The 288,358-nt window shown below is 34.4% G+C and overlaps 2 protein-coding genes, 1 long non-coding RNA gene and 2 pseudogenes across 5 annotated transcripts; 2 read left to right on the top strand and 3 right to left on the bottom strand.

Moving 5' to 3' along the window:
- Window positions 1-12,838: 12,838 nt before the first annotated feature.
- On the top strand, window positions 12,839-23,554 carry LOC145265588 (uncharacterized). Of its 2 annotated transcripts, none has more exons than XR_013864679.1 (3): window positions 12,839-12,916; window positions 15,078-15,148; window positions 23,248-23,554. It is a non-coding gene; the product is annotated as an uncharacterized LOC145265588 (long non-coding RNA). The 2 variants fall into 2 exon arrangements; XR_013864680.1 differs by lacking the exon at window positions 12,839-12,916 and adding an exon at window positions 13,241-13,262 and having other exon boundaries at window positions 23,248-23,384.
- A 4,163-nt stretch (window positions 23,555-27,717) lies between these two features.
- On the bottom strand, window positions 27,718-168,003 carry LOC145265587 (uncharacterized). 2 transcript variants are annotated; one of them, XM_080121595.1, is made up of 9 exons: window positions 167,856-168,003; window positions 121,830-121,974; window positions 69,177-70,036; window positions 57,710-57,833; window positions 44,245-44,360; window positions 43,274-43,407; window positions 41,737-41,795; window positions 35,390-35,755; window positions 27,718-29,060 (listed from the first exon to the last, which is right to left on the bottom strand). In XM_080121595.1, the coding sequence occupies exons 1-9, from the start codon at window positions 167,884-167,886 to the stop codon at window positions 28,331-28,333; spliced, it is 2,565 nt and encodes an 854-aa protein (XP_079977721.1). In that variant the 5' UTR covers window positions 167,887-168,003; the 3' UTR covers window positions 27,718-28,330. The 2 variants fall into 2 exon arrangements, with proteins under 2 accessions (XP_079977721.1, XP_079977722.1); XM_080121596.1 differs by lacking the exon at window positions 167,856-168,003 and adding an exon at window positions 140,755-140,900.
- LOC145265815 (U2 spliceosomal RNA) lies at window positions 142,950-143,075 on the bottom strand (annotated as a pseudogene).
- A 120-nt stretch (window positions 168,004-168,123) lies between the features above and the next one.
- Window positions 168,124-230,571, top strand: LOC145265586 (uncharacterized). Its single transcript, XM_080121594.1, has 8 exons — window positions 168,124-168,343; window positions 190,814-190,913; window positions 196,923-197,062; window positions 201,040-201,151; window positions 202,839-202,960; window positions 216,925-217,079; window positions 224,426-224,649; window positions 226,880-230,571. Exons 1-8 carry the CDS (start codon window positions 168,325-168,327, stop codon window positions 229,998-230,000), a joined length of 3,993 nt encoding a protein of 1,330 aa, XP_079977720.1. The 5' UTR covers window positions 168,124-168,324; the 3' UTR covers window positions 230,001-230,571.
- Window positions 199,965-200,098, bottom strand: LOC145265859 (U2 spliceosomal RNA; annotated as a pseudogene).
- Window positions 230,572-288,358: the final 57,787 nt, after the last annotated feature.

Genomic DNA, 288,358 nt, shown 5'->3' on the forward strand with positions numbered 1-288,358 from the left:
GATCAAATTAGGGATGTTTGTTATTCGAACTTAAGTCCATAACGGACACGTAGAGATTTTTCTTTAACTTCATTTTTTAATATATTTCCTAAACTGCACAAGTACCGTTGCGGCGTTGCTTCAACACTACATAAACTATTTAGAACACAAAAAACTAAGAAACATAACTCCTTAGTTTTTTTAGTTTAAATTATCTCCCTTGAAACATAATAAGAGTTATTTCCCTTACATATGAGGCTACGTAGCGTGTCAGAAATTTCGTGAAAATAGTGAATAATTTCACCCGCCATCTTTCCAAGCTTATAACTCCTCGAAAAATGTAATTCAAGCCCTAATTTTTTTTTTTCAATTAAAGGAGCAAGGACCAAGCTTTTATGAAAAAAAAAATAAACAAACAACGTGTTTTTTTTTTTTTTTAAGGTTTAAAACTTCGGACTTTACAGGTAAATTTCTTAAAAAACACTACTTTTTTTGTTTTTAAATTTGAATATATTATTTATTGATCTTTTATCTTCAATTTGTGATATATAAAACTTTGGTACATGAATTAATTATTTACTTTTTAATAGACATTTGAAAATGGGGGGGGGGGCGTGAATTTAAATAAAAACGTTTGTCTAAAATATTATATTCGGTTTATTGAAAAGAGCATAAAATTTCACATTGAACCTGAAAATATCGTAAAAATAGAATCAATAGAAAAATTTGGATAGATTTTTAAAGTTTAAAAATTGAAAAATATTGAGTTCATAAAATTCATTACTGTTTTTTTTTAAATAAAAAAAATATTTCTATTACTTTTAAAACAACTTTAATAGTTTATTTTGGAAGTATAATCCATAAAGAAAATAACCAACCCACCTTTAAAAGAGAAATTACGAGTTTTTTCATATCTTATTTGCAGTTTCGTGTTAGAGGTGTCAAAAATTCCTACAAAAATTCTGACACCTAACGTAGCATATTATGAATTCTTAATATTTGTTATCGGTTCAGTGGTATTGATCTCATTAACAACTAGCAAAATGGGTCGGTATTTTTAACAAGCGCCATAAAATAGAGGATGAAAAATAAACAATCAATAAATGTTATCAAACATTTTGTCTGAGACGAGTGTACTTGCTAATGATACAATGCTCTATAATTGGCATAAAAGGAAAAACAAATAATTTATCAACTAAGCTCCAGCCCCTGTCCCATCGCCGCAATGTAGCATAACTGTGCCTGTTTTACAAATATGTTAATAGAATGTGTTCTGATGAACTCGTTTCACTTGTACCCCCTCGATGTATATATCCCGACAAACCCGCTTAACAATAAGATTTCCCCCCTTCACTGTTGATGTCCCTAAATGCCAGAAAGCTTTCCATTCTAATAGTTTCTTCCCTTGAACAGCTAGACTTTGGAATTCCCTTTCTGCTGCCTGCTTCTCTGGCCGTACTGATATACAGAAGTTTAAATGTAACATAAACAAATATCTTGTTGATCTTTCCTAGACGTGGCCCCAGATAGTAGCCACTTAAGTGCAAGTGTTGATACGCTTCGTAAAGGGTGAACATGAGTGTAAAAAAAAAAAAAAACGTAATCACGATCAAAAAGTGTAAAAAAAAAACAAGTGTTTTTTTAACGAATTAAAATCAATTAAAATCAATTTAAATCTATTAAAATCAATAAAAACCAATTTAAATCTATTAAAATCAATTAAAATCAATAAAAATCTATTAAAATCTATTATTTTTTTAACAATTCTTTTCTTTTTTTAATTTCCAGAAAGATAAAAGCCCTCATTTTATCATATGAAAAGCAGAATAAAACTTTTTCTACAATTTTTAATAGAATTTTAAATTTAAAATTTTCCAAAACCGCACAAATAACCGTCATTTTTGTTTCGATCGCTAAAGCATTAAAATATTGTTTTAAAAGTTTTTTGAAACAAATAATAATTTTTTTCTCCATCTAAATAAGATTTAAGATAATTTGTATAAACATTATAAGTGTACCTGAATTAATAAATAAAATAAAATAAAAATTACAATTAAATTTACCAAAATGATCCAAGATAGTAAAATTAAAGTATATTATAAATATTAAAGAATTAATATTTATAAAATTATCTCAGCCAGATGTAAAAGCTGGATAGAACCAAATAGGAGATAGAGCTTATAATATGAGCAAACAGTTAATAAAATATGTTTTTCTTAACTCATTTCAAATGTTTTTTTAACATTTGAAATGAGTTAAGAAAAACATATTTAATCTGAAAAGGAAACACTAGATAAGTGGATAGTCCTTAATCCGCAGAGTTTCGAAGAAATACTTTCCTTCTCATCAGAAGGTAGGAATTAGCAAAATGCGGGATCGGATTTTGCATGCAAAAGTATTTGATGAAACAACGAGTAAGTCAAAGATCTTACTTGAAAACAAAAAAGTGAAGCAGAGGGAATATGGTGAAGAAAAAGGTGATTACACCTGAATGGATAGTCTGGTGAAAGATACATAATCCAGTGATGGTAAAATCCAAGTATATAACTTCAAGAAAGTTAAAAGAATTTCCATTTGCACAAGTAAAATCCAAAAATCCCAGAATTGGAAGAAGATGGTCCATAATAATCCAAAGGCAGATATCCATGGAAAAATTTCCAAAAAGGTGTACAAGGAAAAAAGGAAAGAATTCCAATAATATTAATAAAATATATATATATATATATATATATATACTTCGGAGTAGTTTTTATTTAACAATCAGTGGTTATGTAAACGTGAGATTGTAGGTTTACAAAATATTACTGGCAGTAATATTCTATAAATTATCCCATCTAAACGAGAATTGCTCGATATTCAAGATAGAGCAAATAAATTAAACTGTAATTCAATGAATTTCAAAAAACTCTTATTGAAATGAAATGAAGTGGTTGAGTTTCATATCAAAGAATTTTTATTATTCTAAGCAAGACAAAGAATGTTTCAGAAAGTTTATCTCCTTAACCTATAGGGTTTCGATGTCTACCATCTCATCAGAGGAGTGAAAATATTAGCAAATAGTTATCAAGGTATGCACCCTATTTGCTAAAGTCAGTGAGACATGGAAAGTCAAATTTATCAGAAGTTCTGTCCTACAGAACTTCTGATAAATTTATTTTCACTTTGACTTTCCATGTCTCACTGACTTTAGCAAATAGGGTGCATACCTTGATAACTATTTGCTAATATTTTCACTCCTCTGATGAGATGGTAGACATCGAAACCCTATAGGTTAAGGAGATAAACTTTCTAAAACATTCTTTGTCTTGCTTAGAATAATAAAAATTCTTTGATATGAAACTCAACCACTTCATTTCATTTCAATAAGAGTTTTTTGAAATTCATTGAATTACAGTTTAATATATATATATATATATATATATATATATAATGTTACCTACAAAACCTCCGAAGTTAAGCAACGATGGGGCTGGCCAGTACCACATGGGTGACCATTTTGGGAATGCTAGGTGTCGTATGTGTTGCAAAAACCTCCTGGATCATCTATCACAGTTGGGCTACCATAGGTAAATAAACAAGAAATTACCAAAAGAAATTATCGTATTTTTTAGCAAAATGCACAGTTATTTATCGATGTTTTCTTTTCTTGCATAGATTTTTCAAAGCATTTCCTATTTAATGGTATATTAGCAATATTGGACTCACTAAAAGAAAATTATTAATTTATTTTTCAAAGATTTAAAAGTAGTGTTTCTCGCAAAAATAATGAAAATATATGATTTTTCTTTGCTAATCTAAAAAATAATAATTATTATTAACATATTCCACGAATTCCACATTTCAAAACGCAAAAGATGAAAAATAAAACACATTCAAAATTCGGATTTTCAACCTTAAAATCTGATACGTGCGCAGTTTTTTTTGTTTGTTTGTTTTATCTACAATCCTCACCCTCCCCACAGTGCAATATATTTTGCTCAGTTTCGGCTGATTATTTTAAGCATATTTGTACTCACAAATAAAGAATAATGTAGGCAAAAATATATATATTAATATCGATTATAAAAAAAAAAAAACGTAGACCATTATAAAGTTAAAATTGCGTATTGATTGGATTATTTGATTTTTTTTAAAGAGAGATTCCGTCAAAAAATACTTACTTGTTCCTTTCGTTTTGGCCATAAAACGCATAAGACAATGACAAAATATTAGGTACGTTCACTAATATGGCTGCAACTGATAGGGAGGCATGGTTTTGAAAGCAGTCTTGTCATAATTTTTTCCGATTTCTTTTTTTTTATCGTGTTTGAAAGATTAAAGCCTAAATTTAATAAAAAAAGAAAAAAAATATTTTTACATGTGAAAAAAAAGTTATAACGAAAAATATTTTCACAGCGGTGGCAGAAAATGTTAAGTCAAGCTAAATTTGGAAGTTTTAAAAATTCATTGTAAAAATCCTTTGAAAGATAAATATTAGGGTTTTTTTCAAATTATTTCAAAGATAATTATTAAAATAAAGTCTTAAGATATTAAATTAAATTTGAAAAAAAAAATGAAAAAAAGAAGCTTAATTAGCTCTGTTGCGGACCAGGATATAAATACCCTAACTCGCTACAAGAAAAAATAATGAAACAAATTGAATGAAGGAAACAAAGAACTCAAATGCTGGAATAAAATAAACATGTCGTTTATTTTCTGTTGAGAAATGAAAGTCTTGGGTGTACACGTGCTCATTTGGCCGTTGACGACTATGTGTGTGGAAGGAAAGGGGAATGCAATAGAGAAACGCAAAGTGGCAAGCCGGCCTGTAGAAAGAGAGGGTTAAGCTCAGTAGAGAGTTGCGCACATGTCTGTGTCGATGGACCAAAGCCGAAGGGGAGATAGAGTGAGAAAGTCAATCCAGTTCATGGAGAGAGAAAGCATATAAAGTGTACATACTGTTTGTTAGCCTTTTGTCCCACATAGTAGCAAGCGGCGTGAGGTGTGCGCGAGCATGCCGAAAAGGCACGCTGTCAAAAGCTGGTCCGAAAAGGGAGAAGCTGCTTATTGCTCTTGCTTTTATAGGTGTTTCCAGTGGTCTTTTGCGCATGTGTGGATTTCCTTTGAAAGGGGAAGTGACGTTGTCCTTGCATGCGTACGTGTGCATGTGTGTGAGTACATGTGTGTACGTTAGCGTGTTGTATATACACGTGAATGTGAGTGTATGTACGCGAACGTGAATATATGTACGTGTGTGGACGTGGGCGCGTATGTTTGTGTGCGCGTATGTATATGACAAGTAATATAGCTTGAAATGTGAACGCGTGTTTTTTGTGCGAGACTAGAAAAGGATCGCGCAGCTCCCAAAAGCGAGAGCTTAGTAACAGTGTCTGCTTTGCACAATCGAAGCAAACAAAAAGCCATCGCGCATAATTCTACGGAAGCCCAAAATATCAGAAAGTCAATTTTATTATAAAATTTATAGAGGAATTGAGACATTATTATACCTTGATTTCTGTATTTTTAAAGATTATAACAATATCGTAGACTCGTCGTCGTCCTCGCAAACAACGGCGATGTCTACTCAACTGAAACAATGGCAGCGTGCAATTGATTGTGGACGCTTTGACTCAACCCAGTTGTGCACGTGTGGCTGTGTAAAGAACGTTCCAGCCACGTGCACATTTGCTTTCTTACACCCACGCAAATAACTCTGTACTATTATTGGACGCGCAGGAACACAATGTCGTAGTTTGCCGATCTGCACACCGGCTAAAAGGATTATTGAATTTTATGTTTTACTTATTTTCAACCTAGAATCTTAACTTCTTCTACTTCAGTTCAGAAAGGACATTTATTACCTCAGTCGCAGGAAGAGACTCTCAATTAAGGGGAAACTTTCCGGGTTTTTCTTTTTCCATTTATTTTTTGGTGCTAGTGCACTTACTGATCCGCGCTATTTTTTTAATCGTATTTTCAAGTTTAATTAAAGTTTTATGATATGTTTTTTTATTCAATTGTAAGGTTAAAGTATAGAATAGGTACAAAACACCCTCCCCTCACCATGTTAAGAATGGCTTTTTAACTAATAACGTTATGATTTCAGCACGGACCAATAAGTGCACTAGTACCTATTTTTCAATTATGAGGAAATAAATTTTGTATAAAATTTATTTCCTCCACCATCTTTGCTTTGGTTGTTCAATTCCATTTTATATATATATTTTTTATTTTTATTTAATTATTTTATTTATTTATTTATGTATTTTTTTTTTTTTGCGGAGCTAACATCGATACCCGCAGTCCCGCAACAACAAATATTCATTCATCTTATTTTGTTTTTAATAAGAAGGAAATATTTGTGTAATTCGAATATTTATTTACTTTTTTACATGAAAAGTTTATTTATTCTCAATGTGTTGTAACAATAAATTAAATTAAACTTTTTTTTCAAATTAAAGTAAATTTTCACAAAAAAAAAAAAGCCAAATCGAAAAATATATAAAGAAATAAAGAAATGTGTGCATAAGTATATAAACATTTATGTATTTTACACGTGATTATTGTTTTTGTTTTTTTGTTGTTTTTGTGTGTGTTTTAAACGGACGTATTTCATATATATTAGAGAGTTTAGCTCCCAAATAATTGCGTCTTTTTTATTACGATCTGTTCTGAAAAAAAAAAAGAAAAAAGGAAAATTATGGAATTTTATTAACAGAAATATGTTGTGGATATAAAATTGTTGGAAAAAATATGTTTTATTTCATTCAATAACATTCCGTATGTTTTTCGTCATAATAAAAAAAATGCAAATATTTGTCTTCAATTTAGCCCAGAGTAAACATTTTCAATCTAACCATATTCTCTATATAGCATTAATAAAAGTAATGTTCAAGATTCAAAATAAGTTAAATTGGTTGTTCTAGAGTTGTAAGTCATGTTTAGTTTCAGAACAGTTTCCAATGGTTCGTTGTTTTACACAAGTCCTGGAGTTCACTGGTTCTTACTAGACCGTTCTTGAGTTCGAAGCCACAGAGCAAAAGATTCTTCCCATTTTGACATGAAGAAAACATATGTGAAGTTGCCACAGAAAAGGTTTAATTTTTATGGAGCAATTCTGGTTTCTGATTGGTTGGTAGCAGAACGTGAATTAATTTGATTCGTCAGTTGCTAGCAGCATCATTTATAAATAGAATCTCCTGACTGTGCGGGGCCTTTTGGCTGAGATCACAGTGTAGTATCTGTTCCGGCAGATGCTGCAAGCAAAGACCAGATGTGGGGGCAACCCCACATACCTGACCTTTAACCAGCTCCCATTTCCCACCTCTCGGGAGCTGGTCCCCTTTTTCCCTTCCCCCTCCCTTCACTCCTCACATTAAAAATTGGCCTTGTGCCTAATTTGCTCGGTGGGGGAGCAAATAAATACCATCTGTTCCGGCAGATGCTGCACTTTGAGACCATTGCCCTTGTTGGTCCATGTAGAGGCAACCCTATATACCATTCTCCCTTCCTTTCACCCTCCTCCGTCACTCCACATAAAAACCGACCTTGTGTCATATTTTGCTTAGGTGGTAAAGTAAATAAATACCTACCGCCATTATACTTTAAAAATATTGCAACACTCATCGCATTCAGATAATTCCCCCCACTCTTTATCTGTGCCTAAACCTAAACGTAGATTCCATGAACAAAGCTTCTTTCTTAGAACTGCACGCCTGTGGAATTGTCTTCCATTTTCCTGCTTTCCAGCTGACTACAATATGGTTGTCTTCAAGTCTAACGTAAATAAGTTCTTGATGAGCCGTTCCATATAAGTTAACAAATTTACCGAATTTTCATTACTAATGATTACTATATTTTCCAATTTCTACTGTACACTCTTTAACCCTTATCCTTGAGTGGCCTCTTGGCCTTGATAATGTGGTGATGCCTGTGTAAAAAAAAAAAAAAAAAAAAAAGATTAATTTGATTATTAATTTTTCCGGTAATCTGTAAACGAATAGTACATACCAAATTGTTGCTGACAAATAGCCTTGCCATAAGTCAAACAATGCGCGCACGTGTGTTATTTGGCCGTTGGAACGCATAATGTTATTACATAAAAACTATTTGTCAGCAACAATTTTGCATGCGATATTCATTATCGTAATACTGGAAAATCTATAAATGGCGTCTAATCGCATGGAAAAGATAAAATAATTTACAGATCACGTTAGTGCCGAGGGAAAAAATGTTGTATAATCATTAGGTACTAGTGTTGGGACGATTATCAGAATTGGAATCGGGAATCGGTAAAATTGGAACATTTTGGAGCATTGGAATCGGTATCGAAGTCAGTATTGGAATCGGAAAAATGTGTGCCTATTTCTCAATGCAAATAATGATTCCTTTAATTATCTTTTTTCATCTGATTTTGTCCAAAACAAAATCTTCCACTAATAAGTCAGAGAGAGTTGCAACCTTGATTGAAGTGAGTGTCCCTAATGATGGCGGTATGAACAGAGCTGAAAGAGAGAAGCAGACCAAATACCAAGGTCTCATGTATATGAAAAGAAACTGGAACCTAAAGGGGATATCAATCATACCAGTTATCATAGGTGCCACAGAGCTTATGAAGAAGAACCTGAAGTCTTACCTAACTAATATTCCTGGTGAACCAAGTGCAAAAGAGATTTAGACAATTGCACTTAAGGGAATAGCGAGGATACTGAAAAGAGCTCTCGGTTGGTTTCAATAAAAAAGCGGGGCAATGTTAGCAGCTGGTTTGGCTGCCCCATACCCAGCATTACAATCTTCAAAGGAAGAAAAATAAAAAAAATTTTTTAAAAGTAGTAATAATAAAATAATAAATATTTATTGACTTTAAACTACCAGTAAAACTAAAACCTAAATACATCATACGTGTTTTTGTTAGAGAGAATAATTGCACATTTAACCCTAACCCCACAAGTGTGTTTCTACCTTTGAGAAAATATCTGTACATTTAACAGACGTTTTTACAGTAATCAGGAAAAATAAAAATAATATAGTTAAATATTTAGAGATTTATAAAGAATCAGGATCGGAATCAGTAATTGTATCGGAATCGGTAATTGTATCGGAATGAGGAAAAATATTGGAATCGTCCCTTTACTACATGCAAAATAAATGACCGACCCCCCAAACCATTTGGGCCCCCCTTCCTTTATTTAAAAAAAAAAAAAATCAAAATTCAGGAAATTAAAAGGAATCTAAAGTCTGCTAATGAAAGCAGTATAATTCGAAAAAAAATAAAATAAAATAATTTCTCTAACTCATGTTATTGTTATCATTGAATTAAGCATTGTTTATTCAATATTTTTTACACAAAAAGAGTAGAATATATAAATCTCAATCCCGTTACAAAAGAATAATGAAACAAATGGAATTGAAGGAAACAAAGACTCAATTGATGGATAAGATAAACGTCGTTTATTTATTGTTGAAAGAATGTTTTAGATATAACATGTGTTCATGTCCGCGCGTGTGTAACCAATGTTCGTTGCGGAACTGGTGTTGTAGAAAGAAAAGGAAATGTGTGTTCATCTCAAGTTCGGGTCACTATCGTTTGTTCGCGCGTGGGAAGAGAAAGGAGTAACATAGTGAAAATGAGAATGATAGTCCAGCGTGTAGACAAAGAAGAGGATAGAGGTTAAGCTGTGCGCCATGTTAGCAGTCAGCTACGCGAAGGTGTTCTCAGGAACCAGCAGTAGATAGAGAGAGAAAGAGTGAGAATGTGTACGTATGGTCTGTTAGCTTTTTGTCCCACATAATAGCAAGTGGTGTGAGGTACGCATGTGCGCGTGCATACCGAAAAGGCACGCGGTCGGTCGGTAGACCGACCAGCTCGAAAGCTGGCAGCTTGTCTCTTTGTTTTATACTCGTTTCCGGTGGTCTTTTGCGCATGTGTGTATTCCCTTTGAAAGCGGAAGTGACGTTGTCCATGCGTGCGTGTATGTGAGTACATGTGTGTACGTTAGCGTGTGTGTATATACACGTGAATGTGAGTGTATGTACGCGAACGTGAATATATGTACGTGTGTGGACGTGGGCGCGTATGTTTGTAACAGATAATATATCTTGAAATGTGAATGTGTGTTTTTTTTGTTTTTTTTTCTTTTTTTACACAGTGATCACCACTTATCAAGGCCCGGAAGCCACTCAGGGATAAAGGTTTTTGCAAGTACATTACGTTAGTGTGGAGATTTGCTGAAGTGTTTACTTAAGGGGGGCGGTTCATTAGGAATTTGTTAACATTGGACTTGAAGACATCCAAGTTGTAGTCCGGGGGGAAACAGGCAGACGGAACAGAGTTCCACAGGCGTGCAGTTCTAAGATTCGAAAAACATATAGGTACAATAATCCAAGACTAGAAAAGGCTCGCACAAGTAATACAATTGCAAAAACTATTTCATGTGATTTTAATGAAAACAATTTCTGAGAAAATTTAAAATCTAATTTAATATTTGCCATTTTATGCATGAACGTGTAAACTTCAGCATGACAAGTTATTTTTCATATAAAAGTTTTCAATGTGTTTACTAAATTTAAAACATTTTAAGTTTTTTTTATGTGCTTTTACTTACTTTAAAATTGATTTGAAAAACATACAGTGTCTGGTGATAAGCACAAAAAAGAAAAATGGTGGAAAGCTGACACTTGAATATGTGAAGTTTGAAAAATGATTTAAAAATAAAAAACTATGCAAAATACTGTTAGAAACCCACTATATGTCACGGTAACATAAATTGGGTTTCCAACAGTATTTTGTATGATTTTTTATTTTTAAGTCATTATCACACTTTTACATATTTAAGTGTTAGCCCGCCACCATTTTTCTTGTCATATCTATTGTACCTATATGTTTTTCGAACCAATTAAACGTTTTAAAGTGAGTAAAACCGCTAAAAGTTTATTCATATAGATAGATAAGTAATTTATCTAGCCCTTGCTAATGTCGAAAATTCTCTGACACCAAAGATAGTGGATAAATCACAGTTGGGTCTGGTATAACGGTTGCAAAATTTTCCAAGATCATGATCCTCCAGCTCTGTTAGGAGTTAAGAAACACAAGACTAAAATCGAAACCTGAACTCTAGTATTAGTAACAAAATAATCTTTGCTTGAAGTATCCATCATTTGAACTGCTGCCCCAATGGGGAAGCAATCCCTTAAATAACCAGTAACTGTCATACATATGCAATCATTGTGAGAAATTCCAGTTACAATGCCATTTTTATGTTTTAAGCTGTCTACGCACATTTCTTGTAGGCAGCCTGTGATTGGTTAATTTGTATGGGCCAAGATAATTACTTGGCGCCTTTTCTTGTAAACATTCATTTGTTTTTTAGTCTACGAAAAAACACTAGGCAAGAGAGACTCACAAAAGTCGGCTCCGAGAAGAATGCCTTATCGAGAATGGAGCCGCAACAATTTCTTCGAGTTTATATCACCTAAATGTTTGGTGAAAAAGGACTTGAAATTTCTACAAGCAGAGACACCTTTATATTGTGCCGAAGATATCCTAATTAGAAGATGGCATCATTTGAACATTTTAATCATGTTTATATCACCTAAATGTTTGAACTTTTCTCAATCCAGTTAGAGTCCCAAGGGACTCGATTTATGCCTAATTAAAGGCATCAGAAATCTTGCTGAGAACATCATGAAAAAAAGAGTTAACTACTGACTCCCAATTTGGGAGGCAAAACCGACCCACCGTTTTGCAAGGACTGTACCCGGACCAATAACTTTTCTTTGATGTTATAACTGAATAAATTTTGAGTTTAAAGGTATGGCTTTGTAATTGTGGAATTATTTTGCCTCAATGGTGGGATCCTTCTATCGATCCAGTAGATATCTCACTGCTGATGCAATTCTCTATCTATATAAGAGCCAGGTACGTCCAAGGATGGAATACTGTTGCCACATCTGGGCAGGTGTTGCTAGAAAGGAGTTGTCCTGCCTTGATAGAGTTCAAAATAGACTTCCTAGCCTCGTAGGAGATGTCCTTTTCTCTTCCCTGCAACCTCTATCTCACAGAAGAGATTTTGCGAGTTTGTCTCTGCTGTATCGTTATTTTCATGGAAAGTGTTCGACTGAGCTTCAATCTATGGCCCCCCCCCACTCGCCAAACTTTCACAAGAAACACTCGTCTAGCTGAAAACACTATCAATAATTCCCCCTCCCCACTCTTTATCTGTGCCTAAACCTAAACGTAGATTCCATGAACAAAGCTTCTTTCTTAGAACTGCACGCTTGTGAAATTGTCTTCCGTTTTCCTGCTTTCCAGCTCCGATCTCCAACTTCCTCAAGTTAAGTAAGTTATTTAACTTATTTTTCTCACTCTAGCATTTATTTGTGATATAGTTTGAATCTTTTGTATCTCTGTGGATTGTAAAACAAACCCCCAATTTTTTATTCAACATTTTGCTGTACTTTTTTAACACGTAAATATACATGTTTTTTTTTCGGTATTATTATACAAACACCGTGACAGCGTTAGGGTTAGGGTTAGGATTAGGGTTAGGGTTAGGGTTAGGGTTTAGGGTTAGGGTTAGGGTTGGGGTTAGGGTTAGGTTTAGGGTTAGGGTTAGGGTTAGGGGTTAGGGTTAGGGTTAGGGGTAGGGGTAATTCGCTGTCACGGTGTTTGTATAGTTTTACCTTTTTTTCTTCTTTTAGAGATAATTTTCGTCTATTATCTTTCAAACACAATAAAAATTTAAACTAACACCAAATAATACTTATAGGCCTCTTTTAAGAAGCATTGGCGTCTGTTTTCTTCTGCCATTTTTATTCGTACCTAATAATTACAAGGAATAACAAAGGGAAGTAACTTGTTACTATTTTTTTTTTAAAGAATTATCGCCCTTTAATACAAATCTAAGGGAGGCAACTGTGAACGATGAAGAGCGGTTCTTTATTAGTCGTTCCACGTAAGGTAAGTAATTGTTATAATCACTTTCGATTCTTTGTCTTCATTAATTTTCATGGTCTTCGATAACAAACGAAAAATAAATCCTTTCTATTAAACGAGTCGCACATTTCTTTTAAATATTGAACATGTAGAGATTTTTGGGAGCAGGAAAAATAAACAATCATTCCAGAACCCTGTTTACATATGTCGTATTGCGAATCTTTTTAGTGAAATACGAGACAACCTCCACGTGTTTCTTCTCGTCTCTGCGTAACTTTGTAAAATACACGTTTGAATTATTGGCCATTTTTTAGTCTCGACAACAAATCATAAAACAAATATAAAACAAATATATCTGATTAAAGGCAGGGTAAGTTACGGGGCATTTATTGCGTGGGTTTCTGACGGTATTTTGTTTTATTTTTAAATCATTATCGAGACTTCAAAGATGTAAGATGTAGGGTACAGAAGGAAATGCGTATTCATCTCACGGTCGGGTGTCACCAATTTTTGTAGGGGGGGGGGGTCGGTCAGAAATTTAAGTGAGATTAAATTTCCTCGCCCAAAATAAATAATGATAATAAAAAGGAATGAAAATGAAACGAACGACAACTCCTTCTGATTTAAATACAGCGCATTTATTTTTTTAAGCAACAACAATAAGGTAATTACACAAAGGTAAATAAATGAACAGAAAGGGTTGTTTTCTTTGTGAATGGTGACTGAGGCAGTTAAATGTTTTTTTTAATGTAAAGAAAACTGTTCTTTTTCTCGACTGTACAAAGAGTATAATCATTTTGGGGTTTGTTTTACTGTACACATAGATTCGAAAAAGTTGTCAAAAAAACAAATATATAACAAATAAATGTTATCAAAGGCAAGATAAGTTACTTTTCTACCTGACTGGATAATTTTCTAGTGTTTTTATTTAATGTAACATGTTTATTCAGCTTGAAAAACCTACAGTGTTTACCGATGTATTGGAAAATTAAAAATGCCGCTCGACTCTCTCTTTGACACGGTAAGTTTGGGAAAAGGAGTTTTAAATAAAAAAATATATATACAAAATATACTGCTAAAAAAAACACCGATTATATGTCAGCCTATGTCACGGTAACATATATTGGGCCAATTTCTTACAGTATTTTGTCTAGTTTTTTATTTTTAACTCCTTTTCTCAAACTTACCGCTTTTAATTAAATTTTTAAAGATTGATTACCTGCTCTAGTTGAGGACCCATTGTGGTGCACCGGGAAGAAGCTTCACATGCCTCCCCACAGTGACTTAATCTACAATACATTGTAGTCTACATTGCACTGTAGCGAATTTGCTATTTTATTTTATAAAATTATTTTTTTTATATATAATAGCTTGAATTAAACTTTAAAATGCAAAAGTTAAGTATCATGGTTTAATTGTGCTCTAAACAGAAACGTTCATTTTGAACACGCCCCTGTCATATCAAAGAATTTACTTTTATATGTTGGGCCTTTTGGCTGTGTGTTAATAAAACTTCTTAAATGCACTTGTGATGTTAGGCTGTGTAAAGGTGTTAACTTTGGTCAAAATTGCCAGTTTCTTTTTTCATCAGATTATTCTGATTGTTGATTATCGATATTTATCAAAGATAGTCCAATATAAAATCTATCTAAGAACATTGCCAGACACATAAAGTACCTTTGTGTGAAATTTCATAAAAATCGGGTCAGCTGTTTTCGAGTCCATAGGGAACGGACACACACAAGCAAAGTTCCATTTGTATAATAGTTGATATTTTCAAGTTAAATTCACTTTTTTATTTGTTAGATGAAAGTACATTATAGTTACAAAACGCCCTCCCCTTCACATGTTAAGAATGGGTTTCTTACGTCCAAGTGGTAGTTTGCCTTGTTAGAGATGAATGTGAGAAAAAAAAAAAGAGCAACTTCATAGTTAAATATCGAGATTTATAAAGAATCAGAATCGGTAATAGTATCGGAATCAGTAATTGTATCGGATGTTGTCAGATGCATTTTCTACCTATGACCTGCACTACGTACAGAGGAGAGTTTGGGGAATGCACTGCTATACATAATTTCTTTTCCCTATCTATGGTGCTTGACATATACAGTGAACGCACACAAACTTGCGTCTACAAACCAACTTATCTTGTTCTTTAACTTTAATATTTTTTTTTTTCTTCCAGCTTTGACGAAGTTGATTCCTTATTTGATTTCAAACTTCTCTCACTCCAAACCATTCCTTGCATGAATTGAGGTAAGATAGTTGTTCTTCTTTTTTCTTTTTGTTTTTTTTTTTTTTGAAAAAAAAATTAATGATCATGCTTTTTCTAGAATAAAAAGAAGGCGGGGGGGGGGGGTCCAATCTAATAGGCTGTGCACTGTTAATCACGTTCCAAACATTTGTGGGGAAAACATTTCTTATGAAAACATTTCTTAAGAATTTAAATTTTAAAAAAATGTTTAAGGTGCAAATATTTAAAATTTGAATTCTTAGAAAAAAATGTTTAAGATGCAAATATTTCAAATTTGAATTCTTAGAAAAAAATGTTTAAGATGCAAATATTTCAAATTTAAATTCTTAGAAAAAAATGTTTAAGGTGCAAATATTTCAAATTTGAATTCTTAGAAAAAAATGTTTAAGATGCAAATATTTCAAATTTGAATTCTTAGAAAAAAATGTTTAAGATGCAAATATTTCAAATTTAAATTCTTAGAAAAAAATCTTTCCAATGCTTTATTTTATTTTTAATATATTACATGTTTTTAAAGTCCCGTATACAAATGTACCATGCCATAGTCCGTCAGTTTACATAAGCTGCCGGAATCTGCCTGTTTTACAAGTATTTTAATGGTGAATGCTCTGACGAACTGCAGACACTTGGGCCCCCACGACGTAGACACCCTCAACAAACCTGACAGGCAGCTAAATCCCATCCCCACACAGTAGAGATCCCTAGATGTAAAAGATCTTTCTACTTCAGTAGTTTCTTCCCCAGAACCACTAGACTCTGGAATTCCATTCCAGGTCCTTGCTTTCCTAACTGTACTGACATGCAGAAGTTTAAGTGTAACGTGAACCGACATCTTGCTGCCCAAATCCCAACATATTGCCCCAGTAGTTGCTGCCCCTGATAGTAGCCCCCTACACCAAAGTGGCAATGTGCCTTGTTTGGGGTGAAAATGTAATAAAAACCTTTTAAAAAATATGCCAATGGCAACGTTCATGGAAAAATGGGTCTTTCACTGCATAAGTACTGATATGTTATGTAAAAAGTGTCAGAAAAAGAAGAAAATCCCCAAAAAACGGTGCCCAGTCATAAAATACGCTTAAATATGATATTTTAATTTGTTCAGATTTCGTATATATCATTATAGAGTCGTGATTTTAAAAGTAAAAAAAAAAAAAAAAAAACTATTTGAGTGCCATCAGCTAGAATCGAAACCAAAAGCAAAACTGTAGCATTCAAAGCTGGTGACGTTACCACTGTACCAATATGACACGCATATAAACTGATTAAAAATAAACTAAGATGAATGTACAAAATGTATAACAATTTTTTCAATTTTGACCCATTAAAAACTATTTTAACTGGCTAAAGACCCATAAATGAACGGTCCATAAAAAATCCAATCATTTGAGGCCCCTAGCGCAGCTCTGCGACTTTTAGTTTCAGAAGAGATAGAGTTTGAAAATATGGAGACAGACAGACAGACATAGTGAGTTTTATGCATTAGATGGTTTAATTTTTTGTACGATTAAAACTAAAATTTGCTTCCAATTTATTAACTGTGTCTGCTGCATTGGCTGGGCATTTTGCGATATTCTGTCAGTTTACGCCATGGCAACGATCACAGAAAAACGGGTCTTTAACTGCATAAGTACCGATATATCATCTGAAAAATGTCAGATAAATCTAAAAAAAAAAAAGAAAAAGAAAAACCCAAAAAACGGTGCTTCTTCATTATTAGATCGAAATTCGAAAATCAAAAAATTGAATTTCCAGTAAAACCTATTGTCATGCCACAGTAATGAACAAATCAAAAAATTATAGAAAAAACGATTAGGTGATAAATTAATTATTAATGAAAATAGTTTTCAGAGACAATTAGCGATAACTGAGTTTTGCTAAAAGAAAAAAAAAAAAAGAAAAATACACCGGTGAGTTCGACTTGTAATAGGAGAAGTAATTATTTTCTGAAAAATGTGAAAATCTTAGGACAGTTTAGCAAAACTAAGTTTTCACTAATTGTCTTCAAAAACAGTTTTTATTTAATTTTATATAGGACTTTAAAAGCATCGAAATGCAGAAATTAGGAACTTGTGATTTCTGGAAAAATCTACAACAATGTAGGAATTAATGGCCAATCAACAATTCCCCCATTATCCAACTATTATGAAGTTGTTTGCACGACAACCAAGAAAACTAATATGCATGCCCGTCAGTTTGCCTCAAACTCTACTTTGGACCCAGCAAATAACTCTCTCCCTGATTTTCCTTTGTGGACAGAAACCACTCTAGATGATCTGAAAATCACCCCTTCTCACAAGTACATGATATAAAAAAAAACCCAGACACCTCAAAAGCATGTGGACCTGATCTCCTCCCTGTAATATTAAAAAAATGCTCTGTTGAGGTTGCTCCAGTTCTCTCCAAATTCTTCAACAAATGCCTTAACAAATCATGCTTTCCTGACTGCTGGAAAACTGCCTCTGTGGTACCAGTTTATAAGAATTCTGTCGAAAGAACTGACCCATTAAATTATCGCCCCATTAACCTCCTCCCTCTTTTTGCCGAAATATTTGAGTCCCTAATTAATCAAGCTCTAGTGCACCACCTTACAGCAGCTAAACTTCTGTCTGATCATCAATATGGTTTTAGGCAGGTCTGTTCTACTGCAGATATCCTAACTGTAATCTCTGAACATATATACCATACATAAGGCAGGGGAGGGGAGGGCTTTTGACATGGTATAGCACGATGGTCTCCGCAGGAAAATCAGATCACATGGTCTTACTGGCCGAATACTTAACATGATTAAATCCTTCTTCAGTAAGAAGAATCCAGGTTGTGCTCAATGCTCGTACGTCAAAACAATATGATATAAATCCTGGCATACCTTAGGGCTCAATCCTTGGACCTTTCTAATTCCTGATATTCATAAATGACCTCCCTGATAAAATAGTGTCTGAGATGGGTATATTTGCTGATGATACCATGCTCTATAACAGGCATGAGGGGAAAACTAATGGACACATATCTAGGGCAATAGCAGAAACCGTAGAGGATGACCTTTAGTCTGTAGTGGAATGGGGACAAAAATGGATGATGTTCAACGCTGCCAAAACTAAGCTCGTTTCCTTTAATAATTACAAGAAACTTCTAACCAATAACTTTGGCTAAAGATACATTACCTGAAAGTACTTCGTTCAAACTTCTCGGCTTAACATTCACAGGGGACATGAGTTGGAAATGATACATCAAGAGCACAGCCAAGGCTGCTGCAAAGAAGGTGTGCTCTCTCTACCGTGCTAGAAAGTTACTTACGCTTGAAAGTATCCTGTATCTCTACAAGGCCACGATTCGCCCATGCATGGAGTATTGTTGTCACATTTGTACTGGTGCATCTTCTACAAGTCTCTCACTCCTGAACAGAGTTCAAAAGAGTCGCCAACCTGATAGGTCCTGAACTGTCATCTAAGCTTCAGCCTTTGTCCCATTGACGAAATGTTGCATCTCTCGGCCTGTTTTATAAGTATTTTGATGGTGGATGCTCCAACAAACTACAAGCCCTTTTACCCCCTTGACGTGAATACCTCCAACACACCCGACAAGCAACAAAATCCCACCCCTACACAGTAGAGATCCCTAGATGTAAGAAAGCCTTCTACTCTAATAGTTTCTTTCCCAAAGCTGCTAGACTTTGGAATTCCCTTCCAGGTTCCTGCTTCCCCAACTGTACTGATATGCAGAAGTTCAAGTGTAATGTGAACGGACATCTTGCTGACGAACTCCTTACATAGTATCCCTTTAACTTATGTCCCTGATAGTAGCACCCTACATCAAAGAGGCACTGTACCTTGTTTGGGGTGAAAATGTAAAAAAAAAAAAAATAATAATAATAATAATTAATTTATACTTTGTAGCAGTCAAAACTTGCTACAATCACAGGCAGGAGCTAATTCTCGCGACTCGAAATTTGAAATCCATTTTCTCCCTGGCTTGTCCAATCACAAGCCAGCTCTAAATCACATGATAGAGTACATAAAATGAAAAATCATAAACCTTCTTTCTCTTTCCTCCTAGCTCTGCCGGGCCGCAGCCTTCACCTGGGACTAAAGTCCGAACGGGAGTAAAACAAGCTAACAAAGCAACCTTTTAACTCGCACTTATTTCCACGTGAGGTGGCTGCACAAACTTTCTTTATCATTTTTTTTTTTTTTTTTTTTTTTTTTTTACAAGGTGGTCACCACTGATCAAGGCCCAGAAGCTACTCAAGGATAAGGGTTATTGTAAGTACAGTACGTTAGTGTGGAGATTTAATAAAGTGTCTACTTAAGGGGGCAGTTCATCAGGAATTTGTTTACGTTGGACTTGAAGACATCCAGGTTGTAGTCAGGTGGGAAGCAGGCAGACAAAACAGAGTTCCACAGGCGTGCAGTTCTAAGAAAGAAGCTTTGTTCATGGAATCTACGTTTTGATTTAGGCATAGATAAAGAGTGGGGAAAGTTTTTGACAGTGAATTCAGCTAGACGAGTGTTTTTTGTAAATGATTGGCGAGTGGGGACCAGAGATTGGAGTTCAGATGAGCACCTGCCATGGAAATAACGATAAAACAAAGATAGGCTCGCAACATCTCTTCTGTGGGAGAGAGGTTGCAGGGTAGAGAAAAGAGCATCCCCCACTAAGCCACAAATTCTATTTTGTACTCTGTATATATGGCAGCAGTATTCCATCCTTGGACGTACTTGGCTTTTATATAGATAGAGAATTGCATCAGTAGTGAGATATCTTCTGGAGCGGTAGAAGGATCCCACCATCTTTCCAGCGACAACAGACTTTATGTACGTGTTCCATTTCAGATCAGGAGTGAAGGTCAAGCCCAGAAGCTTGTCAAAACATGGCGCTTCTCCTAGACGAGAGCCATCCATTTCAATTGATGTCAGATGGGGATCAGAGCGTTGATGATGTAAAGATAGGAGTTTGGTTTTAGATAATGCTACAGAACTGCTCTTGTCGATACACCGACACACACACACACACTACAACACGCAAATACACTGAAAACTTTGCTCTTTCATTCTCCTTCGTGTCGAATGAGCTGGTCTCTCTTCAACAAGCCGGCAATATATTAAATCTATCATTTACACAAGACTACTTCCACCTACTAACCCTTTTCTCTCTTGTACCCTTAAAAAAGAAAATATTAAAACGGAACGAAATTTGAATTATCGTTCCATTATTAAAAAAAAAAAAAAAAAAAAAAGCAACCGTAAAACAGAGCGTTCTCCGCAAGTTTTACCTTTTTTTTTTTTTTCGACTGCCGGTTGATACCGAACCATAATTGATGAAAAATTCCAATAACCCGGGTCAAATACTGCTAGAGTACAAAATTTTCTTTTAACTAATACGAATATAAATATTGCTTGGTAATATGATTTTATTTGTAATTACTTATTTTTATTGAGCAATTCGATAGAACAAGGGGGACAAAAATTCATGAAACAACATGTTGACAGTAACACGCTGAATAATTTCTTTCCCCTATTAAAGCTACTAACAAAGACGAGAAATAAAATGTGACGTCCTTTCATTGTCTTCATTATTAACTAAAACCTAATCGTTTTTTGTCATTTTTGGATATGTTCATTACTGTGGCATGACAATTATGTAGATTTAGTCATTACTAGGACAACAGCATATTCTTTTCGTTATTTTGAATCTCGAGTAACAGTTAATATCGTATATATTTTTAGAGTGATGTGGTTCTCGGTTGATTAACTGTCTAACTGTGTCAAATATATACCCGAGAGTCAGAACAATGATAAGAATATTCTCTTGTCATAACCCTAGCCATCACTAGGGCTATGCCAAGAGAATATTCTTATAATTGTTTTGACTCTCGAGTATATATGCGACACAGACACAGTCAATCAACCGAGAACCACATCACTCTTTATAAAAGCATATGATATCAATGGATACACACTCGAGAGTCAAAACAATGAAAAGAATATGCTGTTGTCCTAGCCCTGGCTGGTCCTGGATATGACCTAAAACTATAACCGATGGTGAGGCCCCACCTTGCGGGCCTTGGGGAGTGTGGAGCCACCCTTTAATTGTCATTGCTCCCAGGTCAACTCTGACTCGGAGTGGTAATACCTGTTAGGGTCCCAACTATGGGTTAAATAGAATCTGACTTAAAAAAAAAATATACTCCATTAAAAATCGTTCCTCAAAATAACTAGATTCGGCATTAAATAACCTGAAAAAGGTTGATATGCCGTAAAGCAAAACCAACCAACCAACCTAGCCCTAGTCATTACACACAAAGTTTAAACTTAAGAGTAAAACATTTAGATAGCCTGAGACTTAATAGGTTAAAAATGAAAAACATTCAGCACGACTCCACTTTACAGATGACAATTTTTTACGCATCGTCGTTTAAGGATCACTTCAAAAGACCAAAGTACAGAGTCTAATCTATCATATAAGAAATTTATTTAACAAAACTGGCATTAATTTTAACGTAAATCTCGCCTGTCTGTTTAAATGAATGTATACTTGTAGGTCTGTCTAAAACTTGACAGAGGCGATGGATTTTCACGAGATCGGTATCGTTTTGAAGCTCAACCCTTCGGATGACAAATATTGAAAAATTGGCTAAAAATATTCTTCGCCTTCAACTGGGCACTTTTTTTTACAAGGAGAGGTTCCATTTTTTTGCCAATATTTTCAAAATTCATCCCCTCTTTTTAATTGACTAGCCTTAACTTAAACCTTTGCCACTTCCAGTTTGGCGATGGACGCAATGGCAAAGACATCACGTTTTTTTTTTTTGTTTTTTTTCATGTTCTTTTCTTCGCGCTACGGGTTAGAGCCTGCCTACCACCACACACCTCCAAACACCTGAGCACACAGGCTAGTTTTAATATAAAAGGGGCTGGATACGTAAGTCTGTGATGGAGATGCATTTTTGTTTTTTCTCCTGTGTCATGGTGGATCTCAACTCAAGGGTGATAACTCTGCTTGTGTCGGATATATACTCGAGAGTCAAAACAATGAAAAGAATATGCTGTTGTCATAGCCCTAGTCATTACACAAATTTCCAACTTAATTCTACCAGACCTACTGAACCTAATTTGTCCCCGTGCCTGGCCTCGTGGACAAGATTGTGAAAAAGATTTAAACACGTTAGTAATTTTTTTCCTTTCATCTATCGCCAGTATTCAGCCTTCGTGTGCCAGTCTGCACAGGTCCACTGGCATCATCATTTTCTCCTTCATCGATATATATATATATATATATATATATATATATATATATATGTGTGTGTGTGTGTGTTACTCGATTCAGAAACTCCTGATCAAATTCGCTCTTCATCTGAATCAGAATTTGTCACTTTATCCAACACTTGTTGCACCGCGACACTCCTTCGTCTCGCTCTTTTACCTGTCGAAGTGCTTGGTTTGTCACTAGCTCGATTCATGGCTACTTTAGTCTACAAATCAACTCACAACTCTTCCAAAGCAAAGGAACCCATTTGCACTTAATCAAGGTTAAGCAGCGATTAGGTAGCTATTTTTAACTCCCTAACAACAAAAATATGTGGTCGGAAAAATACCGGCTTAGCGGTAACTCGGTATATAGCATTTTCAGAAATTACTAATATTGGTAACTCGGTCTGTTAGGGTTAATAAGAAAAGATACCCTAGGACACAACGATGGTGTTTCTTTCTTACATTTTTGTTTATATCTTCAAATATTTATGTTGTTTGCTTTTACAGCATATCAACTCTTTTGAGGATTATTTAACGTCAAATCCAGTAATTTTGGAAAAAAAGTTTTATTGCTTCGTTTTTTATATCTTCAAATATTTAATCGTCGTGTTTTAGTTTGGTTGTTTTATAGAAGAAAAATGTTGATTTTCTTTTTAACTGAATTAATAACCTTTTCCTTTCAATTTGTGTATTCACACCAATGTTTTAATCATTACACAAAATTTCAACTTGATAAGATGTAATGATGATGTTTATTTCTTATATGCCTGTGTAGAACATTTTACTGCAGTTTCAGTGTTTATCCATTCCACATGTTTATTAACATACGCAATACTTAATATATTTGTATTCAGGTGTTGAAGATGGGTGTGACTCACTATTCCAGCGCGATAAACCAAACAGGGCAGCTTGACGGCACTGAGAATGATCAACCTAAAGAAACGATAAATACCTACGAAGGATCAAAACACTGTACAGATTCAAAGGGACGCACATGTTCAGTTGTACAGACGGATTCTGTGAACATCCGGAGTTTTCTGCTAAATGTTTGCTTAGCTATAATTTTTGCTGCTGTCATATTGTCCTTCTTACCGACGGTTTTGTAAAAAAAAAAAAAAACATATTCAATGATAGAACTGAAATAAAATCAACTGTCATGAATTTGTGTTTTTATTTTTTATTACTTATTTTATTTATTTTTTTTTTACATGGAGGTCACCACTTATCCCCGAGTGGCTTCCGGGCCTTGATAAAGGCTATTGCATGTACAGTAATCAATGGGATAGTATAGTAGTAATCATTAGTATTGAAGATTTGATAAAGTGTCTAACTTAAGGGAACGATTCATCAGGAATTTGTTTATGTTGGACTTGAAGACATCCAAGTTGTAGTCAGGTGGGAAACAGGCAAATGGAAGAGAGTTCCACAGGTGTGCACTTCTAAGAAGGAAGCTTTGTTCATGGAATCTACGTTTTGATTTAGGCACAGATAAAGAGTGGGGAAAATTACTGACAGTGGTTTCAGTTAGACGGGTGTTTTTCGTAAAAGATTGGTGAGGGGGGACCAGAGATTGGAGCTCAGACGAGTACTTGCCATGGAAGTAACGATAAAATAAAGACAGGCTCGCAATGTCTATTCTGTGGAAGAGAGGTTGCAGGGGAAAAGAAAAGGGCACCCCCCACTAAGCCTATTTTGTACTCTGTCAAGGCAGGATAGGCTGTTTTTGGCAACTCCAGCCCAGATGTGGCAGCAGTACTCCATCCTTGGACGTACTTGGCTTTTATACAGATAGAGAATTACATCAGTAGTGAGATATCTTCTGGAGTGGTAGAAGGATCCCACCATTTTTCCAGCAACCTGGGCAACAATGTACGTGTTCCATTTAAGATTAGGAGTAAAGGTCAATCCCAGGGACTTGTCAAAACATGAAGCCTCCCCAAGATAAGAGCCATCCATTTCAATTGATGCCAGATGGGGATCAGAGCGTTGATGATGTAAAGGTAGGAGCTTGGTTTTAGATGCATTAAAGGTAACCAGCCACCTATTCCCCCACTGTACCACATGCTCAAGATCAGAGAAAGAATCAGAGAGAACTTTGTCATTTACGGCCTTTGATGTGTTGCCATAGATGGCTGTGTCATCAGCACAGAGGTCATCAACAAATAATTTAAGTATGTGTTTTGGGAGATCATTGATGTAGATCAGGAAGAGAGTTGTGCCCAGGATGGACCCCTGAAAGTGACACAATGTTTAATGAGCGAGATCAGATACGCAGCTGTACAACTCATGCTCTCTATCAATCCAAGTTATGACAGCAAGATCATTGCCAGCATCCTCAAAAGGCATCGCTGGATGACCACAAATAACGGGGACAAGCACAGAGTGATGAAAACAAAATTTCCAGCACCGGTTATGGTCTTTGGTGCGATTTAAAGCATCATTTCACTTTGAAAGTCAACACCAAAGTGTACCTGGATGTGCTGAAGAGTGTGGTGATCCCCTGGTGTAATAAGGTGGCCTCTGGCAGACCCTCGGTGTGGTAGCAGGACACGGTGCTGGCCCACAAGTCTAAAGAGACCCAGACCTGGCTTCAGAAGGAATGCTACGACTTTGTACCTTTTTCTCACTTGCTCCTGTCCTCCCCCAACTTGAGCTCACTGGACCACTTCGTTCAGTCATACGTTGAGAACATCACCAACATGACCTCCTTCCACATCAGAGCTAGCCTGATTGCTGCCATCCGGCAAGTATTTGCTGTGGAAAAGGCATGCTCTCAGTTCCAGACCCGTATCAAGGTGGTGATTGAATCTGGAGGCTAAAGGCGGCTACATTAAATAGATATCAGCTCTACTACATCATTAAGTTGGCTGAATTCATTTTTTCAATAAAAGTTTAAAAATACAGCTGTAGTGTTGTTTTCTTTAGAACAACAACTTTACCGTTCCATCGGGTAATATCAGTTCTTTTAGCATTTTTTTTTTTTGCACTCATTTTGAAAGAAAATGCTGACTTATCACTCCAAGAATCTATTGTTTTTTTGTTTACAAAGGAGTCACCACTTATCAAGGCCCAGAGGCCATTCGAGGATAAGGGTTAATGGGTATACATAAATAGTGGAAATTTTGAAAATTGGATTACTTAGGGGGACGGTTCATCAAGAACTTGTTTATGTTGGACTTGAAGACAATCAGATTGTAGTCAGCTGAAAAGCAGGCAATCGGAATTGCAGTTCAGTTCTTAGAAAGAAGCTTTGTTCATGGAATCTACGTTTCGATTTAGGCACAAGATAAACTGTTTCTAGCAGCTCCTGCCCAGATGTGGCAACAGTACTCCATCATTGAACATATCTGGCTTTTATATAGGTAGAGAATTGCACCAAGAGTGAGATATCTACCGGATTGGGAGAAGGATCCTACCATTTTTCCAGCGGCCTTGGCAACGGATTTGATGTCTGTGTTCCATTTCAGATCAAGAGTAAAGGTCAAGCTCAGAAGCTTGTCAAAAAATGCAGCCTCCCTAAGACGAGAACCATCCATTTCAATTGATGCCAGATGAGGATCAGAGTGTTGATGATGTAAAGATAGAAGCTTGGTTTTAGATGCATTAAAAGTAACCAGCCACTGCTTTCCCCCATTATACCACATGCTCAAGGTCAGAGGAGAGAGAGTCAGAGAGAATTTTGTCATTTACAGCCTTTGATGTGTTGCCATAGATTGTAGTCTCGTCAGCATAAATGTCAACAAATGATCTTAGGATATTATTTGGAAGATCATTAATGTAGATCAGGAAGAGAGTTGGACCCAGGATGGACCCATTAGGGACTCCAGCATTAATACTCTGAGCTACTTATTTCGGCCCATCAACTACTACTCTTATGAATCTATCCGACAAAAACGATTTAATAATTGAAAAATCGGTAGGCGAAAGGTTTGGAGAATATGGAGGATGTGGTAAAGTATCGCATTTGTGAGTTTCAATCTTGCAACATGTGGCCGCGCGTTATCGTGGAGCAGAATTGGACCACGTCAATTCACCAAGGCAGGCCTCTTTTTTTTTGCAAGGAAGTATGCATTTCGTCGGGACAAGATCAAAGTGTAGTATCTGTTCTTCAGATGCTGCACTTCTGTTTCTTGTTCTCTTTCGGTGGAGGAGAGGTCCTTCACGACTGAGACAATTTTTATTTTTGTACCTTTTCTCCACGTTAAAAAACGACCTTGGTGTCTAACTCTGTCCCGTGGGGAGGCATAGTAAATAGGTACAGTAACTCTCTACTGTAATATGCTGAATTATTCCCAAAAAGCTGTAGTGGACAACACCAATTGCAGAGCACCAAACTATGACCATAATAAAATAAAAATAAAAAATCAATATGAAGTGTCTATGAGACAGCCATTTTAGTTTTTAAGCAATGGTTACATCGTTAAATCATTTATTTCTTGAGTTTAGATGTTTCAAATAAAATCAATGTTAACTCGAAATGATTCATCCTCTCTATCTCTACTACTAATTATTTGAAAATGTCATCGAAAGAGGTGGAGAGTACCGGAAATCTGAGGAGACTTATTGTCACTCAGCTTCCAGGGAACACCACAGGTTGTTTTCAAGGAAAGACCTTTGATGATCTGTGTGAATGCTCCTTGTGAGCCGATATAATAATAATCTATCTACGATTATATAAAATACAATTTGTGTGTGTGTGTGTGTGTGTGTGTGTGTGTGAGTTCCTTCCCCATAGGTTCCGAAATGGCTGAGCAAATTTCACACCAAGGTAATTCATATGTCTGGCAATGTTCTTTATATGTTTTGTACAGAAATTCATCTGTTAAATATTGAAAATCAAAAAAAAAATCTCATCTTAAAAATAGCTTTTCTCTCTTATAGATAAAAAGAATAATTTTTACAGAGGAATATTTTACGCTACACCGGCAAGGGAGATAATAAAATCTCAACAAATCATTTCTTCATCTGGAGATGTAGCTCAGTGGTAGAGCATTCGACTACAGATTGAATGATCCCTTGTTTAAGTCTGAGTGTACCTCACCCTTTTATTTTATTTTTTTCTTCTTAAAATGCAAACATTAATCAGAAGTTATTTTTAAGGGCATTCATCGTCAAGCCCAAATATCAGCTGATGTGAAAATGTAAACAAACACAGACGGAATTTGATGGCCAACATTATCATTATTTCTTTTTGTTTTTTTGCAAATTAGTCCACTTGGCAAATTATTCCTCATCAAATATAATATTCAATAAGGGATTGATTAAAAAAAAATCATTTCACTTGAAGTAAATTCATAATTATAATATTTCAATAAAACCATGGGTCTTCTTAAAACTTCTTTTATTTATTGAAACACTAATCATTCCTTCTTGCTAAAAGCTTTGCAGTTCCATACACTTTGTAGTTTTTGTCTGTTTATTGTTTCGGTTGTCTGGATCAAATAGATTTAAGGCATCCCAGAATAAGCAATGACCACATTATAAAGATTTTCCTGTATTTTTTTTTTTTTTTTTTTTTTTTTAAGGTTGAATACTGGACTTACACCACTTTTAAATCCAGTTTAATCATAAACAAAACAATACCTACATTCGCGACTATTTTAGACTATTGGTAAAATTTTTTGTAAAAGATACCCCCCCCCATTTTGTTTTATATTAAAACCTTTTTTTTTTTAATAGAAATTTATTTCCTAAATATTCATATTTTTTTTCTATGATTCAGTCAAAAGTAATGTTAAAAAAAAAAAAAAAATCGATGCTACAGTAAAATATGCCTTAATTCACTGCTTATTTTGGGGTGCTTCATATCTATTTAGTCCTTTCAATCACTTGAAACTGAAAGCAAAACATTTTTTTATTAAACAATCGCCAATCCAGAAGAGGCCAAATGATTCTAACACAGGGGGTGGTACTCCCTTCAAAAGTTTTTAAAAAAAATCATTTCTTTTTACGGCCTTTCACCCCCATCGAATAATAACGCCAGCCAATTGGCTTATTCTCATCATCATCGTCGTCGTCGTCATCGTCATCATAATCATCATCATCATCATCATCAAACTGATGATCATAGTATGGCATCAGTTTGCTATCATCATCGTCGTCATAACGACCATCTCTACGACGCATTTCTCGCATACGATTTAACCTGCTATCATCGTCGTCATGCAGAAGTCTGTCACGCTCATACTTGTCCATCGGACTATATCCCCTCACATCATCACGAGACCGCCTGGATTCTTCTCTCCAGCCACTGTCCTCACACCAATCATTTGGCGACAATTCGTCAAATTGATGACGTGGATCATCACGCTGCCTTTCATCATGTCTTGCCCTGTGTGCTGACGGACGGTCCAATTCGTAGTCCTCCTCGCGAGGTCGTTTCTTGTAGTTTGGAGAGTCTCCATAACGATCACGGGAGCAATCGTCCATTCTGTACGGAGAACGAGAAGCTGACCTCTCTATTTCCTTGCCAGGTTTCTGGTGGTTATAATCAAAGGAGATGCATTTCTGGCCTGGTTGGAAACTAGACGTCTCAGCTGAATGGTAGTAATTGTCTGGTGGTTTCCTCGAATCGTCTTGTAGAGGATCAGAACTGCTCTGAGAGGTTAGCTTCTCTAAAGTCGATAGCGCCATGGCCGCAGCATCATCACTGTCATACCGATCTGTTCTGTAATGAGAAAAACAAAAAAAAAACAATGAACAAAGAAATATTCAGTCTGTGACGGAAAGGACACAAATATCCGTACAGATTTTTAATTCTTTTGTTTTCAACTAATTGATGAAAATAATAATTGTAAAAGACATTTCATTGAGGGTTGAGGACAGGAGTTGCATGGAAAAAAATGATAAAATGATGAGAATTATACTAAGTTGTGTTATGTATATTTTACAACCAAGCTTAGATCTGATGACTTCAAATTAAATCTGGACAGTATAGGGAAGTGCAAAACCAGAGACTTTGTTTAGTCACATAAAAAAAAAAAAAAAGAAAAATAGGTGAGCGTGTTTGGTTTAGTACATGTATAGGGTGGAGTGATAAAATTGTCACCCTAGAAAAGATGACAGGATTCCATTTCCGTTTGATGAAAACCAATTTTCTATTTTTGTTGCAGACCATCTACTAGTTGGCCAGTCGTGTACAAATCCCAAGAGCGATAAGAGCCTTCTATCATATCTGAACATGAGCCCATGTTCAACAAATGAGATCGGAGATGCACCGCTGTACAACTCAAGCTCTCTAATGATCCAAGTTATGACAACAGGACCATTGCCAGGATCCTCAAAATGCATCGCTGGATTGCCACAAATAACAGGGACGTGCCGAGGATGATGGAAACAAAGTTTCCAGCCACGGTTATTATCTTTGGTGAGCTTTCAAATGAGGGCCCTATCATACCACCTAACATCTTCAAAGTCAGCTTGAAAGTCAACATCAAAATGTACCTGGACGTGTTGAAGAGTGTGGTGATCCTCTGGTGCAATCAGGTGGCGCTGGCAGACCCTAAGTGTGGCAACAGGACTCTGCATCAGCTCACAAGTCCAAAGAGACTCAGACTTGGATTCAGGAGGAGTGCTATGACTTTTTACCCTCATCTCACTGACCCTTCCTTTCTTCCCCTGGACTACTTCGTTTGATCATACATCGAGAACATCACCAACATGACCTCTCAACATTACTAAAGCCAACCTGATAGCAGCATTCATTGGCGCTTATGGAAAAGGCATGCTCCCAGTTCTGGACTTGTATTGAGGCGGTGATTGAGGCTGAGGGCGGTTACATTAAGTAGATGCCAGCTCTACTACATAATCAAGTTACCTGAATCGATTTTTTTCAATAAAAGTTTTAAAATAAAGCAATACTTTTATCGCTCCACCGTTTGGAACAGTTGAGGTGGCAGTGTAAACAGAAAGGGAACAGTGGAGAAAATTGGGGAAAGAAGAAAGTGATAAATATTGGAGAGAAAGAACGGTATATACATGTTAAACTGATGATGATGACGACGAAGAAGAAAGGATGGATGAGAGTGCTTGAGTAAGTAGTAGTTGGAAGACATTTCATTGAGTGTTGATCATATGCATTGCATGAGCAGAAATGATGAGAATGATACAAGATCCTGCAGCCTGCTTCCCTGACTGTACTGATATGCAGAAGTTTAAATGTAATGTAAACCAACATCTTGTTAATCTTTCCTATGTGGCACATTGACGTAGCCCTTTTGAGGGAGCTTGGGGCTTCTACATTAATGAACCCTGTGCCTAACTTGGTCTGCAATTGTGTGGAGGAGAACACACATTTCAGTGAGGACACATTTTTTAAGGGTTAAAGCATGTCAGCTGGGTTTGAATGGCAAGTGTTATGAAACTTTAGCGGTGTCAGAATCATTCAAGAAAGGTCAGACTTGCACGTGGATATCTGAAGTTGAAAAAACAAAACATTGCGTAAAACGCATATTTCTCTCTCGTTCTCTCTCTCTCTCTATCTATATATCTATATATGTATCTATCTATCTTTCTCTCTCTCTCTCTCTCTTTCTCTCTCTTTCGATGAAGAAAGAGAGAACTGAAATATGATTGTATTGTTAAAACAGTTGACGCTTGCATTCTGTGGTCGCCGGACGCGACATAGCATGCGTCTGGTTTCAACTGGTCTTTATAAAAATATGCTCCTCGTTGTTAAATGTTAAATAAATTATATTTTTATAAAAATGCATTTGTTCGCTATTTTTGTATAAGCGTTAAATTCCATCATGCCATTAATGCCGACGATGGAAAGATGCCTGTAACGACGCAATGAAGACAAGAAGCAGCCCATGCCAGCCGGTTATAGCCGACAATATATCGACCCATTGTGTTGATGTTTCCATGTGCCTATCGTTGGATGTCGTGTCTAACACTTGGGGAGCTGGTTGCATTCCCAGGACATTCCTCATAGTGTCATACCTAGGCATGGGCTAAAATAGTAGCCCCTTACGTCCGATATGCCTTGTTATGAGTGAATGGGAGTAGAAAAAAAATGTGTAATGTGTATTTTAAAAACCGGCTTAGATATGATTAACTCAAAGATTGTGCCGTGACACGTATGCGGAACAGAAGATTTTGATCACATTCATCAGCATCATCATCATATCGTATGATTCCAATAATTCTATTGTTGGCATTGGTTTCACCGATATTTCACTTGATTGCTACCTCCCAGTCATCATCCAGTGATAATTTCTTACATGTAGATGCATATAGTATTATTATTCTTCATCACCATCACATCCCCCTCCTCCTATGAATGCAAAGATTCTATTGTTGGCATTGATTTCCCTGATGTTTGTTCTAGTCAGAATTCTTTCTAAAAAAACATCAAGCACTTACACGAGGGATCGCAGGAAGGTTGATAACATTGTAAGTGAAAGTTACTTTGTCGAACGAACTGGATTCAAACTTGAAACACCCAGGTTGTCAGTCCGTCAGCGCCCATCACATTAAAAGAAAGGATTAAAGTGCTTGGGTTAATAGATATAGAATAGTTGAGGTAGCAGGGTCAGTTAGTAAAGGTCTAGCGTAGCCGTAGCCGAGATTGAACTCACAACACAAGTTTTGTAGTGTAATTGAAATTTTGAAACTGAAATTTGTTAGTAAAGGAAAGGCCAAGAAAAATATGGAACTGATAAGGACGGCTTTAAGATAAAGAGTGATACATAAGAACCTGAGCAGAGATAAGAGATGTGTGATACGTATTTTAAAAACAGGCTTAGATACGATGACCTTTAAGATTGTGTAGGGAATAGATTTTGATTATCATCGTCATATCGTATGAATGCAAAGATTCTATTATAAGCATTTAGTTTCCCCGATATGTTTCTAGTCAAAAATCTTTCTAGAAAGGGTACACTATTAATGAAAAGTGTGTAAAAATAAATGTTTTTTAAAAATTGAGAAACCTGGCATAGATAAATACTTAAGCTAATATTTCCAAGTAGTATATGATCTCTGGCGATGTTTTTTTCTGATTCTAAAATAAAAATTGGAAAGTTACACTTCTGGCACCACTTTAATAATAAATTAAAGATGGCTGCCTAATACCTTCCTTTGTTTGATCCGATCTTTTGGATGGATATTTCCTTTTCATAAGTTTTCTAGATTTCCATCGTCCGTACTTTGAATTTACTTCATTTTTGTTTCAATTTGAAATAATATCTAATTCACCTCTGAGGAATTGCTTAATGGTATAATATACTATATCTTTTATCACTACAAGGAAACATGTTTAGGGCATTAAGGCATTAATTTAAATAATATATATATATATATATATATATATATATATATACACACACACACAGAGTGTCCACAAAGTCTGACTACATTATGTAGCCAGACTTTATGGGCACCCTGTATATATAAAATTATTACTATTATAATTTTTTTTAATACCTATGGACATTAATGTTTCATCCTTTCAGGAATCTATCAATGCAGGGAGTTATGATTACAGCTGGTTGGGAGATTCGGAACTGGCCACAAAACCATCTGACTATTAGTTAGGGAACAAATCACACGGCCAACGTGCTCATAAAGTCTGGCTACATAATTTAGTCAGACTTTGTGGACACCCTGTATATACACATACATGTTATTTTTTTTCAAGTTTTCTAGATTTCTATCCTCTGTATTCTGAATTTACTTCTCCATTTTTGTTCGATAGTATAATATACCATATCTTCTATACAACGAAACACGTGTAATACACTTACGAAAAAATATAGGCATTCATCTTTAAGAAAAATGATTTAAAATCAAAAAATAAAAATATAATAGAATTATAAACAAAAATCATGATTGTGGGCTCATTCTGTCTTTTGCTTATTGGAACGTAACTCACTAATATATATATATATATAGTCTTGCAAGTTTTTTAACCTTTCATATATATATATATATATATATATATATATATATATATATATATATATATTATATAGACACACACACTACTGGGGGAGGCTTTGCCCAGGCATAAAATACACTTAAATATGATATTTAATTCGTCCAGATTTCGTATATATATAGAGTTGAGATTTCAAAAGTAAAAAAGTATTTGGGTGCTACCAATCGAAACCGAAACTGCAGCATTCAAAACTAGTGACGTTACCACTGTACCAACATGACATGCTCATGAACTGATTAAAAATTAAAAATAAACTGAGATGAATGTACAAAATGTATAACAATTTTTTTTAAATTTGGACCCATTTTTGACTCTAAAAATTAATTTAACTGGCTAAAAACCCATGAAAGCAGAGTCGTAAAAAATTCAATCATTTGAAGCCCCTAGCGCTGCGTTGCAATTTTTAGTTTTAGAGGAAATAGAGTTTGAAAATATGGAGACAGACATATAGCTTTTTATTAGATATATATATAAATTTTCTCTCTCTCTCTCTGTATATATATATAATAAAAATTACAATTAAATTTACCAAAATGATCAAAGATGGTAAAACTAAAGTATATTATAAATATTAAAGAATTAATATTTACAAAGTAATCTCAACCAGATGTAAAAGCTCGATAAAACCAAATAGAAGATAGAGCTTATAATAAGAGCAAATTGTTAACAAAACATATATATTTTCATATATCAATTTATGTGATTAAATGAAGTAGCTATATATATATATATATATATATATATATATAGGGGCAAACAGTTAATAAAACATTAAAAAAACACTTTGAAAAAGAGTTAAAAACATATTTAATCTGAAAAGGAAATACTTAATGAGTTGATAGTCCTTAATCTGCGGAGTTTTGAAGAAATACTTTCCTTCTCATCAGAGGGTAGGAATTAGCAAAATGCGGGATCGGATTTTGCAAACAAACGCAAAATCCGATCCCGCATTTTGCTAATTTGATGAAACTGCAAGTAAGTCAAAGATCTTGATGAAACTGCAAGTAAGTCAAAGATCTTACCTGATAACAAAAAGTGAAGCAGAGGGAATATGGTGAAGAAAAAGGTGATTTATATATATATATATATATATATATATATATATATATATATATATACTAGGTTAAAGGTACTCAAGAGTGATAACTCATGAATTTAATGAGGTTATTAAGAGTGCTCAATAAAAGAAGAGCAAGATATATTTTTATTAATATAAACAAATTTACATGGTCGCAACACTGGACGTGCTAATTTTTCGGACAAATGGTCAGTAAAAGTCAAAAGTTATCATCAGGTGACTTAATAAATGGTTGCTTTCCACAGAAACCAGTCCTTAAATCTGGAGGACCGGTTTCTTCTGTGGAAAGCAACAAGCTATTGAGGACTTGTGGTTTTAACTAATTATATGTCCGAAAAATTAGCATGTCCAATGTCGTGATCTTGTAAATTTGTTCATATTAATAAAAATTATATATATATAAACTAGCAGGCTGCCTGGCATTGTCCGGTCGTAAAAATATGCATAAATATTATATTTTAATTCACTTCTTGTAATAAAAAAAAAATACTCAAGCTTGATCGAAAGCAAAACCTAAAGACAGGGAGTCCAGTATGATAACCATTAGGCCAGCGTGACACAATCTTTCAAAAGTGTTTTCAAACCTACTTGTCCTTTACATAAGTAATCTGTCATTTGAACAATTCATGCCTGCACACTTGTGAAACATTTGAAAAACAGATAAAAATTCCGATGCCCCCCACCCCCGCCCCCACGTACCAATTTTTCAATTTTGACCTCTTAGCAGCATTTTTTTTCCAGATGAAAACTGATTAAAAAGTTTTTCATGTGTCTGAATACCCTATGTACCAAATTTCAAGTGTGTAGATCAAAAATTTGTTGAGTATATAGGTTGAGGAGTGTCCTCACACACACATTCTCACTTTTATAGATAGATAAGCACCCAATAATAGTCAATTAATTAAAATATTATTCAACTAAATTATAAATTATTAAATCGAGAGAGCAAGAAAAAGATTAACATATTTTCAATTCTTACTTAAGATGTTTGGCTAGTTTTGAGAGTTGCGACAATATCCGAAGGTTCTGGCTTAAGTCTTCAACTTGGTCCAGCACTGCTAATTTTGGGAGGTCCGATATATTTTCACGTTCAAAGTTTCTGGCATAATTCAGGGACATGTCGTCCAGATCACCCTTGCCCCATGCCTCTGCAGATAGTTTGTTTTGGGGGTTAAAGGCCTTCTGCAAATCATCCAAGGGAGAAGGATCTGGGTTTGGCTTGCTCGTGTGACCCAGTGCTACAAACAACTCGTTCAATGCACGGGCCGAATCTGGATTCTCGGTAGCAAATTTCTTCGCATGATCCTTGAATTGGTTGAATATATCGTTCACTTGTGAAGTAGACCTATGGCAAAATAAAAAAATTAAATAAAATTTAAAAAAATTAATAATTAGTCAGAATTTCAGCAATTAAGATAATTTACACACAAAAAAAAGGATAATAACAATGATTCAAGCATTAACGTTCTCAATTTTTTAGATGAGGACTAATTGTTTATATTACTTGTATTGATTGGACTATTGTTCTCATCTTGATTGTTATTTGTGCAACGTTTCGGTTGGATTGGCCTTCGACCATCATCAGGCATGTTGGTTATTGTTTGGAAAAGAAAAAAGTTACTGGCTCCGTAGATATTTTCATATTCTTTGAATTAGTCCCTATTTTATGGTTATTCTTTCATTTTTGTAAAAAAAAAAAACTGGGTTGACAAAGGGGAGGCAACTCTAATAAAGATCAATAGGGGATTATCTCCCCTTCATTGCCGAAATTTTATGGGTGTACAATGTGTGATTTTTTTTTTTTTTTTCTACAATTACTGGCTCCCAAATGATACTTATCTCTAGGCTTGGTCCCCTTAGTAATTTTTTCTTTTTTTTTTTTTTTAGCATATGTGCTGCCTCCTTGAGTCAGCAGGTCAAGCGATTCAAGGAGGCAGCACATATGTAATTTCTTTAATTAAAATCATCTTTTTGCGATTTAAGAAAAATAAAGAATTTTTAATTAAAAATCACATTTTAATTAAAAAATTCCAAATTACCATTTTTTTTTTTTTAAATGCTAACAAAAATAACCAGTCGTTTTTCACTGTCTAATCATTTAAATTACAATCGTTTTAAAACAATTATGTCTTTTCAGAATGTTGAATACAAGATGGCAAAAAAGCAATTTGCACAATTTTCTTATTTAATTCAAGCTAGGCCAAAAAGCTGCTGAAATAACTCATGATATCAACAAAGCATTTGGCACAAGAACCATTACTGAACATACAGCGCAATGGTGGTTTAAGATATTTCATGGTGGTGACGAGTCGTGATTTGTGATGAAAAGCGGGTTCTTTACAACAACAGGCAACGCTCAGCTCAGTGGTTAAACACCGACGAAACTCCACAACACTTCCCAAAGCCAGAGTTGAACCAAAAGAAGGTCATGCTAACTGTTTGGTGGTCTGCGACCAGTCTCATCCCTTGCAGTTTTTTTAATATGGCAGAAAAATATTGTCAACAAAACTTGGACAACCAAACCCAACATTAGTCAACAGAAAAAGCCAAATTCTTTACCACGACAATGCCTGACTGCACGTTGCAGAAGTTGAACAAATTGAGGTATGAAACTCTGGCTCATCTGCTATACTCTCCAGACTTATTATCTACTGACTACCACTTTTTCAAACAACTCAACAACTTTCTGCATGAGAAATGTTTCAAAAACCTAAGCGATATCAAAAATGCCTTTAGTGACTTCATCACCACCAGAACGCAAGATTTTTACGTCACTGGCATAAATACAATTGTTTTGCGTTGGCAAAAGAAGTGTGTTGATTCTGATGGTGCTTATTTTGATCGATAAATTTTTGTTTAAGCCGAGATATGTTCATCTGAATTTAAAAGTTAAAAACTGTCAGAATTTTCTTTCAACCTGATACTTTTGATAGTTTTCATTTCCATTTTGTGAGGATAAGGAGGGTTATTTATTTGGTTGGTCCGTTGTTTTTGTTTAAAGCCACATCAACAATTTTTGGGTAATTTAATGCTGAATTCAGCAATTTTTGAAAAAGGCTTTTAGGCTTCAAGTTTTTTATATCTTCAAATATTTATTTGTGGTGTTTGGTTTGGTTGTTTTGTAAAGAATCTGTATGGTGTAATACCACATGTGCTTTCCCCATTCGTTCGACAATGTTGATCCTAATGTTGTCTCCATCTTCGCTTCAGCTTTTTCTTCTCGTTCTGGCCATGTTGTTATCTCTCACACATTCACAGACTGCCGGGGGGGGGGGTGTACTAGCTCACGAGGATCAAAATAAAATAAAACAATCGAAAAAAATAAATATTAGTTGCACTCTGTGTGTGTGATATAATCAACCATCTGTATGCTAACGTTCACATCTACGTCTACTGTGTTCGTCAGCTGGTTAATCAATTCATTTTTCTATCTTCTCCGAGGCACAACTGCTGTCCAACAAGACTGACCACTTTCCTCAACTGTGTTCAACTGACAACTGTTTCAAATCATCAGCACTCCAAAAACTAACTATAAAATATATTGACCTTTGTCCCAATCATTGCCAAACCTTGATCAACAATCCTATCTCAGCTTCCTTTTGTATGCCTTGGTGAACGAATTCTTATCCATTGTCTTTCCACCAACCCTATTTCCTATTCCTTTGTTCCTCTAATAAATTTATTTCCTCTTGTATTTTTGTCATAATGCCCCCACCAATTCCCAATACTTGAAGTGTGTGTGTGCGGGGAGGGGGACACTGGCAGTATCAAAATTGAATTTTGAATGGAACCCTTTATTTAATCCGCAGGGTACACTGCTCTCATTCCACTAACCACAACTGGATAATGATCTCATATTATTCTTAGCATCGCCTATACATGGATCATTGGCGCAATGGATAAAGTGACAAGTGATAATGAGGTTCTAGGTAAGACTCCTTTGGCAATTGAAAGTACAATCTTCAGTAACAGGTGTTACTAAGAATAAAAACATTAAATTGGGGATTTTTATATTGAATTCAAGAATCTCAACGGATCTTTTTTATTTGTGTATAAAGAATCGAGTGTTAACTATTCTATACTTCCTCAAATGGATCATTAACTATGCTGCACTGCCACTGCCAATTAAAAGTTTCCGGGGTTAAATTCGACACAGTGTTGTCAAAACTTGACACACTGCTGCCATAGCTTGCTACTCCAACGTCCAAATCCAAAATTGACACTAGTCTGAAAAAAAAAAAAATTTCAACCAGAAATGCCTTGTATGGAGTGAAAACGCAGTAAAATCTGATTTACATATCATGTAACAAAATCACAAGCATATAAAGAGAATCAGCAGCAATTTTTTTTTTTTTCTTTATTTGTTCTTTTTTTTTATCTGCCACTAGACACTACAGGCTGCACAAAATCAGGGTTTTTTTTTTTTTTTGCATAGGAATCACAACTTATCAAGGCCCAGAGGCCACTCGAGGATAAGGGTTAAAGAGTGTACAGTGGTCAAAAGGACAATATCATAGTAATCGTTACAAGTGTAAATTTGATAAATTGGATTACTTAAGGGGAACGGCTCATCAAGAACTTGTTTACGTTGGACTTGAAGACAGCCAACTTGTAGTCAGCTGGAAAGCAGGTAAATGGAAGAGAGTTCCAGAAGCGTGCAGTTCTAAGAAAGAAGCTTTGTTCATGGAATCTACATTTAGGTTCAGGCACAGATAAAGAGTGAGGGGAAATTATTGATAATGTTTGTACCAATTTTTAATTTAATCACACATTTGTTCATTCAAAACATTTGCCAGTGAAGCACAAAGGGCTACTATGATAGGAGACAGATTTACAGGCTGACAACCTGGGTGGAGAGTGGAACTGCAAGATGTTTATTCACATTACATTTAAATTCCTGCATGTTGGTACAGTCAGGGAAACAGGAAGCTGGTGGAGATTCCAAAAGTAAGTGATCCAAGGACAGTAGTTAATAGAGTATAAAATCTTCTAGAATCCAATGAAGAGGTGAGATTTTGCTATTAGCTATGTACAGCGAGGGTACTTTTGTTGAGCGTGGAAGTTATTTTTTTTGTGTTACAAAGGAATCACCACTTATCAACACCCGGTATTGCTCAGGAGTGAACAATCACCACTTAGTACCTTTACTCTCAGCACTGAACAGCATTATACTATTTTGATCCTTACATTTAGATTGTTATAATTCTCAAAATTCATAATCTTCAATATCATATTCTGAGATTTATCAAGTCCCTAAGGCCACTCGAGGATAATGGTTAATGAGTGCCAGGTGACTGGCAAGACAACACCGTTATGATCGGTTGCAGTTGAAGTTGGGCAGGATTTGCCTTTTTAAGAGGATCACTCAAGAAAAACATGTTTCAATTTTAACTTGAAAACAACCATACTATAGTCAGCTGGAAAGCAGTCTCACGGTATAGTCTCAGGTAAGTAGTTGTAGGAAAGAAACTTTGTTCATGGACTTTGCGTTTAGTTTGAAGCACAAATAGAGAGTAGGGGGGGAAAATGTTAGTTTTAATAGCCTACAATGACTGTTATTACAGAAAACATTACTGTTTTAAGTCAAGGTTGCCAACATTTTTGGACTTCCGACCTTTTGCTGTCCACATGGTTGGATAATTAGACATGGTCAAGAAAACTGTTCTTAACATGGGGAATGAGGGCTTTTAGGCTATCTAATAGAAATATAATCATTAGTCTCATTTGTCATCCGCAAAGCATAAAACTGGAAGTCTGAACAGACAATCTTGACTTTAATGACGTTAGTTAACTTAATCAAGTATTTTAATGACGTTAGTTAACTTAATCAAGTATTTTAATGACGTTAGTTAACTTAATCAAGTATTTTAATGACGTTAGTTAACTTAATCAAGTATTTTAATGACGTTAGTTAACTTAATCAAGTATTTTAATGACGTTAGTTAACTTAATCAAGTATTTTAATGACGTTAGTTAACTTAATCAAGTATTTTAATGACGTTAGTTAACTTAATCAAGTATTTTAATGACGTTAGTTAACTTAATCAAGTATTTTAATGACGTTAGTTAACTTAATCAAGTATTTTAATGACGTTAGTTAACTTAATCAAGTATTTTAATGACGTTAGTTAACTTAATCAAGTATTTTAATGACGTTAGTTAACTTAATCAAGTATTTTAATGACGTTAGTTAACTTAATCAAGTATTTTAATGACGTTAGTTAACTTAATCAAGTATTTTAATGACGTTAGTTAACTTAATCAAGTATTTTAATGACGTTAGTTAACTTAATCAAGTATTTTAATGACGTTAGTTAACTTAATCAAGTATTTTAATGACGTTAACTTAATCAAGTATTTTAATGACGTTAACTTAATCAAGTATTTTAATGACGTTAACTTAATCAAGTATTTTAATAACGTTAACTTAATCAAGTATTTTAATGACGTTAGTTAACTTAATCAAGTATTTTAATGACGTTAGTTAACTTAATCAAGTATTTTAATGACGTTAGTTAACTTAATCAAGTATTTTAATGACGTTAGTTAACTTAATCAAGTATTTTAATGACGTTAGTTAACTTAATAAAGTATTTTAATGACGTTAGTTAACTTAATAAAGTATTTTAATGACGTTAGTTAACTTAATAAAGTATTTCCCTATGGTTTTGAAGCACCATTTTTCGATTGTTGGTGGAAACTGAAACCCGCAAATCTAAAAAAAAAAAAAAAAAAAAAAAAAAAGAAAAGAAATTGCTTAAATATTCAGTCTTGTCTATAGTACACATATAGTCTGACGTTCAAATCCTAGAACAGTCAGCCTATGCTGATGAGCGGGAAAACTGTAAAACACATGTTTTTAGATTTGTTTTATCAGTAAAATAATTCTCAAAATTTGTAATCTTCAATATCATATTCTGAGACTTATATAGTCCCAGAAGCCACTCGAGGATAATGATTAATAAGTGCCTGGCGACCAATGAGACAACACTGGTAATTGATTGGTAATGATGAAAACTGAGCAGAGTTTGATTCAAGAGGATGGCCAACAAGAACTTGTGTACATTAGACTTGAAAATGACCATGTTATAGTCAGCTGGGAAGCAATCCTGTGGTACTGCGTTCCACAGGTAGTTCTAGGAAAAAAAAAAAAAAAAAACTTTGGTCACAATTTTTGTTTAGTTTTAAGAACAGATAGAAAGTAAGGGAACTTGTTGGCAATAGTTGTAGCTAGACGAGTGCTTGCTGTGAATGTTTTAAGGATGTAATATAAAATAATCCCTATAAATGAAACAGATGATGATGATGATTCAAAAATGTACTCACTGTTTATCGGAAAATTTTGCATGTTCATCCTGCAGAAAATTGTCCATATATCTATCGGACTGAAACCGAAAAATACAAGTGAATAAATCTATAAACATAGAAATAAAAACATGTAAAAGAAACAAGCATCTTAGGACTAGCAAGAGTAAAGAAGAGGAGAACGAAATAGGGGAAGGGGAAATAAGAAAGGAGGAGAGGGGAAAATGAGAATAAGGAGAGGAGGAAGAGAGGGTGATAGGGGAGAGGAGGAAGAGGGGGATATGGGATGGGGAGGGGGGTAAGGGAAAGGGAAGAGAATCCAAGCTTCAGTGAATGCAGGCCTTCCCATCAAGTCAATTCAAAGATTGTGATATATAAGGGGATGGGAGGGGGTAACGCAGGGACCGTTATTTAAAAATAGACCAGAATGACAAAATTAAAATAAAAAGATGCATGGAACGGAAACAACACGATCACGAAAAGTACAAGCAGAAGTGAATGAGAGTGAATCCTCAACGCAACACATACCGAAGATAAAAATTTCTCAAACATATTTTGCTTGTCTATACGATACACGATCTTGCTTTGCCAACTAGCTGTCACTTCACAAAGTTTGTGGCATACAATAAAAAACGTATAAATATTAATTTCACTTTGTCATGTCCGGAGAAATAAGTTGTCAGAATCATGGAATATTTGAATGATAAGAAAACAAGCTCATTTTAGGTGAAATACAACTTATTACGATCAAAACACAAATTATATTTACAGCACGATATGCGCGTGCTAATGCAGCTGCCATATTGTCCATTTTCACTGGATCTCTCTAGTCTTTTCTTTTCATCTATATAAGGGCAATAACTCTTACTTCCTTTATTAGAGTTATTTCTCCTTTAGCTTTTAATCATTATAACAGTTACATAATATGCTGAGTCTCTTAACTGCCTCCCCAGTAATTACTGCCTTCCATAGTTGTTGTTATCTCACCACGTTTTGGCCTACTAATCCTCTGGCTGCCTTTGGGTAGAATTGAACCCGCCTTCTTCAGACAGTTCTCACCTGGAACCATAAAGATTCAATGCCTCTATCCACTGCACTATGGGCCCCAAACGGAGATCAAGGTTGGATTTTTTTTTTAAATAAAAAACTTGGATTTATAAGACCGATTTCGACATAAGTAAACATGTAATAATGTTTTCACCTGAAACGTGTTCGTTTAAAAGATCCCCAGATAAAACTATCATATTACAGATTTAAATAACAGTAAACCATATAGTTGGTAATATAGGTGCGGTTAGATAATTAATAGAATGCGGTCATTGATTGGCTGGCAAAACAACTCATTTGCATAATGGTCGACTGTCCCAACCGTTTGTTTACAACTCAAGTTCGTGCTAGCTTTGCTCATTTCATTTACAGATAAGATGGTGGTGCTTTGCTTGACGAGGATAACACCCACCAAAAGATACAGTGGACAAGTTATTTTGTATATTAACAACATTAGATTCGGTTTCAGCTCAAATGAAACAGGCAAATTAAGCAAAAGAGTTTTACGTACTGGATTTTGAAATAATGGATTCTGACTTTGTTGTTGAAAGATATGGTGGAAAGGTGAATTTTTTCGGTCCTGGTAAGATGCGGGAGGACTTTGATCAGGATCTGGTAGAGATTCTTCGATTTGTGGACCAATTCCTAGAATGGAAAAGAGAAAAAGAAAAATTCACATAATTATAAAAAAATTATTGTAACAAAAAATGAGAAACATTGTGAGATCAAGTGCTTAACGGAATTAAATAATTTTTTGGTAAAACATTTACATGATAAATAGCAGTTTCGCCTTGCACATTTGTCGTTAAATAAATAGCAGTTTCGCCTCGTACATTTGTCGTTAAATAAATAGCAGTTTCGCCTCGTACATTTGTCGTTAAATAAATAGCAGTTTCGCCTCGTACATTTGTCGTTAAATAAATAGCAGTTTCGCCTCGTACATTTGTCGTTAAATAAATAGCAGTTTCGCCTCGTACATTTGTCGTTAAATAAATAGCAGTTTCGCCTCGTACATTTGTCGTTAAATAAATAGCAGTTTCGCCTCGTACATTTGTCGTTAAATAAATAGCAGTTTCGCCTCGTACATTTGTCGTTAAATAAATAGCAGTTTCGCCTCGTACATTTGTCGTTAAATAAATAGCAGTTTCGCCTCGTACATTTGTCGTTAAATAAATAGCAGTTTCGCCTCGTACATTTGTCGTTAAATAAATAGCAGTTTCACCTCGTACATTTGTCGTTAAATAAATAGCAGTTTCGCCTCGTACATTTGTCGTTAAATAAATAGCAGTTTCACCTTGTGCATTTATCATTAAATAACAGTTTCGCCTTGTACATGTCGTTAATTTGTGTTAAATAGTAAAACTACTTCATAACTCCTCGAAAAAATTAAAAAAAAAATGTTTTTAATAAATAAGACACTTGTCTGAAATCAAGTGAAAAAGAAACAGAAGAGAAAAACAAATAAGGGAGGGATTCACATACCAATTCCGTCGACATAAGGTTCTACGCTCAGCCTTCGTTTAAAAAAACGCATATACTTGTTGTCTTTAAGAAAGACAGCAGCTTCTTTGGCGGTATAAAATTCAACAATGCCAATTCTGAAAGAAACACATCAAATATTTAGACATAAAAAAAAACATTAATTTTCACAAACATATCAGCTTGCCGGCCGAGTTTTATAGGTCATGTTTTATAGGTCATGTTTCGATATGTTAGAACATGTCGATCACCGTAACCCCAAATCTTCTTTGGATTTATCCCGTCAAACTCTGAAATCTTTCTGTCAAATCCGGAAATCTGCACAGAATTTCTAACAGAATCCTTTATTTAATCTATGGGCATAGAATGCTCTCGTTGCTTTAGTTATGACTGGATAGAAGTCCTTTGCAATTTGTATTTTTCCTTTTATTTTTTATTTTTTTATATACTCATATTCACCCCTAACAAGGCATATCGTCACTAGGACATAAAGGGACTACTATTTGGGACTATGCATAGGAAAGATTAACAAGATGTTGGTTTACATTTAAACTTCTACATAACAGTACAGTCAGGGAAGCAGGTAGCAGGAAGGGAATTCCAAAATCTAGCTATTCAAGGGAAGAAACTATTAGAGTAGAAAGCTTTCTGGCATTTAGGGACAACAAAAGTGAACGGGTGAGATCTTATTGCTAAGCAGGTTTGTCGGGATATGTATGTCGAGGGGGGTTACAAGTGAAACAAATTCATCAGAACACATTCCATTAAAATATTTGTAAAACAGGCACAGAGATGCAACATTAAGGTGATGGGACAGGGGTTGGAGCTTAGTAGACAAAGTGGGATATATTAGATTGAATATTCTTTTTTGGATCCTATCCAAGAGGGGGAGGATAGTGGTAGATGAACCAGCCCAGATGTGGCAACAATACCCTATGCATGGGCGAAGGTACAGATACAGGATACTCTCAGGTGTGAGTAGTCATCTAACTTCTTTGCAGCAGCCTTTGCAATGTCCTCAATGTATTTGTCCCAGTTCATATTGCCCATGTGGAGTTTGAAAGATGAATTCTCAGGTAGAATGTTATTTGTCATAGATATTGGTGGTTGGCGAGGCATTTTGTAATTGTTAAAGTGTTACCGTAAAGGGTTTTGGCGTCCTATTTATTATTTACTTATTACTTTTACTTCTGCTTCGTTTCTTTATTACTGTTTCTTTTACTTCTGCTTCGTTTCTTTATTACTGTTTCTTTTACTTCGAAGGGTACTTTTAAAGTGTCTGTGTGTTCTTATATATATGGGTGTGTGTTCTATCCTCACACCGTTCTTTTGCCTTGGAAGGTCTCGACGTGTACATGCAATAACATAATCGTACATACCTGCTTGCCTTGTCCAGCGCATATCTTCTTGGACGCTGGTCTGCCATCTCATGGGGAGGGGTCACTGCTGCAGACAGACGCATTAATGAACACAAGATGGATGTGAAGCTTCAATTCTTTTATTAAAAGGCAAGCCTATATCTGGACCCTGGTTGTCGGAGAGACGAATCTCCGACGTGCATTCCTCTGCGGCTAAAACCACTCTCACATGTCAGCGTCAACTGGAAGCCTACGACCACAATTCAGTGTCACCCCTAATTTACGGTGCATTCTATGTAGGCTGACAAAAGGTGACTTGAGTTTGACGCCTGTCAAACTCAACCTTCTGTGACCCCACTAAACTCACTGCTGATGGGAATCGAAAATATAATTACATAACTTACTATTTCTACAAACTACCTAGATAGCATTTAAACTGGGATTCCCAATACTACAAAAGGAGAGCAGCTTAGTTTTGCCAGCATTAAATGTTACCATCCATTTACAGTCCCATTCCACTATAGTCTGGAGGTCATTTTCTAACGATTCTGCCATTGTCTTAGATTTACGTACATCCGTTCTCCCCTCATGCATGTTATAGCATCATCAGCAAATTTACGCATCTCGAACACGACATATTTTTAAATGTCACCGGCACTGAAAATTGAACGTTTAATTACTAATTGCTTATGACCTCTATGCAGTCATGGCTGATTGAACGAAGGTATGTTATCCCTGTAAATTAAATACAGTTCCATTTGAAAATCCGTGCAGAGTCCCGAGTTCAACAAGATGCATCTGAAGACGGTCGGAGGTTACATCGATCAAAGTTTTGTATAAATAACACTCAAGATGAGAACAGTAATATGAGGAATTCAAATAACACAATGTTAGAACATATCAAATAAATTAAATATATAATAATAGCAGGGAGATCCAACGTTGCCCGGGGATTAAATAATAATCAATGAAGGTTTTACACTCCAATATTTTTATTGCTATCGAAATCAGTGAAATCGCCCATTTTTTAATCGAATCAATTGATTGCCTGCTCTAGTTGGGGACACATTGTAGTGCATCAAGAGGAAGCTTCACATACCTCTCCACAGTGACTTAGTTCACAATACATTGTAGTCTACACTGCCCTATAGAGAACCTATTGTAGATTTTATAAAAACATTTTATATATCAAAGGCAGCATGCGTTCCACAGATTCAACCAACATAAGTCCAGTTCAAACAGACAGAAGTCTATAGAAGCTAGAAGTAATTGTAAGAGAGTAATAGCGACAGCTAAGACTGATTACACTGAAACCACCAGAAAATGCATTGAAGCACAGAAATTAGGAACCCGTGATTTTTGGAAAATCTACAACAGTGTAGTAAATAATGGGCAGTCAACAATTCCCCCACTATCAAACAATCATGAGGTTGCTTACACGGCAACTGACAAGGCTAACATGCTTGCCAGTCAGTTTGTCTTAAACTCCACATTGAACCCGGCACACCACTCCCTCCTGACTTCCTTTGCGGACAGACGCCACACTAGACGATTTGAAAATCACCCCTTCTCAGGTACATGGTATCATAAAAAACCTAGACACCTCAAAAGCATGTGGACCCGATCTCATCCCGGCTGTGCTATTAAGAAAATGCTCTGCTGAGGTTGCGCCAGTTCTCTCCAAACTTTACAATAAATGCCTTAACGAATCTTGCTTTCCCGACTGCTAGAAAACCGGTTCTGTGGTACCAAGAATTCTGGTAAAAGAACTGATCCACTAAATTATCTCCCTATTAACCTCCTCCCGCTTTTCGCCAAAATATTTGAAATGGCAAAAACACTAGAGGTTGTTAAACCGACCCTGCAGAAGTTGAACGAACTGGGCTACAAAGCCCTGCCTCACCCGCCATACTTTCCAGATCTCTCATCAACCGATTACCACTTTTTCAACCATCTTGACAACTTTCTGCATGAGAAACGCTTCAAAAACCTAAGCAATATCAAAAACGTCTTCAGCGACCTCTTCGCCACCAGAAGGCAAGATATTTATGCTAATGGCATAAATACACTTGTTTTGCGTTGGCGAAAGTGTGTTGATTCGGATAGTGCTTATTTCAATCAATAAATTTTTGTTTGAGTCAAAATATGTTCATTTGAAGTTAAAAACCGCAAGAACTTCCTTGTCAACCTGGAATGTGCATTTAGATTTAGGCACGGAGAGTGGGGAGAATTGTTGATAGTGGTTGTAACTAGTCGAGTGTTTTGTGAAAGTTTGGTAAGGAAGGACCATAGATTGGAGCTCAGATGAGCACTTGGCATGAAAATAACAATAGAGCAGAGACCAGCTCACAACGTCATCTCTGGGAAAGGGGTTGCAGGGAAGAGAAAAGGTTTGAAAGTCGGTTTTGAACTATCAAGGCAGGGCACATGAAGATGCGACAAAAGTACTTCATTTTAGGATGTATTTGGCTTTTATACAGATAGAGATGCATCTGATGAGGTTGGAGGTTAGATCGATCAAACCAGCATAACAACAAAGATGCGAACAGTAATCCAACTATTCCAAATTATTAATCTTCATCTCAAAAATTCCAAACATAAAAATGTTTTTCATATCATTTGGATTCTTCAGATTACTGTTCCCATCCTGAGTGCTATTTCCACGTTTTTGTAATTAAAAAGTAATACAAACCTGACTGTATAAATCGTACCGTCCGTTTCAGGAACGGGATAAAGAAACAAGAAATGTCTGCTCCTGATATTTATGGATTGGTGGTCATGTGCGGTAACAAGAGTTGGGGAAATATGCAAATGAGATGCAACCGGGTTCCGACAGATGTGTGTTGGGGTTTGATACCGAAAATTGTGAGGAGGAGAACACAATACTAACATATTTAACTGCAGTTTTGGGAATCTTTCAGTTGAACTTGGGAATCTGCATTGAATCATTTATTTAATCCATGGGGGTAAAATGTTCTTGTTCTGTCAGTCATGACTGGATGGAAGTCCTAAGTAATTTGCAATTGTATTTTGAGTGTTGCCCAAGCTAAGAATAGAGCTTTCAACCTCCAGAAGAGTGTAACTTTACAACTGAATTTTACCAAGTACTTTATCCACTACGCCACGTGTTCTTGTGTAATAAAAACGATAAAAGGTAAATGCAAGTCTTTGAGGAAATATCAGCAAAGGAAATAATTAATGGTCTCCGTTCAGTCTCGAGAGACAATGGATACCCTCTATAAGGGTGTCTGTGCATGTGATTGTGAAGCAAGGGTTGCACAATTCTAACCCGACTTCTCCCGAGTCAGCACTGGCTGAATTAAGTGGCAAGAAGTCTGGGACGATTGGAAACCATATTGAGATAAGTGGAGAGCACATACAACATTTGGTATTCAAAATGGTCAGCTATTTTAGTTCTGACCAGGCTCGACGTCACTTAAATTTGGTGATATAATGGGAACTTGTGTGTCAACGTGATGGTGCATATATTAGTAAAGTTACATTAATGTCTAGTGAATTCAGAATAAAAAGATGTGAAAATTTAAGAGTCGAAAAGATGTCGCAGTTAACACGTGAAGATGAAATAGACAATCATTTCCAAGGAGAAAATCTATAATAATCAGGAGCGATTAGAAATGTCAGACTGACAAAAAAAAACAAAAAAAAACCGATCACGTTTAAACAATAAATCTCGCTTGTCAGTCTATGAATCTTAATAATACAAAAAGAATAGAAAGCAAACAGACGACAGCTGCTTTAAGGACAGAGAAGTTTGGAAGACGTTTACGATGTAAATAATGCACCTTATATATGACGCAAGTTGTAAATATTCGGCATTGTCCAGGATGCAGTAAGGCCATTTGAGTCTTTAATTTTTTATTTGGTTTACACATTTTTAAACTTATGCAAAAAAAAGAAAAGAAAATGTCTTAAGCTAAACAAGCTGAGCATGCGGGGTTCGATCAATGGCAGAAATCAATAACTGTACAGATTTGCCATTTCTTATTGAAGTGATTGAATATTAATCATCAATGTGTGTATGCATGACTGCAGAGTGATTTTACTTCATACAATACATTGTGGAACGATAAAATTATCGCCCTAGAAAAGACAACAAGATTCCATTTCCGTTTGATGAAAACCAGTTTTCTTTTCTTTTGTTGTAGACTATCTACTAGTTGGCAAGTTGTATACAGATCCTAAGCCCGATAGGAGCCTTCTATCATGTCTGAAAGTGACACAATGTTCAACGAGTAAGATCGGGGATGCACCACTGTACAACTCATGCTCTCTACCGATCCAAGCTATGACAACAGGACCATTGCCAGCACCCTCAAAATGCATTGCTGGATTGCCACAAATAACAGGGACTTGCCCAGGCGGATGAAAAAAAGTTTCCAGCTATGGTTGTGGTCTTTGGTGTAGTTTCAAATGAGGGCCACATCATGCCATTTGGTGATATGTCGAGAACATCACAAACACGACCTCTCACAACAACACCAAAGCAAGCCTAATCATTTTCTGAAGGTAGCGGTTTCAATCCCACCCAAAGCTGGTCAGAGGATTAATTGGTCAAACCGTAGTAAGACGACAACAACTATGGAAGGCAGTAATTGCTGTGGATGCAGTTGGGAGACTCAACATTCGTATCCCGCCGTGGCTAACCACCTGACGAAGACCAGAGGAATAATTGTCCGAAACGTCATGAAACAACTTGAAGGTGAGAATAATAGTCCGCAAATAATTAAATAATGATGGACTTTTCTGGAAAATAATTTTGAATAGAAATAATAGTAAAAGCAATTCCCTAATGTAATATAAATCAATTGAATAATCCCTGGCTTTCTCACTCACATAAACACATAAGGCGGAAGAAAATTATCTGGTTCAACCACCCCTCCCCCATATAATAACAACATTAAATTGTATTATAATCTCATATTGTATGATGCCAAACTTAGCTCAAACCATAATTACACTGAATAGCAAGAACATTAAGACTGATCAATCAATCATGTCACTCAAACCTTTAACAATATTTACTCCAACCTTTAACAGTATTTACGATAAAATAAATTTTCTAAAAACTTCTATTTATTAATAAAATTTGTTTTAATGCATGTAGGTCTTAAATGAGTAGGTAATATAAAAATAGTTTGAGACTTAAAAATGGAGGTCAGCGCTTATAAAGGCTCAAACACCACTTAAGGATAAAGGTTAATGTGTCACGGGGCCAAAGAGACATGATTATTGGAAATGGTGGAACTTGGGTATGGTTTGTATATTTAAGAGAATGGCTCAACAAGAACTTGTTCACACACTTATGGACAGCCATGTTATAGTCAGCTAGGAAGAAACCCCATAGTATTGTGTTCCGCAGACATGCAGTTCTTGGAAAGAAACTTTGATCATGGAATTTAAGCTTTAAGTATAAATAGATAAGGGAAATTGTTAGCAGTTGTTGTAGCTAGATCAGTGTTTGCTGTGAATGTTCTACAGAGGGGGAACGTAGATAGAAGCTCAGGTGTGCACTTGCCATAAAAATAACGATAGAGCAGGGATAGCAAAACTTGCTATGTCTCTTCTGTGAAAAGTGCTCTGCCAAAGTAGCTCCAGTTCTCTCCAAACTTTACAACAAATGCCTTAATGAATCTTGCTTTCCAAACTGCTGGAAAACTGCTTCTGTGGTACCAATTTTTAAGAATTCTAGCGAAAGAACTGACCCATTAAATTATCGCCCCATTAGCCTCCTCCCACTTTTCGACAAAATATTTGAGTCCATAATTAATCAAGCTCTAGTCCATCACCTTACAGATGCTAAATTTCTGACTGACCAACAACATGGATTTAGGCAAGCCCATTCAACAGCAGATATCCTATCTGTAATTTCTGAACGTATATACCATTCACTGGATAAAGCAGGAATGGGTAGAGTAGTAGCTCTAGATATATATAAGGCTTTTGACAAGGTATGGCATGAAGGTCTTCTCAGGAAAATCAGATCATAAATGACCTCCCTGACAAAATGACCTCTGAGATGGGTATCTATGCTGATGACACCACGTTCTATAATAGACACGACAGGAAAACAACTGAATACATATCTAGGAAAATGGCAGAAACACTAGAGGATGACCTCCAATCTGTAGTGGAATGGGGACAAAAATGGATAGTCACATTCAATGCTGCCAAGACTAAACTTGTTTCCTTCAATAATTACAAGAAACCTTCTCTACCACCAATAGTAATGGCCAAAGATTCATTAACTGAAAGTACTTCTTTTAAACTCCTCTGCCTAATGTTCACAGGAAACATGAGCTGGAACAATTACATTGAGAGCATTGCCAGGACTGCTGCGAGGAAGGTAGGCTCTTTCTACTGTGCTAGAAAGCTACTAACACTCAAAAGTATCCTGTACCTCTATAAGGCCACCATTCACCCATGTATGGAGTATTGTTGTCATATTTGGGCTGGTGTATCTATTAGTATCTCGCTCCTAGACAAGGTCCAAAAGAGAGTCTCCAACTTAATAGGTCCTGAACTGTCATCTAAGCTTTAGCCTTTGTCCCACCGATGAAATGTAGCATCCCTCTGCCTGTTCTACAAGTATTTCAATGGTGAATGCTCTGATGAACTGCAAGCACTTGTGCACCCACAACGTAAACACCCTCGACAAACCCGACAAGCAGCTAAATCCCACCCCTACACAGTAGAGATCAAGAGAGCTTTCTACTCCAGTAGTTTCTTCCCCAGAACCGCTAGACTTTGGAATTCCCTTCCGGATCCCTGCTTCCCCAACTGTACTGACATGCAGAAGTTCAAGTGTAATGTGAACCGACATCTTACTGCCCAAATCCCTACATAGTATGCCAGTAGATCACGTGCCCGATTGTAGCCCCCTACACCAAAGTGGCGATGTGCCTTGTTTGGGGTGAAAATGTAATAAAATTTTTTTTTTTTAAATAACAGAAGTAGAGTGGAGAAGAAAGTTTTACCCACTAGATTTCAAAGCCAGTTTTGAACCCTGTGAAGGCAGGGAGGAGTACACCTAGCAGTTTCTCTGCAGCCGTGGCTACAGTAGAAAAATAATGTCAGCATTAATAATGATTACATAAGTCGAATACCAATTGATTAACGATAACTTTGAATTTTTGTAACAAGGTGTCTCAAAGTTTGCATTGCAGCCGGCCTCCGTCGTATTCATGAGGTCAATCTTGTTATATGGAGCAGATGGAATCATAAGCATTTTTATTTTAATTTTTTTCAATGGTAGTTTTCATATTTTCTTGCAAGGCAGACAAATATAATATCGTATAGCAAGAAGATCCGATTACAAATCCGAATAATAACATGCAAATTGCAGCTGTTTAAAAAAATTATAGGATTATTATCACAAAAAAATGTATAGTTTGCTGAAAGGTTTTTGTTTTAAATTTATTATTTACATATTATGGGTCAAGTGTTGTTTTAGTTGGTATATTCATAATGTTCCAGCTTTTGTATTCTGCAGACACGTTCAGAGGAAACAGTAAAATCAAGGATAAAGATTTGCGATGAGAACAAGCGAAGCATGAATGGTCCCCCGTGAGTACACCGTGAATGAAGCATAACAAAATGACCAAGTTCAGCACCCCCCCCCCCATTTAGCCCCAAAATCCCCAGGGGATGTCAAATCCTAGTGAAAATGAACAAACGGTGCAGTTTTAGGCCTTAACATATGTAAATTTGAGTTCTGCAACATGCAAAAAAAGAAATGACTAAGTCCATCATTTGCACACACCCCCATTTAGCCCCAGAAGTCGTAAAGGCCTTAACATATTTAAATTTGAGTTCAGCACCATGCAAAACTGCTAAATAGACATACACAGAAAATTTTGGACAAATATGGTAGAATAGCCCCAAAAATAGAGTATTTTTATTAGCCCTAAAAGAGCCGCTGGGGCACACGCAAGTGTTACCGCGAAGTATAGACAAACAGAATTATAAAGAAATCAATTACTTAAAACTCTTCAGAAAGTTTTATAAAAATCCAAGGCATCAATTGTTTTTAATAAGCACAAAAGTGTCAATTTTAGCCATTTTAACCCGAAAAGCACCAGGAAGGGGGGTGGGTCACAACCAGAGTTTCCCCGGAAAATTTGTTCTGTTACTTTTTTTTACTCATATCATGTTTAATGTTTGTGTAAAATTAAAAAAATTCCAAGCTATAGTTATTGAGAAACATACGGATGGACGAACAGACAACGGTGAATTTACAGGTCCATCCTCCTTTTGTTGGGAGACCAAAAATATTTTTGTTTTTTTTTTTTGGAATCCTTTGAGATGAGACATTAGAATTTGCGTATTCATTCCTTTTTGCAGACTGATATCCTCATCTTCATAGTTGTTATTGCTTGACCACGTTTTCGCCAACTCATCCTCTGGCCTTCTTCAGATAACACAACATTGGATTCATAAGGCCATAAAATCCAACCTTCATTGCCCTTCAGAGCTCATGGCATAGTGGATAGAAACACCGAGTCTCTATGGTTCCAGGTGAGCATTATCTGAAGATAGAGATTTCAATCCTACCCAAGCAGGCTAAAGGATTAGTTGGCCAAATCGTGGCGAGACAACAACTATGGAAGGCAGTAATTACTGAGGATACAGTTAAGAGAGTACAAAATAGACTTTGTGGTTTAGTGGGGGATGCCCTTTTCTCTTCCCTGCAACTTCTCTCCCACAGAAGAGACGTTGCGGGCCTGTCTTTGTTTTATTGTTATTTCCATGGCAGGTGCTCGTCTGAGCTCCAATCCCTCGTCCCCCCCTCGCCAATCTTTCATGAGAAACACCAGTCTGGCTGAAACTACTGTCAATAATTTTCCCACTCTCTATCTGTGCCTAAATCAAAACATAGATTCCATGAGCAAAGCTGCTTTCTTAGAACTGCACGCCAGTGGGACTCTCTGCCGCTTGCCTGTTTCCCACCTGACTACAACTTGGACGTCTTCAAGTCCAACATAAACAAACTCCTGACAAACCGCCCCCTTAAGTAAGACACTATCAAAACCCCCAATACTAATGATTACTACAATACTATCTCACTGATTACTGTACACGCAATAACTCTTATCCCTGAGTGGCCTTCGGGCCTTGATAAGTGGTGACCCCCATGTAAAAAAAAAAAAAAAAGATTCCTATCCTATCATAATTAATCACCTTGAAGAAGGCTACAGGATGAGTTGGCCAAAACATGGTGAAACAAAAAACGGCAATGAAGATGAGGATAACAGTCCGCAAAAAGAATGAATGCCCAGAAAAAATAATATTTTGAAACAAAACAAGCCGCGCGTGTGTTCCCCCTTTTGTGCTGCATGTGAGATGACGCCACAAAAAATAGTGACGAAGTAATGAATGTGAGAAGTGTGAAGGGCCAATGTTGCCGTCATATTTTTGACAAGTTTCAGAACAGTTTAATGGATGCCGCAAAATTATGGGGTAAAAAAATGTCATTTTTTGCAATTTGAGGGCATTTGTGACCCCCTTTTGAACTCCTGTGAACACAGAATTCCAGTGAAAATGGACAAACAGTGCAGTTTCGCGCCTTAAGACATGTATATTTGAATTCAGCATCATGAAAAAACCACTATATAGTCAAACATCTAGTTTTTGTTGGGAAATATGAAAAAAGAGCCACAAAAAGGGGTTTTTAGCACTATAAATCCACGGGGGGTGCAAACCAGAATTTTGTCAAGGTCACCCATACTGGATTTATATTAAGAACAATGGGCTCCACATTTTGGCCAAGTTTCAGAAAAATCTAATCGATGGATCAAAAGTTATGGGGGAAAACATGTAATTTTTGGCCATTTGGGGGCATTTTTGACCTCTTTTGAATCCCTGGGGACATAATGGGAAATTTTGCAAAAAAAAATTTTTTTACTGTGCATATCTTATTTAATGAAATACAATTTGTAGCAAAATTTTAGGAAAAACTAATGGACGGTTCTCTGGCAATCGTCTGGACTGACAGACGCCACTGAAAACATAGGTCCTTTCCGATAAATCGGGGACTATTTTTTAATAATGTATGTAAATACATTAAATTACAGACTTACTTCCCTTTTATTGGAACAAAAATAGAAAATTTATGAGAACACAAATGACAATTTCAAAAAATACATCATGAATTTCAAGTACCAGCAACAGCAGGTAGAAACATTCATATCTTTTGGATTACTATTCTTATATTGAGCATTATTTTCAAGTTTCGCTAAAATCAGGATGGCAGGAAAAAGACAGGATGTTGCCCGGGTGTTTGGAGGTGTGTTGAGAAAAAAAAAAAAAAAGAAAAAGCGGTAGTAGGCAGGCAGGCTTGAACCTGTACCGCAAAAGAAGGAAAACAATGTGGAAAAAAATAAAATAAATAAAAGTTACGTCTTTGCTGTTGCGTCCATCGCCAAATAAGTGACAAATGTTTAAATTAAGGCTAGTCAATCGAAAAGAGGGGATGACTTTCGAAAATATCAGCGAAAAAAATCAACTCATTCCTGTAGAAAAGTGCCCAGTTGAGAGTGAAGGAATTAATGTTTTTAGCCAATTTTTCGATATTTGTTGTCCGAGAGGTCGAGCTTCAAAACGATACCGATCTCGTAATAATCTGTCACCTCTGTCAAAAGTTTTATACATACATATATACATTTAAACAGACAGGTGAGATTTATATTATAGATGATAGACGTCCAAGGATAGAGTACTGCTGCCACATCTGGGCAGGAGCTGCGAGAAAGGATTTTTGAGGTTTTCAATTTAGCTGATGACCAGCAACATTACTTTCGCTGTACATTTCACTGTACATTTTGCTAAAACATTTTTCTTCTGAGGATAGTATGCATTCTTTGAAACACCACAGAGTAAGGAAATTTTCGTATCTCGTGTAGAATATTAAATGTTGTAATGTTGATTTTAGAAAATTCTAATTTTTCCATTTTATCCCAAAGCTCTATGCTGAATATTGAGCATTTTCATCTGATTAGGATTGTTCTATAAATAATTATTTTAACATTAACATTTATTTTGTAAACTTTAATTTCTCAACTAATCTATATATTTATAAAAATGAAAATGTGTGTGTGTGAGGACACTTCTCAACCTATATACTCAATGAATTTTTGATCTGAAGATATAAACTTTGGTATATAGGGTATTCAGACATGTGGAAAACTTGTGAATCGGTTTTTATCCAGAAAAAAAAAGCTGCTTGGGGGTAAAAATTGAAACATTTTGAAAGTGTAGGGGGTGGGGAATTGGATTTTTATCTGTTAGACAACTGTTTCATGAATGTGCATGTGCGAATCATACACATGACAGCTTCCTTATGTTAATAAGTAGGTTTGAAAACACTTTTTAAAAATTGTGTCAAACTGGCCTAATGGTTATCATACTTGACTCACTGTCTTAAGGTTTTGGTTTGGATTTTCGCTTGAGTATTTTCATTTATGTAGAAGAAATGAACTGTTTAGAAAATACTCGCATGCACATGTATCAATTTTTTTCCGTTTTTTTTTTTTTTTTGTTTTTTTTTAAGGCATTTAACGTTACGTTTAATACCTATGGTATTTCTGTTTATAATAAATAAAAATTCTGCATTAATTAAAACATAATATTTATGCATATTTTATGACTGGGCAACGCTGGGAAGCCTGCTAATATGTATCACACACACAAAGGGTCAGTCTAAAAATAATGCCTCCTCCTTTTAATTCAGCCCAAATTGATCAGAAAGGCATGCAAATCGCATGACTGAACTTATGCATTTATGACCTGAAAGTTTCATCTCTTTGTTGCAGATATTGATGGTGTGAGACTAAGATAGCAACTCCTGTCATAAATATCCGTCAGAATCAGAGATGCATCATTAAATTCCTGGAAAAATTGTATGAAGGATGGTGGTGACTATGTAAAAAATAAATTCCGAAACAAAAAAGATCACTCGTTTTAATGGTACCACTCCCGTCTTTGCAGCTCTTCAACATTTGGAGTAAAAAAAAAAAAAAAAAAAAAAAAAAAGAGGAGGCTTTACTTTTGGAACAATACTCATATCTGCAAAAGAATTTTCTTCTGATACTTACAAAGAGTTTTTGTTCAATTCATCCTGATGAATGCTAATATGCTTTGAATTGGTTATGAAGTTTGAAAGTGGCAATACTTTCGCAGACAGCGGGAGATTTTTTATCAGAATCCTCCTTTCATTATCTAGAAAAAAAAAAAAGATAGAAATAAACAAACATAAACAAAAAACAAAAAAAAAAAAATGAATACGTGTGTATATTGGTGATCTTTTAAACTAACGCATTTCAGGTGAAAACATTATTACACACTTATGAAACATGATGTGTTGGATATTTGGCAGGTGACCCCAGGAAGAGATACAAAGTTCTTGTGCACACTATTCTCCTATACAGATGCAAAACCTGGCCAGTACGAGTTTGTGACCTGCACAGACGGGAAGTTTTTGACTGCATCCATCAGGTTCGCTGGCACCAATTTGTCGAAAACGCCACCATCTGTTCACGCTGCCAGATCCCATCCCTCACAGACACTCCTTCCCTAACCCCTCAAACAAACCGTCCTTCCAAAACATCTCGATGGTTTGGTTACATCCACACTATTATTTATTATATTTTAAAAATTTAAGCTAAAATAACGTTAATGAATCCAGGGCATGCCAATTAGGTACAACTAGCAAGGAAACTTGATATTGCTTGAGATTGATGATCAACAAATGTATCACACTATCATATTTTCATTGTCATCAAAATCGGTGAAATCGCCCGTTTCTCAATCAAATCGACTGATTGTCTGTTCTAGTTGGAGATCCATTGCAGTGCACTGCGAGGAAGCTTAACATGCCTCCGCACAGTAATTTAGTCCACTATACATTGTAGTTTATATTGCACTGTAGAAAGCCTACTGTTAATTTTATAAAATTATTTTTTACTGGCGTGGGTGCCCGGCGTTGCCCGGGTGTTTGGAGGTACATGTTAAGCAAAAAAAAAAAAAAGTGGTAGTAAGGAAGCAGGCTCGAACCCGTACCACAAAGGAGGAAAAGAATTGGGGGGGAAAAAACGTAACATCTTTGCTGTTACGACTACCGCAAAACCGGAAGTGACGGAGGTTTAAATTAAGGCTAGACAATCGAAAAGAGGGGATGACTTTCGACAATATCGGTGAAAAAAGCGACCCCTCTCTGTACAAAAGTGCCCAGTTGAGGGTGAAGAAATTAATGTCTTTAGCCAATTTTTTCGATATTTGTCGTTTGAAGCGTCGAGCTTCAAAACGATACTGATCTTGTGAAAATTAGTCAACTCTGTCGAAGGTTTTAGGCAGACCTGCAAACATACATACATACATTTATATATTGGTAGCTCAAATTTTCAACCAAAACCGATTAAAAAGCTTGCCCTATCTCTGAATATTCTTCATGTAAAATTTAAAATGTTTACACCAGAAATTGTCTGAGTAATTTGGTAGAAACCGCAGAGGTCAATCTTTTTTTTTAAACTTTGACCCCTATTATGTATGACCCCTTAACATTTATTGTTTTGGGCTCAAATCAAGTTATTAAGTTGAATCCATGTCCAAGGAACCTATGTCTAAAATTTCAATTGTTTATCCCCAAAATTGGCGGAGGAGTTTGGTAGAGTTCTCAAAGGTTAAATTTCTGGCCAAAAACAGATTACAAAGATTTTCCTAAATCTCCATACCCTGTATATCAAATTTCGAGTCTGTAGACTGAAAATTGACAGAGTTATTGTGCAGGGACATGTACACAGAAAGACGCAGACAGACACTTTCACAGATATATAATGGTTTTAATTAAAGTTTTGGTACTTGTACAGTTTAATCAAAACATTAAAAAATGAAAATATTGAAAAAAAACGGTTATATTGCACATATCCTTTATGGAATGAAGTTCTCCGGAAAAAAAATTTCACTTAATTTCATCAAGTAGGTTTTTTTTTTACAGCGAAAAAAACATTTGTTATGATACCGAGCAAAAGGTTCGATTTTTAGGAAGAAAAGCTAGAATTAAAGATGGGGAGGGAGTGTCGGTACTTTGAATTGAGTTATCTCCCCGTGGCGTGTTTAACAAATTCCATAATGACTGATTTCAACACGCTCTCATAAGAACATGTTTTTCCACTGTAAAAAAAAAAAAAAAAAAAAAAAAAAAAAAAAAGGAAAAAAACTACTCAATCAAAGTAAATAAAAAATTTTTCCCGAGATCTTCAGTCCAAAACAGATATGTACAATATAACCTTTTTTTCAATATTTTCATTTTTTAATGTGTTGATTAAACTGTACAAGTACCAAAGTTTCAAATGCAAAAGTTTCAAATGTAAAAAGTACCATGGTGCAATTGTGCTTTAAACAGAAACATTCATTTCGAACCTCTCCCTTTGATATCAAAGAACCTAATGTTGATTTTATATGTCAGGTCTTTTGGCTTGTGTGGTAATAAAACTTCTTAAATGTACTTGTGATGTTAGGTTGTATGAGGTGTTAACTTTAGTCAAAATCAAATATTCCTTTTCTTTCATTGGATTATTTTGATTATCGATACTTATTGGAGACATTCCGATACAAAACTTATCTAAGAACACTGTTGAACACATAAAGTACCTTTGTGTGAAATTTAATAAAAATCGGACCAACCGTTTTAGAGTCTATAGAAAACTCATACACACAGTTCCTTTTATATAATAGTAAAAGTTTTAATAGAGATTATAATACAGTATAACTCCTATAATTTGAACATCCGCTTCATCCAAATTAGAAGATGCTGTTCAAGTTTCATGATAAAAAAATGTGCTGCAGTTAACTTTAATTTTCTAAGAATTCAGAAATAGTAAATGAAATTCATTGTTATATAATACTTCAAGTATATATTAAGTTGAGTTTACGATATATTGCAAGTAAGAATTGTTAAATATTATTACCAGGAACAAAAACATTGAAAATAAATTGAATCTACTCTTACTTGTTAGGTATTTATTACCTAAGTTATCATCTACAGAAATCATACATTTATGTAAAATACAGTTGTTTTAGTTATTTGTTGAATGATTCTCAATGCAGTATCTATTTTCATCGATTGAGCTCTCGGGTGCTGCCATTGTATTCCGTAAGCGATCATGAAAATCTACAATTTCTTGGTTCTGTAGCTTCTTTATGATTATATCTCTTCGGAGTGGCATTGCTTGCAAAACAGTTGTCACTAAAGTAAGGGCTTTTTTCTAGAAATTTTATAACCGTCTCCATAGACTTTTCTGCATCATCCCATGATATTGCTTCATCAGAGTATTCTTTGTTATTTACATTAGGGTCAAGAGAATGGGAGTTGTCACTATTTTCATCACCATTACTGCCTTCAGGATATTGATCAGTAGTTTCCTCATCTTGTTGCACCCACATTTCAACATCATTTGCATTAAGTGATTTAAGAACAGTGTGGTTGGTCAGTAACCGTTTGGTTTCAAGAATTTTTTCTAGACCAGATGTATTCTCTAATTTTGGAGTTGCAAGCCATTGTGATGGGTTGCTCTACACTATTTTAAATATAGCAATCTGAAAAAAAAATTACAGTTAGTGTAAATTAATTATCAATAGCTAATCTACATTAATTACATAGTACCAATATTAACATTTCTGCGCAATATCTGACTAAACCATGTAAACAGTTTTACTGCCACTCCGCATCAAATATGCTAATACAATTTCAATGACGAGACAGTTCAAGTTTAGAGAAAGTCCAGGTTTAGAAGAAGTCCAAATGAGAGGAAGTTCAAATTAAAAGAGTTTTACTGTACTATCCTGGCTCAGAGAGTCATCTCAGTGACGTGATCTAAGTAATTCAATGCTAAATTTAGTTCGATACCACAAGAATCCCCTGTATTCCAATTAGTAACTTTGTCAGTAGTTCTATGCTCCTATTGCGTTTAACAGCTACAAAAACTTTGGTGTGGATGCAACTATGGTAGCAACTTTGGATAAGTGTTTGATTTAATCGGAAAGCCATAAACAAGAACAACTTCGCACAAACAATAACAAACATTTATTTGAAGAAAATGATATTAATTTTGTTATGGAGAAAAGACATAATACAGGGTTCGTACAGATTTTCACTGTCAATTTTCAAGGACTTTTCAAGTCTTTTTGAAGTTTTTTTTAAGGCCTTCTCCAGACAAAATTCAAGTTTTCATAACAAAATTTGGGAATTGTTTTACAACGCACAGCAATTCGAAAAAAATCAACTATACAACAGATAAAAGTTACTTTGCAACTTAATTTCAACCTACCTGCATTATTTTTTGGTGTTTTTTAAGTAGTTTGAAATGCTTTTCATTTCATCTCAAATATTAACTTTCTTTACGGCTTTTAATTTCCAACAAATATGGCTGCCATACTTTTTTTTTTTTTCTGGGCCCGGCTGGCCTAATTTTTAATCATCACAATTTTTTTGTTTACAGAGGTTCGCCATTGGAGAGTCCTGTCTGCACAAGGAAAGTCTATTTTTTAAAGAGGAGGGTAATTTTATTTATGGTGGCCGTCATTAACCCCCCCCCCTTAAAAAATTAGAAAATTAAATTGTAAATGGGAACAAAAATAGAAGATTTCATGAAACCACTCGAGGTAGTTTTGTGATAGAGGGATGTAATTCTTGTATCCACAATACTATGCAATTTTAGAACAATGTATTTCAATTTTATTTTAAATATTTAAAAAATATTTTAACAATATATTCATTTATGTTTAAAAAATAATCTCATAATATTTCGAGTTTATTTTTAATATTTCAACACAAATTGTTACTGGATATAAAGAATACAATTTTCAAGAAATTTTCAAGACCTTTTCCATATTTTTAATGATTTTTAGCGAAAATAATAGAAAGAAGGCCTTTTCAAGGCAAAAGTCAAACTGTTACTGCATGCGCATTGGTCTTAGTCTCAACAACGCCCCAGAAGAAATAGTCAAGGGAGTTGTAATCAGTTGAGAAGGACAACCAACAATGAGGAACCTAACCAAGTTGTCACACCTGCGTTGCTTTCGCCTAGTGTGCTGGCATAAAGTCGTACCGGCAGATATGCGAGATCAATCTAAGGCCTCTCATACGTTACTCATCATCTTGTATTTTGTTTACGTTGGAAGCCACAGTTCAGTTTCAGAACAGTTTCCGATGGTCAGTTCTAACAAGTCTTGGCAGTGACTGGTTCTCAGTAGACAATTTTTGAGTTGGAATCCAAAGAGCAAAAGATTCTTCCCATGTTGACACGAAAAAAACATATGCACGGTTGCTAAAGAAAAGGTTTAATTTTTATGGAGTAATTCTGGTTTCTGATTGGTTGATAGCAGATCGTGAATTAATTTGATTCGTCAGTTCCTAGCAGCACCGTTTATAAATAGAATCTCCCAACTGTGAAGAACCATACCCATAATTAATCAAAAATATTGCAACAATTGTAATTTCCTGCAACACCCTGTATTCAACAGATTCTATTTCCGCGCCTTAATCAGTTATGATCACTTTCATTCCCGGACAACACTAGCCATTTCTGCAAGTACCTACAATATAGATCGCATGTATGTACAACTGCTTTAAGCTTTATGAATAATATCTTTACTTTCTTATTTTGCTTCATAAATTATTAAAATTTCATACCTTGAAAATATCGTGAATTTATATTTGCAAATGAAAGCTGTTAACTATATTTGCTGACCATGCATGGCACAGTACTAAAGATTTCTTCCTTCCACGCAAACGTTTATATACTTATATTGTAAAATAGTTAAAGCATAATTATTACCTAAGAAGACAGTGTTGATAATATTTATGAGAAATGGATTTTGCAGAAAGCTAAAGAGATACTTAAAATTCATAGTTAAATAATCGATATCAGTTCAACTGAACGATTTTTGCTACAGTTAAAATCAGCAACTTTTCAGTAACGAATGAAAAATACAAATGTAACAGTGTCCTGGTGATAATAAAAATGGCATTAATTCATATTTTATTCCTTTAGTAATCATTATAACATTAAACAAAACTATAACCCAGGTTTTTTACTATTATAATAGACATGACACTAAACAAGTTCATTACACTAATAACGTTTTTTTATTATAATAAACATGGCATTAAACAAGGTAATTACACTAATAATTTTTTTACTATTATAATAGACATGACACTAAACAAGGTAATTACACTAATAATGTTTTTTTATTATTATAATAGACATGACACTAAACAAGTTAAATACACTAATAATGTTTTTTTTATTATTATAATAAACATGGCATTAAACAAGTTAATTACACTAATAATGTTTTTTTATTATTATAATAAACATGGCATTAAACAAGTTAAATACACTAATAATGTTTTTTTTATTATTATAATAAACATGGCATTAAACAAGGTAATTACACTAATAATGTTTTTTACATAGACATGAAATTCAACAATAACATTACCGGATACCAGACATTCAGGTACTATCTCATACTCTAATCCAGAGATTTTTTTTATTTAGATATTCTAACCATCCTTTGAAGTGCAATTTTTGTATCTTTCTTGCACTTGCTTTACAGGGTATCTTTATTAGTTTTTAAAGTTTTTCATCAGTCCAGTTACTCCTATAACCAACTTTTATTTCTTTTCTCTTGTTCGATTGTAATTTATGAAGGGTTTGCAATCACTTCCAAATTCTCATTCACTAATTAAAATCAGTGAACCGAAACTAATCGATAAGAAAAAGAAGACACAACTAATCAGTGAGACTAAGACGATTGTAAGTCAATTATTTGATGCTCTCCAGCTACACACTGTTCCAACAGCGAACTCCACAAAATACGTCTCAGGTCAGCTTTAACCTTCATCGGTCAGATCTTCTACTGTCCACGATACCATTTTTTCCAACCATTTATGCAAACTAGGGCTTCAGCTTCATATAGATCTTCAATGCCCAATTTTCAAGGCCTTTTCCAGATAAAATTTAAGCTTTTTAAAACAAAATTCTATGTATAAAGAATGATTTTATAAACTAAAAAACTAATATTTTAATTAATATTAATTTTTTTTTTTTTTTTTACATAGGAGTCACCACTTATCAAGGCCCGTAGGCCACTCAAGAATAAGGGTTAATGGGTGTACATTAGTCAATGGGATTATAGCGCAGTGATCGTAAGTAGTGGAAATTTTGTAAATTGGATTACTTCGGGGAACGGTTCATCAAGAACTTGTTTACGATGGACTTGAATACAATCAAATTGTAATCAGCTGGAAAGCAGGAAAATGGAAGAGAGTTTCACGGGCGTGCAGTTCTTAGAAAGAAGCTTTGTTCATGGAATCTATGTTTAGGTTTAGGCACAGATAAAGAGTGAGGAAAATTATTGTTAGTGGTTTGGGCTAGACGAGTGTTTTTTGTGAAAGTTTGGCGAAGGGGATCATAGACTCAAGCTCAGACAAGCATTTGCCATGAAAATAGCAATAGAGCAGAGACAGGCTCGCAATGTTTCTCGTGTGCGAAAGAGATTGCAGGGAAGAGAAAAGGACATCCCCCACTAAGCTACAAAGTCTATTTTGAACTCTGTCAAGCTCCTGTCCAGATGTGGCAACAATTCTCCATCATTGGACGTACCTGGCTTTTATATAGGTAGAGAATTGCATTAGCAGTGAGATATCTACTAGAGCGGTAAAAGGATCCTACCATTTTTCCAGCGACCTTGGCAACAGATTTGATGTACGTGTTCCATTTCAGATCAGGAGTAAAGGTCAAGCCCAGAAGCTTGTCAAAACATGGAGCCTCCCCAAGACAAGAGCCATTCATTTCAATTGATGCCAGATGGGGGATCAGAGCAGTGATGATAGTTTTAGATGCATTAAAAGTAACAAGCCACCACTTTCTCCATTGTACTTTAATAGTATTTTAGATTTTGAATTTCACGTTGGCCACATGTGTAAAGTATATGGATAACATTGGGTAGTTATGTGATTAAGGAACGTAACTCTAGCATCAGCAATAGCAGAAATAATACATACCTTCAGAAGAAAGTCTTTATTTTGATTTTACTTTTAATAAATACAATATTTTTTATAGTATTTTAATTAATATTTAAAAAATATTTTAGTAGTATTTTTTTTTCAATCTTATTTTTGATATTTAAAATATATTTTAATGATATTTTAATTAATATTTCAAAAAATATTTTGAATAGTATTTTGATTTTATTCTTAATATTGCGACAAATTTTTACTGGACATAAAGAACATGATTTTGGAGCCCTTTTTAAGACATTTTCAATATTTCCCAGGTAAAAATAGAAATCAGATTTTTTCAAGACAAAGCTCAAAATTCAAGGGCTTTTCAAACCTGTGCAAACTCTGTTCATGGATAAACAGATGATGACAGAGGTAACAACAGAAACAGATGGAGTTGACGAGAATAACAGATGGAGTTGACGAGAATAACAGATGGAGTTGACGAGAATAACAGATGGAGTTGACGAGAATAACAGATGGAGTTGACGAGAATAACAGATGGAGTTGACGAGAATAACAGATGGAGTTGACGAGAATAACAGATGGAGTTGACGAGAATAACAGATGGAGTTGACGAGAATAACAGATGGAGTTGACGAGAATAACAGATGGAGTTGACGAGAATAACAGATGGAGTTGACGAGAATAACAGATGGAGTTGACGAGAATAACAGATGGAGTTGACGAGAATAACAGATGGAGTTGACGAGAATAACAGATGGAGTTGACGAGAATAACAGATGGAGTTGACGAGAATAACAGATGGAGTTGACGAGAATAACAGATGGAGTTGACGAGAATAACAGATGGAGTTGACGAGAATAACAGATGGAGTTGACGAGAATAACAGATGGAGTTGACGAGAATAACAGATGGAGTTGACGAGAATAACAGATGGAGTTGACGAGAATAACAGATGGAGTTGACGAGAATAACAGATGGAGTTGACGAGAATAACAGATGGAGTTGACGAGAATAACAGATGGAGTTGACGAGAATAACAGATGGAGTTGACGAGAATAACAGATGGAGTTGACGAGAATAACAGATGGAGTTGACGAGAATAACAGATGGAGTTGACGAGAATAACAGATGGAGTTGACGAGAATAACAGATGGAGTTGACGAGAATAACAGATGGAGTTGACGAGAATAACAGATGGAGTTGACGAGAATAACAGATGGAGTTGACGAGAATAACAGATGGAGTTGACGAGAATAACAGATGGAGTTGACGAGAATAACAGATGGAGTTGACGAGAATAACAGATGGAGTTGATGAGAATAACAGATGGAGTTGACGAGAATAACAGATGGAGTTGACGAGAATAACAGATGGAGTTGACGAGAATAACAGAGGAAAATTAATTCTGTGGTGACAACTTTAAATTTTTAGCTTTCAGTTTTAGTCCCTTTAAAATTGAATCAGATTTTTTTTCCAGAATTTTTTCTTACAACTGATATTGCATATAAACAAGCAGTACTTACTTGTAATGGTATTCACATGATGTTGACTGAGCTGACTCCAAGTAAATTTTCCGCGTCACAAGTAAGGCAGCCCATACTTCAGCCATTTGCGATTCCATCGTCGCACACTGAAGACGCGAGGGTCAGTCATAGCTTCCAAGTCAGCTTTGACCGTTGCTAGCCATAAACTCTGTTTTACACCATTCCCCTTGCACCATCCCAGTAGCGGTGTTAGTGAAGCTTTGTGAATCAGATTAGTTGATGGACAACAAAGTGTGTGGCCAAACCATCAGAGTCTCCTAATAAGAAATACTTCTTCAAGACTAGGAAGCTTACATCATGTGTGGATTGTGAGGTTTAGGACATTGTTGGAGATACAAATGCCAAGAATGTGCTAAAGATACCACCAATTGAAGACTTCCAACCCTTAAATATCAGCTAATTATAGGGGGCCAGATTTCTCATCCATAGAGAAATATTGTGTAAACAAGGGCTTGATAGATGCAGGATTTGGCCGTTACCTGGATTTTTATTTTATTTTTAACAGCCAAAGGCAATTATAAGCTATATATATATATATATATATATATATAATAAATAAAGATGAATCTTTTTTTATAAAGCTGAATTAGTTTGAAATAATATTTGTACGTTGATTTGAGACATGGGCCCAAATTTTGCATCTAATCACTTATTTCAGACACAAATCTTATTTTCGATTATTCACACATTTCAACCAATGTAATCTCCGACCTTCTGGAGGTTGAAGGTTCAATCTTCACTGAAGAATGATACGAAGTATACAATTGTGTATTACCTAAGACATCTACCTGGTTATGGTTGACAGACCGACACCATACTATCTCTATGGATTAAATAAAGGGCTCCGTTTGAAATTTCGTGCAGATTTCTAAGCCCATTACAAAGATTTTCCGAGCATGACAGAAAGATTTCCAAGTTCAAAAAAATATATATAATCGTTGTACGTTACATTGTTCAAAATATATATAATCGTTGTAAGTTACATTGTTCAAAATATATATAATTGTTGTACGTTACATTGTTCAAAATATATATAATCGTTGTACGTTACATTGTTCAAAATATATATAATCGTTGTACGTTACATTGTTGAAAATATATATAATCGTTGTACGTTACATTGTTGAAAATATATATAATCGTTGTACGTTACATTGTTGAAAATATATATAATCGTTGTACGTTACATTGTTGAAAATGTTGTGAATAAAGAATAATAGTCCAAATAATCCAAACTATCAACCCTCATCTCAAAAATTCAGAAATATAACTATGTTTTACAAAAAAAAAAAAATGAAAAAAAAAAAGTAGCTTCCTGTAAAACATTAACCACATAACTTGTCTTCCTACCACCATTAAAAAGAAGTTTTTTGTTTCTTCCTTTGTCTATCTAAAATAAATTGAATTTCCATGAAGAGAGTTTGTTTCCAAGACCTCATATGTAAGAAACATTTCAACAGGATTGACTGGTTCCAATACGAGGTATCGATTTACCAGAACATTGTATTAGAAACTGAGCAGAAATATTTAACTATCAAATTTTTTTTTTTTACACTAGGGAGGGGGGGGGAGATACTCTGGTACATTAATATCCAATCGATAATAATTTTTTGAAAAATTTGAACAGACACAAAAGAAAAAAAAAAAAAAGATACAAGAACGGAGTGCATTGCACACATCAGCTTAAAAGTCATCATCTTTTGTCTAACTAAAAGCAAATTGAATTTCCATGAACAGAGTTTGTTTCAAATGCCTTCCATCTATGGAACACATTACAACTAGATTGACATTTAAGTAACAGAAAGATTCCAAAGTTCAACAAGGTACGATTGAAGACAGTCGGACGGTACACTGGATGAAACGTTGTGGGAATAACACGCAAGATGTGAACAGTAAACTGAAGAATTCAAATTATCAAATCCTCATCTCAAAAATTCAGAAACCGAAATTTTACCTTCTTAGATAAAAAAAAAAAGTACTTACCTGATCTACCTATGCTGGGTTGGATCTGTAATTTTGCAGCTTGACGTGAAGACCGACTGTCGTGATCATCCCGATCACCCGAACGTAATGAAATTAGCTCATCACGGTGTGTTATCGATCTGATACTCCTATAATCCAAACGTGAAGACCTGCTGAGGTCATCCAAAAGTATTGCGGACCTACTAACGTCATCTCGGTGCGTAATCAACCTAATACTTTGATCATCACAATATGAAGAAGAGTGACCATCACGATCATCCAAAAGTATTGCGGACCTACTGACTTGATCTCTGTGTGACAGCGATCTTATACCGGAATCACGATGTGAAGATGGGCCATGGTCACGATCATCCAGGAGTATTGTCTGCCTACTGCGGCCATCTCGATGAGATGCTGATCGGCTTATTTGAACATCCCGGTGAGATGCAGACTGGCTGGTTCGAACATCACGGTGAGATGCAGACCGACTGGTTTGAACATCACGGTGAGATGCTGACCGACTGGTCTGAACATCACGGTGAGATGCTGACCGACTGGTCTGAACGTCGCCATATTTTCTTCGATGTGATGGACTTAAGGATTTGTGACCATCCTTAACATGACTTGGAGTAGATGCGTGATGACTACTACTGCGGCTGTTGTCACTTTGTTGACCGCGAGAATTGTCTTTGTCATGATGGCTTGATTCTCTCCCTCGGGTTGGAGTGTTTCTGGGGGGAGCCTGTGCATTGTTGTCAGTTGCGGGGTCAGAATTCACCAAACTTCTAATGGACAAGAGGTTGTGGTCAAGTTTGAGGGTTCGATCTTGATCGGCATAATACAGAGCATTACTAACTTTGGGAAATATCACAATGCTCGAACTGGAAAGAGACAAAGAAACAAACAAAAACAACATTAATCAAACGAAGAGATATATATGTCTGTTTATACATTACTTTTAAACTATTAGACAAAGGAACATGAAATTTGAAAATTGGCCTAAGGTGGCTATATATTACACAGTGGAATGATAAAGTTGTCACCCTAAAGAAAACAACACTACAGCTTATTTTAAAACTTTTATTGAAAAAAGTCAATTCAGATAACTTGATTAAGTAGTAAAGCTGATATCTATTCAATATAGCTGCCTTCAATCTCAATTACCACCTTGATACAGGTCCAGAACTGGGAGCATACCTTTTCCACAAGCAAAAGTGGAAGCGTGGCGAATACTTAGCGGATGACAGCGATCAGGTTGGCTTTGGCGTTGTGGGAGGTCATGTTGGTGATGTTCTCGACATATGACCAAATGAAGTAGTCCAGCGGATTAAAGTTGAGGAAGGAGGATGACCCAGTGAGAGAAGGGTACAAAGTCATAGCACTCCTCCTGAAACCAAGCCTGGGTCTCTTTGAACTTGTGCGTCGGCACAGAGTCCTACTGTCATACACAGGGTCTGCCAGCGGCTACCTAATTGCACTGGGGGATCAGCACATCCAGGTGCACTTTGGTGTTGACTTTCAAGCCGACTTTGAAGATGGGAGGTGGAATGATATGGGACTCACTTGAAACACACCAAAGACCATAACTGTGATTGGAAATTCATTGTCGGGTACAGACCCGACAATGGAAGAAAAAATATAAAAATGTGGATTTATAAAACCAAAAAATCCAACCTTGATTGCCCTTTGGGGCTCGTAGCACAGTGGATAGAGATGCTGAATATCTACGATTCTAGGTGAGCATTGTTTGAAGGTAGCGGTTTCAATCCCGCACAAAGCCAATCAGAGGATCAGTTGGTCAAACCGTGGTGAGATAACAATTATGGAAAGCAGTAATTGTTGTGGATGCAGTTGTGAGATTCGACATTCTTATCCCATCGCGATTAACCACCGAATTAGCCAAAACATTGAAAACAACTTGAATTTAATTGTAGTATAATTTGGTCATTATTAATTAAACCAAATTGTTATAAAACAAGCTGAGTATGCAAAGGGGAGGGCAACCAAAGTTATTCGTTCAGGCAAAAATTTACTCTCACCATGACTAATGTTTGTGCAAAATTTAAAAAAAAAAAAAATTCAAGCAGTGTTTCTTGAGAACAATGCAAACAGACGAATGAGAGTGAGTTACTAGGTCCAATCCCTCCTTTATCGGGGGACCAATTATAACCAATTCTTGTTAAGATAATGTTTTAATCTTTATATTATACTAGCAAAAGTACCCGTCGTTGTCTGGATTCAAAAACAGCCTACAGAAAATGGACTCTGATTTATGAAAGTATGATAGGTTATGAAAAGGAAGGGTTGTAAAGAGATAGCTTCGAATTTGGAGGTATCAAAATCAAAGCAAAATATGATGAAAGTAAAAATAAAATATATAAACCCCATAATTTATTATACCATACCTGTTCACACTGAAATACTTATGACAATATTCTGTGGATCTATATTAAAAAACCTTGTTAAACTTTGTGACATATTTCCATTCTATGGAGGTCAGGTGCGAACGAACACCCCATAATTTTATTATACCATATTTCTTCAAACTGAAATATAATTATCAAAGTATACATACGCAGATAGATATGAAAAGTCTTTATTAAAGTTTGTGCTTATTTCCATTCTATGAAGGCCAGGCGCGAACGCAGACCCCACAATTTTATCATACCATCCCTATTTAAGTTAAAACATACTTATCAAAGTATTATTATGTACATCTATATCAAAAACACTTGTAAACGTTTTTGTTTTTAATTTTTTAATTTTTTTATTTCGATACTTTGTGGACAAGGTGCGAACACAGACCCCACAAATTTAATTAACCACCGTTCTGCCAGATCAGACATACCCATTCCTGTGTCTCGATACATCATCTATCATTATATGTAATCAGTTTTTTAAAATAGTCAACCATATAGGAGCCTATACGTGACCAGACACACACACAGACGTTCAGCTTTATATTATAGATTATTGGTGCTTAACCAGAATTCCTTTTATATTAATAATTAATAACTAGTGGGGGTGTCCGGCATTGCCCGGGCGTTTGGAGGTGTAAAAGAAAAAAAAAGTCATAGTAGGTAGGTAAGCTTGAACCCGTGACGCAAAGGCAGAAAAGAAAGTGAAAGAAAAGCTGAGATCTTAACCGCTACGCTAAGACACGAGAGGAAGTGAAAAGCGTTCAAATTTATCGTTGTCAATCAAAACATTGACTTGAAGTGAATAAGTTAAGAATCACGCAGGCACAGAAACGAAGGTTGGCTGCAGGCCAGTTTCTGCCATATTTTGTTTCCCCATGATGTTGGGGAAAACCAGTTCCCCCCAAAAAGGGGGTGCTCTCCAAATGAATAACAATTGTTTGATATGAAGGGGTTCCTCAACATTAGACAAAACTAATTGCCTTTCTTGAGGTCCTAGCCGGACAACCTACTTTGCTCATATTTCTCTACGAGCAAACACGCGAAAGGACGGAATAGAAGGAATTTTATAAAAGTCAATCAAAATAAATGTAGAGACGACGTGCGTTCACAAATCGTAGATATTATAATCTAGGGAGTCTATAAAAAAGTTCTAAAAAACAATGTTAACGTGATCGAGAACCCCCCCCCCAAAAAAAAAAGCCTTTCTTGGACATCCAAAAATGCGCGCACCACTTTTGCCTTTTATATATATATAGATTAAAAATAAGAAAAATCTGTATGATGTATTTATGACGGAGAGAAAATATCATATTCCAAAAATCATATAAAGTGATCAAGTAGTTTCATTCTTAAATAGATATGCTTATACGTTCATGTTAGTGCTAAGCATCATAACCCAAAAAATTCAAGCCTGATTTTCAATTTCAAAATCGATTCTCGTAATAATATACAAGATACCTTCAATAAGTTTCCAGACTTTTTTTGTAGAAGCATTTAAAATTGTCAGACTCTTAAAAATTTATTGTTATACATCTTATGAAATGACTGATCAATTTTTATTATTTCAGGTTAAAATGAACAGCTACAGCAGTAAGTGGAATACACCCTATTAAAGCCTGATTGTGACAGCTGGTGAATTTCAAAAAATGCAATATGGACGTAAGGACATTTTAGAAGAACGATATGCAATAAATGCCATAGAAACGTATGGGATGTTTCAGACTGCTTTTAAACCATCTTGCATGAATGAAGCATCAGTTTTTGAGTGGCATAAGCGATTCAAGGAAGGCAGGGCATATGTGAGGGATGATAAGAGGTGTGGGAGGAGTAAGGAAGTCATAACATCAGAGTTGATTGGCCAAATAAAGAATTTCATGGATAAGAACCATCATGTGTCTATAGAGCAGTTTGATGTCAGTGTGGGAACTGTACACACAATTATTCACAAGGAACTGAAAATATGGAAGATTTGTACAAAGTTTACTCAAAGGGTGCTCATAAAAAAATCAGAAAGACAGATTATTTGACCAAGATGAGCATCAAGACTGTTCCTCACCCTTCCTATAGTTAAGACCTTGCTCCCTGTGACTTTTGGTTATTCCGTAAACTCAAGGAAAACCTTAGACGCTGTCGTCATGAGAACATTGAGGAGATGAAAGAGGCTGTGACGAGGGCCATTGACACGCTCACACAAAAGGACTTCCATAAGTTGTTGGAACGGTACAACAAGTGCATTGCAGCTGGAGGAGATTACTTTGAAGGGGACCAAAGTTACAAGTGCCCATAAGAAAAAAGTCTGGAAACTTACTGAAGACACATCGTATATATATTTTTCATTTAAAACTTAATTTTTCACTGTCAGTACTAAGTATATATATTTTTCATTTAAAACTTAATTTTTCACTGTCAGTACTAAGTATATATATTTTTCATTTAAAACTTAATTTTTCACTGTCAGTACTAAGTATATATATTTTTCATTTAAAACTTAATTTTTCACTGTCAGTACTAAGTATATATCCCTATATATAATAAAAAAAGGTGCAAATTTTCCCATCTGGACCAAACTACACTAGGTTTGCAACCGCACATGCACAGCCTTTTATGTCCAGCCTATCAGCCACTATCTAATGTAACTTTAGAAAGTCATTACATGTACATCTACGTGTGAAATTAAAATGTTACGTTAGTTCGGAGGAGCGCCACAATCATAATCTCAACATCTACAGAGGAAGTAGATTATATTTTTCTCCCTGCCTATTTACCACAAAAAAAGTTTTAGAATTTAAACAAAAACAACAAAAAAAAAAAATCAACTTGTGTAATGTACGCACACCAAGTGTATTTTTTACTTTTGCAAAGAAGATGGGCTCCCTTTACTGTGCTAGAAAATCATTCTGAGACCATCCTTTATCTCTACAAAGACACCATTCGCCCACGCACGGAGTATTGCTGGTACATCTATCACTCGTCTCTCCCTTTTAGACGGGGTCTGAAAAAAAGAATCTCTGATCTAATAGGTCTGCACTATCAACCAAGCTACAATTCCTGTCCCATCACCGAAATGTTGCGTCTTTGACAAGTATTTTAATGGAACGCATTCTGACAAACTCATTGCACTTGTACTCCCTTGACATGCATACATCCAACAAACACGACAAGCATTAAAATTCCCTTCACTGTCGAAGTCCCTAGCTGCCAGAAAACCTTCTTGTCTCTTCCATTCCATTGCTAAATTTTGCAATTCCATCCCTGGTTCCTGCTTCCCTAACTACTAGCATGTAGAAGTTTAAATGCAATGTTTGGGTGCACACGAGTAAAAATATATATGTGCACACATTACAGCAAAGCAAAAAAATATTTTAAAAAAAAAAAAAAAAAGACTAAGAAAGAAAACAATTCTATAATTAAATATTTAGAAATTTTAAGAGAATCAAAATCGGTAATTATATTGAATGTGCTCTGATGAACTGCAAGCACTTGTACCGCCCTGATCATAAATACACCTAACAAACCTGACAATCAGCAAAAATCCAACCCCTACATGTAGAGATCCCTATATGCCAGAAAGCCTTCTACTTGAATAGTTTCTTCTCTCGAACTGCTAGACTTTAGAATTCCCTCCCTGGACCCTGCATCCCTGACTGTACTAAAATGCAGAAGTTAGAATGAAATGTGAACAGACATTTTGCTGCTCAACCACCTCCATAGTATCCTTGTAAGTTTGATCCCAAATAGTAAGCCCCCCCCCCACACACACACACACACTACCCCATATGTCAAAGTGACACTGTGCCTTGTACTGATTGGAGTAAATTACAGTAAAAAAAAAAAAAAAAAAATTGAGAAAAATATCAAAATCGTAACATCACGACTTCATATATTTGTACACAAAACAGCAATCAAATAATTTTGGAACATGTAAGGATGGTGCATACTTACATTATTGATAGAGTGTATATGTTTATTATACAAACATTAGTGATAGTGTGTATATATAATGTTTATTATACGAACATTTTTGATGGCGTGTATATATAATGTTTATTATACAAACATTATTGATAGTGTGTATATATGTTTATTATACAAACATTATTGATAGCGTGTATATATAATGTTTATTATACAAACATTATTGATAGCGTGTATATAATGTTTATTATACAAACATTATTGATAGCGTGTATATATAATGTTTATTATACAAACATTATTGATAGCGTGTATATATAATGTTTATTATACAAACATTGATAGCGTGTATATATAATGTTTATTATACAAACATTAGTGATAGTGTGTATATATAATGTTTATTATACAAACATTATTGATAGTGTGTATATATAATGTTTATTATACAAACATTATTGATAGTGTGTATATATAATGTTTATTATACAAACATTATTGATAGCGTGTATATATAATGTTTATTATACAAACATTATTGATAGCGTGTATATATAATGTTTATTATACAAACATTATTGATAGCGTGTATATATAATGTTTATTATACAAACATTATTGATAGCGTGTATATATAATGTTTATTATACAAACATTATTGATAGTGTGTATATATAATGTTTATTATACAAACATTATTGATAGCGTGTATATATAATGTTTATTATACAAACATTATTGATAGCGTGTATATATAATGTTTATTATACAAACATTATTGATAGCATGTATATATAATGTTTATTATACAAACATTATTGATAGTGTGTATATATAATGTTTATTATACAAACATTATTGATAGCGTGTATATATAATGTTTATTATACAAACATTATTGATAGCGTGTATATATAATGTTTATTATACAAACATTATTGATAGTGTGTATAATGTTTATTATACAAACATTATTGATAGCGTGTATATATAATGTTTATTATACAAACATTATTGATAGCGTGTATATATATAATGTTTATTATACAAACATTATTGATAGCGTGTATATATGTTTATTATACAAACATTATTAATAGTGTGTATATATACTGTTTATTATACAAACATTATTTCCTATATATGTGCCACAATAATGTATATTATATAAATGTAATATATAGTCTGTTTATTATACCAACAATAATGTATATTATATATATATATATGTAATATATAGTATGTTTATTATACCAACAATAATGTATATTATATATATATATGTAATATATAGTATGTTTATTATACCAACAATAATGTATATATATATATATATATATATATGTAATATATAGTATGTTTATTATTTCAACAATAATGTATATTATATATATATATGTAATATATACTCTGTTTATTATGCCAACAATAATGTTTACATAATAAACATACTATACACACCTGCTCTGTCCTCCATTGAGCACTATAATAAACATACAAGGTTTTGGTGGATCTACATCTAGGAAACCAAACTATACAACCATTACATATTAATGAAAACAAAAGGATGTAACGTTTACCTGATATACGCAATGGTAAACTTCAAACTAAAATAAATAACAGTATTTATATATAGAATATTTAATCCCAACCAAATTAAAAATGCTCAATATGCATTAGAGAGTAGAGCTTATTATTCTCATTATATATATATATATATATATATATATATACACAGTAGAATCCTAGGATACGGCATTAAAAATTATTAACAAAATAGAGTACAGTATATAATCAAATAACATAACACCCTAAAGCAAGCCAAATACCGTAACCAGGGGACAAAAATACATTGTATTCTACATCATAACCTGAAAAAACCTTAACCTAGAGCCACCATATCTCAGGGTTCTACTATGTGTGTACACACACACACACGCTCCAAAAGTAATGCCTCCTATTTTTTATTCCACCAAAATGGATCAGAAGGGGTTGCAAATTGCACTGTTATGATGACTGAAAGTTTCATCTCTCTGTTGCAAATATTGACAGTGTGAGTCTAAGAAAGCAAGCTCCCCGTCATGGATGTGTGTCAGAGGCAGAAATGAGTTATTGAATTCCTCCATGCAGAAAAAAAAAAAAAAAAAAAAAAATCAAGCCGATCAACATTCATCGGCACCTATTAAACGTTTACAAATCTGATGCAGTTGATGTCGGCACCGTTAAGAGATGGGTTCATCAAGGAGTGACGAAAGACACTCCAGACACCCATGCACAGCCACTACATTATCATTGGCAAAAGTCTGTTGAAAATGGTGGTGACTATGTAGAAAAATAAGATAGTTTTATTGATACCAATTCTGTCTTCATAGCTCTTCAACTCTTTTTAGTTAACAAATAAGATGCATTACTTTTGGAATTACCCTCATCATGTGTGTGTGTGTATATACATATATATGTGTGTGTATATACATACATATATATGTGTGCGTATGAGTATATACGTGTGTGTGCGCATATATATATATATATATATATATATATATAGTAATTTATAAAATATATATGGCACTTAAGCTACACTGAATATTCCGCGTTTCATCCACTTCATAAGCCTGAAGAGTCCTAGAGTGGATGAAACGCGGAATATTCAGTGTAGCTTAATCGCCATATATATTTTATAAATTACTAACTAGCTCTACCTACGTATTGAGCACTTTTGAAGTAAATACTTAAAGTCTACGCATAAATCTATACATTCGTATATTAATTTTATGTGAGTAAATTAAGTAGTTATATATATATATATATATATATATATATATATACATATATACATGTATATGTATGTGTGTGTACTCACACATACATATATTATACATACAGACACACATACACATGGTGTCCAAAAAGTCACTGAATGGTTTTGAACTCAAATAGATTCTTTATTTTTGATGATATCTTTTTGTAATTTTAACACAATCTGATTAAGATATTAGGAAATTTTATGGGGGAAAAAAAAATGCAAAATACTAAAAATAATGTAATTTAAATTTTGCCCATTTTCAGCTTCGCATATTTGCACTCTTTCCAAAACTTTATTCATGACAGATTGCAGAATCTCTGGATTGCGATTTAACTCCCTTATCTCATTCCTGATGTTTTCCTTCAATTCTTGCAGGTTTGGGGTTTGTTAACGCAGACTCTTTCTCCACAAGAAAATGTTGGGGCTAGTAAAGTTTGTTAATTACAAAAAGATATCAAGAATGAAGAATCTATTTAAGTTCAAAACCCTTCAGTTACTTTTTGGACACCCTGTATATATATTTATCAAATGTGTGTTTTATTTAGTTTTATGCAAAGAGGATGTAAGCCATTTCTGAAACTTCAGACACCTTCCATTTTTGTAAACATTTTAACCATAGGGATTAAACATCAATTAAATATTCTCCAAATTTCAATTTCTTTGGACTATTTGTAAGGTGTAATATGGGTATCACCTCTCATTTGAAAATTAAAATATACCAAATTTATAGTGACAAGTAAGATTTCACTGAATTTCAATTTTTCCTTAAGATTCCTTAAGCTTAAATTTGAGACGTTTTCTGGAATCGAAAATCACGTTATAGAGGTTGATGAAAATTGGAATAAGAATTCTAGACATAAGGTTTAGTATGATTATATCTTGATTTTAATCTTTGTAAGGAGAAATAAAAGTGATGCCAAACTCTTCTGGGGATTAATTTTACCATTCTTAGTTCTCTATTAAAGAGGTGCAATAAGAAGTCTGAATAAATAAATAAAAAATAAACAAATAAACAATGATAAATAAATAAAAGTTTGCCCTAAAATCTCTACAAAAAATGATCACCCACATCCGAGAATATGTTTTCCAGTAGCAAACAAAGTAACAACATGATACACTTACCTTTCATTATTTTTGAAACGGTTCATAACAACACGCCTAATCATTTTTTTTTATGCTATAATATTAAATTACAGAATTTTTTAAAAATATTTTAATTAGGTATCATTTTTTTTTTTTTTTTTTTTTTTTGGAGGTTATAATATTAAATTATTACACAAATAAAAAAAATATATTTCATGTATCAATTTTTTTTTTCTAATTAAAAAAAAAAACATTTTTATTTTTTTAGTGTTAGAGTTATGAATCAGTCATGAAGTTCTGCAAAAGTCGAAATCAAATTTTTTTTTTTTTTTTTTTTTTTTCACCTACAAATATATTTCCTTATTTAGGTGCCAGGAAGCTCAAACAACATTATTTCATAGAAAAGAAAACTGGTCGGTACTGATCCCTTATTTAGGATACCACACTTGAAAATAAATTGCACAAAACCATTTCGTTCTGATAGAGAGAAAAAAAGTTACTTTCGGAAGCTTTGTAACTCTCCCTTTTATTATTTTATTCATTAGTCCTTACATTCCAGTAGCGAGGTTTCTGACAAAGATGGAAGAATTGCTATTTTCCAAGTTAGAATCTATCCATCCAACACTTACTGTTGCATAGTTTGGACCTTTAAGTAGTATTTTTTTTTTTAGCTCCTTACATCAAATGGTTTCATGCCTTGTCTCAAGCAATTAAAAAAAAAATTAAGTTTGATTCATCAGTTTTGCAGCAAATTAATTTTTTTATTTTTACGTAAGTCCAAAACATGTTACCTGTTAAAGAGTAAAATTCTCCCACACAGATCAATCCATTACGTAGTTCAAAGGGGGACAATCGATTTGGGAATTTTAAGTAAGAGGGCCTCTTGAGTAAATGCGGTATTATGGTGATTATGGATTCTAGCTACGAATAACAGACAACTCGCAGGCAAAATAACAAAGAATTACCAAAAACCTCCCCCATCCTGACACTTTTGAATGGCCTTGTGCCTAATTTATTTTGATGAATGTAAAAAAAATTTTTAAATAGATTTTTCAAAAGGGAGGGAGGGGGAGCAAGATTTCCCTTTAATTAGCAGACAGTGTAGAATTATCTAACTCTTATCGACTGCCCTTGAAGGGAGGCAAGCAAACCACAACAATATGTATTCATAATAATTCATCGAACACTAGTTGCTATTTCGGGCAAAGCTGAGATATATACAAGTAACAGCGATCTTATCTGATGATGATGATGATAACTAATCATAAAACTAACAACACGTTGATTATTTTCATTTTGTTGGACGGCATATCAAGCCTTTTGGTTTACTGTATTGTCAAATAACATCTTATATAGACAACATTTGTAAGAAGTGTTTCTATTGATGTATTTTATATGTGTTTTATACAGATACTGTACACACATTTCATATAAATACTGCTTGTGTTTCACTATTCCGACGGCAACTACAAAACTTTCACATAATTCCTTGTATGGTTTTCTTTATAGCATGCATGCCATGAGAGGAGGGAGTGGGGCCAGAGGGTGATGCGTTCAGTACACACGTGTTTTACTCCGAGTGCAGTTTAGGATGAATGGGGGAGATGCGGGTTCGCTTATCCAAATTCAAAATAGTGTAATTTCCTTTTTCATATCATTTTTTGAATATTTGATCCATTCTTTGGGGTGGGGGTATTGTTTTTTTTGACAAAGAGATTACCACATATCCTTGAATGGCTTTCGGGCCTTGATAAGGATTAATGTGTGTATTGTAGTCATTGGGACAGTAGCATGATAATCGTTTGTGGTGGTAATTTGGTAAAATTAGATCATTCACGAGAATGGTTAAATAAGAATTTGTTTACATTGGACTTGAAGACAACAGATTATTGTATTCAGCTGGGAAGCAGACCAGAGAAACAAAGTTCCACAGGCAGGAAGTTGCTGGAATAACAAGCAGGTATTTGTGTTACTTGAGTGTGTTTCCCCATTTTGGGGCATCAGACATGTAGATTTCATTCGGGCATGGGTGAATTTTTTTTTTTTTTTTTCATGATTCTTCAGAAGATGTGGACAGTGCTCTCTTTCTCTCTCTCTATCTATCATAAGATAATAAATCAAAAGGTCTTTGAGAGACAGAATTGATGCCAAGTGTGGAAGGGGAAGGAAAAGGGCTGGATAGCCACCTGTGACCGACACCTGCTACTGAAAAAAAAAGAGATGGGGGAGAGGGGATCTTCTGATCAGACAGTTTCTTAGATATCTACAGCACTATAAAGTGCACACAAAACGGTCCAGCTGTCACGGAAGAATCAGTTGCAACATTGTGTGAGGACAGTTCATAAATACCCAATTGATATCGAATGAAAAAAAAAAAAAAATAAATAAATAAAATAAAATCTTTACAAAAAGCGAGGGAGTTGGCTGAAAAATATTTTTAAAAGATCCTGAAGTAATTTTCCTTCCATAAAAAATAATATATACATAGACAGACAGATATATATATGTATATATATATATATATAAACATAGACACATACAAATTCAATATGAAAAGTTTATATGTTTATCTCTCTTTCTCTCTCTCTATATATATATATTTGGTGACGTGTACGAATACGAAATACCTTTTGAAAAAATTTTTCTTAAAAAAAAAAAAAAAAAAAAAAAAAAAAACATCATTTTCAACCATATCTTTGGTCTTCCTCATCTTTCATAAATTAAAGGACTGGTATAACCAGTCCTTCCATTTAAGAAGCTCGATGTAACTACTGCACATCTATGTATATAAAAGCGAAAATGTGTGTATGTATGTGTGTTTGTATGTCTTGAAAAAAAAAACTTTTGTACAAAGGCGACAAATTTTACCGAGATTGGTATCATTTTGAAGCCAGACATCTTGGACGACAAACATCGAAAAATTGGCCAAAAACATTAATTCCTTCACCCTAAACTTGACCCTTTTCTACAAGGAGGGGTGCCAAAAAAATAGTTCCTTCATTTTCTCTCCTCCTGCTACTACGACAATGACGTCAAGTTTGACTTAGAAAACACTGACCTTAGTTTAAACCATCTGTAAGTGTTTTTAAAGGTTTAATTTTATCCGTTCTCAATTGTATGTCTCTTTGGCGTAGGGGTAACGTGTCAGGCTTTTTTTTTTTTGCCTTAGCCTCGATGTTTCGGGTTCAAGCCTCCCTTTCTATCTAAACTTTTTTTTCTCTTTTACACCTTTTTTTTCCTTTTTGCTTTGTTTTGTTTTTCCAATTTATTTTGGTATTGTTATTTTTTTATAATATTAAAACAGCCCCCCCTCCTCCTACATACACACCTCCAAACACCCGGGCAACGCCGGGTACCCCCACTAGTATACAAATAAATGACAAAAGTCTATATTCCAAATTTCAAGATGTTGACCATCTTACTGTGTATTTCGACATACTTTAAGAAATAAACGATAAGATGGTCAACATCTTAAAAATATATATATATATATATATACACACACATGAACATATAACTATAATATTTTAAAAATACTTATTTTTATACCTACAGAGATTAGTGTCTCATGCTTATGCAATCATCAGTGTAAGAAGTGATAATTACAACTTATCAGGAGATTCAAACCCAGTCAGAAAGTCACCCTTGACTTTGTAGGCTAATATTCTACCTTGAAGGCCACTGGCTATTAACACAAGAATTGATAGAAATTAAGTGCTTATAAATGCCAAATAGACATGCATACATAGTAAACAGCCAGAAAGTATTCAACGACCGGAGTGATGGGACAATTTGAATACTTTTCATGATTCCAATACAAATTTATAATTCCTAATTTTAATACGATTATCGATTCTGATTCTTCTAAGATCTTTACATTTTTAGCTAGAGAGTTATTTTCCTTTTTAATTCTATTTTAATTACCATAAAAAGACATGAAATATTTGCATATATATTTACAAAACGTAAAAATACACTTATGGGGGTTGATATACCAATTTTAATGTTATTGGTACATGCAACAGGAAAATTAAGTTAAAAAACAATATATATATATATATATATATATGATTCATAATATTTTTGTTATTTATTAGCAGTAATTTTGTTACTGGTAGTAATTAGCTACCACCATATTTCTCTCTCGTGTATATATATATAATCGAGCCAGAGATATCTCGTGTCGCGAGGTTCGAATCGTTCGACTGGTAGTAATCGTGACACCCTGCACTGAAGAATCCCGAAAGGATGAAACACTAGTGTCTGTAGGTATTTAATTATTATAGTAAAAAAATAATTATGACAGCCCCTTTAAGAAATTCGTTTCTTATCGTTTAGCACTTTCCGTTGAATTAAAAAGTCGGTCAATTTAGCTCTTATGCGTAGATCATCGTATAACGATTTGATCACTGTCTGTCTGACGTAATGAACATTTAAATTAAAATGTTTAAAATTCAACGCTATTTAACACGGTTAATAGTAGCCGAATGGATACGGCCCCCGCTAATCGAGCCAGAGATGTCTCGTGTCACGGGGTTCGAATCGTTCGACTGGTAGTAATCGTGACACCCTGCACTGAAGAATCCCGAAAGGATGAAACACTAGTGTCTGTAGGTATTTAATTATTATAGTAAAAAAATAATTATATAATGAATTAATGAAAAAGGGATGTAGTGTTTACCTGATACACGCAATGGTAAACTTCAAACTAATATAAATAACAGTATTTATATATAGAAAATTTAATCCCAACCGAATAAAAAAGCTCAGTACGCAATAGAGAGTAGAGCTTATTATAAGAGAAAGAAAATTTAAACTGTAAGTTGAACTTTACAATCAAAATTTATTGTTCGACTGAATACTCTAAAAAACAATTTACAAAGTCCTTATTCTGCGGAGTTTCAAAGAATGCTCTTGTTATTCTTTTTATCAGAGGACATAAAGAAATCAGCAAATTATATTTGTAGCAATGCTAGAATTTGCTAATTAAGGCATTAAGCGAAACCGCAATTTATTGTAGTTATGAATTTCCAAATAAAAAAAATAAAAAGTGAAAAAAAAAATGTTGGATATGTAAAAAAAAAAAAAAAAAAAAATTTTTTTTAAATAAAAAACCGCGCATAATATTTCAGCTTGCATGAAAATCCTCTCAAGTTGATCCGAAATGTGAAAATAGTTCTTTAGAGAGAATGGAGTCCAAAATAGGTCCAGCGTGACGATGCATATAATCCAATTGAAAAGTCTTCAAAACAGCTGAAATAATGAAAATTGTTTTTTTCCAGACAGTGTAGTAGCCCAAAGAGTAGTCGATCTCCAGTCAAATGGGACCGCACAATAAAAGGAGAGAAAACCAGTATGAGAACCTTCACCATCGGCTTAATTAGAAAAAGTAATTGCAGATAAAAATTTTAAAGAAAATAAGATCAGGCTAAGTGGGGAATATATATATATATATAGTAGCAAGCTGCCCGGCATCAGCCCGGAAGTTTTTACTTTCATTTGGTCCCCATTGCATAACGTTCTGCATGGCATCATCTGCTATGACGTCCTCGCACACACACACCAACACACACACATATATATATATAACTTGGATAGTTAGAAGAAGAGAGTAAGTTCAATTCTATAAGAAGAGACTTATTGGGATAATATAAAGCTCAACAAATTTCAATGGAGCTTATATAGGAGACAGTACGAGTGGAAAATGAAGTCACAAAAACTATATATTGGTAAATATAGATTGGTTCATTTATTTAATAAGGGTATACATACATTTGGAGGATGAAGGGGACTCTTTATACCAAGGTATTTCGAAGCCTAATGCTTCTCATCAGAAGAGTAGAGAAGATGCAGGGATTTGACGTCTAGTGAGGGATTCAAGCCGACATTGAAGATGTGAAGTGGCATGATGTGGCCCTCACTTAAAACCAATTTAAAGACCATAACTGTGGCCGGAAACTTTGTTTTCATCACCCTGGGCACGTCCCTGTTATTCGAGACAAATTGCAAAATCCTCTTTACACTTAGTTTTTATTTTATCGTTCCACCCTATACACTGGCAAGACTTCCGCAAAACAAAAAGCAGAAGTCAAGATGAAAAATCTTCAGGTGTATTCTTCCAGAGTTTGACAAAATACACTTGAAGGTTACATTAACCAAAACTTTGAGAAAATAACCCAAACAATATAAATTTTTTTTGTTTACTCACATTCACCCCAAACATGTCATTTCGCCAATTGGATGTAAGGGGCTACTATTTGGGATTCTGCCTAGGATTTTTTTTTTTTTTTTTTTTTTACATAGGCATCACCACTTATCAAGGCCCAAAGACCACTCGAGGATAAGGGTTAAGAGTGTACAGTAATCAATTGAACAATATTGTTAACTTAAGTAGAATGGCTCATCAAGAACTTGTTTACGTTGGACTTGAAGACAATCAGATTGTAGTCAGCTGGAAAGCAGGAAAACGGAAGACAGTTCCACAGGCGTGCAGTTCTAAGAAAGAAGCTTTTTTCATGGAATCTACATTCAGGTTTAGGCACAGATAAAAAGTGGGGAGAATTATTGATAGTGTTTTCAGGTAGACGAGTGTTTCTTGTGAAAGTTTGGCGAAGAGGGTCCATAAATTGAAGCTCAGTCAAGCACTTGCCATGAAAATAACGATAAAGAAGAGACACATTCGCAACATCTCTTTTGTGAAACAGAGGTTGCAGAGAAGAGTAAAGGACATCTCCTATGAGGCTCCGAAGTCTATTTTGAAGTCTATCAAGACAGGAAAAGTTCTTTCTAGCAGCTCCTGCCCAAATGTGGCAACAGTACTCCATCCTTGGCCATACCTGGCTCTTATATAGATAGAGAATTGCATCAGCAGTGAGATATCTACTGGATCGATAGAAGGATCCCACCATTTTTCCAGCGGCCTTGGCAACAGATTTAATGTATGTGTTCCATTTAAGATCAGAAGTAAAGGTCAAGCCCAGAAGCTTGTCAAAACATGAGGTCTCCCCAAGACGAGAGCCATTCATTTCAATTGATGCCAGATGGGGATCAGAACTTGGTTTTAGATGCATTAAAAGTAACCAGCCACCTCTTCCCCCACTGTACCACATGCTCAAGATCAGAGGAGAGAGAGAGAGAGTCAGAGAGAACTTGGTCGTTTACGGTCTTAGATGTGCTACCATAGATGGTAGTCTCATCAGCATAAATGTCTACGAATTATGTAAGGATGTAATTTGGAAGATCATTAATGTAAATCAGGAAGAGAGTTGGCCCCAGGATGAAGCCCTGAGGGACACCAGCATTAATACTGTGAGCTTCCGATTTCTGCCCTTTAATTACTACTCTTCTATCAGAGAAAAATGATTTAATAATTGAGAAGACATCTCCAGCTATGGTATAGCTGGAGATCTTGTGAAGCAAACCTTTATGCCATACCCAATCAAAGGCCTTGGATATGGCAAGAGCAATTGCCCTAGAAAGGTTGCCTCCGTCAAGCGATTCGCTAATCCTATGAGATATAACTTTAAGCACATCTGCTGTAGATCTAGCAGAACGGAAACCGTACAGTGTGTCACTAAGAAGGTTATTTTTGCTGAGATAGTTGATTACTTCTCTATTTAACATATTCCAGCAACTTACTCATGACGCACAGGAGACTTATTGGCCTGTACTGAGAGGGAGATGAGCGATCACCTGAATTCTTAAATACAGGGCATACTGATGAGATTTTCCAGGGTGATGGGAAGCAATTGTCCTTAAGACATCGTTTAAACAGTTTTGTAAGTATGAGCGCTAGTTCTGGTTGAAATTTTTTGAGTACTATAAGATGTTTGTTCACATTACATTTAAACTTCTGCATATCAGTACAGTTTGGAAAGCAGGTAACAGGAAGAGAATTGCAAAGTCTAGCTGTTCAAAGGAAGAAAATATCAGAGTAGAAAGCTTTCTGGCTTTTAGGGATCTCAACAGTGAAGGGGGTGAGATTTTGTTGCTAAACGGGTTTGTCGGGATATGTATGTTGAGGGGGCACAAGTGCAACGAGTTCATCAGAGCACATTCCATTAAAATATTTGTAAAACAAGAGATGCAACCATTATCAATCCTCATCTCAAAAATTCAGAATCATCATTCATATAGACCCCCACCTCCTTCAAATTCAACCCATCTAGATCACAAAAATTAATGTAGTCGAGATCTCTGGCAACATTGCGGCCAATAGTGATGAGTGCCAGGAAGAACAACATCTGTGCTGCTCAGCAATCGACAGGAGATCAGGTTAAGTAGAGCGATATATTTGTGCATATATTTTTTATATCGGATTTCACAATAAAGTAATATTTTGTATTGTAATTATACGAAATATGGTATTTTATGACTATGAGTAACAGTGCAGAAAATAAACATTTTTTCCTATGAAATTGTTTCTCCAATAAAGTCTGATAAATCAATCACAGATATTGAATAAACATTTGCTTGATTAGAGGGACGATGGAAAATATACGATTTATTTTATTTTTTAATAGACTAGCAGGGGTGCCCGGCATTGCCTGGGTGTTTAGGTGGTGTAGGGGGGGGGGTTAGATGGTGTAGTAGGGAACCCCGGGAGGGTGTAAAAAATGGGGGGGGGGGGCAAAAGAACAGTAGGCAGAAGTGTTAAAAAAAATTTTTTTAAAAGCCGTAGTAGGCAGGCTCGAACCGAAGGAGGAAAAAAAAAAAAAAAAAAAAAGACCTGACCTCTTAGTTGATGTCTCCATCGCCCAACCTGAAGTTGAGAATGTTGAGATTAAGGCTAGTCAATCGAAAAGAGAGGATGACTTGCAAAAATGTCGACGCAAAAACCGACCCCTCCTTGTACAAAACGGCAGAGTTTAGGGTGAAAGAATTAACGTTTTGGGCCAATTTTTCAATATTTGTCATTCAAAGGATTGAGGTTTAAAACGATATATAGCATAAACGTGACGTCTTCATACGACTATTTTTTTATAGCATAAACGTGACGTTTTCATACGACTATTTTATAGCAGAAACATGACGTTTTCATACGACTATTTTATAGGAGAAACGTGACGTTTTTATATGACTATTTTATAGCATAAACGTGACGTTTTCATATGCATACTTCATACTTTATAGCAGAAAAAATATAATTTTATCTTTGTATAGATCTTCATTTCCAATTGTATCCCCAGATTGCTGACAAATACAGTATGGATTAAATTTAATTTTTTTCAAAAATTATTTTGTTAACCTGTGCATTTAAAACTGATGTCAAAGACATGTATATCATCTTGATCGGATCAATATGCATGCAAATTCAACAATCATTAACCTAGACCTAAACCCACTCCCCCATTAAGCTGCTTTGAACAGCTGCTAACCCCTAATCTCATTATACAGTCATTGCTGATTATAACATTATACAGTCATTGTTGAATATATAATTGATTGTCTTTCATTGGCGAATATCAGTGATCACATATAGCTCAGGCGTAGTTTTTCAACTGCTTGCTGGGCGATAAATTTCCGGTTATCCTTTTGTTTAGATAAACACTAATATATGCCCACTATCAAATTTCTTGGCAACAGGTTTCCATATATATGAAACTAGCATTAATACTCGGTGTTACCCGTGTACAAATGAAAAAGTGTCCATTTGGACACACCTGCTGTACTAGGGATATTAAGCACTTTCATTGATACCCCCACAACAATTTCAAAAATAGAAGAACGGAATCGCCCAAAACAGAAGTAGGTGACGACTTTCCCACCAGATATTTCGGCAGAAACGATACAAAGAGAAGCACTTTTTGTTGCCCGTGCGCTGGAACCGCCTCCTTCAAAAAAAATTAAATGAATCAAAACAACTTTTCTTTCAATCAAAATAACAGCAAGTGCCCGTTCGACCGCAAAAAAAAAAAAAAAAAAAAATTGTTTTTAAATAAAAATTAGCAGCGTTAGGCAGGCACAAACCTGAAATGCGAAAGAAGGAAAAAAAGGAAAAAACGTTACTGGCAAACGCCTTTGCACATCGAACCACGAAGACTTATGACGTCGTCGTGATCCTGCAAAAAAATGTTTTTAAACAGTTTTAGTTTGATATGTGTGTGTGTGTGTGTGTGTGTGGCTTGCGAAAATGGCATTGCAAAAAAGTAACTGCCAGCAAGAAATGGTCCAATTGACCACCACAGAATTAATTTTTATTTTTTTAATTTACACATATTATGCATCGGAGGGATCACTCTCTAAGATGGTATGAGTTTCGACCCAGACCCATGCGGCTGACCAAAGTTTTTAGTGGACATATGAACACACAAACACAAACCAACTGTCACTTGAGATTTATATAATAGACAAGCGGGGGTAACCGGCATTGCCCGGGTGTTTTAAGGTGTGTGTGTTTGTTTGGGGAGAGAGAGGGGGGGTAAAACAAAACAAAAAGGAAACTTAACCCTTTTTAAATATGAAAAAAAAAAAAAAACGATGTTAAACTTAAAAAAAAAAATCTTTTGTAGGTGTAAAAGGAAAAAAGAGGGGGGGGCGTTGGTGGCAGGTAGGCTCAAACCCAGAACCTTCAGGCCAATAGGCTGATGCGAAACACATGCGCTACAGCAAAAGAAGCAGTGTAAGGTGTTAAATATGGCGATTAAAAAGTGAAGGAGCTCAAATTGAGATCAGAAATCACGCTATTCCGTAGTTTTTAAGTGCGTCTTAAATGAGGTCAAATCCTTTTACTGCGGGATAGTTCGTTTGAGTTTGTTTACCCAACTTTGTCTGGTTTTGCTTCCCCATGGGAAAAACCAGTTACCCTGTTTATTGGGAGGAGTGTCCAAATGAAAGCAATTGTCTGATATGACGGTGAAAACCAACATTGACCAACCACCAGTGTGCCGGAAAGCTGCTGATACGATTCAGTTTCACTTTTTTTATACTGAAAAGCGAAAAGGCAGGCAAATTAAAGATAGACGCAACCTCCATTCTTAAGTCGTAGATATTATGATTTAGACAGCATATAAAAAGTTTTAAGGAGTGAGCTGACCGAGCGCCCCCTCGAAAAAAGCTTTTTGCAGACATACAGAAAAGTGCACATACACACTAACAAACACACATTTTCGCTTTTATCTATATAAACTAGCAGGAATAACCAGCGTTGCCCGGGTGGACATGATGTTCGGTTTGGACACAGCTGCTATATTCAGAGTATTGAGCACTTTCATCGATACACCCACAACAATTTCAAAAATAAAAGAACGGAATCAGAAGTAGTACGTGACAACCTCCCACCAGATATTTTGGCAGAAGGGATACAAGGAGAAGCACTTTCTGTTGCCCATGCGCTGGAACCCCTCTTCTAAAAATAAATAAATGAACCAAACAACTTTTCTTTTAATCAAAATAGCAGTGAGTGCCCATGCGACAAAAAAACAAAAAAAAACAAATTAGCCGCGTTAGGCAGGCTCAAACCTGAAACGCTAAAGAGGGAAGGAAAGAAAGGAAAAGCATTACTGGCAAACACTTTTGTCCATCGGATCACGACAACTTATGACGTCATGACACAGCAAAAATAACAATTTTAAACATGCTTTTGTTAGTTTGAGACGCGTGCGTGACTTGCGAAAATGGTGTCGCAAAAAATTACCCTCTTGCAAGAAATGGTTCGGGTGATTACCGCGGAATTACATTTTTTTTTCTAATTTTCACATAATATGCGTATGAGCTGTTTCAGATGGTACCTGTTTCAACCCGGTCCAATGCGGCTGACGAAAGGTTTTAGCAGACATACAAACACACAAACAAACCCATGTTTGAGATTTATATAATGGACTAGCATAAGTACCCGGCGTTGCCCGGGTTGACATGAAGTTCTGTTTGGAACACACCTGCTATACTAAGGATATTGATCACTTTCATCATGCTGCCCAACTCCCCACTTTCATCATGGGCACCAATTTCAAAAATAAAAGGATGAATAAAAACATGAAAAGTAATCGCCCCCCCCCCAACAAAAAAAAAAAAAAAAGAAGTATGTGATACCCTCTCCGCTAAATATTTCACCAGAAGGGAAACAAAGAGAAGTTATTCTCCAGATATTGAGCACTTTTTTTTGCCATGCGCTGGAAACCCTCCTCCTCCCCCTAAAAAAAATAAAATAAAAATAAATGAATCAAAACAACTTTTGTTTCAATAAAAATTGCAGGGAGTGCCCGTGCGACCAAAAAAAAAAAAAAAAAAAAATTAGCCACATCGGCAGGCTCAAACCTGAAACACAAAAAAAGGGAAAATACCGCTTTTAATTAAAATAAAAAAATTTTTTTTTTAATTGTGACAGTGTGTGTGTGGGAGGGGGGGGGCAGTCTTTAACAAAAAAAAAAGAAAAAAAAACAGGGGACCTGGTGTATCAGCCAGGAGCTAAATCGAAAGCAAAATTAAAAAAGAAAATTTATAGCACGGTTACCCAGCGAATGCCCGTGCAACCACAACAAAAAATAGCCGCAGTAGGCAGACGCAAACCGGTAACACGAAAGAGGAAAAGAAGGTGAAAAAGCGCTAATGCGCTAGCTGTCATGGCCACGATGACTTTTGATGTCACGACAGGGAAGAAATAACGTTTTCGAAAAGTGCTTTCAGATTGCTAGGCGTATGGCTTGCTAAAATTTCAGTGCAAAAAGTGACCCCTCCTTGCAAGAAATGGACCAGTACACCCAGACAGAATTAATCTTTTTGGCCAATTTTTGCATATCTTTCGTCCAAGAGATTGATCTTTCTAATGATACCAATTTTGTCACATTCTGATGCATCTGTGAAAAATTTTTGGCAAACATACAGACACACAAACTAGCACACATTTTCCCTTTTATATAATAGACTAACGAGGGGTACCCGGCGTTGCCCGGGTGTTTGGAGGTGTGTGTAGAAATGTAGAGGGAGGGGGGGGGTAAAAAAAAAAAGGATCGAACCCGAACCGTTGAGGCAAAGTTGTAAATTAAAGTGTGAAAAAAAAACATGTGACGTTAACCATTGCCCGCCCCACCGCGAGATGCTAACAGAAACACATTTGAATTTATTTAATTACTTGGATTTGGCAGGTACCCGTTTTAATGAGTTAATGAGGTCAAGTTTGACTGCGGGATTTTTATTTTCCCAAGATGTTATAGGAAAAAGACTAATCCACATGCGGCGAGCAACAAATGTTGAATATTTATCTTCCCAAAATCGAGCAAATTAAATAGACAGGCGAGCTTCGTTGTTAACTCTGAGATATTACGATTTATATGTGATATCAAAAGTTTTAAAAAGTTGTGAAGCGACCGACCGCTTCTCTGAAAAAAGCCTTTTGTAGACATACAGAAATAGCTAACACACATACAAACATATATACATTTTCGCTTGCGGGGGTGCCTGGAGTTGTCTGGGTGTTTTGTAGGTGTAAAAAAAAAAAGTTTTTGTAGGCAGTTAGGCTCAAACCCGAAACCTTAAGGTGAATATTCTGATAATTTACCATAACGCTACGAGAGCATGGAAGTGATAATGGCTGAAATTAAACATTCAAAAAAGCAGGTGGTTAAGCGAATGTCAATGTGTGGTTTTCTGGGTATAAACTTCACGTAGTAGTAGTAGTAGTAGTAGTAGTAGAGAAAATGAAATCACAGCACGAATTTTGTAATATAAAAGTCGCTCAAATAAAAGATAGATGCGACCTCATTTTGTAAATTGGAGATATTATAATCTAGGCAGTATACAAAAAGTTCTAAGAAACAGTGACCCGTCCGAGCCCCCCTCCCCAAAAAAGCCTTTGTACAAAAAGAAAAAAAAAAAAAAATGCATACACAAACATGCACACATTTTCGCTTTTATATTATAAACTAGCATGGATACCCGACATTGCCCAGGTCCACATGAAGTTTTGCTTGGACACACCTGTCATACTCAGGATATTGAGCACTTTCATTGGTATGCTCATGACAATTTCAAAAATAAAAGAACAGAATCGCCCTAAAAACGAAGAAGTAGGTGACAATTTCCCCACCAAATATACTGGTTGAAGGGATGCGAAGAGAAACACTTTTCGTTGCCCGTCATGGCTGAAAGAACAAGAGCATGCTGGCTGCATGGATTAAATAAAGGGTTCCACTGGGAATTCCGCGCACATTTGAGTTTGACAAGATATACCTGACGAAGGTCAGAGGTTACACTGACCAAAACATGACAATAACATTCACAATGAGAACAGTAGTTTGAAGAATGCAAATAAAAATAAAAAAAGAGATTTCAGAATATTTTTGGAAGATGAGGATTGATTATTCCGATTATCCAAAATATAAAAAAATTTTTTAAACTTTTTTTTTTTTATTTATTACATTTTCACCCCAAACAAGGCAAATTGCCACTTTGGTGTAGGGGGCTACTATCAGTGGCAGCAACTAATGGGGCACTGTGTAGGGATTTGGGCAGCAAAATGTTGGTTCACGTTGCACTTGAACTTCTGCATGTCAGTACAATTAGGGAAGCAGGAACCTGGAATGGAATTCCAGAGTAGCGGTTTTGGGGAAGAAACTACTGGAGTAGAAAGATCTTTTACATCTAGGGATCTCTACTGTGTGGGGGTGGGATTTAGCTGCCTGTCGGGTTTGTCGAGGGTGTCTACTACGTCGTGAGGGCACAAGTGTCTGCAGTTCATCAGAGCATTCACCGTTAAAACACTTGTAGAACAAGCAGAGGGATGCAACATTTCGTCGATGGGACAGAGGCTGAAATTTAGATGCCAGTTCAGGGCCTATCAGATTGGCGACTCTTTTTTTAATCTTGTCTAGGAGCGAGAGACTAGTAGCAGATGCACCAGCCCAAATATGACAACAATTCTGCATACATGGGCGAAAGGTGGTCTTATAGAAGTACAGGATACTTTCAGGTGTCAGTAGTTTTCTAGCACGGTAGAGAGAGCCTACCATTTATCCATGGCACAATCACGCATAATTCATGCATAAATAGAATTCAACGTAATACTTAACTGAAACTAATCATCTAATAAGAAAGCATAAGTAATCAATACTTGTTCTTCAACCAAATATGCAAATTAGTTGACCTGAAGTCACTCGCATATCCATGACTGAACATATTAAGTTCGTTTGAATAATTTTTAATTAGAAAAAGTAGGTTTTTAATATCAATGTCAGGGCAAAGGTGCCATAAACATTTATTTTTGGGATAACAGCACACAATTCTCCTCTAACGAATTTGAAACTTTCTGCAAATTGTTTGAGATAAACCATTTATAAAATCTACGCCATACCATCCTAGGTTAAATGGATTGGTGGAAAGATTCGTAAATGTGTTAGAACTTTAAAAAACTTCAGACAATCTATAAGATTATTCCAAACATGAATTAGAATAAGAGGAAGAGAAGGAGCGGGGGGGGGGAGCTCAGACGATAGATACTGTCTAAAAGGTGTAACAGCACATGAGTTTTGGGTGTAAAAGTAACGCATTGTTTCATGCAAAAACTGAAAGAAATAAATGCACTTATAAATATTCCACAAAAGATACACACCATAATAATGAAACACCAATGATGGATAAATTCAAAGAATTCACATGCTTACATATGTTAGCCTCGCTAATGTCAGTCTTGCTTGTTGATCAGTTCGAAAAGAACTTAATTTGAAACGGTGTTCAAGCTGGTGATCTGTACTATTAATAAAATTCTAAATGTTTATTTATGTGTGTGTGTGTATATATTTATTTATGTGTGTGTGTATATATATTTATTTATGTGTGTGTGTATATATTTATTTATGTGTGTGTGTATATATATTTGTGTGTGTATATATTTATTTATGTGTGTGCGTGTATATATTTGTGTGTGTGTATATTTATTTGTGTGTGTGTATATATTTATTTATGTGTGTGTGCATATATTTATTTGTGTGTGTGTGTATATATTTATTTATGTGTGTGTATATATTTGTGTGTGTGTGTATATTTATTTGTGTGTGTATATATATTTATTTGTGTGTGTGTATATATTTATTTATGTATGTGTATATATTTATTTGTGTATGTGTGTGTATATTTGTGTGTGTATATATTTATTTGTGTGTGTGTGTATATATTTATTTATGTGTGTGTATATATTTATTTGTGTATGTGTGTGTATATTTATTTTTGTGTGTATATATTTATTTGTGTGTGTGTGTATATATTTATTTATGTGTGTGTGTATATATTTATTTGTGTGTGTGTATATACCAATAAAACTTTTGAACAGATGAACCGAATTGAAAAATTCTTTTTTTCTCTGAAAGATGCGAGTCTCTAGATTGTCCTTATCTATATATGGTTCGTAACGAACAACGCCGAGTCACGCAAAAAGCCCGAAATAAGGGTTTTTGGGCCGTTTCATGCAATTGTCGAAAAAGTTACCTGCCCATATCAACGGAATTTAGCACAACCTGTATACAGTCGCGGTAACATCTTTCAACATACGGAAAGAACTTGTGCTGCAATGGATAACGTGTCCGACTATGGATCAGAAGATTCCAGGTTCGAATCCTGGTAAGTTCACAATTTTAATCATCATTTTATCCAACGTTTACTCATTATCCTTACTCTTAGTTAGGGTATTTTTATTTTTTTCAGTGATTTTGTTTTGTGCATATGGAAATTTCCCATACTCCGAGTTCATAAGGTAAGCGTTGATGGTAAGACCATGTTGAGTGTACTCAATTTTGTGTTTGACTCGGCATTGTGTGTGTCGATGCGGCACAGCTGCTAGTGTTAAATATTGACCAGACAATGCCAGGCAACCTGATCACATATTATTATAAAAAAACATAAAACAATTAGATTTCAGAATGTGCATTTACAGCTCAGAATGTTTAGTCCGTAATTTAAGCAGAAATTAAATAAACAAAGTCGATTTAGGAATTTTAAAGTAGATTTGGAATTTAGTTAGAAGTAAACAAATTCAGGCTTATGCAAGAGATTTCCTATTTTGAGTCCTTAAACATGTGGTTCAGGTTTTGCTGACGTAATAGTAAGTAGAGATCAAGCTAAGGTGTTGGCAAGAAATGTGTTAGTGAAGAGACGTGCGGACGACTGTTGGATGTGGACAAGGTAAAAAGTGAACATGTAGAAAGAGACTTAGCGTGCCAAACTCCAACAAGGGAATCCATGTTGAATAAAACCCATGGGAAATATAACTCGTTATGGCATTCTTTTCAGAATTTGGACCAATAAGAAGGTATGTGATTTTCTGGATCTGAGACAAGCAGATATATTGCTATCATTCGACTGTAAAAGTCTGTCTATGAAAGTTTATGCATAACATGTATTTGTGAAAAAAAACGGTAACACACAATGGACATTTTATATACATGAAGAACACATGATACAATAGAAGAACATTTTAGACAATACACAAATTCAGACACATATATACAAGACAGCAATGAAAGATAACATGCTGTTTTTCTGTTCTTTTTATTTTTCAACCCCACTTGACTCGAGATCAACTTTTCTTTGGACTACTGCACTGTCCAAAAAATAATTTCCATTATTTCAACTGCTTTGAAAACTTTCCAACCAGACTATGACTTAACATCACACTGGATTTAATTTTGGACTTCATTCTTTCTAAAGAATTATTTTTTCCTTTCGGATTACCTTGAGAGAATCTTCATGAAAGCTGAAATATTATGCGCGGTTTGTTTTTATATTTTTTTACATATCCAACATTTTTTTACTTGTTTTTCTTGGCAATTTACGATTATAATAAATTGTGGTTTCACTTAATGCCATAATCAGCAAATTCTAGCATTGCTCCAAATACAATTTGCTGATTCCTTTCTGTCCTCTGATGAGAAGAATAATAAGAATAGCATTCTTTGAAACTCCACGGAATAAGGACTTTGTAAATTGTTTTATGGAGTATTCAGTCGAACAATAAATTTTGAACTTACAGTTTTAATTTTCTTTCTTATATATATTTTAATAAAAACAAAGGGATGTAGTGTTTACCTGATATATGCTATGGTAAACACTTCAAACTTATATAAATAACAGTATTTATATATAGAAAATTTAATCCTAACCTAATAAAAAAGCTCAATATGCATTCGAGAGTAGAGCTTATTATAAGAGAAAGAAAATTAAAACTGTAAGTTGAACTTATATATATATATTAGTGATGGGACGATTCCAATATTATTATTATCGATTCCTTACTAAATTCCCCATTCCGATTCTTTATAAACTCTAAATATTTAACTATGAAGTAGTTATTTTTTCAAAATTATAGTAAAAACGTGTGTTAAATGTGCAGATATTTTCTCAGGCGTAAAAAATACACCTGTAAGTGATGATCTATCGATTTTAGTTTTACTATTAGTTTAAAATCAATAAATATTCATTATTTTATCATGACTATTAGCAGTGCAAGATGTTGCTTTTAACAGAATTACATTAAAAAAAATAATAAAAGAATCGTTTATTGGCATTGGAAAGTAAGTACTAATTTTTCTGATTCCGACTAATCATCTCAACACTAATATATATATATATATATATATATATATATATATATATATATATATATACCCACACAGACTCTATAACAGGAGTTCCTCTCGCACGTTCCATTCGAAAGAAGGCGGCGCAGAAGATGAAAGTTCTCTCCGTAAAACTATACTAGCCAAAATGCACATTTAAGGAGAGTAGAGGATAGGGTCAAACATTATATAGTGAGAGAGGGTGAGAGTGATAGATGATCATTTTGTAAGTTTCTATTTACTTGCCTCCTTACAAGGTCAAAATAAGACACAAGGTCAGTTTTATTTACCAAAATGAATGGATTTGGCAGTAAATGCCTCTAAAAGGATTTACATGCCGTAAAACGAAATAACCGTCTTCAGTGACAGAGAGCAAAAAAAGTCCTAGTGTAGCTTTTATGAGAACGGATATATATTAATCGGAATTGGAACAATCAGAGCTTTTTAGGGTATCAGAACCGATATCGGAATCAGGAAAATTTGAGCCTATTTTCCGATGCCAAAACCGATTCTTTTGAATCTGAAGATAGAAAGGAGGGCTCTATGGACCAATTTATCTTCAGTTGACCTTTGACAACTAAATATTTTCGTTTACTAGCCAAAGAGAAAATTGTTCTATTAAACTTTTATTGTTTAAATAATTTAACTTTGTTCGTTTTATTAATAAAAAAAAGTTGAAAAGATATTTTTCACTCAGTAGTGAGATTTGGAAGATTGTCAGTGAAAGAAATACAATCGCCATAAGATGAACGTTTCATTATTTCTAGTCGCTAGTTTGAAAAATCACTCGCGAATGCGACTGTTTCACCCGCAATGTAGAGCCCTGTAAAGAATTTGAAGCATAAAAACATTTACCAAAATGAATGGATTTGACAGTAAATGCTTCTAAAAGGATTTACATGCCGTAAAACGAAATAATCGTCTTCAGTGACAGAGAGCAAAAAAAGTCCTAGTGTAGCTTTTATGAGAACAGATACTACACTTTGCTCCCAGCCAAGCTAATTGCAAAATGTGCCTAATCAGAATAATTAACATGGAAGTTTAACACGATCCTGAAGCAGGAGAATATCTTAACAGGTGTTTTGGGTGATTAAACTGGCATCAAGAAAACAAATATCGACTTAGTCAACTCTAGTATAACAAGAAAAACGATGGCAGAAAGATAAAACGGGAGATTAAAAAAAATAAAAATTCTTTTTCACATACAGAAACGATAGCGATTCTTTTTGTTCCTGAAACAAAAGACATTCTTGAAGAATATCAAATGTCAATAAACTGCATAATGGCAGTAACATAAAACCAGGAATCAAATAAATGTATACAAAATAAAAATGTATCCACGGATCCATAAGTACATATTGTAATTTATCAAGTTAGACTTTCCTTTTACACATACAAAGTGGAACGATAAAAGTGTCGGCCTATAGAAAACAACACTATCTTACTACTTTTATAGAAAAAAAATCAATTGAGTTAACTTGATTATGTAGCAGAGCCGACATCTATTCAATGTAGCCGCCTTCAGCCTCAATCTGCACCTCGATGTGAGTCAGGAACTGGGCGCATGCCTTTTCCACAAGTGCCAGCACTCAGGCTGGCTTTAGTGTTATGGGTTGGTTGGTTGCTTTTGTTTTACGGCATATCAACCTTTTTCAGGTTATTTAATGCCAAATCTATTTTGAGGAACGATTTTCAATGGAGTATATATATATATTTTTTTTTTAAGTCAGATCCTATTTAACCCATAGTTGGGACCCTAACAGGTACTACCACTCCGGGTCAGAGTGGACCTGGGAGCAATGGCAATTAAGGGGTGGCTCCACACTCCCTAAGGCCCGCAAGGTGGGACCTCACCATCGGATATAGTTTTAGGTCATATCCAGGACCATGGTGTTATGAGAGATCATGCTGATGTTCTTGACATCTGACCAAATGAAGTAGTCCAGCAGGTTCAGATCAGAGGACAAGGGGGGAGGGCAATGAGGGAAAGGTACAAAGTCGTAGCACTCCTTCTGAAGCCAAGCCTGGATCTCCTTAGACTTGTGGGCCAATGCCGAGTCCTGCTGCCACACTCAGGGTTTGCCAACGGCCACCTGATTGCACCAGAGAATCATCACACTCTTCAGAACATCCAGGTACACTTTGGTGTTGACTTTCAAACCAACTTCACAGATGCAGCCCTCACTTGAAACCATACCAAAGATCATAACCATGGCCGGTAACTATTTTCATCACTCTGAGCACATCCCTGTTGGTTGTGGCAATCCAGTGATCATTTTGAGAGTGCTGGCATTCTAATAATTTGGATCGGTAGAGGGCATGAATTGTACAGTGGCGCATCTCTGATCTCGCTCGTTTAACATTGTGTCACTTTCAGACATCATAGAAGGCTCTTAATGCTCTTGGGATTTTCGATGGTCTGCAAAAAAGAAACGGTTTTCATCAAATGGAAATGGAATCATGTTATCTTTTTTATCGCAACAATTTTATCGTTTCACCCTGTATACATTTAGACATCATTGTCTGCACGTGGAATCTGGTTCAAGAACAGCACTGACCATTAACAACAATATGGCGTGTGTGTGTGTGTATTTAGGCAACAACTTTTTTCTTTTAGGCATATTTCATTAAATAAAGTGAACTTTTCTTGTCTATTAATTCTATTCTATTTTAGATCCTTTTCAACTTCCGAATAATGGTCTTCACTTCTGGCAGAAACTGGCTGATGTAATCAACATATTTATCCTAAGTCTGAGTACTTTCCAATACTTTTTTTTTTTTTTTTTTTTTTTTTTTTTTTTTTAATCAATTTCCACCCCAAAGAAGGCACAGCGCCACTTTGAAGTAGGGGGCTACTATCGGGGACATAATTTGTAGTGGTATTATGAAGGGAGATAAGTAGCAAGATGTTTGTTCACATTACACTTGAACTTCTGCATATCAGTACAGTTGAGAAAGCAGAATCCTGGAAGGGAGTTCCAAAGAATTGCAGTCCTGGGGGAAGAAACTATTGGAGTAAAAGGCTTTCTTACACCTAGGGATCTCTACTGTAAAGGGGTGGAACTTAGTTGCTTGTTGGGTTTGTATTGTAAAGTTTGTAGAGAACTGGAGCAACCTCAGCAGAGCATTTTTTTAATAGCACAGCCAGGATGAGGTCAGGTCCACATGCTTTTGAGGTGTCTAGGTTTTTTTATGATACCATGTACCTGAGAGGGGTGATTTTCAAATCGTCTAGTGTGGCGTCTGTCCGCAAAGGAAAGTCGGGAAGGGAGTGGTGTGCCGGGTCCAGTGTGGAGTTTGAGGCAAACCAATGGGCAAGCAGATTAGCAGTGTCAGTTGCCGTGCAAGAAACCTCATGATTGTGTGATAGTGGGGGAATCGTTGACAGCCCATTATTTACTACACTGTTGTAGATTTTTTGTCACTATTACTCTCTTACAATTATTTCTAGCTTCTATATATTTCTGTCTGTTTGAACTGGACTTATGTCGGTTGAATCTGTGGAACACATGCTGCCTTTGTGCTATGGCAGCTACACAAGCGGAAGTAAACCATTGGGGAAAGTGGGGCTTGCTATAGAATTTCTGTGTGGAAACACGTGCTTTAATTGCAGTTTTTAACCATTCAGTGGTCTCATTTGCACACTGTTCTGCTGGAAGAGAAAAGATATTTCGCCATGGTGCATCTTTGATGAGTTCCCTGATGGCTTCCCAGTCAGCCTTTTTGTAATACCTCGTTGTTTTGACTAGTGGGTCTTCAATTTTAGGGCGAGAATTTAGGGTAATTTCTACCATTATCACAGCGTGATCAGCATTCCCGAGTGGGCTGTGGGCATTTGTTGTACAATCATCGGAAACTGTTGTCAGAAATAGATCTAGAAGTGAGGCCTGTTGATCTTGTTGGCTCTGGGAAAGGTGTCAGAAATGTAACCGTCTGTGATAGGGAATGGGATATAGAGAAGCTATGTGTTGTGCTACCAGCTACGTCTGTGTAAGTAGAGAATCCAAGCCAGTTACTGTGGTGGACATTGAAGTCACCAAATACATGTACTTGTACACTAGTATCGAGGGAGAGTGCTATATCTATGCTGTCAGAGACTTTGTTTATTAGGGTAAAGTCTTGGGTTGAGAGTTAGTGGTAGAGAAAATACAAGCAGTCAATATTATGATGCATGTTTAGTCTGAAGCACATAAAGCCCTGGTCGTCTGATTCAAGTTTGTTTCTCTAGTCAGTCAGAGCGTGTTACAAATATAGACTTCAAACCCGTGCATGTGTCTGTTTGAGTCCTTACGGCAGAGTGGGAGATAACCAGGCATGTTAAAGTGGTTAGAGGGAATGGAGGAGTGTAGATTAGTTTCACTTAATGCTAAGATATCCAGAGTGTTTACTAGGAGAAATGATTCAACACCATCTGTTAGTTCTAAGCCCGTGGATATTCATAAATGCAAGCCTCAAGGGAGGAGACAGATTGGTTTTCTTTCAGTTTGGTCCTGGTTTAAACATAATTTTTTCTTGAACTGCCATTTCATTTAATTTCATTTAAAATTTTCAGTTAGGGTGAGTGAGGGGTGCTGGACAAGTGGTTGTGCAGAATATCAGACATGCAACACAAGTAGACCATCAGCTGTCCTCAACCACAGGATTGTGGCCTCAGGATTCTGGATTCATCCTCAGGGACAGATGAATCCAGAAGGATTGGAAAGTACTCTGACTAACGATAAATATGATAATTATATCAGCCAGTTCCTGCCAGAAGTGAAGACTGTTATTCAGAAGTTGGAAAAGATCAAGAATAGAATTATTAAAAAAGAAAGTTTATTATATTTAATGAAATAAAGCTGAACGTCGGTGTGTGTGTGTGTGTGTGTGTGTGCGCGTAAGTATACTTTGATAATTATGTTTCAGTTTGAAGAAATATGGTATAATAAAATTATTGAGTGTTCGTTCGCACCTGACCTCCATAGAATGTAAATATGTCACAAAATTTAACAAGGTTTTTTAAAAGGGGTGAGGGTCCACGATAACACCTTAACTTTTATCTTAATTCACGTTAGCTTTTATTTATTTTTTTTTTGAGTTGAATCATATTGTGTCGAATAAATTCACGTTTTTAATAAAGTTTAATATCCCATTTTGCTGTTTCGGATTATTTTACTAAACTAAGTAAAGCTTTATTATTTTTCAAAACTGTTTTTGTTTCTTTGTTATTCGATATTTCATCGATATTATTTAGTAAGAGTGTTTAGTAGAAAAGCCAACCAACGACTACCCAAAAAAAATAAATATACAAGAAATAAATGTTACCATAGTCAATAAAAGTTCAGTTCATGTTTTTTTTTTGTTTTGAAATAGTTTTTAATAATGAAATTTGAGGTGATAACTACTTAAATGAACTTTTATATAAACTACACATGCCATAATTGAATATTCCTCAAGCACAAAATAACGGAAAACGTTAAAATATGTTTATAAATATTCCTTACGTTGACGGAACTCACTTAAATTGTTAACACAGAATGCTCAAGTGCCCCTCCTTCAAATTGAAAACAGGGCTCTCCATTTCAAAGTCGCTGCCATTTTGATTTTTTTTTTAAACCGGTTCGTGAATTAAAAATTTTTTTTTTTTTCCAAACTACTTAAAAATACAAACCAATGAACTTTTCTACTATAAAAGTAACTTTTATTGACTATGGTAACATTTATTTCTCCTATATTTATATTATTATATATATAACATTTTCTCTTTGTAAGGAAACATCATTTTGTTGGTCACTCTTGGCTACAAATGGAAACAAAGGTGTTATAAAAATATATTTTCGCGAAAATTATCTTTACTTTCATCATATTTTGCTTAGGGTAAAATTTTTGAGTATCAAAATCTATCTCTAAACGACCCCCTCCTTTTTATAACCTATCATACTTCATCAATCACAGTCCATTTTCTGTAAGCTGCTTTTGAACCCAGTCAGTACTTCTGCTAGTATTATATATATATATATATATATATATATATATATATATACACACTAGCAAGAATACCCAGCATTGCCTGGGTGGACATGAAGTTTGGTTCCGACACAGCTGCTAACTCCATCATTAACCCCACAATGATTTCAAAAATAAAAGAACGGATAAAACGGATAAAACACAAAAATGTAATCCCCACCCCCCACAAAAAAAAAAAAAAAAAAAAAAAAAAATCAAAGTATATGAAAACCTCCTCACAAGATATTTTGGCAGAAAAAATATGAATAGAAAAAGCTATTCTCTGGATATAGAGCACCGTTTGATGACTATATACCAGCTTAAGCGAATTTCTTTAATGCTGCCTCAGTCTAGAAAGATTTCTCGTTAGTCTGTTGCAACGGAAACAAACTGAAAATAATTCAGTTTTAAGAATAACAAAGTAGAATTGGTTTTAACCGAATTAACCGTTATATAAATGATTAGTTATGACATTGTATTATAAAAAGAAAAAATTAGCAGTTATGATGTTTAAAAAAAAATAAGAAAACGGTTTTGTTAAAAAAAAGGCTGTAAACGACGAAGTTCTCTCGGATTCTCTCTCCTCTGATCTCGAGCGCGTGGTTCAGTGGGGGAAGATGTGGCTAGTTACCTTTAATGCATCTAAAACCAAACTCCTATCCTTACATCATCAACGCTCTGATCCCCAGCTGGCATCAATTGTGATGGATGGCTCTCGTCTGGGTGAGGCCCCGTGTTTTGACAAGCTTTTGGGTTTGACCTTTACTCCTGATCTGAAATGGAACACGTACATCAAGTCTGTTGCCAAGGTCGCAGGAAAGATGGGGGGATCCTTCTACCGCTCCAGAAGATATCTCACTACTGATGCAATTCTCTATCTATATAAAAGCCAAGTACGGCCAAGGATGGAATACTGTTGCCATATCTGGGCAGGAGCTGCCAAAAACAGCCTATCATGCCTTGACAGAGTACAAAATAGACTTCGTGGTTTAGTGGGGGATGCCCTTTTCTCTACCCTGCAACCCCTCTCCCACAGAAGAGACATTGCGAGCCTATCCTTGTTTTATTGTTATTTTCATGGCAGGTGCTCGTCTGAACTCCAATCCCTGGTCCCCCCTCGCCAAACTTTCACGAAAAACACCCGTCTAGCTGAATCCACTGTGAAAAATTTCCCCCACTCTATATCTGTGCCTAAATCAAAACGCGGATTTCATGAGCAAAGCTTCTTTCTTAGAACTGCACGCCTGTGGAACTCTGTTCCGTCTGCCTGCTTCCCTCCGGACTACAACTTGGATGTCTTCAAGTCTAATGTTAACAAATTCCTAATGAACCGCCCCCCCTAATTAAACACTTCATAAAATCTCCTCACTAACGTGATGTACTTGCAATAACCCTTATCCCTGAGTGGCTTCCGGGCCTTGATAAGTGGTGATCACTGTGTAAAAAAAAAAAAAAAAAAAAAAAAAAATGCCAAAAAAATAATGCAATCTTTTAACCCTATTTAAATGTAACAGAAAAAAAAAAAAAACTAAAAAAATGTAAATGATAGAGAGTTTGTTTTTTGTTTATCGTTATTGGATTGAAATTTTTGTTTCTTAAAAAAAAAAAAAAAAAAAAAAAAAAAAAATCAAATCGAAAAAACAAATTTTTTTTTTGTTTTAATATAATTATCGACTGAAATTATAAAACAACTCTGTTTAAATAAGAATAAAAAAAAAAGACTGTTACATGTTACATGTCAAAGCTTACGAAGCAACTTCCTAATTCGCTGGCCGACAATGTTGATTGCAAAATAACATTAGAGATTTTTTTATTTAAACCAATTCAAAAAATAATGTTTGACGTATGCGCAGTTTGTGAAGACGATTTTACAGACCTCCCTTCGTTAAAACCTTTATTTCTATACAAAATAATCAACCAATTTTTAAATTTTCACATTATGCACCCAAGGGATCACTCTTTCAGATTTCAACCCGGTCTGATGCAGCTGACAAAAGTTTATAATAGACATACAAACACACATACATTCACACACAAACAGACGTTTGAGATTTATATTATACTAGCGAGGGTACCTGGCATTGCCCGGGGGTTTGTAGATGTGTGTGGTGTTAAATAAAAAAGAAACCGGGGGATGGGGGGGGAGGGGTAGGATCGAACCCGAACCCCTGAGGCAAAGTTTGAAAATAAAATCGGCCAGCCAGAATGAGTTACTGAAGAACCAAATTGACAGGTGCACGCACAGAAGTTGTCAAGCGTTACGACGACGACGATGTCAATGACCAGGTTTGTTTGTTATAAGCAAAGTAAAAAAAGAAAACGTTAAAACTTAAGCAGGAAAAAACACAAAAAAAACTAACGTAAGGCAAACGAACGACGAAAACAGAAAAACGAACATGTGAAATATGGCTTAAATAAGCCTGTTTCGATATTAAAATTTTTCAAATCGGTGGGTATCCGGGTGTTTTGAGGTGTGTGGTCGGTGGTGGATGAGCGAAGTATAAAAAAAAAAAAAAAAAAAAAAAAAAAAACGAACGTTACGTGAAAAATGGCTTAAATAACACTGGTTCAATATTTAAATCTAAAAAAATCAAAAAAAAAAAGACATCTCACACTACGACTCGAACCCAAAACGTTTAGATAACGAACCAATGCGCTAATCAACTGCGCTAACGCGGCGTACATGAAATTTGTTCAGTTTTTCAACTATTTAAAGTAAATCAGGTCATGGCATCATCTGGCGCATGCGTAGAACTGCCCGGGTGTTTAGAGGTGTGTGTGTTGGGAGGGCGTAAATCAAAACAAAATAAGCGAAGTAATAACCTTGTTTAAATATTATAAAAAAACAAAGTGACGCAAACGAATGATGTTAAAACAAAAACTAAAAAAAAAAAGAAAACGCAAACGTGATAGAAAAAAAAAACAACAAAAAATGAATAATGTTAAAACTTCTTTAAAAATCTGAAAAAAAAAAAAAAAAAAAAAAATAGCGAACACGAAAAATAGGTGTGTGTGTGTGTGTGTGTGTGTTAGCAGGGGTAGATGGAAACTAAAAATAATAACCCTTAAAAAATGTTTTAAGAAAAAGGTAGGCTTGAACTCAAAGCCTTGAGTTTAATCGTCTGGTGACATAACACGACACCACGAAGGCAGTAACTTTAGATGAATTGAAAATAAGTGTTTAAGGTGGTTTTCTAGGTCAAATCTCATGCCATAGCAGCTGGAGGAGGAGCAGTAGAGAGAAAACGAATTCACAGCATGAATTTTGTAAGATAAAATTGCTGAAATCAAAGATTTTTACGACATTGTTTCGTAAGAGTTACATATTATGATCTCGATAGCATATAAAAAGTTATAAGAAATAGTAACCCCCCCCTCCGAGAATCCTGGCGTAAAAAGCCTTTTGCGGACATACAGAAAAAGTGCACACACATACACACACACATTTTCGCTTTTTTATATATATAGACTAGCGGGGATACTCGGCGTTGCTCACGTGTTTGGAGGTGTAAAAGAAAAAAAAAGTGCTTTGAACCTGTGACGAATCCGAAGGTGGAAAAGAATGTGAAATAAAATGTGAAATCTTAGTGCTACGCTATGGGGCCATAGGAAGTGAAAAGCGTTGAAATTCAGCGATGTCAATCCAAAAGTTGGCTTGCAGAAATGAACGTTGGCTGGAGGCCAGTTCAGCTTTCCACCATTTCATTTATTTGTTTCCCCACGATGTTGAGAAAACCCAGCTCCCCACAAAAAGGGAGTGTCCAAATGAATAGCAATTGTCTGATATGAGGGGTTTCCCCCACATTCATCAAAGCTGATTGCTTTTTTGGACGTCCCGGCATGAACGGTCGGGAAGCTGCCTTCGCTTTCGATTTAGTTTCACTATTATACCAAAAAGATGAACAAACACGCAGGAGGAGGGAATAGCATGAATTTATAAAAATCGATGTGAATAATTGCAGATACGATGTGCGTTCACAAATCGTAGACATTATGATCTAGGGAATATATAAAAATTTCTAAAACATAGTCACCCCCTCCCTCCTGAGAACTCCGGCGAGAAAAGCTTTTGCTGGACATACAAAAACGCACGCGGCCATTTTGTCTTTTATATATATATATACCAGTGTTGCCCGGGTGGTTGTAGGTGTGTGTTTATACCCAGACCCTATGTTAAATTTCTTTAAAAAAAAAAAAAAAAAAAAAAAAAAAAAGTGAACATGATGTAAAAAGAAAAAGTAAAATAAAAAAAAAAAAAAGTTTTGACAGGTAGGTAGGATCGAACCCTGAATGTTGAGGCGAAAAACTTGATGTTACCACTCACCCACGAAAAGAAAGTAACTGAAAACAATTTCAATTTAACGTTTTTAACGCACAAGTGGCAGGTGCGTGGCGAATTTAATTAGGTCAAAGGAAAATAAATTCTGCACTTAATTTTAACTGCGAGATAGTTCTTTTGGGTTTGTTTTTCACCCAACTTTGTCTGGTTTTGTTTCCCCAACATGTTGGGGGAAAACCAGTGTCCGTATGAAAGCAATTGTCTGATATGACAGTTTTCACAGACATTGACCAAACTTCTATTGCTTTCTGGACATTCCCGGCCTTTGTGCCGGGAACCGCACCTTTGCTTCAGATCAGTTTTGCTTTTATACGAAAAAGCCAAACAAACACATGAGAAGCCGAAATAGCAAGAATTTTATAAAAGTAGACTTAAACAAATCTAGACGCGATGTGTGTTCGCAAATCGTACAATTATGATCTAGGGGTATATAAAGAGATCTAAGACCCCCCCCCCCGAGAAGCCCGGTGAAAAAAAGCCTTACTTGAACATACAAAAATGCGTGCGCCACATTTGCCTTTTATATATATATATAGATACTAGCGGGGGTGCCCGGCATTGCCAAAGTGTTTGGAGATGTGTGTGTTGGGGGGAGGGGGGGTTAATCAAAACAAAAATAAAATAAAAAACATTGGCCAGGTGTTTGGAGGTGTAAAAGAACAAGAAAAAGTTTTGGTAGGAAGGTAGGCTCGGACTCAAAGCCTTGACGCGAAGGTGGAAAAGAAAGAGAAATAACCCTGACATCTAACCCACTCGGCCACGAGGGAACAGGAAGTGAAAACAGTCTTAATTTGACATTCATGAAGTGACATTGAAAGGTGCGAGAATTTAATAGGGTCAAACATCATGTGACTAAGTTTGGCGCTGCAAGCCAGTTTCTGCGCATTTGTTTGTTTCCCCCGCTAAATGAACAGCAATTGTCTGATATGACGGTTCATTTCCCCAGAATTGATTACACCTTATTTGATTTCTGGACGTCTCGGCACACAAATTCGTTTTCACATTTTCGCTTTTTTAATACTGAAAAGCCAAAGACACACGTGGGCCAATAAATATAGCAAAAATTGCGCATAAAAATTGCCCAAATTAAAGATACACACAGAGTAGTTTCGTAAATCTTAGATATTATCATCTCGGTAGCATATAAAAAGTTATAAGAATGAGCGAGCAAGCTGAGAACCAGCCTGATAAAAGCCTTTGTCGGACACACAGAAAAAAATGTACACACACAAACACTAACACACATTTTTCCTTATATAGTAAGTTATAAAAATATATATGGCAATTAAGCTACACACAATTTCACATTTCATTCTCGTGAGAATTCGTCAGCCGTATGCAAAGAGTTGTGGTTACCGCGCGTTTTTATATACGCACATGCTATTGAATTTTTAGTTAGCCAATCAGCTTCATAGTTTCCACTGCACCCATCCTAATCAGCCAATGGATGGGCGCTTTCAGGACAACGGTACAGTTGACCTTAGGTTCACCCCTTCATTTGTGTTTGTTTTTCATGGGAAGAGTAGATATCTAAGTAAGCTGACCTATTTTCAACCTAGAGGAACTCAAAGAAAGTGGACGTTGCCGATAGTCGAATGGAAAGTAGTAAGACAAGCAAGTACATGTAGGGACCAAGATGATTCATGTAGATTATGCCTAAATGAAAAATTTGCTATCCTATACTTTAAAGAACCCCAACATCAATTAAACTGTAGGAGAGAAATAGCGAACAACTGTGTGCACAGGATAAACTTTTACTCTATGATAGCGAGATAAAATAATTTTAAAATTGACAATAATAGAAAATAAATAAAACTAAACTAAAATATATATATATATATATATATATATATATATATATATATATATATCCAAATTATAGAAAAATCATTTCCAAGCCTTCCGTGGCTCGGGTGACAAGATCACAGTGTAGTATCTGTTCTGGCAGATACTGCAAGCAAAGACCATATGTGGGGGCAACCCCACATATAAGACCTTGGTCAATGTAGGGGCAACCCTTCATACCAATTGTCACTATCCAGCTCCCCTACTCCCCGGGGAGATGATCCCCATTTCCCCTTCACTCCTCACATAAAAAAAATCGGCCTTGTGCCTAATTTGCTCGATGGGGGAGCAAATAAACACACACATATCTAATGTCGTCGCTTTTTTTTTTTTTTTTTTAAATATCTAACTACACCTAGGTTGAAAATAGGTCAGCTTACTTAGATATATATTTTTATAACTTACTATTTAGCTCTACCTATGTATTGAGCACTGTTGAAGTAAATACTGAAAATTTATGCATAAAATTATATTTTCATATATCAATTTATGTGATTAAATCAAGTAGCTATATATATATATATATATATATATATATATATATATATATATATATATATATATATAGGGGCAAACAGTTAATAAAACATTAAAAAAACACCTTGAAAAAGAGTTAAAAACATATTTAATCTGAAAAGGAAACACTTGATAAGTGGATAGTTCTTAATCCGCAGAGTTTCAAAGAAATACTTTCCTTCTCATCAGAGGGTAGGAATTAGCAAAATGCGGGATCGGATTTTGCATACAAAAGTATTTGATGAAACAACAAGTAAGTCAAAGATCTTACTTGATAACAAAAAAAGTGAAGCAGAGGGAATATGGTGAAGAAAAAGGTGATTACATGTGAATGGATAGTCTGGTGAAAGGTAAATAATCCAATGACGGTATAATCCAAAAATATAACTCCAAGAAACTTAATTGAGTTTCCATTTGCACAAGTAAAATCCAAGGAAATCACGTAATTGGAAGATGGTCCAAAATAATCCAAAAGGCCAAAATCCATTGAATAATTTACAAATATGTACAAAGAAAAGAAAAGGGGAAAATTCCAATGATATTAATAAAAGAAAAATAAGATATGCTTTTCACATGACTGCCGAGATATAAGAAAGATCAGGGAAGAAGAGGAAAAAAAAAAATTAAATGGTGACAGAATTAAATATAAGATAGAAAAACAAATGTCAAAATGACCCAGACAAAAAGGATGTTAAAAGGCGCGAACAAAATATAGGGCAAAAAAATAGGTCAACTGAAATGTACAGGATATTACTTAAGAAAATGTCAGCAAGAGTTGCTAAAAGACACTAAATGGAAAAAATAAATAAATAAATAAAAAATAGATAAGTAAATAAAAAAATAAATAATAAAATATAAAAATAAAAAAATACAAAAATTTTAAGGGGAGAGGATGGCCGGTATCTGCAAATTCAGGATAAAGCAAGTAAGTATGTAAGTAAATGCATATAGTAAAATATAAGTAAATATACATGCAGGATATAGATGTGTGGGTATATAGGAATATTAAGACTAAGACGTTCATATATTCTTTTATTTAAATTACGTTGAGTTTCTCCTACGTATATTCTTCCACAATCAAGGCAGGGTATGGAATATATTCCGGCTTTGGTGTTAATGTTGGTATTAGTTATAGAACACAAAAGAGATGTAAAAAACAACAATACACTCAACGCCATATTTTGTCACATCATGGAAAACGACCACCATTTTGATTTTAACAAAGCAACTTTCCTTAAACACATACATAACAGATCCACACGACGTTTAATTGAGTCAGCTATAATCTCCCATTCCAGCAATATAATTAAGCAAAGAAAAGGTTTTTTCCACGTTGCTCCCTTTCTGTCGAAAATAATTATTAAAGAAAACAACTTAGACACCGGTTAAGCGCGAAAAAAAAAAAAATTCGTAATTTCACTTAATTTTATTTTTATTTTACTTATTTACTGTATTTTATCATTATCTATTTTTAGACTCCATTTTATCACCTCCTATTCTTATTTTTAGACACCATCTTTTAAATTACTGCGCTATTTTATCCCAATTCAATTATTTCTAATTAAAAAAAAAAAAAGATTCTTTCGTAATCTCGTGTCATTTTATTTATTTAATCTATCACCGCTTTATTTCCAAACACAATTTTTAATCTCTACGATATTTTATCTTTTAGACGTAATCCACTACACTAGTTTACGCTAATTAGTTCTTCTCTCATAAAATGTATATACATGTATATATGACATCTAATTAACATAAGGAAAACACGCTGCTCTCCCCCATCATTATATATAGCCCCAATCCTCCGACTCTCTCGTCAATGACCATCCCTCTTGAAGAAGCCCGCATAAATCGGGCGAAACGTTGAGTATCCAGGTCCTTCCACCTCCATTTTATTTCATATATATATATATATATATATATATATGCACAAACACGCATACATACATACATACAGGTGATATCCGACGCAACATTTGGCCACACATGGAACAGTAACTAATGCACTTCTACCATTATGTCAGTGGTATGAAATTCACCACAGAACATTAACCACCACCCATCACAAATAGCAACATCGCTCTACCCTAAACCCATCGATGGACATGGTTACTTTGATTATCACAGCTGCTACCATATTAGCACAAAAAGATCAATCATAAGTGAATAGCTGCACATCAAATGGATCTACTCAGATCCAATTGAGTATGACACACCATAATTTCAACCTAGCACGCCCGCTGTAGAAACTACCCCCCTCTACAAAATAAATAATTAAACAATCAATAAAAAACACATCTATCATATCACACAAGCTTATAAAAGCATAAATTTTTTTTTTTTTTCTTTTTTACTGGAAATCGCTTCAGACAAGATGTGAAGCCAAGTCAACAAAAAATGATTATTGAAAAGTCAAGAGATGCATACTGACCTTAGTCTTGGAAAAAAAAAAAAAGGGAGGAGGAATACAGTCAGCATGGAGGAAAGCTCCACAGTGCATGGAAATAAGCTGGTGGTGTAATATAGTACACACCTTTACACATGAGACCCACATTTTGTATGCAGTCTACATCGTAAAGGAAACAAAGACAAAAAAATAACTCGGACTCACTATCTCGCTTTGTAACAACATTTATTTCGTTATTTACCCACCATGCATGACTTCTAGTTACGACTGACATCACCCACATTTCCAACGTACTCTCTCTCCTTTTTATAGTCTTTTTCGTTACCATGGCGTCATTTCACTCATGGCTCGTTATTTGCATATAGCCGCCATACACGCATTGTTAGAGGAATAGGAAGCTGTATTACCATGATGTAATATCTCAGAGTTACCCACGGAGCTCGCCTGTCTATTTAATTTTATTGACTTTCAAACGTTAATTATTCCACATTTCCCGCATTGGCACGCGTTACATTCGGTTTTCGGTAAAAAAAACAGTGAAACTCGACTCTAATAACAGGCCCAGAGCCAGTGAACGTTTGTCGACTTCGTCATATCAGACGGGGGAGCAGGTTTTTGAAAACAAACTAACCGATTTATTGACCTCATTAAAAACTGTCCCGCAAAAAAATCGCCGTCACGTCAATCAAAAACGAGCACCTGTTTGGTTTTTTTTCACACTTTACTATTTTCCAACTGCGCGTCGCAAAAGCTTCCTTTTTTTTTCACGGGCACCTGTTTTTTTCAAACACACCTACAAACACCCGGGCAACGCCGGGTACCCCTGCTAGTATACAATATGGTAAAAACGGAAAAATGGTAGGATCTTACTGCTGATGCAAATCTCTATATAAAAAGCCAAGTACGTCCAAGGATGGAGTACTGCTATCACATCTGGGCAGGAGCTGCTAAAAACAGCCTATCCTGACTTGACAGAGTACAAAATAGACTTTGTGGCTTAGTGGGGAATGCCCTTTTCTCTTCCCTGCAACCTCTATCCCACAGAAGAGATGTTGCAAGCATGTCTTTGTTTTATTGTTACTTCCATGGCAAGTGCTCGTCTGAGCTCCAATCTATGGTCCCCCCTCGCAAATCTTTCACGATAAACACCCATCTAGCTGAAACCACTGTCAAAAATTTTCCCCACTCTTTATCTATGGAAAAACCAAAATGTAGATTCCATGAACAAATCTTCTTTCTAAGAAGTGTATGCCAGTGGAACTCTCTTCCGTCTGCCTGTTTCCCACCTGACTACAACCTGGATGTCTTCAAGTCCAACATAAACAAATTCCTGATGAACCGTCCCCTTAAGTAAGACACTTTATCAAATCTCCAATACTAAGGATTACTACGATACTATCCCATTGATTACTGTACACGCAATAACCCTTATCCCCAAGTGGCTTTCGGGCCTTGATAAGTGATGATTACCACGTAAAAAATAAAAAAAATAACTAGGATCTTTTTTTGTCACTGCAGCTCATGAGAAAATCGCCATATAAATCCACAGGAAAAATCCCCAAGCAAATAAATACTTTATGCATTTCCCGACAAAACTTCAAAAGGAAGCATAAGATCCATTCATGGACAACAAAGCATTTTGCATGCAAACATTTGAAAAATACAATCAACACCTTAAAGAATGCAAACCAGACAATCCAAAATCTAATATATGAAAGAAAATATATAATTTTTTTAATTTCCCAAAAATCGTAAGACAAACATTTTTAAAATTCAAAAATACAAAAGTTTTAAGTATCTCAAAACACACAAAAACCAGTGTTTACCTTTTAATTTTATTTATTTTTTATTTATTCCTTAATATGTTGTTCGTTGTTTGTTCGTTTTACGACATATCAAGCCTTTTCGGGTTATTTAATGCCGAATCCAGTGATTTTGAAGAACAATTTTTTAATAAAATATATTTGTTTTTTTTTTTTCAAGTCGGCTTCTATTTAACCCATAGTTGGGACCCTAACAGGTACTACCACTCCGGGTCAGAGTGGATCTGGGAGCAATGGTAATTAAAGGATGGCCCCACACTCCCCAAAGCCTGCAAGCTGGGGCCTCACCACCGTATATGGTTTAAGGTCATATCCACGACCACCTTAATATATAAATATATTTCATCGGCCTTTTGTGTGTGTGTGTGTGTGTAGAGAGAGAAAGAGAGAGCCGCATAAACTTTTTTTTTTTGCTAAACACTCAAATCAGTTTAAACTAACTGTGCATATTACGACCAGCACTTATGACAACATTTAAAATTAAACAAAATACAGGAATGTCCATATGATACACATACCAGTCACAGGACAAAAATGAAAAATTCCAAAAAAAAAATCACCTTATTTGATCAAATATTTATTCATTTTTTTTTCATTTAAGCAAATCCAATTTATTTGTTTCAATGGGGGTGAAAAAAACTAATATATCAGTGGACAAGGGTAGACAATCCTAATGGAAACTGTAAAACATTCATTGATTACCTCCCCTTATGTTCTCTAGTAAAACATGATTTTGTCGGTCACTAATCAGTAAAAAACAGCAAATTTGTTTTTCATAAAAAACACACAAAAATAAAAACGACTTCATACAATTTTTGTAATTTTTTTAATATACAACCTTCATTCTGCGATAAATAGGTACATGAGAAAAGTTTTTCTACATTTTTGTTTATCAGTATGAGTGCCAATCTGAATAAGCACCAAATCAACAAAGTCAAAAATTAAGAGAAAGGTACCAAGTGTACATGTGGAGAGAAAGAGACAGGAAATCATTCTTTGATGGAGCAAAAGTCATCTTCTACCCCCTAATCAGGAATTCATAAAAGTCGTAAAATTCAAGAAAACATTAACATTTTCAGAAAAAAAAAAAAAAAAAAAGTGTCATCAGAGGGAAAATCAGCCTTTTTTTTAACAAAAGATTTTTAGCAAAAATTTTTTGCTTCTAAATTTAAAAAAGGTGAAATTTTGTTTAAAATAACAAAAAAAAAAAACAACTTGTATTCCTAACAAGTCGCGTGTGCGTGGTCCCCCTCTGGTGCTGCATGTGAGATGACGCCACAAAAATAGTGAAGAAATGATGAATGTGAGAAGTGTGAAGGGCCAACGTTGCCTTCACAGTTTTGTCAAGTTTGAGAAATGGATGGAGCTAAAGTTATGGGGTAAAAAGTTTCATTTTTTTTTGGTAATTTTGGAGCATTTGTGACCCCTTTTGAGCTGCTGAGAATGCTGAATCCCAGTGAAAATGAGCAAATGGTGCAGTTTCACACCTTAACACATGTATATTTGAATTCAGCACCATGGAAAACCACTACATAGCCATAAATATCAAGTTTTTGAGTAATATGTAAAAAGAGCTCCAAAAAGGCATGTTTTTTTAGCCCTCAAATTCCAGAGGGATGTGAACTAGAATTTTGCCAGGGTCAACCATACTGGATTTATATTAAGAACGATGGCCTCCACATTTTGGCTAAGTTTCAGAAAAATCTAATAGATGGATCAAAAATTATGGGGCAAAACGTCATTTTTTACCATTTTGGAGCATTTTTGACCTCTTTTGAGTGCAATGAAATACAATTTGTGGCAAAATTTCAGGAGAAACTAATGGACAGTTATCTGGCAATTGTCCGGAATAACGGATGCACAGACGCCACCGAAAACATAGGTCGTTCTCCGATAAATCGGGGGGCCAGAACAACATTCACTCAAATTGAACGCAAACTAAAAACACAACTTTTCTTGACTATACTTACCTCCAAATGATACAATAAACACAAAAGAGTTGGATGAACTGATTTGACAATTACTTTAAACCCTTCATTCTGATGAAAGTTTTGAAATATGCGACTTGTAAATGTTTTACTCCGAATTGGGTACTTCAAATTAACCGCGCTGATCTGCTCTGCCGAATCAGGCAGGCAGAAAACTGTTGAGGATTGTTGAAAGATACTATTGGACTATGAAGGTCTGTGTACAGTGAGGAGTCGGATGTTTAAAGTGAGGTCAGGCTTCGACAGTGCTGTGCCCTCTCCCCTACTCTTTTCAACTATGTGTTCGATTATATACTCAACAAAGCCCTTCAAGATTATGAAGGGGTTGCAGTTGGGTGAAACGTGAACATGCCTGACCTTGTTTATACAGATGATATCGTTCTACTTTGATAGACTGGCAAGGAGGTGCAGGCTATGCGCAACCGATTGCAGACCGCTGCTCACAGATAAGTAATACACATAAATATCTCCGAAATAAAGTCATATCTCTGGTGATTGACCAGAGTACCTGGCAGCCGCTCATGCTGAACGGAATTTACCGAGATAATGTGGATTCCTTTGTCTATCTTGGTTCTACTATTATACTACCGACTCGGCAGGCAGATGACGAGATTGAACGGCAAATAAGAGCAGCATGGTCCGCATTCTTTCTTAAATTGGTCTCTGTGGTCTTGATGGGAAATACATTTGAACACGAAGCGACATATATCAGGCGATGGTGAGAACCACCCTTCCTTATGACTATGAGACGTAGCTTATGAGATTGGTGGATTTGCACAAACTGGAAGTCTTTGACAACTGTCTTCGCAGCATTCTGCACTGGTGCCATAGAGATCATGTTTCGTTTTTGCACTTCGTTGAAGACTAAACCTATGCCCACTCTAGTCCATCTTCTTCAACAACATTCTTGGTGGTTTGGACAATCCTCTCCCCTCCTCCTCCTCCTCTCTAACTGGATGGCATAAATGTGTTGGCGTGTAGCTGAAGACCTGGGTAACAACAATTAAAGACAACCTGGTAATACTATCAGGCCCTCAAACAGTTGTTCTGCGGCGTTGGAATCGGGAATGGCTAGTTATTTCCTGCAATCTGGCCTAGGATAGTCAAAACTGGACTGCAATGGTTGAAGATTTAGTTCGTGCTCAAGGTGAAGCCGGCTACATCCGACCAGGATGATGACCGTTACACGTGGGACAATAAAGATACAAACAGAAAAGGAGGAAAATAGAATTCTTTGATCAGAACCAACCATTCCGTTATAATAACGGAGCTAATAGATATCTACATCGGAACATATTCGGTCATCAATCTGGAAAGTGCATGATAAAACTTGTGGAAGTGACCACTTCTGTATTATACTAAAAGGTCAGAATTTAAAACCAACCAAAGAAAACTTAGATGCCTATAAAGATGATAAAGCTAAAGCACACAGGACTATTAAAAGAGACCAAACAATAATCATGACAACAATCTCAGTAAAATATGCTCGGATACAAAAAAAAAAAAAAATCTGGGACATAATTTTTAAAAATTTAAAAAAAACAAAAAAAAAACAGGCCATCTTACTAACACATTATCCAGAAAGTTACAAATTAAAAAAAAAAAAAAAATAAAAAAAAATAACTGAACGATATAGTTGCAAGTTTTGCAAAATATTCCTCCTTTTATTCGATTATGTCTGAAAGTGACACTATGTTCACCGAGCAAGATCAGAGATGCGGCACTGTACAACTTATCCTCTCTACTGACCCAAGTTATGAAAACAGGACCATTGCCAGTACCCTCAAAATACAAATCTGAACAGTTTAAGGTTTGAGGACACATCCTAATGAAGTTTCTGGCCACGGTTATGATCTTTGGTGTGTTTTTACGTAAGGGTCACTCATACCACCTCACATCTTTGAAAGTCAACATCAAAATGTACCTTGATGTGCTGAAGAATGTGGTGATACCCTCGTGCTATCAGGTGGCCGCCAAAAGACCCTGGATGTGGCAGCAGGGCTTGGTGCCGGCCCACAAGTCCAAAGAGACTGAGGCTTTGCTTCAGAAGGAGTGCTTGCGCTTTGTACCTTTCTCTCACTGGCCCCCTCCTCCCTCGACCTGAACCCGGTAGACTACTTTGTTTGGTCATACGTCGAGAACATCACTAACATGACCTCCCACAACACTAAAGTTAGCCTAATCGCCACCATCCACTAAGTTCCTGCTTGCGCTTGTGGAAAAGGTATGCTCCCAGTTCAAGGTGGTGATTGAGGCTGAAGGCAGCTACATTGAACAGCTGATTTTTTTCTATAAAAGTTTTAACATAAATCTGTAGTGTTTCTTTTTAGGGTGACAACTTTATCATTCCACCCTGTAGAAAACAGAACCATTTAATTACTAAAATCCTAAATAGGTTTGCTGCGATTACAAAAAAATAAAGAAATAATCTATAATGTAAATCTCACCTGTCTTGTTTAAATGTATGCATGTATGTATGTTTGTAGGTCTGCCTAAAACTTTTGACAGAGGTGATGGATTTTCACGAGGGCAGTATTATTTTGAAACCCGACCCTTTAGATGACAAATATCGAAAAATTGGCTAAAAACATTAATCCCTTCACCCTCAATTGGGGCACTTTTCTACAGGAAGGGGGTTGCTTTTTTTGCTGATATTATCGAAAGTCACGCCTCTTTTCGATTGACTAACCTTAATTAAAACCTTTGCCACTTCTGACTTGGCGTTGGACGCAACAGCAAAGATGTCATATTTTTTTTTTTCACATTCTTTTTCTATTTTGTAATACGGGTTCGAGCCTACCTGCCTGCTACCAGTTTTTTGGCGTTTTTTTTTTCATTTGCTCAACACACACCTGCAAACACCCAGGCAATGCCGGGCACCCAGGCTAGTGTTGATAAAAGACAAAATCAGAGAGAAATTAAAAAGCGTTAGAACTAGAACCATCCAAAGACAAAATCCTTTTTTCTCTTAAAGCGAGTCGGTTTCTTTTATTTTCTCGGACAAAATTTCATTTCATGTTTTGCTCTACTTTTCAAACTTTGAATAATGGTATCAAAACATCAACCCCTTCCTGTAAGAAACAGACCTTGGCCAGGTTTTTAAGCTCCCTTACGTTTGTTACCACAAATGATGGGTTTAAGAGGCCAGACCCCTTTTCATCACTAGTTGGCCTTTGTCATGACAGGTGTCACTTCCACAGATAGGAAGGTTTACACAATTGTTTTCCTCTTCCTGCCTGGTGTATCAATGGGTTGAGAGGCCCTTTTTATTCAGCGTACCTTAATAATGAATTTTTCTATAAGCAATGAGATGAAAGTGTTAGCAACTTAAAAGATCTCCGCTGACTAATTGTAAAGCTCGGTGCTAATCCATAACCCCCTCTCCAAGAAACAACAAAAATAAAAAGGAACATCTTTATGGCGTAATTACCCATGACGAAAAGAAAATATCGTACACCTAAAAATCAGTTAATCAATTAATTTTATTGTTATAAAGGAAATCATTTGAGTTTTTCCAATGTACCCCCTCCTCATGTTAAGAACGGCGTTTTGAAATCTGATAAAGTTTAATCCGAAATTATCTCTTGTCTTAGCATCGAGAAATTGATCGTTTAGCCATTAAACTTTATATTCTTTTTTAAAATAAAACCACTTGATCAATTTACATGATTTACGGTGTACAATATTTTCTTTGCGTCATGGATACGTACACCATAAAAAATTTTCAGTTGTCTGTGCTTGCATGTCCAGCTAAAAGTAAAAAAACTACAAAACAAAGACCCACAAAGCTTCACATATTCTTGATTGGGATTGGCTTGAATGAATAATATCTAAAAGTTAAATGAAACTATTCATTCTTTGGAAGACCAGGTTTTGCCGGGGAGAGGGGGTAGTGTAATTTTTTCAGCCATTTAGAAAGAAAATACTGACTCCTATCTCAATTAAAGGAGAATTGTGTGTATGTGTGAGTGTGCGCATGTGCACATTTGTGTGCATGTGAGTGTGTATTTTTGTGTGTGAGTGTATTTTTGTATATGCATATTTTTGTGTGTGCATGTGAGTGTGTATTTTTGTGTGTGTGTGAGTGTATTTTTGTATATGCATATTTTTGTGTGTGCATGTGAGCGTATTTTTGCGTGTGCGTGTCAGTGTGTATTTTTGCGTGTGTATGTGAGTGTGTATATTTGTGTGCAAATGTGAGTGTGTATATTTGTGTGTGTGTGCATGTGTGCATTTTTGTGTGTGTGTGCATGTATTTTTTGTGCGAGCATGTATTTTTGTGTGTGCATGTGAGTGTATATTTTTGCATGTGAGTGTGAATTTTTGCGTGTGCATGTGAGTGTGTATTTTTATGTGTGCGTGCATGTGCATTTTTGTGTGTGTGTGTGTGTGTGAATGTATTTAGTGTGTTCATGTGAGTGTGTATTTTTGTGTGTGTGTATGTGTGTGAGTGTGCATTTTTGTGTGTATTTTTGTGTGTGCATGTGAATGTAGTTTGTGTGTGTGTGTGTGTGTGACTATTTTTGCGTATGTGTGTGAGTGTATATTTTGTAATTGTGTGTGTGTCCACCATGAAGACTTTTATTTTTGTATTTTTGGTGGGGGAGGAATCATACACTTGCACCTAAAACCTTCCTTTAATCAAAAGTTTCAAATGCTAGATCACTTGACCTTTTATAGGGACGATCACGGCTCTAACTCATCCTTCAGAGCCGTGTCTGCAAGTGTACCAAAATCATGGTCGGATTGTTGTCCACAACTAACGCAATGATTATTGAAAACATTAATATCATGGAATAACAGAATACAAGTTATCAAATCGATCAGAAAAAACTTTTCAAATGATGATCACAATTGCGGCCGCAAACATATAATAAAAAAAAAAACATTGATCCTTGAAAGATGGATTCTGGGTGATGATCACTTTGCCGCCATTCGTAAAACGAAAGTGAGAGACGAAGAGAAGCAGGGTGGGCACAAGAGAGGCATGAAAGAGTTGGTTTACCTCCGCTGGTATTTCCCATATCTGTTGACATTCATTTTAAACTCGGAAGCTTCTGGGAAAAGGCACTGCAAGAGATCTTTGGTGGCATCCGGCGGCAGGTTCCGCACTGCGATAGCTCGTAGGCATTCCAAATCTGAAAGTGCGTCTGTACGAAATACAACACAGGGTAAAGTAAAGAAATAATAATCAAGATGCCGCGGACGACTAGCTGTTCACACAAAGAGAAGTTGAAAAAAGGAAAAAACAAAAACAATAAAAAGAAAATTTAGTTCTCTGGTCAAGAAAACTCCAAGTCAGTTACAATAAATTATATTAGGTTTCTGAATTTTTGAGATGAGGATTCATGACGTAACGGATTCAGTTCTTGGTAAAACACTTCAGGGCTCTACATTGAGAATGAAATAGTCACATTTGCAAGTGATTTTTCAAAGTGGTGACTAGAAATAATGAAACGCTTATCTTTTGGCGATTGCAATTCTTTCACTGACAATCTTCCAAAACTCACTACTGAGTGAAAAATATCTTTTCAACTTTTTTTTTTTTTTTAATAAAACGAACAAAGTTAAATTATTTAAAGAATAAAAGTTTAATAGAACAATATACTTTTTTTTAACAAAGGCTGTTAAAAAAACACCTGAAATTAGAATGTTTATACCTTCAAGTATCAACATAAAATTTGCCGTATATTCAGAATTACACTTATAATACAGAAAAATCTTTATGATGTACATACTCGTCATGAAACGAAGATGTCATATTCCAAAAATCACGTGGGTTTCACTAGTAATTTTTCTATTTGGCTAGTAAACGAAAATATTTAGTTGTCAAAGGTCAACTAAAGATAAATTTGTCCATAGAACCTTGTAATTTTACTTCAGATTGATGGTTCAATCCTCAGTGCAGGCAACACACAAAACACAATTGCAAATTACTCAGCACTTCTACCAATGATGGAATGCTACCTCCATGGATTAAATGAAGGGTTCCGTTTGAAATTCAGAATTCTTCTCGTGGTCCCCAAAATCAACAGAGATCAGAGTATTCCTGTAATGATCTGGTCCCTGTCGATTGCATTTTTTGTTTTACAGCAAACCAACCGTTTTTGGTTATCTATCGCAGAGTCCGTTTTAATTCAGAGAATATTATTTTTACTTTTTTTTTTTTTTTTGTAGATATAAGTGTGTCAGAAGTTTATGTAGCTATGTTTATATGGAACGTGTAAATCAAAAGGAAGTTTCTGCTTGTGTAAAAGAACGTGTATGTAGGAGCCATGAATTGATTGCAGCGTAAAGCTGGTTCTGTGCAGTTCTAGGAGGTTCACCCTTCAAGGCTTCACCTTCTCTCTTTGGGAAGGGTTTAGATTAGCGCTAATCGCCTGAGGCGCCCTTACTGGAGAATGCAGACACTTTTTGCAGGTAAGAGTGCTCTTCCTCAGAGATGCCGACTTCTCAATCCCACTTTCCGACCCTAGTGTCACAGTTCTTGTAGAGAGAAAGAACAAAATAGTGGATTCGAAATTCTGTGCAGATTCTCATATTCAACAAGATATACATATTCTCGCGTTCGACAAGATATACCTAAGTTGGAGGTTATATTGACTGAAACGTGAAAATAACACTCAATATGTGAAGAGTAGTCTGAACAATCCAAACTATATAAAAAATATGCTACGGCAATCTCATTTTCAAACATACATAGTATTGTTATATTTGGGTTGGTGCATCAGCTAATAGTCTGTCGTTCCTAGACAATGTTCAAAAGAGATACCTGTAGGTATCATCCCAAAAAACAATAGTTCTTTACATCTCAACAACAATATGCCTTATTTGGGATGAATAATAATTTTTAAAAAAATAAAAATTTTCCCCAACATCACTTCCAACAAACTAGGAAAGATATAAGGAATTTTAAACTGAACTTTCATTTATTCCACGGGAGGAGAGAGTGAATTTTTGGGATCAAAATCCTAAAACATGAAGCCCTCATCGCAAATGCTCAAGTATCCAATTGAAAGAATATCAGAACACCAAATGTTATGGAGAGGTGCGAGCTATTGTCCAAGCAAACGAAAATGAAACAATGGAATCCCCGGGACCTGAAGCCATGACGTCAAATCGTTATGGGTCAGACCAGGCAAGCGGAATCCCCGAGCTGGTGACGAACTGGGTTACCAGGTCGAAATACTTCAATAAAAGAGAAAGATAAACAAAGACAGTCAGAGAGACGAACAGCAAAGAGACACGATTGTCATGTTTCGCAACCACTACTGTCGTCATTGTGTTGAAAAGTGTATATTAAATAATTCGTAAAATAAACTAAGTCTGTTTTTATGAACAAAAGTGTCTCATATTCATTGAGAAATGAATTAACTGTCCATTTTAATCGCTAGACGATCACCAAGCAGACATATATGTAACATAAAAATAGTTGAGAAAGAGCAGTAAGCAATCAAAAACTCAACCGCCATAGCACATGACTGTGTCGTTCCCATTCCACATTAAAAAAATGGCTGACTAACAAGGTCAAGCGAGAGTGAAAACTTTGCAAGTTCATATAGTCTGAATAGTTGAGCACTGTAGAAGCCTTTAAAATTTATAAGAGACTAGCAAGGTTACCCGGCATTTCCCAGGATAAAAGTATAACATCTATTTCTTTTTCTCCTTGCCCATCTAATTCTTCTCTCTGGACACGCGCGCAACTTAAGTATAAGGGAAATAACTGAAAAAAAAAAATCAGGGTTACTTCCCTTTACTAAGTTTTTTTTTTTTTTTTTTTTTTTTTACAAAGGAGTCACCGCTTATCAAAGCCCCGGGGCTAAGGTTTAACGAGCGTACAGTAGTCGATCAGAAAATGTTGTAGTAATTGTTAGTAGTGGAAATTTGGTAAATTGGATTACTTAAGGGGAACGGCTCATCAAGAATTTGTTTATGTTGGACTTGAAGATGACTATATTGTAGCCAGTTGGGAAGCAGGAAAACGGAAGAGAGTTCCACTGGTGTGCAGTTTTAAGAAAAAAAGCTTTGTTCGTGGAATCTACATTTAGGTTTAGGCACAGATAAAGAGTGGGAGAAATTATTGATAGCGGCTTCAACTACACATGTGCTTTTCGTGAAAATCAAGCCAGGGCGGGACCACAGATTGGAGCACTTGCCATGAAAATAACGATAAAGAAGAGGCAGGCTGGAAACATCTCTTCTGTGGGGAAGAGGTTGCAGGAAAGAGAAAAGGGCACCCCACACTACTTGTGAGTGAAAAACAGACAGCATGATAATATTAAAAAGCGTGTGTATGTTTTGATAACATTAACTGATATATTTGAACCATTCGACCACCACATGACTCTTTTTTTTTTTTATTATTTATGTAAACACTAGCGTTAACATCTAGAGATTGCACCCATTGCAAGTTTTCATTGTGTATTTTTCTACGTTGCATCCTCCGTAGCTGCTGGCAAACGTTCATCTCCAACAGTAAAGGTGACCAACTCTAAATCTGACTCAGTACGGAGAAACAAAATGCTAAACTGATTCTCACCATTATCGGGTCCGTCGCTAGAACTGCGAATGGCTGTGACAACAGAATATTCTTTTCATTCTTTTGACCCTCAAGTATATATTTAAGAGAGTAAGACTAAGTCAATCAAGCGAGAAGCACATCAGTCTATACAAAAACATAAGATATTAACAGAAATACACACAAGAGTCAAAACAATGAAAAGAATATGCTGTTGTCACGACCCTACTCATAATAGAAGCAACCTTGGATCATTGTGCTTGGTCAGCCAGTGTTCAGGACGTTGTGAACTTGCTGGATAGAGCCAACCCAAACTGATTCAGGATGAATGCCACAACTGTGACTGATATTTTTGGAGTTTTAACCAGATATACCAACATTTATCCTTTATATATTAGAAAATGTAATAGAGCAAAGCAATTATTCGGAGACACAAGTTCAATCTACGAAAGACGTTTAATAGAACAAGCGTATGCCAATTTGAAAGTGTTTTACGCCCATGTATATAAAAAAAACAGTTATTAATCAGGATGTGCTCAGAACCGCAGACAGCAAGATTATTACTAACCCATCCTCTAGGAGTATTCTCTCTGCATAAATTTATCGCAGAGATGATGAAAACGTCACCACCAATACCCGAGAGACACATCTAACTGATGATATTGATTACTTTATTTTTGTTATTCAATTTTCACCCCAAACAAGGCACAGTGCCACTTTGAACTAGGGGGAGCTACTATTGGGGACGTAAGTTGCAGGGACATTATGAAAGGAGATGAGCAGCAAGATGTCTGTTCACATTACACTTGAACTTCTGCATGTCAGTACAGTTGGGAGTTCCAAAGTCTAGCGGTTCTGGGAAAGAAACTATTGGAGTAGAAGGTTTTCTTACACCTAGGGATCTCCACTGCACAGGGGTAGGATTTGGCTGGTTATCGGGTTTGTCGGGGGTATTTATGTTGAGGGAGTACAAGTGCTTGTAGTTCGTCAGAGCATTCACCGTTAAAATAATTGTAAAACAGAGAGAGATGCAACATTTCATCGATAGGACAAAAGCTGAAACTAAGATGACAGTTCAGGACCTATCAGATTGGTGACTCTCTTTTGAACTTTGTCCAGCAGTGAGAGACTAATAGCTGATGCACCAACCCAAATGTGACAAAAGCACTCCATACATGGACGAATGGTGACCTTATAAAGGTATAGGATACTTTCAGGTGTAAGTAGCTTTCTAGCACGGAGGGAGAGAGCCCACCTTTTTCGCAGCAGCTTTACTATATTATGGACGGCTCAATTAACCTTCTCCTTAGAAAGAACATCTTTCATGAAAATCTGAGAAATAAGAAATGGAAGGTTTTAGAAAAATCCAGAAGGTTCAAAAAGGTTCTGGAACTTTTGGAAGATTTTGCAAAATAAACAAGCATTTATTTGTTTAAAATTAACATTTTGATGTTATATGTATTCCTCCGAATACCGGAGAACCAACCTAACTATTTCATACCACACGCACTGCCAACGCGTTATCTTCTGGACATTAAAAAAAATATCACCATTGAATAAAAACAAATTTTTACCTTCTAAATTCTTTTTGTTTTAAGAACATCATGACACAGAAAGTTTTAAAAAAATTGTCATATTTTTCGGAAGACGTATCACATCAAAATATTAATTTTAAACAAATACATGAGTAATGGGGGTATAACACCAATGATTTCAACGATCGTTATTATAACCACAAGTAATAATAACCAACCAATGAAAAGCTTCCAAAGTTACTATAAACATTGTTGAATTTTGGATTCAATCAGTTCGCTACCATCTTTGTTACTGACGATGACTTAACACTCAAGATCGGAACTGCACTGAATCTTTGCCACCATCTTTGTTCAACATAATGTCTCAACACTTAACAGGTTATGCACCCAGCCATTGTCTTTTCTTTGACGGTTCGGAATTTAAATTCGAATTGTGGCAGGTAAAATTTCTAGGGTTTCTAAAGATTCGGAAACTACACAAAGTGATACAATCTCCAACAGAGAATCCTAACGACCCCAAATTTCTCGAAAAGAATGCGACTGTTTTTGCAGAACTGATTCAATGCTTAGACGATAGAAGTCTGTCTCTGATTATAAGAGATGCCTTGGATGATGGACGGAAAGCATTGAACCCATTAAGAGAGCATTATTTATCAAATGGGAAACCGAAAATTATATCACTATATATGGAACTAACGCCGCTTGGCTTTTAAACGCTTTGAAATATGAGACTAGCAGGGGTGCCCGGCATTGCCCGAGTGTTTGCCTGGAGGGGGGTGTTAGTAGGCAGGCAGGCTCGAACCCACGACGTGAAGGTGGAAAAGAAAGTGAAAGAAAAGCTGAGAGTTTACCACTGCGCCATGATGCGAGCGGAAGTGTAAAGCGTTCAAATATAGCAATGTTGATCAAGGAGGAAAAGAAGGTGAAAAGAATCATGTAGGTGCAGAAATGAAGCTTAACTGGCTTCCAGCCAGTTAAGCTTTCTGCTTTTTTGTTTCCCCACGATGTTGGGGAAAACCAGTTCCCCCAAAAAGGAGGAGCTCTGGCAGTGTCTTAATGAATAGCAATTGTCTCATATGAAGGGTTTCCCCCAAATTGATCAAAGCTACTTTTTTTATATAATTTTTTTTTTATTTCGAAACCTATTTATCATCCCAACACTAATATATATATATATATATATATATACATATATATATAATATATATAATATATATATTATATAATATATATATTATATAATATATATATTATATAATATATATTATATAATATATTATATAATATATATATTATATAATATATATATATTATATAATATATATTATATAATATATTATATAATATATATATTATATAATATATATATATATATAATAGATCGTCGATTAAGTGTTTACATATACAGACATTTGAGATGTCATTCACAGGTGTTTTTCTCATTAGCCTAATGGTTACAACTGATGTCTATCAAATTGATGGCTGAAAGTTTGTTCCTGGGTAGGGAGAGGTGCTGGTCAAGCCACACTAAGGAGCTGTGACACAGCAAAGCAGTGTCTATAGATAATATATAAATTATTATTATAATTATTTTTAATACCTACAGACACTAGTGTTTCTTCCTTTTAGGAACTCTTGGCCTTCGAGTCAAGATCAAAGTGTAGTATCTGTTCTTGAGATCTACACTTCAATTTCTTGTTCTCTGTCAGTGGAGGAGAAATCCTCCACGACTGAGACAATTTTTATTTTTGTTCCTTTTCTCCACATTAAAAAACAACCCTGGTGTCTAACTCTGTCCCATGGAGAGGCATTGTAAATAGGAACCATCAGTGCAGGAAGTCACAATTACCACCGTTTGAGAGATTCAAGCCGGTTATGAAGCCATCTCTGACCCCCATTAGTAAAGAACAAACCACTTGGCCAACGTTAACCGCAGCAAGAATGTACTTGAAATTAACATTTATATAAATCGTAAATGTCATTCAAGAAGGCCAAGAGTGATCATGTGATTTTAACATCATGATCTGTGCACGTGGGCTTAAGTGACCAACTTATTTCATTTCAACGTAAAGTGCTCAACAGTAGATATAAGTGTACATTTGTATGCGTACACATATTGACACATGCATACACACACAGATATATATATGTATGTATATATATATATATATATATATATATATAAGTGTATACGTGTGCATAAACACATACATGTATGCATAATTATATAAACTGTCCAGGCAGGAGCTGCTAGAAGCAGCTTATCCTGTCTGGACAGAGTTCAAAAATAGACTTTGTAGCTTAGTGGGGGATGCCCTTTTCTCATACCTTCAACCGCTTTCCCCCACAGAAAAGACGTTGCGAGCCTGTCTTTGTTTTATCATTATTTCCATGGCAAGTGCTCTTCTCTAATCTCTGCCCCCCCCCGGCCAATCTTTCACGAAAAACACCAGTCTAGCTGAAACCACTGTCAATAATTTCTCCACTCTTTACCTGTGCCTAAATCAAAACGTAGATTCTATGGACAAAGCTTCTTTCTTAGAACTGCACGCCTGTGGAACTCTTTTCCATTTGCTTGCTTCCTAGCTGACTACAACTTAGTTGTTTTCAAGTCCAATATAAACAAATTCTTGATGAACTCACCCCTTAAGTAATCCAATTTACCAAACACTCATTACTATTACAATATTATCCCATCGACTACTGTACACTCCATAATCCTTATCCTCGAGTGGCCTCCGGGCCTTGATAAGTGGTGACTCCTCTATGCAAAAAAAACAAAAAAAAAAACATATGTAACGCTGATAGGCTATTTATTTTTGTTTTCAAACTAAATGAGCATGACACAAGTCCATGCATAAGCATAGAGTGCTATCTTTAAAGACAGAGCCACTCATCAATAAAGTCTTACTTGGTTGAAAACTTAAGTGATTAAAATATTAAATATTTTATCCCATTCCAAAATCGTGGCAGCATCTGTTTTTAAAAGCATCTAAGCCTTAAAATTCTTATCGATTTACTATTAGCAAAAAAAAAAAAAAAAAAAAAAAAAAATCTAACTTTATCTGTAATACGTTATGAATCGATTCAATGTGTTATCTGTTGAAATGAATCCCATGTAAACATTCAAATGCGCGATTCTATATCGTTTTTGCCCGCTCTTTAAGGGATAAGTGGTTTTCGCTCGATATTTTAATGATAATTATTTCTTTAATTAAGATTAATTTTCACTGACATTACATTTCTATTGATTTTTCATTTATTTCAAGCAGTTTTTTTTATCCACTTGAAATTGACTTCTTGAAAATGACAAACACACACAAATGTTAAAAACACTTTAAGAAGAGTTAAAAACATTTAATTTTCAAAAAGGAAACACAAATGGATTGTCAATCCACTTAATTTGGGTTTCCTTTTTATTATAAGCTCTATTTCCTATTTGGTTTTATTGAGCTTTTACATCTGGTTAGGATTACTTTATAAATATTAAAGACTTAATATTTATAATATATTTTAAGTTTGCTATTTTGGAATATCTTGGTAAACTTAATTGTAATTCTTATTTCATTTTATTTATTTATGTCAGGGTGTGAGTTCCGTTATAGAGACGTTGATTTAATTTGAATAAAATATGCATTAGGTGCGCTTGAAAGCCAAATCACAACGCAACAACAGGCTCGCAACGTTTCTTCTGTGGGAGAGAGGTTGAAGGGAAGAGAAAACGGCATCCCCCACTAGGTTACGAAGTCTCTTTTGTACTCTGTCAAGGCAGGATAGGCTGTGTTTAGCAGCTCCAGCCCAGATATGGCAGCAGTACTCCATCCTTGGACGTACTTGGCTTTTATACAGATAGAGAATTTCATCAGCTGAGAGATATCTACTGGAGCGGTAGAAGGATCCCATCATTTTTCCAGTGACCTTGGCAACAGATTTGATGTACGTGTTCCATTTCAGATCAGGAGTAAAGGTCAATCCCAAAAGCTTGTCAAAACATGGAACCTCACCAAGACGAGAGCCATCCATTTCAATTGATGCCAGATAAATATCAAATAAGTAAAATATTCACGTTAGGGTGTGTGTTCCTTGATAGAAGTGCTGGTTGAGTTTGAATAAAATAAATACGTATAAGATACGTTCGAAGCCAAAACAAAACATTATTACAAAATAAACAGATATATTATGTTTGAAATTTATAAATATATTTCGAAGATAAACTTCATCATTATGTCTTTTTTTTGGCCATGTTGATGTTGGAGCATAGAATCAGTAGAAGTCCGTTTGTTGTTTTTACGGTAGTCTTTTCAAATGTCGGAATGGTGCATTGGTCACGCGTAATTCGTGTTAGGGTTTGTGTTTCTTGATAAAAGCGCTAGTTGAGTTTGAATAAAATAAATATGTATTAGATACGTTTCAAGCCCAAACAACGCATTATTACAAAATAAAGATATTTATTTTGTTTGAAATTTATATTGAAATTTCTAAATATATTTCGAAGATACACTTCATCGTCAGTATGTCTTTCTTAATCTTATTTTTTTGTGCAATGTTGTCGTTGGAACATAGAATAATGATTCTATGCTACAACAACAAGATGGCACAAAAAAAAAAAAAAGACATACTGATGATGAAATGTATCTTCAAAATATATTTATAAATTTCAATATAAATTTCAATATACATTTCAAAAAAAAATAAATGTTTTGTAATAATGCGTTGTTTTGGCTTCAAACATATCTAATATGTATTTATTTTATGTAAAATATTTGTTTATTTTCATAATATTGCATTGTGATTTGGCTTTCAAGCGCACCTGATGCATAAGTGTGTCTATATAATTATAAAACTCAAATGACCTTGTAACGGGTGTTGTAATCCAACATTCGGTTTAAGACTTCCGGTTGCGTATGCGTACATAAACATAAACCCATAACAGCATAAACAAATAAACATAGATCGCTACTTTTGCAGAATTTGATCCGCACACTGAAATATTAACATTATTATTTAGAAATTATTATTTAACATGGGAAAGGTGAGAATGTTTTGCAACTTTTCTGTATTACAACAATACTGTCACAATTTTCTTACATATAAATCAACTTTGACCCATTGACAACCATAAGAACAATTTACAACGGCGATTTCCCCACCGCCTTCCTTTTTTTTTTTTAAATTTATTCTCCATTCTTAATACACCTTTCTTAAAAAACATTCATACATTAACTACTACACTACCAATAAATAACTCTGTAAATGTTTTTTTTAATTTGCATTACAAATAACTAATCAACGCGACAATAAAACATTGTTTTACTGTATACATTTTCAGCATTCCAATTGTTTTTTATTTCACGTTAAAATTAAAAGTTATATCAAAATTTGAATTTAATTTCAGTATTATGGTATCTATTCAGTGCACATTTACCTATAATTATGGCAAACCACTTATAATTCAATGGCTGTAAGTTTTTTTTTTTTTTTTAAATAAACAATTATAAACAGAACGACTCATAGAAATCTATCTATATTCTTTTTTCATTTTAATATACTTTCATAAAAATGTTTCTGTTATGTCACAAAAAACTATTTTCTTTATGTCACAAGCGTCACGCTCATACCTTAATTCCATAGCTTATATAACATACTGACCCAGCAGGTCACGAGTAGTCTAGTAAATAGTTAAAGGTTAAATCCTCAGTGTAGTAAACGCTCAAAATAAAACTGCAAATTACTTGGAACTTGTTGAGAATTTGTGGATGTGGATTAAATAGAGGTTTCCATTCAAGACTGTGCAGATAATGCGAATTCGGCAGAGAGACACCTCTCACCGAGTTCGGCAGAGAGATCACCCTAGAGTTCAGCAGAAAGATCCCACCACCAGTTTGGAAGAGAAATCCTTCATCCCAAGTTCGGCAGAAAGATTAACACCGCCGTCCCCTCAAGTTCAACATGATACACCCGAAGAAGGTCAGAGGTTAGATTGATCGAAATGTTATGAAAATAACAATCCAAGATAAGAACAATACTCTGAAGAATCCAAATAATATTAATAATATACAAAACGAAAACCGTTATTTTTTAAAAAACCTTCAATAGTTTGGGTAATTGTGTTCCCATAATAAATTAGGTAGACTTGTTTTTTTGGGAATTTTTTTTTTTTTTTTTTTTAAAGATCTATGCGACTACATTAAACCTTTTTTAATAAAATGAATACAAAATTATAGTTTAACTACTATTAATTTGTCATTTTGTGATTCTTCAGACTACTGTTCTCATCTAAACTAAATGTTATTTGCACAATTCTTTAGATGTATCTTGTCAAGCTCAGAAATTTTTCTGCCAGACTCCAAAATCTGCACAGAATTTTTTTTTTTTTTTTTTTTTTTACTTACGTTCACGCCTAACCCCCTAAGAAGGCATATCGCCATTTGGACACATTGGGCTACTATTTGGAACCATGCCTAGGAAATATTTACAAGATGTTGGTTTACGTAACATTTAAACTTCTGCATATCAGTACAGCCAGGGAAACCGGTAGCAGGAAGGGAATTCCAAAGTCTAGCTGTTCAAGAGAAGAAACTATTAGAGTAGAAAGCTTTCTGGCATTTAGGGACCTCAACAGTGAACGGGTGAGATTTTATTGCTACATCGAGGGGGCACAAATGCAACAAGTTCATCAGAGCACACTCCATTAAAATATTTATATTTAATCCACAGAGAGAGCTTTCCCTCATTCCATCAGCAATGACTGGGTAGAAGTCTTGAGTAAGTCGCAATTATAATTCGAGTGTTATCCACACAGAGGATTGAACGTTTCACCTTCGGAAAAAAATGTAACTTACAATTGAATTTTGTTAAGTGTTTTATCCACAACGTCACGTGATGAATTATTTAGGGCTTCTACCCAATCATGGCTGACAGAACGAGAGCCTGCTACCCCCGCAGATTGAATAAAGGGTTCCATACAAGATTCTAGATTTCGACAAAGTACACTTGAAGACGGTTGGATATTACATCGGTCAAAACGTTGTGAGAATACCACTAAAGATGAGAACAGGGCACTTGTACAGTTTAATCAAGACATTAAAAAATGAAAATATCGAAAAAAAAAAGTTTAAACTGTACGTACAATATAACCTTTTTTTTCGATATTTTCATTTTTTAATGTCTTGATTAAACTGTACAAGTACTGAGAATAATAGTGCAAATAATTTAAATAAAATGAATTATCAATCCTCATCTCAAAAATGTAGAATGCTACGAGTTAATAACTTGACCAGAGACTTGGAAACTGCAACACCAGAAGCAGCAGTTCTCCTTTTTTTTTTTTTTTTTTTTTTTTCAACTTTTACAATGGATACAATTTTTTTTTATTTGTTTTGTTTAAATTGAAAAGAGAAACAATAAAATTTCATAAGAAAATAAAAAGGGAAATGATCCTACAGCACATTATTCCGTTCAGTTGAGTAGCGATCATCGCAGGTTATAATGGGTATTGATTTAGCAGTGATTTTGTCAGTCTTTTTTTTTTTTTGTGGTTTGCCTCCAGGGAAGACTGTCATCAGAACATGTATTGATTCCAAGAAATATGGGAGAGGGAGGAGGTTCTTGTCCAAAATTTCCCATATATATATATATATATATATGTTAAAAAATTTATTTTTTTTTAACGTCTGCATGATGTACATACGCATGACGAAAAAAAAAAAATGTATTCCAGAAATCACATAAATTGATCAAGTATTTTTATTTATATAAAGAAAATCATTTTTAAGTAAATTTGAGTTTTTCAATGTTCTCATGCTAAAAATGTTTTTCTAAAATCTCACAAGTATAATTATTTGGGGTGATTTCTCTTGCTTTTCAAGATGGCATTGCAATATCGTTAAAGTTTGTTTAACTACAAGATTTGATTTTCTTATTTAAAAATAAAACTACTTGATCAATTTACATGATTTTTGGTGTATGATATTTTCTTTCCATCACGAATACGTACATCATACAAAATGTAGGGAGAATTCTGAATAAGCACCATAAAAACAAACAAAATAGAAACGGCAGCCGAAGATGTGGCTCTCAATCGTCAAAGTGGATTTCAAACTCATGTCAAGCCTCAACATCTACGGCGATTGCCAATGAAATCAAAAGTCGATAATATTTGCGCTCAAGGATGCTCAAAACAATTGGGCATGCTATGTAAAGAGTATGGGAGATATCCGCAACAAGAAGAAAAACAGCAATGGGAACATTGCCGAGTATCACATCAGCCGAAGAGGAAAACTCATCTTTGAGGAAAATGTGGACGATGACAATTAGAGGCAATTTTTCAGCAAGTAGTTGGTCTGTGACCATGGAATCGGGGATTGTGTGACTTAGTTCAAAATCGGCGAAAGTGGGCTGTAATCCTCAGATATTGTATTTGTTCGAGAGAAAATCCGTCCAACCTGATCAAAGCGGTGGTTGTTAGAAGGATGACAGTAGAGTTCATTTGACAAAAATCTATCATGAAGATTAAGACCACCTGACAGTAATCATCGGGTAAAGATGAACCTGTCACACATAGTACATGGCCGTTTGACTTGAGAGTAGGGTGTAGTATCTTTTCTGTTAGTACAATTCCTCTTTCCTGTTTTTGATAAAAAAATAAACTCCTTCCGGACTGAGGCAATTTTAATTTTTGTCCCAATCCAGAGCCCCCACTTCACCTTTTGAGGGGAGCTGGATTTTTCAGAGATTAAAAACTGTACTTGGTATTTTTACAGATCTTCTCCTTCCAGCTATGGGTTTAATAGTAGCGTGGAGTAGACTGCAAGCTCAGTGAAAGTAATTTGTCTGGAAAACAAACCCTGAAACACGCTGTTCATCAGTGACACGACAACCACGTACATCCCTGAAAAGATGCAGCTTAAACCTAACATGGGTTTAGCTAGTCATTAACAACAATTTCATTGTATCGCAAATTATTCCAGTCCAAACCAAAAGATTTGTTGCATCCTGCGTGACTATGGGAACCAGTTCTCTCTATCAATAGCAGATTAGTTGATCCGCATGGTTTGTGCCAAAAAGTGAGTGGTGTAGGGGTCAATACTGTTCTGGTGGCACAAACGAATTGGCGGGCAACTGAGAACCAGAGATGATTCAGCTGAGCTCAGGTCCACAGATAGTCAGCCTTCAGATGTAGAATCATGATTAGTCAACCATCTCATACAACCTTGCATGGGACGCCATGGCTCAGAGGTGGGGTACAAATCAGAGAAGAACTTGGCTCAATCCAATTGGGGTGAAGACTGTTATAATGACAATGCGGTCCTTTATTCAAATTCCAGGCAAACAATGTGTGATGTGCCAAAACCATCATAGGAGTCTCTTTGGTAAATCTATTTTGATCCAAGAACGTCGGAGATAATGATGTGGCCAATCCGTTCCATGTGGACAATCTTATGAAGACACTGTCGATTAAATACCCTGAAACAATCCAGTGAAGTGATCCAGCAATTCTAACAAAAGAACAACTGGACAGATGAAAACAGATCCACGGATTTTAGTGTAAAACACTGACAATAATGTTTGCATCGAGTTTCATATTTAGACAATCTTCTGGCGCAGTTCTGTAGCAAAGAGAAGTCTGGAGATTTGATCTGACAACAGGATGGCAAAAATCATTTCACGGATGAGGAAACAATTTTTTTTTTTTTTTTGTATTCAAAACCTGCAGTCTAGGAAGACGATGATGAGGCAGTTGGATTCTTTTCGTATTCTCCCTGAAATTAGGTCTTCACTTCTCAGCATCTTTTCTTGTCCATTTCTTAAGGGTCTCTTCAAACTAGGAAAGATCTTGCTGCACAACCAACATCCAAGCAGGGAAAGCAGAAACTGCAGTTTTTCATAAACTTGTTTGCAATGCACTAAACAATATTTTTTTTTGAGGACGGAAAAGAATGATTTGTTTGGTTCAATGGATTTGTAACATGTCTTGATGATAAAGTTTAAATTCTCTGCAATTGAAGCTGAAGGTGCGCAGACTAGAGTCAGCTTTGTTTTGCAACTGCATATGATGGGATGTACATGTTGAAAGAAGCTCTGGTTGTTGGATAAACAGACATGCATTTCAATTGGGGAGGTAAGCGAGGAAAAGGCAAGCCGAGGAAAAGGCAAGCCGAGGAAAAGGCAGGCCAAGGAAAAGGTAGGCTGAGAAAGATTTGAGGTGGCGTAGACAAAGATGGCTTCAAGCAATGGCACATTGAAAATAAAAAAAAGGTAAACAATAACAAAAAGCAAAATTAAATTTTGCCCATATCTCATCTTTCAAATACAGCTGAGGCCTGCCGATGTACGACATAGTGTAGTGCTTTCTCTCCATGTATTCTGACATATCCAAACTAGCACAGGATTCTGTTTCAGTAAAGTCCACATGCTAGGAATGTCAGCTCTCTTCGGAAGCGTATTATTTGAGACTTCATGAGGCAACGGAAGATGACAGCGATAAAACAACAGCACCATTAGAATTTCTTAGAATTTGATCAGAAATATTTCTCGTTCAGAATTCTATCAATATTAAAAACCCAAATATAAAAAATCTGTATGATGTACGTATTTGTGACAAAATGAAACTATCAAATTCCAAAAATCACCTACAGTGATCAAGTAGTTTTATTTTTAAATAAGAAAATCAAATTTTATAAGGATTTGAGATGTAACCGTCACGCTTGCCATTTTGAAATAATTGTCAAGAAACAAAGGGATATAAATAAAACTGCTTGACAAATTTATGTGATTTTTGGAATATATTTTCGTTTTGTCACTAGTTCATACATCAGATTTTTTCTTTTCTTTTTTGTTTTTTAATATAGGGGAAATTCTGGACACGAGCAGAAACATCTTCATTTTTAAGGTTTCTTGTAATGGCCAGCTAAATAATTTCAGCTGGAATTGATTAGTTTCCAGGATACTGATCACAATGTTTTAGGAACCGGTTTTTTTTTTGTTTTTTTTTTTTTTTTGAAGATCATAGTCAGAGGATCTGCAAGATGATGGGTCAATGGCAGAATGGTTAAATTAATGGCTTGGTTCCTGGTTCCCTCGAGGGCCGATCGGTTGTGTGGAAGTACTCTTAAAATGGCAACATCCTTCATAAAAAGAGACGTTCTAAAAACAAATGCCGAAGATCTGTTTAATGGTCCAAATGTCCAAGTAGATTTCTGATTTCTTGCATGGAAAAGGAGTTCATTTTTATTGGTGCTGCTGCTGCAAAGTCCCAGGAGTTGTTGATAAAGTACACATCAAAAAATAAACAAACTTCCATCAGATATAATCTTTTGCGTATCAACCCTTTAGAAGGAGTTATTTGATGCAAAGTGGTCCCATTGGACCAGGAGACTAGGGTTCAATCATCGGTCAAAGAATAAAAAAAAAAAATATCTGATGCCTCCTTGCTAAAGATTTAGCATCATAATGGTACGTCATCCGGAGAAAGATGTGTCACTCTGCCTTACATCTCACATCTCAAATCGTAGAGGTTATCCTCATCCTTTCAGAAGTTGCCAAGTAGATGTTGCCAAAATTTGAAACCATTCTTTGTTGTTGCTGACTTGAAGTTTAGGATGCACTGTAGCAGATGGTAGGAAAAATTCCATGCCGTTAGTTGGGTCAGATTTTATAATCTAAACAATAAGAGTCTCCCTCAAGCAGACCCTCCTTTCGAGACGTCTCCAATGGTTTGGTCACACTGAGCCTGCAACCAGATGACTTCATCCATGCCACCATCAACACAGCCCCCAGGCTTGGAAGAAACAATGCAGTAGTCAGCTGAAAACCTGGCTCAGCATGGTGAAGCAAGATGCTGATCAATCCTCGCCTTTTTTACGGATTGCGCTGTTGAAACCGCAAATGACTGGACCTAATATCTACTGCAGCTTCAAACCAACATGTCTGGGTGGCGTCTATGCGAGATGTAGAGAATTCAGTCGGAGCTGGCTCAAGTGACCCCGCAGTGAATGCTGACACAGAAACAAAAAAAAGAGTCTGAATATTGGAAGACTAAAATAAGGAGTCGGAGTATCAGAATTGTTGGGATCAGAGTCGGACAACTTATACCTTTCAAATCTATAACCCTGTTGCAACATGATTGGACTAAGAATGTTTTAACTGGAAAAACTCTACATAAAACAATTTGGTTGTTGTTCAGAAGTCAACCTAATTAAATAAACAAAAATAAAGAAAAATCTTTGATGGACATACCTATCAAGAAACGAAAATGTCATATTCCAAAAATCACGTAAATTTATTAAGTAGTTTTTTTGGACCAAGAAGGATATAATGAGAGCTATTTTTTTTTACATGGTGGTCACCACTCATCAAGGCCTGAAAGCCACTCGGAGTTATTGCGTGTACAGTAATCAATGGGATAGTATCATAGTAATCGTTAGTATTGGTGATTTGATAAAGTGTCTTACTTAAGGAAGCAGTTCATCAGGAATTTGTTTATGTTGGACTTGAAGACATCCAAGTTGTAGTCAGGTGGGAAACAGGCAAACGGAAGAGGTGTGCACTTCTAAGAAAGAAGCTTTGTTCATGAAATCTACGTTTTGATTTAGGCACAGATAAAGAGTGGGGAAAATTATGGACAGCGGTTTCAGCTAGACAGGTGTTTATCATGAAAGATTGGTGAGGGGGGGGGCAGAGATTGGAGCTCAGATGGAACACTGGATTGGAACAGCAGGCTCTTTTCCTTATTTAAAAATAAAATACCTGCCATTAAAAAGTTTGGTTTAAATAGTTTTATTAAAAAAGTTGTGTAAATATATATTAATAAAAAAAAAAAAAAAAAAAATTTACATAATAAATCTATGAAAATCCCAACATGTTGGTTATCTTATGTTTTTTTTTTGTTTTTTTTTTTACAGAGGCCATATATGTGAGTAGACGTCAAGGTCAAACCGGTAACAACTAAAATCTGTCCCTTTTGTTTCTTGTATTGGCTGAGGTCTTTATACTCTTGGTCCGTTTATAAAAATTACTTCTTACGATTGTTGGTTAAAAGTAAATTTGTAGCCATTACTAGACAGATTTTGATAGTTCGAATTTAGTTGTCTCTATCCATTTATTTAATAAATATAGTAGAGCAGGACACACCATCTTCGCTTCCTTATAAAATTTGATTAAAAAAAAAAAAAAAAAAAAACTTAATCAATTCACATGATTTTTGGAATATGAGATTTTTGTTCCATGACTGGTACATACATAAGATTTTTCTGTATTTTTTTTTTTTCAATTCGGTTGGATTGTGAACAAGAACCAACAATTTATAAGCTTTAAGACAAAGTAAAAGATTTTAATATATGATCAACTCATGGAAAACTGATCAATTCAATTTAGGAAGACTAAAAATATAAAACAAAAACAAAAATAATAATACAGAGTTAAGTGGAAAATAATATCACTGATAATACAGGAAAGATTTTTAGGTGAGAGTAATGCTAAAGTTTCAAAAAGCATTTTCATTGGTCCATCTCACGTCCTAGGTCGTTTTTTTTTTTGTTTTTTTTTTGTTTTTTTTTTTACCATGTCCTAGGTCTCTTATGTGGTCGTAACTGAAATAGGAATCAAGCAACATACGTAAAATAACATGAAATCTGAAAACAGTTCTAGCAAATTTAATCAATTTGTGTAGACAAAAAAGTTTACTGGAAAAAGGAAAGATGCGAGGAAAAGAGATAATTTTTTTTTTTTCTTTAACAAAAAAAAAAAAAAAAAAAAAAAGGTAAGACAGAGCTAAGATGATTATGCAGAATTACCAACAGAAAGAAATGGAATGAAAAAAATAAATAAATAAACAAATAATTGTTACCAAAGGCAATAAAAGTTACTTTTCTACCTACCTGCTTAAGTTTTTTTTGCATTATAAAATATTTAAAAGGGATTTTTATTTACAGTTAAAATTTCTCTAAAATATGATGATGTAATAATAGCCACGGCCAATTTCCCCTGAAATAATCAATGTTTAGGTTCTTGTCCTTAAATTCACCTATATTGTAAAAAAAAAAAAAAAAAAAAAAAAAAAAAGAAACTGTGTGATATACATACCCATAATGAACAAAATTATATTCCCTAAATTAAACAAATCGATCAAGTAGTTTTATGTTTTAACTAAAAAAAAAAAAAAAAAAAAAAAAAAATCAAACTTTATGTTATGGGACAGGATTTTTAGAAACAAAATATGTATTCACATATATTACAGGCCAAGTGAGTTGAGCAAATCCATTCCTCAACAGTAAGACGTTTGCACACGTCCAGCTTGGTCGCATGCCAATCTCAGACTGTTAGGCACCGGTACTCAATACCGGAAGTGACGTCATGAGATAGTACAAGGAGGGGTGTCTCCAACACTTTATGAGTAAGTAAAAAGGAACTGTCTCGTCACTATTGAAGAAAAAGAGCAGATAACTCCACAATAATTCAAACTTGTGCGATCACTTTTTAATGTCTATGATTTGGCCAAGGTAACCTATGACCTTCTTCAGGTGTATCTTCATAAGAGCTGTTATTGGTAAAAAAAAAAAAAAAAAAAAAAAGAATCCTTTTTTCGCAATGAACCATTTTTTATTTATTTTTTTATAAGGGAGTTACCACTTATCAAGATCCGAAAGCCACTCAAGGATAAGGGTTAATGAATGTAAGGTAGTAGTTTAGTAATGTAGATTGGGTAGAATTTGATTATTTATGAGTATGGCTCAACAAGAATTTGTTTACATTGGATTTGAAGGCTACAATGTTGCATTCAACTAGGAAGCAGGCCAGTGGAAGAAGTGTTCAACAGGCAGGCAGTTCTAGGAAAGAAGCTTTGTTTATGGAATCTGCGTTTAGATTTAGGCACAGATAGAGAGTAAGGGAAATTGTTGGTAGTGGTTGTAGCTAGTCGTTAGAATTCAAATTATGTGATATTTTTATGAAACAAAGAGCGCCAAGTCATTTCCATTTTTGTATGAATTCGGGTTCGTACTTATTGTGTTTGCTGAATTTTTGAGATGAGGATTAATAATTTGTATTATTTGGACTGTTTAGACTGCTGTTCTTATTTGGAGTGATATCCACACAATGGTTCAGCCAATGTAACAACTAACATTCTTGAGGTGTATCGTGACTATGGCTGTTATTGTTGAATGGTAAAAAAAAACAAAAAACAAAAACGTCATTAGAATTTTAAAAATATGCAATGTTTTTATAAAACGGAAAAGGCATGCAGTTGTTTCCATTTTTGTATTCAGATCCGTATCGATGTGATATCATTTTTCTGAAATTTTTAGACTACTATTCTCATCCTGAGTGTGATTTCCTCCCATTCTTTCCCTTGCCAAGCCAACTGCTTTACATCTAACAAAAGAATTGTCATCTATTTGTATTATTTGAATTGTTTGGACCAGTATTCTTGTCTTGGTTGTTATTCTCACAATTAGATTAAAAAAAAAAAAAAAAAAAAAAAAAAAAAAAAAAAACAAGCCGAGCATGCAGTCAGAAAATTTACTTTCACCACGACTAATGTTTATGCCAAATTTCAAAAAAATCCAAGGCATGGTTATTGAGAAAAGAGTGAACAAATGAACAGACGAATAGGAGAGAATTACTACGTCCAATCCTTATTCTGTCGAGGGACCAAAAAGTCAGACATTAATGATTTCTAGAAAATGGGGGCAGCCAATTTTATTTTTAGACAAATTCAAAGTATATTTTAGGCAAAAATTAAAGTGTAAATAAAAGTGTTTCAAAATAAAAAATAAAAAATTAAAAATCAGCAGGTAAGTAGAACAAGGCCGATAGCCATTAGTCGCGTGCTCTCGTGTAATGAATGAATGCGTGAATGTAGGATTGACATGAAATTCTTAAAGATAAACTAAAATCACCGAAAAATGGGCTGAAATGACTTAAATAAATAAAAAGTAAATGACTTACAATGACTTTAATGAACTTAAGGATGAATTGAATGACTTGAATGCTTAAAAAATAACTGGAATCCTTCAAAAACAACTTGAATGATCTAGAGAATGACTTGAATGGCTTTGAGACTGACTGGTTGTAAAGTGGGTGATCATTTTACATTAAATTAATACAGAAAAGTGATCCCCCACTTTATATCACAATAAGTACAGCATGTAGTAAGAACAGATACTACACTTTGATCTTGGCCAAAAGGCCAAGAAAAGCTTAAAAAGCTAAGAACAGCAGACCTTTGATCTTAACCAAAAAGGCCAAGCACAAAAGTGTTATCGACGGACCTACGGAATGACTTATAGAGTCGCTTACATGCGACTAAAAAGTAACGTTTCTTGTCTTTGGTAACAGTTATTTCTCAATTATTGTGTCCTTTTTTTCCAGTTGGAAATTCTTAACAATTGTCAAGGTTAGTAAGTTGCAAAAACACATTAGAAATAAAAAAAAGTAAATTTTTTTTTTTTTTTTTTTTTTTTTTTTTGACAGGTACATACATCGTAAAGATTTTTCTTTATTTTGGGTTTTTTTTTTCATCAAGTGTGGGGGGGGGGGGCGATTCTTGACAAGCACCAAGGATGATTATATTTTTCCGGCATTTAACGTTCAATGAAACTTGCTATAACTTAAGGGGGTTTACCATTATTTTTAGTGCTTGTAATGAATGGGCATCCAGAGGGTTCCAATGGAGAATCCAGAGTCAATCATGAAAATGGCTGAAGCAGTTTACACTTTCAAAGTCACTTTTTGAAATCAGGAATCTGCTTAGACACACGTACTATTATTCACAAATAACTTAGAATGGTATTCCAATAGTATGGCCACTAATAACAGAATGGATTAGAGTTTTGCATTTCGTAGAAAAGTTATGTTAGCAGATCAAGTTCACAGAGGAAGATCAATGAAAATATGGGAGGAAGTGAGAAAAATGAAAAGGGATAAATAAAGACCAGGGCAGAGATAGGTTAATCTGGAAGTTACTTTCTTAAAGCTGACATGGATGTTACACAGAATACGATGAACTTAAAATCATCCCTGTGATACCTCGCAAATTTGGTTAGGAGCCGTGTAGTATCTGTTTCGATACAATTTTCTATACTTAGACAACAGACTGAGGCAATTTTCATTTTTCGGTTCCTGTCAAAAATTCCCCCATATTAAATAAAAATTTGTATCATGTTCATACGTATGACAAAACGAAACTATCGTCTTCCAAAAATCGTGTAAGTTGATCAAGTAGTTATATTTTTACCTAAGAAACTCAAATTTTATGAGTACTCAACAAGTAATCGTCTCGGTCATTATTTTGAAAAAAAAATGTCAAGAAACAAAGGGATATAACTCAATAATTCTTATTAGATTTATATTTTAAAGCCTACAAATTCCCATCAATCACTTTAAAATGATTTTCTTTATGAAAATAAAACTAGTTGATCAATTCATGTGATTTTTGGAATATGATCTTTTAATTTTGTCGTTAGTAGGTACATCATACAGATTTTTGTTTTTTAATATAAGGGGAATTCTGGACAAGAACCTATTGTTCAACCAACCTAGAACGCACCTTTTCGAAAGAGATTTTCCCCACACTAAAAGCCAACTTTATTCCTAACTCTGCTCTTGTGGGGAGACAAATAAATAGGGATCCGTCTACGAGACGTGCTAAACTTTCATTAAAAAAAAAAAAAAAAAGAAAAGAAAAAAAAATGGTATCCATATGTCAAAGTTTTGTTTTCAAAAACCGGAAATATTCAGTAATCTCTCTTGTCCAATCTAATGCTTCCAGCTAAGTGAATTGTGAAAAAATCTAACAGAAATGGTTGAAACGGAAGATAACTATTGCATTTCTTGTTTTTGAAACTACAGCTTTATGGATGCCAGTGGTTACTACATGTATCTCGAACACGGGTAAAATTAAGTAAATTAAGAATTACATATATAAAATACGTTTGGAAGACTAGAAAGCAATGCATTTTTTTTTTTTTTTTTTTTTTTTTACACAGTGATCACCACTTATCAAGGCCCGGAAGCCACTCAGGGATAAGGGTTATTGAAAGTACATTACGTTAGTGTGGAGATTTGATGGAGTGTTTACTTAAGGGGGCGGTTCATTAGGAATTTGTTAACATTAGACTTGAAGACATCCAAGTTGTAGTCCGGAAGGAAGCAGGCAGACGGAACAGAGTTCCACAGGCGTGCAGTTCTAAGAAAGAAGCTTTGTTCATGGAATCCGCGTTTTGATTTAGGCACAGATATAGAGTGGGGGAAATTTTTCACAGTGGATTCAGCTAGACGGGTGTTTTTCATGAAAGATTGGCGAGGGGGGACCAGGGATTGAAGTTCAGACGAGCACCTGCCATGAAAATAACGATAAAACAAGGATAGGCTCGCAACGTCTCTTCTGTGAGAGAGGGGTTGCAGAGTAGAGAAAAGGGCATCCCCCACTAAGCCACGAAGTCTATTTTGTACTCTGTCAAGGCATGATAGGCTGTTTTTGGCAGCTCCTGCCCAGATATGGCAACAGTATTCCATCCTTGGACGTACTTGGCTTTTATATATATATTTTTTTTTTTTTTATAAATAAATGTTTATTTTGTAATAATGCATTGTTTTGGCTTCAAATATATCTAATACTTTTTTTTTTTTTTTTTTTTTTTTACACGGTGGTCACCACTTATCAAGGCCCGGAAGCCACTCAGGGATAAGGATTATTGCAAGTACAGTACGTTAGTGTGGAGATTTGAAAGTGTTTACTTAAGGGGGCGGTTCATTAGGAATTTGTTAACGTTGGACTTGATTTAAACTCAACCAGCGCTTCTATCAAGGAACACAAACCCTAACGTGAATTCCGCGTGACAAACACACCGTTCTGACATTTGAAAAGACTACTGTAAAAAAAAAACAAATGGATTTCTACGATGCTCCAACTACAACATGGCAATAAAAAAAAAAAAAAGAAGAAAAAAAAGACATACTGACGATGAAGTTTATCTTCGAAATATATTTATAAATTTCAAACAAAATAAATATCTGTTTATTTTGTAATAATGCGTTGTTTTGGCTTGAAACGTATCTAATACATATTTATTTTATTCAAACACAACTAGCGCTTCTATCAAGGAACACAAACCCTAAAATGCATATATATATATATATATATTTTTATAAATAAATTTATTTGTTTATAAAAAAATATCGAATTCCACCACGCGGACCAGAAAAAGAGAAAAGAAACAAAAAAAAAAACCCAGACTTCCATTGACAAGGATGTGTATCATCAAAATATCTAAATAAACAAATAAATTTGTTCATAAAAAAAAATATGCACTGTTTTCTAGCCTTCCAAACGTATTTTATATGCATAATTCTTAATTTCAAAATACATACAACGCTTCTAACGTAGGTAAAATTTCTTTAACTATAAATTAATTTTTAATCCAATTTCTGTTCGCTAAAATACACTATTAAGTAATACTATGAAAAAAAAAAAAAAAAAAAAATCTTTAATCGTAGCCCATACATGCAGTAAAAGTGTTATACCGCTGTGATACTGGATGTGGAATCAGTAAAATTGATGAATTTCATTAGTTTAACCATTAACCCTAAGTTTTGGGTGGTAATATGTTAAGAAACTTTAGTTTAGGTGTTAGGGTAACTGAAATGTTTTGTTTATATTTTTATTTTTCCTAAGTAGCACAAAAGGTGTGAAAAATTAAATACACAACAAATAAATAGGTACTTATGCACTTATTGAACCATGCTGAAATAATCATGGAATTTAGAAAGCCATTCTTAGCATCGGGAGAGGAGGGGGTTTGTAACTATTCTGTACTTTTAGTCATCTAACAATTTAATAAAAAAAGATATTGTATAACTAACTTGAAAATACTATTTAAAAACAATATGGTTCAATAAGAGCAAAAGCACCAATAAATATTACCAAAGGCAAGCTAAGTTACTCTTCTACCTATCCAGATAAGTTTTTGTTCTAACTTATTTTAAAGTGTATTTAACTTAACAAAAAAAAAAAAAAAGGTAGTGTAAAACCTGTTGAGTTAAAACAATAAAATGGTAATTGATGCATATTCAATAAATGTCACCAATTGCATGAAAATGTATTTTGTTTAATTTTTTAGTGATTATTGAGGCTTAAATACATTTCATACAACCACCATCTTGTTTTTCATTCTAAATCGACAGGCTTTACACTATTTTCAATTTTAAGTAAAAGAAAAACACTTTAAAATAAGTTAAAACACAAAATACTTATCCAGGTATGTAAAAGTAACTTATCTTGCCTTTGGTAACATTTATTTGTTGTATATTTATTTTTCCACCTTTTGTTTTTCTTTGTTGGCTATTCTGAAAAATCATTTTTCTGTAGAGAGGAAGGAATGCTAACACTTTATCAGTGTTTATACATCTGCACAACCAATTTGATGACAACATAAAAATTTTATCATAATTTTTCTCCACAACTAACACACACACAATATATATATATATATATATATATATATATATATATATATATATATATATACACACACACACTAGCAGGCCACCCGGCATTACTCAGTCGTAAAATATGCTTAAATGATATTTTGATGAATGCAGATTTCATATTATATTATATTGGACGCAATATATAGTAATAATTTGAAAAGTTTAAAAAAAATTTTTTTTTTTTTAAATTACTTGTGCAAAACTAAAGATTAAAACATGAACCAATAGCTATTGCATTATACATGCATATTCTTAATGCCATTGTTCGACCCTCACCTGACAAAATCCATTTTCTTTTTTTTAATTTTCACTTTTGCACAAATTTTCCCCATCTAAAACCCAAATATACATAGGTTCAAATACCCTATATATTAAGTTTCATGTCTGTAAACCAAAAACTGACAGAGGAGTTTGATAGGCAAATTTTTTTAAACAAATATATACACGCATTCATAAGTATACATAGAAAGAGGTTTGGGTTTACTATAACCTTTTTACACAAATATTATGCAAGTATAAATAATATAGAATATCTGCACGAATATAATTATATGTTATAGTTAACTAAAGACGATCATCCCATAAGAAAACCGAAAAAACTACTAAGAAAGTAATTAAAATGAATATTTAAAAGAATATGCAAATTAGCTAGATCTTTTGCAAATGAATGCAATTCCACAACCCATATATAATAACGTTGTATTTCTTTTTTAAATAAATAGAAAAAACGGTTTTTAATATGAATACCAATACATAAAAAAAAAACAAATTTATAAGAGTATAGCTATATATACATGCCAGACTTGAGGATTATGCAAGTATTAAATCTGCCCCTCTTTCAAAAAAAGATAAAAATAAAAAATAAGATTCTATTTCTTTAAATTTTTTTCAGCAATTATGTCCCAATACTATATGTATTATAGTAGAGGTCCTTAGTAATTCGCAGTTGTATTTTTCAGTCACCCACACTGATATTCTCCAGAAGGTTGAAGGTTCAATCCTCAGTGTGGGCAACCGAAAAATACAATTACAAATTACTAAGAACCTCAATCTAGTTATGGCTGAGAAAACAAGAGCATGCTACCCCCGTGAAGTTAATAAAGGTTTCCGCTCAAATTCTGTCCGAATTCCCGAGTTCGAAAAGATACATCTGAAGAAGGTTGGAGGTTACATAGACCGAAACGTTGTGAAAATGACACTCAAGATGAGAACAGTAGTCCGACTCATCCAAATAAAACGAATAACCAATTCTCATCTCAAAAATTCAGAAACATAACATCCATATATATTAATTTCAATTAAAAGCAATATCTACTTATGTTGCAATATTGCTGCATTATAACATGAAAATGTACTTTTAAGATTTTTTTAATCAATGAAATCTGCCGTTAATTGCAATAAGATGGACTGAGTTACTTCCCCTGAAAACATGCTGTTTATCTATATATCTATAAAAGTGAACGTGCCTGTGTGTGTGTGTCTGTGTACATTTCCCTATGCAATAACTCTGGTTTTATTTCGATTCTTTAAACTACTATTATTAAGTGTTGTTTTCACAATATTTTGATCAATGTAACTTCCGAAATTCTTCAGGTATATTTTCTCAAACTCTGGGATTCTGCACAGATTTTCAAATGGAACCTTTTATTTAGTTCACAGGTGTAGCATGCACTCGTTCTGTCAGCCATGCATAGAAGTCCTAAATAATTCGCAATTGTATTTTGAGTGCCACCTACAGTTTCCCAAGTTTGATGGAAAGATTTCTGCGTTCACCTGAAAGATTCAACAAGATACACCTAAAGAAGGTTGTAGGTTGCATCGGCCAAAATGTTATGAAAATAATGCTCCAGATAAAGAACAGTAGTCTGAATCTGTATATCTATAAAAGTGAAAGTGTGTGTGTGTCTGTCTGTCTACATTTCCCTACACAATAACTCTGTCAACTTTCAGTCTACAGACTCGAAATTTGATATACAGTGTACTGAGATTTGGGAAGATTTTTGTGATCGGTTTTCGGCCAGAAATTTGACTGTTAAGGGGTCATGGTTCAATGATTTGACCTTTGAGAACTCTACCAAACTCCTCCAACAATTTTGGGTCTAAACACTTGAAATCTTAGATATAGGTTCCTTGGACATGGATCTAACTTAATAACTTGATTTGAACCCAAAACAATAAATGTTAAGGGGTCATAATAGGGGTCAAAGTTAAAAAAATTGACTGCTTTTTCATTTTTTTTTTTTTTGCTCAACATACACCTCCAAACACCTGGGCAACGCTGGACTGAAATGCTAGTTTATGTATAAACTTGAATTTTATTTCAGAAAACTATTTTTATTAATAATTTTCTATCATAGCGGGGTTTTTTTTTTGGGTTTTTTTGTAATTTTTGGATATGTTACTAAATTCGAGATGACAATTATGTAGATATAATTGGTTTTATTTGAAATTCAATATTTCGATTCTCAGATTTCACTATATAATAACTAAGAAGTACTGATTATTTTTATATTAAATTTGTATACAAAATTCATCCGCCATTATGATTTTTTTTTTTTCCCAACAAGTTTTTCCACAAAGAACTGCCTAAAAGTACAGATACTTATGAAGAATATGTCTGTACTATTTTTTAGCTAGGACTTTCAAGTTAAATGGAATTCTTAGTCTCTTTTATGGTGCTAACGTATTAGAGCGGTCCCAATTTTTCAAAATGATACCACTAATGTATCAGCACAAAAAGTTTTTAAAAAAAAACAAAAAAAAAAACAATACAACTGAATTGTTAACTACGAATAATGGAATAAATTAAAAGTGTTATGCATTTATAAAATTATTTTCTTTCGGAAAAAAATAGTTCTTTCACAAGTTCATGTCAAGTTTCATAGAATTAGTTACAAAACTTTTTTTTTTCTTCAAAATTTAAGTCTTTGGGACATTTCAAAGTAAAGGCAGACGGTGAATTTAAGACCATTTTTCAATTGTGTAAGTTTTCGAGTTCCAAATTCGTCCATCAAGCTGGTACCGCTGTAATACATTGGCACTTCTTTTATTTATTAAACTAGCATTTCAACCCGGCGTTGACGGGTGTTTAGATGTGCATGTTGAGCAAAAAAAAAAAAAAAAAAAAAGGTGGTAGTAGGAAGGCAGGCTCGAACCCGTACCGCAAAGGAGGAAAAGAACGGGGTAAAACCTAACATTTATGCTGTTACGACCACCGCTAAACCAGAAGTGACATTTTTTTAAATTAAGGCTAGACAATCTAAAGGAGAGGATAACTTTAAAAAATATCGGTGAAAAAAGTGACCACCCCTCTAGAAAAGTGCCTAATTGAAGGGGAAGATATTATTTTTAGCCAATTTTTCAATATTTGTTGTATGAAAGGTCGAACTTTAAATCGATACTGATCTTGGTAAAATCCGTCGCTTCTATTGAAAGTTTAAGGCAGACATGCAAACAGACATACATACATACATTTATATATTGGTAACTAAAAATTTTTGACCTAAACTGATGAAAAAGCTTGCCCTATCTCTGAATACCCTTTATGTAAAATTTCAAACATTTAGACCAGAAATTGTCTGAGTAATTTGGAAGAGACCGCAGAGGTAAATTTTTTTTTAAACTTTGACCCCTATTATGATCCCTTAAAATTTATTGTTTTAGGCTCAAATCAAGTTATTAAGTTAGATCCATGTCCAAGGAATTTATATCTAAAATTTCAAGTGTTTAGACCCCAAATTGTCGAAGGAGTTTGGTAGAGTTCTCAAAAGGTCAAATCGTTGAACTTTGACCCCTTAATCGCCAAATTTCTGGCCAAAAACCGATCACATCAATTTTCCCAAATCTCAGTACCCTGTATATCAAATTTCGAGTCTGTAGACTAAAAATTGACAGAGTTATTGCGTAGGAAAACACACACAGACACGTTCACTTTTATATATATAGATTATTAGGTGAAAGTACACAAAAGTTACAAAACGGTCTCCCGTCCCGTTAAGAATGGATTTTTAAATAATAACGTTATTATCTCAGCACGAACTGTATTCTGTAGAAATACCAAAGTTGGATTCATTTTTTCGGGGAGAAGGATGTGGGTGGATAACAGTGCTAATACCAAAAATACGAACCTAACAAAACCTAAAACTTAGGTTACGGTTAATATAGAGTAGGCACCGCCAAAAATGGCCGCAAAATCAAGTTGTTGTTGTTTTTTAAAACTAAATTACATTTATTAAAATCCATTATTTCTGAGTAACTTTTTTTTTTCCAGAAAGATAAAACCCTGAATTTTATCATATAGAAAACAGAATAATGTAAAACTTTTTCTACTATTTTTAATTCAATTTTAAATGTTAAATTTTCCCAAAAAGTTAACAATTGACATTTTTTGTCTTGCACAAAAAACGTACGTTAAATATTTAAAAAAAAGGGTTTTTGAAATAATTAATTTATTTATTTATTGTCTAAGATTTAATATGATTTTCTAAGAGAATATGCAAAAATATTATAATATAAGTACCTGAATTTCAAATAATTCCACTTATTCATATAGGTAACCAGATATTTCGCGTCGACGTAGAGTTCAGATCGACTCTTTACGTTTTCTTTTGATAAGAAGAAAACTATGGAAGACCAAACAGGCCAAAAAAACTTATTTTTCAGTGACGAAAATTTCAATGTATTATTAAGCTGAGGCTAACCAGTACCAGATGGGTGACCATTTGTATGAGTTTGGTTTTTAATGTGTATGTGTGTGGGGCCCAGGCTCCCCAAAATGGGGGGGGGGGCAATTTAAAGCAGAATAAAAAAAAAATTATTTCAGCGCGTTTGGTCCACCGTAATCGAAAGGCGGCAAACGTTTTCAAACGAGATCGAAAAAAATGATGCTATTTTTAACACAAAGGGCACAATATTTATCAATTTTTTTTTGTATCGATTATTCAAAGCATGCTCTGTTTAATAATGGTCATGCATTATTCGGCTCGCTAAAAAAAAATTGTTAATTTATTTATCAAAAATTTTAAAATGGCTTTTTTCGTATAAATATTAAAAAATTTTTTATTTTGTTTTGCTTAACTTAAATTAATTATTTTACTTAACATATTCACCGAATTTCACACTTCAAAACTCAAAAGCGGGATAATTAAACACAATCGAAGTTCTGATATTCAGACGTCAAAATAAGGTATGCAAATTATTTTTTTTTTTTTTTTTTTTTTTAATCTATAATTCTGTCCCTTACAACAACACAATATGTTTTGTTCAGTTTCAGATGATTATTTTAAGCATATTTGTTCCCACTTCAAAACAAGGGGGGGTTTGTAAGCAAAAATATATATATATATATATAAATATCGTTTATGAAAAATAAGTACACTGTTATAAAGTTCATTCTTCTCCTAATAATCGCTGAAAATTTCGTATTGATCGGATACTTACCTGATTTTTGGTAGATTTTTAAAAAGACGGTCCGTCAAAAAGTACTGACCTGCCCCCCCCCCCCAGTTTTGGCGGTGCCTAATATAGAGGGTGAAGAGGTCATAATCACGACACCTAAATATTTACATCAGTCATGGTATAACGCCTCTTCTTCCTAACAATGTGATCCGCTCTCACTGGTGTACCTTGAAAATTTGGCCTCCGCTATATGACGTTGCCACTTCATCAACATAGAACCCTTGGGTTATACTCCGCCAACATACTTCTTAATTTCCAGCGTGGCTGCTACTGGAAGCAGTGACAAGACAAATTAGTTCCTTCGCTTCTTTTTTTTCTCACGTCTATATCTCCCCTGTTCATGTACTCTTTTTTTTTTTAATGTTTTCTGATCATTCTTTTAATTAAGAATTATTGAAATAAATTTTAATTTTTTTTTTTTTAAGAATTATTGAAAACACTTTTAAAAATCTTTTAAAACTATTTTAAGAACATTATATATTGGATACATTTTTTATTTATATATTTTGAAATTTTGTGATTTTGATTTCAATAATTTTATTTTTATATTTCATAAACATATATAAATTCACAGAAAGAATTTTTACTTTTAAAATTAAAAAAAAAAACAAAAAAACATTTATAATTTCATAAATCTATAACTTATAAAATATCAAAACTGTTTTTTTAATTTTAATTTTGTTATTAAAAGTGCAAATAAAGACTAATTGTATTCTTTTTATCTTTTTTATAATTTTGTTATTTTTTTCAATAATATCCTTTTCTTAGATTTTATTTCAATAAATCGCTTTACGATACTAAAGAATTATAATAGTGATGGAACTGATTTCCCTTGTCAACACTTTCGGAAGCAACTACCCTGGAAGTTAGCTGACTATAACCAACCATTATAGACAACAGTTAAGGATAAAATAGTTGAAGTTTTACCAATAGCTGATCTATATTTTCTTGGTGCTCAGAAAAAAGGACAATTTTTTCTTGTTAAGAAAATTGGGCAATTAAAAATAAATATCGATTGAAAATAGATTTTTTTAGGGGAGGGGGTAACCTTTTTTTTTTTTGTTTAATTATATCTCCTTTAATAATGGTCATATAAAATCTAATTTCAATCAATAGTTGTTTCGTAATTTCCCTATTTTCTTACCTAGCAAAAATTGTCCCTTTTTTCCTAAATTTGTTTTCATAGCTAACTTTTAAAAGAACTATTGATCGAAACGATTGACAGTATCAGAATATTAGGATTTTTTACAGTAATATCCTTAAATAGATCCGGGTATTTAGAAATATAAACAAAACAAAAAAGTTGTCAAAAAATATTATATATCTATATACCTATAAAGTCGCATTTTCTTGCTCTGACACTGATATTAAAAGCCTACTTTTTCTATTTAAAAATTATTGAAACAAACTTTTTAATATACTTGGTCATGCATATGCAAGCGAGTATATAAAAGTTAACTAATTCGCATATTCCTCTGAAAAACAAGTGTTAATTGCTTATTCATTTTCATGGTTTCTTATTAAATGCTTGGTTTCATTTCACTATTATGCTGAATTCTATTTATGCATAGTTTCTACATTTTGCATAACAGCGTAGAATTTAAGATGAAAATGTAGCACACTGAAATACTCCTTTGTTTACCTTCTATATATATAAAAGGCGAAATGTGTGTGACCATTTCATGTATGTCTCGCAAAGGCTTTTTTCGCCGACGCTCCGGGGGGGGGGGGTTACTATCGCTTAGAACTGTTTATATACCCCCTAGATAATAATATCTAGGATTTGGAAATGCGGGTCGCCTTTAGATTTATTTACGTCAATTTTTACAAAATTATTGCTATTTCAGCCAGTCTTGTGTTTGTTCAGCTTTTTCGTATAAAAAGCGAAACTAATTCAAAGCTACTGTTCCTGGCAATTGCACCGGGAAACGTCCAGAAGCAATCAGCTTTGATCAATGTGGGGCCAAACTCCTTATATCAGACAATTGCTATTCAATCTGGACAATGGGGACCTGGTTTCCTCCTCCCCAACATCTTGGGGAATTGGGTAAACAAAGCCAAATGCTTCCCCGCAGCAAAGTCAACTGCGCGACTTCTATTTGATCTCATTAATGAGGTCAAATAGAAGCAGCAGACTTAACTTTTATTGCGGCCACGTGTCAATTCTGTTTTTAATACTTGAATAAATTTAAACATGTTTCCGTTGTATGTCGCGGTGGCCCAGTGGTTAATATCGCACGTTTTGTTTTTCACACTTTAATTTCCAACTTTGCCTCAAGGGTTCGGGTTCGATCCTCATACTTACCCTACCCAAACTTTTTATTTTTATTCCCCCCCCCCTGCCGCAGTTTCGATTTACCCAAAACCACACACACTTCCAAACACCCGGGCAATGCCGGGTACCCCCCGCTAGTCTAATATATAAAAGCCAAATGGGCGCGCGCGTTTGTGTATGTCCACGAAAGGCTTTCTGCATCGGGGTTCTCGTGTCGGTTAGATTCCGCAAGAAATTTTTACAGACTTCCTAGATCGTAATATCTCAGATTCGCAAACAGACACAGTTTCTTTCATTTTTTTGGTCGAGTTTTAAAATATTCCCACCGTTCCGTCGTGTCAGCTGTTTGTTTCTCTTTTTCACGTAAATAAAGCAAAACTAATCGAATGCAACTGCCAACTCCCAGCCTTCACCTGGGTATCTGTTCTGTAATTCGCAAATGCCTGGCCTTCGAGCTGGGTGGTATCTGTTCTGTAATTGGTTCTTGGTCAATGTAGAGGAAACCCTTCATATGAGACAATTACTATTCATTTGGATACTGCCAGAGTGCCCCCTGTTTTGCAGGGAGCAGGGTTTCCCCCCACATTAAAAACAACCTTCATAGGAGATTTAAAAACGCCATTTCTGCAAGTCATCTTTTTGATTAACAACATTAAATTTGAACGCGTTACGCTTCCGGTCACGTCATGGAATAAAGATAAGACGTCAGATTTCCTTTCACTTTCTTTTGCGCCTTTGCGTCACAGGTTCGAGTCTGCCTACCTACTACCACTTTTTTTTTTTTTTTTTACATCTCCAAACACCCGGGCAATGCCGGGCACCCAGACTAGTATATATATAAAGTTATACTATCAGTGCGTGTGCAAAAAGTTTCTACCAAACTCCTCACTAAATAGTTGGTCTACAGAGTTGAAATTTAATATATACGATATTTGGACATGTAACACACTTTCAATTTAGTTTTTAATCTGTAAAATAGCTGCTAAGAAGTCAAAATAAAAAAAAACAAAAAAAACCATTGACCATGACCTGGCTTAAGTCGACTATACCCGGAGGGGGGGGGATTCCGTGCAATACACTAATTAAAAATTGTAGGTTAAACATTATTTTTTCCTTTTTTTGTATATGTGTGGATTTAGCTCATACATTATATATATATATATATATATATATATAAGAGATATATGTTTTGGTTTTTATTCTAACTGATGGCACAAGTCATTTTTTTACTTTTAAAATCACAACTATATATTAGGTACAATATGATAATCAATAGAAAATTGGCTCTAAAATATAAAATCTGCATGAATAATAATCTCGACCAGGCAACGCTAGGTGGCCTGCTATTGTGTAATTATATATATATATTATATATATATATATATATATATATATGTATATATTTGTGTATGTATGTATGTATGTATGTATGTATGTATGTATGTATGTATGTATAATATTGTACTTAAACTAAATTTATATTTTACTCTATTTCTTTTCTATCTCTAACCCATATTAATTTTGTTATCAAGTTTAAATCCAGACCTTTATTTAAATTTTTTTCCAGATACATCTGCCTTACTTTTAATGCTAGGTTTATTTATCGTGTCTTTTAAATTTAATAAAAACCCTTCACAATTTGCTGATGAGGAAACCTTGTTTATTAAAAAACTATATGTAATAATTATTGTCCGTAACTTGATGTCCACCACAATAAAAACAGTTTTCCGAAACGATCGTACAAATAATTGATTTTGTTGTTGTTCCTTCTTATGAAACTGATTTTTAATTTAATTATAATTTGATTTTTACATTATCAATCAAATTACTAAATATATATATAAACAAGAAACAACCACAGAATTCGCGCATAAGCCTGACGAATCCTATAGTGGATGAAACGCCGAATGTTCAGTGTAGCTTAATCGCCATATATATTTTATAAATTACTAACTAGCTCTACTTACGCATTGAGCACTTTTGAAGTAAATACTTAAAGTTTACGAATAAATCTATACTTTCATATATTAATTTTATGTGAGTAAATGAAGTAGTTATATATATATATATATATATATATATATATATATATAAACAAATAAATAGGTGGGTTTTTTCGGTGGTTGTTTATATTAGTGCTCTTTTAAACCAACACATTTCAGGTGAAAACATTATATACTTATGTGTCATGTGGAAATTAGTATGAATTTCAAATTTACGAAAAATGATCCAGTAGTACTTTTGCAGGTAAAAATAGGAATTATTAAGTTTCATCGTGGCTACCGTAATATGATGGCCTAGCGACAACTATAATTTAGTCTGATGATGTCATGAACATCGGTCTGTTGAAATTTGGTCACGTGTCTCATGACTAAACTGGAAGTGGGTTTAAAGTTTTGGAGGGTTAAAGAAATTTAAACATGCCGTCGAGATGTATAGTCCCAAAATGTCCAGGTAACTACGAAAATGAACCAAAAGTTAACGTGTTTTCATTTCCCCAAAAAGCAAATAATTTATCAGTGGATTAATGCAATAAAAAGAAAGGATTTAACTCCATCTAAATATAGCAGAGTAAGTGTTAAAATGTTTGAGATATTTAAAAAAAAAAAATGCGTCTTTTTTTATTTTTATTTATTTTTTTAGAACGTACTTTAAAATAAAAATGAAAGTATGTATATGAAAATGAATTTGACATGTAATTTATGTGCTGAAATAATAAATTGTCATTTAAAAACTTATTTAAAATGGGGAGTATGGTGAAAATATTATGTACTTTCACTTAACAATAAAAGCGATATCGTAAAACGGAATTCCTTGTTTAAATAATTCTAAATAAGAAAAATCATTTATCTTTTTAGTTCAACTATATTACCATGAAATATTTATAGGATTCTTCAGGCTTGAAGTAGTTATATATATGTGTGTTTGTGTGTGTGTGTGTGTGTATGTAGGTGCTAATGCAGAGTGATCTGTGCTATTTTTTAAATCATAAATTGTTACGACGTTCCCCAGCTTATTATAAACACCCCAACCCCCCATGTTAAGAACGGCTTTCGGAATAAACACCCCCAACCTCGAAAGCCGTTCTTAACATTGGGAGGTTCAGGGGGTGTTTATTCCGAAAGCCATTCTTAATATGGGGAGGTTGGGGTGTTTATACTACGCTGGGTTAGGTCGTAAGAAAAATCTTTTTTTTTTGTATTTTTCTCCCTTTTTTTTTTTTTTTTTACTGTTGTTAATTTACAGAAATTTCCCAATTTTTTATGTTATTTTTTTGCTTATTAAATTGTTAGATGAGAATAAAGTAAGCCACCCCTCCTTAAATTAAGAATAGGTTTCTAAATAACTTTATTAGGCACTTCTGCAGTTTAACATTCGCAAGCAAATTTAAAAAGCCATTTTCGGCAAATGGAGGCGGTAAGGCTTTGTTAACTTTTACGTTGCGCAGACGAAACTCTCCTAAAATGAAAACAATTTGTAGATGTTAAACTGCACTAATACCTGTTATTAGTTAGGTAAACTGCATAAATACCGATTTATTTATTTACCAAATGATATTGTTATATTGAAGTTTCCAGCTGTGAGATGGTTGCCATTAAATTAAAGCTTTATAACAATTTTGATTAATTCATAATTTAATGGCCAAACAAGTGCGTAAACTATTAATAGTTAATGAAAGAAAAATAGGTAAATTTTTAGATTAGATCCACCTACACAATTTTCTTTTAAATGACTACTTTTATAGGTTTTCGACTATCGTGAATACGGAAATCGTATTGAAATTTTGCAGAAATAAGTAGTTATCGAGATATAAAAAGTTGTTTTATGCATTGTATTCTTTGGCGCACATCTTTTTTACGCATGTACGCGCGCGCCATAAAGATGGCCAACAAAGAATACAATGTAAAAAAAACAACTTTTTATATCTTGATAACTACTTATTTCTGCAAAATTTCAATGCGATTTACATAAACTTTATGCCCTAGAATCTCAATCACTTGTGAAATATTGCTACAAGTTGACTTCAAAAGCTCTTTCTCCGACTACTTTTGAAAGGCAAAATGTTAATTTGGTTTTGCAAATTTTCAACGAATATACTTACCTTAGGAAAACAGGAATGCTTGCCAAATTATGCAGAAATCGCAGAATACATTCAAATATTTTATATTTGGTGGACAATACTGAATGTGAAAACACCATATAAGGGTTGTCGACTTCGTAATAAATATGCTAATCCATTTACATTAAATAGTGATAATTATAGTTTTCTAAATGTGCTCTGTGACTGGTTAGAAACTTGGAATAGCATTTCTATTTTTTTTATTACATTTTCACCCTAAACAAACAAACTGGGGTACTATGTCGGGATTTGGGCAGCAAGATGTCGGTTCACGTTGCACTTGAACTTCTGCACGTCAGTACAGTTGGGGAAGCAGGGACCTGGAATGGAATTCCAAAGTCTAGCGGTTCTGGGGTTCTGGGGAAGAAACTACTGGAGTAGAAAGATCTTTTACATCTAGGGATCTCTACAGTGTGGGGGTAGGATTTTGTAGCCTGTCGGGTCTGTCGAGGGTGTTCACGTCGTGGGGGCACAAGTGCTTGCAGTTCATTAGAGCATTCACCATTAAAATACTGGTAGAACAGGCAGAGGGATGCAATGTTTCGTCGATGGGACAGAGACTGAAGCTTAGATGTCAGTTCAGGACCTATCAGATTTCCGACTCTCTTTTGAACCTTGTCCAGGAGCGAGAGACTAGTAGCCGATGCACCAGCCTAAATATGACAACAATACTCCATACATGGGCGAATGGTTGCCTTATAGAGGTACAGGATACTTTCGGGTGTTAGTAGTTTTCTAGCACAGTAGAGAGAGCCCACCTTCCCTGCAGCAGTCCTGGCAATGCCTTCAATGTAATTGTTCCAACTCGTTTCCTGTGAACGTTAGGTCAAGGAGTTTGAAAGATGTACTCTCAGATAAAGAATCGTTGGCCATTACTATAGGTGATAGAGAAGGTTTCTTGTAATTATTGAATGAAACTAGTTTAGTCTTGGCGGCATTGAACGTGACCATCCATTTTTGTCCCCATTCCACTACAGATTGGAGGTCATCCTCTAGTGTTTCTGCCATTTCTTTAGAAATATGTTCATTTGTTTTCCTGTCGTGCCTGCTATAGAGTGTGGTGTCATCAGCATATATACCCATCTCAGAGGCAATTTTGTCAGGAGGTCATTTATGAATATCAGGATCAGTAGAGGTCCAAGGATAGACCCTTGGGGCACTCTCGCATTTATATCATATTCTTTAGATGTACAACCATCTAGGACAACCTGGATTTTTCTCTTATCTAAGAAGGATTTAATTATGTTAAGTATTCTACCAGTGATACCGTATGATCTAATTTTCCCGAGGAGACCCTCATGCCTTACCCTGTAAAAAGTCTTAGATATATCTAGAGCTACCGCTCTACCCTCCCCCGCTTTGTCCAGTGAATGAGATTACAGTGAGGATGTCTGCTGTGGAACGGGCTTGTCTAAATCCATATTGTTTGTCAGTCAGAAGTTTAGCATCTGTAAGGTGATGAACTAGAACATGGTTAATTAAGGTCTCAAATATTTTGGCAAAAAGTGGGAGGAGGCTAATGGGGCGATAATTTAATGGGTCAATTCTTTCGCCAGAATTCTTGAATACTGGTACCACAGAAGCAGTTTTCCAGCAGGCAGGAAAGCAAGATTCATTAAGACATTTGTTGTAAAACTGTGAGAGAACTGGAGCTACTTTGGCGGAGCATTTTTTTAATAGCATAGCCGGGATGAGATCAGGTCCACATGCTTTTGAAGTGTCAAGATTTTTTATGATAGCATGCACCTGAGAAGGTGTGATTTTCAGATCGTCTAGCGTGGCGTCTGTTCACATAGGAAATTCAGGTAGGGGGTGGTTGGAAGGGTCCAGTGTGGAGTTTGAGGCAAACCGACTGGCAAGCATGTTAGCCTTTTCAGTTGCTGAGCAAACAACCTCGTGATTGTTGGTTAGTGGGGGAATTGTTGATTTCCCATTATTTACTACACTGTTGTAGATTTTCCAGAAGTCAAAAGTTCCTAGTTTTTGTGCTTCGATGCGTTTTTTAGTGGTTTCCGTAAATTCTCTCTTAGCTGTCGCTATTTCTTTCTTAATGTTACTTCTAGCTTCTATGTACTTTTGTCTGTTTGAACTGGACTTATGCCGGTTAAATCTGCGGTATGCATGCTGCCTTTGAGCAATGTCAGTTGCGCAAGTCGAAGTAAACCATTGGGAAGAGTGGGGCTTGCTATAGAATTTCCGCATGGGAACATGTGCTTCAATTGCAGTTTTGAACCATTCAGTGGTCTTATATGCACACTGTTCAGCAGGAAGAAAAAAAATATTTCTCCATGGGGCATCTCTGATAAGATCTTTGATGGCTTCCCAGTCAGCCTGTTTATAATATCTCGTCGTTTTGAGCACTGGCTCTTCAGTTTAGGGCGATTTCAACCATTATCACTGCATGATCAGCGTTTCCAAGTGGGCTGTTGCATTCATTATACAATAATCAGGAACTATAGTCAAAAACAGATCTAAAAGTGATGCGTGTTATTCTTCCTGGTCAGGTAAACGGGTTGGAAATGTAACAATTTGTGATAGAGAGTGAGATATAGAGAAGCTATGAGTTGTGCTGCCCGCTGCATCTGTGTAAGTAGAGAATCCAAGCCAGTTTTTGTGGTGGACATTAAAGTCACCAAATACATAGATGTACTTGTGCACTAGTGTCGAGGGAGAGTGCTGCGTCTATGCTGTCAGAGACTGTTTATTATGGTGCAGTCCTGGGTCAAGGGATAGCTGTAGAGAAAGTAAAAGTAGCTAATGTTGTGTTGCATGATTAGTCTAAAGCACATAAAGGCTTGATCATCCAAATTCTAGGTTTGTTTCTCTAGTCAAGGGAAGGGTATTACGAATGTAAAGTCCGTGCATGTGTCCGTCAGAGTCCTTACGACAGAGTGGGAGATATCCAAGCATGTTGAAGTAGTTAGAGGGGATTGAGGAGTGTAGGTTAGTCTCACTTAGTGCTAAGATATCCGGAGTATTTGTTAGGAGAAATGCTCCAACATCAGTTAAATTAGTTCTAAGCCCACGGATTGAAGATCTGGTAAGTTAACAAAGGAAACATATACTGCTTTGCACCATACTACTTACGCAATTTTAGAATTGACTAAATATTGTATAAATGTACTGAACATGGTGTATATATTACCAGGAAAGTTTCAGACAGATAACCTTAAGGCAAGGTTTGGCCAGTATCGACAACTTAGTGATCAGTATAATATATCGATACGTCAGGTGTATGAATGTGAAAAAAAACTCAGAATGTTGTCAGTTTTAAAATTGAGCTTACCAATTAATAATCGAACTGTTGAATTGAAAAATTTAAAAGAAACTAACTGGGATGAAATGACAAGGGAGCAAGAGTTACATGTTTATAAATTTAACATAGATGTAACAGAAGATGATGTTAATCAATGCAAGGAAGTACTTCCTGTTATATTATACTTAGCAGGTTATTGCTATCATGCAGTTTTCAAAAAACTGAAATGCAATAGCTGCAAAAATTTAATATCCGGGAGAGAGGCTGTTGAAGAATAGCTGAATTAAACAGCTACTTTCAGGGTATTAACAGAGGTTCTCCGCTATACCCAAATGATATAACTAATAATTTTGTCTTATATAATTATATAGTTATAAACAAACTTACAAAATGCGATTCTTTTTTGCATTCGATTCATCAGAGAAAATTAGCCATGTACATAACTTTAAATATTTTGGCTGATCAAAATCGATTATTTCATGTTGACTCTTTTGATGAGGGTCGCACTATTCAGCAAATTGAAAAAATACTGATATGGAGTTCATCAAATTCCCTTATAAACAACTTTTGTCGCAAAGAGAATGACAATATTAGTAAAAAAAAAAAAAATGTCAGAAAAAGAAAAATTCGAACTTTTAATTAAATTCTACAACAGATTTTTGAAAAGTTTTAATATTCAATGTTTGAAATATTTCTGCCTTAGTAACTTTGTTTATACTAACATTTATTTGAATTCATTTTTTTACTTATTGTTCGTTATTCAGTTAAACTAATTGTTCGTTTTTCAGTTAAACCAATTTATTGTTCATATTTCAGTTAAACCAATTTATCGTTTGTTTTTCAGTTTTGATTTTTAAAATAATTTTTTTTTTTAATTAAAAAAATATTTGCTCATTTTTATTTATTTCCATTGAATAAACTTCAGTTTCATAGAAATCAAATCGCATTCCTTTTCTTTTTAAACTTTTTAACAACTTTTGTCCCTTTCAATTCATTTTTTATTATTAATATTGGATGAGTTTCAGTACAAAGTATCATGTTTATCTTTTTTAATCCAATTTTGAAGTTTTCTAACGTTTCTGTAAAAAATGTCTGCTCATTATCGACAGTCTGTGTTCCACTTATCTTGCTTGCTAGGACCTATGGCGATGACGTCATTTTTCAGCTGACAGGCCATCTATGACGATGGTCACGGTTTCATCTTATATTTTAATGTGAAATGACAAACAAGGGAGATAACCCATGACTTAAATTGACAAATTAAGGATATTCGTGGATGACTGTTTTTTTGAAAAATACATCTAGCACATCTTTTACTGGATTATTTTTCAGAAATTTTGGAATTTATACTAATTTTGCCATGATACGTAATCATATAATGTTTTCACTTAAAATCATTCGGGTTAAATGATCACCTATGTTAACAAGCACTGGGTTTTCTACCAGCATTTTCTTTAATTTTCAAATTTTGAGTAATTATTGGGATTCCCCAGAAATGATTGTCGCATGTCAGCAACTTTTTTTTCTCGTGCTAACACTCAGCACTACTTGTGTTTGCAAGTAAATAAACTCTTTAAAATATGTTAAAACACACACACACACAAATAAAAACAAAAAAACTCTTGTCTAGGTAAGTAGGAGAGTAACTTATCTTGCCTTTGGTAACATTTATTTGTGTTTTTATTGTTTTTGTTTTGTTGTCTATTCGATAAAATGTTCCTGGATCCGTTTCTATTATGACATTTAAGTCATTCTATTTAATTTTTGAATATTCGCATTTCCTTGGCAAAGTGTAGTATCTGTCTGTTTTGATACTACACTTCTTTTCTGCCCTTGGTCACTGAAACAGAAATCCTTCTAGACTGAGACAATTTGTATTTTTGTCAGTATTTTTTGCAGTTGACTGAAGTAAAAATTCCTATGGAAATATCCTCATCGCCCGATCCATGATTAATGGGAATTCCCGAGAATCCAAGTCAAATTATGCAAGAGTACCTTTTACAGCTAATTTTTCCGGGGGAACGTTATAATTAAAAAATGATCCCCACGTTAAAAGTCATTAAAGAAACTTTTTAAAAATTGATCCTTGCTGAAATAACGTAATTTAAAAAGCCATTCTTAACATGGGGAGGGGGAAGTTGTTTTGTAGTTATTCTGTACTTTAACCTTACAATTGAATAAAAAAAACATATCATAAAACTTTAATTAAACTTGGAAATACGATTAAAAAATAGCGCGGATCAATAAGTGCACTAGCACCGAAATTGTTTTTCCTGATAAATATCAAAGTTATGTCTGTTATTGACGATAATTTTATGGCATTATTCTCGAAAAAACGTGAACTTGAACTAGTAGATAAAAATATATTGTTTTTGTAGATTTCGGTGTGCTAAAAAAAGAATCTGAAAACCATATCTGTCGTAAATTAATAGTTTCGGAGATATTAATATTTTTCCAATGGATTATTTTCTTTATAAAATCAGCTACAATAGCGTAAATCGTCTGATTACGCATGTGCACAGACCGAAGAGAAATCATTTATTTTTTAAAAAATCAGCATTTTATTAGTTTCCGTGAGTAAAAAATAAATATCACAACGCATCGTATTTATTCACGTAATTCGGTGACTTGCAACATTGCGGAGAAATTTTTAGCGGGCATTTTCAAAACAAATGTGCTTCATTTTTGTTACATAGTTTTTAATGCTTTTTAATTGATCTAAAAAAAAAAAAATTTTTTAAAAAAAGAAAAAAAAAAATTCAGTTTTCATGAGCAGTTTACAAAAACATAACCGTTTCTCAGTAAGTAACGTGCCGAAATTTATCGAGCAGAGTAAAGGTTAATCATTATTCTGCTCGATAAATTTTGGTATGTTACTTACGGAAAAACGGTTAATTAAACTGCAGAAACACCTGTTAAGCTATACAAGTTCTATATATGATTACCCCCCACCAAAAAAAAAAAAAGAATGAAAACAAAGATGTTTTTTTTGTAAACTGGTCGTGAAAACTTACTAACAGCATTATTTTTATTATAAAATGAGATAATTTTTTTTTTATGAAAATATTTCTTGTAATTTAAAATGTCCGCCATGTATACATGCGCCTTATGAAATGTCACGTGACTATCGCACATGCGTAGCGTAAATGAAGTCAGTGAAATAAATGGCCTCTGTGCGCATGCGCAATCAGCTGACTTACACCATTATAGCTGATTTTATAAAGAAAATAATCCATTGGAAAAATATTAATATCTTCGAAACTATTAATTTGCGACGGATACGGTTTTCAGATTCTTTTTTAGCACACCGAAATCTACAAGAAAATTTTTTTTTTTTCTTCTAATTCGAGTTCACGCTTTTTTTTAAAATTTTACCAATTTTACGGCAGGGTTGAAAGCTCTTTCAGGTTTGCCAAATAAATAAAGAAAAAACTGGAGAGTTCTAATTGTAACACAAGGGAGGTAAATAGTTTGAAAACTGAAAATTTTTGGCCACTTCAGGAAAACTTAATTTCCGCTTCTCTTCGAAATCCGTTTTGGGTACTTGTGCACTTTTGCCAGCGTGCTGAAATAATACCGTTATTATTTTAAAAGCCATTCATGTTTTGTAACTATTTTGTGCTTCCACATAACAATTTAATAAAAAAAAAAAAGGGGGGGGATTGCTTCTACACTATGGAGAGTAGATTTTTTAGTCGATTAGTTTTCAGATAAAAATCAATAGTCTCAACTGATTTTTTTTTTTGCTGTTGTTGTCCATTCTAATAAGTTACAATGGTAGCTTCCAAATTATGCAGTCGAAATTACCTGAATATTACTAAATTATTAAAAATAACTTTAATCGTGGTAGCAGGTGAAAAATTGCTGCCATCTTGTTTAAATCGAAACGGAAAATTACTCTCCCGTGTCTTACGATCGTTTTCTTCAAATTGTATTTTTTAAAATTTTCTTTAACAAATAATTTTCTACCTGCTGATCGACTTTCTTAATTTTTGGATATAATCATCTTAAAAATACGAGGAATATGTAGATACCATTGTTTCAATGTGAAATTCGTGGTTACGATTTCCGAAATTTCGTCCCAATCGTGTAGCACAAAAAAAAAAAGATATCGTAAAGCTTGAATTTAACTAGAAATCATATTTAAAATAACGCGGTGGCAAAAGTGCACAAGAACCCGGTTTTGTTTTTCGTAATTTTTGGATAGTTTCATTATTGAGACATGACAAAGTAAGATACCATTGATTTCACTTAAAATTAAATATTTCGGGTTTGTTTTACTGTACACATAGATTCGAAAAGGTTGTCAAAAACAAATATATAACAAATAAATGTTATTAAAGGCAAGATAATTACTTTTTACTGGATAATTTTGTTGTGTTTTTATGTAATGTTACATGTTTATTCAGCTCGAAAAACATACAGTGTTTACCCATGTATTGGAAAATTTTTAAATGGCGCCCGCCCGACTCTCTATTGAACATGGTAAGTTTGGGAAAATGAGTTAAAAATAAAAAAAATATACAAAATACTGTTAGAAACTCGCTCAATATATGTTACTATGACATAGGCGGACATATATTCGGTAAGTTTTTAACAGTATTTTGTATATGAGCAGCAGCGCCATTTCAAATTTTCCAATACATCGGTAAACACTGTAGGTTTTTCGAGCTGAATAAACATGTTACATTAAATAAAAACACTAAAAACATATCCAGTTAGGTAGAAAAGTAACTTATCTGGCCTTTTGATAACATTTATTTGTTTTTTTTTTTGACAACGTTTTCGAATCTATGTGTACAGTAATACAAACCCAATATTTCAATTTTCGAATCTCGCTAGAAATAACGAAAAACCAAAAAAGATATTGTAAAACTTCAAATTATTATTTAAAAAAAAAAAAAGAAAAAGAAAAAAAAAGTGCGGTACAGTAAATGCATAAGCGATATTTTTGTTTATGGCGGGGTTATTGTAAAGAAGTCCAACGTTTCAAACGCATGCTTTTTAGTTTAAAATGATAAACTTAATAATTTGTTCAATTGACTTCCTAATATATATATATATATACACATATATGGTTAATTAGATTATTTTATTATTTTCAAAATAAAATAAATAATTTAGATTTTATTTTTATAAACAAAAATTAAATTTGTTTTCCGTGTTTCGTAAAAGCACAACAAGATTCAACACGGTCGAAGAGGGGGGGGATGCAAATGGCAAGTCATATTTTCACATTCAAATAAAAACAGGAAAAATCCTTTTAGATAATTGTGCTCTTGAATAGTCTCCAACTATACAACAAGAGAAAGAATCTCAAACGCATGTATTAATAAATATCTACCAAGTATAAATAGAAAAGAAAACATTTTTTTACGCTTACCTTCCTTCTGGACATCTCCTTCGTTCGCCATATTGTAAAAATTATGCAAATGAATTTCTTTTCATTTTTTTTTATTTTTTTTTATTACTTTTTCGTTAGTTTCGTATTTTTCGTGCTTGAATTAATTTAATTAAAAATATTTACATATAAACTATAATAATTTAATTTATAAGATATAAATATCAAAAGATAGTTTAATAGCTATAATTATCGAATTTTGTTCAATTTATTGTAGTTGTATTTTTCTTAAAATACGTCAGAAACAAACAAAGCGATCATCTTTTAATTTTTGCATCAACATGGAGACCATGAAAGAAATTCATAACTGATGTTTAAACAATTTTTACAGAAGAAAAACAAATATATCTGAACTTTTTGTCATTATTTTAACGTTTTAGGAGTTTGGGATACTCCTCAGAATTTCAGTTTTAATTTTCTTTTTGTTTGCAACAAGAAGAGAGCGGTGATTATGGTGGCCGTTTCGAAAGGTAAGAAATGGAGAAATGGCAAAAAAAAAAAAAAAGATGGCAATGTTATTGAATTCGACGGTCATCTCTTTTTTAAAAAATCTTTTCTTGTGAAATCAAATATTTTAATTATTAGAATGTGTTTTTCTTTTTGTTTGTTTGTTTTTTAAGTAAAATAGATGATAAAGTTGTTCCAAATCATTTTTTTTATTATTTCTTCCATAAATTTAGTCCCCATCCATGACGGATTTATATTGATTCAGTAAAACTCGGGGCGCTTCTACAGAATTGGGACGAGATTTTGTAGTCGATAAATGGAGTTTGCAGATTAAAAACAATGGTTTCAACTGATTTTTTTTCTTTTTTTTTTTTTTTTTTTGACTCTAAAATTACAATGGTAGCTTCCAAATTATGTAATCGAAGACACCTGAATATTACTGAATTATTTAAAAAAAACAACAACTTTAATCGTTTTAGCAGGTTAAAAAAACTGCCGCCATCTTGTTTAAATCAAAACGGAAAATTACCTCCCTTTTGAACTCTTCTGTGTCTTACGATCGTTTTCATCAAATTTTTTTTTTTTTTTTTTTCTTTAATAAATAATTTTCCGTCAATGTTTACGATATGCCCCAGCGTATTATAAGCACCCCAACCTCCCCATGTTAAGAACGGCTTTCGGAATAACCCCCTCCCCGAACCTCGAAAGCCATTCTTAACATAAGAGGTTGGATGGGGTTTATTCCGGAAGCCGTTCTTAACATGGGGAGGTCTGGGACACATCGTAAACATTGACCTAATTTTTTACCTTATCGATTTCTGTAATTTTTGGATACAATAATCTTAAAAATACGAGGACTTACGTCTACATGTGAAATTCAGTTTTACGATATTTCGTCCCATTTGTGTAGAGGCGCTAAACCTGTTACTGAGTTACGACAATCTTCGAAAATGAAATCCGAGTTCCTGAATTCAAAACAGAAAAGGAGAGAAACTCCCTTATTTACATTTATATATATAACATTATTGCGTTTTATATTTCTATAAGCTGTTGTTTTTTATATATTTTAATTGTTACGCCTTAGTAACGAGTCTCTTTTTCTTTCTTTTAATAAAAAGGTGGTAATCGTGAAGAAAGAGAGAGCCTGTTTCCTCCATTTTACTATAGGTGGCGTTACTGTCTGCCCACCCAGTTACGGAAGCTCAAAATAAATGCTTTTGTGGGTTTGTATTACTGTACACATAGATTCGAAAAAGTTGTCAAAAAACAAATATATAACAAATAAATGTTATCAAAGGCAAGATAAGTCACTTTTCTACCAAACTGGATATATTTTTCGTGTTTTTATTCAATGTAACATGTTTATTCAGCTCGAAAACCATAGTGTTTACCCATGTATTGGAAAATTCAAGATGGCGTCTGATTCTCTCTTTAACACGGTAAGTTTGGGAAAAGGTGTTATAAATAAAAAATCGGATAAAATACTATTAAAAACTCGCTCAATACATGTTACCGTGACATAGGTTGACATATATTCGGCGGGTTTTTAATAGTATTTTGTATAGTTTTTTATTTATAACACCTTTTCCCAAACTTACCGTGTTAAAGAGGGAGTGAGGCGCCATCTTGAATTTTCCAATACATCGGTAAACACTGTATGTTTTTAGAGCTGAATAAAACACAAAAAATATATCCAGTTTGGCAGAAAAGTAACTTATCTTGCCTTTAATAACATTTATTTGTTATATATTTGTTTTTTGACAACTTTTTCGAATCTATTTGTACAGTAATACAAACCCCAAAAAAACATGTTTAAAATTAAAATATATCAAAAACATTTTTTTATTTCAAGGTGCCATTATATACATTTTGTGCTTCCGTAACTGGGTGGACAGACAGTAACGCCACCTATAGTCAAACGGAGGAAACAGGCTCTCTCTTTCTTCACGATTACCAAAAAGGTTTGGTACTTATTCAGCTTAGCACTTTAAAGCGGCAATTAAAAGTAAAGAAAATACAGACAAGTCTGTATTATGTACGTACTCGTTGCAGAACGACGATGTCATATTACGTAAATCGATCTAGTAGTTTTGTTTAAAAATAAGAAAAAAAATCAAACATTACGATGTTTAACGATTTTAATACTAAACTGCATTGAATATAAGGCTGTTTTTTGTTTGTTTATTGTTTTTTTTATCTCGACTTCGAATTGAATTGTCCCCCACCTTTTTTTTTTTTTTTTTCATCATGGCTGACGAAAACATTATGGTTTGCTTCGGGCCAAGATCACAGTGTAGTATCTGTTCTGATGCTACTCTTCACCATTTCTGTTCTCGGTCAGTGGAGGAGAAACCACTGTTAATAATTTTCCCCATTCTTTATAAATTTTGATTCTAAATCAAAACGTAGATTCCATGAACAAAGCTTCTTTCTAGAAGTGCACACCTGCGGAACTGGAACTCTCTTCCGTTTGCCTGTTTCCCACCTGACTACAACTTGGATGTCTTCAAGTCCAACATAAACAAATTCCTGACGAAGCGCCCCCTTAAGTAAGACACTTTATCAAATCTCCAATACTAACGATTACTACAATACTATCCCATTGATTACTGTACATGCAATAACCCTTATCCCCAAGTGTCTTCCGGGCATTGATAAGTGGTGACTACCATGTTAAAAAAAAAAAAAAAAAAAAAGCGCCATCATACACGTGAAAGCCCGAAATGAATGCAGGAGAATAGGAGAGTGCTTCTACAGAATTTGAACTGAAACAAACCGACTTTTAACGAATTAAAATTTAGATTAATATTAAATTGGGGGAAAAAAAAATCAGTCTGATATAAATTCATTAGAAGTGTGGAATATACTATCAGCTTTGTAATAAAAAAAAAAGGTCAATGTGCACTGGTTGTCCAAGTCAAGGGTGTTTATTCCGAAAGCCGTTCTTTACATTGGAAGTTTAGGGGTGTTTATTCCAAAAGGCATTTCTTATTTTCAATCTCCCCGTAATCAACTTCTTAAACGTAAGTCTTCGGGTCGTCTCTCAGTGCAAAGTCAAGAATGATAACCCTGCCTTTTAACTAGAAAATTAGAAACTTGAGTTATCGCCCTCCTCAGCTAGTCACTTTCGTGACTTGTTTTTAAAGATGGTGATTATATATTTCTGAGTTTATGACTAAAATGTAGGGTTTATTGCTATTTTTTGTTTTTACTGAATGAAAATTGAAAAAAAAATGTTCACAATATGTCTGAGAAAGTGATCTATAAAACTGTAATAATTGTTTGAAAATTGATCGAAAAATCAGATCATACGGTATCACTGGTAGAATACTTAACATAATTAAATCCTTCTTAGATAAGAGAAAAATCCAGGTAGTCCTCGACGGTCGCACATCTAAACAATATGATATAAATGCGGGAGTGCCCCAGGGTTCTATCCTTGGACCTCTATTGTTCCTGATATTCATAAATGACCTCCCCGACAACATTGCCTCTGAGATGGGTATATATGCTGATGACACTACACTCTATGGCAGACACGACAGGAAGACGAATGAACACATTTCTAAAGAAATGGCAGAAACACTAGAGGAAGACCTCCAATCTGTAGTGGAATGGGGACAAAAGTGGTTGGTCGCGTTCAATGCTGCCAAGACTAAACTAGTTTCATTCAATAATTACAAGAAACCCTCTCTACCACCAATAGCAATGGCCAACGACTCTTTATCTGAGAGTCCATCTTTCAAACTCCTTGGCCTAACGTTCACAGGAAACATGAGTTGGAACAATTACATTGAAGGCATTGCCAGGGCCGCTGCAAGAAAGGTAGGCTCTCTCTACCGTGCTAGAAAACTACTAACACCCGAAAGTATCCTGTACCTCTATAAGGCCACCATTCGCCCATGTATGGAGTATTGCTGCCACATCTGGGCTGGTGCATCTGCTACTAGTCTCTCGCTCCTTGACAAGGTTCAAAGGAGAGTCGCAAATCTGATAGGCCCTGAACTGGCATCTAAGCTTCAGCCTCTGTCCCATCGACGAAATGTTGCATCCCTCTGCCTGTTCTACAAGTATTTTAGTGGTGAATGCTCTGATGAACTGCAATCACTTGTGCCCCCACGACGCGAGCACCCTCAACAAACCCGACAGGCTACTAGATCCCACCCCCACACTGTAGAGGTCCCTAGATGTAAAAGATCTTTTTACTCCAATAGTTTCTTCCCCAGAACCGCAAGACTCTGGAATTCCATTCCAGGTCCCTGCTTCCCCAACAGTACTGACGTGCAGAAGTTCAAGTGTAACGTGAACCGACACCTTGCTGCCCAAATCCCTACATAGTACCCCAGTAGTTGTTGCCCCTGATAGTAGCCCCTACACCAAAGTGGCAATTTGCCTTGTTTGGGGTGAAAATGTAATAAAAAAAAATAAAAAAAAAAAAAAAAAGAGTGAGCCGTGAAGCTTAAAAGCAGTTCTAAACGACTAAAACTACAACTTAACCATATATTCAAACACAGTAGTGTTTGAATGATATACTCTGTAATTACATTGAGCTTCATGAGTTAAGGATTAGTATTAAAAAGGTGAAATATAATTGAAAAAATTATATTTACACACACACACACACACACACACATATATATAGTCTTTGAAGTTTTTAACATTTGAAACTATACAAAAAATTACTTTTTATCATTCGTTAAAAAACCATCTAGTCAGTAAGTCATTTAATCACCTGCAATCACTGCATCAACTCACTCTCGAATTTACTATAATACCAATTTTTTTTATTTTTCAAGGGATCATCAGTTGTTTACCATGAAACACTGTTTCGGGGATTTAAAAACAAAACAGTATATTACTTCATGGCTCCCCAGCAGTGTTGATCAAACACCACCACCCTTAATCTTAGGAAGAAGACATGTTACAAAAAATTTTATCCAATTTCCTATTCTTACTTGCAATTACAAACCTTTTCATAGTATAAAAATGAATTTCTTATATATATATGTGTGTGTGTGTGTGTGTGTGTGTGTAGGTATATAATTATATATGATTTATATCCCGAAAGATGTGTAAAAAAAATAAAAAAATAATGGGCCTCCCTTTGCTTCCAAGGCCCCACTTAAGCGTGTTTTCCCCGGCCTGCTCCCAGTTTACCCGACTTTGCATGCAACTGGTTTTGAGTTTTTCGAAAGCTCTTTTCTCAGTGTCTGGGTGTTGACTACACTTCCAGGTTTACAAATAGCTGCAAGTCTGGGTAGAATCGTCGGTTCCAAAGCTCTTCTGCTGTGCAAGGTGCGCTTTTGAATCTCCCCAAGGGGGTGACCCTCCCAGCAGACGACACATGCTCGTGTTACTATGTAATGCATGCTTGACTCCACTCGACTAAGGATGACTAGTGTTCTACTAGATTGTGTGCTCCCCCCACCCACCCCAAAAAAGGAGAAAAAAAAATTGTCCTTGTTTTAGGATTATTGCTTTATTTTCTCTATAAATATAAACGAAATCTTCCTCCTTCTCATCGCCATCTTCCTTTTCCTCCCTCCGTCTGCCATAAGCACCGACACCCCGACAAGCATGAGTTCGATGAATGCAAACCTCAATGCATTGGAGGTGTCTCTTGGATAAGTAGAAAAAAGTTTAATACCTTTAAACGGCAATTACAGTAACGTATTTCATTTTTACTGTTTTTTGTTTTATATTCTCACTGAATAAAGAAGCCAAAACTAAACACCGCTTTTGTAAGGTTCTCGTTTTCAATCAATATGTTTGAGGAGAATATCTCAACACATGATAATCCCCCCACCGGTATTTTTTTTTTTAATTTTTTTTGGTCCTAAACACTTTTTATTATAATTCTTTATTTGACTTAATTTTTGTCTAATATAATATTTATTTCAGTCGTTAAATGCAAATGTATCTAGAATATCCCCCCCCCCCAAAGGTAAAGAAAGAAGAAAATGGTAACTATAACTGATGGTCTCACATTGAATCCACAATATAAATTCATTCATAAATATGGGAGGGGAATTTATCTTCAAATATTTTCAATTTCGAATTAGAGCTATGGACATCTAAGTAAATATTAATAAGTCCTTTGAACCTTTTTCTTTCCTTTTTTTTTTTTTTTTTTTTTTAATGGAGAGTAGACAATGCATTGTGGATGCGTTATAGGCAGCTCTCGTTACTCTCGCTTCTCCTTATTTGTCCCTCAGTCCTCATTTTTTCAATGAGTGATTTTCCTGACAAAGGGAGAAGAAAAAGCTGTTTACTAGGTTGGCAGTATCTTGTGTGAACAGTTGCCAGAGATGTTGGAAACTCTGTTCCTTTGTCTATCCTTGTGGCCATGTCACTAATAAGAGTGCTGGAGATAAACATTTCAACTGGGCTGACGTTATCCGTCTGATAGTTAGGGACCTGAACCTTGGTTTAACCCCTAAGGAGTCTGTCCTATCAGCAGCTGCAAAGTACTGGGGCTGCAGTATTGCCATTTGGTGAATGGGTTCTGGACTATGCAGTAGCTTCCGGTGGGGCCTCTCTATGCCATATTAGTGGATAATTGTTACGGCTTTACCTTATGTGCTACAAAATAAAAAATTTACTTTCTTTTTCTCTTACCTTCCCTCTCTGCCCTGCTCTAAGCAAGTCTGTCGACCTATTCCACAAATCCCAAATATGAAATGTTTCCAGAAAAAATACTTGATTAAACCTAGATCTCCAACTTCCAATGCAGACCCCCACTACCATGTCTCCTTCTCCAACCTTCCAGAGATTCAAACTCTATTACAGGAGACTACACTAGACCTATTATTCCTAAGCAAAACTGGCATTGGACCAACTTCTTCCCTGGATTAGTTTGTAATTAAAGGATACTCTAACTTAACCTCTAAATCCGACCCCCAAGATCGCCATGGGCATGGAGTATGTGCCTACATTAAAGACGACTTTCCATGTGGTAGGGACATCTCTAGACAAGATTCAACTTTACCGTGCATGTGCTTCCGGGTTGCACTTGCTCACACTACTGCGTTTATATTTGCACTCTATCGCCCCCCACAACAGTGGAATTACTATCTTCAATAGCATAACTGAGAAAATTGACCATGTCCTATCTGAGTACCCCTAAGCTAACATCCACGTCTGTGGGGACTTCAATGTTCACAACGTGGAATGGTTAACCCATTCAAACATGACTGATGATGAGGGGAGGTTGTGCCACAATTTCTCCATTGCTTATGACCTCACTCAGAGTGTCCAAGAACCCACCCGCGTTCCCAACACTGATGGTCAGTATGCAAGTCTCCTAGACCTCTTTCTCACAACTTGTGCTGAGCTGTGCTCATCTTCCGTTCAGTCTCCACTGGGATCTTCCGACCACTCTGTTGTATCAGTTAAGATAAAAATGAAATGTAATAGGTATTCAGACATACCTCTCCATCGTACAGTGTATCAATACTCTAGGGCTGACTGGAATAACTTCTGTACATTTATATCAGACCTACCTCTACGTGCCATGTTTAAAAAGAATGTGTCCTCTATAGTATCAGACCTGGCGGAATGGTTAATTGTAGATATAGACAGTTTCATATCCTCCAAAAAGGTCCAGCAAAAACCTAACAGCCAGCCGTGGTTCTCCCCAGAATGTGCTGCTGCCATTGCACACAGAAATCACTTTTTCCATTGCTTCCAACGTAATAGATGTACTGAGACTAAAGCCGCTTTCAGGAGTGACAGCAATCACTGTAAAAATGTAATAAAGAAGGCAAGAGAGTTTTATGCTCAGTCCAAGTCCAAAGTAGCTGAGAACCGGCTTGGTTCCCATCAGTTGGCAAATAGCAAACAGAATCCTCAACAGAAGTGTGAGCTCTATCCCAACTATCATCAATGGACTCGAGTTAATCTCATCAGCATCAGACAAAGCCAATCTTTTTGCCAAGAACTTTGCAGCTAATTCTACGCTTTACGACCAAGGCCGCCAACCTCCAGTATTCCCTTGTATATCAGAAAACATGCTATGTGACATACAAATATCTGTGTGTGATGTTGCCAAGCTAATCAAAAACCTTGGCTCCAGTAAAGCAACTGGCCCTGACGGCATTCCAATTATAGTGTTCAAAAGACTTCAACCAGAATTAGCTCCCATACTTACAAAGTTATTTAAGCATTGTCTTCAGGAGAAATGTTTCCCAACACCTTGGAAAATCTCATCAGTATGCCTTGTATTTAAGAATTCAGGTGATTGCTCGTCTCCTCTCACTACAGACCAATAAGTCTCCTATGCATCATGAGTAAGTTGCTGGAATCTGTGCTAAACAAGGAAGTAGTCAACCATCTCAACAAAAATAACCTTCTTAGTGACATGCAATATGGTTTTTGTTCTGCTAGATCTACAGCAGACATGCTTACAGTTATATCTCATAGGATTGGCGAATCCCTCGACGGAGGTTTCCTCTCTAGGGCAATTGCTCTTGACATATCAAAGGCCTTAGATAAGGTATGGCATAAAGGTCTACTTCACAAGATCTCCAGTCATGGTATAGCTGGAAATATCTTCTCAACTATTAAATCATCTCTCTTTGATAGTTTCTTAAGAGTAGTGGTTGACGGGCAGAAAGCAGAGGCTCTCAGTATTAATGCTGGAGTCCCTCAGGGGTCCATCCTAGGTCCAGCTCTCTTCCTGATCTACATCAATGATCTTCCAAACCACATCCTTAGATCATTCGTAAACATTTATGCTGACGACATTACTATCTATGGTAGCACTTCGGAGACCGTAAGCGACCAAGTTCTCTCTCTCTCTCTCCTCTGATTTTGAGCACGTGGTACAATGGGGAAAAACGTTGTTGGTTACTTTTAATGCATCTAAAATCAAGCTTCTATCTTTACATCATCAACGCTCTGTTGCCCAGCTGCCATCAATCGAAATGAATGGCTCTCGTCTTGGGGAGACTTCATGTTTTGACAAGCTTCTGGGCTTGACCTTTACTCCTGATCTGAAATGGAACATGTGTATCAAATCCATTGCCAAAGTCACTGGAAAAATGGTGGGATCCTTCTACCGCTCCAGTAGATATCTCACTCCTGATGCAATTCTCTACCTATATAAAAGCCAGGTTTGGCTAAGGATGGAGTACTGTCACCACATCTGGGCCGGAGCTGCTAGAAGCAGCTTATCCCATCTTGACAGTTCAAAATAGACTCCGTAGCTTAGTAGGGGATGCCCTTTTCTCTTCCCTGCAACCTCTTTCCCACAGAAGAGACGTAGCGAGCCTGTCCCTGCTTTATCGTTATTTTCATGGCAGGTGCTCATCTGAACTTCAATGTACAAATCAATTACAAAACTGGATCATTGTTACGATACAGTAACCGAAACATGTGTAACTAAGCAGATAAAACGGTAATAAATATATATATATATTTATATATATATATATATAGAATGGCTTTATTTAGTATTCTAATATTTTATGGAAAATGGCGTCAAAACTGAAACTAGTGCAACACATATGGCTACATATGAGATGTTCTATAAACATCTCCATAAAAAATATAATAGATAAGGAGAGTAGAAAGTGGATCTTGTATTTACTCCCAGCAACCTCGTAACTCGCTTCCCTTATTTTGTCCTTTAGTCCTCACATTCCATGAATGACGTTTCTGACAAAGAGGGAAGTATTGCTGTTTTCTAAGTCAGAATCTATTCCATTTAACACTTATTGCTCCCAAGTTTTTTGATCTTGAAGTAGTATATATATATGTTCTTTATTTCTTGACTCCTTACATTAAGTGACTTCATGTCTTGTCTGGAACAATTTTCATGAGAAAAAATATTTGTTTGCCTGACAAAATTTTGTGAGCATGTGTTATTTGAACCAGATGTCGAATCTTTGTGGTGTCATCCTTATGTAGTGCAGGCTTTCGTTGCATAGAATTATGATGATGGAGGTCCAAATCTGTAAATCTTATTTATGCAGACGATACCACAATCTATGGCAGCACTTCAAAGACCAACAATGACCAAGATCTTTCTGATTCTCTCTCTTCTGATCTTGAGCACATGGTGCAATGGGGAAAAAGATGGCTGATTAATCTTAATGCAGCTAAAATCAAGCTTCTCACTTTTCATCGTAATTATTCTGACCCTCATCTGGCCCCAATTGAAATGAATGGTACCCCTCTTTGGGTAGCACCATGTCTTGATAAGCTTCTGGGACTGGCTTTCAGTTCTGATCTGAAATGGAACACGTACATTAAATTAGTTGCCCTGATCGCTGGCAAAACAGTTGGATCATTCTACTGCACCTGTAGGTATCTCACTGCCAATGCAGTCTGCCACCTATATAAAAGCCAAGTACATCCTAAAATGAAACATTGTTGCTACATCTGGGCAGAAGCTGCTTCGCACGCCCTGCCTTGATAGTTCAAAATCTGTTTCAAAACCTAATAGGTGATGTAGTTTTTTTCTTCCTTGCAGCCTCTTTCCCACAGAAGAGATTTTGTGAGCCTCTCTTCTATATCATTATATTTATAGCAAGTGCTTTTCTGAGCTCCAATCTATGAACCCCCCTTGCCAAACTTTCTCAAAAACAACTCGAGCTACAACTACTATCAATAGTTTCTCCTCATTCTCTATCTGTGCCTAAATCTAAACACAGATTCCACGAACACAGCTTCTTTCCTAGAACTACCTGCCGGTGGAACCCTGTTCCATTGGCCTGCTTCCTGGCTGACTACATTATGGTAGCCTTCAAGTATAATGCAAAGAAGTTCTTAAGTTGTCCCCTTCAATAATCAAATTGTACCCAACTTACACGTTAATGATTACACTGTGCACTACCAACTTACATTCTTTAACCCTTATCCTTGAGTGGCGTACACACAGATATTGATCTTTATATATAAGATTTTATATTTCTCGTAAGTTGTTTGACGCATTGGTGCCAAATGCAGAGTTTTATGCTGACGATTGTGATTTTTTTTTTGCACATTCTCAAGTGACCACACAATGTGGAACGATAAAATTGTCGTCCTAAAGAAAACCACCCTACAGTTTTATTTTAAAACTTTTATTGAAAAAAAACAATTCAGGTAACTTGATTATGTAGTAGAGCTGACATCTATTCAATGTAGCCGCCTTCAGCCTCAATCACCGCCTCGATACGGGTCTAGAACTTGGAGCATGCCTTTTCCACGAGCGCCGACGGATGTCGGTGATCAGGCTGGCTTTGGTGTTGTGGGATGTCATGTTGATATTCTCGACACACGACCAAATAAAGTAGTCTAGTAGGTTCAGGTCAAGGGAGGAGGAGGGGGCCAGTGAGGGAAGGGTACAAAGTCGTAGGCTTGTGGGCCGGTGCCAAGTCCTGCTGCCATAACCAGTGTCTGCCAGCGGCCACCTGATTGTACCAGGGGATCACCACACTCTCCAGACTTTGAAGATGTGAGGTGGCATGATGTGGCCCTTACTTGAAACCACACCAAAAACCATAACCGTGGCTGAAAACTGTTTTCATCACTCTAGGCAAGCTTTCAATTGTTGAACCCTCCAGATTTGCATTTTTAGTGTGCTGGCAATGGTCCTGTTTTCACAACTTGGACCGATAGAAAGCATGAGTTGTACAGCGGCGCATCTCCGATCTCACTTTATGGACATTGTCACTTTCAGACATGATAGAAGGCTCTTAACGCTCTTGGGATTTGTACACAACTTGGCAACTAGTAAATGGTCTCCAACATGAAAAGAAAACTGGTTTTCATCAAATGGAAATGGAATCATGTTGTCTTTCTTAGGGCGACAATTTTATCGTTCCACTCTGTAAATTCTTTTGAATGGGAAGGCAGTACTTTGTGTCTATCTGTAAGCTTGTAAAGGACTAGAAAACCTCTAGCACCTGCCAGTATCTTGTCTATATATCTATAAAAGTGTGTATGTGTGTGAGGACACTTCTCAACCTATATGCTCTATGACCTTTTGAACTACAGACTTAAAATTTGGTATATAGGGTATTCAGACGTGTGGAAAACTTTTTAATCGGTTTTTCATCTGTAAAAAAGGAGCTGCTAAGGGGTCAAAATTGAAAACTTTGTCTTTGAGGCTGATAAGATTTTTATTTGTTCATGGACTGTTTCACGACTGCACATGCGTGACTCGTTCACCTTATGTTAAGAATTAGTGGGTTTGAAAACGCCTTGTAAAGATCGTGTCAAGCCAGTTTAATGGTTATCGTACTGAATCCATTGTCTTTCGGTTTTGGTTTCAATCTCAGCTCGAGTATTTTTTTTATCTTATTTTTTTTTTTTTTTACTTACAAGAAATGAATTGTTTAGAAGAAAAAAAAACATAATACTTGCATGCACGTCTCCGTTTCTTTCCTTTTTTTTTAACTTCAAAATTATATATAATACTAGGTAATGCCAGGTACATTTAGTATCTCCGTAAAGCCACCATTCACCAAATCTTGGCTGGTGCGCCAATCACTATCCTCTCCTTCTTAGACGGTGTGCAAAAATAGTCGCTAACTTAATAGGTCTTGCATTGTCTGCCAAGCTCCAGTCTGTTGCACATTCACAGTGTTGCATCCCAGTACTTGTTTTACGAACACTTCTATGGAATCGTTTAATTGAATTTATTGCATATGTATGCCCTAAATGAAATTACCTCGGATCCATCCAACTAACAGTAAAATTCCACACCTTCACTGTAAACATCCCTAGATGCCCCCAAATTTTCTACTCTGGTAACATATTTCCTGATATGAGCAAAGATCTTGCAGCCCAACTACCCACTGAGATCGCCTCTTCTCTATAAATCTGTCCCCATTCACAGTATCCCCTTATGTACCAGTAGCCATATGCTTTGTTTGGGGCGAATAAAAGCAATCATAAGAACAAAGATGTCACACAAGATCATTCGAATATGTCAAGGGATACTGTCCCCGTTATGTGATTTCTTTTTTTTTTTTTTTTTTTTTGCTTTAAGTTTTATTTTGTTTTGTTTTATCGACACCGACATTCTATGCACGACTCTTTACGAGTAATTTCCATATAGCCAATAAATTTTTATGGTTGTTTTGAATGTTTTCAACCACAGTAAACATTTCATTTTATTTGCTTTGTTTTTTGTTTTTTTTTATGAGAATAACACATAAGCATGTCGCACTGTACGTTTACATATATAAAACTAGTCATACGAAGTCGGCATTGCTGAATAACTTGTTACATTTACATTTGTTCTGTATTTGTAGTTCGATGTTAACGCTGATACATAAGTGGAATCACTTTTGATATAATAGTTACTAGCAGGGAGCCCAGCATTGCCCAGTCATGAAATCCTGTACCTTTACGAGGCCACCGTTCGCCCATGCATGGAGTATTGTTACCACATCTGGTGCATCTACCACTAGTCTCTCCCTCTTAGATAAAGTCCAAAAAAAAGTTTTCAATCTAATCAGCCCCACTTTGTCAACTAAGCTCCAACCCCTGTCTCATCGCCGCAATGTTACATCACTGTGCATGTTTTACAAGTATTTTAATGGAATGTGTTTTGATGAACTCGTTTCACTTGTACCCCTATTGACATACATATCCCCGACAAACCCGCTTAGCAATAAGATCTCACGCCTTCACTGTTGATGTCCCTAAATGCCAGAAAGCTTTCTATTCTAATAGTTTCTTCCCTTTAATGGCTAGACTTTGGAATTCCCTTCCTGCTGCCTGCTTCCCTGGCTGTACTGATATGCAGAAGTTTAAATGTAACATAAACAAATATCTTGTTAATCTTTCCTAGACATGGCCCCAAATAGTAGCCCCTTACGTCCAAGTGGCGATATGCTTTGAAAGGGGTGAACATGAGTAAAAAAAAAAAAATCCATGCAGATTTTGTATTTATTATTAAAGACTCGGTTTGCTATTGATTATTATATTGTACCTTGTATACATTAGCGATTTCAAAACCTAGTAGGTGATGCCCTTTTCTCTTCCCTACAACCCCTTTCCCACAGAAGAGACATTGCGAGCCTGTCTCTGCTTTATCGTTACTTTCATGGAAACTGGTCGACTGAACTCCAGTCTATGGTCCCTAAGCCTTTTCTGGGTGACTCCGCTCTCAATGAGAAATCAACTCTAAAACTCCTTGGTCTTTCTTTCTCATCAAATCAATTTGAGTTCCTGCGTTAGATCCATTGTTCTTTCTGCTTCTCATAAAGTCGGTTCTCTTTTGCTCGAAACCCTTTCTTACATCTATAAGCTGGAAGAGAGTCGCACAACCTTGCAGTTCTTGGAAGGAAGCTATGAGGACATGATAACCATATTACAATGAGGCATCAAAACAGTGAAATGATGAAGACCACTAGATGAACGGGTCAAACGAGCTGTAGCAAAGGAAGCAGAGAATAGTAAAACAATTTTGAAGAACACATACCATAATAAATTTTATAAAAAAAGACTGAGTCTAGCAACATCACGTCTGTAAGAGACGTTGCAGTGAAGAAGAAAGAGTGGGGCCAACCAAATTACAAATACGTTTCCGCGCTTTAACAAGAACCTCTAAATAGAACATATTCACCAGCCCAAACATAACAACAGTGCTCGATACATGGATGCATGATAGTAGATTTGTAGAGAATGGTATGTTGTATCTCAACTTGATAATGTCTTTGTCTGGATTCTCTTGAATTTTCCTAGCGTCTGCAGAATTTCTCAGAACTGTTTTTGTGGCTCCAGTTTCCATGACTAGAGCTTTTGTTGCAGTGATCTTCACTTTTAATTTTCTTTTCACTTTGTTTTTGCTGGGGATGGGGCATTCTACCAGATGCCAAACATTCTCCCATTAGTTTAGTTACTCCAACCGAGAGATCGTTTTAAGATTCTAACCGTTCCTTTAAGTGCTATTCTTTGTACTTCTCTTGCACTTGGTTCACCGGGTATATTCGCCAGATAGTTTTTGAAACTTGCATGTGGCTGACCATGCTGAACAACGTCATTTTTTTTAGTCATGATTCGATCCACAACATGCCCAACATTGCTCGTTTGACGTTGGTTGAGTGTATCGGGACAATTCCAATATTTTTCCTGATTCTGATACAATTACCAATTGCGTGCTAAATTCCTGATTCCGATACAATTATAACTGTATAAATCTCTAAATGTTTAACTATAAGAGTTGCTATTTTTTTCCAGGATTGCCATAAAAACACGTTAACTATCCAGCTGTTTTCCATTTGTGAGGGATGATCTTCCGTTTTGGTTTTACCAGTTGTTTAAAATCAGTAAGGGTAATTCCATCTTAAATCATTCAGAAAAAAAAACATCTTTGACACCTTTACCATGTTGGTATCATAAAAACTAGGGAATCCTGAAAATTTGAACTTTTAACTCTAAGCAGTTCCGGAAATATCGCAATTTTGGTATTTTACGTATATCGCACAGAGGCGCAAATTCGCGAAATTTGGAAATTACATTGGGTATAAATCAGTTTCTAGACTAGGTAGAACCGTGAAAATTTGCATGGACAAATCTCGGCTTAGAAGTTCAATAATTCAGAAACAGTTCATTTTCAGAGGTTTTAAACATGATTTTTGGATTCCTCATGTGGAAAACCTTGTCCATGCTAATTTTCAAAGTTCTACCTAGTCTAGAAATTGATTTATGTCCAAAAACGTAATTTTATAATTTCGCAAATTTGCGCTTCGACGCGATATATGTAAAATACACAATTGCAATATTTCCGGAACTGCTTAGAGTTAAAAGCTCAAATTTTCAGGATTCCCTAATTTTTATGATACCAACATATGGTGAAATTTTGGAAAAAATCTGGGAGGTAAGGGTGTCATGGTCTGGATGATTTGAGATGGAATTACCCTTAAATATTTATTATTTTGTCATTACCAGCAGTGGAAGATTTTGTTTTAAACAAAATCAAATAAAAAGCTAATTAAAGGTGTAGTTTTTGGAATCGGATTCTAGGCACATATTTTTCCAACTCCGATACTCTGAAATGTTCTGACTTTTTCGATTCTCGATTTCGATTAATCGTCCCAACACTAGTATCGATTTTGGTTTGAGTGTATGACGCTGGTTTTTACCTTGTTTATATTAATCCAGTTTTTGCATTTCCAGTTGTTTTCTTCTGACTTTCTTTTGCATTAGGAATACTGTAACTTCAGTTTTTGCATTGGCAAGAATGTCTTTTTTTTTTTCTTTTTTTTTTTTTTTTATGGAAATGGCTTTTGACAAGAAATGAAGCCACTTGATGTAAGGGGCTGACAAGAATGAAAGCTGATAATCACAAAGACAGCAAGTGCCTATTGACCTTACTTTTGAAAAGACTAAAGCTGGAGGTAGAAGGAAAACAGTAAGCAGGAAGAGAGTTCCACAACCTCCCAGTCCTTTGCTAATAATTCTAGGAATGAAATTCACTTTAAATATTTACTAGAGTTTTTGCTCAACTAGATTTCTATCGAGCAAACTGATTTTACTTTTTGCGCCCCCCCCCCCCCCTGTACGTAGTAATTCACTCCTGTTCGTTTAACCAGGCCTTGGATTTTCTTTTTTTTGCACAAACATTACTCATGGTGGTGGTGGTGGGGGGGGGGGGCATTAAAGAGGTAAACTTGCTCCAAAATCATTCGTCCATTCGGTTGTCACACTTTCCTCAATAACCATGCCTTGGATTTTTTATAAATTTTGCACAAACATTAGTCATGGTGAAAGTAAATTTTTACCAGAACAGATTTTCTGGGATAACTGTGGTCCCCCCCCCCACCCCACCCCGGGACCATTATAAGAGTAAAATTGCCTCAAAATCCTTTATCTGTTCGTTTGTTCGCACTTTTCTCAATAACCACCCCTTGATTTTTTTTGAAATTTTACACAAACATTAGTCATGGTGAAAGTAAATTTTTCACTCGTGGAGAGAGACCCAGCATGCTTGGCTTGTTTTCCTAAAGATGTTTGTAATGTTTATTCTAAAATTTATTCTCCTTGTGTATTTATATCACAATATTCATTTCTTCCATGCATTTTCTCAAAATCGTCAGGGATTTTTCCAGCATGACCATAAAAATCTTCTGTCACAGCAGGTATGAGGTGCCTTCAGTATGTTTCCAGACTTTTTTCATATGGGCACTTTTATTGATTAGTACGCACATGAAACTCTAGTCCCCTTCGAAGTAATCTCCTCCGGCTGCAATGCACTTGTTGTACCATTCCAACAACTTCTGGAAGGCACCATGAAAGTCTTCTTGTGCGAGCATGTCAATGACCCTCGTCACAGCCTCTTTCATTTCCTCAATTGTCTCATAACGACAGCCTCTAAAGATTTCCTTGAGCTTAGGGAATAACCAAAAGTTATACAGAGCGACATCTGAATTATAGAGAGGGTGAGGAACCGTCTTGATGTCCATCTTGGTCAAATAGTCTGTGACAAGGATGGAGTTGTGGACTGGTGCATTCGCGCAAATCTCCCTCACCTTCAGGTTCTAGATATGACCTTAAACTATATCCAGTGGTGAGGCCCCAGCTTGCGGGCTTTGGGGAGTGTGGGGGCCACCCTTTAATTGCCATTGCTCCCAGGTTCACTCTGACCCGGAGTGGTAGTACCTGTTAGAGTCCCAACTGTGGGTTGAATAGAAACTGACTTGAAAACAACAAATATATTCTATTAAAAAATTTTTCTTCAAAATAACTGGATTCGGTATTAAATAACCTGAAAAGGGTTGATATGCCGTAAAACAAAAACAACCAACCAACCAATCCTCATCTTCAGTTCCTTGTGTGTACAGTTTCCACACTGACATCAAACTGTCCACTTATTGTCTACACAGACACACGATGGTCCTTATCCATAAAATTCTTTATTTGACCAATCAACTTTGGTGTTTTAACTCCCTTACTCCTCCCACACCTCTCATCATTCCTCACAGACTACCTGCCTTGCTTGAATCTCTTATACCACTGAAACACTGATGCTCTATCTATGCAAGATGGTCCAAAAACAGTCAAGAATATGCTTTTGTCCTAGCCCTAGTGATAATCCATCTATATATATAAAAGCGAAAATGTGTGTATGTATGTATGTTTGTGTGTCCGCTAAAAACTTTCGACAGACAGAACAAAAATTGACAGACTTGGTATCATATTGAAGCTCCATCCTTCGCCCGAAAAATTGGCCAAAAACGTTAATTTTTTTCACCCTGAAATCAACAATTTTCTACAGGTCGGGGGGTCAACAAAAACCATCCTCTCATGACGAGATCAGTTCTACGCATGCGTCAGATGACGTCATGACCTGATTTAGTTTAAATAGTTGAAGAACTGACTAAATTTCATGTACGTCGTGTTAGCTCAGTTGGTTAGAGCATTGGGGCATTATCTAAACGTTTTGGGTTTGAATCGTGGTGTGAGATGTATTTTCTGGGGTTTTTTTTTTTTCGATTTTTTAAATTTAAATATTGAACCAGTGTTATTTAAGTCATTTTTCACGTAACGTTCGTTTTTCTGGGGTTTTTTTGTTTTGTTTTTGTATTTTCCATTTTTACATTTAACATCATTCGTTTGCCTTACGTTGTGTTTTTTTTTTTTTTTTTTTTTTTTTTTCGATGTTTTGATTACCCACCGTCCGGGTACCCCTTGCTTTATTTTTCAGATAAGTTTTAGCATTCGTTTTTCGGTTTTCTTTTTTACTTCGCTTATTCTTAGGTTTTCATTAACAACCACACACACCTCCAAACACTCAGGCAACGCCGGGTACCCCCCACCCCACCCTCCGCTAGTTAAAAGAAGAAAAATAAAAAAGGAAAATAATAAAATATAGATAAAGAAATTTTTTTTTTTTTCTTTTTAATCCACAAAATTTGCTGTGTTTAACTTTATTTTTCTAAAATGTAGGTCAATTTGTCTCTTTCAGTTAAAGATAAGTGAAATAAATATGGAGTTATGGCTACTCCAATGGTCATAAACGATGAGAACATTAGATAATGAATAGTTTGTTTTTTTTTTTTAATTTATTTGACCTTTTTTAAATCGACAGCTTAATAGCACCACCAGCCATCTTTGTGTCGGTATGAACCATTGTTACCGTAAATGTTTGCTGTCCTGTTTATTATTTATTTAATCACTTACTTCTACTTTGTTTGCTTGTTACTTTTACGGGTACTTTTACGTTTACTACTAAGCGTCTGTGTGTTTATCATATATATATTACATATACGGGTGTGGGTGTGTATGCTCTTACGTATGTTACGTGCAGTTCACTGTTATATGTGTGTGTGTGGGTGTGTTCTTATCCTTACCCTGTTTCTTGCCATGAACGTCTTCGAGACGTGTACGTGCAAATGTATAATGAGTACATACCTGCTTGCCTTGGCCAGTGGATGATCTCTTCTTGGACGCTGGACTGCCATCTCGTTGGGAAGTGGTCACTGCAGACAGATGTATTGATAAACAAGGTGGATTTGAAGCTTCAATCTTTTATTTCAAGGCAAGCCTATCATCTCGAACCCTGATTGTCGGGAGAGACCTGAAATCTCCGATCTGCTTCCTCTGCTGCCTAAACCAACTCTCAGCCCATGTGGTCGTCAACCGGAAGCCTACGACCACAATTCCTGTGTCACCCCTAATTTCCAGTGCATTCTCTCTAGGTTGATACCTGTCAACCCTAACCTTTTGTGACCTTGCCAACTCGCTGATGGGAAATGAAAATATACTTACATAACTTTCTATTTCTAAAACTACCTAGATAGCAATTAAGCTGGGATTCCCAATACTACACTGTTAGGTCGGTACAAAAGTTTTGGCTGATTTACAAGTTACCTTCAATAAGTTTCCATACATTTCCCTATGGGCACTTTTCTTAATAGTACACACCTGAAACTCTAGTCCCTTTCGATGTAATCTCCTCCGGCTGCAATGCACTTGTACTTTTCCAACGACAGTAACAAACTTTGCTCTCTATAACTTCAATTCATCTATCAAAAAGGTTATAAATATATTATGTTGACGGTGCAGAAGTTTTGTGATTTTAAATTTTATATTGAAAATGAAATCTGTTTTTGAAAATCTTTTCTGATTGAAAATCTTTATTCATAAAAATAACAACCTTTGCTCTCTGACTTCATTCCGTCTATCAAGAAGCTTATAAATGCCTCACTTGTACAATTCTTTAGGTTTTGATGTGAATTATGAATCTAACTCCTTTCCAGTATTCTCTTGTGATGCTAACCCGACGGTCATCCTAATGATTTTTTTAATGTTCGAAATAAGCGATAATCCAAGTCAGGAGACTATGCAGCTTCTTGTGGGCTCTTACTGTTCCTATCTAAATCTTCAGTATTGGAAATTTATCAATGTTGTCAGGTTTTAATGCTTGAAGTGTTGTCTCCCTTTGATAGTTCCAGATTGTGCTTATTTTCAATAATGGAAGGGCTTAGGTAACTTGGAGTTGCCTCCCCTTGTCGGTTTAGTGATGTTGTGCTTTGGGCATTGGGTAATTGAGTTGTCTCCCTTTGATTGACTGTATATATAAAAACTGCATATTTGTGACATGTTCTTTCTCTTCGTTGTAAACATGTGAATAAAAAAGACGTCTTTCCTATGTCTGTGTGTAAAAGACTAAGAAATGTTAAGTGCTAATTAATTTGTTTTCTTTTGTCAACTTGTCAATATAACTTCCCGTATGAATCATGTAAGGAAGAAAGGTAAGTTTTCTTTATTTACTTCATAATTAACTAACAAAGATTAATTACACTACATTCAGCTGAATTTTTTTTTTTTTTTTTTTTTTTGCACTCAGTACAGGGTTTTACAGACAAATTTATCTTTAGTTGAACTTTGACAACTAAATATTTTCGTTTACTAACCAAATATTTAGAAGAGTTACTAACCAAACCCATGTAATTTTCGGAATATGACATCTTCGTTCCATGACAAGTACATACATCATAAAGATTTCTTGGTACTCATGCAGAGAGTGATCCGTGCTGAAATAATGTTATTATTTAAAAAGCCGTTCTTAACATGGGGAGGGGAACGTGTTTTGTACCTATTCTGTACTTTAACCTTACAATTGAATAAAAAATCATATCATAAAACTTTAATTAAATGTGGAAATACGATTTAAAAAATAGCGCGGATCACTCTCTACATTAGCACCAATTTCTTTGTTTTTTTTTTTTTATCTCTCGTATAATAATAATGACTGCAGAAATTCTCATCTGGACCAAAAATATCATAGGTCTGCAACAACAGATGCCGAATAAAAATTCATTACATCTAGCCTAATAGCCAATATCTTTTGTAGCTTTCGAACACCATTTTAGACACATTCAGTTGTGATAATAAAATACTACATTGTATCTGATGAGCATCACAATCGCAACATCTTTAGAGGAAGGAGTCCCTATTTCCTCTCTATTTAGTCCCAACACTGCCACCATTAGTAATCAAACTCTATACATTTCATCCATCATTTTAAATCCTCATTATATTCTTCATCCATCTCATTAACTATGGTGGTTCAGTATGGTTTAATCACGTGGATTGACAACCTGAGCATCCCAAGTTCAAACCCAGTTCGTTGCACAAAAACTGACTTTCACTTAGGATGCTGGCAATCTTCTCGTGGACCTTCCCGTAAGTAACCCCATGTCTGTCTAGAAAAAATTCTGACTAGAAAAATATCAGGGAAACCAATGTCAACAACAGAATCTTCGGATTCGATGATGATGAGCCTTCAGTGTCTTTTAGGGTTCATAAGGAGTGATTTATTTTATAAAATCAGAAATTTTAAAAATTCTGTAACAAGACTATACCGATTTTGATTATTTTGATTATTTGGTCCGTTCTCGTATTGAATGGTGTTCTCGTATTTCAACTGATACAATCTCTGACCTTCAAGTTTATTTTGTCGAACATATAATCTTTCTGTCCAACTCTGGAATCTGCACCGTTCTGTAAGCTTGTACATCTAAAAGCAAGAATAGGTTTAAGGCTCTCAAAATCATTCCAGAATTGTCTGCAAAAACCCATGGCGTAATAAAGTACTAGGTAATTCAGTTCTAAATGGTCTTCTTCTGAGGGTTAGAGGTTCAATCCTCGATGCGAATACAACTGAAAATTAAGACTTATCCGGTCATGGTTGACAGAACAAGAGCATGCTACCTCTATGAATTAAATGAAAGGTCCTGTTCGAAATTCCATACAGATTCCTAAGTATGACACGATGCACTCTTAGGCAGGTTAGAGGCTACATTGGCCAAAACGTTGTGAGAATGACATTCAAGATGAGAACAATAGTCCGATTATACAATTAATCAATCCTTATCTCAAAAATTCATAAAGTCCAACATTCAAATTTCTTTGACAATTTTTTTACAAAGAAACATTATTGATGACATTTTTATTGTTTTCGCAATGAAATAATGAAAATTGTTCAATTTTAAGAAGGGGGTAATTTTATTATGTAAGTTTAATTCAAATGAAATAATTTTTCATTTCAGCTGATCGTTTCATCAAAGTTTCCAACTTACCTCAAGATATTTCTAATGATGTTCTCGGCTTTATCTTCTCAGAGTCTGTCAATGTTGAACGGAAACCTTCGTAAGTATTTCTACTGTATTCAGAATATCGATGTTATATATCTTTTTGGTTGACAGTGGTGTGCTTCTGCAGTATAATGAAATTATTATAGATTCCAACAATTATGAAAAATGATCCAGTATATGCGATAGATCTATTTATTTATTTTTTTTTTACAAAAAAATCATAGATACTAATAGAACTCTTGGAAATTCTACAGAAGTTGAAAATTTTTAAAACTGAAATAAATAAAAAATAAAACAAATAATGACGAATTTAAAACAATGTTTTAGCAAATTCTTTCTTAGCTCTTTGAAGCTAAAAAGAATTGATTTAAAAAATTTAGATTATTATTTATTTATTTATTTATTTTTTCAATGAAAATTCAAATAAACACACTGTTTTGTTTTTTGGGGTTTTTCTTTTGAATAATTATTTAATCTGAATTATAAAGGAACAAATGTCAATTCATTAGCACATTTTTTAAAAAATTTTAAACAGTATAATAAAAAAAACTTAGTCTCCTCTCAGCATGATTTTTTTTTTTTTTTTTTTTTATAAAATGAGATAGCCAATTTGAAACCGTAAGCAGACAGCCATGTTTTTTAAGAAATGGTTTAATGATTTTTAACTGATAAAAAGTGACTATAAAGTGATGTAATTTGTTTCTCCTTAATGTTTGTGATGATGATTTTTCTTTTTTTGATACTGGACGTACGGACAAACAAGTAAATTAATATTTAGATTAACAGTGCAATTTTTTCTGTTTTGAAATGGCAGATTTTAATGCCAAGCAAGAGAGATAAGTCTAAATAATGTTGCAGTTATGTCGCCTAAATTTTTAAGAATTCTTTTACAAGGTTCCTTTAATAATTTTCCAGACTTTTTGTCTAGACATTTAAAATTGTCATAGACTTTTGAAAATTCAGTATGTCATTGCTATAAATCTTATGAGATGACTGACCAATTTTTATAATTTCCGGGTTCAAATGAACAGTTACAACAGAAATTGGAATACACCCTACTAAAGCCTGATTATTACAGTTAGTGAATATCAAAAAATGCAATCTGGACGTGAGAACACTTAAGAAGAGCAATATGCAATAAAATTTTGTTTTAAATTTGTAAAAAAATGCCACAGAATGCTTCAAAATGCTTTTGGACCATCTAGCATGAATTGAGCATCAGTTTTTGAGTGGCATAAGAGACTCGAGGAAGGCAGGGAGTCTGTGAGGGATGATGAGAGGTGTAGGAGGAGTAAGGAAGTCAAAACATGAGAGCTGATTGGCCAAATAAAGAATTTCACGGATAAGGACCGTCGTGTGTCTATCGAGACAATAAGTGGACAGTTTGATGTCAGTGTGGGAACTGTACACACAATCATGAGGAACTAAAGATGTGGAAGATTTATGCAAAGTTTTTCCCTAGGATACTCAGAAGATCAGAAAGCAATTCTCCTTAAGACAACGTTTAAACAGTTTTGTAAGTATGAGCGTTAGTTCAGGCTGAAGTTTTTTGAGTACTATAATTAGAATACCGTCAGGGCCAGTTGCTTTACTGGAGTCAAGGTTTTTGATTAGCTTGGCAAGATTACGTACAGATATTTGTATATCACATAGCGTGTTTTCTGATACAGGAGGAAATATTGGGGGTTGGCGGCCTTGGTCGCAAAGGGTTGAATTAGCGGCAAAGTTCTTGGCAAAGGGTTTGGCTTTGTCTGATGCTGACGAGATTAACTCCGGTCCATTGATGATAGTTGGAATAGAGCACCCGCTTCTGTTCAGGATTCTGTTTGCTATTTGCCAAAACTGGTGGGAACCAAGCTGCTGCTCAGCTACTTTGGACTTGACAGACTGAGCATATAACTCTCTTGCGTTCTTTATTACTTTCTTACAATGGTTGCTGGCAGTCCTGAAAGCGGCTTTAGTTTCCATACATCTATTACATTGGAAGCAGTGGAAAAAGTGATTTCTATGCGCAATGGCAGCAGCACATTCTGAAGAGAACCATGGCTGGATGTTAGGTTTTTGCTGGAACTTTTTCAAGCCTATGAAACTGTCTATACCTACAATTAACCATTCCGTCAGGTCTGATACTATAGAGGACACATCCTTTTTAAACATGGTATGCAGAGATAGATCCGATTTAAATGTACAGAAACTAATCCAGTCAGCCATAGTGTATCGATATACTGTACGATGGAGAGGTACGTGTGAGGACTTCTTACATTTCATTTTTATCTTAATTGATACAACTGAGTGGTTGGAAGATCCAAGAGGAGATAGAATGGAAACTGAACATAGTTCAGCGCAAGTTATGAGAAAAAGGTCTAGGAGACTCGCATATTGGCCGTCATTTTCCGGCACACAGGTGGGTTCGTGAACAATCTGAGTGAGGTCATAAGCAATGAAAAAATCATGACAGAACCTCCCCTCATCATCGGTCTTATTTGAGTGGGTCAACCATTCCACATTATGAACATTGACGTCTCCACATACGTGAATGTTAGCTGAAGGATAAGCTGATAGAACTTGGTCAATTTTCTCAGATATGTTTTTGAAGATAGTAACCTCACAGTTATGGGGGCGATAGAGAGTAAATATAAATGCAGCAGTGTGAGCTAGTGCAACCCGGAAGCACATATAGGGTAAGTTAGGATCTTCTCTGGAGATATCCCTACCACATGGAAAGCCATTTTTAATATAGGCACATATTCCATGCCCATGGCGATCTTGGGGGTCAGATTTGGAAATTAAGTTAGTGTCCCTTAATTACGAACTCATTTAGGGAAATAGTCTGTACAATGCCAGTTTTGCTTAAAAATAAAAGGTCTGGTTTAGTCTCCTGTAATTGGGCTTCAACCTCTGGAAGTTCCCTGAACTTAATCTACACCTGCTCCTCCTTGTGCTTCAATGATATCACCATGGTAACAAAACTTCTGGATAATCTCAATAGACTCAACATCCAAGTATACTTTCTCCCCATCTGATTTCTCATTCTCTATCGTCTTAGACTTCTTGCAGTCAAATTAATTATTCTCTAACTTATGAATAACTAGCAGGGGTGCTTGGCGTTGCCGGGGTGTTTGGAAAAAAAAATGTGTTAGTAGGCAGGCAGGCTCGAACCCGTGACGCAAAGGCAGAAAAGAAAGTGAAAGAAAAGCTGACATCTTACCGTTACGCTAAGACATGAGAGGAAGTGAAAAGTGTTCAAAATCAACGATTAAAAAGTTGACTTGAAGTTAAGAATCACGCAGACGCAGAAACTGGCCTTCGTTTCTGCGCCTCCTCACGATATTTGGGAAAACTAGCTTCCCCGAAAAAAAGGGGAGCTCTCCAAATGAATAGCAATTGTCTGATGTGAAGGGTTTCCCCAACATTGATCAAAGCTGATTGCCTTCAAGACGTCTCGGCCATGAAGGCCAGGCGAGACGATTTGCTTCGATTAATTTCGCTTTATTTATACGAAAAAGACAAAGAAACACACGAAAGGACGGAATAGCATGAATTTTATAAAAGTCGATCAAAATAAATGTTAGAGACGACGTCTGTTCGCAAATCGTGCATATTATAATCTAGGTTGTATATAAATCGTAGATATTATAATCTAGGTTGTATATAAATCGTAGATATTATAATCTAGGGAGTATATAAAAAGTTCTAAAATAATATTAACGTGGTCAAGAGCCGCCACCCCTACCCCCGAAAAAAGCCTTTCACAGACATACAAAAATGTGCGCGCCATTTCTGTCTTTTATATATATACTAGCGGGGGGGGGGTACCTGGCGATGCCCGGATTTTTGGAGGTGTGTGTGCTTTTAGGTAAATCAAAACACCCGAATGTTTGTGTCCGGATCGAACCCGAACCCTTGAGTCGAAGTTGGAAATTAAAGTGTGGAAAAAAAACGTGCGACGTTAACCACTGGGCCACCACAAAATAGTAACGGAAACATGTTTGAAGTTATTCAAGTATTAAAACTTGGCAGGTGCCCGTACTTAATGAGGTCAACTTTGACTGCGGGGCAGGATTTTTAAATTTTTTTTTTTTTTTTCCCAAGATGTTGTGAGGAAAACCAGTTTTCCATAAAAACGGGATTGTCCAAATTGAATGGTAATCGTCTGATATAAGGAGAAACTCCACATTGATCAAAGCTGATTGCTTTCGGACGTTTCCGGAAAAATGCCACCAGAATTAGTTTTGCTTTTATTATACGAAAAAGCTTAATGCACATGCGGCGATCGGAAAATGTTGAATATTTATCTTTTCAAAGTTGAGCAAATTAAATAGACAGACGACCCCCGTTGTTAACTCATAGATATTATCATTTAGACGTGATATAAAAAGTTTTAAGAAATGAGTCGACCGATCGCTTCTCAGAAAAAAGCCTTTCTCGGACATACACAAAATGCGAACATACATACATACACACATTTTCGCTTGTATATTTATATATAGACTAACGGCGGGTACCCGGCATTGCCCGGGTATTTGTAGGTGTGTGTGTTTTTGGGTAAATGAAAAGAAAAAATGTTGGTTGTTTTTAAAAAAAAACGAAGCCTTCACACGCAGTTAGAAAATAATAAAGTGTGAAAAAAAAATGTGCAACTTGGCAGGTGCCCGTTTTTGACGAGTTAATGACGGAAACTTTGAGTGCGGGACAGTGTTTTATTTACTGCGAGTCTGTTCGCTTCTTTTTTTATACGAAAAAGCTTAATGGACATGCGGCGATCGAAAATTGTTGAATATTTATCTTTTCAAAGTCGGGCAAATTAAATAAACAGGCGACCCCTGGTTGTTAACTCGTAGATATTATCATTTAGGCGCGATATAAAAAGTTTTAAAAAGTTGTGAGGCGACCAATCGGTTCTCGGAAAGAAGCCTTTCTTGGACATGCTCGAAAACACACACACACAAATATTTCCGCTTTTATATTTATAGATTCCATGGCATTTCTTGCATATATAATAATTAAAAGTATGAGAAAAAGTTGAATTGCACTCAACTCCATTTCTACAAACTGAGGCAACTTTCCTTTGAAAACTTTCAATGTCACAACCACTTATTATCTTTTTGACAATTTTTCTCTACAAAACAACCAAACTAAACACCATGAATAAATATTTGAAGATATAAACAACTTAAAACATAAAATTTTTTACCAAAATGACCAGATCTGGAATTAAATAATTCTGGTCATTTTGGTAAAATCTGAAATCATTTTGGTAAAAGTCTGGTTATTTTGGTAAAATCTGGAATTAAATAATTCCAGAAGGGTTGATACATGCCAGAAATCAAAACAATCAAACCTACTTAGACAAACTCTAATTTGTTTTTTAAAAAAAATTTCATTGTGTGGAGTCGGACAATATTTACAATATCCAAATTGACGATAGAAAAGAAAAAAAAAATATAAGTTTGGAAAATTAGAAAAAAAGCTACATGCACGTACACCTGTACGCTATGAACAAGATCATCTCATAAAGTAGCAACTTTATGGCAACCTACCTGCCATATCTACTACCATCACGGAGGGACATCTATGATATGATGGTCACTGCCAGAAGAGCAAACAAGAGCTGATGAGAAATGTATTGTTGTGGACACCACGGCACGAGCATCTAGATTCACATACATCCAGCAAATTGCACGATGCCAACTGTTATCCTTAAGATCTAAGGCAGTTGATGGAAGATGGGAAAATCTGGAGAGAGACATTGGTACGGGCAAGGAACCCAACCAAATAGATGTAGGAAGGCTCTACTAACACAGTGTTTTCCAGATAATACAAAATCAAGCAAGACAGTCTCTAAATGGGAGTAGGGGCTGAGTGGAATGTAAAAAACAAAACAGATCAGGGTGGAATAGGTGGTGTTCTCTAAGAAATAAGACAACAGTTTAGGAGGAACTGAGGACAAAATAAAATGCGGGAAGTGCAAGATTGTCTTGTATACTGTCAAATATGGTGACTTGAACGTTGAATAATGCTTTTAAATTTATTGCTTTTTTTTTTTTTTTTTTTTGTCTTTTAGTTCCACGACAGCAATTGTGGAATTTGGTTCCGTTCGAGATGCAGAGAATTACATCCTAAAAGACAAGACGCTTATGATAGAAAACAAGGTTCTTGGAATTGAAGGCTTCTCTGCAAAAAATGAAGAACCATCGAATGACGGTAATGCCAACTTGGAAACTTTAATGAAAACAAAAAAAAAAGAAGAAATATCTTGTATATAAAAGGGCAGTTGTCTGTGTTTGTAAGTGCAGTATTTGTACAGTTTAATCAAGACATTAAAAAATGAAAATATCGGAAAACGTTTATATTGTACGTATCTGTTATGGAATGAAGTTCTCCGAATTTACTCAAGTAATTTTTTTTTTTTTTAATTTTTTTTACAGCAAAAAAAAAAAACAATTTATTATGATACCGAGCAAAAGATTCGATTTTTAGGAAGAAAAGCTAGTATTAGATAAAGAGGGAGTATTGGTGCTTTAAATTGAGTTATCTCCCTGTCGCGTGTTTAAAAAACGTTTTTTTTTCGCTGTAAAAAAAAAACAAAAAACTTCTCAATCAAATTAATTGAAATTTTTTTTAGATGTTTAGTTGAAAATGGATGCGTACAATGTACTTTCTTTTTTTTTTCTCGATATTTTAATTTTTTAAATGTCTTGATTAAACTGTACAAGTACCATAAGTGCATATGTTTGTATGTCCAGTTAGAAGTAAAAAAAAAAAAAAAAAAAAAAAAACTACAAAACAAATGCCTACAAACATTTCTGAATTTTTCAGATGAGGATTGTTTATTCGTATCATTCAGATTCTTTCGACTACTGTTCTTATCTGGAGTTTCATTTTCACAATGTTTTGGCTAATGTAATCTATGACCTTCAGGTCGAAATCCCGTCCATATTCCCGAGTTCAATACAAACATTCCTGAATTCAATAAGATACACCTGAAGAAAATCGGAGGTTACATCGACTGAAACGTTGTGAAAATGGCATTCAAGATAAGAATAGTAGTTTGAAGAATTCAAATAATACGGAATACCCACAAAGTTGGTATATTCTTGATCTGCGTTGCCCCAGATGAATAATAGCCAAAATATAAAAACAAAAATTTTTTTCTTTGATCCTAACCTCGCACATCAGAAAATGTTGATTTTTCCCCAGACATTTAATGTGAAGGGAAGTAACTCCGATTTTTGATTAAGGAGTGACTTCCCCTACTCTTACAAATTTCTTTAGAAATCAGTGCAACTTCAATGTGTCTTTGAAAAAATGCATTTCATAGAAAAACATTAGTACCTACTTACATTTCATGCCGAAATAAGTATGAATTCTAAAATTTACAAAAAAATAGAAAAATAATTATAAGTAAAAACAGAATTTTTCTATTATTCGGACTACTGTTCTCATCTTCAGTATTATTTTCACGTTTCAGCCGATGTAGCCTCTGACCATCTTCAGGTGTATCTTGTTGGACTCCAAAATCTGCGCAGTATTTCAAAAGGAACCTTTTATTTAATCTATGAAGTAAACCTGCTCTTGTTCTGTGCTAAAATACTTTATCCGTTGTACCATAGGTCGCAAGGTAAAATTCAGCTTTTCTGGAGGTTGAAGGTTTAATCTTCAGTACAGGTAATACTTAAAATTACTTAGGACTTCTACCCGGTCATGGCTGATGAAATCAGAGCATACGAAGTCCATGGATTAAATGAAGACTTCCATTTGAAATTCTGTGCAGATTCTCGAGTTCAATAAAAAGATCTCTGAGTTTGATATGATGCACCTGAATATTAGTGTTTGAATATATGATTAAGTGACAGTTTTAGTCATTTAGAACTGGTTTAAAGCTTCACCACTCATTCATTTTTCGACCAAATTTCAAATATTACGGTATATAGATCACCTTCTCAGCTATATTGTGAAAAAAAAATGTTCAATTTTAGTTTAGTAAAACAAAAATTATGAATTTACCAGTGTTTACAATCGTAAAAATCCATAAGTAGGTGAGTAACGTTTTTTTATGACTGGTTTCCATAGCAACCACGTCGCTTCAGCGGTAGTGTTTGAATATATGATTAAGTGGCAGTTTTAGTCATTTAGAACTGCTTTCATCGCTCACTCATTTTTCGACCAAAGTTCAAATATTACAGTTTATAGATCACCTTCTCAGCTATATTGTGAAAAAAATTTTTCAATTTTTGTTCAGTAAAACAAAAGTTTTGATGAATTTACCAGTGTTCAAAATTGTAAAAATTCGTAAGGCGGTGAGCGACGTTTTTTATGACTGGTTTCCATAACAACCACGTCGCTTCAGTGACTAGTATTGCTACTAATTCACTGCTCACGCGAAAAGAGAAGTAACAAGTGAAACTGAGAAAATGAAAGCCAATGAGTTTCGTACATTGCTATTACATATGTTATGTTTATGGGAGCAGAAAAATAAGACTGAAATTAAACAAATAAGTGAATTTACTGGAAGCCTGTAAAAATCATGGATTACAATAGAAAAATGCGAGCATGAAAAGTAATATAGTTAAACCTGGAAAAGAAAAGGACAAGATATTCTAGTAAAAAATATAATAAATTTATAATTTAAAATATTGCAGCATTAAGATTTTTTTTTTAATTCAATTTAACATTATATAATCAATTTTTAATGCTGCAATATTTTAAGTTATAAATTTATGATATTTTTTTCTAGAATATTTTGTCCTTTTCTTTTCCATGTTTAACCATATTACTTTTGATGCTCGCATTTTTCTATTGTAATCAAGAGATCAGAATGAATTTTTCAATATATATTTTCAGCAACCTGTTGAATAATATGGGCAACTTATTTATTTTTTTTTTTTGTATGCTTTACCATTTAATAGTGCACCCACTGCAACCTGCACCCACTCCTACAAAAAAAAAAACACTTTTAAAATAAGTTAGATACTAAAAAAGAATTGCTCTGTATTATATTAATGTACCTATTTACTATGTCACTAAACTGCACGAGTACTATGTACCTATTTACTATGCCTCCCCACGGGACAGTTAGACACCAGGGTCGTTTTTTAACGTGGAGAAAAGGTACAAAAATAAAAATTGTCTCAGTCGTGAAGGATTTCTCCTCCACCGAAAGAGAACAAGAAATGGAAGTGCAGCATCTGAAGAACAGATACTACACTTTGATCTTGACCAAAAGGCCAAGAAAAATGTAATCTAATTTATAAAACTCACTATGTCTGTCTGTTTGTCTGTCTCCATATTTTCAAACTCTATCTCTTCCGAAATTAAAAGTTGCAGAGCGGAGCTAGGGGCCTCAAATGCTTGGATTTTTTATGGACATTTTATTGGGCTTTAGCTGGTTGAAATAGTTTTGAAGGGGTCAAAAAGGGAATAAAATTGAAAAAAAACGTTTATACATTTTGTACATTCATCTGTTTATTTTTAAATTTTTAATCAGTTCATATGCATGTTATGTTGGTATTGTGGTAACATTACCAGCTTTGAATGCTACAGTTTTGCTTTTGGTTTCGATTCTAACTGATGGCACCCAAATACTTTTTTTTTTTTTTTTAAATAACGACTCTATAATAATATATACGAAATCTGGACTAATTAAAATATCATATTTAAACATATTTTACAACTGTGCAAAGCTCCCTTCCCCCCAACTTCCTGCTAGTAAGTAACATATTTTTAAGAGTCGATATATGTGAGCGTTCAATATCTATATGCTTGGTGAAATCTTAAATTATTAAACGTATTATTAATTTTAGAATATGTATATTTTGGTTAACAGGATGGGTGAGAAGGTGGGCACATTTTTCTAAAAAATTACGAAGATGGGGGTGAGGCTTAACAGTTTTTTCCTTTTTTCTTTCATTTTTTTTCTCTTCTCTTTTTTCATTTTTGATTACGTGTTAACAATATTCTGAAAATTAAAAAGAACTTCTAGTGTCTGGTTCAAATGCTCTAATCGTCTAAAACAATTTAATTTCTTTATCGAATTATTTAAATAAAAACTAGACTATGTATCCGCTCAAAGAAAGAAAAAGAAAAAAAAACTTAAAACTTGTGATGTATTTATTACTTATACCTGTCATGGGACTGGTATTTTTCTAGTTAACTATATAAATTTTAAATTGTTTTTGTAGATCCTCTGAAATCTCGACAACTTTACATTGAAAACTTACCCCGTTCAACAACCACTGAGTATTTGGACGTTCTTTTTCCATGTGCTAAATCAATAAAACATTTGGATGCGTGGTAAGGTTTTTTTTTTAATTCGTAAGGTTTTTTTTTAATTCGTAAGGTTTTTTTTTTAATTCGTAAGGTTTTTTTTTTAACTTGGTAAGTTATGTTTTTTTGGGTTTTTTTTTGTTGTATTTTTTCTTTTGCGTGTGTACATCAGGGACCCCAATTTTCCGCGATCACGGAATCGCGGAATTGTAGATTTGAAACGGAATTCTGTTTTTTTTCTGTTTTTTTTTTAGTGAAATTATTTTCTATGTAAAATTAATTATTTCTTTTTCTTTTTTTTTCTTTTCAAAAATAAACTTGCGGTGTATAAATATTATAATAAATAAAACAACAACCCTGTTATTTTTGTTCAATTCTTTATAAACATTTCTAATTTTTTTGAGACCTAAAAAAAACATTTCAAAATCAGTTATAACCAGTTTATAATGTGGAAAATATTAAATTTCAAATTTTGAGCTGTTTTTCAATTTGTGATATTTTTTTAAATGTTTGAATTAATGTTTAAATTTTGTTAGAGTATTTGAATTCTGATTGAAATACTGTTTTGCAAAAAGTTGTAGTTTTAATATACTTGAAGTCATTTGTTGTAAATACTTTTTGTGATGATAAAAATTCCAACATGTAAAAACATGTGTTTCTTCAAATAGAATAAAAGTTTCAATCGTTTGATAAGTTTTAATTTATCTCAATTTTCTCTTAAAAGTATTAAAAGTTCAATAAACATAAAACCTAAGGAAAATTAAATTTTGCAAATGTGAAAACGGAAAAAGACGGAATTTACTAAAATAAAAGTGGAAACGGAATCAAGGAAAATTTGAAACAGAAAATTGGGGTCCCTACATCAGATTATCATTAAAACTTATCGTTGTGTTTGTATCAATAACAACACGAATGCAGAAAGTAAAGGTAAAACAAATATATTAAGACAAAAAGATAATACATATTTACAAAGGTGCAGTTGGAAGATTGTCCGGCAGAGGACGTGTTAAAGTCTTTCATGGAGCAACCGGCACATGCGTCCTGCCTATCCGGCATTCGAACACAGCTCCCCGGTCTTGCTGACTTGATACCTTTATCTATATCTTGTTCACCCACGTATGCTAATTAGTGGGCGTCTCCACAACACTTATTTTTTGCACTGTTCAGAAAAATATCAATTTTATCAAAACATTAATTAAATACGTTTCAAATTATATAGAATCTATACAGTCATAAATACAAGATAAGATTTAAAAAAAAAAATGTATACATAATGTGGAATGAATGATAAATAGTAAGATTATACATCTAAAACAAGAACACGTATAAGGCTCCTGAAATTGTCCAGAAAGTACCAGGTAAAATTTGTTTATGACACTCTTCTGGAGGTTGAAGGTTCAATCCTCATTTTAGGCAATGCTATGAATACAACTGCAAATTGCTGAAGACGTTGACCAAGTCATGAATGACAGAATGAGAACATCGTACCCATGTATTAAATAAAGTGCTCCGTTCAAAATTCTTTGCAGATTTCTGCGTTTGATAGAAAATTCCAGAATCGACAAAATACACCTGGAGAAGGTTTTAGGTTATATTGGTCGAAACAATGTGTGTAACTAACCTTCAGAATAATCCAAACTTAAAAAAATTGTCAAATAAAAGACTGTCACATTCTAATCTGTTTTTTTTTTTTTATTATGTTATTGTTATTTAGCTCTGCTATTGCCGAGTATCGGACAGCAAAAGATGCTGAAAGGGAACTGCTGAAATCCAAGTCTCTTCGAATCGATCGACACAAGTTGTTCGTCAGGCTAGCCAAAGACTGTCACAGATTTGGTAAGTCAGCCGAGAAAAAGTCTATTCACATTTTTTTGTGTTTCTGCTTCTGCTCTGTTTCTGGCGGTATTGTTGTTAAACAGAGACGTGTGTGTCCGTCTGTTCATTAAGTATTTTAAGCTTGAATTAAAATGCAAAATCTGAAGTGAAGTATGATGGTTTTATTGTGCTTTAAAAGGGAGATGATAATATTGTATGTATGGTGATTCAAAAAAAAAAATCAAAAATTGTGTTTGCGGTTTTTGGCTGAATCAAGCCATGCAAAATTTATCAACTTAAAACTTAATAATCAGGGTTCACACAGGCTTGAAAAGTCCTTTAATATTGACTTTTGCTTTGAAAAGGCTTTATTTCTAATACTAGCTGGGTGCCCATTGTTGCCTGGGTATTTGGAGATGTGTGTTGAGCAAAAAAAAAAGTGATAGTAGGCAGGCAGGTTTGAACCCGTACCGCAAAGGAGGAAAGAAACGCGATGTCTTTGCTGTTGCGGCCATCACCAAACCGGAAGTGACATAGGTTTAAATTAAGGTCAGTCAATTGGAAAGAGGGGATGACTTTTGAAAATATCGTCGAAAAAAAGCAACTCCTCCCTGTAGAAAAGGGCCCAGTTGAGGGTGAAGAAATTAATGTTTTTCGTCAATTTTTCGATATTTGTCATTTGAAGGATGGAGCTTCAAAACAATACCAATCTCCTGAAAATCTATCGCTTCTCTCAAAAGTTTTAGGCAGATATTTAAATAGACAGGTGAAATTTATATTATAGACTAGCAGGGGGTACCCGGTGTTGCGCAGGTGCTTGTAGGTGTGTGTAGGGGGGGGTAAGTAATAACCCTTTTTAAATACTATAAACAAAACGATGTTAAAAAAATCGGAAAAACCAAAACAAAAAAAAATGAAGAAAAATGAAAAAAAAATGGCATAAATAACCATGTCGGATCGAACCTGCAATCTTACTATAACAATGCTGTGTGTATGGGGGGGGGTAAACTAAAGAATAAACAAAGTAATAACCCTGTTTAAATTAAAAGAAAAATAAAAACGTTGCCTGGGTGTTTAAAGGTGTAAAAGAAAAAAAAATGGTTTTGGTCGGGAGGCAGGATTGAACCCGGAAGCCTTGACGTGGAGGTGGAAACAAAAGCCAACCACTTAACCGTCTCAGCCACAAGTGAGAGAAATTGATTAGCATGTTAAGTTAAGGCTTATAAAGCGAGTGAAAGAGGTTTGATTGACAGGTTGACGCTAAATGAGGTCATCACGGGAGCGTTACGATGACATGACAGTATTTTTAGTTTTCGCTTCCCCAAGGGGGGGAAGAGCAGCTCCACATTTAAAGGGAATTGTCCAACTCGAATAGCAATTGTCTGATATAAGGAGAAACTCCACATCGATCAAAAGCTGATTGCTTTCTGGACGTTTCTGCGTGAAAGCTGAGAACACAAACCGTTTGAATTTATTTTCACTGTATCTATACTAAAAAGCCAAACAAACAGGCGACACAGCGAAATTGCGCGAATCTTATAAAAGTCGATGTAAACAAATCTAGACGCAACGCGCGTTTGCAAATCGTAGATATTATGATTCAGACGGTATATAAAAAGTTTTAAGACATAGTAATCCCATCGTAAATGCCGGCGAAAAAAGCCTTTGCGAGGCATACATAAAATGATCACATTTTGCCTTTTATATATATATAGATATTACCTTGAAAATATGGAAAAAAATCGTATTCCTTATGTCCAGTAAAAATGTGTGTCAAAATATTAAAAGTAAAATCGAAATAAATACTATGAAATTGTTTGGGTTTTTTTTTAAAGTATTTTTTGTATAAATAAAACGAACCTAATCGGGGCGATGGTACAGCGCCTGGCCTTTCATGCCGGAACGTCTTGAAAGCAATTAGCTTTGATCAATGTTGGGAAACCCTTCGTATTGGACAATTGCTATTCATTTTGACACTGCCAGAGGTTCCCCCTTTTTTTTTTTTCTTTTTGGGAGAACGACCTCGTGGGGAAGCAAATAAATACCACGAGAGAAAGCGGAAAGCTTTACTGGCCTCAGGCCATGTTTAAAAGTCACTTTCATTTCTGCGCCGACTCCTATTATTCTCAACTTCATTATCATTGAGTTGACAACTTTTGGATTGATATCGCTAAATTTTAACGCTTTTCAATTCCTGTGGCATCATAGCGCCGTAGTAAGAATTCATGTTTTCTCTCCCTTTTCCGCCTTCGCGTCACAGGTTCGAGCCTGCCTGCCTACTACTACTCTTTTTTTTTTTTTTTTTTCTGAACACACACACCTTCAAACACCCCAGGCAATGCTGGGCACTTCCGCTAGTATATATATATATATATATATATATATATATATATATATAATTTCATGAATGTGATGTTGAATATAGGTAACTCATAAACAATCAAAATCTATTGGATTACATGATTGATCAATCGAGGTGTGCTTGGAATATACCGTTGCCTGTTTGGAAAGTTCATCTTTTAGTGATTGTAGCACGGACAGATATCTTAGCAGAGAAGAAATAGTTCTGTTAGTTCATGTTTGGACAATCATGCATTTTGTCTATTGAATTGCTGGTTTTAGCCTAAATTGGATCTGTTTCATTGGCCCTTCAAAGCAATGCCATGAATCTCTTACGTAAAAGAAATAGTTATAGTGTGTGTTGATATACAGGATGAAACGATAAAATTGTCGCTCTATAAAAAAAGTCTATATTCCATTTCCGTTTGATGAAAACCAGTTTTATTTTTTTGTTGCAGACCATCTACTAGTTGGCAAGTTGTGTACAAATCCCAAGAGCGATAGGAACCTTCTATCATGCCTAAAAGTGACACAAATGTTCAATAAGCAAGATTGGAGATGCGTCACTGTACAACTCCTGCTCTCTACCAATCCAAATTATGACAACAGGACTATTGCCAGCACTTTCAAAATGCAAATCCAAACAGTTCAACACTTGAGGGTACAGTTCAGCAAAGTTTCCAGCTACGGTTATGCCCTTTGGTGTGGTTTCAAGTGAGGGTCACATCATGCTACCCCACATCTTCGAAGTTAGTTTGAAAGTCAACACCAAAATATACCTGGATATGCTATAGAATGTGGTGTTCCCGTAGTGCAATCAGGTGACTGTTGGCAGATGCTGGGTGTGGCAGCAGGACTCAGCGCCAGCCCACAAGGCCAAAGAGACCCAGGTTTGGTTTCAGTACTAACTTGATTATGTAGTAGAGCTGACATTTATTCAATGTAGTCGCCTTCAGCCTCAATCACCACCTCGATATGGGTCTGTAACTGGGAGCCTGCCTTTTCCACAAGCGCCGACAGGAGCTCTGCGAATACCTGATAGATAGCGGCGGTCAGGATGGCTTTGGTGTTGTGGGAGGTCATGTTGGTGATGTTTTCAACGTATGATCTAATGAAGTTGTCCAACAGGTTCGGGTCAGGGGAGGCGGGAGGGGCCAGTGAGAGAAGGATACAAAGTCGTATCACTCCTTCTGAAGCCAAGCTTGGGTCTCTCAATCTAATATAATAAAGTTCTATCTAATTTATTTCTCAAGTTTAATTTATTTATATATATGCACACACGTTTTATTTAATTTATTTTATATACACACACACACACACACACGTTTAATTTATTTATATACACACACGTTTTATTTAATTTATTTATATACACACACACACACACACACGTTTAATTTATTTATATATACACACACGTTTTTAATTTATTTTATATACACACACACACACGTTTTTAATTTATTTATATACACACACACACGTTTAATTTATTTATATACACACACACACGTTTAATTTATTTATATACACACACACACACGTTTAGTTTATTTATATATATACACACACACACGTTTAATTTATTCATATACACACACACACGTTTTATTATTTATATACACACACACATTTTATTTTTTTACTCTGAATACAATTGTGAATTACTTTAGGACTTCTACCTTATCATGGCTGATGGAACGAGAACATACTACCCCCATGGATTAAAGAAAGGGTTCCATTCAAAAACCCTTTGCAGATTCCTAAGTTTGACAAAATGCACCCAAAGAAGGTTGTAGGTTACATCGGCATAAACATTACGAAAAATGAAACTAAAAGATGTGAACAGTCGTTTGAATAATTCAAACGAGACGGATTATGAGTCATCAGTTCAATAATTCACAAAAACTTTTATTCTTGTTAACTAATCTGCGCAATTGCTGAATTTTCTACTATAAAGAATTCAACCACAAAAAGATCTGGCTGACCATTATTGCAATACATATGTAACAATAGGGCAGGTCGATTTTGGAACCCCCGTGAGGCAATGGTGATGATAGTTGGAGTTTGACATAGAAAAGACCTACACAAAATATTTTTCGCAAAATCGTTATCTTTGCTTGAGGAAATGACTTTAAAAGTTGAAAAATTGAAGTGATTAAAAGTTTTTCTGTGAATTGTTAAGAACGTCCCGTCATCAAAACAATCCGTACTGGTAAGAAAATGGAATCATTATTTAGAATAATTTTTAAACTACATTTTTAAATAAAATGAGTGAGGATAATGAATTAATAAAATAAAGTCATGTAAAGGCAAAATTATGTTTTTTAAATGATAACAACCAAAGTTCGCTTTTTCATTTCAGGAACTTTTTGGGGGTGGAAACATTTTAGATTTCACCGTCGCAAAACACGCTCGTTATTAACATTGAAAAATCAACGTTTGTTTATTATTTAATTTGAAAACATTATGATTTAGGCTTAATTATTTCGAAAGGAAAAACGAAAAAGACTTGTTTAAAATATGTATTATTATATTTCAAGTGCCTGCAGTGAATTTAAACATATTTTTTTTATTTGTTTTTCTATTAGGTTGATGCAAAAATAATGGCATTTTTTGACGTTCAAATGAACGTCATTATTTTTGCACCAACCTAATATTTCACATCAAATTCTATTTGAAATTTTTATGAAAATATGGTAATACTCCAGTTTTATATTAAAAAAAAAAAAAAAAAAATAGTCCATACAAGTTTATTCTACACATTCTTACGAAACATAACTACGTAAATTTTCAAGTTTTTCTACTTACTGCAAAGTATTTTTTATTATCAAATTTTAATTTCTTTTATTTTTAGGGAGTAATTGTTTTTAAGCAGTGTTTTTCTTCTAAAAGTATAGTTTTAAAATCAGATAACCCACAAAGATTAATACGAGTAAATAAGGAAACTCCTTTAAAGGTTTTTCGTTATTTGTGCATCTATGTTATTGTGCTAAAATAACTGTTATTTAGAAAGCCATTCTTAATATGGGAAGAAGGTTGTATTGTAACTATTCTGTACTTTCACCTAAAAATTTAATAAACAAAAATTTCATAAAAATTAAATTTAATTTGAAAATACTATTAAAAAAATAGCATAGTAACATAGATGCACAAGCACTGGTTTTTCAAACTCTAAACACTTGTTTAAAATGGTACAGCTACAGCAAGAATGAATCTCTTTATGGATAAATTCATGTTATCGAAGGAGGAGCTAAAATCTGCTAAAACTGTCTAAACTAAACACTACTATACCTCTGATTTCGTTTGGTCCTCTCTCTCTTCAATACATCTAGAATGTAGACCAGTGAGTTTTCAACTGGCGAACAGCAAATCCCTTGTGAAGCTCTCCTAGGGGATCCGCAACATAGAAAAGTATGAAAATAAAAAATCGTGAATATCAATGTGTTAGGCATCTTAGTGAAACAACTTGTCGTTCGCGTCTAAAGCCAATGACCCTATCAAAACAGATCGAACTAAAATTTAAAATTTGAAGAAAAACTCAAAATTGGAGGCATCCTTTGAGAAACAGCCGTGAAAATGTTTTATTTACAAAAACTTATATTTTAATCACAAACAGATAAATTAAACAGGAACTTTCTCATTTAATTAATTGGACTTTATTATTAAGATGGGTATTATTTATTATTGAGACTGGTATTATTCATTATTGAGATGGGTATTATTTATTATTGAGATGAGTATTATTTATTATTGAGACTAGCATTATTCATTATTGAGACGAGCATTATTCATTATTGAGACGAGCATTATTCATTATTGAGACGAGCATTATTCATTATTGAGACGAGCATTATTCATTATTGAGACGAGCATTGTTCATTATTGAGACGAGCATTGTTCATTATTGAGACGAGCATTATTCATTATTGAGACGAGCATTATTCATTATTGAGACGAGCATTATTCATTATTGAGACGAGCATTATTCATTATTGAGACGAGCATTGTTCATTATTGAGACGAGCATTGTTCATTATTGAGACGAGCATTATTCATTATTGAGACGAGCATTATTCATTATTGAGACGAGCATTATTCATTATTGAGACGAGCATTGTTCATTATTGAGACGAGCATTGTTCATTATTGAGACGAGCATTATTCATTATTGAGACGAGCATTATTCATTATTGAGACGAGCATTATTCATTATTGAGACGAGCATTATTCATTATTGAGACGAGCATTATTCATTATTGAGACGAGCATTATTCATTATTGAGACGAGCATTGTTCATTATTGAGACGAGCATTGTTCATTATTGAGACGAGCATTATTCATTATTGAGACGAGCATTATTCATTATTGAGACGAGCATTGTTCATTATTGAGACGAGCATTGTTCATTATTGAGACGAGCATTATTCATTATTGAGACGAGCATTGTTCATTATTGAGACGAGCATTATTCATTATTGAGACGAGCATTATTCATTATTGAGACGAGCATTATTCATTATTGAGACGAGCATTATTCATTATTGAGACGAGCATTGTTCATTATTGAGACGAGCATTGTTCATTATTGAGACGAGCATTATTCATTATTGAGACGAGCATTATTCATTATTGAGACGAGCATTATTCATTATTGAGACGAGCATTGTTCATTATTGAGACGAGCATTGTTCATTATTGAGACGAGCATTATTCATTATTGAGACGAGCATTATTCATTATTGAGACGAGCATTATTCATTATTGAGACGAGCATTGTTCATTATTGAGACGAGCATTATTCATTATTGAGACGAGCATTGTTCATTATTGAGACGAGCATTGTTCATTATTGAGACGAGCATTATTCATTATTGAGACGAGCATTATTCATTATTGAGACGAGCATTATTCATTATTGAGACGAGCATTGTTCATTATTGAGACGAGCATTGTTCATTATTGAGACGAGCATTGTTCATTATTGAGACGAGCATTATTCATTATTGAGACGAGCATTATTCATTATTGAGACGAGCATTGTTCATTATTGAGACGAGCATTGTTCATTATTGAGACGAGCATTGTTCATTATTGAGACGAGCATTATTCATTATTGAGACGAGCATTATTCATTATTGAGACGAGCATTATTCATTATTGAGACGAGCATTATTCATTATTGAGACGAGCATTATTCATTATTGAGACGAGCATTATTCATTATTGAGACGAGCATTATTCATTATTGAGACGAGCATTATTCATTATTGAGACGAGCATTATTCATTATTGAGACGAGCATTATTCATTATTGAGACGAGCATTATTCATTATTGAGACGAGCATTATTCATTATTGAGACGAGCATTATTCATTATTGAGACGAGCATTATTCATTATTGAGACGAGCATTATTCATTATTGAGACGAGCATTATTCATTATTGAGACGAGCATTATTCATTATTGAGACGAGCATTGTTCATTATTGAGACGAGCATTGTTCATTATTGAGACGAGCATTGTTCATTATTGAGACGAGCATTGTTCATTATTGAGACGGGCATTGTTCATTATTGAGACGGGCATTGTTCATTATTGAGACGGGTATTGTTCATTATTGAGATGGGTATTATTCATTATTGAGATGGGTATTATTCATTATTGAGATGGGTATTATTCATTATTGAGATGGGTATTATTCATTATTGAGATGGGTATTATTCATTATTGAGATGGGCATTATTCATTATTGAGATGGGCATTATTCATTATTGAGACTAGCATTATTCATTATTGAGACGAGCATTATTCATTATTGAGACGAGTATTATTCATTATTGAGATGGGTATTATTTATTATTTCATTTATTGCAAACTATTATCCTCATGTTTTTTAGTTTCATTACGTTTCGGCCAACTATTCCTCTGGCCTTTGTCAGGTCATAACAGTGGAGCAGATGCCTCCGTTCAGTCTCGAAAGACAATGGATACCCCCTGTAAGGGCAGCTGCGCATGTAATTGTGAGGCAAGGGTTGCGCAATCTACAACCACACCTCCTGAATCGGCACTCCTTGAGTCCAGTGGCAAGGAGAAGTCCAGGACGACTGGAGACAATGCCGAGATAGGCAGAGAGCATATACAGCACCTGGAAGTCACAAATGGCCACCCATCTGATACTGGCCAGGCTCATCAGTGCTTAACTTTGGTGATCTGATGGGAATCGGTGTGTCAAGCGTGATTATGCCATATAAACAGTGGATAGACGTTGAATCTCTACGGGTCAGGTGAACATTGTCTGAAGGTAGCAGTTTCAATCCTACCCAAAGCCAACCAGAGGCTTAGTTGGCTAAAACGGTGTGAGACGACAACTATGGAAGGTAGTAATTGCTGAGGATGCAGTTAGGAAATTTGGCATTCCTATCCCATCACAGTTACACCTGAAGAAGATCAGAGGAAAAGTTGGCCGAAACGTGAAACAACTAAAAATGATGAGGATAATAGTCCGCAATAAAGAAATTTCTCGTTTCATTTTCAGTTTTGGATCCTAACGTTTCGCTTTTTCGATCAACAGTCAAAGCTTTTCACTTCGAGGCTAAAAGACAGCCATGTTAGTTAGTTTTGAATTAATGTTTACATATTTAAAGTGTGTATTTCTCGAGTTTAGAGGCTTAAAATATGATATGAGCTGCCTTCAATAAGTTTCTAGACTTTTTTTTTTTTTTTTTTTCAGGCATTTAAAATTGTTGTAGACTCTTGAAAATTCAGTATGTTATTGTTATACATCTTATGAGATGACTGACCAATTTTTATAATTTCAGGTTCAAATGAACAGCTACAACAGGAATTGGAATACACCCTACTAAAGCATGATTGTAACAGGTAGTGAATTCAAAAATGCAATCCGGACGCGAGGACACTTTAGAAAAAGGATATGTAATAAAATTTTGTTTTAAACTTGAAAAAATTCCACAAAAACGGATAGAATGATTCAAACTGTTTTTGGACCATCTTGCATGAATCGAGCATCAGTTTTTGAGTGGCATAAGAGATTTCAGGAAGGCAGGGAGTCTGAGGGATGATGAGAGTTATGGGAGGAGTAATGAAGTCAGAACACCAGAGTTGATTGGCCAAATAAAGAATTTCATGGATAAGTACTGTGGCGTGTCTATAGAGATAATAAGTGCACAGTTTGTCAGTGTGGGAACTGTACGCAACAATTATTAACAAGGAACTGAAGATGCGGAAGATGTATGCAAAGTTTGTCTCAGGTGTGCTCAGAGAAAATCAGAAAGGAAGACATTGTCATGGACATCAAGACAGTTCCTCACCCTCCCTATAGTCCAGACCTTGCTCCCTTTGACTTTTGCTTATTCCCTAAGCTCAAGGAAAACCTCAGAGGTTGTCGTCATGAGAAGACAATTGAGATGAAAGAGGCTGTGACGAGAGTCATTGACACGCTCAAGAAAACTTCCAAAAGGTCTTCCGGAAGTTGTTAGAACGGTACAACAAGTGTGTTACAGCCGGATAAGATTACTTTGAAGGGTACTAAAGTTTCATGTGCGTACTATCAATAAAAGTGCCGATACGAAAAAAAGTCTGGAAACTTATTGAAGGCATAAATTTCAACTCTAAACGACTCTTCATATATTACTGTTTCACAAAAAAAAAATTTTAATACCGACAAGAAATTAATTTCTCACTATCAGCTCAATACGGCATTAGGAACGCAATAGTTGCAAATTTACTGCGAATCGTGAATGGAAAATATTAGTCACGCATGTCAAGTGCTGTTTGTCAATTTATCTCGGCATCGAAAGATGGTAAAATCAGCACTATTAAAGGTTACGAAACTGCGTGCGCTATCCAATCAGAGAGCACTAGGCGCGACAGAGAAATAGCTTGTTAAGATATGGTTAACAAATCGATGTTTTAAATACATCCTTTTAAGCAAAAACAATATTGTGTACTTAGTTGTCATGTAGAAAATAGTGATATATCCAAAAATTATGAAAATTCATTTAATAGAACAATCGCTAAGTCTATCATTATAGACAACAAATATTGTAGCAATGAGCAAGTAATCTAAAATATTCATTCCGGAGTTATGTCCCTTGCATTTAGACTCCTACCGTCTACTTTATAACATCTAAGAAAAATGCAATTTTACCCTATTTTCCGTAAAAGTTAATTTTAACTATAAATAACTTTATACTTGATGATTTTTCATAATTTTTGAATATATTACTATTTTCGGCATGAAAATTATATTGTTTTCGCTTAAAATGACTTTCTTTTTTTTTTTTCCCCCCCCTTAAATCAATCTTTCAACTGTATTTTAACAAGCATCCCAAAATCAGTCTCAGATTATTCATCTGCTAAAGAACATGGTGTCACTACCTATTCAACTTTTAGGTTTTTAAATGCTTGCAAATGGATTTGAAGGATGGAAACCTGACTAAAATCAATTATTCAATTTGGATTATATAGCTTTTGGATTTACTGCTATTGTTGATTTTATTATTTAGTTTTTGGTGAGAAGTTATCAAACAGTTCAATGCTGCTATCTAAGTTGAAGTGTCGTCTGATATCAAAGCAGCCTAATTTGGCTTTAAAAAAATTTGTAGCATCATCTGACTAATTTGGCTTAAAAAAGTTTGAAACGTTGTCTAATATTAAAACAGTCTAATTTGGCTTAAAAAAAAATAGAATACTTTGAAAAACTGAAAGAATCTATATAACAAATATTAAAAGTGAGAAAAGAGAAAAGTTAGTTGCACTTGAAGAAGAGATGCGTATGGAGCTTTCCAAAACTTTTCAGTTCTGTTTGAAAATCATCAAATTTCACATTATTTTGTAATACTTTTGCATAAAGAAATTTAAAGAGTATTGTATTTTTTGAATGTAAACCTTTTTTCTTTTCTTTTTTTTATTAAAAAAATACCTTATACACTTTCTTTTGAATAAACAAATTTAGATAGTCTTGTGTTTTGTGAATGTAAACTTTTTTTTTTTTTTTTTTTTTTTAATTAAAAAAAAGTTCCTTATACACATTTATGTACATGGGGCTTCTCAAAAATGGTTGAAAACCACTGAAGTAAACAGATAAAGTGTTGCAGATTCTGAAAGAGATCCAGCCTGTGAAACAAACGATTATATATAGAAAATATAATTCGCTTATTAGTGTTTTCCTTTTGGAGAGAAGAATTTTGGCAGTGTGGCAACATGAAAGAATTATAGGTAAAAAAAGTTGTGATTCAGAACAAGACGTGTCCTTTGCTGGTACCATTGTTCCTGTTCAAGAATTGTCTCCAGTGTTAATTGTCTGGTTGTGAACTATTCGATTTTATGTGTGTGAACATTGACACATATACAGGGTGAAATGATAAAATCGTCGCCCTATAAAAGACGACATGATTCCATTTCCGTCTGATGAAAACAAGTTTTCTTTTTTTGTTGCAGATCATCTACTAGTTGGCTAGTTGTATACAAATCCAAAGAGCAATAGGGGCCTTCTTTCATGTTTGAAAGAGAACGAGCGTACAACTTATGCTCTATACCAATCCAGGTTATGACAACAGGACCATTGCCACCACCCTCAAGATGCATCGCTGGATTACCACAAATAACAGGGATGTACCCAGGGGGATGAAAACAAAGTTCCCAGTCACAGATATGGTCTTTGTTGTGGTTTCAAGTGAGGACCACATCATACCACTTTACAAGTCGACTTGAAAGTCAACATCAAAGTGTATCTGGATGTGCTGAGAGTGTGGTGATCCCCGGATACAATCAGGTGGCCACTGCTATACCCTGGGTGTGGCAGCAGGACCCTGCACTGACCAACAAGTCTAAAGAGACCCAGGACCCTTCAGAAGGGGTGTTACGACTTTGTACCCTTCTCTCTCTGGTCCTGCCTCCTCCTCCTCCAATCTGAACCCGCTGGACTACTTTGTTTGGTCATATGTCGAAAAAAAATCACCAACATGACCTCCCACCCCACAACTGATCACTGCCATGTGCTGAGTATTTTCTGAGCTTCCATCGGCACTTGTGGAAAAGGCATGCTCCCAGTTCTAGACCCGTATTGAGGCTGAAGGCGGCTACATTGAATAGATTTCAGCTCTACTATAAAATCAAGTTACCTGAATTGATTTTTTTTTTTTTCAATGAATGTTTAAAAATAAAGCTGAAGTGTTGTTTTCTTTAGGGCAATACTTTTATTGTTCCACTCTGTATGTATACACATTCCTTAGACAATAGGAGCTGCAATGAACAGATATGTAAGCATATATTTATATAGACAAGAATATACACCCGTCAGTTATACACATAGTATGTAACAATACTATTCAAATTGATTACTTTTGCTGAAAAGTTTTTAATATTATGGGGGAGAGGCTAATTAAAAATGGCTGATACCGGAAGAGAAATCAACACAGAATTATAATTTTAGCACATAAAAAAAATAAAAACATTAATTTACTTAGAGTACGGGAAATATTAAAAAATGTTCAATACGCGTTATATTGAAGTTTTATTCTAATGGCAAAAAAATAAAAACAATGAATGGATCAGTTTATTTTGTACCCCGACAATAAGTGCGATGTTTTTTTTTTTTTTCTGATTGTTTTCCAAATTCCTCAGAGGGGAGCAGTACCAAGCTTTTAAGCACACAAGAAGTACAAAAAAAAAAAAGAAATGATGCAAAATGATCATTTTGTGGCATTAACATTTTTATCATCATTGTGGGGCGCATTTTCCACTTGGTGCTAATTATGAACCCACGTGACTTATTTTTCACCATTCCTTCCAATCCAGAGCCAGTTGGTTGATGGATGCCCAACTGTTGAGAGATGTCCAATCAAAAACATTTTCTCTCCACCTTCTCCTTGGCTTCCCTCTGCCTCTTTTGCTTTCTAACGTACCCCCAAATTAAATTATATAGATCATTATTTATTAAAGCATGTGAAAGGATATTTATTTCTAAATAAAATGGTGGTATTTTGAGAACTTAGTGTTTTTGTTTTTTTAAATATGACTATTTCAGTAGAACTACCTTGAAATTTGTAATTATCCAAAGCATTTTATGGTTGTGCTAATTGCATCCAATATATAGTAATGATTTCAAAAGTTTAAAAACAAAAAAGAAGTTTCTTGGGTGCCATCAGCTAGAATTGAAACCAAAAGCTTCAGCTCTCCAGCGGTATTCACTACCATAAGAACCAAGGACAGATGGATGTTAAAACTTTTATAATTAACGCAGTTTAATGTATAAATGTATATTTGTGCATGCGTAGAGGAACACTTTAAGTTGACTTATGCCTGCCAAGTTCTAGTTTTCAGTTTTAACTGCTTTAGCAGCTATAAACTAAATCAAATTTGTTCCATGGGTCCTAATCTCCTATATATAAAGTTGCTAGTCTGCAGACCGAAATTGACAAAGTAGTTTGGTAGAGACCATTCTGCACATGTACACACATATAGACACGGTCATTTTTATATGTAGATTTTTTTTTCCTCATCATTTTTGCCTATCTGAAGAAGGCATTCATTACCGTCTAACCTAAACATATGAACGGAATAATTTTTTTTTTTTTTTCTCCATCATTTCTTTCTTATTATTCTTTGTATATTTTCAGGTGGAGGGGAGCCAGATCCCCACGAAAAGGGCCACACATCTACCACAGATCGTTCCAGCATCTCCAATGCTAATAAATCAAACTTGAAGAAGTCAGCTTCTGGCAAAGATGATTTTGTATTTTCTGGGAAAGATATTCCCTCTGATTTATATGGGGTAAGTAAATGTGGGTTAATTAATAACCTTTGTTAGTTAATTATGAAGTAAATAAAGAAAACTTACCTTTCTTACTTAAAAATGACTTCATACAGACAACTCCCAGTTACCAATTCTTAAAGCACACATCTCAAATCAAACAAGGGGAGGCAACTCCTCACATGGTTCAAGGGACAAAACTCTTTTAATCTTCAAAATATTAAAACCCAATTCAACATTGATTAATTTCCAATACTGCACGGCAAGGTTTTAAGTCGGTTTTCCAATACAATTCTTTGAGCTTCACAAGTTTTTTTTTTTTTCGGTTATTGTCTACTTCTCTGTAACTCCTTGGAACGTTTCTTTGTTTCTATGGAGTTACACGTTTAACAAAAACGTTTAAGTTTCAATATGTACACAACGATTTAAGAAAACATAGTGCATTAGGCACCTGTAGCCAGACACCTTTCACAAACTTCTCTATTTCATTACCATAGCTCTGTTGGGCAATAACAATGATTATTGATTTGTCTGATCCATGATAATAACAGGTCTTGAATCTCAACAGTAGAATTTACTGAACCAAACAAACTTAATCCGTTTTTGTGCCAAGGTTAGAAGCTGTTTTCACAACTTTTTTACTTCAGAAAGCCAAGGCCCTGTCGGTGGGGCATTAGAATATGCCGACTGCCTCCCCCTTTCCCCTGCAGAGGGTAAAAGTCCCTCAATGGGGGTCCTGGATATGACCTTAAACTATATCCAGTGGTGAGGCCCCAGCTTGTGGGCTTTGGGGAGTGTGGAGACACCCTTTAATTACCATTGCTCCCAGGTCCACTCTGACCTGGAGTGGTAGTACCTGTTAGGGTCCTAACTATGGGTTAAATAGAAACCAACGTGAAAACAACAAATATATTCTATTAAAAAAATTTTTTCTTCAAAATCTTTGGATTCGGCATTAAATAACCCGAAAAGGGTTGATATGCGGTAAAACAAAAACAACCAACCAACCAATCAGAAAGCCAACTTCACAGAATTTTGTTTTCCTGCTAAATCACTGAACCTGCCAAACGGTTCTATTGCTTCTCAAGCACTGAGATATAGCAGAGATAAATACCGAGAATGTATTACAATTGATTTAATTTCAGATTTTCATTTTTAAGAAGAAAAATATGCCATGGTCGTTTGCATGCGCAGCCTGTCAAATGCAATGATAATTTGCACGTCCATTTTTCAACCTGCTGCAAACTCCTTTTGTAACTTCAGCATAACTTCTGGCACCAGTGGATTATCAGTTTTCACAGCCATGTCACGGGTACATTCAACTTTATGAGAGTTGTTGACAATGTTAGAGGAAAATATGCGGTTGCGTGATGTTACACCAATGTTTAAACCTCGGCCTCTACACAAGTTTCTTGTCCGTCTTTGTTTTTTCTCCAACTTTGGTTTGCTTTAGTTCGCCATTCCTTTTGGATTGGGGAACATCACCTCTTTGACGGTCATCTCTTTCGCCCCAGTCAAAGCGACCACTGCCAATTTGACCAGCGGGTTGACTATTTAATATTTGATATTTGTACACTGATCCACTCAAAACTGGAAACATTTTTAATTAAATTAATAAAACTCCAACGGCTACTACTAAAAACATCCCCTCTTAACCCTAACTCTAACCCCCATCATAAATGGCTCTCTCGATATAAAAAAAAGAAAAAAATAAGGTCTTGATAACTATCCCCCCTCCCCTAACAAAATCATACCTAAACTTTAAGGTCCATTGCCTCCCCCATGTCCACTGACTGCTAGTGCACTCTCTTAACTTCCAAACGCAGCTTTTTATGCCTATTCCTCTCAGCTTCTGACTTTTTTTTAGTCTTGTCTTTAAAAACACGTCCTTTTTTTTCTTTTTTTTTCCACTGGCTGGCTCGATCTTTTTATAAATAACAATTATTCCTGCAAGTAACTATATCTTCGCTTGAATCGTTTCTTGCATACGCAAAAGATACACAGGAACTACCTGCATCATCTATCAAGGAAAACATTTTTTTAATCCGGGAATGATAAACGCGGAAACATTAAACCACACCCTGGAATTAATGGCTGTTCCAAATCTTTTGTCTTCCTAAAGAAAGGGTCCTGGATATGACCTTAAACTATATCCAGTGGTGAGGCCCCAGCTTGTGGACTTTGGGGAGTGTGGAGCCACCCTTTAATTACCATTGCTCCCAGGTCCACTCTGACCCGGAGTGGTAGTACCTGTTAGGGTCCCAACTATGGGTTAAATAGAAACCAACGTGAAAACAACAAATATATTCTATTAAAAAAAATTTTTCTTCAAAATCTTTGGATTCGGCATTAAATAACCCGGAAAGGGTTGATATGCCGTAAAACAAAAATCAACCAACCAATCCTAAAGAAAGAGGTAATATCTTTTCACTATATTTTTGTCCAAAGTCAAATATTCCATAAATTTCATTTTTTGTACAACCAACAGTAACTCCTTCTTTAACTCACTACCTAAACTGGACGAAGAGTTTCCCTCACGAAAGAACTTATATGTATTTATCTGTTTTGCTTTTTGTTTTTTTGTATTTCGTTACTTGCTTTGCAAGTACTGATATAATCTCAGGTACCCCTTTTAAAAAATATACCGACATAGTATAAACCCCCCTCCATAGCTAAAACTATATCCGATGGTGAGGCCCCACCTTGCGGGCCTTAGGGAGTGTGGAGCCACCCTTTAATTGCCATTGCTCCCAAGTCCACTCTGACTCGGAGTGGTAGTACCTGTTAGGGTCCCAACTATGGGTTAAATAGAATCTGACTTAAAAAAAAAAAAAGAATATACTCCATTAAAAATCGTTCCTCAAAATAACTAGATTCGGCATTAAATAACCTGAAAAGGGTTGATATGCCTTAAAACAAAAACAACCAACCCCCTCCATAACTACCACACATCTACACATGTTTAAATAAGAATATATATAGTTCCCCAAAATAGACTCAATAATTTATTGCATAACTATCACTAGACATCACATCCCTATTATGTTACTCTTCTGATGAGAAGCATTAGGCTTCGAAATATCATGGTATAAAGAGCTCCCACTTACCCAACAGCCCTAATTGATATATACTCTTATTGAATAAATTTATATATATTACTATATAGTTTTTATGTCTTCATTTTCTTTTATTGATATAAGTCAATAACTTTCCAATAACTTGAGGCATCTTAAGTTATTGGAAAAGTTTCACCAAAGTTGTATTCGGAGAATACTTAAGATTAACTGGAGGACTCCTGACGCCTGACACTGTCGTTCTTGATCAAATAGTAACAGTATTGAAATGAAAATTATTCAAAATCAGATACGCTCGACTGGACACGTTGTTAGGATGGAGGGCAAAAGGGTTCCTAAACAACTGATTTATGGCAAGATAGATGGAGGTAAAAGACGACAGCATAAACCAAGGAAAAGGTTTAAGAATTGTCTGAAAAACAAAGATCGATCACGGTGGAGAAAAACCATCAGAGAAAATTGTAAGATTTTTGAAGATCAGCATGTAGAACTTGCTGTCTTAAAATGCATTTCAAGAAATCAGGGCGATAATGTAATGTCAAAGAAATTACAAGAACTGACGTGCATTGTATGTGGCAGATACTTGCTGTCAAAAGTTGGTTTTGTTAATCATATGAAATCACACAATCAAAGACAGGAACGACAGTCTTAGGAGGAGTCTTCAGCACCACACCTGGCAACGCTATGTTGTCATATGTGTAGTTTAATCTGCAATTCTAAAATTTTAAGCCATGGTATTTCGAAGCTGAATGCTTCTCATCGGAAGAGGAGACGGGTCAGAATTATACAAAATGCAAATAAAGAAAAACTGATAATTACATTTAGATATGAAATGAGAATGAAGGAATAGCATAATATAAAAAAAAAGTAGATGCAACATATATGGGTAGATCGGAAGGGTAGTATATATGTATAGGTATTTTTATTGCAGGGGTGCACACACTTTTTCAGCAGGAGAGCTACTTATGACATGATTAAGTCTGAACGATCTACTACCTACTAAAAATACAAAACACATTCATAAATATATTGTAAATTATTTTTATATGTATACAGTATATGCAGGTGTACGTTGCATCATTGCATCAACCCATATTGCATAGTGCAACGCTGCACATTTTTTGTCATTACCTTACTCTGATGACTTGCATTAAATGGAATCAGTCAGGGATGCATAGTTCGGACTGTAGCTGCTAATAGCCAGCTTGAAGCAGACATAAAATGCTCATCCGTCATAGTGTGGTGGGGTGGTATTTGGACTTAATGAGCTTCATGTGATAAAAGGTGGACGCACATAAATAAGTGCACCCAAATAGTGCAGTCAAGAAGATAGCACATTTACTGATGTTGGGGGGCCGAGTAAGTTCTATAATTGTCCATGAGCTCTGCATCAGCTGAATGTCTGGTTATAGTGTCAAAATCTCCTCTTTTGCTCCAGAAGAGTCCACTGCAATTTTCAATACGAGTGAAACAAGCGCAGAATCTTCTTGGAAAGGGCAGCACATGAATGTAGCCGTTAGTTCGAGTAAAGAAAAGTTTTTAAAGCGTTTGCCGTACTGTGACGGACAGTTGCCCAATTTGTTTCATCTAGCGTGCACTCTCAAGCTGGTCACATGACTGCTCTTGTGTCTCCTCTAGCTCTGCCGTGAGGTTTTGGAAGTTTGCCAGCACCAATGTTTTTTTTTTTTCAATACCATGTATGCGATCTACCCACACTGTCTCTGCAATCGACGTAATGGGCACTCCCCGTTTTTATTATTATTATTATTATTATTATTATTATATTGCAGTGGTTCCCAAATACTGTGCTGATGCACATTGGTGTGCCGTGAATATGTTAAAAGTTGAAGTTATAAATTGTTATAGCTGGAAAACAGTTTTCATATCATTATAAACAGAATTGTTTGTATGAATCTCAACTCGCACATTATCAGTAGGGCTATGACAACAGCATATTCTTTCCATTGTTTTGACTCTTGAGTATATATCCGATACAGTTAGACACAATCAACCAAGAACCACGTCACTCTACATAAAAACGTAAGATATCAATGGATATATACCTGAGAATGAAAACAAGGGAAAGAATAAGGTATTGTCATAGCGTTAGTTATTACATACTTTCAGCCTGTCAGGCCTACACATGTCACAACTTTTCCATTGCCACAGGACTTCTTTTTATAGACAAACGTCTGAGGGAGTATCTGTACAAAGATGTTATTGCAGAGTTTTAGCTTTGTACGACAGCTAAGTCTCTCTCTCGGTTCAAAATGTTGAGATCCAGCAACAAGCAGGAGCAAGATAGCCAGCAACAAGTCAAACTGCAGACCACTTTAATGCGTGTACTGGTCTTCTGCTTTATGGCTTTTTAAATCGGAGGTCTGCTTCTTCTAGTGGGGTTACCTTCACCGCGGCTTACGGCAGCCCGCTCCACCCTAATGCTATTCGATCCATGTCAGGGAGTTAGGTTGCTGGGCACCAGACCATATAAGATATCAATGGATATATACGTGAGAATCAAAACAAGGAAAAGAATATGCTGTTGTCATAGCCCTAGTTTTTTTTGTTTTTGTTTTTTTTTTTTTTTTACACGGTGGTCACCACTTATCAAGGCCCGGAAGCCACTCAGGGATAAGGGTTATTGCAAGTACAGTACATTAGTGCGGAGATTTAATGATGTGTTCACTTAAGGGGGCGGTTCATCAGGAATTTGTTTACGTTGGACTTGAAGACATCCGGGTTGTAGTCAGGTGGGAAGCAGGCAGACGGAGCAGAGTTCCACAGGCGTGCAGTTCTAAGAAAGAAGTACTTATTACTTATGTGATATCAAAGCTAAAATGTCAAAAAATAAGAAATAAGTTGTGGGGCTTATTAAGATAGTCAACAGATTGGCTTTTTTTTTTTTAAAATATCTGGTTTTAAGTGAAAACAATAGAACTTAAATGGTATGTTGAAAATAGTAACATATCCAAGAATGATGAAAATTCATTGAGTAGAACAACTGCTACTGTGTTTTTAGTTTTAAAAACAAAAAAAGTCTATCATTCTGGTCCTAAACCAATTTCATCAAATGGAAATGGAATCATGTCGTCTTTTCTACAGCAACAATTTTATCGTTCTACCCTGTAGTTCAAATAATCCAAATTATAAATCCTCATCTAGAAAATTCTTAAAATGCGCTGTTCATTTTAAGATGCATTTGAGCATTTCTACACATTATTTGAACAATTTTCACTAATCACCACTTATCAAGGCCCAAAGGGCACTCGAGGATAAGAGTTAATGAATGTAGAGTGGCATATAGTACTCGTTAATGATGTAAATTCGATAGAATTTGATTATTTATGGAGACAGTTCAACAAGAACTTCTTTACATATGATTTGAAGGCTAATATGTTGTATTTAATCGGGAAGTAAAAAAAAAAAGAAAAAAAGTCTATCACTCGGGTCTAAAACGGTGCATCAGCCGTTTAAGGTGAGGACACGGGAGACAAGTATGTCTCCTGTATTTGCAATCTTCAATCGTCCAGAGAAAATGCAATCCCCCCCCCCCCCAATTTTCCGTAAAAATTACTTTAAATTATGAATCTCTGGTCCCCCCCCCCCGCCAATCTTTTGCGAAAAACACCCGCCTAGCTTAAACCACTGTCAATAATTTTCCCCATTCTTTATCTGTGCCTAAATCAAAACATAGATTCCACGAACAAAACTTCTTTCTTAGAAGTGCACACCTGTGGAATTCTCTTCCGTTTGCCTGTTTCCCACCTGACTACAACTTGGATGTCTTCAAGTCCAACATAAACAAATTCTTGGTAAACCGCCCCCTTAGACACTTTATCAAGTCTTCATTACTAACGATTATTACAATATTATCCCATTGACTACTGTACACTTATCCCTGAGTGGCTTCCGGGCCTTGATAAGTGATATATGTAAAAAAATAAAAAATAAAATAAAAATTTTATCGATGGATTTTAATAATTGGATATATTACTATTTTTTGACATGACGATGAAGTAATATTGTTTTTTGCTTAAAACAACATTTTCTTTTTTAAATCGATCTGTCGACTCTATCTTAAAAAAACACCTAAATTGTTTCGATTGTTTGATATTTTAAAATTTCCATAATAATATACATTGCTAAGCATTGTGAAATATTCTTTGTGATAGTTGTGCCCACATAAAAATGGTCAGGAACTACCCTTGTTCTTTCTTGAAACGTTTCAAAAAATAATTTTTTTTTTTTTTTTTTTTTTTTTTTAACTATCAATATAAACTTACTATTTGACAGCTTCCTGCGGAATTTGGTCGTAGCAGTCGACAACGGAAAGATGACAAGCAGAATGATAGCTTTAAAAAGCCATTGGACAAAAGTCCGAAGAAAGGAGCCCCATCCAATAAAACGTCAGCTAAAGCAGCAACGTTATCGCCCGGAAAGGCAAAAAGTGGAATCTCAGAATCTAAGAATGATAGCGGTAACCATTCTGCTAAACTGAAATCTCCAAACAAGGCCAAGTAAGAAAGGTTTCTTTGACACCTGTTGGTATTAAGGTTCGGAAAATTTGAGGTTAGGGTTATTCAGACTCATTTAGATTACTACAACTGCTGTTCTCGTCTATTTGCCTCCCCACGAGGGCAGAGTTAGATACTAGATCGGTTTTTAATGTGGGGAAAATTCAGCTCCCGAAAAAGGGGCACTCTGGATAGGAACAAAAATAAGTTGTCTCAGTCATGAAGGATTTCTCCTCCACTGACCAAGGACTGAAAAAGTCAAGTATAGCATCAGAACATATACTACACTGTGTTCCTAGCCAAAAGGCAAGTACAAGTTTTTTTGTTTTTTTTAACGAAGAATAACGCTCCAAAAATTGATACTAGAACTGTCCGCAAAGACCTGTGGTATAAGGGATACAGTATTGGGTAAAATTCAGTGACACTCTTCCGGAGGTTGAAGGTTCAATGTACTGTGCCAACAATATGTAGGATGCAATTGTAAATTTCTTGAATCTTCTACACAGCCATGGCTAACAGAACGAGAGTATGCTACTCACCTTTCCCTTCGTGAATTAAACAAAGGGTTCTATTCAAAATTCCATACATATTTTCCAAATTTGACAGAAAGATTCTTGAGTGCAACAAGATACACCTGAAGAAGGCTGGAGGTTATGTCAACCAAAATGTTGTGAAAATGACATCCAAGATAAGAACAGTCGCCCTAAAGAAAACAACGTTACAGCTTTATTTTAAAACTTTTATTGAAAAAAATCAATTCAGGTAACTTGATTACGTAGTAGAGCTGACATCTATTCAATATAGCCGCCTCCACCCTAGATCACGGCCCTGATACGGAACTGGGAGCATGCCTTTTTCACAAGCACCGGCAGGAACTCTGTGAATACTCAGTGGATGGTGGCAATCAGGTTGGCTTTGGTGTTGAGGGACGTCATGTTGGTAATGTTCTTGATGTATGACCAAACAAAGCAGTCCAGCAGGTTCATGTCAGGGAAAGAGGGTTGGGCCACTGAGAGAAGGATACAAAATGGTAGCACCCCTTCTGAAGCCTAACCCAACGGTCTCTTTGGACTTGTGGGCTGGCGCTGAGTCCTGCTGTCACACTCAGGGTGTGCCAGTAGTCACCTGATTGTACCAGGAGATCACCGCACTCTTCAGCACATCCAAGTATAAGATACACTTTGGTGTTGACTCCCAAGTCAACTTCGAAGATGTTAAGTGGCATGATGTAGCACTCATTTGAAACCACACCAAAGACCATAATCCTGCCAGAAACTTTGTTTTCATTACCATGAGCACGCCCCTGTTATTCATGGCAATTCAGCGATGCACTTTGAGGGTGTTGGCAATGGTCCTGTTTTCATAACTTGGATCGGTAGAGAGCATGAGTTGTACAGTGGCGCATCACCGATCTTGCTTGTTAATCATTGTGTCACTTTCAGACATGATAGAAGGCGCCTATCACTTTTGGGATTTGTACACAACTAGCAAACTAGTAGATAGTCTGCAACAAAAGAAAACGATTTTTATCAAACAGAAATGGAATCATGTCGTCTTTTCTAGAGCGATAATTTTATCATTCCACCCTGTAGTTCAAATAATCCAAATTATAAATCCTCATCTAGAAAATTCATAAAATGCGCTGTTCATTTTAAGATGAATTTGAGCGTTTCGACACATTTGAACAATTTTCACTAATCACCACATATGTTTATGTAATTTTGGGAGTCACCACTTAGCAAGGCCTAAAGGGCAGTTGAGGATAAGAGTTAATGAATGTGGCAGTGTAGTACTTGTTGATAATGTAAATTGGGTAGAATTTTATTATTTATGGAGACAGTTCAACAAGAACTTGTTTACATTTGATTTGAAGGCTAATATGTTGTGTTTAACTGGGAAGCAGGCCAGCGGAACAGTGTCCACAGGCAAGCAGTTCTGGGGACAAAAAACTTTGTTCATGGAATCTGTGTTTAGATTCAAGCACAGATGGAGAGTAGGGAAAATCGTTTATAGTGGTTGTAGCTAGTCGAATGTTTTGTTTGTGAAAGTTTGGAAAGAGGGAACCAAAGATTGGAGTTCAGTCAAGCACTTGCCAGTTAGGTATGTCTATATATTTGTATGTATAGGATTCACTCCTAAACTAATTAACCGATTATTACGAAATTTGAACATAATAAATATATAATTAATTATCTAATTAATATTCACATTCTTTTATTTTTCTCTTTTACAGGCTCAACACATCTTCATCTGGCGGCAGTAAAACTTCAGAAAAATCGGGCAGTTCCAACCAACAAAATAAGAAACAGAAAATTATTCCCAACCTGATCATTGATAGAAGTAAATATACATGGGTAGACACCAGGGTGTACGGCTCTGCCAACCAGAAGAGTGAGCAACCGATCAAAAAAGATGAAGAAGAACATCACAAACAAGAAGATGGTGATGACCAGACGAGGGAAACACAAGCACGAGGGGGTGAGGACAAAAGGAACATCAAACAAAATCGCAGACGTATGGACAGAGCGAGATCTGACGAGAGGGAAAGACCAGAATTTAAACGGAGAATTTTGTCTGATGAGATATGGAGAGAGGTCAAAGTTACTGGTAGAAGTAGATCAAGAGAAAGTCGGAGAGCCAGCTGTGAACGATTTGATTTTCCGCTGGACGATTACAACAGTTCATCATTTAGCAGCACCCATTATAATCTTGAAAAACGGTTGCTTCATGGTTCTGAGAGAGGCCCGTATCGAGATCACTCGGTGTACGATTCCAAATTAAGCCCAGACAGAGTTATATCAAGTTACAAATTTCGCAGGGACGCTTTGGATCTTGCAAGTTTCCGAAACAGTTCCGACTTTGATAAGAGAGTGGCCAACAGAACGGTTGTCAGGGAGGATAGATGGTTGGACCGGGGTGAAAGGGAAAATAAAGTTCCGTTTCCTCCACGCATCTATAGGAATCTTAAATGGACCAAAGAAGATAGTAAAACGGATTCGGAAGGGCAAAACAAAAAATCAGTAGCAGATGATAGTAGGAATTACGATAAAGGTCCGATCCTGGATCGGAAAAGATTTAACGAAGAATCAAATCTGAATCAAGATGTTCATAAGAGATATCAGGATCGATATGATCAGGGTTTGAATTGGAATCGGGATGACGATCCATTCATAGATAAAGATAGATCTAGTCGAGGTTCAGTTACCAATAAAAGGAAATTTGATGATTCTGTCTTGGATTCAGAAACAAGTCGTAGAAGGATTGAGCGGGGTTCTAATTTGGAACAGAGAATATTTGATATTGCTGCAAGCATTAAGAATGAAAGATTTAATCGGAAATCAAGCGTGAATCAGGGAAGATTTTCTAAAAGTTCAAACATGGATCGGGAAAGATTTACTGAGGGTTTAAATAGGGATCAGGGAAAATTGGATTGGGATCAAAACATGGATCAAGAAAGATATGATAGGGGCTCAAATGTAGATCATAGAAAATTTGATAAGAATTCAAACATAGCTCGGGAAAGGTTTGAAATGAGGCCAGATAGGGATCCAGGAAGGTTTGATAGAAGCTCAGATAGAGATCCAGGAAGGTTTGATAGAAGCTCAGTTGTGAGTCAAGGTGGATTTGTTAAGAGTTCAAAGCCAGATCAAAGTAGACTTGGTGTTGATTCGGACATAAATCGAGAAGGTTTTCATTGGGGGTCAAATATGAACTCCGGGAGATTTGAAAGGACTTCAAAAATAGAACATGAAACATTTAATAGAGTAGCAGATACAGATCTGAGAAGAATTAATAGAGGATCAAATGTAGATGCAAATATGGAACGAGAAGTATTTGATCATGGTTCAAATGTAGACTCTCAAAGGTCAACAGTGAACCGAGGCATGTCAAACAACAGTTCAAGTATGGATATAGATCTCCGTTTTAATCAGGATAGATTTACTAGAAATGCAATTCGGGATCAAGAAATACTAAATACCGAGTCAAATAGGAGTTACAATAGGTTAGACAGAGATTTTAGAATTGATCAGGGCAGATTTGATAGCAGCTCAAGTGTGAGGCTGGAGAGATTTGAGAAGAGTCCCACTGTTGATCAGAATCTGTTTAGAAATCATTCAAAACAGGAACAGAGTTCAAACTCTGATCCAAGCAGATTCAACAGAGTTCCACAGCTGGATCAAAGTAGATTTGAGAAGGGTTCCACTGTTGATCAGAGTTTGTTTGGAAGTCATTCAAAGCAGGATCAAAGTTCACACCCAGATCCAAACAGATTTACCCGGTTTTCAAACATAAATCAAGGTAGATTTGAAAAGGGTTCAACTGTTGATCAATTTGAAAATCATTCAAAACAGGATCAGAGTCTAAACACAGATCCAAATAGATTTAACAGGGCTCCAATGGATCAAGGTAGATTTGGCAGGGGGCCAAACATAGTTCAAGCGGAATTTGAAAGGGATCAAGACATGGTTAAAAGTGGTGGATTTGACAGATACGCAAACGTAGATCGAAACAGATTTGCTAGAGATCAAAACATAGATCAAGATAGACCTGGTATGGGTCCTAATATCGATCAGACTAGATTTGGCAAGGGCTCTGATACAGATCCAAATAGATTAGACAGGTATTCAAACCAGGATCAGAATAGATTTCATGCGGGTCAAAATCGAGATCAAAGTAGGTTTAATAATAGTGGTGCCAACAGGAATCAAGAAAGGTTTGATCAGAGTTCAAATAATGAACAGAATTGGTTTAATCAGAATCGAGATATTGACCATCGCTCGGCAAATCCAGATAAAAGTGGATTTGGTAATAATTTTAACAACCAATGGCTCAGTACAAACTGGAAATCCGACAAGTTTGCAAGAAATGATACCAAAACTGGGGTGGATTATAGAAGTGACATGAACACAAACTCCAAACAGTGTTGGGGAGGACCGCCAATCGATAACAGTAATAATGTGCTAAACAGAAGAGAGCTTCTTCAAGGGAGACAACTGGAGCACACAAGTCATCCTGAAAAACGGACGTTCAGTAACATCCAAGCAGATGATCAATGGAAAACTAACATGACAGTGAGGAATTTCCGACACGAATCTCGAGAAGAGAGCTGTCAAGAATTTCCGAATAAGCGACCGCGGAAAGAGGTCGGCTACAACAATGAGGATGGTTATTTTAACGCTGGCTCTAACCGTCCTCGTGGTCAGAACAATCTCACAATGAATTCTTACCCCTCTCATACCCCAGCACTACATCATCAGCCTCTTTCATTCTCATCATCTCGGCTCCCAGTAATGCAGTCATCTTTAACGTCCAATGCATCCCAGCATCATCTGGCGTCAAGCAACCGCCTTTAATGTCATCACATCATCTCAGCTGGTACACAAATTATTTGTAATTACAAATTGTACATGGCATTGGTCCTATAGTGTGTGTATGTATATATTTATATATATATATATATATTTATTTATCATAGATGACAATATACAGTGATAAATTGATTAGCTGTTGATACTGGAGGTTTCAAAGTAGATATTAAACCTATCCCCCAAGTTGAGCGGGAATGAATAACAGCTACTGTCTTCTCGTCAGTCGGCAGGTTAAACGATTTACTATCTACCATGAAACCGATAGTATATATACCGAATTTTGTTTATTGCTGTCTGTTTTCATCTCTAATAAATATCTGTTGCTTTTTTGTATGTAATTGAGCCCTTCGTGTTTCTCACTCCTGAACTAAATTGATTGGCCATAAATGATGTTTCAAAGTAGACCATAGCTGCTGTCTTCTTCTCAGTCCGCAGGCTAATGGTATATGCTGAACGATTTATTAACTACATTGAAAGCTATTGTATTTGTGGCTAACTCACATCACTGTATAGTATCACCAATAAATATATAATTGTCCTACAATTGTAATTATTACACGTTTTGTTTATTGATTATTATTGTCATATTTGGGCTTGTGCATCTGCTCCTAGTCTCTCGCTCCTAGACAAGGTCTAAAAGAGAGTCGCCAACCTGATAGGTCCTGAACTGTCATCTAGGTTACAGCCTCTGTCCCACCGACGAAATGTTGCATCCCTCTGCCTGTTCTACAAGTATTTTAATGGTGAATGCTCTGACGAACTGCAAGCACTTGTGCTCCCATGACGTAAATACCCCCGACGAACTCAACAAGTAGCTAAATCCCACCACTACACAGAAGAGATCCCTAGATGTAAGAGAGCTTTCTACTCCAATAGTTTCTTCCCCAGAACTGCTAGACTTTGGAATTCCCTTTCAGGTCCCTGCTTCCCCAACTCTACTGACATGCAGAAGTTCAAGTGTAAGATGAACCGACATCTTGCTGCCCAACTCCCTACATAGTACCCCAGTAGTTTATGTCCCTGATTGTCACTTTGGTATAAGGGGTTACTATGTGCCTTGTTTGGGGTGAAAATATAATATTTTATAAAAAAATAAATTCATGATAAATTACATAACTGTTTTCCTTCTTTTTCGTTTTTTTTTTTTGTTTTTTGTAATTGGGACTCACCACTTATCAAGGTCTGACAGCCACTCGAGGATAAAGGTTAATGAATGTAAAGTAGGTGTGTAGTAATCATTAATGGTGTAAATTGGGTAGAATTCGATTATTTATGGGGACAACTCAACAAGAACTTGTTTACACTGAATTTGAAGGTTACCATGTTGTATTCAACCGGGAAGCAGGATAGCAGAACAGTGTTCCACAGGCGGGGCAGTTCTAATAAAGAAGCTTTGTTCATAGAATCTCCATTTACATTTAGGAACAGATAGACAGGAGGAGAAACTGTTTATAGTGGTGGTAGTGAATTGAGTGTTTTTTGTGAAAGTTTGGCAAGAGGAACCATAGATTGGAGTTCAGTCGAGCCCTTGCCATGAAAATAACGATATAGCAGAGAGAGGCTCGCAACGTCTCTTCTGTGGGAAAGATTGGGTTGGACAACACGCTATAGTAAAGTTGCATCCATAACTATACGTGTGTGTGTATATATATATATATATTCATCCAGAGGAAGTCTCGAAATAAAGATGAAACGTTGATGAACACATAATACAGTTTGTTCCTTTTTATTTCTTTATTTTGTCGGAATACTATTTCCATTATTTTCATCATATATATATATATATATATATATATATATATATATATATATATATGAATGTATATTAACATTGAGACTATTAATAGGGAATAAGAAAAATCAGTTTCTTCTGTGGGAAAGATTGGGTTGGACAACACGCTATAGTAAAGTTGCATCCATAACTATACGTGTGTGTGTGTATATATATATATATATATATATATATATCTATATGAATGTATATTAACATTGAGACTATTAATAGGGAATCAGAAAAATTTGTATTTATTTTCCGATGCAAAGACATTTTTTTTTTTTTTTTTGACATTTTTAAAATAAAATCTTTCACTTTTCTAATCAACAAATAAATATTTATTGATTAAAACTAAAAATCTACAGATTATCCCTGACAAGTTTGTTTTTTATGTTTGAGAAGATATTTGCACATTTAACATGTTTTCATGGTAATCAGGGGAAAAATAACAATATACGAGGGGGCGTATATTTCGACATATAAGACGACCCTTGAAATTTAAAAAAACTCATCTTTAAAAACCAACACTTCATAAGTTACCGGGTGTTGCAATCTCTAGCCTAGGCTAAACAAACATGGTTTTGTGATTTCGCAGTCGTCTCATACAACTGATATATGATAAATTTATTAAAATTTACTCCAATTTTGTACCTCGTCTTATTTGACGGTTGCCTTATACGCTGAAATATACAGTAAATGTTTAGAGATTTATGAACATTCAGAATTAAGAATTGTATCAGAATCAGAAAAAATATTAGAATCATCCCATTACTAATAAATATATACGTTCGTGAGGGGAAATATGTTTATTCAATTATATTTCACCCTTTTATTTATGAAGATCGATGTATATTAAATATAACTATAGAGCATATATAAATAAACGACAAAAAGTTTATATTCCAAATTCCTGTTCATCTAAGCAGGTTTGCGGAGTCAAGTGGTAAAAGTCTGACTCCAATTCCTAAAATTCCTAGGATGGCGACTCCAACTCTGACTCCCGACTCCTTGACCGCTAATTGGAAATCTATTCTGCAGATCCATATACCAGCCTCCTACACCTATTCAGCAAGCATTTTATAAATACTTTTCATGTATATTATTTACGTTTAACTTTCACTACTTGTATGATTAAATAAACTCACATATACAATCAACCAGGTTTATAGAAAATAAGGTAAGATAACAAAGGGATAAAAAAATTTACAATTAAATTTTATTACACTATCAGTTCAAAAGGAAATACGATATGCAGGGATAGGGAAATCTCTTTAGGCTATGGCATTTCGAAGCCAAACGCTTCTCATCAAAACAGGGGAGTGAAGACACATATATAGAGAAGAAATTTTTTAAAAGATAATATTGCTTTTATGGAAAGAGGATCAAAGGAAAAACAGGAAACTGTACTGAGACTAAAGCCGATTTCAGGACTGCCAGCAATCACTGTAAAAGAGTACTAAAGAAGACGAGAGAGTTGTATGCTCAGTCCGTCAAGTCCAAAGTAGCTGAGCAGCAGCTTGGTTCCCACCAGTTTTGACAAATAACAAACAGGGTCCTGCATAGAAGTGTGTGCTCTATCCCAACCAACATCAATTAACCTTTTCTTTTTTTTTTTTTTTTTTTTTTACACAGTGATCACCACTTATCAAGGCCCAGAAGCCACTCAGGGATAAGGGTTATTGCAAGTACATTACGTGAGGTAATCTCGTCAGCATCAGACAACGCCAAACTCTTTACCAAGAACTTTGCAACTAATTCTACCCAATGCGACCAAGGCCATCTATCCCCTGTATTCCCTACTGTATCAGAAAACATGCTGTGCGACATGCAAATATCTGTGCGTGATGTTGCCAAGCTAATCAAAAACCTTGATTTCAGTAAAGCAATTGGCTCTAACAGCCTTCAAATTATAGTGCTGAAAAAGCTTCGACCAGAACTAGATCTCATACTTACAAAGCTGTTGAAGTGTTGTCTTAAGGAGAATTGCTTCCCAACATTCTGGAAAACCAGTATTCAGTCGCCCTGTATTTAAGAATTTAGGTGATTGATCATCTCCCTCTCAGTACAGGCCAATAAGTCTTCTGTGCGTCATGAGTAAGTTGCTGGAATCTATGTTAAATAGAGAAGTAGTCAACCACCTCTGCAAAAATAACCTTTTTAGTGACATGCAATATGGTTTCAGTTCTGCTAGATCTACAACATATGTGCTAACAGTTATATCACATAGGATTAGTGAATCTCTCGACAGAGGCTTCCTTTCTAGAGCAATTGCTCTTGACATATCAAAGGCCTTTGATAGGGTATGGCATAAAGGTCTACTTCATAAGATCTCCAGCTACGGTATAGCTGGAAATGTTTTCTCAATTATTAAATCATTTCTCTCTGATAGGTACATAAAAGTAGTAGTTGATGGGCAGAAATCAGAAGCTCATAGTATTAATGCTGGAGTCCCTAATGGGTTCATCCTGGGCCCAACTCTCTTCGTGATCTACATCAATGATTTTCCAAATCATATCCTAAGATCATTCATTGACATTTCTGTTGACGGCAATAACATCTGTAGCAACGCATCTAAGGCCATAAATGATCAAGTTATCTCTGATTCTCTCTCCTCTGATCTTGAGCATGTGATGCAATGGGGAAAGAGGTGGCTGGTTACTTTTAATGCATCTAAAACCAAGCTTCTATCTTTACATCATCAGCACTGATCCCCATATGACATCAAATTAAATGAATCGCTCTCGTCTTGGGGAAGCTCTATGTTTTGACAAACTTCTGGGCTTGACCTTTACTCCCGATCTGAAATGGAACACATACATCAAATCTGTTGCTAAGGTCGCTGGAAAAATGGTGGGATCCTTCTACCGCTCCAGTAGATATCTCAAGAGCCAGGTATGTCCGAGGATGGAGTACAGTTGCCACATCTGGGAAGGAGCTGGTAGAAAATCTTATCCTGCCTCGACAAAGTTCAAAATAGACTTCGTAGCCTAGTGGGGGATGGCCTTTTCTCTTCCCTACAACCTTTTTCCCAAAGAAGAGATGTTGCGAGCCTGTCTACTTAATCGTTATTTTCATGGTAAGTGCTCGTCTATAGTCTCACCTCACCAAACTTTCACGACAAACACTCGTCTATCTGAAACCATTATCAATAATTTCCCCCATTCTTTATCTGTGCCTAAACCTAAACTTAGATTCCATGAACAAAGCTTTTTTCTTGGAACTGCACGCCTATGGAACTCTCTTCCATTTGCCTGCTTTCCAGCTGACTACAATACGGTCATCTTCAAGTCCAATGTAAACAAATTCTTGATGAGCCGTCCCCTTAAGTAATCCAATTGACCAAATTTCCACTACTAACGATTACTACGATATTGTCCCATTGACTACTGTACAATCTTTAACCCTTATCCTCGAGTGGCCTCTGAGCCTTGATAAGTGGTGACTCATGTAAAAAAAAAAAGGAAAAAGCTTCTTTTTTTTTTTACATGGTAGTCACCACTTATCAAGACCCTGAAGCCACTCTGGGATAAGAGTTATTGTGTGTACAGTAATCAATAGGATAATATCGTAGAAATCCTTAGTATTGGAGATTTGATAAAGTGTTTTACTTAAGGAGCGGTTTATCAGGAATTTGCATATGTTAGACTTGAAGACATCCAAATTTGTAGATATAAAAAACTATAGTAGCATGGGTTGCTTCTTACTGATTTAGTCCTGGGTTTTTTTTTTTTTCGGATAAGATTGTAATTCAGGATCAATCTCAGACTAATTCAATTGCCAAATTCCACTTGATTCAGGAACTGGATAACTTTCAGATTACAAGACAGGATTTGCAGTGATCTGATGGACCGAAATATGTTGATGAAGTAGAAGCATTGCAGTACAAAACAAAACAAAACATGATATATCTAAAAAAAATAAAAGCAAAATCATACAAAAACTGCTAAATTTTGCAACTGGTAAAAAACCAAACAGGAAAACTATGTAAAAAAAACAATGAATTTATTGGACTTAACGAGTCGGAGTCGGATAAAAAATTCCAACTTTGACTCCGACTCCAACTAAAGCCTCAAAGTCTGACTTCGCAACCCTGCATCTTACCAGTTATTTCTTCTAGCATGTTAAAGTAGTCAATTTTTTCAGGACCTGTTTTGTAGCGCAAAAAAAAATCTTATAATTATTATGGCAATTTTTTTAATATTTTCCACCTGAATCATTAAAAATAATGCACACACACACATATATACATATAAAAATATTCTTCAGATTTTTGTTTTTGCATTTATGTACTCATGCTCCTATTCTTTTTTTTCTTTTTTAAGTTAATGAGTCAGGACAGAAAATATTCAAAATTTAACATAATTATGATTGTTCCTATGCTACGAAACAGGTGCTGTCAGAATTGAACATTTTAACATGCTGAAAGAATAAACAGTGAGATGAATATAATCTTGGAATTTGGAGTATATATATATAGATTTTCGTCATATCTATATCTGTCATATATATATATATATATATATATTAATCCTTATCCCTGAGTGGCCATTGGGCCTTGATCCATGTAAAAAAAAAATATATATATATATATATATATATATATATATATATTTAGTAATGTGATTAATAATTTTTAGTAATTTTTATCTAAATTACAACGAGCACTTTTTCTTTCCTGTATTTTAATTAAACTAGTAATTTCACTATTACATTAAAATACACTCTGCTCTTTAAACTATTGTTCTAATCTCCTTTAAAATATATATATATATATATTTATATATATATATATATATATATTACATGAAAAAATGTGAGCATAAAAAGTAATATGGTTAAGATTAAACTTAGAAAAGTAAAAGGACTTTTTGTTAAACCTGGAAAAGAAAAACACAAGATATTCTAATAAAAAATATAATAAATTTATAACTTAAAATATTGCAGCATTAAGAATTTTTTTTTAAATTCAATTTAACATTATGTATAAATTCTTAATGCTGCAATATTTCAAGTTATAAATTCATTATATTTTTTACTAGAATATCTTGTCCTTTTCTTTTCCAGTTTTAACAACTAGTCCTTTTTACTTTTCTAAATTTAATCTTAACCATATTACTTTTCATGCTCGCAGTTTTCTATGTAATCCATGATTTTTCCAGGCTTTATTTTAGAAATAATATTTTCTTTTTTGCGATCAATATCATATGCATTGTCAAAAATCCATAAAAAAATTATTTCCAACTTCTTAAATTGACTAAATAAAAAAAAATCAATTAAAAAATGTAATTAATGACAATTAAATAAACTATTAAGTAATTAAATAAACAGAAAGAAGGGACAAAACAAAAGAGAGAAACAGAATTAGCGGGCAATGTCGTAAGCAAAATATCAGCCTTAGCATCACTTTTGTTAACTCTTTCTATATAACCTAAATAAGATGGCATGCGAGCGACATTTTCGCTATGATTTATGGAGGTGTTGATGATGAAAAAGTTGCTATGGTAACCAACAGCCAATCAGAAGAAACCGTCTCTCATGTTCCTTACTCATTTGAAGAATTTTTGAACACCAGTAATTTTATTATAACTTTTGTTTTACTGAACGAAACTGGAAAATATGTTTTTCAAAATATAGCCGAGAAGGTGACCTATGGACTGTAAAAATTGTTTTCATATCCGTTTAGTTAGTTAATGAGTGAGGGTGAATCTTTAAAGCAGTTCTAACTGAGTAAAACTAACACTTAACCATATATTCAAACATGGTAGTGTTTGAATGATATATATAACTATTAATTTTTATACCTACAGAGGCTAGTGTTTTATGCTTTCGCACTTATCAGTGTAGGAAGTGACGATTGTTACTGGTTGGGAGATTTGAACCCAGCTTTGACTCCATTTGCTGGGACCATTATCACTTGACCACAATCAACCGCTATGAGAATTAAGGGAAATTAACAACTACAAATACAGGTACAGCTTTAAGACAGTCACGAGTGATCAATCAATCAGAAATTCTGATCTTTATTTCGCAGACAGTGCTCAACTTTAAGAACTTTCTTCTTAAAGGTGCTTAAAATTTTTTTTCATACTTACAGACACTAGCGTTTCATGCTTTCGCAATCATCAGTGCAGGAAGTGAAGATTGCTACTGGTTGGGAAGTTTGAACCCAACTACCAAGCCACGTTTTACTCCATTAAAATATATATGATGATGATTGCAACGTCTTGTCAGACGAGTGCCACTCCCTCTGACACTTAAAAGTCCATGAGCCCAAAAATGACTTCCATCGCCACAGGACAATTTTAATAGACAAATGCCTGAGGGAGTATCTATACACAGATGATGTTACAGAGTCTCAGCTTTGTACGACAGCTAAGTCTCTCTCTCGGTTCAAAATGTTGAGATCCAGAAACAAGCAGGAGCAAGATAGCCAGCAACAAGTTAAACTACAGACCAGCTTAATGCAGGTACTGGTCTCCCGCTTTATGTTTTTTTAAATCAGAGATTTGCTTCTCCTGGAAAGGTTGCCTTCACCACAGCTTACGGGAGCCCTCTCCACCCCAACACACACACACATATATACACATAAACACACACGGTGCTAGTTGGCCGTTGACCCCGAAAAAGGTTTCATTCGCCCTTTGGAAGGTCTTGTTTTTAATCCTTCAGGGAGACTAGCCACCCTCCTCACCAAACAAGTCTAGTGGGGGAACCAGTTTAGTCACTGGTGACCCGACCACGAGGCAGGTAGTACTGGGTAACATGGTACCAGTAGCATATGACATATATATATATATATATATATATATATATATATATATATATATATTTATATATATATATATATGTTAGTGTTGGGACGATTAATCAGAATCAGAATCGGGAATCTTAAAAATCAGAACATTTTGGGATATCGGAATCGGAAAATTGGTGCCTATTTTCCGATGCCAAAACGATTCTTTTAATTGTCTTTTTTATTTGATTTTGTTTAAATTAAACTCTTCCATTGCTGGTAATAATGATAAAATAATCAATATTTATTGATTTTAAAATACCAGTAAAGCTAAAATCGATAGATCATCCTCCACAAGTGTATTTTGATGTGTAGGAAAATATCTGCATATTTAACAAGTATTTATTTTACGAAAATTGGGAAATTCTATAGTTAAATAATTAGAGATTTATAAAGAATCGGAATCGGTAATTGTATCGGATTTTGGAAAAATATTGGAATCGTCCCATCACTAATATATATATATAACAAACAGAATATTGACATGGCATAGGATTACAAGTTCTATAATACTGTAAACATAAAGTCCAAATAAATATGAGTATGAACATTTACAAGACAATGCCAACCAGATAAAGAAAGCTCAATATGCAATATAGAGCAATGATATTACTAGAAATCCTGAATTATGTAGAATTATAACAAAATTTATTGTTTGCTGAAGGAGTACAAATATTTTTAAAAATATTTTCCTTAATCCATAGATTATTAATGTGTGACTCTCATCTCATCCAACAGAATGTTATTAGCAAAATAGATGTAATTTTAAACCATATATAAACCAGGAGATAAATTTTGTACATTATGTACAAAAGAAACCCTAAAAATTTTAAAATATGAAGATATAAAAAGCACAACCAAACTAGTAAATTCAAGACATGAGCTTCTATCATGTAATCATAAACGTTGGTTTAAATTTAATAAATATAAACCACCTTAAATCATTAAAAATTACTCATGAGTAAAAATAGATTACTTTTTTTTCTTTTTCTTTTTTTTTTAATAAATTAAGTTAGACCAATTACCGCCCTTAGACTCGTAAATCAAATAATAAATAAAGCCAATAACACATGACAATTATCTCCCCTTAAAAACTTGCAAAATAAATATTCTCTCTCTATAGATATTAACTGTAGCGTCTTTAAATCAAAATACGCTAACGGAAACAATTTACTGCACGAGCGTCGCCCTTTTAAAATTCATCATTCAATAAAATAAAAAGCTATAGCAAACATCTAAATGACTACTTTAAATACAGTTCCTGATTTCAAAAAAAGAAAAACTAAAAGGTAACTATATCTATATATTTTTAAATCAAATTTATTATGTAAATTCAAAAAAAAATTTTTTTTTTCTACTCATTTCTATCTCTAACCTATACTAATTTTCTTATAAATTTTAAATCCAAACCTTTTACTTCAATTTTTCAGATTCATCTGCCTTACTTTTAATGCTAGGTTTATTTTTGGTGTCTTTTCAATTCAATAGAAATCCTCCTAAATTTGCTGATGAGGAGACTGTGCTTACCAAAAAAACTATGTATAATTGTTCTACGTGACTTCATGTATACCACAAATAAAAAGCACGGATTTCCGAAACGATCGTACAGATAATTGACTTTGTTGTTGTTCCTTCTTATGAAACTGATTTTTAATTTAATTAAAATTTGATTTTTAAATTTTAAAAAATTTTAAAATTTTTAAATTATAAATCACATTACTTAATATTGAATTAGCTCTAAGACATTTAACTATCGAGCTTATTATATATCTAAATTACAACGAGCATTTCCTGTATTTTAATTAAACTAGTAATTTCACTATTACATTAAAATACACTTAGCTCTTTAGACTATTATTTTAATCTCCTTTAAATTATATATATCATATATATATATCATATATATATATATATATCATATATATATATCATATATATATGTATCATATATATATATATCATATATATATATGTATCATATATATATATATATACATCATATATATATATAATATATATATATATATCATATATATATATATATCATATATATATATCATATATATATATCATATATATATATATACATAGTAGCATATCCTTTTTACACTATATATATATGCATATTATATATATATATATATATATATACATACATACATACATACATACATATATATACATATTATATATATATATAGAGAGAGAGACAGAGATAGATATATTTATACATACATATTATATATATATATACATACCTATTATATATATATATATATATATATATATATATATATATATATATATATATATATATATATGTATATATATATAAATTTTTTTAAAGCCAAAGACAATGCGGGGAAAGACCGGAATTATGAAAGTAAAGAAAGAAAAACAAACAAATGTAGACGGGTGTGTTTGAGTAGAGGAGAGTCTATAGTCTGTATCCATAGTCTGTATACACTGAGGAAGCCTGCTGGGGAGCTATGATTTAATATACTGTTTTGTTTTTTTTTAATTCCCGAAACAGTGTTTTATGGTAAACAACTGATTAAATTTTTTATGGTAAACAACTGATACCATTAGTACTATAGGGGATTCGAGAGAGCAAGTTGATGCATTGATTGCAAATGACTTACTGACTAAATATTTTCTAAGGATAAAAAATATAAAAATTAAATAAATTTTTTTTAATATAATTTTAAAGGTTAAAAAACTTCGAAGACTATATATATATATATATATATATATATATATATATATATATATATATATATATATATATACTAATAGGTCGCCAGCATTGTCCAGTGGTAAAATACTCTTAAATATTATATTTTTTATTAATGCATATTTTGTATTATAATATTATATTGGACCCAATATATAGGGATGATTTAAAAAGTTTTAAAAAAAGAAGGGTTCAAGATTCGAAAATCGAAACCAAAACATTTAGTTTGCAATTTACTTTTTCCGTTGACGTTAATGACTGTACTATGTCATTGACGGCAAACGTAAAATAATCGTGAGCTGAACATTTTGGTTTCGATTCTCGGTGGTGGCGCATGAGTCTTCATTTTTATACTTTTTAAATATTTACTATATATTGCATCCAATCTATATATATATATATATATATATAAAAGTGAAAATGTCTGTCTGTCTTTTCTCTTTGGTAATGTAAATGTAAATATGAAAATTAATGCCTTTCTGTATAATAGTTTTCCTTAACGGAAAACTATTATACAGAAAGGTATTAATTTACATATTCACACTTTTTAATATATACATATGATCTTAACCTTATGAACAGTACATAGAGCCCAAGCAAAGCCGGGCGGAACTGCCAGTATATATATATAAAAGTGAACATGTGTGTGTGTGTGTGTGTGTGTGTCTGTGTGTGTGTCTGTGTACATTTCCCTACACAATAACTTTGTCAATTTTTAGTCTACAAACTCGAAATTTGATATACAGGGTACTGAGATTTGGGAAAATCGATGTGATCGGTTTTTGGCCAGAAATTTGGCGATTAAGGGGTCAAAGCTCAACGATTTGACCTTTGACAACTCTACCAAATTCCTCCAACAAATTTGGGTCTACCCAATTGAAATTTTAGAATTAGGTTCCTTGGACATGGATCTAACTTAATAACTGGATTTGAGCCCCAAACAATAAATTTTAAGGGGTCATAATAGGGGTCAAAGTTTTAAAAAATTTACCTCTGCGGTCTCTTCCAAATTACTCAGACAATTGCTGGTCTAAATATTTGAAATTTTACATAAAGGGTATTCAGAGATAGGGCAAGCTTTTTCATCAGTTTGGGTCGAAAGGTTTTAGTTACCAATATATAAATGTATGTATGTATGTCTGTTTGCATGTCTGCCTTAAACTTTCAATAAAGGTGACCGATTTTACCAAGATCAGTATCGTTTTAAAGTTCGACCTTTCATACGACAAATATCGAAAAATTGGCTGAAAACGTTAATATCTTCCTCTTCAACTAGGCACTTTTCTACAGGGGGAGGGGTCACTTTTTTCGCCGATATTTTTTAAAGTTATCCTCTCCTTTAGATTGTCTAGCCTTAATTTTGAAAAATGTCGTTTCCGGTTTGGCGGTGGTCGTACCAGCATAAACGTTAGATTTTACCCCCGTTCTTTTCCTCCTTTGCGTTACGGGTTCGAGCCTGCCTTCCTAATACAACTTTTTTTTTTTTTTTGCTCAACAAATACCCGGTCATCGCCGGACTGAAATGCTAGTATATATATATATATATATATATATATATATATATATATATATATATATATATATATATATATATATAGATAGATAGATAGATAGATAGATTTATTGGTTCTGTTGTGAGAAAAGAATGGAAAGTGTGTTTGTTTGTGTGTGCGTGTTGTGCAGGTGCTTATGTATGTATTTCGAAAGGAAAGTACATTTTTTTTTTGCAAAATCATAAAACTGTACTAATTTCACCACGTAACTGAAGTGTTTTTCCCGTTTCGAATGGCCATAAGAATCCCTTCCCCTGAGCCGCCACCAAAGACGAATTCTTTCCATCCAAGGTTTTAAAAAAATCCATAAATCAGTGCTAGTCCACTTAGGGGAACTGTATTTCCGGGATCGGTTCTTTTTCAAACGCTTTGCATTTTTCGGGGGAAAAAAAACAACAAACAATAGAAAAACGATTTTCTTTGTTTAGAGAAGCGGAACTAATTTTTACGAGATAATAAATTAGGGGGAAAGGCTTAAGTGTTAGACATAGCGGGAGGGTGATAAAGGTGTGTGGAGAATATATTGAAAGAAATAGGGAAAGTAATGGAAGGACACACACACACACATACATACGCACACATACACACATATTTGAAATTGGTATATTTAGGCAGCATTTTTTCATTCAGGCAGACATTATTAAATACAACGGGGATACTTTGCTTTGTGATTGTTTTTTGATTATACGGAAAATCGAAAACAATAAAAAAAATAAAAAGAATCGTAAAAGCAAAGTATATCTCTTGTATTTAATAACGTCTGCTTGAATATATATATATATATATATATATATATATATATATATATATATATATATATATATATATATATATATATATATATATATATTAGTCATCAACATACAGTACTGTTTCGTTTTATCACAATTCATCAGTGCGGTTAGACAAGCACCTTTCCTTAAAACCATCGTGTTGATAGTCGGCAGTTTTACCTATCAGTATATATATATATATATATATATATATATATATATATATATATATATATATATATATATATATATATATATATATATATCTTTTTCAAGATGTCTTTTAACATGTTTTATTAATCATTTGTTCATATTATAAGCTCTATTTCCTTTTCGGTTTTATTGAGCTTTTACATCTGGCTGAGTTTATTTTACTTGTAAATATTAACTCTTTAATATTTATAATATATTTTAAGTTTACCATTTTGATTACCTTGGTAAACTTATTGTAATTTTTATTATATATATATATATATATTGTCTCTGAAAATTTTAACCTTTAAAACTATATGTACATTTTGTTTTTCAAATGTTTCCTTCGTAAACTGAATCAATTTCCTTTCCCGAATTCGCAATAGTTCTAATGTTAGTTTAGGGATCATTAGTCGTTTACCATGAACCACTGTTTCGGGGTAAAAACAAAACATTATATTAAATTATGGCTCCTCACCAGTGTTTCAACTCCCATAAGTCGTCTACAGGCGCGTGATGAATTAAAACATTGCGCTTAGTAAATTTATAGAGAAACATCGATTAAAAATCATTTAAAATCATTTAAGCGTACCCCCTCCCTCATATTGAACGTGATAGATGATTAGTTTGTTCGGATTTTATACATAGGGTGCGGTCAGAAATACTAGTCATGCTTATACATGAATTGTTTTGGAGACACATCCTCCTAATCATGAAATCATGTATCATTGCTTATTGCTGAAATTGATAATAACTAATTAGTTATCATTGTTTTTGTAATATATCTCCCTTAAATTCCAATGAAACTATTGATGCTCTTTATCACAGTTAAGAACGGCGTTTCATTTGGCAAAGCCAGACACGTACAAGGCTCTGGATGTGAAAAATAAAATGGAAAGAGGGAAACAAAGTAATGGTACCGCTCCGTGAATTTAAAGTAGCCAATCCTGTATTTGTGCGTAACTATGGATCTACTTAACGATAGATTGAAGGTACCATTACCAGACAGTTGAGAGCAGTGAATTTTGAAGTGGAAACCGGTAGAGGGCTAGTAAGGAGACATGCGGACCAGCTTGTGAAACTCCCATCACTGGCAGCAGTGGAACTTACGATATGAGATATAAGCAGATATCGCTGCAGAGAATCTTGAGAATTCTGGCACACCTGAAGTTTCCAGCACACCTCAAGTTCCCGAGGAAAGTTTAGTACCTGAGAGCAGGCATATGGAAGAAGTTGCAGGGATTACAGCAGTGGTAGGAAAATCGGCATCACCAACCTCTCGCAAGTGACCACCAAAAAATTTGAAGACTATGTTTGTGATCTGGAGTAAGATTGAAGGGATGTAATATATTGGACAGGGTTATCTCTCTTAAACTCCAATGAAACTGTTGATGCACTTTATCACTAGAGGGCGTAACAGCCATTTACGGGGCATTTGTAAATAAAGCGAGCATGAACAGCCATTTTGTTTTGGCACGTGCTAACAGCTCATTTATTTATAATATTAATTCTGTCTTGTGCGTTTTTATTCATGTGCAGTGTTAATGTTGCTACACTTTAGTTTTTTTTAATGAAAATTTATTTTTTCGACTGTCGGAGTACGCTACAATAACGAAGGAACACCCCAAAATATTTATCATCGTATTTCTTTTCTTTTCTCTCTTTTTTTTAATTTTATTTTTTGTAATAAAAAATATTTTTTGTTAGAAAAATTGGATCAAGTAAAGAATAGATACCCTGTAGCAGACGACGCCGCCTGGCGGTGACAAGCGCACATTTCAACTAACACCGGTGATTCGACATTGACATTGGCACAAGCACATAGCGTTGGTTGTTTGTAAACACGTCAAATAGCAAACATGCTCGAATATTTGCTAACAATTTTTTTTTTTAATATACTTACAAAAATTTTGAAGATTTAAAAGAAAAATATATATTTACAAAACATTTGGGGGGGGGGACTTCTGTGTGCGTTTTTAAGATAATTCAATATTTATTTAATTATTCTTTAAAACATTAACTTCAGCGACAATTAATACATTTTTAAAATAATATTTTTAAATATTAAATTTTGACGAATATTCGCGAGCAATATTTTTTAAATAAAATATATTTAAATAAATGAGCGTCTTTCTGGGTGCGTTTTTAATATATTTACAGAATTTTTGAATTACTATTTTATTCTTTTATCAAACAAAAATAGAACTTTTATAATGACATATATATTATGGACTGTTTTTCAAACATCGAAATTTTCAAATTAAAGTTAGTTTTATTTAAAAAAAAAAAAAAAAAAAAAAGACGAGGCGTTTTTTTTTTCTCAATTAAATTATAAACTTTATTTGAACTTCCAACAAACTTTTACAGGCATAAAAATAGACTTTATAGATATTTTATAATAACTATCTTAAAATTGCAACGGTTTATTAAGTTCCATGAAAATGGATTCACAATTTCAGAGCATACGTAACTTTATTAAACTCTAGCAGGCCACTCGGCGTTGCCCGGTCATAAAATACGCATAAATATTATATTTTTACGAATGAAGAATTCTTATTTATTATAAACAGAAATACCGCAGGTATTGAAAGTAATGTTAAATTCCTTCGAAACAAAAATTGAAGTGAAAAAAAAAAAAAAAAAAAATGGAAAGAAACTGAAACGCATGCGAGTATTTTTTTTTATTATTACATTTTCCCCCAAAAAAAGGCACATTGCTACTTTGGTGTATGGGCTAATCTACAGGGGTACTATGTGGGGAGTTGGGCAGCAAGATGTCGGTTCACGTTACACTTGAACTTCTGCATGTCAGTAGAGTTGGGGAAGCAGGAACCCGGAAGCGAATTCCAAAGTCTAGCAGTTCTGGGGAATAAACTACTGGAGTAGAAGGCTCTCTTACATCTAGGGATCTCTACTGTGAAGGGTGGGGTTTAGCTGCTTGTCGGGTTTGTCGAGTGTATTTACGTCGAGGGGGCACAAGTGCTTGCAGTTCGTCAGAGCATTCACCGTAAAAATACTTGTAGAACAGGTAGAGGGATGCTACATTTCATCGATGGGACAGAGGCTGAAGCTTAGATGACAGTTCAGAACCTATCAGGTTGACGACTCTCTTTTAAACCTTGTCTAGTAGCGAGATACTAGTAGCAGATGCACCAGCCCAAATATGACAACAATACTCCATACATGGGCGAATGGTGGCCTTATAGAGGTACAGGATACTTTCGAGTGTTGGTAGAGAGCCTTCTTCGCAGCGGTCCTGGCAATGCTCTCAATGTAATTGTTCCAACTCATGTTTCCTGTGAACGTTACGCCGAGGAGTTTAAAAGATGTACTTTCAGATAAAGAGTCATTGGCCATTGCTATTGGTGGTAGAGAAGATTTCTTGTAATTATTGAAGGAAACAAGTTTAGTCTTGGCAGCATTGAATGTGACCATCCATTTTTGTCCCTATTCCACTACAGATTGGAGATCATCGTCTAGTGTTTCTGCCATTTTCTTAGATATGTGTTCATTTCTTTTCCTGTTGTGTCTGTTATAGAGTAACAGTTTTCTAAACAGTTCATTCCTGTAAGTAAAAAAAGAATAGTCAATCTGAGATCGAAACCAAAACCTAGAGACAGCGATTAAATTACAATAACCATGACACCAGCTCGACATGAATATTAGAAAGTGTTTTCAAACTAACTCATACTTAACATAAGGAAGTTTTATGACTGCGCATGTGTAGTCATGAAACAGTTTAAAACAGATTAAAAAAATACCGGTGGACTCCCACGTGCCAATTTTTTCATTTTGATCCTTTAGCAGCCCTTTATCTGGATAAAAAGTTTTCCACATGTCTGAATAACCTATATAACAAATTTCAAGTCTGTAAATTAAAAGTGTGTTGAGTATATAGGTTGCGAACATTCTCACTTTTATAGATATATGGATTTCAAAATCACAGGAGTATACACTTCATTCACGTTTATATTGTTTAAAGTGCTGCGTCTTACACGTGTTCCATTGAACACCATAAACCAAACAAATCATCAAAGACATTCTATTAGTTCATCAAAGAAGAAAATCTACAGTTTTTTTTCTTTGCTTCAAAATGGAATGTGAATGTGAATGTGAATGTGAATGTGAATGTGAATGAAGTGTACATAGCTGTGATTTTAGAATGTTTAAAATAAAACCGCAGACAACAACACGTGGACTCTTTACTGTCCCCCCCCCAATTTACCATCATAGCGAAGAGAAAAATATATTAAATTCTGAGGATGGAGTCTATCTCTATTGCGTAGTAATTTGCCTTTCAAACGTATCCCATACGTATTTTATTTTTAAAAATTCTATCAAAGCTTCTAATCACGGAAAAACACAACCCTGACTATGTTTAATATATATATATATATATATATATATATATATATATATATATATATATATATATATATATATAATGTAAAAGATGGTCACACACTTTTTGAAGACACTTATTATAAAAGTAAAATTTAAATGGTATTTTGAAACTTTGAAGTGTCGAGTATGAGGATAAAATCATTTTTATTTACTGATTTTTTTTTTTGTAAGTCCGATATTTCGCTAATACATAGCCTCATCAGGGTCGAAAGTCCGGTTCCTGAATTTTTTTTTCTTTTTCTTTATTTTGGTGTTATGGCGAAGAGAAGAGAATTTACGTGTTGTTCCGGTGATTTCAAGTGTATAATGCTCCAGTTTCGAGCGGGATTTAAAGTAATATATATATATATATATATATATATATATATATATATATATATATATATATATATATATATATATATATATATATATATTACAATAGAAAATGCGAGCATGAAAATTAATATGGCTAAGTTAAACATGGAAAAGTAAAGGACTAGTAGTTAAAACTGGAAAAGAAAAGCACAAGATATAATATAATAAATTCATAATTTAAAATATTGCAGCATTAAGAATTGATTAAGTAATGTTATAAATTGAATTTTTCCATGTTTAAAATTAAATATATTACTTTTTATGCTCGCATTTTTCTATTGTAATCATGATTTACTGTAAGTTCACTTGTTCTTTGTTTAATTTCATTCGTATTTTTTCGCCCCCATAAACATAACATACACATATGTAATAACAATGTACGGCACTCGTCGGCTTTCAATAAAATCCCTCCAATTATATCCCTTTCATGCTTTCATTCTCTCTGTTTCACTTGTTACTTCTCTTTCTGCGACAGCAGTGAATTAGTAGCAACAGTAGTCGCTGAAGGGTGGTTGCTATGAAAAACAGTCATAAAAAGCGTCGCTCACCTCCTTACATATTTTATGACTTTGAACACCAGAAAATTCATCATAACTTTTGTTTTACTAAAAAAAATTGAAAAAAATTTTTTTTCACAATATAGCTGAGAAGGTGATCTGAAATAATTGTTTGAAATTTGATCGAAAAATGAGCGGTGAAGCTTTAAAGCAGTTCTAAATAACTAAAACTGCCACTTAACCATATATTCAAACACTACTGTGTTTGAATGTATGTATGTATATATATATATATATATATATATATATATATATATAATAGGACAACAAGAGTATGAAATAAAGACACAAAACTATATATTGGTAGATATAGAATGGATCATTTATTGAATAATGGAATACAAGCAAAATTTGGGGGATAGAAGGGACTCTTTATGCCAGGGTATTTCGAAGCCTAATACTTCTCATCAGAAGAGTAGAGAAGGTGCTAGGTAGCATAGGGAAGATACGGCGAATAGCTTCGATGCATTTTTGGGTGGTTTTGATCGAATCATAAGTATCATATGCCAAATACTCCTAACAATGAAAAACTCATATAAGTTGAACAGACATCCCCCCCAAAAAAAACGGACCAGAAGAAAGTCCAATATTTGGTTCAACCCCCCATATGATAATAACGTCCAAACTAATATCCCAAAATAATTCTTTAAATTAGTAGAAGATTCTTTCAAGTATCCTCACATATACAGCACGATCCTAAATAAAAACTCTATAAAATTATCCTTCTCAACTATGTCTAATGTAGCACAAACTATTATAAGCATTAATAATAAGAAAATAGAATCAGCGCAGAAAATAATTAATGGCAACCCTAGTCTAGTCCAATCAAACTGCAATTGTAACGACCCAAATAGCTGCCCACTGGAGAATGACTGTGTACACTCAGACGTCATAAATTCATGTACAGTAACAGAACTCCCGCCTAATACGACGACTAATAACCTGACAGCCCAAACCTATAGTACCAGTTACACCAGAGAGAATCCACATAACCCAATAAGCAATAATACACAATCTGAACAACTGACCATACAGCAGATAGGTATAACCTGAACATAGAAACTCAGGCCACCCCCAGATAAATAAAGTATCTCAAGATACACCGCTCACAAGCTCTATAATACATACCTACATAGGATTATCCTTCTTCCCGATAAAGGCCAGAATTATGAACCATTGACAATCATTCTCGAAGGAGAACCCTAAAACAAAAACTACCCTATCTACCCTAGTTAGAAATCTAAAACAGCACAAAATTAAAATGGAAAAGAAAATCCAAGTCATACAGCCCAGAATCTAAATACTGCCTTCTATGTAACGAAGAGGCGACCGAGATTATAACGGCACCTAAACAATTAAACATCCTCAATTCAAAACACGAGATAATTTGCAGTTGTATGCACAAGAGAAAGTTTAGGTACGTAAAGGCAACCCTAACCCTAACCCGACCGGACAGGAACTAGCTTATTGCGCTTCCTCGCCATCCATAAAATGCAACAATATCCATCACTAACCGTTTCCCCTAGTATAGGGCTATTGGACAAGGCCCCAAACCAATTTTTTAAAAACCACCCATAAGCACTCGTGATCTGAAAAAAATCGCCATAAAAAACTTCAACTCTTTAATATAAAATATTAGCACACACTCTGAACACACAACCATTACATAACTTTAAATAAATTATCAACCTAGAATCACCTGCATCTTGGTAATATCTAATTCACAATATATCTACTTTAAACATAAGCCCACAAACAACTTTGCCTAACAAACCCTATCCCCGTAAATATGTACACTTAATACCACCTGTTAAATTGCACCCAAACCACCAATTAGCACACAATGCAACGAGAATATAACCTAAACAATATAAAACCTAGGCCAAATGAAAATATAGCTTAGAAACCATGGCTAAAGACTTAAAACCTAAATTTAGAACCATCTAACCGCCCCCCAAATAAGAAATTATTTAAAAATCAGAGCATTTGGTCTCCACTATAAGATTTACACTAAGCCCTTCACCCAGTAGTATTGACATTAAAACTTTTAAATGTACCGAAAATATAACCTAAGAAAAGCTCCCCTAATTCAACCCAACCCATCCCTGTCACCCATACAGACATATCCCCATCCCTATCCTACCCCCTCCGACTACCAGCCAAGCGCGTTTCCAACCGCTTACAAGCAAACACGTCTATTTTCCAATTTCCTTCTAGACACTACTTCCTACTAATAATATAACTTAGATTTGAACACAGTTGAACCAGTCCAGTTTCGGGTAATTTCCATCACAAGAGTCTCCGTTGAAAAAATGCAGTTTTTTTGCCATACAAATTAGGAGGAATAAGAATTCACCAGACCAACACATCTACGAAAGACCACCCTAACGAAATATTTGGAGAAATATGGAACTTTAACGGACAGCTATAAACTATGCTTCTTGTATCTCTTGGCGATTAGAACTACTACAGTAAGTAATTACACCAATTCGATGGACCTGTGCCTCGTGTTCATAAACGTGTATTCAATTTTCTAGGCCTGGCTTGTTCATAAAAACATAAATTTGATGGCCTTTATAATCGAACTTCAAGAAATTTAAAGTTTTAAGGTGGACTCTTGAAACTACAGTTCCCAGTGAAGCAATCCTTTAATTTAATTTAAACCCAAGGGCCTTTCGTTCACCGGACTCTTACGCTTTCCCGGCTTATTCTACATCTATTTTTCCCCCTTTTATTTGTGTTTGTTTAATCTGTGAATGAATATATGTATGTATATGCATATATATATTCTTTCTTTTAGTTTATTTTGTACGGGACCACTTACCCCTCACTCCTCAACCCCATTTCCTGCTACTCTGACCCCCCCCACTTGTCTGTATCCTTTTACGCACCCCTAATAATTAGTATTAACAGTATTTTCATTATTATTATTCTGATGAGAAGCAATAGGCTTCGAAATAGCCTGGCATAAAGAGTCCCTTCTATCCCCCAAATTTTGCCTGTATTCCATTATTCAATAAATGATCCATTTTAGCTATATATAGTTTTGTGTCTTCATTTAATACTCTTGTTGTCCTATAATGTGGGCGTAAAATGTAAACAAAGGGCAAATAACTCCTTTCTTATAATAAAAACGCACAGGGGGCAAAAAAGAAAAAGAAAGACATTAATCGCTAATAAAAAAAAATAAATAACATATGAGAAAGTATGGTAAAAAAGAAACACTTAATAAGTGGATATTCCTTAATCAGCGAAGTTTCGAAGAAATACTTTCCTTCTCATCGAAAGGTAAGAATTAACAAAATGCGGGATATGATTTTGCATACAAAAGTATTTGATGAAACAACAAGTAAGTAAAATAGCTTACTTGATAACAAAAAGTGAAGCAGAGGGAATATGGTGAAGAAAAAGGTGATTTCACGTAAATGGATAGTCTGGTGAAAAGTAAGTATCCAATGACGGTAAAATCCAAATATATAAATCCATATAAGCTCTATCTCCTATATATATATATATATATATATATATATATATATATATATATATATATATATATATATATATATATATATACACATATATATATATGTATATATATATATATACATACAAATATGTATGTATATATATATATATATATATACATACAAAATTTAAAATATGAAGATATAAAAAGCACAACCAAACTAGTAAATTCGAGACACGAGCTTCTATCATGTAATCATAAACGTTGGTTTAAATTTAATAAATATAAACCACCTTAAATCATTAAAAATTACTCATTAGTAAAAATAGATTACTTTTTTTTTTTTTTTTTTAATAAATTAAGTTAAACCAATTACCGCCCTTAGACTCGTAAATCAAATAATAAATAAAGCCATGACAATTATCTCCCCTTAAAAACTTGCAAAATAAATACTCTCTCTCTATAGATATTAACTGTAGCGTCTTTAAATCAAAATACGCTAACGGAAACAATTTACTGCACGAGCGTCGCCCTTTTAAAATTCATCATTCAATAAAATAAAAAGCTATAGCAAACATCTAAATGACTACTTTAAATACAGTTCCTGATTTCAAAAAAAAGAAAAACTAAAAGGTAACTATATATCTATATATTTTTAAATCAAATTTATTATGTAAATTCAAAAAAAATATATTTTTTTTCTACTCATTTCTATCTCTAACCTATACCAATTTTCTTATTAATTTTCTTATAAATTTTAAATCCAAACCTTTTACTTCAATTTTTCAGATTCATCTGCCTTACTTTTAATGCTAGGTTTATTTTTGGTGTCTTTTCAATTCAATAGAAATCCTCCTAAATTTGCTGATGAGGAGACCGTGCTTACCAAAAAAACTATGTATAATTGTTCTACGTGACTTCATGTATACCACAAATAAAAAGCACGGATTTCCGAAACGATCGTACAGATAATTGACTTTGTTGTTGTTCCTTCTTATGAAACTGATTTTTAATTTAATTAAATTTTGATTTTTAAATTTTAAAAATTTTTTAAATTTTAAAATTATAAATCACATTACTTAATATTGAATTAGCTCTAGGACATTTAACTATCGAGCTTATTATATATCTAAATTACAACGAGCATTTCCTGTATTTTAATTAAACTAGTAATTTAACTATTACATTAAAATACACTTAGCTCTTTAGACTATTATTCTAATCTCCTTTATATATATATATATATATGTATATATAATGTTAAATCATTATTTAAACTGGGTGGAGACTGTATTTCTCACAGTGGAACTTTCGTTTATTTATTTATGATTTTTATGAACTATATTTCGACACTGCTTTGCACTCAACAAGGACCTAAAAACTTTGGATAACATATTTACTCCTCTTCCTTTAGGAACTTTCTCCTACTGTAAATTTTCCTTATTGTCGTATTTTCATTTAATTTTATTTTATTTCTTTTTTTCACTTGGCTCTTTATAGTTTTATACTTATTTTTTATATCTATTTCTTTATTCTCCTATATTTAATAACTTTGTATTTCTTATATCTATATCATTTATTATTTATTATTATTTATTATTTATTATTATTTATTATTTATTATTATTTATTATTTATTATTATTTATTATTTATTATTTATTATTTATTATTTATTATTATTTATTATTTATTATTTATTATTTATTATTTATTATTATTTATTATTTATTATTTATTATTTATTATTTATTATTATTTATTATTTATTATTTATTATTATTTATTATTTATTATTATTTATCATTTATTATTATTATTATTTATCATTTATCATTTATTATTTATTATTATTTATTATTTATTATTATTTATTATTTATTATTATTTATTATTTATTATTTATCATTTATTATTATTTATTATTTATTATTATTTATTATTTATTATCATTTATTATTTATTATTATTTATTATTTATTATTATTTATTATTTATTATTATTTATTATTTATTATTTATCATTTATCATTTATTATTATTTATTATTTATTATTATTTATTATTTATTATTATTTATTATTTATTATTTATCATTTATCATTTATTATTATTTATTATTTATTATTTATTTATTATTTATTATTATTTATTATTTATCATTTATCATTTATCATTTATTATTATTTATCATTTATTATTATTTATTATTTATTATTATTTATTATTTATTATTTATTATTATTTATTATTTATTATTTATTTATTATTTATTATTATTTATTATTTATTATTATTTATTATTTATTATTATTTATCATTTATTATTATTTATTATTTATTATTATTTATTATTTATTATTATTTATTATTTATTATTATTATTATTTATTATTTATTATTTATTTATTATTTATTATTATTTATTATTTATTATTTATCATTTATCATTTATTATTATTTATTATTATTTATTATTTATTATTTATTATTATTTATTATTTATCATTTATCATTTATCATTTATTATTATTTATTATTTATTATTATTTATTATTTATTATTTATTATTATTTATTATTTATTATTTATTTATTATTTATTATTATTTATTATTTATTATTTATCATTTATCATTTATTATTATTTATTATTTATTATTATTTATTATTATTTATTATTTATCATTTATCATTTATCATTTATTATTATTTATTATTTATTATTATTTATTATTTATTATTTATTATTATTTATTATTTATTATTTATTTATTATTTATTATTATTTATTATTTATTATTTATTTATTATTTATTATTATTTATCATTTATTATTATTTATTATTTATTATTATTTATTATTTATTATTATTTATTATTTATTATTATTATTATTTATTATTTATTATTTATTTATTATTTATTATTATTTATTATTTATTATTTATCATTTATCATTTATTATTATTTATTATTTATTATTATTTATTATTTATTATTATTTATTATTTATCATTTATTATTATTTATTATTTATTATTATTTATTATTTATTATTTATTATTATTTATTATTTATTATTATTTATTATTTATTATTTATTATTATTTATTATTTATTATTATTTATCATTTATCATTTATTATTATTTATTATTTATTATTATTTATTATTTATTATTTATTATTATTTATTATTTATTATTATTTATTATTTATTATTTATTATTATTTATTATTTATTATTATTTATCATTTATCATTTATTATTATTTATTATTTATTATTATTTATTATTTATTATTTATTATTATTTATTATTTATTATTATTTATTATTTATTATTATTTATTATTTATTATTTATTATTATTTATTATTTATTATTATTTATCATTTATCATTTATTATTATTTATTATTTATTATTATTTATTATTTATTATTTATTATTATTTATTATTTATTATTTATTTATTATTTATTATTATTTATTATTTATTATTTATCATTTATCATTTATTATTATTTATTATTTATTATTATTTATTATTTATTATTATTTATTATTTATTATTATTTATTATTTATCATTTATCATTTATCATTTATTATTATTTATTATTTATTATTATTTATTATTTATTATTATTTATCATTTATTATTATTTATTATTTATCATTTATCATTTATCATTTATTATTATTTATTATTTATTATTATTTATTATTTATTATTATTTATTATTTATCATTTATCATTTATCATTTATTATTATTTATTATTTATTATTATTTATTATTTATTATTATTTATCATTTATTATTATTATTATTTATTATTTATCATTTATCATTTATTATTATTTATTATTTATTATTATTTATTATTTATTATTATTTATTATTTATCATTTATCATTTATTATTATTTATTATTTATTATTATTTATTATTTATTATTATTTATTATTTATTATTATTTATTATTTATTATTATTTATTATTTATTATTATTTATTATTTATCATTTATTATTTATTATTATTTATTATTTATTATTATTTATTATTATTTATTATTTATTATTTATCATTTATCATTTATTATTATTCATCATTTATTATTATTTATTATTTATTATTATTTATTATCTATTATTATTTATTATTTATTATTATTTATTATTTATTATTATTTATTATTTATTATTTATCATTTATTATTATTTATTATTTATTATTATTTATCATTTATTATTATTATCATTTATTATTATTTATCATTTATTATTATTTATTATTTATTATTATTTATTATTTATTATTATTTATTATTTATTATTATTTATTATTTATTATTTATTATTATTTATTAGTTATTATTATTTATTATTTATTATTATTTATTATTTATTATTATTTATTATTTATTATTATGTATTATTTATCATTTATTATTTATTATTATTTATTATTTATTATTATTTATTATTTATCATTTATCATTTATTATTATTTATTATTTATTATTATTTATTATTTATTATTATTTATTATTTATTATTATTTATTATTTATTATTATTTATTATTTATTATTATTTATTATTTATCATTTATCATTTATTATTATTTATTATTTATTATTATTTATTATTATTTATTATTTATTATTTATCATTTATCATTTATTATTATTTATCATTTATTATTATTTATTATTTATTATTATTTATTATTTATTATCATTTATTATTTATTATTATTTATTATTTATCATTTATTATTTATTATTATTTATTATTTATTATTATTTATTATTTATTATTATTTATTATTTATCATTTATCATTTATTATTATTTATCATTTAATATTATTTATTATTTATTATTATTTATTATTTATTATTATTTATTATTTATTATTATTTATTATTTATCATTTATCATTTATTATTATTTATTATTTATTATTATTTATTATTATTTATTATTTATCATTTATTATTATTTATTATTTATTATTATTTATTATTTATTATTATTTATTATTTATTATTATTATTATTTATTATTTATTATTTATTTATTATTTATTATTATTTATTATTTATTATTTATCATTTATTATTATTTATTATTTATTATTATTTATTATTATTTATTATTTATCATTTATCATTTATTATTATTTATTATTTATTATTATTTATTATTTATTATTATTTATTATTTATTATTATTTATTATTATTCCATGATTCTTATATTTTCATATTGGTTTATCCCCTACTCCTTTGTATTTTGTATCGCCTAATTGTATGATTTGATTATCCTCTTATTCACTTAAATAAATATTTCTATATTTTATCCCCTCACAATTATTATTTTACTAGTAGTTCATATCTTTGCATGATGATTGCAAGTCTTGTCAGACGAGTGCCACTCCTTCAGACACTTAAAGTCCATGAGCCCAAAAAAGACTTCCCTCGCCACAGAACCATTTTAATAGACAAATGTCTGAGGGAGTATCTGTACACAGATACTCTTACAGAGTCTCAGCTTTGTACGACAGCTAAGTATCTCTCTCTCTCTCGGTTCAAAATGTTGAGATCCAGCAACAAGCAAGAGCAAGATAGCCAGCAACAAGTTAAACAGCAGACCAGCTTAATGCGGGTACTGGTCTTCCGCTTTATGGTTTTTTAAATCAGAGATTTGCTTCTCCTAGAAAGGTTGCCTTCACCACAGCCTACGGGAGCCCTCTGCACCCCAACACATACATACATACATACATACATACATACATACATACATACATATATACATACATACATACACACAAACACACACGGTGCTAGTTGGCCGTTCACCTCGAAAAGGTTTCATTCGCCCTTATCTTTGCATACATACATACATACATTTAAACAGACAGGTGATATATATATATATATATATATATATATATATATATATATATATTAAAAAGTTTGACTCATGTCCAGATAACCTACATCTAAAATGTCAAGTGTTTAGACTAAAAATTGGCAGAGAAGTTTCGTAGAGTCTGCAAAGGTCAACTCTTTCAACTTTCAATATCATATATCATTCAAACAGGGTAGTGTTTGAATATATGGTTAATTGACAGTTTTAGTCATGTAGAACCGCTTTAAAGCTTCGACCAAATTTCAAACAATTATTACAGTTAACTTTATATAATCAATTTTTAATATGCTTTTGCCATGGGAGTGTCAGATTGAACGGCCAGAAGAATTCTACACACTGATATGCAGTTCCACCTATACAAATAAACCATTGCTCAGAAACTGCACAACTGGGAAGATTGCATGTCAAAATATGGGAGATATTTCTGCCGTACCCTATATATATCTATATCTATATCTATATATATATATATATATTATTTTTAAAATATAATTATCCACTGACACGTGTTTTGTCGTCCACGACTCATCAGTGGCTGAATCTAGCGAGATTCAAAATCGGCACCTCCTGATAAGAAGCCTAAACCTCTATCACGCGGCTAACTCGCAGGACTACTAAATGTATCAATTTTTTTGTAGATGTTTTTATTTGTTTTTGTTAGTGATGTTAGTGATAGTATTTATACGAAAGTGCATTTTTACCTAAATTGTATTTAGCTAAAAATGCACTTTTGTATAAATCCTATTAGGTGACACTGAGCCAGACAAAAGGAGAAATGAACCACCCTTACCTTCCGCCATTCTTCTTCGTCTTCATTTCATGTTCGAGATTTTTGTTGTTATTTTTCTTTTTGAGTTCGTTTCTTTTTCAATCTTTGCTTTGTGTGCGTTTTTTTTTCATGATTATGATTATTTCTTTTTGTTTTTTTCGTCTTTTCTTTGCAAAGTCTAGCATTATTTGTGTCTAGTTTTCAGCATTTTCTTTTGTTTTTGTTTTGTTTTGTTGAAACAGCCCATATCTTCTCAGGGTTTTATTCTGGCTCAACGGTACCATTTATATATGCGTTCGTTGCAGCTCGCTCGTAGACATCTCACAGAGATTAGATATCCTGGTCACGGCACCATTTACACCGATACGAGACCGATACTGCACCAACCACACCGGGTTCCCTTAACCTCGTCAAAGAAAAAAAAAATTAGCCTGGGAATTTACAGAAAAAATGAAATCAATCTCATGGTAAATAGTTTTGAAGCATTTAAACTGTCAAGTCGAATGTCGTACAGAAACTAATGGTGCTGATATTATTCTGTTTTGAAAAAAATTAAAAATGCTTTAGTCGAGAAGGATTTCTCCTTCACAGTACAGGGATTGAATATGTTGAGTGTAGTGTTGGAACAGTTGTTACCCCTGGTCCCAGGCCAGAATGGCGCTGCTGGGACAAATTCCGGGAGTGTAGAATAGGATTGCATTGGCTGGAGAAGATCTTCCCTTCGCTGGATGAGAATGGTGCATGTTGGGTGTGGCATCATCAAAATTATGGTTGAACTAGGACTAAAATTGAAAATCTAAAGAAAAAAAAAGAGATTGTTTTGCATGCATATAGACCAAGTCGTAGAGAAGGACCGAAATAAAAAAAATTAAAAATGAAAAAAAAAAGGGGTAACAACAAAAAAAATGTTTTGCATGCACATAGATTAAGTCGTGGAGATGGACTGAAAGTAAATAAGAAAAAGAAAAAGAAAAAAGTGAAAGAAACGCCATGTTTTGCATAGTTTGATGAGTTGCAGTTATAAAGAAGGACTGAAAATAAAGAAGAGAAAACTGTTTTGTATGTACGTAGTTTGCAGTCACCTTGAGGTGAAAAGAAAAGGAGGAATTAACCCTTGAGAAAAAATAATGCATGTGTAGATGAATATAGGATCCCTGACTCCGAAACTGTTGAAGTTGCAATTGAACTTTTTACTTGGAGGCTATGCTGGGTATTTTATTTCTTTGTTTTTCTAACAGGGCTGAGTGGAAATGCTGCAATGGCGGCCCCCATAAGGAGTGAAGGAATATGACATTATTGGTGTCATGAATGCATGCAGCGAGGTGCATATTCCGGTGAGAGGGGTGTTTGACCGGACGGGATAGAGGAAGAGAGGGCAGAAGAGGGGGCGCTGATGTCTGATTGGGGCAAAACAGAAATGTCTATGGGATTTTGTCAGAAAGAGAAAAAAACAAATAATAATTGTTTTTATCTCATTGTCGTTATATATCTGTTAACATGAAAGGTTGTTTTTAAAACTTCTGTTGTGAGGTTTGAAGGGATCCAGAGATTCTGGGCTGATTAAGCTGACAACTTAGAATGGGAGTCAAGGGTAAAGATCGCCGCCAAGCATTGTTCGACCTGGGGTGACTAATCACTCTCAATTTGATAATAAGTGAAGGCCTCAGTACAAATTAATAGGATAAAAGGGAGAGAGAGAGAGAGAGAGAGAGAGAGAGGGGGGTGCTGAGTGGATAAAACGAAGAGTAAGCTCTAAGAGGAAGAAAGAAGGGGTGTTTTAACCACTCTCTGAAGGAGAGGTGGGGGAAAAGGGGCTGGATATTTAGAAAAAGGAATTCTAAAAAGAGAAGAGCCGTAGCCAGCAAACCGAACGGCTGGGCTGGTCAAGCGCTCCAGATTTGGAAGCGCTCAGGGCCTGATGGTATGATGTTTACTAGCCTGTGTTAATGGGAAATCTGTGACTTTACTGGTCTGGTCTTACGTCGTTTCACTGCTATAGTCAGTCCCCTCAATTTAGACAGTAGCTGTTATGAAGTAATGAAATTAATAGTTTGTTATTGTTATAAACCGGAGTTCTGTTTGTTTGTGGCGAGGACTCTTCATTTTGCAGCAAGCCGCAAGGACCAGCGGAGTGATTGATGTACCCGGAGACTACCTACACAGGGTAGGAGACGATTCGATCGAGAGGCAAAGCGCCCCACCATGAAAACACAGTGGGTAAGGACGATCAACAGGCCAACTTGTAACATGACAATGTACGATCGAAAGAACACCTGTCATATCGGGTGGAATCTGACGAGGTTAAGGACACCCGATGGGAATGATGCAGTATCGGTCAAGTTATATATATATATATATATATATATATATATATATATATATATATATATATATATATATATATATATATATATATTAGTTTTGATCTCACTGCTGTATATTAGGCCCAATAATAGTAATGGATAAAGAATTGTCTCTATAATAATAAATCTGCGTGAATTAAAATATCATATTAAAGCGCATCTTACGACTAGGCAACGCCGGGCGGCCTGCTAGTACTTTTTTCTATATTGAATTAAGAGAATTAATCGGTTGAAAATACCGCGTGAAAAAAAAAAAAAAAATGCGGACACTTATTTGAGCTTGACTTGATAAAAAAAAAAGTCTGTTTCTGTTTCACTAATTGTGAAAAAAAAAAAAAAAAAAAGATGGCGTCGACTATAAAGTAAACGGCGATAGCGGTTTGCTTTTGATGGGGCATGATTGACAGACGAACAGCAGACGACTGCAGACGACCGGATTTGTTTGACGGAAGGAAATCGTTTTCTTTACATAAATGGAAAAAATCAAACGCTATTCAGAAAAGACAAAAGAGACGGGAAGTTAGATATTTGACTTCCATATTGTCGTCTGTTTCTTATAAAAGCCAATCAAAGGCAAAATTGATAGAAACGTTTTTTTTTTTTTTTTTTTTTTTTTTATATTAACGAGAGGAAATCGTTTGCAAACCCAAATCAAAGAGATTTCATTTAATAGAAATAAAAGATTGAAAATCAGATCTTCTTTTCTGATTTCAACCCTATTTCTGTTTATATAAAGCTTAGTATGTACATAGCAGCCATAATACAAGGAACGGAAACAATAAATACACAAATGTGTATAACCACGACCACCGAGATATAGAAGGCCTTTTAACTGAAAAATGCCCGCAGACAATGTAGGTAAGATCTGTCAAACTATCACTGTTGATACTATATGAGGGCATTTTTAAAAAGACGTTTAAAACATGGTAATAAATAAATAAATAAAAGGAACACAATTCGATTAATAATGAAACTGAACTTTATTCAATATAAAATATTTATCTATGTAAAAAATAAAAATAGATAAAAGAATTAAAAAAAGCTTAAAAATTATTTTTAAAAAGAGATGATAGGTGAATCTATCTCTACTCTTTTATAAAAAAAATCACTTTGTGTGTGTGTGTGTGTGTGTGTGTGTGTGTGCTTGCGTGTGTGTGTGTGTGTGTGTGTGTGTGTGTGTGTGTGTGTGTGTGTGTGTGTGTGTGTGTGTGTGTGTGTGTGTGTGTGCGTGCTCGCATGTGTGTGATAGATCCTGAAACCGCTGAGCCTATCTTTTGCAAATTTCACACATAGCTAATTTATATGCCTGGCAGTGTTCTTAGATATGTTTTCAGAAATTCATCCGATAAATATCGAAAATCGAAAAAAAATCCGATTTTGAAAATAGCTTTTCTGTTTGAAACGCCCCTTCATGGGATTAATGGACTATCTCATGACCTAACTTCCTCTGGTAACGTCACTTCCGGTATCGAGTACCGGTGCCCGGTGACTGAGATTGACACGCGACTCGCTTGAACTTCTGCATGTCAGTACTGCCTGTAATCTATGTGAATACATGTTCGTTTCCTAAAAATCCTGTGTTCCTTTCGTTTATTACCATTTAACGCCATAACCTTTTCACAGGGGAATATTTTACATGGGAGATAATAAAATATTAGCAAATCATTTCTTAAACAAAAAAACAAACAAACAAAAAGAAAATAGATATAGCATAGTGGTACAAACCGAATGTTCAAGCCCGGGTGTACCTCACAATTTTTTTCTCAGTTATTAATGTGTTCAATTTACTATAAACGAAGGGTATTATTTAGAATTGCCGCAAATTATTTCTTCGTTTGCATATTTTGAAACTAAACATTAATCAGCAATGTTCCAACCGACAACAATACCTATAAGCTGTTAATTTATATAGTCACACATCAACACCCAATAGAGAAAACACTAGACGAATCATATATAAGAATGTTAACATTGAAAGAAACTTATTATAGAAACACACGTATATATATATATATATATATATATATATATATATATGTAGGTATGTATGAATTGAAAATGAATGAATGTTCGTAAAATGTTTGTAGGTATGTATGACTTGACAAGGAATGAATATTCGTAAAATGTTTGTAGGTATGTATGAATTGACAAGGAATGAATGTTCGTAAAATGTTTGTAGGTATGTCTGCATTGACAAGGAATGAATGTTCGTAAACTGTTTGTAGGTATGTATGAATTGACAAGGAATGAATGTTCGTAAACTGTTTGTAGGTATGTATGAACTGACAAGGAATGAATGTTCGTAAACTGTTTGTAGGTATGTATGCATTGACAAAAAATGAATGTTCGTAAACTGTTTGTAGGTATGTATGAATTGACAAGGAATGAATGTTCGTAAACTGTTTGTAGGTATGTATGACTTGACAAGGAATGAATGTTCGTAAACTGTTTGTATGTATGTATGAATTGACAAGGAATGAATGTTCGTAAACTGTTTGTAGGTATGTATGAATTGACAAGGAATGAATGTTCGTAAAATGTTTGTAGGTATGTATGACTTGACAAGGAATGAATGTTCGTAAAATGTTTGTAGGTATGTATGAATTGACAAGGAATGAATGTTCGTAAAATGTTTGTAGGTATGTCTGCATTGACAAGGAATGAATGTTCGTAAACTGTTTGTAGGTATGTATGAATTAACAAGGAATGAATGTTCGTAAACTGTTTGTAGGTATGTATGAACTGACAAGGAATGAATGTTCGTAAACTGTTTGTAGGTATGTATGCATTGACAAAAAATGAATATTCGTAAACTGTTTGTAGGTATGTATGAATTGACAAGGAATGAATGTTCGTAAACTGTTTGTAGGTATGTATGACTTGACAAGGAATGAATGTTCGTAAAATGTTTGTATGTATGTATGAATTGACAAGGAATGAATGTTCGTAAACTGTTTGTAGGTATGTATGACTTGACAAGGAATGAATGTTCGTAAAATGTTTGTAGGTATGTATGACTTGACAAGGAATGAATGTTCGTAAAATGTTTGTAGGTATGTATGAATTGACAAGGAATGAATGTTCGTAAACTGTTTGTAGGTATGTATGACTTGACAAGGAATGAATGTTCGTAAAATGTTTGTATGTATGTATGAATTGACAAGGAATGAATGTTCGTAAACTGTTTGTAGGTATGTATGAATTGACAAGGAATGAATGTTCGTAAAATGTTTGGAGGTATGTATGACTTGACAAGGAATGAATGTTCGTAAAAGGTTTGTAAGTATGTATGAATTGACAAGGAATGAATGTTCGTAAACTGTTTGTAAGTATGTATGAATTGACAAGGAATGAATGTTCGTAAAATGTTTGTAGGTATGTATGACTTGACAATGAATGAATGTTCGTACACTGTTTGTAGGTATGTATGACTTGACAAGGAATGAATGTTCGTAAAATGTTTGTATGTATGTATGAATTGACAAGGAATGAATGTTCGTAAAATGTTTGTAGGTATGTATGACTTGACAAGGAATGAATGTTCGTAAAATGTTTGTAGGTATGTATGACTTGACAAGGAATGAATGTTCGTAAAATGTTTGTAGGTATATATGACTTGACAAGGAATGAATGTTCGTAAAATATTTTTTGAGGTATGTATGACTTGACAAGGAATGAATGTTCGTAAAATGTTTGTAGGTATGTATGACTTGACAAGGAATGAATGTTCGTAAAATGTTTGTAGGTATGTATGAATTGACAAGGAATGAATGTTCGTAAACTGTTTGTAGGTATGTATGACTTGACAAAGAATGAATGTTCGTAAACTGTTTGTATGTATGTATGAATTGATAAGGAATGAATGTTCGTCAAATGTTTGTAGGTATGTATGAATTGACAAGGAATGAATGTTCGTAAAATGTTTGTAGGTATGTATGACTTGACACGGAATGAATGTTCGTAAACTGTTTGTAGGTATGTATGACTTGACAAGGAATGAATGTTCGTAAAATGTTTGTAAGTATGTATGAATTGACAAGGAATGAATGTTCGTAAAATGTTTGTAGGTATGTATGAATTGACAAGGAATGAATGTTCGTAAACTGTTTTTAGATATGTATGAATTGACAAGGAATGAATGTTCGTAAAATATTTGTAGGTATGTATGAATTGACAAGGAATGAATGTTCGTAAAATGTTTGTATGTATGTATGAATTGACAAGGAATGAATGTTCGTAAAATGTTTGTAGGTATGTATGACTTTACAAGGAATGAATGTTCGTAAAATGTTTGTAGGTATATATGACTTGACAAGTAATGAATGTTCGTAAAATGTTTGTAGGTATGTATGAATTGACAAGGAATGAATGTTCGTAAACTGTTTGTAGGTATGTATGAATTGACAAGGAATGAATGTTCGTAAAATGTTTGTAGGTAAGTATGACTTGACAAGGAATGAATGTTCGTAAAATATTTGTAGGTATGTATGAATTGAAAATGAATGAATGTTCGTAAAATGTTTGTAGGTATGTATGAATTGACAAGGAATGAATGTTCGTAAAATGTTTGTAGGTATGTATGAATTGACAAGGAATGAATGTTCGTAAACTGTTTGTAGATATGTAGTAATTGACAAGGAATGAATGTTCGTAAACTGTTTGTAGGTATGTATGAATTGACTAGGAATGAATGTTCGTAAAATATTTTTAGGTATGTATGAATTGAAAATGAATGAATGTTCGTAAAATGTTTGTAGGTATGTATGACTTGACAAGGAATGAATGTTCGTAAAATGTTTGTAGGTATGTCTGCATTGACAAGGAATGAATGTTCGTAAACTGTTTGTAGGTATGTATGAATTAACAAGGAATGAATGTTCGTAAACTGTTTGTCGGTATGTATGAACTGACAAGGAATGAATGTTCGTAAACTGTTTGTAGGTATGTATGCATTGACAAAAAATGAATGTTCGTAAACTGTTTGTAGGTATGTATGAATTGACAAGGAATGAATGTTCGTAAACTGTTTGTAGGTATGTATGACTTGACAAGGAATGAATGTTCGTAAAATGTTTGTATGTATGTATGAATTGACAAGGAATGAATGTTCGTAAACTGTTTGTAGGTATGTATGAATTGACAAGGAATGAATGTTCGTAAAATGTTTGTAGGTATGTATGACTTGACAAGGAATGAATGTTCGTAAAATGTTTGTAGGTATGTATGACTTGACAAGGAATGAATGTTCGTAAAATGTTTTTAGGTATGTATGACTTGACAAGGAATGAATGTTCGTAAAATGTTTGTATGTATGTATGAATTGAAAAGGACTGAATGTTCGTAAACTGTTTGTACGTATGTATGAATTGACAAGGAATGAATGTTCGTAAAATGTTTGTAGGTATGTATGACTTGACACTGAATGAATGTTTGTAAAATGTTTGTAGGTATGTATGAATTGACAAGGAATGAATGTTCGTAAAATTTTTGTAGGTATGTATGAATTGACAAGGAATGAATGTTCGTAAACTGTTTGTAGATATGTATGAATTTACAAGGAATGAATGTGCGTAAACTGTTTGTAGGTATGTATGAATTGACAAGGAATGAATGTTCGTAAAATGTTTGTACGTAAGTATGACTTGACAAGGAATGAATGTTCGTAAACTGTTTGTAGGTATGTATGACTTGACAAGGAATGAATGTTCGTAAAATGTTTGTAGGTATGTATGACTTGACAAGGAATGAATGTTCGTAAACTGTTTGTAGGTATGTATGACTTGACAAGGAATGAATGTTCCTAAACTGTTTGTAAGTATGTATGAATTGACAAGGAATGAATGTTCGTAAAATGTTTGTAGGTAAGTATGAATTGACAAGGAATGAATGTTCGTAAAATGTTTGTATGTATGTATGAATTGACAAGAAATGAATGTTCGTAAAATGTTTGTAGGTATGTCTGCATTGACAAGGAATGAATGTTCGTAAAATGTTTGTAGGTATGTATGAATTTACAAGGAATGTATGTTCGTAAACTGTTTGTAGGTATGTATGAATTGACAAGGAATGAATGTTCGTAAACTGTTTGTATGTATGTATGAATTGATAAGGAATGAATGTTCGTAAACTGTTTGTAGGTATGTATTAATTGACAAGAAATGAATGTTCGTAAAATGTTTGTAGGTATGTATGAATTGACAAGGAATGAATGTTCGTAAAATGTTTGTAGGTATGTATGAATTGACAAGGAATGACTGTTCGTAAACTGTTTGTATGTATGTATGAATTGATAAGGAATGAATGTTCGTAAAATGTTTGTAGGTATGTATGAATTGACAAGAAATGAATGTTCGTAAAATGTTTGTAGGTATGTATGAATTGACAAGGAATGAATGTTCGTAAAATGTTTCTAGTTATGTATGAATTGACAAGGAATGAATGTTCGTAAACTGTTTGTAGGTATGTATGAATTGACAAGGAATGAATGTTCGTAAACTGTTTGTAGGTATGTATGGATTGATAAGGAATTAATGTTCGTAAAATGTTTGTAGGTATGTATGAATTGACAAGGAATGGATGTTCGTAAACTGTTTGTAAGTATGTATGCATTGACAAAAAATGAATGTTCGTAAACTGTTTGTAAGTATGTATGAATTGACAAGGAATGAATGTTCGTAAAATGTTTTTAGGTAAGTATGAATTGACAAGGAATGAATGTTCGTAAAATGTTTGTATGTATGTATGAATGGACAAGAAATGAATGTTCGTAAAATGTTTGTAGGTATATATGAATTTACAAGGAATGAATGTTCGTAAACTGTTTGTAGGTATGTATGAATTTACAAGGAATGAATGTTCGTAAAATGTTTGTATGTATGTATGAATTGACAAGAAATAAATGTTCGTAAACTGTTTGTAGGTATGTATGAATTGACAAGGAATGAATGTTCGTAAAATGTTTGTAGGTATGTATGAATTGATAAGGAATGAATGTTCGTAAACTGTTTGTATGTATGTATGAATTGATAAGGAATTAATGTTCGTAAACTGTTTGTAGGTATGTATGAATTGACAAGAAATGAATGTTCGTAATTGTTTGTAGGTATGTATGCATTGACAAAAATTGAATGTTCGTAAACTGTTTGTAGGTATGTATGAATTGACAAGGAATGAATGTTCGTAAAATGTTTGTAGGTATGTATGAATTGACAAGGAATGAATGTTCGTAAAATATTTGTATGTATGTATGTATGAATTGACAAGAAATGAATGTTCGTAAACTGTTTGTAGGTATGTATGAATTGACAAGGAATGAATGTTCGTAAAATGTTTGTAGGTATGTATGAATTGACAAGGAATGAATGTTCGTAAAATGTTTGTAGGTATGTATGAATTGACAAGAAATGAATGTTCTTAAAATGTTTGTAGGTATGTCTGCATTGACAAGGAATGAATGTTCGTAAAATGTTTGTAGGTATGTATGACTTGACAAGGAATGAATCTTCGTAAAATGTTTGTAGGTATGTATGAATTGACAAGAAATGAATGTTCGTAAAATTTTTGTAGGTATGTCTGCATTGACAAGGAATGAATGTTCGTAAAATGTTTGTAGGTATGTATGAATTGACAAGGAATGAATGTTCATAAAATGTTTGTAGGTATGTATGAATTGACAAGGAATGAATGTTCGTAAACTGTTTGTAGAAATGTATGAATTGACAAGGAATGAATGTTCGTAAAATGTTTGTAGGTATGTATGACTTGACACTGAATGAATGTTCGTAAACTGTTTGTAGGTATGTATGAATTGACAAGGAATGAATGTTCGTAAACTGTTTGTAGGTATGTATGAATTGACAAGGAATGAATGTTCGTAAACTGTTTGTAGATATGTATGAATTGACAAGGAATGAATGTTCGTAAACTGTTTGTCGGTATGTATGAATTGACAAGGAATGAATGTTCGTCAAATGTTTTTAGGTAAGTATGACTTGACAAGGAATGAATGTTCGTAAACTGTTTGTAGGTATGTATGAATTGACAAGGAATGAATGTTCGTAAAGTGTTTGTAGGTATGTATGAATTGACAAGGAATGAATGTTCGTAAAATGTTTTTAGGTATGTATGCATTGACAAGGAATGAATGTTCGTAAACTGTTTGTAGGTATGTATGACTTGACAAGGAATGAATGTTCGTAAACTGTTTGTAGGTATGTATGAATTGACAAGGAATGAATGTTCGTAAAATTTTTGTAGGTATGTATGAATTGACAAGGAATGAATGTTCGTAAAATGTTTGTATGTATGTATGACTTGACAAGAAATGAATGTTCGTAAAATGTTTGTAGCTATGTCGGCATTGACAAGGAATGAATGTTCGTAAAATGTTTGTAGGTATGTATGACTTGACAAGGAATGAATGTTCGTAAAATGTTTGTATGTATGTATGAATTGACAAGAAATGAATGTTCGTAAAATGTTTGTAGGTATGTCTGCATTGACAAGGAATGAATGTTCGTAAAATGTTTGTAGGTATGTATGAATTTACAAGGAATGAATGTTCGTAAAATGTTTGTATGTATGTATGAATTGATAAGGAATGAATGTTCGTAAACTGTTTGTAGGTATGTATGAATTGACAAGAAATGAATGTTCGTAAAATGTTTGTAGGTATGTCTGCATTGACAAGGAATGAATGTTCGTAAAATGTTTGTAGGTATGTATGAATTGACAAAGAATGAATGTTCGTGAACTGTTTGTATGTATGTATGAATTGATAAGGAATGAATGTTCGTAAACTTTTTGTAGGTATGTATGAATTGACAAGAAATGAATGTTCTTAAAATGTTAGTAGGTATGTATGAATTGACAAGGAATGAATGTTCGTAAAATGTTTGTAGGTATGTATGAATTGACAAGGAATGAATGTTCGTAAACTGTTTGTATGTATGTATGAATTGATAAGGAATGAATGTTCGTAAACTGTTTGTAGGTATGTATGAATTGACAAGGAATGAATGTTCGTAAAATGTTTGTAGGTATGTATGAACTGACAAGGAATGAATGTTCGTAAAATGTTTGTAGGTATGTATGAATTTACAAGGAATGAATGTTCGTAAACTGTTTGTAGGTATGTATGAATTGACAAGGAATGAATGTTCGTAAACTGTTTGTAGGTATGTATAGATTGATAAGGAATTAATGTTCGTAAAATGTTTGTAGGTATGTATGAATTGACAAGGAATGAATGTTCGTAAACTGTTTGTAGGTATGTATGCATTGATAAACATTGAATGTTCGTAAACTGTTTGTAAGTATGTATGAATTGACAAGGAATGAATGTTCGTAAAATGTTTGTAGGTAAGTATGAATTGACAAGGAATGAATGTTCGTAAAATGTTTGTATGTGTGTATGAATGGACAAGAAATGAATGTTCGTAAAATGTTTGTAGGTATGTATGAATTGACAAGGAATGAATGTTCGTAAACTGTTTGTAGGTATGTATGAATTGACAAGGAATGAATGTTCGTAAAATGTTTGTTTGTATGTATGAATTGACAAGAAATGAATGTTCGTAAACTGTTTGTAGATATGTATGAATTGACAAGGAATGAATATTCGTAAAATGTTTGTAGGTATGTATGAATTGATAAGGAATTAATGTTCGTAAAATGTTTGTATGTATGTATGAATTGATAAGGAATTAATGGTCGTAAACTGTTTGTAGGTATGTATTAATTGACAAGGAATGAATGTTCGTAAACTGTTTGTAGGTATGTATGCATTGACAAAAAATGAATGTTCGTAAAATGTTTGTAGGTATGTATGAATTGACAAGGAATGAATGTTCGTAAAATGTTTGTAGGTATGTATGAATTGACAAGGAATGAATGTTCGTAAAATGTTTGTATGCATGTATGAATTGACAAGAAATGAATGTTCGTAAACTGTTTGTAGGTATGTATGAATTGACAAGGAATGAATGTTCGTAAAATGTTTGTAGGTATGTATGACTTGACAAGGAATGAATGTTCGTAAAATGTTTGTAGGTATGTATGAATTGACAAGAAATGAATGTTCTTAAAATGTTTGTAGGTATGTCTGCATTGACAAGGAATGAATGTTCGTAAAATGTTTGTAGGTATGTATGACTTGACAAGGAATGAATGTTCGTAAAATGTTTGTATGTATGTATGAATTGACAAGAAATGAATGTTCGTAAAATGTTTGTAGGTATGTCTGCATTGACAAGGAATGAATGTTCGTAAAATGTTTGTAGGTATGTATGAATTGACAAGGAATGAATGTTCGTAAACTGTTTGTAGGTATGTATGAATTGACAAGGAATGAATGTTCGTAAACTGTTTGTATGTATGTATGAATTGATTAGGAATGAATGTTCGTAAACTGTTTGTAGGTATGTATGAATTGACAAGAAATGAATGTTCGTAAAATGTGTGTAGGCATGTGTGAATTGACAAGGAATGAATGTTTGTAAAATGTTTGTAGGTATGTATGAATTGACAAGGAATGAATGTTCGTAAAATGTTTGTAGGTATGTATGAATTGACAAGGAATGAATGTTCGTAAACTGTTTGTAGGTATGTATGAATTGACAAGGAATGAATGTTCGTAAACTGTTTGTAGGTATGTATTAATTGACAAGGAATGAATGTTCGTAAACTGTGTGTAGGTATGTATGACTTGACACGGAATTAATGTTCGTAAACTGTTTGTAGGTATGTATGAATTGATAAGGAATTAATGTTCGTAAACTGTTTGTAGGTATGTATGAATTGATAAGGAATTAATGTTCGTAAACTGTTTGTAGGTATGTATGAATTGACAAGGAATGAATGTTCGTAAACTGTTTGTAGGTATGTATGAATTGACAAGGAATGAATGTTCATCAAATGTAACTTATTTCGACGATGGAGAGGGTTAGGGTAGGCCGGTCATCCTGCTGTCGGTGATGCGTGTCCTGGCTTGTAACTGGAAAGCGAGTCTCTTCTTTTATCACCGCTAGCAGCCCGGCGTCTTCGTCTTCTTTCTCCTCCTCTCTCTGCTTTGGTTTGTGGGAATTAGGTATCGTTTAGAATTGAAGGCGTTTGGCCCATAACATGAGAGCGTAGTCGGCTTCAGTTCACTGGTGCCGTATTTCTTTTTCTTCTTTGCCTCTTTAGGTCGGGTGGGAGAATGTCCATGCGTTCACTAACGCAGCTGGGCGAAAATCTCCTGTTCCCTCCTCTCGGTTCCCTCAAATAGCCTCGTTTTTATAATCGCAAACTGGCTCCCAGCGACTATGATATTTGAGGTGTTTATTTTAGGCGCGGAGCTCTGCCATTGGTTGATAATTATTTTGTGGTTATCTTATTTCTTTTCTTCCCAAGCGGAAGCGATGCGTGGAGCCATGTGCAAACGACGATTTTTTATTTTGTCTCTCATGGTGGATGCGTTAACATCCGGTTGGCTGCCAGTTCTCATCATGTTCCCACAGATCTGCCCAACTTCCGGCGTTGCTGCTACCGGAAACGATGAAAAGGGAAAGCAATTCTTTTAGTCTTATTGTTCTTCGGTATTTCTATTGAGGAGCAATTAATTAGAAGAAAATAGAAGAAAATGACATTATTGAAAAGTTTATAATTAAAATCAACAAGATCATACAAATAAAAATAACACTTTTAATGAGAAAATTTAAAAAAAAAATGTTTTTATTTTATTTTAAATTTTATAAGAAATCGATGCCTCTGTTAAGTCTCAAAAGACAAAGGATACCCCCTGCGCATGTAATTGTGAGGCAAGATTTGCGCAATCTCAACCACACCTTCCTGAACCGGCACTGTTAGAGTCCAGTAGCAAAGAGAAGTCCAGGACAACTAAAAACAATGATGAGATAAGCAGAGAGCACGTACAACACCCGGAAGTCTCAAACGGTAACCCATCTGGCACTGGCCAGGCTCATTGTTGCAAAATGTCGGTGTCTCAAACGTGATTATACCGGACACACGTAAAAATATATTCATGAAATTATAAAAATAAGTTATTTTCTAATTGTAAAAAAAAGAGTTTGTTTTTTTTTGAATTTAGATAATAAATATCTGTTTATGAATGTATAAAAATAAAATTGTTGAAATGAAAATAACAAAATTTCAAGCATCATAAAAAAAACGTGTCCAATAAATGATATTCCCAAAATAGTTTTAAAATATTTTTTTAAAAGTTTCAATAATTAAAAAAACAAAACAAAAAGAAAATAACAACAACAACGAAAACAACCGCAAAAAAATGTTTAAAATAATTAAAAAATAAATAAATAATTTCAATAATTCTTAATTAAAATAAGACCGAAAAAACTTTTCCATGATTATAATAACAACTGGAAAAAAATACTCCACGCATTATGACTATAAAATGAAGAAAATTTCTCGCTGTAACAAGCGGCCCTCGAAACAGCTTTGTTTAAAATGGAAGTAGGTGTTTCGAATATTTATGTAAGGGCGCCATAATTCATTTTATTAATCCTTTGCGATTGAGACTACAACGTGTTGGGCCCCGGGTGTGTACATGTTAACGCGTGTAGATGCGACTGAGGATCGCGTGTGAATTTGATATTTCCCAGACATTTCGTCCTTCGGGGGAAGCCGGTTCAACCCGCTAAGAATAAATGCCTCTGACCTGACTTGGTTTGGTGTGAACACCTCCAGCTAAATTCAAATAAGATTCTGTTTCAGGCCATATTTTCCTTATTGCACCAAAAAGGGCTAGATGCAATTACGGTCCTATTTCCTGTAGGAGGCCGGGGTTGAACCTTGCAAAGTATTCAGTGCCTAAAATACACCATTCTAAGAAGGGGTTAGTGCAGATGCCTACTTCTACATCTACATACCTTATCTGAAAATAGTTTCCCCAAAACCAAACAACGCCCACAATTAACAATAAAAGCTTCCGCCATTCCATAGAGCGGGCGGGGATTGGTATACCTAACCGCCCCTCCGCTCTTCCCAGAGCAGGTATCCGACCCTAATCCTTACCTTTTAGAGATACCCACCTGCAAAAGATAAAACCCACGGATGGCAAACGGGATGCCGTCTCCCAACTCTTTCTTAAAAAAAAAAAAAACCTGTAGGATGTTTCGATTGTTTAAGAAGAAACCATTGTGCAGCTTGACATCGACATTTTCGGCGGGCTTTTTTCGTTGACAAGTATTCGACGTTTCGTTTGTCGGAAAGAGGGCGAGGGGGTACATAATAATTAATACAAACAAACAAAAAACAAAAAAAAACAGCAACTTAAAACACAGGTACATATGCATACGCACACATATACACATACACACCCACACCCACACAGATATGCATACACATATGCACAGACATGCACACATATACACAGACGCGCACACATATATGAAAGTATGTGTATGTGGACACAAACATCCGCCGGAAGCGGAAACGAAGAACAAAAGACAATCAAGACTTGAAAGGTGTCAAAATGGCAGCCACATATTTGCACAATAGTGTAATATATATATATATATATATATATATATATATATATATATATATATATATATATACATATATATATATATATATATATATATATTTAAATAAGGGAGTAGTCACCAACAATGTGTATTTTTTAACGTTATTTTATTATTCCGTGTCTTGGTTTTTCATTGAGAATTATGTTTGGATCATTGTAATAATGTTTTTAAGTCATTGAAATCGTTTTTACGCGCGTTTCAGACGTTCTGTGAAGCGTCCTCGTCAGAAATTATTTTCAAATGTGTTGGAGATGTAAAAATGGCAATTTTCGTAGTTCATTTGAGGTGTTTCCAAGGGGTGGAGGCTTGTAAGACATCTTTCTTTCGTTGGAATTTCTTAACCCATTTTATATATATATATATATATATATATATATATATTTATATATATATATATATATATGTGTGTGTGTGTGTGTGTCTGTGTGTCTGTCTGTCTGTATGTGTGTCTGTGTCTGTGTGTATTTATTTTTGTTATTTATTTGTTTTTGTTTTTGCGATACGTTATGAATAAATTTAATTATTTATATGAAAGTACATTTTTACCTAAAAGCGAGTTGGGAATAATTTTCCATTTTATCGAATTGATACCCCTAAATAGGGAGCGGCATATACATTGTTTTTAATATATATATATATATATATATATACATATATATATATATATATATATATATATATATATATGTATATATATATAAATATAGCTTTAAGTAAGACAAAAGAGAAAGATCAATTCCACAAAAGGAGACTTATCCAGATATTTTTTTTTCATATTTAATTTTGCATCTAATTTATGTCCAACTTTATTATTACTACTATTATTATAATTTTCATTACTATTATCTTTCGTACTATTATAATTACCCTACTATTATTTGGTATATTTTTACCACTTTCATAAGAAGCAGTGGTTTCCTTACTCCCCCATTTTAACATCAATATGTATACTTAACCTTTTACATCAAGTTTTACGCACTCATAGTCAATCTCCAACCGCCCCCTTATGATCATATTCCTTATATCATAACAGTAGAAACTTATAAATATATTGCAGCATATTACCTTTCAGTTTTACAACCTTACATACCCCCCACCAAATTAATGAAAAATTACCCGCTCCATAGAAAATAGACACCCCATAAACCGTTAAAATAAATTACCACACAACAGCAATACACCCCCTATTAAACCATAATACATATACCCCTGAATCTCAATACTATATTCTTATATATCATACTATAGATAATAAGCTTCTCCTTATTTATTTAGAATTCATTAAAGCTTCCCTCAACACTCTATAATTCCTCTTAATCTTTTTCATCCCTAACGAACCTTACGCTAGACGCCGCATCCCCCCCATGCTACCTAGCACCTTCTCTACTCTTCTGATGAGAAGCGTTAGGCTTCGAAATGCCCTGGCATAGAGAGTCCTTTCTATCCCCCAAATTTTGCCTGTATTCCATTATTCAATAAATGATCTATTCTATATCTACCTATATATAGTTTTGTGCCTTCATTTCATTCTCTTGTTGTCCTCTCTCTCTCTCTCTCTCTCTCTCTCTCTCTATATATATATATATATATATATATATATATATATATATATATATATATATAGACTTGTTTGTAATATACCGAATTTTACTTGGTTTGTATAATTCAGTAAATTTTCATATACCAATGAATTTTAAGCCAATAAGAGCTGACTTAAAAAGTAAGCTACAAAATTATCATATTTCATAATTGAGCATTAATATACTGTATTAACAAAACCAAGCAGAGGTTTGAAGGCCGCCTAAAACATCGATTTTTGTAGTTTTTTCAGTTGTCCTTCCAGACGACTTGACACTACTCCTAGTGTATCAACTACGACTTGGATTATTTGTGTTTTAACCCCGTGTATACACCTTATCTCCAAGGCCAATGGAGCATAATTGCTCCACTTCTCATTCTCCTTCTCTCTCACATTCCTCTCCCAGGGTACTGAAAAATCTACAATCTGCCAGTTTTTTTTAGACCTTGTCAATGACGACCAAATCCGGACGATTATGTTCCAATTGCTTGGTCGTTATGACACTTTTGTCCCACCATACCTCTACCTTGCCATCCTCACTTGCTCTCACTTCATCAGGCACCTCCTCAAACCATTTTCCAGCACACCTCACCCCAACCGTCTTACACACCTCCCAATATATCCGGAGTCCCATGCGATCGTGGCTAATAATAATAATAATAATAATAATAATAATAATAATAATAATAATAATAATAATAATAATAATAATAATAATTTCACTGCTTACCAACTATGTGGAAAATCTTAACAGAGCAACTGAGAGAACAAATTGTGGGCTAATTCCTGGGGAATAGTGTTGAATATGGAAGGGGACAGATTCTGGTAAATAGATAAAGTAAATAGGATTGAAAATATTTATTATAGGAAAAGGCTAGAATCGAACCCAGTATTCAAAAGTAGAAAAGAATACATATTGCAATTTAGATACGAATGTAGAGTATTGTCCATTGTGTTGGAAATAACGATACAACTAGAGGATATTGGAAATCAAATTTAGGAATGTTCTTTGTGTTTCCAAAAAACGTGTTAGAGACACACGTGCATGTAAATCCACGTGAGGAGACAATGACATTGTTAAGCACGTTTCTGACGTCACAAAGAAAGGTCGTTAACAATATATTCAGATGAGTTAGAGTCAGTCAGTAGATAGAGTGAAGGGAATCAGAGAGAAGATAGAGGAGAGGTGAGTTGACAGTTAAAGTCGGAAGAGTGAGTTAGTCGAACCCCCTTTCGGAAGCGAGCCAGAAAGGGAGAGAAGACAATTTAATTCTGCAAGGTAATCGAATCCCTGATCATCTCACCCTGCTGGAATGAATATCATCAAGTAATTTGTAAACCTTGTTTTCATCATCATTTAAACCGAAAGGTAATGTGTTTTTGTGGTTCGTCTTTTAAAAGAACTTTGTATGAATCCTCTTCCAAAGTATTAACAGAATATTCCCTCCTCAGTAATGTGTCCATCTCTTATGTGTTAAAAGACTGTCTACGTCTCTCTTTCTATCAAACTCCTATTATAAATATGAACTGTGTACTGTGTATAATCCGTATCCCGTTATGTGTAGTCCCCGATATAAAGGCTTCCTTCAGTCTTGACAGACTATGGATATGAAATTTTTATGGCAAGAGTTGCGCAATATCTAACCACACCCTTCCTGAGTCGACATTGTTGAATACCAGTGGCACGTAGAGGTTCAGGACGACTGGAAACAATGCTGAGATAAGCGGAAAGCACATACAGCGCCTAGTATTACCAAATGGTAACCCATCTGGTACTAGCCAGGCTCAATGTGCTTAACTTCGGTGATATAACGAGAACCGGTATGTCAATGTGATTATGGCTTACATACACACCCGACAACAACGATACCGAAAAGCTTGACAAAAAGAATAGGAGAGATTGGAATCAGAGGGATGATTGAAAAGATACAACAGATAACAATAATGAAAACAGCAGAAATATTAAGGGAAACTCTTGGATGTGGAGACTAGCACACATGAACTACTGATATAAATTGGACACACAGAAACGACTACAGATGTAAAAGGCAAATGGACGTCATATGGAATCGATGGTATAACTGTAAGATACCGTCTACCATTTTTTGTGTGTCACTGTAAACTGGCACCACACCAAACAAATGAGATTCAAGAAGGATGGGAAATCTGAGGAGAGAAAGCACTAACAAAACCTCTGCTGGTTGAGCGCCAGTAAAGACCAATGGTTGCTGCCCATCGGAAATAAATGCTAAACGGCTTTTGTGATAAGGCAAATTCTTTTGCAAAGGTTATCGCGAAGAGGTGGAGAGTATTGGAAATCTCGGGAGACTTGTTATCACTCAGACTCCAGAGAACACCACAAGTTGTTCTCAAATCGCTATCTTTGATGATGGCTTGTATGACTACGCCTTGTGATTAAATAATAATAATAACAATAATGATAATAATAATAATAATAATAATAATAATAATAATAATAATAGTAATAATAATAATTCTGATTTCGTTTATCAACGTCTCTGTGGAAAGGGATGGGATTAATTTCCAGAGGATTTCCCTTAATCCCGGCTTCAAACCAGGAGCTTCAAACATCAAGGGTTTTCCTAAGGATGTTGGTGGTACCTATAATTGCAGAGGCCTGAAGGCCGCCTAAAACATCGGGGATTTCTAGTTTTTTCAATTGTTCTTCCAGACGACTTTATACTACTCCTAGTATACCAACTACGATCAGGATTATTTGTGTCTAAACCACTTGTATATGCCTTATCTCCAAGGCCAATGGAGCATAATTGCTCCACTTCTCCTTCTCCTTCTCTCTCACATTCCCCTCCCAGGGTACTGAAAAGTCTACAATCTGCCAGTTTTTTGAGTCTTTGTCAATGACGACCAAATCCGGACGATTATGTTCCAATTGCTTGGTCGTTATGACATTTTTGTCCCACCATGCCTCTACCTTGCCATCCTCACTTGTTCTCACTTTATCAGGCACCTCCTCAAACCATTTTCCAACACACCTCACCCCAACCCTCTTACACATCTCCCAATATATCGGAGTCCCATGCGATCGTGTCTTTTAAGGTACTCTCTCTGGGCCAGTCCACTACACCCTGCTGCACGGTGTGCAATTGACTCTGAGGTCTTACCACAAATCCGGCATTCTGCAGTAACTTCCTCTCCTAGAACCACTTTTTTGAACAATCGTGTTCCTAATGCCTGCTCTTGTGCTGCACAAACAAAAGCTTCAGTACTCTTAGCCAGATACCCAACTCTAAGCCATTGCCATGATCTTTCATCAGCCACTTCTGCTATATCCTGGAAGTACCTTCCATGCATTTTCTTCCTAGCCAGTTCCTCTGCCCTTTCTCTATCCATACGTTTCACATAATCAGCCTTGGTCTCACATACCTCCACTTCATTGGCCCCAACCTTAAGCATCCACTCCTCACTTCTAACCACATGCTCCTTCAACGACATCTCCTCAGTTCTAACACAATCTTTTACACTTTTCAATCCTCTCCCACCATCTTTCCTCTTTTGATACAGCCTTGCTACGCTACTTCGAATGTGAAATATACCAAACATTGCTAAAACCTTTCTTGTTTTGATATCCATGACATGCAAATCCTTGTCAGACCATTCTAAAATTCCCGCACTGTATCTCAAACACTGACTGGCCATGCATTTACTGCTTTCATTTAGTTTCTTCCATACAGTTTCGACTTTGCAATTAGTTTCGCTCTTCTAAGATACCCCTTCCTGACTTCCCCTTCATTTCTCTGTTCATGATGCCTACACCCTCCATCACTCCCAAATACTTATATCCTGTATCTTCTATTTATTTCATGATTTCTTCATTTGGCAGCATTATTCCATTTGAATGAACCTTTACTCCTCTTCATTTGGCAGCACTATTATTAAAAATGTAAACACGTAATTACTTTAGTTTTTTAAAGCAAATAATCGATATAAATATGAATAAGAAGAAAATGGTGCCCTTTTCAAGCAGAACAGCTTCGTTTCAGTTTTACAGTATTGAACGGTGTAGTATTGCGCCGTCGGATTCGAGGTTGTACTATTGTAATGTAAAGAACACACAGAAAGGGTTGTAATCAACTGAATTCCTTCTAGTACACTGACAAAAAAGCTTAAACAGATATATAAATAAAAATAAAAGGGGTATCTAAATGTTTTTAGACAGACACGTAATCACGTGAGCAGGATTTTTTCCTTCTTTTGACACGATAACAAGTAACGTTCTTATTTTGTATTATTTATCTTTTTTCGAAAGAGTGCCACATGCAAGTGGAGAAGGAAAAAAACAGAGTTATGCAAAACTCCATTCCTTTTCATTTCTACGAAATATTTTCAAATCATCCATAAACAGTAGATGGTTGAGGCGTCTGACATCAGATCCAAATTTATACCCCAGTTTTTCTCTCTTCGAGAGGATGATCAGTGGCATCATTATCATTACAAAAAGAAGTGGCGATAACGAATATCCTTGAAATATCCCACGTTTAATGCCAACCTGTCCCATCTCCTCTCTGTTTGTTGTCAAATAATAATAATAATAATAATAATAATAATAATAATAATAATAATAATAATAACCATAATGCCATGCACCCCCATAGTTTCACCACCGTTCCTCCCAATAGAAAACTGATACCAAAGAGCCGAGAAGGGTCAAGAAGGATTGAAAGACCGAAGAGAGAGCGCTGGCCAGACCTCGGCTGGACAAGTGCCAGAGAACAGGGACCTTGGGGAGGCTTAGTGCCACTCAAATTCAAGTATAAAACAATGGCCACTGCCAGCGATAAATCAATGGTAAGCGGCTGTTGCGATGATGCAAATTCATTTGCAAATGCTATCGAAGGAGGTGGAGAGAGCTAGACGTCTGGGGAGACTTGTTGTCACTCAGCTTCCAGAGAACACAACAGGTTTCCAATCAGATCGTTTGTTGACTTGTGTGAAAGCTCAACGTTAGCCAATAATAATAATAATAATAATAATAATAATAATAATAATAATAATGATGAGATAACTTAGCATGGAACTATAAACTGAGGTTGTGACATGAGAAAACTTAGCATGGAACTATAAACTGACGTTGTGACATAAGAAAACTTAGCATGGAACTATAAACTGAGGTTGTGACATAAGAAAACTTAGCATGCAGCTATAAATTGACGTTGTGATATAAGAAAACTTAGTATGGAACTATAAACTGACGTTGTGACATGAGAAAACTTAGCATGGAACTATAAACTGAGGTTGTGACATAAGAAAACTTAGCATGGAACTATATACTGAGGTTGTGACATAAGAAAACTTAGCATGGAACTATGTACTGAGGTTGTGACATAAGAAAACTTAGCATGAAACTATATACTGAGGTTGTGACATAAGAAAACTTAGCATGGAACTATGTACTGACATTGTGACATAAGAAAACTTAGCATGGAACTATAAACTGAGGTTGTGACATAAGAAAACTTAGCATGGAACTATAAACTGAGGTTGTGACATAAGAAAACTTAGCATGGAACTATAAACTGACGTTGTGACATAAGAAAACTTAGCATGCAACTATAAACTGAGGTTGTGACTTAAGAAAACTTTCATCGTGCCAAATATCATCGGTGCCCTTTGCTCAATTTCAGATCATCTTGGAAAACAGTTGAACTCTTTGGTATCAAGTACAACATCACCATAACCCAGAAGTCAGTTCTGCTTTCTACAGCAAACATCCTGCGCCAGGTGCTTTCTATTTAATTGAGTTTTTGACTATGATCACTAACTTTGGTGTAAAAGCTCGCTCCTGAGTGAAAAAAAACAATGTTAAATATAACGACGACAACAAAAACAACATTATCAATAATAATAATAATAAGATGAAGAAGAAGAAGGAGGAGGAGGAGGAGGAGGAGGAGAAAAATAAAAAAGAGGGTAAAAAAATAAATAAACGATAATTAAAATATTATTTATTTATTTTTACATGATCTATTACTTTCTCGACCGGCCGGACGTAAAACGAAGATTGTCACATCTTAATCTCTCTCTCTCTCTCTCTCTCTCTCTCTCTCTCTCTCTCTCTCTCTCTCTCTCTCTCTCTCTCTGCAGTTTAGTCGGGAGGACAAGTAATTTGTATTCGGGGTTCGGGAGTGGTGATGTGATGGGGGGGATACGGGTTGTGAAGCACTTCTCAATTTTTTCCCGCCACCCCGAATCACCCTTCCTAAAAGTCGTTAAGGTCATTTTCAGGCGATTAATTTCTTTCTTTTTTATGATTGGTAGACAACAGTGCAGAAACGAAACAAACACCCGAGATTGACGTTGTTAACATCGTTTTTTCAAACTCATGTCTAGGGGTGCGAGCACAAAAAATGGGTCGGAGGATTATGGGTATAGGTGAGGAGCGTCTTCCCTCGCACAACTCTATTATGTCCCCTGTCCGAACGTTTCTGCGTGACTTCAACTTTTTAATGGTCGCTTATATATATATATATATATATATATATATATATATATATATATATATATATATATATATATAAGACCAAGAGTGTATGTATGTTGGCTAAAAACGTTTCCGAATCCTGATGTAATCTTCTGCCTTATCAGATAAGTCCAAAGATGGAGTACCGTTTCCACATTTGGGAAATGCAACCCAGAGAACTTTTTCTTGCTTTTATAGAGTACAAAGTAAAATTTTGAGCCTCTTGACTATACGCGAAGTAAGTAACGGTTACGTTTCCAACCCGTTTCCCAGACCAACAAGACCAACACGCTTCACTTCTAGATCTGTTTCTGACCACAGTTCCCGATGATTGTGTAACGAATGCCCACAGCCCACTCGGGAACGCAGATCATGCAGTTATAATGGTTGAAATCGCCCTTAACTCTAGAGCCCAAACCGAAGAGCCACTGCTCAAAACAACGAGATATTATAAAATGTCTTTTCACTTTCTGCTGAACAGTGCGCCAAGGAGACCACTGAATGGTTCAAAACGGCAATTGAAGCATATATCCCGTGCGTAAATTTTATAGCAAGCCCCACTCTCCCCAATGATTTATTTCTACTTGTGCAGCTGCCATTGCGCAAAGGCAGCATGCATACCACAAATTTAACCGACATAAGTTCAGTTCAAACAGACAGAAGTATATAGAAGCCAGAAGTAACTGTAAGAAAGAAATAGCGAAAGCGAAGAGAGAATTTACTGAAACAACCAAAAAACGCATCGAAGTACATAAATTAGGAGCCAGTGACTTCTGGAAAATCTACAACAGTGTAGTAAATAATGGGCAATCAACTATTCCCCCACTATCCAACAATCATAAGCTTGTTTGCTCAGCAACCGAGAAGGCTAAAATGCTTGCCAGTCGGATTGCCTCAAACTCCACACTGGACCCTGATAACCACCCCTCCCTGACTTTCCTTTGCGGATAGACGCCACACTAGACGATCTGAAAATCACACCTTCTCAGGTGCATGCTATCATAAAAAATCTTGACACTTCAAAAGCATGTGGACCTGATCTCATCCCGGCTATGCTATTAAAAAAATGCTCCGCCAAAGTAGCTCCAGTTCTCTCACAGTTTTACAACAAATGTCTTAATGAATCTTGCTTTATTGCCTGCTGGAAAACTGCTTCTGTGATACCAGTTTTAAAGAATTCTGGCGACAGAACTAACCCAGTAAATTACCGTCCCATTAGCCTTCTCCCACTTTTTGCCAAAATATTTGAATCCATAATTAACCAGGCTCTGGTGCATCATCTTACAGATACTAAACTTCTGACCGACCAACAATATGGATTTAGGCAGGCCCGTCCCACAGCAGACATCCTCACTGTAATCTCTGAACGTATATACCATTCACTGGATAAAGCAGGGGAGGGTAGAGCGGTAGCTCTAGATATATCTAAGGCTTTTGGCAGGGTATGACATGAAGGTCTTCTCAGGAAAATCAGATCATATTGTATCACTGGAAAAATACTTAACATAATTAACTCCTTCTTAGATAAGAGAAAAATCCAGGTTGTCCTCGACGGTCGTACATCTAAACAATATGAATGCGGGAGTGCTCCAGGGGTCTATCCTTGGACCTCTATTATTCCTAATATTTATTAATGACCTTCCTGACAAAATTGTTTGTAAGATGGGTATATATGCTGATGACACCACGCTCTATAACAGGCACGACAGGAAAACAAATGAACACATATCTAAAGAAATGGCAGAAACACTAGAGGATGACCTCCGATCTGTAGTGGAATGGGGACAAAAATGGATGGTCACATTCAATGCTGCCAAGACTAAACTTGTTTCTTTCAATAATTACAAGAAACTTTCTCTACCACCAATAGCAATGGCCAAAGACTTTTTATCTGAAAACACATCTTGTAAACTCCTCGGCCTAACGTTCACAGGAAACATGAGTTGGAACAATTACATTGAGAGTATTGCCAGGACCGCTGCGAAGAAGGTAGGTTCTCTCTACCGTGCTAGAAAGCTACTGACGCCCGAAAGTATCCTGTACCTTTATAAGGCTACCATTCGCCCATGTATGGAGTATTGCTGTCATATTTGGGCTGGTGCATCTGCTACTAGTCTCTCGACCCTTGACAGGGTCCAAAAGAGAGTCGCCAACCTAATAGGTCCTGAACTGTCATCCAAGATTCAGCCTCTGTCCCATCAACGAAATGTTGCATCCCTCTACCTGTTCTACAAGTACTTTAACGGTGAATGCTCTGACGAACTGCGAGCACTTGTACCCTCTCGACGTAAATACCCCCGACAAACCCGACAAGCAGCTGAATCCCACCCTTTCACAGTAGAGATCCCTAGATGTAAGAGAGCCTTCTACTCCAGTAGTTTCTTCCCTAGAACCGCTAGACTTTGGAACTTCCTTCCGGGACCCTGCTTCCCCAACTGTACTGACATGCAGTAGTTCAAGTGTAACGTGAACCGACATCTAGCTGCCCAAATCCCTACATCAAAGTGGCGAGGTTAAAAAAAAAGGAAAGTGTTACGTCTGTGCAAACAATATAGAATGAGAGAGGATGAGAGTAATATGTAGCAACGTAGTAAGAAATACGAGACTTACTTTTATAAAATGACTAGCAGGGAGACCCGACGTTATCCGGGATTGAATGAGAATAAACAAATATTCCACTTTCCCATACTTATATTGTCATCGAAATCGATGAAATCGACATTTTTTAATCAAATCGATTGATTGCCTGCTCTAGAACGGGATACCCCCTCCGCACTACCGGGAGGAATCTCCAACGGCCCCTTCCCCTCAGTGATTTAGTCCACAATACGTTGTAGTTTACATTGCACTGTAGAGAATCTACTGTTGATTTTATAAAATTATCTCTAAATAATGGCTTCACTTAGAGTTGAAAATACGAAAATCAAGTATCATAGTTCAATTGTTCTCTAAACAGAAACATTCATTTTGAACTTACTGTTAATTTTATGAAATTACTTTTACATAATAACTTCAATTAAAGTTAAACGCACAAAAGTCAAGTATCAAGATTCAATGGTGCTCTAAAAATAAAGATTCATTTTAAACGCGCCTCTGTCTTATGAAAGAATATACAGTTGAATTTATAGGTTAGGTTTTTCTGCCTGTGCGGCGATAAAACTTGTAATGTTAGGTTGTATAAGAGTGTTGGCTTTGATTAAAATCGGACTTCATTTTTTAATCGACTTTTTTCGATTATCGATTTTTATCAAACGTATTCGGATACATAACAATAATGACCTTTGCTCTCTATAAATTGATTCGAACCATTAACAAGCTTATAAATGCATCGCTTGTAAATTTATTTTGGTTTTGATGCGAAATATGAATCTAACTCATGTTTAATACCCCAAGGCAATGGTTTCGTATTCCCTGAAATAAATGATAATCAAAGGGAGTTAGGTGAGGAGAATATGCAGGATGTGGCAAGATTTCTCTACCAAATTCTCCTCGGAAATCTTTGGTCAGTAGTGCTGCGTAAGGACGAGCATTATCATGATGGAAAATGACTTCCTTTCTGTTGACTAAAGGAGATTGTTTTAAGTCAACGAATGACTCGGTCTAAGCCGAGTTGACATGCTAGTATATATATGTATAGGTGTCTATACATATATGTATGTTCATGAATTAAAATGTGGCACGCGTCTGCGGATGAAATGTCAGAAATTGACAAGCTAAACGGGAATTGTTTCAATATTTCTCACAAATATAAACAAACTTTGTTATTGTTATGAAAAATGTAACAGAAAGGAATCTGGTTATGTGGATGTTTTGAAAAGATTGACAGAAAAAAGTGACAGAAGGAAAAAGATAGCAGTTGGAGATTTGATTGTCAATCGAGTGGATGCCACGATAATTCTCTCTGTCGCTCCCCCACTCTCTCTCTCTCTCTCTCTCTCTCTCTCTCTCTCTCTCTCTCTCTCTCTCTCTCTCTCTCTCTCTATCTACCATAAGAAAGAACAACAGGAGAAATAAAAAAACGGACTGTTGCTTACACCAATGGTTGTTGCGTTTTGAATTCTTAAAAAGGGTTTATAATATAGCAAACATAAGTAGGAATATTGCGGAAAAATAAAACTAAATAATAATCTGAAATAAAAAGTCATAAATTAATCGTGGTGACACGTTTAATTAATGTGAATATGCATAAAATAAATTATTATAGTTTAAACCAGCAAAAAAAACCCATTTGCACCGTAATGATACTTTTGATAGCCTGTAACAAAAATATCTATTTTAGGTACTTGTGCAGTTTACAGGCCGTGATGAAGTAATAAGTTATTATTTAGAAAACCATTCTTAATGTGGGGATGGGCGGAAGCTTTTTAACTATTCTGTACTTTTACTCTTAACAGTCATGTTCATTCCAAACACGGCTTATTGTCACTTGGACGTAAGGGGCTACTATTTTGGACCCTGCTTAGAGGAGATGAACAAGATGTTGGTTTACATTACATTTAAATTTTTGCATGCCAATACAGCCAGACAGGAAAGCATGGAACAAGGAGGGAATTCCAAAGTCTATCAGCATGATGCATGTTTTTCGGTAATTAATTTTAACTCAAAAAGTCAAAGAGCTACAAAAACGGGAGTGGTACCATTAAAATGAGTAACCGTTTGTGCTCAATGATTTATTTTTTATACTATTTTTATAATATTCTCAATTAACTTTTGCCAGCAATGAATGATGACTGTGCATAAGCGTCCAGAGCGCACTTTTTCATACGAGTGTCATTCCAAAATCAATATTCCTATTAAAAATCTAATAAATATGAGACATTACTTTTAGAGCGCTTTCGTTTCAATCATTTTCAATAAAATTAATACATCCTAAAATATTTCCGAACAGAGTTACTCTCCTACGCAACTCATACTTACAGGAGGTGGAAGAATAACTTACTCAGTCATTATTATATACTTTCACTCTCCCAGCTTTCACCGACGGAAATATTTTATTGTATTCACTTATCGGAAATGACCTCCAGTATTTCATATTATGCCT

This window comes from Euprymna scolopes, chromosome 40, assembly GCF_053919585.1.
Source record: "Euprymna scolopes isolate OS-2025 chromosome 40, ASM5391958v1, whole genome shotgun sequence".
Lineage (NCBI taxonomy): Eukaryota > Metazoa > Mollusca > Cephalopoda > Sepiida > Sepiolidae > Euprymna > Euprymna scolopes.

Excerpts from the sequence above, each read along its gene's own strand:
- LOC145265586 (XM_080121594.1), top strand. Across the intron at positions 197,063-201,039 it reads TGAAGAACCATCGAATGACG|ATCCTCTGAAATCTCGACAA; the intron begins GTAATGCCAACT and ends TTGTTTTTGTAG. Across the intron at positions 202,961-216,924 it reads CAAAGACTGTCACAGATTTG|GTGGAGGGGAGCCAGATCCC; the intron begins GTAAGTCAGCCG and ends GTATATTTTCAG.
- LOC145265587 (XM_080121595.1), bottom strand. The coding sequence starts at position 167,886 with ATGGCGAACGAAGGAGATGTCCAGAAGGAAG. Across the intron at positions 70,037-121,829 it reads TATGGGAAATACCAGCGGAG|TTCGAGCATTGTGATATTTC; the intron begins GTAAACCAACTC and ends GTCTCTTTCCAG. Across the intron at positions 44,361-57,709 it reads GAATTGAACAAAAACTCTTT|AATTGGCATTGTTGAATTTT; the intron begins GTAAGTATCAGA and ends TGTTTCTTTCAG.